The sequence below is a fragment of the Gymnodraco acuticeps genome, unplaced genomic scaffold (genome assembly GCF_902827175.1).
Source record: "Gymnodraco acuticeps unplaced genomic scaffold, fGymAcu1.1, whole genome shotgun sequence".
In the NCBI taxonomy this organism is placed as follows: Eukaryota; Metazoa; Chordata; class Actinopteri; order Perciformes; family Bathydraconidae; genus Gymnodraco; species Gymnodraco acuticeps.
In genome coordinates this window covers 1830603-2118300 of record NW_022992351.1, presented here as the reverse complement: position 1 = coordinate 2118300, position 287698 = coordinate 1830603, and the positions used below count along the sequence as shown (strand labels likewise).

Genomic DNA, 287698 nt, shown 5'->3' with positions numbered 1-287698 from the left:
ACACACACACCAGTACACAGTGGCCTGGCCACAAGCCTAATGATCCAGCTCCATATACAGTGCAACATTCTAGTCACTCGGGTCACGTGATCTGTCCTACACGGGTACACGGGCTAAATGCTAAGTGGCATTAGAGTGGACAAAAGTCATGACAATTGGAACAGTTATATATGATGGTGTGCTTAATGTAAGCATTTATTTGTCCTGCTGGTGAGATGAGCTATCTTTAACAACACACACTTAGTGGATGTATTCCAATTAGGGCTGCACCTAATGATTAAATTCATTTTTGATTAGCTGCCATTTATCTTCAAGAATTATCAAATGATCATTCGGTCTATACCATGTCAGTAAATAGTCAAAATGGTCCATCACAGTCACGCCAAGGTGTTGTCTTGTCCATTGTGAGAAAAGACAATTAATTATATTACGCTTTGGTTTATTATCTAAAAGTCAACAACATGCACTGAGAGTACTGAATGTTTCATAATGCAAGAACAGTCTGCTCAGTGTTAATGGTGAAACACAGGCCTGTACATGATGAGCTGATGCATTACTTAATGCTTTATCCACTGTCCTTGAGACTGCAGCCGGTGAGCACGTCGCTCTTCTTCTCCTGTGTCACCAGAGAGAGGAAGCCGGGGGGATTATCGGTCCAAATGCAGCTTGAAAGATGTGTAATTGGGAGGCATGTGGCGCAGTGGATAGAGCCTTGGTGTTGGGATCAGGAGGGTCACAGGTTCAAAACCCCACTGCAGTCAGCATGTCGTTGTGTCCCTGGGAAAGACACTTCACCCCAAATTGCTCCTGTGGTGATTGTCCACAGTACTGAGTATGTAAGTTGCTTTGGATAAAAGCGTCTAACAAGTGACATGTAATTTAAGTTCACAGTCAGGCCACATCTCTCTCCTTTCCTGCCTGTTTCCCTGTGAATGCCACACCTGAAAGGACAGCCATATATCTCCCCTGTTACGGCTTCAGGCGTGTACTTTACCGTCCGTCGACCTCAGTGAATGTGTTTGTATGTGTCTTGGACATGTATTACATTTCTGTGTGCAAGCTGTCCGTTTGTGTCAACATATGCCACTGTATGTGTCTGCCTGTCACCCTCTCTCACCCTCCGTCCCTCCATCACTTTTTGTCTGTGTGAGTGAGCATGCAGAGTGATCCAGGGAGTTAATTACAGGGGGTGCCTGTAAGGTGGAACAAAAACCCTGCACAGGCAGCATAACTCGGGCGTCAGAAACCAGACCGGTTCAACCCAGTCATCCCAGACTGGTCCAGCTCGCCCCTCTCGCATGTATTCACACACGAGGGCAGCGGTCGAGTCTGCGGCGCTGATGAATACCACTTCAAATATTTGTTTTACCATGCATTGTTGTCAGGACTGTGTATTGGCAAAAGTTACGTCACGTATCGAGATACAGGGCTTAAGAATATATCACAATACTATAAGAGAGGATATTGCAATTGTTTTAGGAATAATATCATAGTATAAAGAACAAATAAAAAAATGTTTAGACAATCAGAAGAGTGGCATCTGCATTATTGAAGTCCATGATACATCCTGCATCATAAGGCTTTTTGTGATATCTGCCCAAAGGAATTAACATTAGTTTTTTAGTTTAGAAAATGATGTGCTTGCAAAATTGCTTTAACTAATTAATTAACTACAACAAATACAAACATTTGTATGTGTACATGTATACAGTGTCTTTCATAATCGATATATAATATAGCAATACTTAAAGGTGGGGTAGGTAAGTTTGAGAAACCGGCTCGAGATACACTTTTTGTTATATTCCATGGAATGCTCTTAACATCCCGATAGCAATGAATATCTTAAGTGCTGTGACAAAAAATCCATAAAGAAATGTCATCTGTGGAAGCCGTAGTACTGTAAAAAGCACGACCAATCATTTTAGCTGGCCTGGCTAAATTAACTGGATGGCCTTCCGGTTGTGTATTTTCAAATTCTAGCGCACTCAAGCTGGTTTCTCCAAAATTACCTACCCCACCTTTAAGTATTGAAATGTTTTGTTGTATTGTTATAGAGCCTTTTGTATTTATGACTGCAGATGAATGCCAGTTAAGGATGTTGCCTGCTACAATCACTGTGCCATGTTTCTCAGTAAAAAAGGCTCATCCGTACTAAGGCCATCAGAGCACTTGACATAGTTAAGGCAAAGGGTTATATCAACATTATAGTGCAGTGTGCAGTCCCTGTGAAATAGAGTCCAGACCTTTTGTTCATCTGTATAGAGTTGAGACCCTTGGACTGACAGTTGACTTCAGGATAAACAGGATAGTTTCTGGACTCTGACAGCTGCTTGTCTCATGTTACAAATATTGTCCATATTCCTAAACCTTGATAATAATGTGTTGAAATGATTCTAGAGAAAAATATCATGTGCAAAAAAAATAAAAATAGAAAATGTAAGTATTACAAAAAGGTATTTTTTCTGGTCATCATTCTTTCTGATACAAATGCCATTTAGTCTGGGCCAGTGTGACGAAGATGGCTTCGTCACTGTGGACTGACGGCTTCGGGCTTTGTATATTGCACGTCTTTTATTTTGAAAAGTGTTCCCCCTCCCGTTCTTTCTGTTACTCCTGATTATGTTCACCTGGTGCCCTGTGTTGTCTCCTCCCCCCTCACCTGTGTCTAATTGCTGATTAGTGGGTGTGTATTTAGGCTCTGTGTTTCCTGTTTGGTGAAGGCTGGTAGTGTGGGTGAGATCCTTGTGGCTGGTGACTGTGTTCACCTGGGCAGCAATATTGAGGCTGTGTATCCTGTACCACAGCGATGAATAAATGCCCACACCGGGTTATATTTGAATTCTCTGCCTCTGCCTCCTTGCTTGGTCGGGCCGCTCAACGGTCAGTTTCACAGCCAGGTAGAGCAAAGACATACTATTGATAGCTTATCGAAATTAGGAGAGTCAAAATGAAATGGACCATAGCTGAACTGGGTAGACCCGGATGGGATTGATCCAACCAAACTGACCAGACACATGGCTCAACCACGGCATCGACGGTTGGCAAATATCCCTCGGGATGTATCCCCATTACGTAACCCACAGAGGAGATTCAATTGCTATTGAATGTTTGAGACAGTATCTAATTAGCCCAGCAGTCAATGCAAGTGTCATGTGGTAATCAATACATGTGAATCACTTATGATCACAATATTATGACATGATGATGATTATCTAAGGAAAGAGGTTAAGAAAGGGAAGAACTCTGACTAAGATTTATAAGGTAGCGTTGATGTCAATTAAAAAAAGACCTTTGCACATACAGTATGAGGAGCAGAATTCAGTACATGGAAATATGAAGTTTTACCTGCTGCTAACAAAGAGGTCACATAAAAAGAAAGGCAGTGCAGTGACTCTGCAGTCTGATTTATCTGTGAAGGTTAATGAACTTGGCCCATAGCCTGGGTTCTAATCCAGCATGTGGGCCAGCCCTTTTCCAGCAATCTATCTTGTTAGTGTGAGCTGTTGTAGCTTACAGTAATCTATTCCTAGCCACCACCCGATTTTCAAGCACCGACGTGCTTATTCCCACACTACAGAGTCATGCAAACTATAAATGTACTCATCATGTACACATGATTACCTAGAGCAATATTTATGCATTCCTTTGTGTTATAGTGCCCCTAAAATAGCATTTTTTTGTATCCAACTCTAGCTGAGGCAAGTTCAGACCTTTCAGACAAGAATCAATCAATCAATGTTTATTTATATAGCCCAATATCACAAATGTTACATTTGTCTCAGTGGACTTTACAGTTTGTACAAAATATCAGTATGACAATACGACACCCTCTGTCCTTAGACCCTCACATCGTACAAGGAAAAACTTCCGAAGAAAACCCACAGTTTAAAGGGAAACATGGGAGAAACCTCAGGGAGAGCAACAGAGGACGGATCCCTCTCCCAGGACGGACAGACGTGCAATAGATGCCGTGTGTAAATTGAAAAGATAATACATTTGCAACATAGGTAGTCCAAATGTTTGGAAATGCATGTGTGTATAATAGGAAGATGAATCCACGAGGATATCCATCCAGGACCTATGATCCAGGACCACAGCCACGACTCAAGATCCAGGGCACAGGACCGGAGGATCATCCATGACTCCGGATCCCGGAGTATATAGACACCAAAAAGAAAGACATTTGGGGAAGCTGGGTTAATCGGAACATGAGACAGAGTCCTGCATCGGGTCGGGTACCCGCGGGTACCCGACGGGTGACCCGCAAAAAAGGTGATTCGCGGGTGGTATTTTTTCAAACGCTTTTTTCCGGGTTTGGTTCTGGGTAAAACAAAGATGATGCGGGTCGGGTCGCGGGTATTGCATAATAAATATATTTAAAGATAATAATAATTTAGTTTAATGTTTAAATCCTCAGACCTCTCCCCCGCGTGGACCCGCGCATATCGTAACCTCTGCAGCGCATCAATCTGCTGCTGTGTAAATTCTCCACATTCGAAATGGCTGAGGTGAAGCTCTCTAGCAGAGAATACAGCATTTCAATAACACTTCCTCAAGAGCGAAATCCAACGTCTGGGAGGCTTTTGGTGTCATCCTGGAGAAAATAACCAACATCCCACGCTTTTGAGACAAATATATGCAACTGCGGGTGTGTTAATAATTGCCGTTTTTCACTGCTCATAGGCTATGCGGGTTCGGGTCGGGTTGCGGATCTTGTGCCGACGGGTCGGGTTGGGTTGCGGAACTAATTAGCAATATGTGCGGGTAACGGGGCGGGTTCGGTATTGTACGTCGCGGGTGCGAGGCGGGGAGCGGGTCTTGAAAATAAGACCCGTGCAGGACTCTGACATGAGAGTACACAGGTATAGACAGAGAGAAGGAAGAAGTAAGATGTCCCCCGACAAACTAAGCCTATATCAGCAAAACTAGGGGCTGAATCTAATCAGCCCTAACTATAAGCTTTATCAAAAAAGGAAAGGTCTTAAGCACACTCTTAAAACGGATAGGGTGTCTGCCCGCCCGAACACAACTGGAAGCTGATTCCACAAATGCGGAGCTTGATAAGAAAAGGCTCTGGCTCCCATTGTACTTTTAGAGACTTCTAGGAACAACCAACAACCCTGCATTCTTGGAATGCAATGCCCTAGTAGGACAGTAGGGTATAATGAGTTCTTTAAGGTAAGATGGCGCCTGCCCATTAAGGGCTTTGTAGGCGAGAAGAAGAATTTTTTAAATTCTATCCTGTGTTCTATAGGGAGCCAGTGTAAGGCAGCCAGAACAGGAGTAATGTGGTCCCTTTTCCTAACTCTGGTTAGTACCACGAGCCGCAGCATTTTGAATCAGCTGAAGCGACTCTGACTGACTTCTTTGGTTCACCCTGATAATAAAGAGTTACAATAATCCAGCCTTGAAGTAACAAATGCATGGACTAGTTTCTCTGCATCGTTTTGAGGCAAGATATGCCTGATTTTTGCAATGTTACGTAGATGGAAGTAGGCGGTCCTTGAAATTGATTTTATGTGGGCGTTAAAGGATAAATCCTGATCAAATATAACACCAAGATTCCTTACAGTCTCACTGGAGGCCAAATTAATGCCATCCATAGTTAGTATATCCTTAGATAATTTGTTTCGTAGATTCTTCGGGCCAAGTACAATAACTTCAGTTTTGGTCGTGTTTAACATCAAAAAGTTTAAGGTCATCCACGTTTTTAAGTCCTTAAGGCAGTCTTGAATTTTATTAGATGATTAATTTCATCAGGCTTGATTGATAAATATAGTTGAGTATCATCCGCATAACAATGAAAATGTACAGAATGATTCTTTATAATATTGCCTAACGGAAGCATATATAATGTGAACAAAATAGGTCCGAGCACTGAGCCCTGTGGCACTCCATGGCTAACTTTGGTTTGCGTGGAAGATTCATCATTGACACGTACAAACTGAGAGCGTTCAGAGGACCTAAACCAGTCTAAAGCAGTTCCCTGTATGCCAACTAAGTGCTCTAGTCTTTGCAATAAGATATCATGGTCGATAGTATCAAATGCAGCACTGAGATCGAGCAAAACAAGAATAGAGACACGTCCCTTGTCAGAGGCTATTAGAATGTCATTTGTGACTTTACCCAGAGCTGTCTCTGTGCTATGATGTGTTCTAAAGCCAGACTGAAAATCTTCAAATAAATCATTGTTTTTTAAGTAATCACACAGCTGTTTTGCGACTGCTTTCTCAAGAATTTTTGAGAGGAACGGAAGATTAGAAATAGGTCTATAATTGGCTAAAACCTCTGGATCGAGGTTGTGCTTTTTAAGAAGCGGTTTTATCACTGCTACTTTGAATGATTGTGGAACATAGCCTGATAATAAAGACATATTCATAATATTTAATAAATAAGTGCTAATTCATGGAAAAACTTCCTTCAACAGCTTAGTTGGAATTGGGTCTAACATACACGTTGATGGTTTAGAAGAGAGAATCATTGAATTTAATTGTTCAAGGTTTATGGCTGAAAAGCATTCTAGTTTACTATCTAGTGTAATATTAGAACTTACGTTTCCGGGAGCTGTTGATAACACTATACTGATCAAAGGCAAGAGGTCAGAATGTAACCAGGGAAGCCAGTTCATCTTCAGTCGGTATGATATCTGACACTCATGCTGTGTTTGCCAAAATAGATGTTTTAGGGCTCACATGCTTTGGCATTCGTGACCCCAGCTTCTTAACCACCCATCACATGTGCCCTGTAAGCCATATCCTGTCCATTTCCCTGGTGCTTTATGAAGCTACTTAACCTGCAGCTTGACCTTTTGCATTGGTAGATGTCTGATCCATAAAAATCACATTGTGCACAAACAGGTCTTACAAGTTACAGTGCTCAGGTCCCTGTAAAGGAGGCGCCTTGTGACAGCAGTATCACATGACCAACTGACATGCAGGTGTGGATAAATCACAGAATAACCCGACACATATTGTGTGATGATAACTTGCAGGGAAGTACTGCATTTGTTGAACTGTCTAAGGTTCTATATTTGTGAGGCTGTCTCAAAGGTGGTGAAGGGATCATGGTAGTTTATCTACTAACTGTGGCTAGTGGCAAGTTAAGAAAGAACGTATCACTAAAGTGCAGTCTGACACAACAAACCACCTGCTACAGTTAAAAAAAACTGCTGAATCAACATAGCTCTGACTCATTCTTGCGTTGCATCATATTTGTCAGCTGCCCAGCAACATAGGTATTTATTTTACCGTGTGTGACCACAATAGCTTTACTGTGTATCATGCTGTCACAAAACTTGACAGATGTGTATAGATCAAATTTAAGGTCCAGTGTAAAGATGGCATAGCCAGAGAAAGGGGGGGGGGGCAAAGTGGCCATTGGCCCCCCACACTTTGTCCCCTCTGCCCTATTTGACACCGATTTGGGTGATCGTGTCTAGGCGAAGTCGCTGAAAGGAAACTGTAGGAAGTGGGCAAGTGGCCCCCATTGGCCCCTAAACTTAACGACCCTTTAACAATTTGATGTTGCGGCTGGTGTAATTATTCATTTTACAATCAGCAATCGACCCCTCAGACATACGCATTAGGGGTGGCTAAACAGGAAGTATATACTGTATATAAACATAAATGTAATTGAATGGATCTCCCTCATATCTTATCCAGTGATCTGAGTCAGTATCAGTTTGGGTAGCTGTGCATCCTGGTGTTTACCTCATAAGGTTGCTGACCATGCTGATTCAGGAGAAGAAGGATCTATGCCTATTTGTCTTTCTGTTGCTTCACCATTTCCATTCATCTCAAGTTAAGAAAATAAATGCCAATTTGTTTGTCAGATCTGTTTTTGTGAGTTGCTGTTGAAAAAAAGTTGAGTAAATGATTAGGCCTCCTAGCAGCAGCAGTAGTTGTGTGTGGGTGTTTTAGCAGACTTGCAATTGGAGTGAGGACTTTTTTTGTTGTTGCGCCTCTTTTTGTATGTGTGTGTGCATGTGTGAGAGTTTGCTGAATGGGAAGTTAGTTTGTGTGAGTCTGTCTAGACACAATCTGAACAACTGAACTCTTTGTGACCTTTTACCAACCCAAGGGCTGTCTGACTCCACACTCGGGGAGACACGATAGATGCTGAGGATGCAGCAGGCAGGGACACAGACCAGCACTCTGTCAGACTCTGAGGCAGACGGCTGCTCTGACTGAGGGGCGAGACGGAGGACAGGAACACCCTTACACAGGCAGTAGTCCCTGACGATATACAAAAAAACAAGACATGTAGATACGGGTAAACAACATACCATAGAGACAGACAGCATTGAGCATGATCAGACACATTTGCAAACTAGAGATAAAACCGTATAAATATTTACTATCATAATTATAGTGACTAGAATGATCACGGTACTGTTGTTAACATTTGCTGGGTACTATCAATCCAAACTTTATATTCTGAGTGCTTTCATTAAGTTTAGTCATATTTTCTTCCATACAAACAAACAACCCAATATTCATGCTGTTGTTTCTGAGAGTGTATTGCTCACTTCCATTGATGCTGGATTTAGTTATCATGAGATTCTTTTTCGAAAGGTTTTAATGATGATCGAAATTTGAAACAGGAAGTGTCATCTCTACGGCACACAGTCAGGTTATCAACAGATGAATAAACATGCACATAGGTAGTTAGTGTTGAAGGAGTGAGAGAAGCGACATAGCCTGGGTAACTTATTATTAGCCTTAACAGTACAATGAGGAGCAGCCTTTTTGTTGATGCTACCTCCCTGTTGAGAGGGGAGGGAGATTACTTCCAAAAAAGGACACTTGTTACCAGTATAGAGACAGAGAGGAAAATATTTCTGAGAAGATAAAACACAGACACCGGGGAAGAGAAGCAGAGGAACAATAAACCAGTGTATGCTAGACACATAATATATAATATAATACATAATACGTTGAGATAGATGTAGCAACAGATAAACTGCATTCCATGGAACTCTGTTTATTTGTGGCCAAGCCTCTGCAGTACACTGCCTCTCTTTGGGGAGATGTGTGTACAGCAAAAAGCTCAATATCAATAGAATCGATCAGTGGAAAGCCAGTGTGCAATGTTAGGATGATTTCTATTTATAGGTGGGTCTGTTTGTGACATAACAATGGCTGCCATCCGACCCTCTGGCCATTATCGAGTCAGACACAGTCTTTATTTTTATTTCCTTTATTTCCTTTTCTAATTGAAGGTAGCTGATTTATAAATGTAAACACATGGCATTGAACTGTACTCTTTTCTTGAATTCAAACTCTTCCACACAATCGAGGGGAACACATTTCCTCACAGTTCAAAAGGTCAACAATAAAGACCATAGATCTGAAGTGCTTTGTTGTTTGCACACGTTTAAAAAAGCAGACTAGAACAGATGCTTGTGGCAAGTCTTAAAATACACACTGATTTAATGGGCCACTTTTCTCCACTGTACATTTTTTTGATTTTGCACTTGTGCTTGATTCTTCAATATTGTATCATCAGCACACTACATGCTTATTCATAAGAACAATTTCCTGTTGACTTGATATTATATATAGAGCTTAATGAATGATATGTGTATTTTTATCTGAAAAAAGCAGGTATTAGGAAGAGCCCCACAGGGTGAAGAAAACTGAATAACACAGTTTTCAGAAAACAAGTAATACGTGGAGATAACCCAAAAAAAGACCTGTTTTGTATTGCTGTTGGGGCAGACACAGTAGTGGTGGCTTAAAGCCCACCTCTGCTCCGCGCCGTCCGTTTAGATGAGCCTGGTCAGATTGATAAAAGAGGGAGTTCAACACACCGGCATAAAAGTTATAACAATAATCTGATTTTAATGGTAAAAAACACCAATACAAGTTTACAGAGTACTCCGGACTCCCAGTTCAGTGCTGTGCGATACAGGTATCGGGACCAGCCAGTCAGAAACAGGGGGCATTTTGCATGACTACACAACAGTATGGATATATTTGAGTTGGAGAGCCACTTCTTATCTTCCACCGGACCCAACTCCTTTAATTTCCCAGGGAAGGTTTCACACAAATTATTCTTTTAAAACAATCAACATTGTACACAGATATATTGGTGCTTGGGATTATTGGCCCCAGAAAGAACCTTAAAAAATAACATGTGTGTGTGTTAGTGAGGGAAAGTGTATGTGTGTGTGTGCATGCTGATAAGCGGAGGCGTATGTGTGTGTGTTGCTGATATCTGGGTTAAGGAGTTTATGTGTGTGTGCTGGAGACAGGGGGTGTATGTGTGTGTGTTGGCGATATCTGCCTTATGGAGTGTAGGTAAGAAGGTTTATATATATAGGATTACTTCAAAACAGTCCCAAATAATACATGTTTACTTCAATACAGTTCAAGATAATACCTGTTTACTTTAATACAGTTTAGAACAATATCTGTGTGCTTTATACTGCAGAACAGAACACCCCTTAGTGCATAACATGTACAGTATGAGTCTTAGATCTTATAAATAACCAATGCACCAGTGTTTTTAAGAGATGGACAAGTCCATGGCTGTGTCTGTTCCTTTTTCCTGTGGGATGCTAATTATGTAAGAGAATGGGTTTTCTGTCTGCATTCTGGTCCGCCATACTGGGGATGTGTGGCAGATGCAGTAGAAATGTGTTTTATTAAGCCAAGATTTGGGTGTTGTCTCAGCACGGCTGCAACCCTTCATTGCTAGCACCATCTAGTGGTAGCAGGTGTTAGTTCACAGTCATGGGTGTGTAGTCAGGGAGCCTTGTGGAACCTTATGGAACCAAATTAAGCAGTTTTTGCAATGATGGAATCAACAGCCCATGTATAAGAGACAGTATTTCTAAAGCTCTTGGAAAGTTAACGTTCATGCCGTATAACTCTGTGTTTTCCTCTCACTTCAGGACCGCAAGCTGACAAAGGCGGAGCAGCAGCGCTTCAAGGAGGAGGCGGAGATGCTGAAGGGGCTCCAGCACCCCAACATCGTCCGCTTCTATGATTCCTGGGAGTCAGCGCTCCGCGGCAAGAAGTGCATCGTACTGGTCACCGAACTCATGACTTCAGGAACACTTAAAACGTAAGACAAACCTCCTTATAACTATTTTCAGCTCCAGCTCACTGTGACATAAAATGGTATAATACCAATACACCGTTTTACATTTTCAGACATGTCATGGCATCACCAAGTAGCAGCTAGTGTTTTTTAGTTTGACTACAAAATCCTGCTTTGTCTCTTTTTGACCAGATACCTGAAGCGCTTCAAGGTGATGAAACCCAAGGTCCTGAGGAGCTGGTGTCGGCAAATCCTTAAGGGCCTTCACTTCCTTCACACTAGGACTCCTCCGATAGTCCACCGGGACCTCAAGTGTGACAACATCTTCATAACAGGCCCCACAGGCTCGGTCAAGATAGGAGACCTGGGACTGGCCACTCTTATGCGAACCTCCTTTGCTAAGAGTGTCATAGGTAAGCTACAGAAATGGACCACGTACTTCCCTGAACAATGCAAGGAATGTAGTGGTTGTATAAGCAAACTGAGTCATGGCCTTTAAACATATTTTTCCCTGCATTCAGCAATGTTACAGAGGCAATCATCGCCCTGGAGGTATTGATTATTCTTGACAGAGTCACTTTAAAATCCATGTGGGCAGCACTTAATGTAAACAGAGAGCACTGATGAGATGTTGTCTGTAGGAACCAACTTAAGCAATGCACCATGAGTACCATTTAGCTCAATGAAGTTTAACTCAGGAAGCAAAGGCAATCGCAGGAAGATTGTTATCAGAGTCTTCCTTCTTTCGTCGACTTTGGGGCATTAGTGCTCTGTGGACATTGAGTTGTGTGAGAGTAAATACAGATTGTAAAAAGTGATAGAGGTGAAACAGTTTTAAGCTTTCCAGCTCGTAATTGACTGGGAACCACTGTCTTTTCTAAACAGGAACTCCGGAGTTCATGGCTCCAGAGATGTACGAGGAGCACTACGATGAGTCTGTGGATGTCTACGCCTTTGGGATGTGCATGCTGGAGATGGCCACTTCAGAGTACCCCTACTCTGAGTGCCAGAATGCTGCTCAGATCTATCGCAAAGTAACAAGTGTGAGTGTCTTTGACTGTCTTACTCTCATACAAACTCAGCACATACTGTATTTAGTAATGACATGTGCAAAGCTCATAGTTTAGTTGTATATTTAAATGTCACAAATGTCATTTTTGACATTGAAAGCTTTTATTGAGGTACATATTACATACATAAGTCATATTTTGTTTTGTCAAAAAAATTACGAGTTATGAATAGTGATTTTTTTTCACAACATTTTGAGTTGAAATGATCTGAAATAAATCCTACAATTGAATCTAAAACTGCAAATAGTTTAATACTAATAATACTGTCTGTTTAGAAATCCATAATTTCCTGTGAAGTAATTGCACTTTTCTTTTCCTATAGGGTATAAAGCCAGCCAGCTTTGATAAAGTGAAAGACCCAGAGATCAAAGAGATCATTGAATGCTGCATACGCCAGAATCAGAGCCAGAGGTAAACAGGCTTTGACTTTGATAACGTGACATGTCTCATCATGAAGAATTCCAGACTTGGATCATAAAACATGCTCGCGCCTGTTTCACCACTTTTGTTGTCTCTCCCTTGACAGGCTCTCCGTCCGAGACCTCCTGAACCATGCGTTCTTTGGGGAGGACACGGGGGTCCGGGTGGAGCTGGCAGAGGAGGACTCGGACACCCAGGACTGTCTGGCTCTCCGGATATGGGTGGAAGATCCTAAGAAGCTAAAGGGGAAGCACAAGGACAACGAGGCCATTGAGTTCAGCTATGACCTGGAGAACGACAGCGCTGAGGAAGTGGCTCTAGAGATGGTGAGACACATGGACAAATCAGACCTGACTAGTAGAACCGGAGTGTATGTGAGGGCCCAGCGTGGGATAGGTAGACTGGGGAAAGGCTTTCATGCTTCAAAGCTTGCAGGAAGATCAGCTGAGGGAAATCCTTCAGCTCATTTATCAGCCATTCCAAGGCACCTCCTTCTGACCTAGATTCCCTCAGCCTACCTCTATTCATTTATATATATATATATATATATATATATATATATATATATATATATCTCCCCCCTCCCTCTCTCTCTCCTTCCTGCTCTCTCACTCTCAGGTAAAGTCAGGATTCTTCCATGAGAGTGATGCCAAGGTTGTGGGTAAATCCATCCGGGATCGAGTTAATCTGATCAAAAAGTCACGAGAGCGCCGACAGCAGCAGCTCCTCCAGCAGCAGCAGGAGCTAGAAGAAAAAAGAGACGCCGCCGTCACCTCCTGCAGCTTTTCTCATCCATCCTGCCCGTCCTCACTGGGGCCAGGGGCAGCTGGTCAGACCGGAGGAGGGCAGGAGTCAGAGGAGCTGCCTGAAGTGGACCAGCATGTCAGGCAGCAACACATTTTCAGTGGGACAGCCCTTGGTTTGCCAGGTAGAGTATGCCCCTTTTAAGATGAAATGCAATGGCCAGTTGTGCTTGCATGAGAAGGGCTGCACCTGATGTAATCTTCTTGACATTCAACGCTTCTGTTTTCTGAATAAAGATTTTAATGTAAAAAATAAAACGTCTTTAAAGAAATCTTTAGTTTTAATTACTGGCACTCTTTTTCAAATTTCTGGGGGGATTTTTGTCAGGAATTTTAAAATGCTTGAAGCTGGCAATTGCTCCTTTTTACAGTTGATTTTGGTATGAAATTGAGCACGTCTTATTGGAGTGCCAAGCGAAGCCTTAACATAGAAGTTAAAAAAACGAGTATAATAGCATTGTTGTTTTTGTTCTTGTGGTTATTTAAACGTAATCCACGGCACTATTAGATTGCTGCAAGATCACCCTGTCGTTGGTGAATTTTGGAAATGATTACATCTATCTTTGTTTAGTATATATTGGCTTTTGGACTAAAATACCAATAAAACCAATAATATTGGGGTTGGTATAAATGTGCCTTATCTTTTTCTGCAACTGTGTTTGAAATTTGAATCAATTTGAACTATTCAGGACAGCCCTAGCTATGAGGTAATGCATTTTTACATTCCTTCTTTGTTAAAATTGTCTTTCACTCCAAAGGTGAGAGCATCGGGTTCTGTCAGCTGTGAATCTTGTACGAGTGCACAGAGCCAGGCGTACTCTCAGCAAGGGGAATCATACACCCACACTTTGCCCCCTGCTGCATCCGTACGTCTACACTCTTCTTGTTTATAAATTCCACCAAAATCATTGTTTGAATCACATTGTTTATTGCTTATTTTTTCTTTCACTCCAGAGTGGAAGTGTTCCCCATGTGCCGATTGGTCAGAGTGTTGGTTTTTCCAGCATGTCCGTAGGCCAAAGTGGAGGCGGACCCGTCGGTCAGACGTTTCTTCAGCCCAGCACCATGGTTCCACAGGTATCACAAAGTGTCCCTCAACAATATTTTCAGGTGATAATGGTGATCATACTAATACGTATTAAAATGAAAGTCATATTTACACACCGGCTACAACATTTAGCATTATTGTTACAAGAGTTAGAGCTATTGTTCCATCACATTTTGGGTTATTTTCCCTCAATAACTACTTAACCAGCCACACACAAAATAATCATCTGAGATTGCCCATTTGACTGTTTGCTGTAGGGTTTCCCCCAGGAGATTAGTTAGCAGTAGGGGAAAGGTGTAATGTACTAATACTTTATTTAATTAAATATACTCTTACATCTGGTTGTATAAAATATTGCCTCTCTTCTTTTCACCCAAGGTTTAATGCTTTACTTCGGTGTTGGTATTAACTTTTTACAGAGCCCCGCTGGTGTCACATGGTAGAAAATAATGGATTTGTTTATCTGTAAATCCTCAAATTGACAATCTGTGTGCTCATATTGTAATCCATTGAATATTTACGTCAATACATTAAATATGACCTTACTGTTCCCTGTAGCATTTAATATGCTGTTATTTCACTATAATATCTCTAAAGAGAACGTATCAGTAGTACCAAATAGTACATTTATAGTACTTCTAGGCATTTAACTATGGTATCAATTGAATACGGTATGTTTATTTTTCTTAAAGAGGCAAATAAATGTATATTTCACAACAACCCTTCATTAGCAGTACATTTGTATTATTTATTTAAATGTATGTAGGCTCTGAAGTGTCATGGGCAAGATGTACTTAAGTGTTGCATGCTCTTGGATTATAAACCTCAGGGCACAGATTAACACATGGAGGTTTTTATATACCCCAGAGAAGCTCTGTAACTCTTCTTACTTTAGATGTGAAGTCTATATTTCAGGTGATTTACAGCCCACTTGTGCTATAAAACACTGTGGGAAACCCTGTTAAAACAAATTGTAATACAATTAACTTTGTTTATAATTGATGCTTCTTACCAAAGCTTATTCTTACCTAATTCTTCTACCCCTCTCTTTTCCCTCTTCTTTCAACACCAATCATCATTCTGTCATTATCACTGATTAGTCACAAACATTCCCATCAGATGCGTTTCAAACTGCCACTCCCCATGGGACACTGGCCCCCTCACAGTCATACATACCTCCTGTTTCCCCACAAGCACCCAATAATGCCCTCACTACATCCATGTCAGTCAATGATCCTGCTGGACTAGGGGGGGCCGTTGTGCCCCTCGCTCAGCAGACCCAACCCTCTGCCACTCCCATGCAGCTCACTGACATCATTCCCCATGCGGCACCCCAGCAAACGCAGCCTGTCATGATCCCTCAGCAGACTATTGTCCAACAACAACAGATAGCGATGGATCCCCAGACCTCCGCCCTTCAGCAGCACCAGTCGCTTCAGCAAATGGAGGCCCAGGCCGCTCTGATCGCACAACAACAAGTTAGTGCACCGCAGCCACAAACGGATCATCATCCACAGAGCCTTCCAGCTATGGCTGTTCAACGTCAACATGAACCCCCGCAGCAGATACATGTACAGCAGCCGGTCAACACAGCTCCTCAGCAGCAGGTTTTACCTACACATCAAGGTATGGAGCAGCGAGCGATGTCATTACCACAGCAAGGGGAGCTACCTCAGACCTACAAACAGCAGCCAACAGGGGATCTGCGTGAACAGACAATGAGTCAACCCCAAATGCAACAACAGCTTCAGCACACTCTGCTTCATCAGCAACAAGCTTTACTGCTTGAGCAACATCAGACGTACGTCCAACAACAGCTTGATCAGCAACATCAAAACGCACTGCTTCAACAGCAGCAGCAACAGCAGGCCCAACTACAACAACATCAACTGGAGCAGCAGCAAGCACTTATTCAGAAGCAATTGTTGGATCAACAACAGCAGCAAGCTCTTATTCAACAGCACACAGAGCAGCAGCAACAGCAAGGTCTTATACAACAACAGCAACCACAGCAAACACTTTTACAACAACAGCTAGAGCAGCAGCAACAGCAAGGTCTTATTCAACCACAGCAACCACAACACACACTTTTACAACAACAGCTAGAGCAGCAACAACAACAGCTAGAGCAGCAACAACAACAGCAACCTCTTTTACAGCAGCCACAGAGTCAGGTGTTTTCAACAAATTGGACACAACCAATCTGGAATACAAAAGGAACCAGAGACGCAACATCAAAGTGGACTACAGCAGCAACAAATCGTATTGCAGCAGCAACCACAGCAGGCTCAACAGCAACAGGAACAGTTGCAGCAGCAAGCCTTACTCCGACAAATTGAACAACAACAACAACAAGCACTAATACATCAGCATCTGCAACAGCAGGCTATATTACAACAGCAACAGCTACAACAGAAGGCTCAGCTTCAGCAACGGCAACATGAGCAGCAACAAGTGCAACTCCAACAGCAGATAGAGCAGCAGCAGCAAGCTCTGTTGCAACAACAGTTAGAGCAACAGCGTCAGCAACAATTCTTGCTACAACAACAACAAGCGGAGAGATTACATCAAAAGGCTCTGATACAGCATCAGATTCAGGAGCAGCAGCAACAAGCAGCCATCATTCAGCAACCGGAAGTTGTCTCTATTCCTCAAAGCAACAGTGAGCAGCATATTCAGATGCATCCAACCGATATGCAGCACGTGTGTGTCCCACAACCAAACGCACCCCAGTTTACGTCTCATTCTGCTCTCACACAACAGCAAGCAGCAATGATCCAGCAGCAGCAGCAGCAAGCATTTGTTGCCCAACCTCAGCATCACGCTGCATTAATGGAGGCTAATACCTCAGTTGGAGCTCCAGCCACTGAGATAATCCAGCACCAGGCTCAACTTGTCCCCATGGCCCAGGTCCCCATGGCCCTTCAGACTACTCACGTCCCTGTCCAGACGCCTGCTGGTTTCCCAGCTCAAGTCCTTACCCAGCAAGGAAAGAGTGAGGCTCATCCCCAGAACCAGGTCCCAGTCCAATTTATCACCCAGTCCACAGTACAAGCCACTCAGGCTATGATGGACGCCCAAGTACCTGCTCCTGCAGTACTGATCCAGGGACAGAATCACGTCATCCAGACCCAGCAAATACCTTTACACACTAGTTACCCAGGACCTGCCGCCCTCATACAGACCCAGGTGATCCAGTCCCAACAGCCAACTGTGGACATTCAGATGATGAGCCAACAGAGCCAAGCTACTATCCAGCCTCCAGCTGTAATGGCTCCAATTCCCAGTCAGATCCAGCATGAGACTCTTGTTCAGCAAAATGCTCAAATGCCTGTGCTCATGCAGCCCCAGCTCCAGCAACAGACTCAAGGCCAGCCACCTTGCCAGACACATGCACAGGCCACGACTGCTGGCCTTTTGACCCATCAGTATTTCCCTCAGCCGACCCACCAAGCTGTGCCACCTTTACAACAGGATGTAACTCATATTACGCAGCAGCAGCAGCAGCAGCAGCAACAAGTTCCAGTACTGCTATATCAACAGATGATTCGGTCTCCTAGCTCAGCTGGAAGTGTTGGAAGTACTACAAGTCACAGTTCCATAGTTGACCCTGCAAACTTTGTCACCACTCCTCATCCTGTGCAACAGATTGGACAGGCCTATACTGTCCAGGCCCAGCAGCAGCTCCCAGGAGACCCTTCAGTCCTTCAGTCCATCTCCCAGCCTCCCATGCCTCAGTCTGCTGTGCAATACGAGACACAGCTACATAAGCTTTCTCAAGCGCAGCAACCACTGGCTCCACCTCCTCCACAGGCTCAGTTACTGGCTCAGCCAATTCCAACGCCCATCCAGCAACCTTCTCCTATAAAACAGGCTGGGATGCCCCTTGATGAGAGTCTGCAGCCCCCACAGGGTCCACCTGCTTCATATCTGGTGAGCCATCTCTCTGCACAGACAGGCACCTGTAATGTTGCAGAGCCCCAGTCCCTGCCCATCTACAGTCATCTCGTGGCAGGCGCCCCCCCCGTCTCCGCAGCACCAAGCCAAGCAGATGCTGCCAGCTCACACACACACACAAACCAGCTTTCAGGCCCAAATCCACTCCCAGACACAGACGCACCTTCAAACACAGGCTCATTCTCACACTCAAACACGCACTGGGATACCTATTGCTGAACAGCCCGTTCTACCCCATGCTGTCTTTACTGCACAACAAACGCCCCTCAACCCCTCTCATACCTCATATCCCCCAACATCACTACCATCTCTCCCTTTCCTGCCATCCCTCCCTCCTGCTGCTGCCCCTCTGCCAGAGCTGCCTACATCTCCTCCAGCAGCCAAGATAACCCTACCAGGGCAGGCCGACTTTATACCCACCTCCCCTCTGCCTGTCACTACTCTACAATCGCTTGACTCTAATGCCCCCAAACTGCCCCAAGCCTCGCTGCAAGACTGTGACCTTACCCTGTTGGGCATTGCTCAGGTACAGGAAGAATGAGAGTTGATTACAAATAATTATACTTTGCTGACATACTGGCAGAATGATTGAGTGTACTACTAACTACTTATTTGAAAACACTTTGACTTTTGGTTTGAAACTAGCCAGTGTTTAATCTTTAAACATAAGTATATTTATAGAGTCGTGCATGTGTTATTAGATGAAATGTTCATTACTACATTATAGCCTTACTTGGATCTCATATGCTAACCGTGTTATTTCTCTTTTCTTTGTGTCTGCATACTCCTGTGCTTGTTTTCATTTTACTCTACAGGATGGGCCATACCTGTCTATTACAGAACATCATTCTTCTTCAGGGTATGTCTCTTATCGTGCTATTTCTACATAATAGTTGTTGCATATCAAATCATTCAACATGTCAATCCGTCAAGATAAAACACTGTAGTAGTGCTGATACTGAGAACTTTCAAATGCCTTAGTCTGAAAACGGCTCAAGACATTAAGTGCAATCAGTCTTCTGAAAGTGTAAACACATTGGGGGCAAAATAGTTCTGTATTTGTATCCTGAGCCTTTCTTACATTTTGTATGTTATAGGGGATGCCAATGGTTAGACTAGTTAGATAGAATATTAATATCGCATTAGGTTAGTTTTACATATTTCTTATTGTTAGCCCCTATTGACCATACCCACAGTGTAGTGGTCAACATGAATAATACATCCGGATGTGTTTGTGTGTGATATAAAACGCTTAAATGTATCATGTTGATAATAAATATATGCATCACATATACATATTTTCAGAGATGTACGGTATGTGCTAAGGGTATTTTGCATCATGATGTGTAAACCAACCTTTTACCTTACCACACACAGGTCTGTTCCAGCTAATGGAGAGGAAACCCTTCAGCTCATGGCCAATGGGAAGTTAGATAAGTTAAAGATGCAAGGAAGAGCTTCCGGTCAGAAGTCTGAGAAAGTTTCACATCAGTTTCAACTGAGCATGCTCCAGGTAAAAAAAGGCAACCCCTTGCATATGTGCTGAATTTATGTATACTATAATGTTTTGAAAACTAAACCTCTATAATGTTGATTTATCATGTCCTCCCCAGGTGTCAGGCAGTGGGGACAATATGGTGGAATGCCAGTTGGAAACCCATACCAACAAGATGGTAACATTTAAATTTGACACCGAAGGGGATGCAGCAGAGGATATAGCAGATTACATGGTAGGCCGCTCATGTATTTATAACGTATGCATTGCTTCTAAAAAATATTCATTGTATGTCTTTATTAATGCTGTCTGATTGCATTGTGTCTGTAGGTAGAGGAGGACTTTGTTCTTGATGTAGAGAAAGAGACATTTGTTGAGGAGCTTAGAGCCACAGTCAAGAAAGCTCACGAAATTCTTCATACACATTCACAGGTATGTTGATATCCATATTTGAATCTCACACCTTCTCTCCTCTGTAATGTTTCTGTTTTTGAATAATAATTATTTATAATCTCTATTCTTCAATAGACTGGATCAACTGACCAGTTGTTTGTGAGCACTCCGACTAGTTCTTCAAGTGAGTTATGAATAAATGCTTTTTTAGTCACAAAAAAGTAGCACTAGAAAATAAAAGAAATGTGTATCTTCTATAAATTGCTCTAACTAGGAAAATACATCTATGCTTTTCAGTGGAGGCAGTGCCCCATTCCTCCCCAGTGGGACGCTGGCGCTTCTTTATCAATCAGACTATTCGCCACAGAGACTCTCTATCCGGAGCAGATACACCGCTTACATCTGAAGAGATGAGGACTCCTCTGTCTCCTCAAACAGAGAGAGGTGAGCTCTGGGTTTAATTGTAATGCTGCCTATTTACATGACTGACATACAGCATAACAAGAACTAACCATGTGTTCCTCTCATGTGCGCCTGTAGAAAGTGAAGGATCCCAGAGTCTGGAGTCCATAACCGGACTGACTTCTCCCCCCTGCCCCGCCCTTTCTGCCACCTCCCCTCCTATCTCCACTGCCTCTGCCCCTGCCTCCATTGCCCCCTCAAGCACTGCTGCGCCGGCTCTTTACCCCACTGCCCCTGAAAGCATCTCAGCACCAGCCTCCACTCTTAAATCCTCTGTCCCCGCTACTGCTTCAGGTGGTTTTGAACGGCCAATCCTAACCTCAGCTTCTGTTGACCAAATTGCAAGTGTTCCCTCATCCATAGTAATACCTGCTGCAAACCCCCCCACTGCCCCTACTGTCATGTCTCCCACACCCATAACCATTCTCCAAGATGTCCTTGCTTCTCCTGGAAGCAATGGTTGCTCCACTGTCACAGGTCAGAGTATGGGGGATACAGTGCTAACTGCTACAAGGTCATGTGTCCCTGCAGCGGACCAATCTTCAACTGCTTTCAGCTCCCCTCCTCCTGCTGCAGCGGTGACCTCTTCTGCGGTAAGCTTGCTTGGCATGGAGCATCAGCAAACGCTCATTCAGCAATCCCCACAAAAACCACAGGCACAACTACAGCCTGCGTTACAGCAGCAGGTTCCTGTAGTTCAACAGCAACTGCAGGCAATGCAGCTTGAACAACAGATACAGCAGGCAGCACCACAGCAACAGCAGCATCCAGTGTATCCAGAGCAAATGCAGATGCAGCAGTCACTCCAGCAGCTACAACATCAGCAACTAATGCAGCAACAAATACAGCTGACTGATGTGCAGGTGTTGCAGCAGTCTGTGCCTCTGCAGCAGTTTCTGCCACCTAGTCCCCCACAGCAGACCCAACAAGCCCTTCCTCAACAGCAAACACCTCAGTATACCCAACAGGTGATGCAACAGCCTGCGCTACAACAGCAAGTAGTGGCAACCCAAGCTGCTGCATTGCCTCAACAGCAGGCTGCCATTGATCAACAGCAGCAGCTACACCTACAAAAGACAATGCACTTACAGCAACAGCACATGGTGCAGCAGCAGCAGCAGCACAGCAAACAGCAACAGCAACAGCACAACACAGCACAGCAGCAACAACAGCAGCAGATGTTTATGGGTTATGTAGCTTCAAATCCAGATCACAGCCAAATGCTGCCTGTGTCAATTAGTCAACAGTTTCTTCAACAACAGGCCCAGCTAAATGTTAGCCCGATACCACAACAGCAGATTCCACAACAAACACAAATCCCTGCTGAGTTGTCACACCAGCATATACAGCAGCAACACACTGAACAGCAACAAGAAGCGGTTAAAGCGACGGACACACCGCAGAAACAGCAGCCGTTTTCCCCGACGAAGCAGTCCTCTTTACAGATGTCAGAGTCAGAGGTTTCTACAGGAGAGACAAGTTTCACAGAAGACACATGCAGCTACTTTACGAATGTCCCCCCTTCCTCTGAATCCTCTCTGCCGCCTCTCAATCTGAGCTCTGATGCACCCGTACCCACACTCTCCCTCAGGATGACACCATCTCCCGCTCAGCCTTCCTCCGTGGCTGAGTCAGACAGTGAGGGCCCCCCCAAAATTGAATTTGTGGACAACCGCATAAAGACCCTGGATGAGAAGCTGAGGAACTTGTTGTATCAGGAGTACAGCAGCGGGGCGGCGCCGGCCTCTGGACCTACATCAGCTGCCTCCATGTCAGCAGGAGGAGACGAGTCATCTGAGCCACTGTCTCGCCACTACTCTTTCCCCCAACCTGCCTCCTCCTCAAATACTTCTCCTCACTCCTCATCCTCTTCTACCTCCTCTACAACCTCCCGTTCCTCATCCACCTCCCCTGACCCAGAGAGGGGTTGCAGAGGAGAAATACCTTCCTCAGAAGTTTATTTTGCAGAGAAAGGCCCAGTGGAGCACCAGCCTGGCCCATCTCTCCCCTCCACCTCTGCCTCCTCCACCCCGCCTGCCTCTCTCCTTCCTCCCAATCAGGATGAGTCTGTCGGGCGCCAGCGTCCACCCGTACCAGGAGAACCAACCATTCTTGTGAGTGAAACATTTTGCGAACATTCTCTATCAAATTTGTCTTCGCTATACTAAATGTACATTATTTTATTTAGTAAATGTCAGTGTATTGCTGTCTAAAGCTGTTTGTTACATTTGTTGTTTTGACATGTTTGTGTGTCTCTCCGTTTTGAACGTCTCAACTCCATGCAGCCACTCTTAATTGTCTTAACTGTTCTAGGCTGTACGCCCACACTCTGACACCAGTACCACTGGAGACGCATCGTGGCCCCCCAATCAGCACCCGATCCCCCTCCGGCATGGACAGCAGAAGCACAATGCAGGAGGTGGATATTTTGGCCTAAACCTGACATGTCCTAGTATCAGAAATCCTGTTAGCAAGAAATCCTGGACTCGCAAATTCAAAAACTGGGCGTGCAAACTGCGCCACTCCGCCAGCTTGTTCAAGAAGCCCAGAGTCCAGCAAGGTAGCGTCCTCTCAGGGAGCGAGAGAGAGAGAGAATGGGATGTTGGGACATGGTCGTAAATCTAATATCTAGTACTAGTTTTAACATAGTAAAATAACTTTTGTAACCAACAGGAATTAATTACTGTTAATGTTAAAGGATGTTAATGTTGACAGCTAAATAATCCTGTTTTTGTATATTTTAATGTGACAATAGACAATCCATGTAATGTTAGTGTTGACATCACTACATGCATTATTGTTTTGTTTGCCTTCTTTTCTAAAATTCTTTTTGCTTAATTTTATTTTCTTGGCAATCTTTCCTTTTGCATGGGTTGCTCACCCTGGGGCGAGAACAGACGAGAGTAGAGGAGGGTGGAAGATTGGCACAGTGTAGGAAGAGGTTGGCTCTGGAGTAAAGCCCAGCTGTGCCTTTGCCGTGACATTTCCCTTCATATTTCTGCCACGAGTCTGCAAGCACAGCCAGCAGCAACCATCTCACCTCCACCTGCTGGCTCAGTGTAGACAGCACCGGGCAACTCACCTCATTACACATATAAGAAAGATGCTTAGTTGCTAAACTGATATTGTGTCATCAGTTTACATTTAGAAAATGTGTCGCCTTCTGTGTCAGCTCCTACAGTATAGCATGTCTCCATGAGACTATGCTATATACTGTAGTAGTAGACCATGATTCCATTTGCATTAACTGTATAAATATGCAGATTAAAGTTATTATTTCTAGGCTATATTGTGCACATTTCCCAGAGCTTATAAGGTTATCTTGTACATGGGTAGGCATTTCTCACAGCTGTAACAGCTGTCACGCTGACAATTATTTCAGCCGTCCTGCATGTGTTTTTGTTTATATGTTTAATATGATAAGCAATAGCGTAGCGCCTTTTCTAAGAGTGCACATGCATGAGCACATGTTATGTTCCGCACAGCTGACTAATAATGGACCGTTGCCTGTAAGTAACACTAAAATAAGGGGTCAACCGATAATCATCTGGGATATCAAGCATTTACAAGAATAGTTATTTTTAAATAAAAAAATTGGCTCTGGTTCAGCTAATGCAGACTAAAGCTGCAAGTAAATCAGTGTTTTATACAATGCTGCAGATATTGCTGTAGTTGAAATCAACAACACAATCACAACCGAAGTTGCAAAAACAAGGTTATTGGTCTCCTTGATGAATAATCAGCCTTGTCTCGCCCCTGAAAAAAACAAATCAGTTGACCCCTAATTTGTATCAGGCTGCATACATATACATGTTGATTTTAAATTATGCAGTTATTATCCATGTTTACACGTTGCACATGTAGTAATCCCAAATATCAAACACACTGAACAATATCACTGGAACAGAGCACAGATCTGGAATGTGATATTGGGCTCTGTTGTCTGATATATGAGTGGGAATATGGTGAGTCAGTGAGAATGAGTGAGTGGATGTGTGGGTGGGTGGGGTTAAACTGTTGTAAACATTCAAATGCCATTTCACTATGTGTTATTTTTATGAAATGCCTACTATCATTTTTCTTAATGACACAAGCATTTACCACCCCTTCCCACACGCCCATTACACATTCTTAAGATTGATTTTCTTTCATCCACAAAAATGTATTATCCAGTTTTTTGTTTATATTTTACCAAATGACATTCACAGAACTCATATGTTACACATTTCATAGAACTGCATTCAAGTCATGTTAGTCGCAGAGTTAATGATGTGTGACACTGAAGGGTGATTTTTAACACTGTGCCTCTGTGTTCATGTCCCACGTCTATCTGTGTGCATCTGTATGTCTCATGTCGGGTACATTTTTCTGTGTTTGTTGCGTTCGTTCCTCGTCATTCTCTTCATACCCGTGTCTCTGTGGTTTTGCCCCTGTCGGTCCTTGTCTCCCATTTTTTGTTTTTCATCCCTGTCTCTTTATCAGAAGGACGTTCCAGCAGTCAGGCACTTAGAGAGGAGAAGGAGGCGCCACCCCTAAATCCACCTCATGCAAGCAAAGGACGATTTCAGGTAGGAGCAACAGAACAGATTTAATCTTTGCCACTCATCAGTCTGAACCTTCATTGCAGCTCGGACAGGAAGCTAATATCTCCCACATCCTCTGCCATCAGGTGACACCCGTTCCCCAGTCCTCTCCCCCGAAGGCTGCGCCGTCAGCTCATGGGAGCACGCACAAGAAAGTGGGACGCTTCTCTGTCAGCCAGGCCGAGACCAGGAAGGCGGAAAGGAACACTGACAGCTCCCCGGTGTCTCCCGACCTGGAGAGGGAGAGGAGGAAATTTCGAGCCAAGGAGGGAGAGAGAGATGAGCATAAGAGGACCCCAGCAATGGCTCACCTGCCTCGAGGTCATGGGCACAGCCACTCCCCCCTGGCCAGCAGCGATGACGATGATGATGATAATGAGTGTGAGATGGTGGATGAAGACCTGAGAAAAGAACTACACACGCTCAGAGAGAAGTAAGTCATGGAGGGCAAAGCTTAACCTCCATTTTGCTATATTTCCATTTATGGTTGTTTCTTGTCTATATAATAAGTGTTTTTACCCTTAAATACTCTTTTGTTTTGCATTTTCAGTTCATGTTCTTTTCTCAAACCTTGAAACTCTTACTATATTCCTATTCTGTTTGTCTCTTTACAGGCACATCAAAGAGGTGGTGTGCCTTCAGTCCCAGCAGAACAGAGAGCTGCAGGAGCTGTACCAACAGCTTCGTTCCCTCAAAGACCAAAGGCAGAGTCTGCCTGCCTCCCTGTCCCGCATCCCTTCTCTTCCCTCGGGACCCCCTGTCCTCTCTCCTCGTAGGCCCAGGCCAGCCAAAATCAAGCTCCGACCGCGGCCTCACTCTCACATGGATAACAACGGAGTCACACACTCTGGTACACACTTTTATAGATGATGTTTCTCCCGCTTTCTCTTTTTTCTGTTACTGCTTGATCTCTGTGTGACTGTTCTATACATCTCCCGTCTAGGGATTCAGCAGTCAAGTAGTTTCTCAGGTGGTGAACAGACTAGGCTGCCCCTTTACTGCAATACAGAGCACTGCACTTCACTGCCTGCCAAACGAGGTGCAGTTTCTCAGTGACAAATCAAGACAACACAGAAATTAAACAGAACAATTATGATACATGCCCTCATTTTTCCACAGATCACAGCCCTCTTAGAAAAAGCACATTCACAGATGAACTGCACAAACTTGTTGATGATTGGACGAAGGAGACGGTGGGCTCCGCCCAGCCCAAACCTTCACTTAATCAAATCAAACAGATTCAGCAGGTGCAGGAGTTGGGAGGCTGGAGCAACCCGACAGAGGTAGGAATACTCACTATAGAACAAATATTTGTTTGGGATTGTTTTATGGATATCATGATTGTACTGTGAATTATTTTCCATACAGGGGGCTCCCCCTGGTTGGTTTCCAGTGACACAGCTGAATCCCCAGGCATCCCCGACCCCTGCCGGCCTGCCCGGGGCAACCCCTCCTCACTACACCGCTGGAGGAAGCCTCTCCACCTTGCACTCTCTGGGACCATCACCACAATCGCACATGGCCACAGTGTTACCGATGCAACAAAGTTTACACCTCCATCAGTCCCTCCCCCTACAGCAAGCGACCTATCAGCAGTCTACACTCTGCCAGCAGCCCGGGATGCAAACTCCCACACAGTCCCAGTCTCTACCACAGACACAGCCCATCACCCAGCTGCCCCAATCTACACCTCAAAGCCAACCGCTGCTGCCTTCCCAAATGCCCACATCTCCAGTGTCCACGGCTGCACCCCCACTGCCTGGCAGTGGCTCCGCTGCACCAGCAGATAGCACTACTGCTACTGGGGAGAAATTATGCTCCTATTCCTCACCCTCCTCAACCTCTTCCTCCTCTTGCTCTACTGCTGCTCTACCTTCCAGTGCCAAAATGCACCCAACACCCCCAACCTCTACTCTTCCTCTGGGACAGAAATGAAACCAGTGTGAGGTCAATATGAAGGTGCAAGAGATGGAAACGTGACGTGGATCAGGATGTAAAGCAGATCTATTTGAATTGTTAGTTGTGGCTGTGTATGAGAGAATAGTGACTGCAATGATTATATGGATTCCAGTGTACTTCCGGATGAGATGGGGCGTGAATGTGAGACGTGATAGATTATAGCATGTACAGACAGAGGGCAACATGGAACACAACAGCTGTGTTTATGAATCATGGTATGTTTGGGTGTTGAGATGTATACATTCTTAAATGTATGAGTGTGTGCGTTTTATGAGTGTGGTTGAGTGTTTATGGATTATCCAAGTACATATCCCTTATGTCCTTTTACACAAATTAACATTCATGTTTGTTTTAAAACCAACTCAGTTGAACTCTTCCTAAGCAGAGGTAGAACATATTTGACACTGTGTTTTAATTTGTCTTTGCTTACAGTGAAAGGACTATCAATCTTAAAAGTGCAATTAGTAATGGTCATCTAAATTGATCAGCATGTATTGTATGCATTTTTCTGTAAGGCATAACATATTTTTGTAGAAGCACATGATGAAAACCGGATGCAGATAGGATCTTCTCATGATTATTACATAAAACTGCGGACCTACAGCACAAGGTGATTCAATTGGGCAACAAAATAAAACGAATAGCATGTTATACCGTAAAGCATGGTAAAGTTATCTGGCTACCATCGTTACCATAGTGCTACCAATATACTGTTGCAGTGTTGTTCAAAGGTACAGCATGTGCTTCATTTGTATTATTTAATGTTCAGCAGTTGTACCATAGAAACACTCTAACTTACTATGAGTGATGTGATACATTTGTAATGAAGTATGCCATGTATGTTCAGTGGAGACCTGGGTACACTCAGCCCAAGACTGCATGACCTTATGACTAACATGACTTGCCAGAATGCAAAGTGCGTGCACTTGCTTTATATTCGTGAAGCTACCATTTGCAGCTTACTGTGATCATACAAGCAAGTACATTTGCTTTCCTATTTGACATTTTTGCTTTCGGTTAGAGCTCATATCAAAGTATATCACGGTGTCATGCTGAGGAGAAAGATTAAACTGCCAAGTTATTATAGACCGGGGAGACCATGTGTTATTCCCACATTGCCTTTTAAAATTACTGCATTTTTTTTTGTGGGTGTGTGAGTGTATATTATTTCTTTGTGACAAAGCTTGGTGAAAGTCCTTTGGTATATATTGCATTATGAATTTCATCCCTGTTTCTTTTCATTGAAAGTAGCCCCTCAAATGTCACTGTACCCAACTAAAAATGTTTACTATGCCTATGCTTTGGGCTTTTAACAAAACAAGTGAAAGGTTAGACCAAATACCGGTCGCAAGCTTGATGTCCAACATCGTTGTCACATCCTCACTTGCATATTTTGTTATTTTGTTTGGCGTCGGATAAATTCCTTGTTTCAGTTGTAAACAATTGAGGCTTAAATCAATTCTGTCAGTGTGAATGTATCATTCAGAAGCTGAACTGTGGGCCATAATTGTGCTTTTTTACGCACACTGCAAAAGGTCAAAAAATGTCCCATTCCTCTATTTCTGCACCCTTTATTTGTAGATGTAGAGATACAGAGTAATATATCAGCAGTTAATATATTACTGTACATTTTATTGGGTTATCAGTGCTCCATACAAGCATTTGACCTTGAATGGTCTGGAAATAATACACGTTTGGGTATAATTAGTAGCCTGTAGTCAAAGCAACATTTCTGTTTTAATAATTATCGAAATATTGCGTGTCAATGAAAACAGGAGATCTTACCGGTTGTTAAAGATTGCTGAAGTGAGTCAAAGATAATAAAACATAAATGGTTAAGAAGGAGTAGCTTGTGCTAAATGGTATGGTTGTTCAGAAACTGCATACACTAGAATATATTGATTTTCAAGACATCCCAAACTGTCACAGAGATATAGTTTATTCTTAGTGAAGGGGAGATAATGTGCTGTCATGTCTGATACTAACATGTTGGCTGCAAGCTACAGCTTAATGATCATGATTCATGATGTAGAGCTGACTTTGTCCTTGAAGTGTTACCAAAATGTTATCTAAAAGATAAAGATTATTTTTGTATTTTGAAATGGGGTTGTACAAATTGTAAAATTGTGTTCTCATCATTATAAATATAAGGTTATTTGAAACTAGAAAAAAACACTGGTTTTCATCTATGTTTACATGGGACTCCCCTGCATCGATATACCTCTGAGTTCAAGATTGTCTTCAGAGAATCTTTGGTCATTTTTTTGATGTAATTTCAGTTATAAAACATGGACCACCAACCTGTTAGATACATAACATACTTGCATAGATGTTCCTGCTAAGCTGCAGTTCATATTGAATTAACTTACAAATAATTGCAACGAAAATCTGGGGAGTCCCAAAATGACATGACTGGGAACCAATGATAAAAGGACATTTGGGCAGTGAAACCTGAAAAAATTAAGTATGTTGCTGGTGATTTAGCCTCTGTAAATTGTAACTAATTCTACTGTTGATTTTATTTATGTTTTGTAACTAATCAAAATAAATGATGTTAAACATCAAACCACAACATTGTGTTGATTGTGCAAATGCCATAATCTTATGAAGCAGAGTCCTCCTAAAAACAACAACTTTTTGTGTAGGGTAAATGTGGCACATCAGGCTTCATCAGAAGACCGCCATCAAGGTCCAACGGAGTAACTTTACATTACATACATTTAAAAAATCTGAAAACACTATGTATTCATGGTAAATGTTATGCACAGTTAAATGCACATGGTAAAATTACACAGGTAAAAACACAAGGACCCATCTTTACTGATTTGGAAATGCGTTAATGAATTAAAAAATATATATATTTATTACATTATCAAAAAATGAGGTTAAAGGTGCATAATATAAGTTGAATTAAATTAGTTCTAATGATTTCTACAAAGATTTTCTATCATTTTTCCTAAAATCGAGGTGTACCAATCTACATTATGTAACATGCAACCAAATTCCATACCAAAAAATGTATTACAACCATGTTAACATAGCAAATATTAGGTTAATTTTGTTTGCAGAATAAGACTACAACAAATTATTGTATTAGCCTTTCCTATATGTTGACAATCACAAGTAGATTGACACCTTTAAAGTGTCCGTAAAATAACTGCTGACTAGCCCAAAATAATGTGAAATAAAAGGAAAATGTATTAATGTAGGCGTTACCTGATTTGTGATTGATTTGAACCTTTTCATTTAGTCGTGTGTATTAATTGAGCATTTACCGGGATGTATTCTTTGAATAAACATTACGCACATTAGGCTATGTTTGCAGGCTACGGTTTTTCTGCATTACTCTGCAAATGTGTTGCCGCACAAACGTTCCGCAACGTTTTTCTCCCTGAACGCAACCCCACATTTGACTCTGCAACTTTATTGTTCTTTTTAAAGCAGACAGCGACCGTCTGACGCTGCAGCCTTTGAAATGGCGTTGATGTAGTTCAATACGCCGCTATTTGTAGTTATTGTGCTCGTTCTTGTCGCTTCAGGTTGTAGTTTTCCGGTCCAGTTTACATTTCTGGACCTGAACTCTATATTAGTGCATTACGAATTGAATAAAAAAATATGTGGATAAGCAAATTGTTTATAATTGACGTTGCATAATAAGGCCGGATCGACCCCCGACCTTGCGTAGGGATTACAACGGCTTTCGGATGCTCGGCCCGCCGCAGCTAGATTCTGGTGAGTTGCTAGCCTTAAACATCAATTAAGATTGCAAACTATGTATTTTGTTTGTTTGAATGAATTTGCGGTGTTAAGTGCACGTATCGTTTCTTCAAAATGTCAAATATATATTGCACTAACTGTTTTCTTGTGTGAGTTAAAGTTAACATCTTTGCAAACGCTTATGTTAGCTTCATCGTTAGCTCATATAGCTAATATTAGCTTACTGGCTAAACACGTTAGTGTTATGATAGCAGTACAACTTTCGAGGGGCATAGCGTGTTTACAAACAGTGCACTAACGTTACGGCCTGCCCGTTGGCTAATGTTAACAACATGTTAGCAGAAGCAAAATATGGACCGTAAATAAGAAGGTAGTCCTAGTCTGTATTGTAAAAGCTGGATAATCTTAAAATGAATGTTATGCTACCAAAACGACTAACCTTAGTGTTAGTTTTGTTACCCTGCTAACGATATTTGACATAGCTTGCGTCTCCATGCAGGAGCAGTTTATATGTTTCTCAGCAGTCCCATTTTTACAAATTATATCGCAATGTAGTTGTTTTATTGTCCCGTCTTCAAGCTATTAATACGCTATCTTCTTTCTGTTATATTTCAACAGGTTTCCAAGAGAATCACGGTGGACATGTGTACCAGTAACATCACTTTGGAAGTAGAGTTACAGAAACATCATATTTTTTGCATAATTTAAAATCTCATTTATTTTATAAATATATCATCCCACCTGCATAATATTTTTACAACGTAACTTTAATAATAGTAGAAAGCTGATTCCCTCTCACTCAATATGGCATCGGTGCCACTGTACTGCTTGTGTCGCCTGCCTTATGATGTGACACGCTTCATGATCGAGTGTGACATTTGTCAAGACTGGTTCCACGGAAGGTGGGCCATTTTCAGATTAAACACTGTTGATCGTATTGATGTCTGTGTGCATGAAATCCAAATATGTGTGATTTATGTTGTAGTTACATCTGTTGTCTAAATTGCTTAATCCCTGTAGTTATATTCTATATTCCACACACCAAAGTTCATTCAGCTATCCTTTCCAGTGTTCTGTATCTGATATAAGAATGTTTTCTGTGTAGTTGTGTTGGAGTAGAGGAGGACAAAGCAGCTGAGATTGACCTGTATCACTGCCCCAACTGTCAGGTCACCCATGGGCCGTCTGTCAGTAAGTAAACAAACATGTTTGAGTTCACTTTTCTTTATTTGTAATGACCTTATTGGTTTGCTTTTATAAAATATTGTTTTTGTTCTCTTATCTCTCCTTTGCTCAGTGCGCAAACGCCGTGGAGGCAACAAGCAGACAGATGGTGGCGCTGCAGCAAGGGATCCAAGTCGGCCTGTTAAGACAGGCAGCCCACAGTTTGTTAGGGAGTTACGGAGCCGCACCTTCCCAGGGTAAGTCCCCTTCAAAGGCTAAAGTTTGTTATTTATACGTTTTTATAGATAAAAACCAGGATTCCGATCAAAGAAAACACCTAAGATAGTTTTCTATCTAATTATTTTTGGTTGGAGAGCCTTGGTCTTCTTTGTAACATAATTGAAAAGCCTTCTCTTTTAAACTGTTACTAAAATGTTTGCAAATGTCTATTTGTGTTTCTATGACAGTGCGGATGATGTTTTGCTCAAGCCGTCGGGGGCCCAGCTGACAGTCGAGTTTCTGGAAGAGCATTCATTCAGCGTTCCTGTCATGGTGCTGAGGCGGGATGGCCTAGGCATGACCCTTCCTCCGGCATCATTTGGCGTCAGCGATGTAGAGCAGTACATTGGTATAGTTTTTATTACTAAATACTAGGGATGCTCCGATCGCCAATTTCGGGGCCGATCGCCGGAATCAGTATCGGCCAATGCCGATCCGATCGAGTGGGCGGGGCCTAAATGGAAGATTTAAACATCACTTTAAATCTTCCATTTAAAGTGATGTTTAAACTCAGTTAATGGGGCTCATTCACTGGAGCTTCCACAAACAACAATCAACTTAATTATTACATTCAAATGATGTACATTATTCAAGTTTACATTCACTTTGGATAATAACACGGGAGAAATGAGCGGAAGCGCTCTCTTTTCCTCTCTTCCTCTCTCCCTCTCTCTCCCCCCTCTCTCCCCCTCCAGTGCATGACATTAAGGATTTTGGGAGATGGCCCTGTGGGCCATCTAAGCTAATTTACAGATGGCCCTGAGCCCAATAGAGATTGCCCTGAAAAATGCGCACGGACGAAATGACGCACGAAGGGTTTGGGGGGCCTCCCCTAGAAAATGTAGATGTTTGCAGGTCTTAGATGCTGTCTGGTGCATTCTCTCGACTGAATTATAAGATGAACCACCACAATATTATATGTTTCAATTTTATTCTTCATTTAACTTGTTTGTTTGTTCTTGTTTGTGTTTGCTCGCTTGCATGCCCTGCATAGCTATAAGAAATACTTAAGTTGTTGGTCAAGACACTTTCCATCTGATGAAGGCAAATGCCTTCCCAGATGTAAAAAAGTAGAACACATTACATTCAGTTATAACTGCCAAAACAAAGATTATTTACACTATTATGGCCCCTGTTAAAAATGTTTGTAATGTTATCTACTGTAAGTTGGTCGAACGAATGCCTCCTCATCCGGAAGCTGACCGAGCAGCAGTCGAGAGGAGCCGAGCGCATCCGCGAAGCACACAAAATGGCGACGTCAGAGTTCCCTAGCCGGCAAATCTAAATCTCTCCGGTCAAAGTGTCCGGTCAAAATAATTTCCCTTTAGCGCAATACCGCTTCAGTTGCGCCACTTATGTGACAGACAAGAATAGTCAATTCTAATGTCTAACACTTAATGTGGAGAAAGAGATGTCCTGGATGGGTTGATTGTGCGTTGATCTGTTGGTAATGCCTCGGGGTTCCGGTGGGCATGTAAACAAATGCATAATGCTGCGCTATACTTTGCGGCCTCACCCAGTTGCATAGCGACACTTATTGTTTAGGTGTCTTTTAATAAGAAGGTAGTCCTATCATTAGCTAGAACTAGCTGGATCTGATCGATATGGACATAAACGCGAGTGAAGTCTAATCTGACGGGAGAGAGAGATCAGCTGCTGCTGACGAGTCGACACGCAGCTCTGCATGATCACATGCAGAGGTGAGCGGACAAAACACACACTTCAGGTTAGAATATCACACGTAGCTATTTTAATTACCTCTCTCTCTCTCTCTCTCTCTCTCTCTCTCTCTCTCTCTCTCTCTCTCTCTCTCTCTCGACAGTGAAGAATAAATATATTTATAATAACTAGTTTAGCTTGTTCCAGAGGTAGATAAAATAGCTAAGTGTGTTAGGTCTAACTCTTGTGTGTTTCGTTCCGCTTACCGGTCCGGCGGGTGGAGCTGCAGGATTTCTGCTTCACACAGACGTTGCATACCGCTATTTTACTGTCTTTTTCGGACACCTTAAAATAATGCCAGACCGGTGAAGCCATTTTGGCGAGCTTGTTTTGCCGCACACAGAGAAAAGTGTCATGTATTTTACGTCATGCGATCGGCTCTCGCGATCGGCATGTTTAGAGAGCACCGATCGATCGGTAGAGAGTGAGTATCGGCCGATCTCGATCGGTGACCGATCGATCGGAGCATCCCTACTAAATACATACTGATTAATGTAAACATGTTCAGGCTAATATGTGTAAGCTAATTATTTTTAACCTTTTTCATTTTGTTCTCATTCAGGTTCAGACAGACAGATTGATGTGATTGATGTTTCTCGCCAATGTGACATGAAGATGCGGTTGGGGGACTTTGTTGAATACTACAACAGCCCCAATAGAGAGAAAGTACTGAATGTCATCAGTCTGGAGTTCTCTGAGACCAGGTACACAAATATATCAACTGTTCAGTGTTCATTAGGATGCAGTGTCTTGCGTCTTGAGTTATATATATTATTATTTTTCTAGCAATTACAAAAAATTACTTTGAAAAAAATTAATAAGAACATCATATTTTAAGTGAAGTATGTTGTCATGGATAAGAGTTTAAAGTGCTGTAATACAAATAAACAAGGGCAGATATACAATACATACCAAAAATACAGTAGAAGATATTTAAAAAAAGGAAACCGACTATAAAGTATGAAATGTATTAAAAGCTACATTAAGCATGCATCTTGTATAGCTCTTGGTAGGGTATTCCATAATTTTGGGGCATAGTCTAAAAAAGGTGAACTGTTGTTTTCTTGTGTGTATTTATCAACCCAGCAGAAAACTACAGACTTGTTTTTTAATTGTTTTAGGCTCTCAAACTTGGTGGAGACTCCAAAGATTGTAAGAAAACTGTCATGGGTGGAAAACCTCTGGCCTGAAGAGTCTGTGTTTGAACGCCCCAATGTGCAGAAGTACTGTCTAATGGGAGTCAAGGACAGCTACACAGACTTTCACATTGACTTTGGAGGCACCTCAGTATGGTACCATGTCCTCAGGGTGAGAAGAAAAATAATTTCAGTCATGTTTGGGAAGTTACCCTTACCGAAACAACAGTTTTATTTATTTTGTGATATGAATCTGTATTATTTCTAAGAAATTGTCTGTCTATGTCTATTCAGGGCGAGAAGATATTCTACCTTATTTCCCCCACCACAGCCAACTTGGCACTTTTTGAGCGGTGGAGTTCCTCGTCTAACCAGAATGAGATGTTCTTTGGAGACCAGGTTGATATGTGTTACAGGTGCTCGGTCAAACAAGGAAACACATTGTTCATACCAACAGGTGAGCTTCAATGCATATAACTTGTTTGTTATATATATATTTTAGCACAGTAATGGTCGGCAAAAATGTCGGAATCTATTAATGTTTACAATTTTGTCCTTTGTTTGTCTTCCAGGGTGGATTCACGCTGTGCTGACTCCAGTGGACTGCCTTGCCTTCGGAGGGAACTTCTTGCATAGTCTCAACATTGACATGCAGTTGCGGTTAGTTTCCTCAGAGCTGTTTCCCCAGTCAATGTAATCTAAATGCAGCCTAAAAGTGAAACTTCTTTTTACTTGCTTATTGTTTCAATGCCATTGCTCACATTCCTTGCGAGCAATGGACAGATCCTGTCCTCTGAGACAGATTTTCAAGTTTCCTGGTTTTATCTCCTACAGTCACACCTATTGCCCTTCATTTGAAGGCACATATCTACAGAAGAAGTAATCTGCAAGTGTATGGCAACAGCGTCTAATGTTTGACTCTCCCTGTGGTGTCTTATCATCTTTTAGGGCATATGAAATAGAGAAGAGATTAAGCACAGCAGACTTGTTCAGATTTCCCAACTTTGAGAACGTGTGCTGGTATGTTGGAAAGCACCTTCTTGATACATTCAGAGGTGAGGGAGTTCATTTTATTTCATACTATTTATGTTCTGCGAACTACTTCAATGTCCTTTCTTTACAATTAGTCATTTTGAATGTCCCTTTGCTATTCTTTCTCAGGTTTAAGAGAAAACCGCAGACATCCTGCCACTTACCTGGTCCACGGAGCAAAGGCCTTAAACAATGCTTTCCGCGGCTGGACTCGCAAAGAGGTTGGCAAAATCTTATCTCATCTTAACCTCTTTGTATATTATTATTTCATCACTTCTCTGTTTTTTTAATTCACTTTTGATTATTTCCCCCATAACTATTTCTTCCATTGGCCTGTGGATTTGTAGTTTTGCTGGATGTTAGCTCCAGAAAATGGAGCAGAGGTGCAACAGCAAATGTATTATAATAAACATTACATTCAATTAGGTTTTTATGTAAATCATTACATCAAATTATAATACTTGAATGGCCAACATTGTATTGCAACTTAAAGGCCATTATGGGAAAATATAATATACTAATTTACTTTTTAGATACATGTTAAGACCATCATACACATAATCAGAATTTTAGAAATGGCTTATTTTGTACACCATAATATTATATGTAATTGCAAAATGTTGTGAGAGATGCTTGATAGTGTTCTCTATACATCCAGACTGTAGCAGATCATGAAGTGGAGATTCCAGAAACCATCAATACTCAGACGTTAGTGAAGGACCTGGCCAAGGAGATCCGTCTGGTTGAGGTAAAAAGTTTAATCTAAAAAAATTGGTGCATGCGTTAAGCTTTGTTTTATTTAATTTTGAGTTTTTTCCTGACTAGAAAATACTCTTCTTTTGATAGGACATCTTCCAGCAAAACATTGGGCGCCCTGGACCTCAGTTTCCTGGTTCTCCACTCTCCAAAGCTCCCCTGACCACCTCTCAGAATTCAGCACGCCCCCCTGGAAAAAAGAAAGGAACCAAGCCCAAGGAATTGATGGGGGGACTTGGGCCCCCAGTAACCAAGAAGAAGAGTCAGAAGGGGCTTATTAAGGCAGAAGCAGGAGAGCTCGACCTCATTGAGATCCACACCAAACACACACTCAAAAAATGTCAACCTGGCAAGTCAAAAAACAAAAACAAGGTACAGCCTACACAGACATTCATCATGGCAATGGAAATGCTTATCTTTGTTTTTGATTGATTCATCCTCATATTTTCTCGCAATGCTTATCTGTCCTTCCAGCTGGAGTTGCCTTTAGAGGAGTTTGAAGGGAAGATAAACAAAAGCAAACTGAAACTTGTGCTGACCAATGGAAAAATCCAAGGGTAAGCCTGGCAGCAGTTCAGTGTGTTTGTATTCATTCCAAAGGTGATGGTTCTTAACTGCTTATGCTCTGGTTTTAGTAAAAAGGGTGGCAGCAAAAATGGTGCAGGAAGAGCAGGAAAGTTCAAACATCTTGCGATGGAGGGATCGAGCATGTCTGAGTTGGAGTCTGAGGATGAGCTGCAGATTGACGAGACCCCTCCTCCACGGCGCAAGCCTGCAGGACCCAACAAGAAAATAAACTAAGCGGTGAACATTTTACATTAAAGTGTTATGATGTTGGAATGGTGTAGCTCTTGTTCGGACATAAAGTCAATATACCGGTAGGTGTTTAAACGTTTTGGACTATTAGTGAAATGTGGAGCTTAATATAGTTCAGTAATTTAATTTCAAAGCCACATTGCTACTGTCACCTAACTGGTTTAAAATGTGCCTTCAGGTCTTCCAAGGAAGCTGCCCAGAGCCAAACCTTGCTCTGACCCCAATCGCATCAGGGAGCCAGGGGAGGTAGACTTTGACATTGAGGTGAGATTAAAATGGATACTGTAGCCGTCTTTCAGCTGTAGTAGCCTGTACTAATCAGTCAGTCAAAGATTAGTGATATAATTAACTACACGCTTCTACTCCCAAGTTTCACACCTCATCACAAATGGTGTTTTTCATAATGGGCTTGCTTAAAATCCCTCTTTCCTCTCCACTAAACCAGATAACATTGGCTGCTTTATCACAGTCATGTATCCACATTGATCACTTACTGTTCAATCAGGCTGGATCACAGGATCACAGCATCAGCATCCATAGGCAAAATGAACAACCAATCACTGATGAGACACTTTGGATTCTGTATTTTGGAACAGCAAGCCTATTTTATAAATGTTAGTTTGTGAACTCCTTACCTCTTCAGCCTGTTACTAGCATTACATTTTTGATTGTGATAACATAGTCTCTGTCCTCTATACAATGGAATAAAACAATAGTAAAAGGCCTAATTATAGTTGTTTAGTAGAAATGTATCTAAGAGTATATAAACTCCGCTGTCTGTTTGTTTATCTTGACATGTCACGCATTCTTCATTAGCACTTTATAATTCCAGCACTGGTTAAACTGTAACTTCAGCATGTTTGTGCATGTGGCTCCAGGAGGATTACACCACAGATGAAGAGGCACTAGCTGCCCACGGGGTGAAGGGTGGCGCGGGGGGCATTCTGGACTTATTGAAGGCCAGCAAACAAGTGGCAGGCTTGGACTCTTCAACACTCAGGTTAGAAATGTGATGGTTTTCTAGAATACATGTATTTCAATTATTTGTGTTGCATGGTGTACGAAGTTATGTTCCCACAAGTGGGAATAAATGTCTCGCTGTGTTGTTGCAATAATCCAATAACCTTTGAAACTTGCATAGTTCACATATTTGCAAGACTTTGATGCTACGCTATGTTTAGGAGGTTTATTTCTGAGATGACGAGTGATTGTTCAACTCTGTCCTTCTCTCAGTGAGGAAGCCCCAGCTTCTCCCAGCACTCGTGATGCCATACAGGGTATGCTGTCCATGGCCAACCCCCCTTCTTCGTCCTCATCTTCCTCCTCTTCGTCTCCCCTATCCATTTCTGGAGGATTGACAGAGGGATTGGGGGTGGTCAAGGAAAAGGGTGGCAAGGCTGTGTGGTTGACTGGAGGGGTGAAAAAGACAAAAACTCCTGAGAAGAAACCTGTCATCCAGCGGCCCGGGAAACGGCCAATTAAACGGCCCGTCCGTCACCTTAGTGAGGAGGACAGTCCTGATGACCAAGAGACTCTCGGAACCTGTTTCAAAGATTCAGACTATGGTGAGCAATATGTCAGTGACTAGTGTACAAATCAAGGCTAGTAAAAGCAATAAAGCTCTTTATTTATTTAGCCAATGTTTAATCATGGTAATCATATTTTCATTTCAGTTTATCCGTCCTTGGAGTCTGATGAGGAGGACCGTGCTAACAAGGCTAAGATGAAGCGGAAGAAAAACTGGGATGACACACCCTGGAGCCCGAAAGGTACCTGGATCAAACATTGCAACAATACCAATCAGAAGGCTTTTTAGATCCGCTAGCTGAAGGATGACCGTTTTAATCATTATTTTCGTTTACAGCCAGGGTGATGCCCACCCTTCCCAAACAGGAACGACCTGCCAGGGAAGGAGCTCGAGTCGCCTCTGTAGAGACCGGTCTTGCAGCAGCTGCTGCCAAGCTGGCACAACAAGTGAGTTGTGAAACAAAGCTTATTGGTCTTTGAAGTATGTAGCAAGTGAATTATCCGGCTTCTTTGAAGAAAAGAAAAATACTCTTGTTTTTTCTTATTGGCTCTGCACCAGGAGCAGCAGAAACCTGCTAAAAGGAAGTACACCAAGAAGCAGCGTCCTCCCGCTCCCGTGGCCCCTCCTCCCCCCGTTCAGGCTGAGCCAGCCCCACCCTCACCACCTCCAGAGTCTGCAGCAGACCAAAGCCCAGACAGGAGAATGGATTACTTCTCTGCTAGTCTGTTGGACCATGAATACACAGCAGGGCCAGGAACCTTTGGCCCTGGGGGCCCTCGAGGCAGCGGAGCACTGGCCCCTGGCGTTTTCCTTACTTCACGGCGACCTTCACTTTCTCCGCAGAACAGCAGCTCTCACTCTGCTACATCCCCTGCAAGTTTAGCCAGCCAGGGAGCAACAGGAGTTGGTCAAGGTAAGCATAAATGTAAAGCCCTGATAGCATCATTTCATATCTCTATGACTGCACTGTTTCTAATTTATTTTTTCTTTGACTTCAACGTAGGAAAACGTCCAAAGAAAGGACTTGCAACTGCAAAACAGAGACTTGGAAAAATTCTGAAAATTCACCGAAATGGAAAACTTCTCTTGTGAGAGATGTTGGAAATATGGCTTAAGACTTTTGAGTGGGAATGAAGAAAAACGCTTTTGTGAAAGAAGGTCTGAAGGAAATAGATAGTTATCTATATTTTTTACTCTAGATACATTTGTTTACTGTTTTCACATGTTATTGAACCTTTCTATATCTTGTCCTACACCAATTGCTCTGCCCAGCTAATTGCAACCTGTTTTGGCACCCCATTTATCAGAATATGCTAAAGTATTTTTAGAGGCACATCTGTGACTCTTGATGATCACATCTTGACATTGGCAATGACAGATTGTGACAAGTGGACTTTACTAGCATAATTAATTGATTGAACCCAATGGTTTCATTTATTCAGAATTGTTTTAGTTTATTTGTGTTTTAGTGGCTCTATTTATGACAGAGATATTCCACTGTTCATCGTACATTTTAAAAGGGAAAGAAAAACAAATGTCCTAGTAAGGTAAAATTAGATTTATAGCCCTCACACACAGTCATGCAGTTGTAGTCTTCTTTTCAATGTCATTTTTACCTCAACAAAACACATTATTGTGTGGTATGATGATGACAGGATCTTAATCATTACACAACTATAAACTGTTTAAAAAAATTCAGTGTATGCACACACGGTCAGCACCCAGAAAGATGTTTATATAAAACATTTCCCTTAACATACTGCAATTCTACGCATTAAGTTCAAAGTGCCCGACTGATGCCAAGAGTAAAATCCTAGTTTTATTTATTTCGGTATTTATTTAACAGAGCAGCATGTTGCCATCTCCCAACCTGTTTTAACATGGCATGCTTTCACCACCTTACGTTTTTGGTCCTTACTTTAATTATTTTCAACCACTTAATACCTGTACAAAAATGTAACCCTTGCTTAATTTTTAGTTAGTAGTTTTTTTACAGTTTATGTTGTCCTTGTAAATAATTGTAATATTTGTAATTTATATAGCTACATTGGAAGAGAAGAACAACATGGGATAAATAGATTAGTTTCATGCAGGTTTTCATCGTTTGTGCCCCAAATGTCGGCAGAAGTCTCGGGCCAGATATAGAGATGTCTTTCCACAGAATGTACTAGTTATAAAATGTTGGCGGAATTTTAGATTTAACTGTGTTAAAACATTTTGAAGGTGCAGGACATTAATTGATATGTAAATATTTGTTGTAATTTAAGTTATTTTATAGTCCAAAAACTTTGAAATATTTCTTAACATGACTTGTACATGATACAATGCTGTATTTGGTAAATATCAGAAATAGTTCATTTTTTATATTTGTACGCAGTAATTGTCATTCTTAGTTTGTCATGTTGTCTTGTCAGTGTAATAGTTGAAATGTTCTGGAAAAAATGCCCTCGTTTGATTTCATCCATTTTGTTTTACATTATTATTGTTGATATTCACTCTTGTGTTGATGTGTACTGTGTTTTAAACATGTGTATAAAACGACCTGGAACAGATAAAATATACCTTGGGCAAAATTTATTTTTTCATTGAATTTATTTGAGAACAATTTCCTTAAAGTTTGATTCGTGCACCAAAATAATGGTTTTCTCTTTATTATCCTTTATTCTCCTGGAGAACCTGTTACTGGTGATTCTTCAATACGATTTTTTCTTGTGTGTTAATATACAGTCTATGGTGTTAACACATCAATCAATCAACCAATGTTTATTTATATAGCCCAATATCACAAATGTTACATTTGTCTCAGTGGACTTCACAGTTTGTACAGAATATCAGTATGACAATACGACACCCTCAGACCCTCACATCGTACAATGAAACATTTCCGGAGAAAACACACATCAACAAACAATCTAAATAAAGTATAAATTAATATTAATACACCACTTTAGATTTGATTATTTAAATGATTAGTGTTGACTTAAATGTTCCTGAATTCGTACAATTATTTCCACACCTAAAAATAATAAGTAAAACGTTGAAAAAAAAACTTAAACATAAGGGTTTAAGTTTGTTTTTTCAGTCATCATTTTATATAGGTCAGTGAATTTAATCACAGTTTAAAAGTAAACTAAATGTAAAACAATACATGTTTTTCATAAATCCTGAAGAATTATGTTTCGTGCTTTTGTGTGCACATCTAAATCATTAGGACGATGCTGGAAATATCAGTTAAGGCTGTATGCCGTCTTCCAGATGAAGACGCATTTACATCGTTATTCTGTACAACAGTACAAGGGAGTGCCCTGGGTTAACGCAGCAGGAGCAGGTAATCTCGCGAGATCCACATTATCCTACCACTCGCTAGTGCAAGATGGAGAAGCAAATGTAACACGCATTCGAGGTAAGCGTTAAGACTTATTCCACAGTATTGACGTGTGTTTTTGCTATCTGTTTCATACATTTCACTTCCTTAACAACTACCATCAATAATTCACACCCGTCACTGCCATCCGAGTCCACAAAACTAGTGGGTTTTAATTGTAAAGTACGGATCCTCTGCTATGTAAACCGCCATTTTTAATTTAGCCATGATCCCACTGATAGAGCATTGTGCGGAGCAAGGCTAGCTAGTTAGCTCGTGCGAAACACGCAAATATACACGACTTACACATACACACACACTTATGTTCACGGTGTGTGGGTATGTGCCCCTCTGTACAAGTCAAAGCGGTACCCTCGTCCAATGCCTACTCCCTTTCCTCGGGAATGATGGTACAATCAAATAAAAGGTGTTTTAGTTTGCAGATATGGCTTAATCTGCCAACGTTAGCCATCAAAGTAACTAACAGTAGCAGTTTAAGCTAACGGGTAACCTAGCTAACGTCATCTAAATAGCTTTTAACTTTGCTAACGATAGCACCGCCATTGATTTAACTGCGTAACGTTGGGTGGCTACCTCAATAACATTGACACACAATGTGAGTTCTTTTTACACGGTCACAACTAAGCTAACCAACTAGTGAGTAATACACGAGTTAGGAAATGTGGTAACGTTACTCAGACTAAGCTAACGTAAGCTAATGTTATCTTTCACGGAGCGTTGTTATTTGTGGATGTTATAATTCAGGGATTTGGTACATGTATTGACTCGGTAAGCATTACAATGTCAAAAATGCTTACAAATAGTGACGCACATGACATTTACATTTATATGAAAAAAAGTAGTGATGCATCGCAGTGAAATCAGCCAAAAATTATTTGTATGTAAATCTGTCACCATCCGCTTTGGTCCTTGTCTTCCTATCACTCAGTGACCATTGCGATGACATGACAACAAAAGGCGTGAACTTGTTGCTAGGAATGCTGCATACTGTGTTGGTTTATCCTGTAAATACTGGCTGAGTGTATTCATTCATAGCAGTCTTAGGGTAGCTAGCAGAAAGGGGACCTTTTAATGTTTGTCTAAGAATGTACCCAATATATGGGGCACCTAAATTAATTGTATGTATGTATATCTGGCTTGTTCATAAGACATTCTGAATTTAACAATCAGTTCGCTTGAGAAGCCATATCAAAGAAAAGTGTTAGTTGGGATTTGAAAGTGTCAATGGCAACATATTAACAATATGTAACTGATTACAAGTTACACTTTAAACTTTAAACTTACTTATCAGTCATCATTATCAGAGTATTTCTTAATGTGGTTGGTTTGAAAGTTACTTTTTATTTTCACCAGCGTTGTTTGGTGTGTACACCTGTCAGTAAAGGTGTTTTGCCTATGACCAAGTTTATTGGATTTTCTTTTATATCTGATCAGATTTTTCTTTGGTTTCAGATAGTTATAAGACACTGCAAAGCAAGCTGAGGATGAGGGTGGTCAAACTATTGAACCAAAGCAGTTTCTGGTATGTAGGCTACTGCTAACTTTTTTTACTGTTTATATACTGAAGTGTTTTTCTGAATTGTTTCCACACAAGAAGTTGCACTGAAATTGGGTATATCAGAAATATTGTTTTCAGTAACGACATTTTAAATTATTCACATCCATTAAAAATAATGAATGATTGTAAAGCTTATTTTATTTCTATCATTCCATTTTACAATGTGAACTTGTATTCCTCTTTGTGTGTTCTTTATCCATCCAATGTGTCAGCTGTGGTTAGTGGTTAGTTGTAGTACAAAATGGTGTCAAATTTGAAAATAAATGCATTTTGTCAAGGAATTAATCAAACACAATATTTTACAGAAAGAGTAAACATTCTGTGGATTATTTGTTTTACTGCTACTGAATGCAATTGATCATCAAGTGCATCAAATTGCATGAAGATGGCCTTTTTGACATAATTACCATATTCCTTCCAATATTGTAATTAACGGCTTGCATTACATTCCTGAACTTGTAACAACTCAAAGTGTGAATACAGTTTTTTTTCTGAGGCTCTAGTGAATCACATACTTAAGGGACTGTTGTGGAAATAGTGTTAAGATATTATGTAATCTACAGCGGTAAACATTACGTTAATGGGTTACCACCATTCATTAATAAACTTTTTCTACCATCATGATGTCAAGTAATTTTCAACTTTGTCCTAGTTTTTTTTTTAAAACACGGCTTTGAATGTGTGTTTTACTCATAATTTAAATTTTGGGGGCAATATTAGTGATCTTGTCCACCAAATGAAACGGCTGCTATTTAAAATGTCAAAATGTACAGGCCGATTCAAGTATTGTGCATAAGCGTAATGCCAAGTTGAGATGGGCATTATAAGTCTATTGCATTTGATGCTTACCAAACATAACTGAAGAATTATCAACAGTAAACTTAATAGTTACCAGTGCCATCATTAGGAAGCTTTAATCAGTTTATTGTTGGCTTGTTAAGTCACCATATGTCCTCCAGTTTGAGTAAATATGCTGTTAATGTGGGCTTCCATTTGAATGATTTTATCAATACTGCTGCTGTGTTGATGCATTGTTTAATTACTCAGTTTTTGGTGGTTCCTTGTTCACTATCATGTATACGTTTTACCACAATAAGTTGCATGTGTATTACTTGTGATGCACGTAGAAAATGCATGTTCCCATGGTGATGTTGGCATTTCTGCACCTAATAGATTTAGATGACAATTACGAAGAAATATGAAGTCATTTTTAACTGTATTATCGTGTTTTTGGTCGTTTGCTTAGGTTGTTGTCAGTTGGAGACCTGTGTTAATCATACATGTTAAATACTGCATAAAATAGTGAGGTGTTGCGTATCATTTAGGGCCAGATGCCCTAACGTAACATGCACTGCATCGATAAACAGTGGCTACTCATTCCCTGTCGTAACGTTATTCACTTTTTGCACACTACCCAGAGTCATGATGACTGTGCCAACAGCTAGTGCCTATGTGCTATGGAAACAAGCGCGGATACTCTGAAAAATATTTTTAACGGAGGGATGAACACACTCCTTTAGATAGTCAATAGCCGGTAGTCAATTTGCCTGAACGAAAACAGAAAATAAAACTAGCAGGATCACGTTGTACCCGTCCGACAATGATTCAGCGAGTTATTATGCGTTTCTGCTTGCTATTCAACTAACGGCAGCTAGCTTGCTAGCTAGCGCGTGCTACGACTGTCTAGCCGAGAACCCGGGTAAGAGCCTTTACAAAGTAATGATACCTGCTTCAACGTTCTAGACACACACCAATCTGCCTGTCGCTGGTGAACGAATAGTGTTTACTGTTTCGTTTTTACTTGAAGCAGGGATGGTGCAAGAGTGGTGAGTGCGGGCTTATTTTGAGGCCTGTGCAGCCCCGACCTAAATTAGTTAAGAGTCAGCTCAGGACAGCATGGTGCATTTGTGAGATCTGAATTGACAGCTGTGGAACAAATGGTGAACACGGCTTGAATGTTGGTTAGCCACATTGTATGTGTCTATCGTTGTGCACTCATGCATTGTTTGTGACTTTGTTACGTTTTATATTTGGTCGTATGCAAATGCTTTAAAGTATTTCGAGAGAGAATCGTTTGCTAACGTTACCGGTAGCTCAGTGTTAGCTGACAGGGGCTAACGTTCACTCCGTAGCAAACGTTACTGATCGTTTCTTTGGCACGTTGAATATCCCAACGGTTTTTTTGGTAAGACATTTTGTTAGCTAGTGACCAAGGAAACCGATTTTGTCTGTGACTACGGACGGCAGACAATCATGTATGTAGTGACTTGTTAACAATAGGTAAATAACGTTATGCTGTTAGCAGGTTGACGTTAGCTATATGTTAGCTAGGTAGCTATAACTTAAACCTGTCAGCGTCAAGTCACTCGAGTTGGAGAAAGGAAAGCATAGAATGGGCAGTGAACTGTTTTAAAATATATATATATATATATATACAGCTCGTATCACATTTACGAGACACTTTAAACAATGGGTTTAGGACATAATATGGGGCCTCATCTGATTTAATTAACTTTGTGTCGTATGTTGCTTGTTAGCCACCAGCTAACGATCTGTCTCAGTCTGCGTTGTGAATATCATATGTAGATAACGATACGAAATGTGGTTATCACATTGTAACCAGTGATTGTCATCAGTCATCAGTGAGCTGATATGAGCTGATTTTTAAAGTAATATGCCAATATCCTAACCCTTGCTTATTGTCTGGGGGCTTTGTCATAATACCAGATTGGTTACTGATTGTGTAGTATTTGTTTCCCCACTAAGTACATCATGTATACATTTCCATTTATAGTCACAACAATAAAGTGTTACGCAACATTGTATGGATTGGATGCTCTCCAATTAATTGACAGCTACAGCTCTCTTGATAACCATTATTTATTTAAAATTGATGCATCTTAAAAGTTAAATAAAATTCTGTTTATTTGTGGAATAGTGGACACTGTGTAATTTGTTTTTTCCAATTTTTTTTGCAGGTAACCTGACTAGAACATGCTGTATTGCCAAATTATTCTCTGTAAGTACATTTCACAATTCAAGTTGTGTAGATATATATTTTTAGATGTTTGGATATTGTCTTATCTTTATAAATGATACATCTAAATAGTTCTGTATTATAATACATTGAAATTCAGTATCACAAGTATTTTTTCTGATGTTCATAAACATTTATCAACAGGAGCAACAAATAGAGATTATCGACAATGAAGGTCGACAGAAGCAAGTTAAAGAAAACTCCTACGGAAGCTGTGAGTATGCTTAATATTCGCTGTGTGTCCATTCCTGGCCACATTATTGCCTAATGAGACAAAGGAAAGCCGATTCCAAACTGTAAGGCATCTACTTACACTCAACTATGTTAACCCAATTATTTGTGTGCCTTGACACCTCTCAGTTTAGGGCGCAGAGTCACAGTTTGGCCCTGCTCATCAGAAGAACAAAAAAGTATTTTATGGCAGCAGGGTTATCCCCTACTTGGGGTTTCAAAAGAATTGGCCATAATTGTTTTGATGAATATAGATTTGAATTGTGTTTTTGGCCACACTCTTAGCAATAAATACATTGCATAATATCGGCCATTTTCAGATTTAGGCGTAGTTATTGGGGCTGCTAGACAGGTAGTTGAGCAGGCAGGGATTACAGACGCCAATGATGTTTGGGCATTCAGCTCTGGGGACAGACTTGCTATATGTCAGGGGTGCGACCAAGTATCACAGCCCTGTTAGGCTTCTTCTCTGGACTGCAGCCACACATTCAGGGAGGTTTTCAACATGAGGAGCAATAATCTTCAACCTCAATATCATGTTCATTTAATTGTAAGAAGCTAACATTTTGATTGCTATTAATTTTCCATTATATGAACTGAGTTCACTTAAGAGCATTGCTCAAGTGTGTTGATAGTTTTCTATATTCCTATGTGGTCAGTGCCCTAACAACTGACTAACCATTTTGTGCTCTTTTGGGACCAACAGCCTGCTGACTGCAGGATTCTAATAGAGAAGCTCAAGGCCTGCAATGATGAGCAACTATTGGTTGAACTGCAGCACATCAAGACCTGGAATATTGGCAAGGTAAGCCTCAAAGAAAAGAGGGTGTGGCATCTCCCTCAGTCTTTCTTTGGGAACCCTCTCTTAACAATACATTGGTTACATCAGGGTTCCTAGCTCAGTCAATTATTTTTGTTGAATATCGCAGACATGAGTGTTGTATTTTGGGAATATGATAGGCGGTGGGACATTTCTAAGACCATGTCTAAACTGTCTTTTTTCAAATGCAGGGCAGAGGTTAATGACAACAGCTTTATCGACATTTAAGGTCTACTGATCACATAGAATAACATTTTAAAGCATATACAGGGGAGTGGTTTTCAGCAGTTTTATTTAAACATTGTTGCTTCATGTCACAACTGTAAAATCTATTTACTGTAACCATTTGAACAAAAAAAAGAAAACAAGCCAACTGGGATACACATTATTGTGTGGCATTTTACAGTAGATAATAGAAATTCATCCATTCCAAAATCCTTCCTTATTGGAAATAAGCCCCCTCTAAGGATATTAAAGCATACTATTTACTTGATTGATCTCTGAAGGTTCCTTGTTTGTCTCCAACAGTGTGAGCTGTACCACTGGGTGGATCTACTGGACCGCTTTGATGGCATTCTGTGTGATGCAGGCCAAACGGTGGAGAATATGTCATGGCTGCTGGTGTGTGACCGTCCTGACAACGGACAGCTCAAAGCCCTGCTTTTGGCAGTGCTCAACTTTACAGCCCTGCTCATTGAGTATAGCTTCTCTAGGCACCTCTACAGCTCCATAGAGGTAGGCTTGAGTGTAGTACACTCACCACTATTGTTGATTTTTCTAGACTGCATATGTCACAAAGAAAACAATAAGCAGCTCCCTAACTTTAACCCTCTTTTTATCTTACAGCACTTAACCACCTTGTTAGCGTCATGTGACATGCAGGTGGTCCTGTCTGTGCTGAACCTGCTCTATGTGTTCAGTAAGCGCTCAAACTACATCACAAGACTAGGATCCGACAAAAGGACGCCTCTACTGGCCCGTCTGCAACACCTGGCTGAGGTCTAGTGAATGCCATTGTTTTCCTATTTCCAAAGTTCTTGCTGTCCCTCAAGAGAAAGAGCTGTATTGTTTATATTCTCTTTGTTGTCTTCTGTAGAGCTGGGGAGGAAAGGAGAATGGCTTTGGCCTGGCTGAGTGCTGCAGGGATCTGCTTATGACGGTAAGAATTTTTAATAAGTGATGTTTAATAACTATCTATAAATACCTAAAGATATGTGGCTATTAGTATAATGTTTTATTATAACAGGCAAATTAACCACTCTTTTGAAACAATCTTCCCTTTTGATGCTGCCTCCTGATGATACATGAGCAGAAATACCCACCCAGTGCCACCACACTGCACTTTGAGTTTTATGCTGAACCGGGCCCTGAGGTCAAAGTAGAGAAAAAGGTAAACCATGACAATCATTAATGCAATCACTATGTCATTAAAACTATATTTGTGTCGTTTGGGATATTTTGTTGAAGACTCAACTTCCTACTAAACTTTTCTGAACCTCTTTTTTTTTTTTTTTAACCAGACGAGTAGTAATACACTACACTATATACACATCGAGCAGCTTGACAAGGTACAGTCAGATACGAATTGTGTCATTACCAGTTGATTAATAATACCTTGGGGTCTCCATCTTACACATGTTATGTGTCTCAGATTTCAGAGAGCCCATCTGAGATTATGGAGTCGCTGACGGTGATGTACAACATCCCAAAAGACAAGCAGACGCTGCTGTTCACACACATTCGTCTGGCCCATGGTTTCTCAAATCACAAGAAGAGATTGCAGGCTGTGCAGGCCCGTCTACATGCCATCTCTATACTGGGTGAGTAAAAGTCATCTGAAGATAAAGCGACAAATGGTTTTGTTCCAAGTTTTAACTTCTGACGTTTTCTGTTTCCTTGCAGTGTATTCAAACGCACTCCAAGAGTCAGCCAACAGTATTCTATATAATGGCTTGATAGAGGAGCTGGTGGATGTATTACAGATTACAGATAAACAGCTCGTGGTAAGAAAGTAGTTTGCTTTTGCTGCTTAATGACAATGTTACTTCACTAAATTCCACATTAGCAGTTACATTATATTTGTAAAATGACATCAGATATCTTTTGCTTTGTCAGACTTTTCTTAATGTGTGTATTCTCTATTGTCTAATGCAGAACTATCTTCAAGGTCTTTCATTTTCAGTTATGTCAAAGTGAGACTGAAATGTATTTTGTTCTTTAGGATATCAAGGCAGCATCTTTGCGCACTTTAACTTCGATTGTCCATCTGGAGAGAACACCCAAGCTTTCCAACATCATCGACTGCACTGGCACTGCCTCCTACCATGGCTTCCTGCCAGTGTTGGTGCGCAACTGTATTCAAGCAATGATCGGTGAGAACAGTTAAGTGTGTGACACAAAATCAAAATAGGACAATTCAAATGGAAGCTTGGTTGGTAACTTTTGAATTTGACTTTGGTAGATCCTCTGATGGAACCCTACCCGCACCAGTTTGCCACTGCACTCTTCTCATTCCTCTACCACTTGGCTAGCTATGATGCTGGAGGGGAAGCCCTTGTGTCCTGTGGCATGATGGAAGCTCTCCTGAAGGTATGTCCTGGTCCTATGGATTCTAAATGACCAAATAAAGTTGTTTTTTGTTTAATTAAGTCTTCCCTTTTAATGATCCTTTGTAGGTTATCAAGTTTCTTGGTGATGAACAGGACCAGATTACCTTTGTGACACGAGCAGTGCGGGTCGTGGACCTCATTACCAATCTTGACATGGCTGCCTTTCAGTCCCACAGCGGCCTTACCATTTTCATCTCTAGGCTAGAGGTGGGTTATGCATTTTGGATTTTCATTCGTGACACAACAGCATTCCACTAGAGAATCCCTGAAACGTCTGCCAAAGATGTGGTCTCACTCATTCTTCCATCTTTCTCTCGATCTCTACGCAGCATGAGGTAGACCTGTCGAGGAAAGAGTGCCCTTTCGTCATCAAGCCAAAGATGCAGAGGCCCAGTACAACTGTCGAGTCTGAGGACATGGAAACAGACACGGAGAGTAAGCTATTCATTCCTAATATCTATGCAATGTTCTCACAGTTATAAATGATTAAGTCTATTCTAAAACTTCTAGGCCATTAGTCTTGTGCCAAGTTAGAATAGATTATGAAGATTCTCCTGGCTGTTGTTGATTTGCATTAACATTATGATTTCTTACAGTGTCAGAAGTTGCCATGGATAGCAGCCCTGGACCATCCACATCTTCTGGTTCCAGATCAGAAACGGACCAGAAAGCACAGGGAAGTGCTGTCAACGCACCTCGTCCAGGTAAATACAGTAAACGCGCACAAACAATTACAAAAACACTTTCCACTAATGTGCTCTATAATCACCATGACACTCTATGTCTCTCTAGGTGTGCAGTGTATCCCCCAGAGGGCAGCCCTGTTAAAGTCAATGCTAAATTTCTTGAAGAAAGCCATCCAGGACCCTGCCTTTTCTGATGGTATTCGCCACGGTGAGTCATTGGCATCCTCTTACTTGTTCTATAGGCTCAAGCCTTGTGTACATCTTATTTATGCATGGTAAACAGATTAAAAAAACAGTTGCCTTTAAGATCTAATATTTCATTATGCAAATGTTGATTTCTAACTTGTCTATGTGCGATCTCTTTCTCTCCAGTAATGGATGGGTCCTTGCCTACCTCACTCAAGCACATCATCAGTAATGCAGAGTATTATGGCCCTTCACTGTTCCTCTTAGGTGAGTTCACAGTAGCGCTTCAGAAAAGCTCTTTAACTGCTCTTCTGACTCAGAAGTTAAAAAGTGTTCTCACTTGACTCGGGAGATGCAAAGTCATATTAAACTTGGTGTCAACTGGAGAAGTGAATTGAATGTTTTGACATGTCATTGTTGGCATTGTTTTGGATTATAATCTCTTTTTTAAATGTTTCTGGTCTGTCCTTCTGGTTTATAGCGACGGAGGTTGTGACGGTGTTTGTGTTCCAGGAGCCATCCCTGCTCTCCTCCCTGCAGGATAATGGTCTCACTGATGTCATGCTGCATGCCCTTCTCATCAAAGACGTGAGTTTCCTCCACTGCCCCTGTGTGCTACATGTTCTGCCCGTTTCCTCCTTTTTTCTTGTCTCTTGCTGTTCTTGAGTTAAATTTCATTATTGTCTGTCTATTTTTCTTTCTCTGTCGAACCGCCTGTACTGAATTTGATATCTGAAATTGTTAGTTAAGTTGAAATACTTCCGATTTGTGTGGTTCATTGGCTGACCCAGGTTATGGTATGTTGTTTCAACGACCTAATCATCCTGTTATGTGAAGAAGGGTCACAATGAGAGCCTGCATGTTGATGTTTAGGTCTTTAACGGGGAAAGTGGAAATTAGCTCATTCTCACTTCCCCCTATTACATCGTTTTTTTTTGATTTTGTTTATTTACTCTAATTGCATATTCATCAGATCTCTTTTTTCCAGGTTCCTGCTACCCGTGAGGTGTTGGGTTCTCTTCCCAATGTGTTCAGTGCCCTGTGCCTGAATGCAAGAGGCCTGGGCTCCTTTGTTCAGTGCCAGCCATTTGAGCGCCTCTTCAAAGTGCTTTTGTCCCCTGACTACCTGCCTGCCATGCGACGGCGACGTAGCTCGGACCCATTGGGTGAGTCAGACTCTCTGTTCTCTGTTTGGATGCATTCACACCGAATCAGGCACATTCAAGGAAAACGAAAGTTAGCCCACATTCAAATTAATTGGCGTTTTAGTTTTGGTGCTCAATGGGCCCTTAAAGTGACGCTCCCACACCACTGCTGTTAACCGCAATGCCTGATTTAATGTGAACGCATCCTCATTCAGTTGTTTACCCTTGGAACCTGCTTAATTGGAGGACATGTTATAATAATATAATGTTTCTTAACTTCAGGTGACACTGCATCCAACTTGGGCAGTGCTGTGGATGAGCTCATGAGGCACCAACCAACTTTGAAGACTGATGCTACTACTGCCATTATAAAGGTAGTGTACCTTCATTTACAAGAAAATCTTTTGGCAAATGTTTTGTGGACGAGTTATTAAAGCTAAACCTTTGTTACAGTTACTGGAGGAGATCTGCAACCTAGGTCGAGCCCCTGAGTACATCTGCCAGAAACCGTCTATCCAGAAAGCCGATGGCACTGTGGCGGTGCCCCCAGCGCGCTCCAGCCATGCTGCTGAAGAAGCCTCAAGTGAGGATGAAGAAGAAGAGGAGGCCCTCCACACTTTCAGCCAGCAGCAGGGGGAACCAGAGAGCACCAGACAGTCAGTGCCACTTGAACTGTATGACGCTGAGTTCATATCACACTAGAATAGAAAAACAAGTCTTTACAGACTTCGGTTTTTGTTCAAGTCAATCGACTACATTTCAAATACTGTAGTTGGTAGTCATTTTCATTATATTCATTTTTGTTTGCAGGGTGGTTGGCACTGAAGAGCGGATACCTATTCCTCTGATGGACTATATCCTGAATGTGGTGAGTGTGGATTCTTGGACCGTTCAGTATGGTTCTGATCATATTGTGAGATACTCCCCCTGTGAAGCAGAGCTCGCCTCATTTCAGTCAGTCACTGATTTGTGATGCATGTGTCTTCTAGATGAAGTTTGTGGAATCCATTCTAAGCAACAACACCACAGACGACCACTGTCAGGAGTTTGTCAACCAGAAGGGTCTGCTACCTCTGGTTTCTATTCTGGGCCTTCCCAACTTGCCCATAGACTTCCCTACGTCTGCTGCCTGCCAGGCTGTGGCTGGGGTCTGCAAGTCTATACTGGTGAGCACAAAGGATACATCACTGTTGTGACTTTTGTATTCATTGTATATATTAATCAGGAACTTCAACATGAAATTGATGAGGAAAATGAAAAATCAGTTGGCTGAATTGAGACTAAGGCGTTTCCCTTAATGTCTCCCCCCTTAGACTCTCTCTCATGAGCCTAAGGTACTCCAGGAAGGCCTTTGTCAACTGGACAGTATCCTGTCGTCTCTGGAGCCACTCCATCGACCAATCGAGGTGCCGGGTGGTTCTGTGCTTCTCAGAGAACTGGCTAACGCGGGCCATGTCACCGATGCAACGTTGTCTGCCCGTGCAACACCACTACTCCATGCTCTTACTGCAGCACATGCCTACATCCTCATGTTTGTGCATACTTGCAGAGTAGGACAGGTAAATACGGGTGCATTTCCTATGCAACCAGAATTGATAACCCCTCAACCAACCTTGTAGAGAAATGTTATCGTTTATGACCAAAGATTAAAAACAAAGTTCTGTATGTTAAAGTTGTGAACAATAAAGCATGCAGAGGGGTTATTTTTTAAAGGCCCGGTTTTTCATAGAATTTAGAGAACTATTTTACATTTTTTCAAGCTATGGAGGTTTTTCTTCAATTGTACTGTTTCAGAATGGTTCAGTAGATTTACAGGTTTCTGTTCTCTTTCCAAACAGAGTGAGATCAGAGCTATCTCAGTCAACCAGTGGGGATCCCAGCTGGGCTTGAGTGTTCTCAACAAGCTCAGTCAGCTCTACTGCTCTCTGGTGTGGGAGAGCACCGTGCTGCTGTCCCTTTGCACGCCCAACAGGTACATCTCTTGTCCTTTTAGCCCCTTTCTTTAAAAGTTAGATCCACTGTGACTCTAACACCTCCTGCTTGTGCTCAACAGTCTGCCTCCAGGATGTGAGTTCGGCCAGGCTGACATGCAGAAACTGGTGCCCAAAGACGAGAAGCCATCGAGCAGCACTGCAACAACTGCAGCTTCTGGTTCCAGGAGAACCGGTAATTTAATCATTTCACTTTGTTCATCAAATTCCACCATGTCCCTGGAACACAACTTCAATCTCCTCCTCCTACCTATCCAGCAGATTCTGAGGCGGTGACGGTGGATTCATCAGCCGGTGGGCTGTTGGAAGGCATGGGTCTAGATGGGGACACCTTGGCTCCCATGGAGACGGACGAACCCACTGCAACGGACCCTAAGGCCAAGTCAAAACTTACCCCAGCTATGGCCACCCGCATTAAACAGATTAAACCACTCCTCTCTGGTAAGATACATTCTTTCAAACACAATCACATTTTGTTTCAGTTTATAAATTAACAGATACATCTTCAATATCAGAATGTCTTAAATTGCCTTAAATCCCCATGAGGTCGCTCACTAACTTTTTGTGTATTTCCAGCTTCATCTCGATTAGGCCGGGCTCTGGCTGAGCTCTTTGGCCTGCTGGTGAAGCTGTGTGTGGGGTCTCCAGTGCGCCAGCGTCGCTCCCACCATGCCACGAGCACAGGAACCACCCCCACGCCTGCTGCCCGGGCCACTGCCTCTGCCCTGACCAAGCTCCTCACCAAGGGTCTGAGTTGGCAGCCACCACCCTACACACCCACCCCTCGTTTTAGGTAAGAGCCCTTTGTATTAACTTAACACCGTTTTTCATTGTTAAATGAGCTTGGCACACAGAGCTGACCTTTATATGTTTTTTGTTTTGTCTGGCAGGCTGACCTTCTTCATCTGCTCAGTGGGCTTCACATCCCCCATGCTGTTTGATGAGAGGAAGTACCCCTACCACCTTATGCTGCAGAAGTTCTTCTGCTCTGGAGGTCATGATGCCTTATTTGAGTAAGTCCCTTGATGTAGTGCATATAATAGTCAAAAACACATTTTATTATTCATGTGCTTGCTTAAGTCCACAACATACGATTGTGTATTTTAAACAGGAGTTTTGATTTGCTTTTGTGCAGGACATTTAACTGGGCTCTATCGATGGCTGGAAAGGTGCCTGTCACTGAGGGTCTGGAACATACTGATCTACCCGATGGAACAGGGGAGTTTCTGGATGCCTGGTTAATGCTTGTGGAGAAGATGGTGAACCCGAGCACTGTGCTGGACTCACCCCATTCCCTGCCAGCTAAAATGCCTGGAGTCACACCCACCATGCCCCAGTTCAGCGCCCTTCGGTTCCTCATAGTCACACAAAAGGTAAGTTTCCACTTGCTTGATCATTCAAATTATTATTTTGCTGCTTGCAGATAAAATAGATCAAACTTGAGGTTGATGTGAACTCAAGTTACATAATGCAGGAAAAACCAGGGAAATGGGAAAGATGGACTCTCTAAGATACCCCCCTGCTCCCTTTAAAAAAAAAAAAAAAAGGTTGTTCTCTATTGTCGTTTGCATACCATAGCTGCGTTCACACCGGAGTACTTTTCCCACAATAGTTCACCAGAACTACGATATATTTGCGTTCCCACCAAAAAGCCCCAGGAACTAAATTAGTTCATGAGAACCTTTTTGCCCCCTTTTCAGTCCCTGCTAAAGAGCAGGGACTTTCGTGGGAGAAAAAGGTTCCTATGTCTGATTGGCTGGGCGGATTGCAAACCACGCCCCGTAAAACTCCCAAAAGGTTTTTTGAAGCCGCCATTTTATTATCCTCGCATTAGCATTAGCATTAGCCCAGCGCAGAAACGCAGAGAAACTAACTTATGGCAACACAAAATAAAACATGGGAGCGGTGGAGATGAGGAGGTGTCGGCGTTCTGGCGATTTACTCGGAAGGCTTCAGTAGAAGCTGCTGGGAGTCCCAGCAGCTTCTACTGAAGCCAGTCCCCAACTCCGGGGACTTCCGACCGGGGACTTCCGACCGGGGACTTTGGGCGGCAGTATACGCCGTGAAGTGGTTTGCGGCCTGCCAGTAAACCCAAAGCAGAAGAAGAAGAAGTGACGTCAGCGGCTTCATTTGCCTAATCCACCCCCAGGGACTTTTTCCAGTGTGAACCCGATCTGTACTTAGTTCATGAGAACTAAAGAGTTCTGATGAACTAAAGTGGGAAAGTACTGCAGTGTGACTGCGCCTCATGTCGAGTAAAGCAGCGGTCCCCAACCTTTTTTGCGCCATGGACCGTTTTAATGTCAGACAATATTTTCACGGACCGGCCTTTAAGGTGTGGCGGATAAATACACAAAATAAAATGATACGACCAGCATAAAAACTGTGGTATTTTCTAAATATAATGATCAACGTGAATCCACTGTGTACTCGTATGCAACTTTATTATCAGCGACCTCGGAACATTGCACCAACAACATAACATGAGTAACATCCTCTCTGCCCCCTAACACTCTCTGGTCACTATGGTAAAGTTTAAACATGCCTTCCAAATAAGATACAACACAAAAACAAATATAAAGTGCATGAAAAATACAACTCACCATAACGCTAAATCAGTGGGAGCCCTGAGCTTGTCTCTCTGCAACGAGACGGTCCCATCTGGGGGTAATGGGAGACAATGACAACCGAAGTGTGTTGCTTATGTCCAGTCTACTCCGTAATTTTGTTTTGGTTGCTGTCACTGCAGAAAATCCGGCAACAGGATTTTCAGTGCTTTTGTGGCAATCTCAGGGTATTCTGCCGTGACTTTAATCCAGAACACCGGCAGAGTTGTTGTCTCGAACATACTTTTAAGGCCGCCGTCATTTGCGATCTCCAGCAGTTGATCTTCTTCTTGCGTAGACATGCTTGATTCACCTGGTTTGTTGACAAATGGGTCGCGGATCCATTCCTTGGCAGTTCGTGGGTCTTTTGTGGTTGGGAAGTAGCGCTCAAACTCTTTTAAAAGCAAAGACAGGTAATCATGCACCATCTGGGAGAATGAAAGCTCGGGCTCAGTCTCTTCCAAAATCACCGCGAAAGTTTGAAACATGTCAAATATACCTCTGTTCACGCGCCGTCCCCACAAATCCAGTTTGGCTTTAAATGCAGCTACTTTATCTGCCAACTTGAAGACGGTTGTCATTTTCCCCTGAAGTGACAGATTTAGTTCATTGAGCAGGTTGAATATGTTGCACAAGTAAGCGAGTTTTGCGACCCATTCCTCGTCACTGAAATGTGCTGCCAGCGGTGACTTCTTTTCTGAGAGAAATCTCTGCAGCGGCTCTCGTTCAGACTCGGATAATAAATAAAACGGAAATAATGTAAGTTATTTATTTTTTCTCTGCGGCTCGGTACCAAATGACCCACGTACCGGCCCGGGGGTGGGGACCCCTGGAGTAAAGGACAAAAAAAGAACTTATCAAACTTTGTTAGAATCTGCAATTTTCTAAATAATTGGAATCTAAATAATGGCTAGGTGATTTAAACATAGTAAACATGACCCTGTTGAAATGCTAGTTATGGTTTATTAGCTAAATGTATGACCTTCACGCAAAAGCTTACTTTGGATTATGCAGGACTGTCCGATTTTCGATATTGATCATGGTCAGTTTCTGGCATCCCTACTTTGGATATTCACTAGGTCAGAATGATTGAAACCAAAAAACTATTTACATTAGTTTAGTACAAAGAAAACGGTAATACTAGAGCTGTACTTGTGAATATCAAATGTATATCTTATTTTTAAACATGTTGATATTGTATATAAATTAGTAGTAGGACAAAAATAATACTAGCATTTTATTTTCCATTGATGAGAGGATTTGCCATGAATGATTGTAACACAGTCTCTCCTTTTATTAAGGCTGCATTCACCTGCATCCGCAGTCTGTGGAACAGGAAGCCGCTGAAGGTATATGGGGGCAGGATGGCTGAATCCATGCTGGCCATCCTCTGCCACATCCTGAGAGGGGAGCCTGTTATTCAGGAGCGTCTGTCCAAGGAGACGGTGCGCCCGGAGGAGGAGGCAGCGGCTGCTGCTGCTGCGGCTGTGGCTGCTGCGCCCTCCACTGTTTCCCTGGCACCGAGCGGGGGGGCCCCTGGAGCATCTACAACAGCTGGAGAGGCACCGGCTGTGGCTGCAACAGTACCTGCAGTGCCAGCAGGAGGATCAGCTGATGATTCAACCAATTCTACCCCCCGCCGTGATCCCCAGGTTAACCAGGCCCAGCTCACACAGGTATGTGGGAAAGTTCGCTGACACGCAAACACTTTCAGAAAGTGGGTTTTCTGATGTCTGTGGTTTCTTTTTGTTACTCCTAATATATTGTACGATTTTTACACACGTTGCCGTTACGCATTCCTGCTCTCTTTTGAAATTGGAATTGTGTACACCTTCAGCTTGCTGTACCACCACAGCAGGCTGTTAAGACATCGCCGGTTACCTATATAATATTATTTTGGCATTGTCCAGTTAGCCAGACACTAGTAAGGAAGTGCTATGTCTCCCATCTTATTCCCCATATTTTGCATGCACTGAATCCTGGGCAATAATTAGTCTTATAACAGGAGATGTGGAGTGAGACAGAGAGGCTGCCACAGGCCCGCCGGCTGCATCTCCAGCAGGTATAAGAGCCATCAGGGAGAGTGGGAAAAAGTTAGAGGAAAGATTAAGCTAGGGAAAGAGTAAAGGATCTCTTTTAGAGGCAGTTTGTGACAGTTTGATCTGTTTTTTTAGAGACATTATAGAAGGACGATGAGGAGAGAATGAAAAAATGTCTGTGCATCTTTCATAAGGATTAGAGGTGTCACAATGCAATTGAAACATTTATTTCCAGAGCAGACTGCTATGCGCAGTCTTGATATCCAAAGATAAACAGTTTTATATGTAATGTCTATGCAGCATTGTGTTGTCAATGTGCTGCCTGCTTTTTTTCCAGTCAGGTATGCAAATTGACAATCCTGCTTTTTGATTCTGGTGATTTAAATCAGCATCTCATTCTGGTAGATTAAGAATCTAAATTGTGACACCTCTTATAATGATAGCAATGCTCTTTGAGTTCCCCTTTCAATTCACGACATGTTTCAGTCCTTATCATTTGAGCCTCATAATACCCCCTTCTTTATAGCTCCTGACCTCATCTCTGTTAAATCTGTTTATTTCAAAATGCTTCATCTTTTTACGTGGCCTTTTAGCTGATGGATATGGGTTTCTCCCGAGAGCATGCCATGGAGGCCCTACTGAACACGAGCACCATGGAGCAGGCCACAGAGTACCTACTCACTCACCCTCCTCCACTTCTTGGTGGAGCAGTAAGGGTAAGAGATCATAAATAGAAATGAGCACGTACTAACGTTCTTATTAACTTTGCAAGTCAAATTCAAGCAGCTGACATTGTTCTCCATGTTTCATCTAGGACATGACTATGTCAGAAGAGGACCAGATGATGAGGGCCATTGCCATGTCACTTGGACAAGAGGTCAGCATGGAGCAGCGATCCGACTCTCCTGAGGTGTGGCCTCCTAACTTCTCAAATTGCATGCAAAAACATTTCACTTTCAACTGTTTGATGCTTAATGAACCCCAAACTTAAGACAATGGTACCGATTAGCTGAGCAGCCACTGAGATGATTTCTGTGTTCTTCAGGAGGCAGCACGTCGGCGCGAGGAAGACGACAGGAGAGCCAGGGAGCGGGCAGAGGAGGAGGAGGCCCGCTGCCTGGAGCGCTTCATGGAGGCTGAGCCCCTGGACCCCAAGGAGCTGCACACCTTCACCGACTCCATGCTGCCTGGCTGCTTCCATCTGCTGGACGAGCTGCCTGACACCGTGTACCGGCTCTGTGACCTGCTGATGACGGCCATCAAGAGGAGCGGCCCCGAGTACAGAGATCTCATCCTCGGACAGGTCGTCCACCAGGTCAGTGGAGAGTTGAAGGTTCACATTGCAGTCTGCTCTAGAGAGATTACTATATGTACATGTTAGGATTCAATGACTTACAGGATGAAAAATATTAATGTACATGTATACATTCCTATTTTCAGATGCATTTAAAGTTAAGCTCTTCCGAGTCTGTTCATTATTCATTTTGAATAAGCACTTTCTGAACATCTGTATCAGTGTTTCTAACTACCTGTTAATAGGATGTCTGCAATTAAGACTGCCAAGTACTTTAGCTTAAATATCAAATTGAGAGCTGTTATAAAATTGGAATTTGATTGAAAAACAGTGTGTCTTTGTTTCTGTATTTGTAATTGGTTTAGCCAACGTCTTGAATGCAGAGCTAACTTTGTGATCCATTCTGTATGCTGTGATCATTCATTGGCAATAGAAGCACAACATTCCTGTGTTCCTGATTGTGTGTGTGTGTGTGTGTGTGTGTGTGTGTGTGTAGGTGTGGGAGGCAGCAGATGTGCTCATCAAGGCGGCAGAGCCCCTGACTACCAGTGACACAAAGACGGTCTCTGAGTGGACCAGACAGATGGCCACACTGCCACAAGCCTCCAAGCTTGCAACAAGGATTCTGCTTCTGACGTTGCTTTTTGAGGTAACAGAAAGGCATCCATTAAAAATGTTATCCTTCAAGCGTAATTCATAGAATAATTGTCTTGTTAATCTACACAGCCTTAACAATCACTTGTTGGTTTTTGTTTCTGAAGGAGCTGAAGCTGTTGGGTGCCAGAGTGATCGAGAACAGTGGGATTCTTAACTTGCTGATAAAGCTGCTTGAGGTCGTACAGCCCTGTCTTCAGGCTGCTAAAGAACAGAAAGACATCCAGACACCAAAGTCAGTTCTTCAGCCTCACATACTCATTTGAACTTGAAAATGATAAACCGAATATTCTCTAGAAGAGCCCTAATTTGTACTAATCATATCAAATGACATCCCTTTCCTGCAGATGGATCACACCAGTGCTGTTGATCATTGACTTCTATGAGAAGATGGCAGTCTCTTCAAAACGCAGGGAACAAATGAACAAGGTAAAAGTCTACCTTTTTATAAAACCAAGCCTCAGGCACAGATTGCATTTGTAAAGTTAGACACTAACCTGTTACAAATACAGGTTTAGAAAAGCATGCACTATGTCTTCATTGATTTGGAAACATGCATACATTCAATATGTTTGTTCCTTGAGGTACATTCTGTAAGTTACCACATTGTTTTCTGCTAAAGGCCCTTTTTTAATGCACTTTCTCTTTATTCAAGACTTGAACATTTGAAGTATTTAGATAAGAAGATAATAATAATAAATGTTATTTCAAACAACCTTGCTTCAAGAATTCGTTTTGTTTTTGTCCAGAGTTATGGACAAATTGTTTGGTATTTTGTGTACCTCTTAAGTCAAATGTAATGAGTTTTCTTTTTGTCTGCCTCTAGTATCTGCAACCCAACGGGAATAACTGGCGTTGGTTTGATGACCGCTCCGGCCGGTGGTGCAGTTACAGTGCGTCGAACAACAGTACCATCGACTCCGCATGGAGAGCTGGGGAGAGCAGCGTCCGCTTCACAGCTGGCCGCCGGAGATACACTGTGCAGTTCAACACCATGGTGCAGGTATTCACCAACACTTTGTTCACTGCCTGAGAATACCCACACACTACATCCATGCTGTATACATGTTTTGGTTAGTTGTGTTGGTAGAGTTAGCTTGGTTCCCTTTGATGATTTATTATCTTTCTTTGGGGCAGGTAAACGAAGAGACAGGTAACAGGAGGCCGGTGATGTTGACGGTCCAGAGAGTGCCTCGTCTGCCCAAGCCCGCCAAGGCTGGTAGCATTACTGACTCGGAGAGAGAAGAAGGAGAAAAGAGCAAAGTGGAGGAAACCCAGACCGACCTGGACTCCGGAGTAGCAGTGGAGATGAGCGTTCCTAAGGATGAGTCCAGCCAACTGAAGGAGACCCCAACCGGCCCCTCACCTTCCCTGGAGACTGAGAACTCTCAGAGCGCTGATATTGTCGTACAAGGCCTGACCGAGGACATGACCACAGTTCTTATTCGTGCCTGCGTCAGTATGATTAGCGTTCCTGTGGACCCAGACACCCTACACGCCACACTGCGTCTGTGTTTGCGTCTTACACGCAATCACCAGTACGCTATGATGTTTGCTGAGCTGAAGAGCACCCGGATGATTCTGGGGCTGACGCAGAGCTCCGGCTTCAATGGCTTCACCCCGCTCGTTACCCTGCTGTTCAGGCACATCATAGAAGATCCAGCAACTCTGAGGCACACCATGGAGAAGGTTAGTCTCTTTAAGTCTCTTATCGTTTTTAAATGGATCTCACACTAAGTATATAGTCTTAAGATATCTTTAAAAATTCTTAACAAGCTTTTGTATCAGGTTGTGAGGTCCGCCGTGACCAGCGGAGCAGGAAGTACCACCTCAGGAGTCGTGTCCGGAAGCCTTGGTTCCAGAGAAATCAATTATATCCTTCGCGTCCTGGGCCCCGCTGCCTGCCGCAACCCAGAATGCTTCGCTGAAACTGCCAGCAACTGTGTGCGCATCGCTCTGCCTGCACCACGGGGAGCCGGCACAGGTGAGTGTGCAAGCTTTTCTTAGAAGGTGCAGTGACTTTAGATTAGAGTTGACCTTACGTGTACTCTAGATTGGATTGATAGATTTATTTAGTTTTCCAGTTGTTTTTAATGTAAGATAAGCTCATCAAATCTTCTTTTCGACAGCCTCTGATGACGAGTTTGAGAACCTTCGAATTAAGGGACCTAATGCTGTGCAGCTGGTGAAGACCACTCCTCTAAAACTGTCCCCCCTACCCACTATTCCTGAGACTATCAAGGAGGTCATCTTTGACATGCTCAATGCTCTGGCTGCCTACCATGCTCCTGAAGAACGTAAGACATGTTAACAAGATCATTCCAGCTGTCTCTTTGAAGGGCATATATGTCATTTGAAATGGAACTAGTCATTTGAACACTTTGGCTAAGTGTGTGTGTGTGTGTGTGTGTGTGTGTGTGTGTGTGTGTGTGTGTGTGTTTGGCACAGCCGAGCGTCCAGAGGAACGTGCTGCAGCAGCAGCAGCAGCAGCAGCAGCAGCGGTGCCTGGTGGAGCAGACCTGTGCCAGATACTGCAAGATGTTGGTGATGACGTCTACCAGCAGTACAGGCTCACCCGGCAGGGCAGCGACTTTGACTCTCAGTCTGCATTCCATATCAATGTGAGTGTGAATGACCGGTTGTCCTGTATTGAAACATAAAATGGGTAATTTCCTCAGTTAATACAGTGCGTCTCTTTTTCGCAGGCTCAGGTGTTTTCTGCTGATGGAGCCGTGGCTGAGTCTTCCCAGTCTGGCACACCACAAGGAGAAGGTGAGTCTTAATGTTGTGTTTTTTAAAGAACATTTGTGAAAAGTAACTGCACATATCAGAACTGATCAGGCTACTTATTGTGTAGTTTATGGCAAAGGGTTAGGTTAGGTAAGAGGGCAGCAGAGAGTCATTCAGTCTGTACTGTCATTGTTATCACAATGCAACAGTTTGGTTGCACCACTAATTAAATTAAAGGATGACTTGAAAGCATAATTAAAATCATACTGGAAAGCATTGCTTTTGGTTGTTCATGGTTATTTGCCAAGTTTAAAATCGACTTCAGATGCACCATTTTAGTTTATTACTGTATATGATCTGTGTATCCATAATAATTGTGTTATGCTAACATCCTCAGCTTCCACGCCAGAAGAGATGCGGGAGGAGAAGAAAGAACAGGAGGGAGAGAAGAGTACCAGCTCAGAGGAGGGTAAAGCAGCTAAGGTAAAGGCTAGCAAGCCCCTAATGCCAACCTCCACCATCTTGAGACTGCTGGCTGAGCTGGTGCGCTCCTACGTGGGCATCGCCACTCTCATCGCCTCCTACTGCTACACCGCTGGACAGTCTGAACTTATTAAAGAGGTAGGTGTTACAACAGAAACAGCCTCTGTATTTCAATGCCTCATCATTATTTTCTCTCAACCTCTTGTTTCTGCTTCCCTGTGTCCCAACAGGACTGCAGTGTTCTAGCTTTTGTGCTCGACCACCTACTGCCCCATACCCAGAATTCAGAAGACAAAGACACCCCCGCCCTTGCTCGGCTCTTCCTGGCCAGCCTGGCAGCTGCCGGCACGGGCACTGATGCCCAGGTTGCGCTTGTCAATGAGGTGAAGGCTGCCCTCAGTCGTGCCCTAGCAATGGCAGAGGGTACGGAAAAACATGCCAGGTAAGAAGCACCGAATAAACCAACTTTGTATTGATTAAGTATTATTATTATTAGCTGATGAAACCAGTACTCCTATTCTCACACTTTGTCCTAACTCACTTTTCCCAGGCTTCAGGCAGTAATGTGCATCATCAGCACCATCATGGAGTCATGTCCCTCCACGTCCAGCTTCTATAGCACAGCAGCCGCCAAAACACAACACAATGGCATGAATAATATCATACGGCTGTTTCTGAAGAAAGGACTGGTCAACGACTTGGCCCGTGTGCCTCACAGCTTGGATTTGTCCAGGTATTTGATTTCATCATACTCAAGGATATACTCCTTTTTATAAGGACATTACAGGTCTAAAACTCCACGGGGAATCTTTAAGTTGGGGTTTAACCTTTATTTTAAACTATACAGCATATCAAATCTGTGTAACTCAAACTGTTCCTTTACATTCCCTTGTTTAGTCCCAACATGGCCAACACGGTGAATGCCGCCCTGAAGCCTCTGGAGACTCTGTCCCGCATTGTGAACCAGCCCAGCAGTCTGTTCGGGGGCAAAGGAGGCTCCAGCAAGAACAAGACTGAGCATGACACTGTGGGCGCTGCCAGAGACAGCAACAGCAACACTCAGGACCAAGGTATGCCCATTGGACGAGACACTTTAAACACTCTGAATCAAATTACTTCAAATATTTCTTGCTGATTTGTGACATCTATTCCAGGAGAGTCCGGTGAGGCAGAGCCAGTGGAGGGCAACCACAGGGTGCCGGGAACAGACAACGACCTGATGGATGGAGAGGCAGAGGGAGACACAGTGGTCATTGCCGGTCAGCCAGAGGTCCTGAGCACGCAGGCTATGCAGGTGATTGACCATTACAAAGTATTTCACCACATGACCTCATCTGTAACATCAATGATTAATACGCATCATTTAATGATGGGTATTACAAATTGTAAATAATTGAGTTCCAAGGTGCTATGCCACTTTGTCCACTTTATTGTAATTTCCATTCCCTCTGCTTGCAGGTTGAAAATGAGTTGGTGGATCTGATTGATGAGCTGCTGGAGAGAGATGCAGGCGCTGTCAGCAGCGCAATTATTGGTAAGCCACTTGATCACTTTTGACGGGAAAGCCAGAGTATATGGTCAACATTTAGGGAGAGGTGAAAGTAGTTGTGTGCACAGCAGCTTAACCTCAGTGGTGTAGTTACTGGATTCAAAGAAAACAATCAAATTGCAATAAGAGTTACTTGACTCACTTACTCACTGCCCACTTTGTTTCAAACCGGCAAAGAAATCTGAGCTAATGTACTAACTTGTTTGTTCTGTCAATCAGTGGGACGCAGCGGTGAAGATGAATCACAAGAGGATGTGTTGATGGATGAAGCTCCGTCCAATATTAGCCAGACATCCACTCTTCAGACCAACCGTGAAGGTAATCCACCGGCACAACACAACTTTGTTTGTTAATCGTAGGACGTGCAGCTTTAAGAAGCCGTTCCACTGGTTGCTCCGCCTCAGTTTGGAAGAGCTTCTGGTGACATTCTGTGTTTCTTTCTTCATCAGACTCCATGAACATCCTGGAACCAGAGGATGAGGAGCACACCCAGGAGGAAGATTCTAGTGGCAGCAATGATGATGAAGACAGCCAGGATGAAGAGGAGGAGGAGGAAGAGGAAGAGGAGGAAGATCAGGTATGGATTCATGCCATGAGGTTCAGTTGACAAATATCGATTACTGCTTTTTTCTTTACCACCCACGGCTGCTGCTTTTTCTCTAGGATGATGAAGAGGGAGATGAGGATGATGATGATGAAGGTTCAGAGATGGAGTTGGATGAGGACTTCCCAGACATCAATGCCGCACCTCACATCCGCTTCGAAAGGTTTGACAGGGATGATGACCTCATCATAGAGTTTGACAACATGTTCTCCAACAACGGTAAGCAGGATGATTTATTACCAATATCTGTACATTTGATTGTTCGGTAGAATTGGTTTTGATTTAGATCCACTGTGGTTTGGTACAAATGCACTTCCTGTTCAGATAAAGTCCTCCCCTTCTTGATAATGAAGCCCACTGTTTCAAAATAAGTCTTAATCCCTGAATCACATTTTAAGGTTTACATGATTCACAATGGTCAGCCCTCTTATCCTAAGTAGTTATTGTCATATTCCAAAGCTCAGGACATCCCTAAAAATAAAGTTTTCTTAGGTGTATTTATGATAATCATTACTCGGGGTTCGTCCAGAGCTGTCCCCCTAATGTCTGCCTACTGTTTTCTGTTATTTTTCCATCAGCTGACATCCCTCCCTCCCCAGGCAACATCCCCAGCTCCCACCCGCTGATGGTGCGTCATGCGGACCACGGCTCCCTCACCCTGGGCGTGGCAGGCACCAGCAGCCGCCTGGCACAGGGCATGGGTCGCAGCCAGCGGACACTGCGACAGCTCACTGCCAACAGTGGACACACCATCCATGTCCATTACCCTGGCAACCGCCAGCCCAACCCTCCTTTAATCCTGCAAAGGTAAAAGCATGTTTTTTGGTTTCTTCGTTAAACAACACATCTATTTTTTCATTATTCGGTGTGTGTTTTTTTTGACACCGCCATTCTTTATTTGAGTGATAAGACTCAAAGTGTCTGTTCCTCCTCTTCGACATTCTTCAGATTGCTGGGCCCTAGTGCTGCTGCAGACATCTTACAGCTGTCCAGCTCACTGCCTCTGCAATCTCGTGGACGGGCTCGCCTTTTGGTGGGAAATGAGGATGTGCACATCATCGCACGCTCTGATGACGAGTTGTTGGATGACTTTTTCCATGAGCAGAGCAGTACCGGGGGACAAGCAGGTGAGAATCACTCTGGCTTATCATTGATGTCTACTGAATGACTATAAGCCTTCATTCCTAACATGAGTGTTCTCTCTGTCGCTCCAGGCACCCTCTCTAGTATTCCCACTGCCTTAACAAGATGGACAGATGAGTGTAAAGTGCTCGACGCTGAGAGTATGCACGACTGTGTAGCAGGTAGGTCCATTGTATTATGCAGATATCAATGCACAAGGCTTAATGAGTTCTGTTCACACACACATCCAAGTGTACAGCTGTGTCTTTATTGTGGTCAAAAGCATGTGAACAGGTGAACATAAGTGTCATTGTTTGGACGTGGAAGGACCGTGGATGAACTCTAACATCTGTCTGCTTTCAGTGGTGAAGGTGCCTATCCTGCAGCATCTGGAGAGTCTGCGAGATGAGGAACTGGAGGAGCGTAGGGAGAAAAGGAGGCGGCAGCTGGCTGAGGAGGAAGAGTCTAAGCAGAATGAGAGGAGGGCCTCTGGAGCAGAGCAGGCCAGGGAACAGAGCCTGCAGGTAAACAAAACCCCTTAGTGCATTATGTTTATCACACAAGTTGACATTGCGTTGCCTATACAAATAATGTATATTGTGCAGCACTACCTTGAGGTGCATGCGTCTTTTGGCGTTTTTATTCACTTTGTTGCTAAAACGAACTGCTTTTGGTTCATAGGGCTCTGGAATGGGGACAGTTAATGGTGCTGAGAACACTGCAGGTACTGACACTTGAATACATTTTGTTTCTGTATGTTTACAATTTCTGTCTGGAATGGAACATCTGTGACGGCCTTGAGAGAGAGAGAGAAGCGGCCAGCACAGCGTGCTGTGGGATGAGGTAGTAGTTTGTATAGTTTTAGGATCACACCAGATCTGGGAGATAACTATACAGTCTACTGTCTTTCTTATGGCTACGCTATACCAGCTGGACATCTCCATCTGATTTCTCTGAACTACAATGTTTTCTCATGTGTATATTGTATGCACTTGCACTGCACTGGCTGTGCTGTGGTGAGGTAGTAAGTTGTGTTGTTGTTGGGGATAAGGATTGTTCACCCCGTTCAGGAGATAACTATACAACTTACTGCCTTCCTCAGTGCAGGCCCTTATCATCTATGTCAATCAGGATCAATAACAAATGTAGATACTTGTGCAGTTTGCATGTGTGCCTCGTCATTCCTAACTATTAGTTATTACTGCTTTGAAAAGGTTTGGAGCTGTTTTGGCTGAGATGTTGTATAGGCGTAAGCATTGGTAGCTGTGAGTCATTATAAGGTACAAAGAGCTAGTCCCCTGCCAAAGTTATTCAGTTGTATTTTTTAAATGCTTCTTTTTACTGTTTATATGTAATCTGTTTTTCACTCAACAAATGAGTCATTTTTCCCAAACGTATATATTTCTTAAAGAGCTGGTTAACCTTGTCCTCACACTATTGTTCTCTCTGGATGTTGCAGAGGGTGAGCAGGCTCAGGGTGGCACAGTGTCATGTCTGGACCCACCCAGGGTCTCAGAGGGCTTCCTCACTGCTCCCCCATCTGGAGAGGTCACTCCCACCACACCTGCTCCTCATGAACAGGCGCTGGTCTCCCTGGAGACTGCCATCAGTCAGCAGGTCCACCAGCCAATCGCTGACCTCCTACTGGCTGAGTCGCATGCCAGCTCACTGGCTGCTCTAGCAGGGGCGGGCCTTCCTGCCTTGTCATCAGCTGACCGGCCAAACAGTGAAGCGGAGGCATCTCAGATGGAAATGTCCCCGGCAGCCACAATCGGTGAGAGAGTCAGTGGGGGAGGAGGAGCGTTGGATGAAGGCAGGGAAGGTAGACTAACTTTGAAAGCTCTCTATTTACAGACAGGTCAACAGTTAGGTCACACATTTGTTATGTACATAATGTTGAAGCTAATCTTTTGAACACTGAAATATGAACCAATTGGTCAAGGAATTTTACAACAGCACATTGATTCACGCCATTCTAACCTAACTGTCACTTTTTCTCTCTTTAGCCTCCCTAAGTCCAGACATCGTGGAGACCTCAGAGCCTGCAGTGGTGGGCGTTTCACAACTGGAAGGGTCCCCCATGGATACCAGCAGCCCTGCCTCTACCACTCAGGAAGAAGTGGCTCCCAACCCTGCCCAGACCGCCCAGCTGTCTCAGGAGCTGTCCGGCAGCAGGGAGAGTGGGCTGACTGACCGGCACACAGACGCAGACACTGGGTCAGTGTCATTCCTGACCAAATGAATGTTCAACTGCATCTATTGCCTAGATAACATATATGTTTATCAAAAGTTATAGATTGGGCGCCTTCTCTTTTCAACTCAAAATGAACAAAAGATGCTTTAGATTAAAGCATCTTTTTCCCACCACCTTTTTCTAAGCATTCAGTTACTGGTTTTAATTTCACGGTTTACATCAGCCAAGCCACTATTCACACATTTTGCCGCAGACTGACTATAGTCATTATTTGTATTTGATTCCCACAGCTCCACCGCTGTCTCATCACCTGGGGAAACGATGCCCAGAAGTGACAGCGCTGACAGCCAGTCTCAGGCCATCCAGGAAGAGCCCCTCCCATCCACCAGCAATGAGGACGAGGACCCATTTGCAGGTAAAAATAAATTGCTATCATACTTTTTCTGTTTTTTCCCATTTTAAATAAAATGTTACTTAAAGCTCATATGTTTGTCTTGGCAGGCATTAGTCTGCCTGAGGGTGTGGATCCTTCCTTCCTGGCAGCTCTTCCTGAGGACATACGCCGAGAGGTGCTGCAAAATCAGCTTGGCATCAGACCACCCGCTCGCCCTCCAGCTGCCACCACTCTGCCTTCCACTGCTCCACCTGTACTGGGAGGCCCAGGGATCACAGAGGTCAGCCCTGAGTTCCTGGCGGCCTTGCCACCTGCCATCCAGGAGGAGGTGAGAGACTCTTTGCAGAAATGATTATAACATTACAGACGACAAAATTATAATTTGTAGACTTGCCAACTGTAGAAAAAATGTAAAACATCTTTCCAAATAAATAAGTCACGGATAATCAGTTTTCTAAATAAGCATGTTTTTGTTTGTTTTAGGTTCTTGCCCAGCAACGAGCAGAGCAGCAGCGCAGGGAGCTGGCCCAACAGCCCACACAGGGAGACACCCCTCTGGATCCTGTCACCTTCATCCAGACTCTGCCCTCAGAGCTCCGGCGAAGTGTCCTGGAGGACATGGAGGACAGCGTGTTGGCCGTCATGCCTCCGGACATCGCTGCTGAAGCAGCCGCTCTGCGTCGTGAACAAGAGGCACGCCAGAGGCAACTGATGCACGAGAGGCTGTTTGGCCATAGCTCGTCTTCAGCCCTATCTGCCATCCTGCGCTCACCAGCCTTCACCAGCCGGCTAGGAAGCAATCGTGGCGTCCAGTACACCCGACTTGCTGTGCAGAGAGGAGGCACATTTCAGATGGGGGGAGGAACAAACCACAGGTGAGAAAACGGATCCAGTTGCCTGACTTGAGAAATGATATTATTTGGCTTTTTTTGTCAATAAAAAGAAAAGTATATAGAATTTAGCATGATGGACTTGAACATGTCCTAGGTGGTTTTGATCAAATCCTGCTGCGCTTGTTGTGACAAAAACGGATATGTTATCTTTGGATTTTCTCAGACCATCCAGCTCCAGTGTGGACTCCTTGTTGCGTCTGCGCGGTCGGTTGCTGCTGGACCACGAGGCCCTGTCCTGCCTGCTGGTTTTGCTGTTTGTGGATGAACCGAAGCTCAACACAAGCCGTCTGCACCGTGTGCTCAGGAACCTCTGCTACCACTCTCAGACCCGGGGGTGGGTCATTCGCAGCCTGTTATCCATCCTCCAACGCAGCAGCGAGAGTGAGGTGTGTGTCGAGACCACACGTCTAGAAGACTCGCGTGGCAAGAGGGGTGCTCAGGGAAGCTGCGCAGGAAAAGGCTCTGCTACCTCCTCCCTATCCTCTTCATCCTCCTCTTCTTCTTCATCCTCATCTTCCTCCTTGGAGCTACTGAACAGGGTGGAGTCTCGCAGCTCCAGCCAGCTTTCCTGGCTTTCAGTTTCTATGGACGCAGCCTTGGGCTGCAGGACAAACATTTTCCAGATTCAGCGAGCATCCGGTAGGAAGCATGCTGACCGGCATTCAGCTGGGGGCTCTACAGGGTCTGGAACACTGGGAGCAGTGTCCGGCGCTGCCACAAGTGTCACGTGTGCTGGAGGTGGAGGTTCCACTGTCCACATCCACCCACAAGCTGCTCCAGTAGTCTGTCGACACGTGTTGGACACACTCATCCAGCTAGCCAAGGTGCGAATACACCTATCTGTATCTACATCAGAAACATCCTCTATTGTGTGTTTGAAAACAAATGTCATTGAGTTGTAATAATTGAAGTCTTTTTGTTTTGTCTGTGTGTGCAGGTGTTCCCCAGCCACTTCACCCAGCAGCGCTGTAAGGATCTGTCGACATCTTCTTCTGATCTAGACTCTCGTCTTTGTTCAATCACCTCAGTGGTTGCAGGTGGGGGCTCCAGGTCAGGGTCTCTAGGTAACCCAAGCTCCAATGCCTCAAACACCCAGAACTCATTTGGCACCACTGCCGCTACTCTCCAGTCTCTGGGAATCTCCACTGATTTCTGGGACCTGCTGGTCAAGCTGGACAACATGAATGTCAGCCGAAAGGGCAAAGCCTCTATGAAGACAGTGCCTCTGGGGGGCAGTGCAGAGGCTGAGGGGGCTCAGTTAAGCCTGGAGACCTCCCCACTAGGCCAGCTGATGAACATGCTGTCCCACCCTGTCATCAGACGGAGCTCCTTGCTCACTGAAAAGCTGCTACGTCTGCTCTCCCTCATATCCATTGCCCTGCCTGACAACAAGGCCACAGAGGTGCCTGCTGGACACCCCACCCCACAGGCTGCCATTCCCACGGCAACCAGCTCAGGAGTCACAGCCCCGGTCACAACACAGGGCGCTGTGTCCACCCTGCCCACTGTGGCAGGCTCAGGGGCCTCTGCGGGGGCGGGAGCCCAGGGTACATCCTCAGGGACAAGTCTGGCAGCCTCCCAGACATCCTTAACATCTATCTCTATCCCCACGTCCACTGGAATCACTTCTACAGGTACTGTTAATGTATTCCAAGATAAAGAGTCATCAGTTCATTCACCTATGTAACAGCAATTTCAGTAGAAAGTAATCGTGTACTTTTTTGGGCATTTTGCTAAAACAGGGAAACTGAGGATGCCTACTAGCTGTATTGTAGAGATTGACAACAAGCTGGCCTCCAGTGGACTGACAGAGAAACAGCTTCAGCTCTCTGTGGAGGTATGAGAAAAGTGTCATACATTTTAATTTCATGAAATGTGTGTGAACTACCTTTAGCTCATGGGAAATGTAACTTTACATTATTACCTCTGGTGGTGCACTACATCAATACAGCATCACAGTAAATGTATAACAGATCAAGTAAAAGATGAAGTTGCGAAATAGATTGTTTGTTTTAAGGTATGGGTGGATGTGGCTTCTTTGAGATTTGAGGGGATGTTTAGCGTTCAGCCTTTTTCTCTAGGACATTTGAACAGTTTGCAACCGGCTGGTTGAGATTATCAGTATGCAAAATGCTGGATGAATACTGACTGACTGTCTCCAGAGGTTTGTGTCTTGAAACAGTTGGACTGTGACACAAACCCACACTTGTCCTTAGGAGTCTTTACAAAAAGTGTTTCTTTCACCAAATGCATTTAATAAATAATCCCTTTTTAGAAGGATTTTCTAATAACTGCTTTCCTCCTGCAAGGTGTTGACATCCCACTCGTGTTCAGAGGAGGGTCTGGAGGATGCTGCTAACATCCTGCTGCAGTTATCTAGAGGAGACGGTTCCACTAGAGACACGGTGCTCCGACTGCTGCTCAGTGGGGCAAGACACCTCGGATACACTCTTTGCAAACAGATCGGTCAGTGCTAGGCGACTACAACGATGGAGAATCTAATGCTGTCATTCAAGCTAATGTAATTGTCTTTGAACACCTTTTCCTTTTGTCTCTCAGGCACATTGCTGGCTGAACTTAGAGAATACAACTTGGAGCAGCAGAGACGGGCACAAGCTGATTCCCATTCCCCGGACGCCCCCCCTGAGGATACCTCTCTCACTGGCAGACTGAAGAACAAGATGACCAGCAGGTTAGCCATGATGGTTCTGGGCCCCCCAGTGACTTTAGGGTGTCCACACATTTGCAAGAGAGAATGTGGTATTCTGATTCTGTCATTAAATTAGCCTTAATATTCCTGTAGGAAGTAATTGCATGAAAGTTAGTTTTCTACAAATACAATTTCCTTTACCTTGTTTGCGTTTGTTGGTTGGGGCACAGGTTTGACGGATCCGAGAGTGTGGTCATTGTGGCTGCACAAAAACGTACACTCGGGGGCCGTGAGCTACAGCTCCCCTGTATGAGCTCACTCACCTCCAAGACGTCCACACAGAAGTTCTTCTTGCGAGTGCTGCAGGTCATCATCCAGCTCCGAGAGGACACACGGCGCGCCAACAAGAAAGCCAAGCAAACCGGGCGACTAGGCAAGAAAATGTCCCACCCTTTCTCTTTTTGATGTCTTCTTACACTATCCTGGTAATCAAATGAAACACCCCTCCTCCCTCTCTAAACGTCCAGGCTCCACCAGTCTAGGCTCAGCCAGCAGCATCCAGGCGGCGGTGCGTCAGCTGGAGGCCGAGGCTGACGCCATCATCCAGATGGTGAGGGAGGGTCAGCGGGCCCGCCGGCTTCAACAGGCGCCCCCACCCACCGCCTCTTCTGCATCTGTCGCCGCCGCTGCCGGATCCTCAGTGGTGGTCCCCCATGCCCCCACTGGTGCTGCCCCCCCTGCTGGCACGGCTGCTGCTGCTGCCACGGTTAGCATGGGCTGCACTGACAGCAGGCATACTTGTACTCACACACACCGCACACACTTACAGTAGTAAACAATGCACATTGATTACTTAATATGACCATCACAATTTTGTTGTTTCAAAATACTATGGTAATCATCAAGGTAAATGATATGAAAGGACCCTCAGACTCCAACATGCCTTTGGTCTAATCTGCTTTGTGTGTTTTTGGAAAATGTTAAGCTTACCCATTAAATTAAATCCATGTTATTTTGAAGATAATGACAGTTCAATATGTGGTATTGCACTATGTCTGTAAACAACATTATGCACTGCATCGTCACCATACAGCCTGCTATCTCAATTGGTATGCGTGGTGAGAACTGCTGCCATGATAAACATTGGACTAGTCACAGAGGGACAGATGTGCCAGTGACTGACTGAAACCTATATCTAGCTCTGCATCCACGTGTGAAATGGTTTAGAACTGAATGTGCTGCCTGCTCCAAACGGTTTGATCTGTTTTACTGATGTCTGTTTGCTGGCTGTCACGGCTTCATGCTTGCGGCTCCTCCCTCCTCAGTTCCAGTTCCCCTCCTCTCTAAGTGGATCACGGGAATGTCGTTATGCATGGCAATATCATCAAGGTTACTGTAAAAATGAAAAATGCTAATCATTAAGACTTCCATGTTTTATGCCTGTTGCTCATTCTGTCTCCTTCCTGGTTTGTTTCATGTAGTCTGAAGTGCAGTCAATGTCAGAAGCCCAGGCGGCACAGAGAGATGAATCTCCCATGGATGTGGACCAGCCATCTCCTCTGGATCAGGACCCTGCACCTCTGGGTAGGACTCGATTGCAAACGGCTAAAGATGATTTAAAACGCCTTCTGATTTTGTTTTTGTCACAAAAACAAACATCTAGTGAGAACACGGCATCGCCCCTGTTCTGATATGAACTCAAACCATTTTTTAGCCAAAGAAATGACAGCTCCAGTCAGTTCATGACAGCATAGCTGATGTAATGTCTGTCATTTTCAGATGAGGATGGAAACAGCCAGTCAGAGGGTGAGGAGAGACTCCCAGACCTCCCGCTGCTCAGCGAGCAGCTGTTGTTGGATGAACTATGGGACATGCTCGGGGAGTGCCTGAAAGAGCTGGAGGAGTCCCATGACCAGCATGCCGTACTGGGTTAGTGGAATCCTTTTGAGAGATGCATTTGTTGATGCTGTGTTTTTATTGATCTGCATTGTTAAAGGGGCATGGCGCAAAGATTTGTCCCCCTAATTAGGTTTTCTTTGATTCTCCAGTCCTCCAGCCCGCTGTCGAGGCCTTCTTCCTCGTCCATGCAACGGAGCGAGAGAGCAAACCTCCAGTGAGGGACACCCGGGAGAGCCAGCTTTCTCACATCAAAGATGAGCCCCCACCACTGTCCCCAGCCCCCCTGACCCCTGCCACACCTTCATCCCTAGACCCATTCTTCTCCAGGGAACCATCCTCCATGCACATCTCTTCCAACCTGCCACCGGACACCCAGAAGTTCCTCCGCTTTGCTGGTGAGCCTGACGGATTGAATTGAGGAGAATGACACAGCTTGGTTCTGATTTGTAGGGAAGTGTCTAACGGGACATTCTTCTTTCTTTTAGAAACTCACCGCACAGTGCTTAACCAGATCCTGCGCCAGTCAACAACTCACTTGGCTGATGGGCCTTTTGCAGTTCTGGTTGACTACATTCGCATCCTGGACTTTGACGTTAAGAGAAAGTAAGGGCGATTATCTCACACTTTAATCTCACACCGTCTAATGTACCGTTATTGTTTTTTCAAATCACTGACTAACTGTTTTTGTTCCTGCCAGGTACTTCCGGCAGGAGTTGGAGCGACTGGATGAAGGGCTGAGGAAGGAGGACATGGCTGTGCACGTGAGGAGAGATCACGTGTTTGAGGACTCCTACAGGGAGCTGCATCGCAAGAGCCCAGAGGACATGAAGAATAGGCTGTAAGGCTCCATTTTCATTCCTTCACTTGCATGTCCTCTCAATTCTACACTACTCCAACCAAATCATCCTCTGCTCCCTTTCCGTTCCAGGTACATTGTGTTTGAAGGGGAGGAGGGCCAGGATGCCGGCGGCCTGCTGAGAGAGTGGTACATGATCATCTCCCGGGAGATGTTCAATCCCATGTACGCTCTGTTCCGCACATCGCCAGGCGACCGTGTCACCTACACCATCAACCCCTCATCCCACTGCAACCCCAACCACCTCAGCTACTTCAAGTTTGTGGGTCGTGTGGTGGCCAAGGCAGTCTATGATAACCGGTTATTGGAGTGCTACTTCACCCGCAGCTTCTACAAACACATCCTGGGCAAGAGTGTCAGGTATTGTAGCTAATGTTACAGCCAAGTCACCTAATATTTAAAGATGTGTTCCAACAAACTATGCCTTGTGATTGGAATATTTAGTAGTATTTTCTCTTGAATATGTGCCTGTTATAAATGTATTTCTTTGGTCTTACCAGGTACACGGACATGGAGAGCGAGGACTACCCATTCTTCCAGGGCTTGGTGTACTTGTTGGAGAATAATGTGTCAACGCTGGGCTACGAGCTGACATTCAGCACAGAGGTTGGTGTCTTCGATTCTCTTAAATGTTTCAATTAGCATTGATTTATCACGCTGTCTCCTTAACTGTTGAAATTTGGATTTGGCCTCAAGGGTTTGAATCCCAAATGCTTTATGCTCTCTTAAGATAAGTGCTGCGAAAGTGTCATTTGCAATCTGATGGCCTTAAAATATTGTTAATGGATACCATCTGTGGCTCGTAGTAAAATGTTAAGCTGAAACGAGTGATACTGAAAGCCTGCATGTGCTCTGTGTGTGTGTAGGTCCAGGAGTTTGGAGTGTGTGAAGTGAGAGACCTCAAGCCAAATGGAGCCAATATCCTGGTCACAGAGGAAAACAAAAAGGAGTATGTGCACCTGGTCTGCCAGATGAAGATGACAGGTAAGAGTGTGATTCTATTACCTAATACTTTATTCGCAGTAGAGCTGTAACAATACAGGGGATTACTGACAAAAACAACTATTTAATGCAATATCTTTTAATTAGCATCCGTCATTTTTGATGTTCAGGCGTTGATGATTCTCAGTAGTGCACAAAGACAGCACTAGGTGGCAGCACTCTTAAATGTTGAACTGATCAATATGCAGCAGAGGCTAAAAGTGTCTCTCTCTGCAAGATGGCTGAATTATCATAAGCAGCACCCTCCAGCTGCTCGTATGCATTATTCAGTAAAGCTTTCAATTTCCAGATGTTTCATTGAAAAACAATAACCACCAACTTAATTGATAGAATAACGTTAGTTATTTGCTTAATGAAGAATATGCTTCACTTGTTTTCTAGGTGCGATCCGCAAGCAGCTGGCAGCGTTCCTCGAGGGATTCTACGAGATCATCCCCAAGAGGCTGATCTCCATCTTCACCGAGCAGGAGCTGGAGCTGCTCATCTCCGGCCTGCCCACTATTGACATCGACGACCTGAAGGCCAACACTGAATATCACAAATACCAGGCCAGCTCCATCCAGGTACGGATGAGTAAACAAGTGTACAACATTACTATTTAAATGTTTTCCAATACATTTCCAGATTTCTGCACATCTCATCTAGCTCAGTACAACTGATAGTCAGATTTTATTTGTGGAGAATTTCCCTCAAAATGTTATTGTTTTCCCTTAGATCCAGTGGTTCTGGAGGGCCTTGCGCTCCTTTGACCAGGCGGACCGGGCTAAGTTCCTACAGTTTGTCACCGGCACGTCCAAGGTTCCCCTTCAGGGCTTCACTGCTCTGGAGGGCATGAACGGCATCCAGAAGTTCCAGATCCACCGCGACGACCGCTCCACCGACCGCCTGCCATCCGCTCACACTTGGTAAACACTGCAATATTGCAAAGTATGCGTCATTTGAACTATGTTGTAAAAATGTCTATTGTGAAACTAACTTTAATTATTTCCATTTTTTCCGCTCAGCTTCAACCAGCTGGACCTCCCAGCCTATGAGAGCTACGAGAAGCTGAGGCACATGCTGCTGTTGGCCATTCAGGAATGCTCAGAGGGATTCGGACTGGCTTAAATATGAGACTCTTAATACACTCAGACATGCATACAAACACTTGATTTAGATTTGCCTACTCCTGACACATTCACACTGATAACCTTTGAATGCACAGACACATACACACACCACACACACACACACACTATCATAGATCTTACTGGATTTCTTGTTGACCGGCCTAAACTTACTGGTTTCTATTCCATATTAAACAGATAAAACCAGCAAGTGAATTGGACTGATTGACATTGCGTACAACACAGAGAGCCTCATGTTGACACAGTTGTGTCTCCCTTCCCAATTAAATGGCGAATGCAAGAGCGGATTCAGAGGATAAAACATGGACTAATATAAGAGACGTTTTCTTCATATAGTTTGAGTTCTCTGTACAAAAGGTTTGGGAGTTTATTATGTTTAATCTTTTTTGTTCTCTGGTTGTGTAAAAAGAAAAAAAGAGAATGTTGTTTGAACAGGATGGTTATAAAACCTTTGGGGAAAAAATGTTGGTGGTTTCTTGTTGCAAATTTGTGCCCTCACAAGCCTTGGCGTTGGGGAACATTTGTATCTGGGGTATATGAACAACTTGAGAAGTTTGAGATATTCACAAAAATGCACTTTTAAAAAGTTTTGTGGCATTTCTATGGAAGGATGGTACAAAAATGAAGAGAAAACCTGAAGAAGACAAAAAAACAAACATAAACCATAAATCTAGAGTATTTTTGGCTATTAAATCGCTGACCCAGCCTTGAGCCTTTGAATCAGAGTGGAATAACTACATGAATAAATGCATAAAATTGCGTCCATTGTCTCTTTTAACAGTGTTATAATCATTACTTGCAGCGGTTCCATTTCATCAAAATTGAATGTTAATTCTGTGTGTAATCACACCACAGTTTCAATAGAAATATTTGTCAGTGTAATGATTATCAAGAGAGATCCTAATGATTTTGCGACAACTTTAATCAATCCAAGTTTAAACTGACTGATTCCTGCGGTGGGGGGAATTGTCCCTCATGACGAAATCGACCAAGTTCAGTAACATGAGTTACGACTGATACCATCCTGGAGCACATTTATCATGCACTGCCCCAAGCCTATAGGGTTAAACAATCAGGAGCACAAGAGGAGCTCATTCCAGTAGTGCTGTCATTTCCCTGCTGACACTGCTAACTAAGCCCTCCAGTCTGTAACACTTGTCTGTAGTACCCTTCGTTATGGCACACAGTGTCCCTTTGCTGGATCATGATGACTGACAGAGGATGACAGACTTATATTTCTAGTCATGATAGGGCCAAAAGTGTATTTGACTCAGGGTGTTCATGCCACACATCTTGGATGGAAGTGACCGCTGTACTAGCACAGGGGAACTAGTTAATGACAGCATGCCATTTTGGTGAGCTAGTTCCATGGTCCTGGTTTTGCACACCAATTTGTTTTACCTTTGGTTTTTCTGCTATGACAAGTCAACATTTCCGCAGTGATTAAGGTATTTCACCTGCCTTGTTTCACCAGACAAGGACTGAAAATAAATGTGTGATATAGCTCCATTTCCAGATTTGAATCCAAACGACCAAAAGCTCTAGTTTCAGGTTCTACCAGCTTGTAAATCTTTCACGGTCTGTTTTTATTCCTTCCTAAGTTCTTCCTACTTATTAGTTAGCTAATTTAAAATTATTCCTTAAACCTTCTCTTAGTTGAACTTACATTAACTTTCACTGAGTCTGAATTTAAGAACTGCCGGTTAAACTGGCACACGGAAGTAATTTTACATTTTATTTTGTATTCTATTTCAATATTAGGCAATTTATACATCCGACCAACAAACACAATTTGTAGAAGCGGGAGGGCAGAAAGCATAGCTTAGAAGTAAAAAAAAAGAGAGAAATCGGTAATTAAATACGCACACAAATGTAAATTAATGTCTTGGATTTTTTTAAACCAGGGATTTAAAACGGATTATATTCTTTCCTATTTGTAGCCACAATACCCAGCTACTTCTGTTAGTTTGTCCCCTGGGTTTCCTTCCCTGAGTTTGGCTCGTTGCTCCTCGACTAAAGGCATGTCTGCAGTTTGCACCTGTCAGTCCCTGGTCTTCTCTCAATCTTCCCCTGCGTTTCCATCTTTTACCTGCTCTTCCGTGGTGAATTTGTTCCACTTGGAGGCCCTGTGCAACAGTGGAAATGGAATCCATACCACCACTGCAGGTGCTCCTCTGCTGCCTCTGTGACCCTCCCCCACCCAACCTAAAAACCCTCACACTGGTTTCAGAATGGGGAGCGTCCATGTCTGATTTGGTGCTTGCTGAGGCGTGATAAATGAAATTACAGTGCTGTCATGCAGAGGTTTTAGACCCCACAGTAAACCCTGTTTACAGTACATTTGCTAGCAATGTTTGCCCCCCTCCCTTTAACCCCCTTTGTGTATGAAGCAGCACAGATGCAATTTTCTGTTGGCCACACTTGATTTACATATTCTGTAAGCATCTGTTGCTTTTTGGATGCTTTGATTTGCAATTAAAGACGGAAATAATTGTCATTGAGTGAGTTTTGCTGGGAAAAATATTTCACAATACATTTCCTCACTAATGGGTTAACTTTCTGCTACTCGGGGGATTTCCTGTCAAAAAACATTCTGTTGCAACTTTTACTGAATATATTTCCTGTAGCTGTCAGTTAGTGATGGAGATATCCGTGGTGCTGCCAGAGGAGCTGTTGCAGTGCACCGTGCCGGCCTCTCCACTGGGGGGGGGGAATCATCAGACTGCTCAGAGTGAACAGGATGTTCCTTGTCACGCTTTCTCCATGTCACTGCATTCTGGTTTCCAGCTAAATCACACGTGTTTTTCCATTTCATGCTCTGGGGGAAATTTGGGGATCACTGTTATAAGAATTGAAATCATTCAGATGTTTGGGGACACTGATGCCTTGAGCCTGCATGTTAGTAATCATGTGACAAATTCAGAATATGTCACACTATGGTACCTTAGCTTTGTCATACTACAAGATAAGAAAATATATGGCAAAAGTGAGGTTGAGAAAATCAACTGGAGAGTGTGGCAACGACGTGTTGGTAGTAAACTGAGTGCCCGCATAACAGCAGTCCGTCCTCATCAGTGATAGTGGAGCTGGGGAGGAAATGAAGGCCAGTGGAGTTGATTAATAACGACTTCTTTGTATATGAGACAGACAGCTCCCAGCCTAATACATTTTACTGCTGCTGTCTGAAATAAATCAAAACATTGCTCCCAGAGAGAAATAATAAAAAGCTTCTTTAGCAAAGAGCCCAAACGGGCATGGGGACAGAATGAGTTCATTAGAGTAATTGGTTTAATGTTTCTAATTAGCTAGAGAGATATTTATACTGAATGAAATTGATCATAGTGCTTAAGCCTTTTTTGTGTGCAGAATTCATCATCCACTTCTGCTCCTTCTCAGTTTCTTTATCCTCAGAATCCCTTGGAGGGGAAAGGTGAGAATTGCAGAGGGAACCAGTTGCTATTTACAGGGTGCGATCACCACTCTGACAGCCTGCTATTGTTTCTTCCCATTAGCACAGGGGTTTATTCAGAATAGATGTTCCAAATATAATGCTTCCCTGTGGCACCTTGATAATCACACTCTGTTTGCATGTTGTGCTTTGTCACATTTCTTTGCAAAGTCTTGCAGTAAATGTTGTGAACCCTGTGCTCCTAATGCAGAAAATTCGATAAATGAAGGTGGACAGGAGCAGCCCTCCGTTTTGACAGCAGTGTGACGTGTTGGGGAGGGTGTTATGTTCTGTTGTGAATCTGTCGGGTTTGTCAGCGCCTCCTGATCAGGCTGCTATCTCTGCTCTGCCTGCGAGGACCAGGATGAGAGCGGCAGAAAAAACTGAAAAGACACATCTTTTGCCTTCACATTCTTTCAAGTACTGGTATTTGTGTGCATTGGTGTGCGTTTTGCCCTTCAGGAGAAGAGTGGAGAGTCAGCTGTAGGAAAAGTTGGCTCAGGTGGGTGCATAGGATGGCCTTTGGTCACTGCCACATGTGCAGAGACCGCTTAGTCCAGACCCAAACCAGTAGTGACAGTCTGTCTACTGTAAAGGTCATAGTCTTGATTACTTCTGAGCTTCCAAGCATCTATGTTCCCTATATATTTACCACAATGCATCTGCAACCCCCTCCACTTCCCCTCCCATCAGTGGCACAGCAGTGGGCACCTTAGAAGCCAAGCCAGTGCAAGATAATTCAGCCCCGTCATATTGCAGATCCTCTAATGCGGTCAACTGCTGAAGGTTATCTTTGAGGAAGTAATATTGTTGAGCCCCTGAGGGAGATGTAATAATGCAGGAGGCAATAACTGCAGTAAGAATTTGATGGCAGCATCTGAATGGAACCGCTTATGGATCTGTAAATATAGCAATGGGAATCCTCAATGCTCTTCTCTTGGTGGCCTTTTCATGGCTACCTCACTAATAGAAAATGCTACTCATGGGATGATGCAAGTGTATTATAATACGAGGTAGGGGACAGCAAAGGGTCATTTATAGAAAAAATCCTTAACGAGAAGTGAACTAGTTAGTAGCACAGACACTGAATGCTTGGTAACAAAATCTATGCAAAACCATATTTGAATATCAATGATGACATTTTGAGGATGTGTAATCTGCAAATTGCCATTTCCCCCCCGCCTGAATGCCAACACTTTGATCCTCCGACAACAACAACAACAGTTTATCTTTGATGATGCTCTAACCTTTGGCGTACCACTACACATTTGGCCTGAGGCTGACTCATTGCTATTTACATGCAGTTAACATGCTTAATGAGATGTGTTCTGGTGAGTGAAGTGCTGGTCATATCTGGCAGCCGGGCCACTAAGCATGGCAGGAAACTAAATCAGAGTAATTTCCCTTCAATTAGCGAGTGATTAACGGCAGGTCAGAGACGGCTGGCTGACCTTCTGGCCACTAATGACTTTACCCGGATCAATGGATCTCCAATCGCCCGCCACATCAACAACCGTGCAGTCAGGGTAAGACCCTGGAGCAGAGGGTTGTTGAATCCACCTTTAACCAACCACTTCTCACTTATGCTCTGTCGTTGGCCTGTCGCCTCTATTTTACTTTGTGGCTCCAAGCACTTCCCCCATACTCAACATGTTCGTAATTTAATCTTTGTTTACTGTGAAATGTTCCTCACCATTTCTCAGAGCAGACCTCTGGGCTTGTGATAATCAATTTTAATGTTATTTGTATATCCCCAATTCATAACAGAGGTTATCTCAGGACACCTTTTGTAGAGCAGATCCATTCGTACTCCTAATGGGATTATTTACAGTGACCAACAATAGCAGTAAAAGCAGTGTTACTAATACCATTAATCTTCAGCCATCATTGATTATTGACGCCTATAGTTTTCTATACTGTACTGTGAGATATATCTCAGTGTCTTCTGTAAAAAGTGTTAATGTTGTCCCTTTCAACCTCCAGATGGTGGAATAATTAGGCAGGTCTTGGATCGATGTCAAGACTCTAAAGTAAAACATTTGATAACATAGCACTCCTCTGTTAGGGAGGGATTTGTTTGTATAAATTGTTGGATAAAACATTTAAGAGATAGGTGGACTAAATTACTAATCTTATTTCTTATTTGTTTAAAGGAGACCTATCATGCAAAATGCACCTTTGTACGTCTTTTATACATGAATATGTGTCCCCGGTGTGTCAGGGAACACAACCCTCTCTCTTTTCCTCCATACCCAAAATCTCTAAAAACGGGGCTTTAACGGATCTGATACAGACTGATACAGATTTGAAAATAGTCTGACGTCAGTGACGAGGAGCTCCGCCTATATGACCAACTCTCCACCAATCAGGGGAATGAGAGGTTGCCGTGGCATGGTAACAGCATGGTAACTTGACGCTCGTAACTCGGCCCCCTCCTTTGCAGGGGGGCGTGGTCAGCTGCAGCGCATGCAAAGACAGGGCTGGAGTAGAGCGAAATGAGGCATGGCTAAAATGCATGATCTGTTTGGTATTTTGAAAAAGAAAACGTATAAATATACCTTATATAGGTATGGCCCTACAATATATTATTCAAATAGCATGATAGGTATCCTTTAAGTCTCTGCATTTCTTCCTCTGACTGTGTTTATGTGTTGGGACTGGAGGATGTCTTTGTGTTTATTCCTGTGTTCAAAATGCATCCTTTCAATTAATACACTTTTCTGCTCCTTTTCTTTGTAACTGTTTATTCCAGATAGCTCATGTTTTTTACCCAATTGTTGGGCTAAAACGTTACTCCTTATTGATTCATCATAAATTAGGAGTCCTCCTCGACCATCTGTGTCCCCTCAGCTCTCTCCCTCTTTCAGATTTTCCATCTGCTCAAAGTTCACATTTCTTTAATGTTTCAATATACACAGTAAACATAGTTTCTATTTTGTCTCATGCACATGTCATAAAAACCAAAAGCCCTCATACTGCACAGAAAAAATATACATATAAATAAATTATATTTAATAGGCAGGGCACATTTATTTATATAGCATGTTTCATCCCCAAAGACAACACACATGCTCTACTACAGGGTAAGCACACACAAGTACAAAGAGTAAAACAATAACTGCAGAATAAAAAAATAATTGAAGCACACAGAATACAAGCAATAAAATAAAGAAAAATGCATTAGAAATAATGGTAAACATATGTGTGTTTAGCTATATCTGAAAGAAGTCAGCATTGTCTCAAGTCTTAGCTCTTATGTAAATGTTTTCCACATCAAAGCAACTAGACGCTAGAGGCAGCTTCAACATGTTTAGTTTTCACAAGTAGAAATATTTAATGAATAAGAACAATAATGTTATATATGCATCCATCCATTATGTACATACACTTATGCACAATGTATTAAACATAACAAATAAACATTTTATTCATGTCTTTATGTAATCCTGTCAACTAGTTGTTATTCCTCCACAGCTCCATCTGTGTCTGTCAGTGGCGAACTGTGTCTATCACAACTGGACCTTCTGTAGACACACACACACACGCCACCGCCCCCCCCTCCTCCGCGGCATTATAATGTCTGTCTTTTCACTGAATTGTCGTCTTGAAAAGGGTACTCACAACAATTCCGCAACAACTTCATCTTCCCCTGTTGCACTTGTCATTTCAACGTTAAAAACAATAAAACGGCATGAATTGCTTCGTCGCATTTATCTAGAATAGATCCTATGTCTCGAGCCAGCGGGCCTTCTTACCCTGGAACCGAGGGAAACTCTGAAAGAATACGCCCATTGGCTACAAATCAATAGATTGGTTGATCAAACTGTCAGTCCAAACGTACGCTCTCATTCAGTGCAACGACCAGGGCATTCTATCAAGGATATAGAATACCTTGGTTCAGGCCCGGTTCCAGAACAAAATGACTCAGGGTGCATCTGAGATTAGAGAGGGTGCAGGGGTAAAGTGCTATTTTTATAAGTGGGGAGTGCAGCCTAACACCTTCTGGGCAGGGGTGCCGCCATGGATTTTGGGCCCCATGAAAAGATATATCATTGGGCCCCACCACCAGGCACAGGCCACGCAAACCAAGCACAATTGCTGTAACCACACCTCCAGAACCCAACCGACTAATTTATGCTTTAAATAACTCTACCTGTACATGCTTGCATATATCTTGTAGTCCAATACTAACTGCACAATATTTATTGACACTGAGCGGTGAAAATATAACACTGTGAAGACTGCACATTCTGCTGCAGTAGAATTCACTATTTGATATAACACTAACATTCCTGACAATAGACCTCAATAGTATTCTTTTATGGTGTACATGCCTTTTTAATGGAACATTCTCAACATGAATGCATACATCCAAATAAATATAACTTAAATATACATGACCTCTTAAATTAAAATAAAGTGAACATTAACACCAATATTATCATTTATAAAATGATGTCACAAAAAAAATAACATAAGCAGCAGATGTTCTAATTAAATATACATACCAACTACAAAATAGGCGGGTATTAAAGTGTAAATGGACAACAAAACGGAAATGGAAATGAAAACGCCTGATGGTGGTGCTAAATCAGAGCAAAACTGGGTGACATACTGTCGCTCTCTCTTGTCTTTCTCTCCTTCCTTTTCTTTTTTGAAAGTCTGACTTTGTTAGTCGTTGAGACATCGTACACACGTAAGTACTCGCATCCCTGCTCACATGCTCTCACTCTGCTAGAAAATGCGGTGCCACACAGCGTTTGGAGACAGGACCAAACCATTACATGTAAATAGAGGCGGGTGTACAGAGGCTTTGGATAATTAACTTTTCGAACAAAAAAGGTTAAATGAATCGTAAGTTTAGTGAGTACATTATCAATATAATGTTATATTAATGTTAATTATTGATGATTGATGAAAGGTTACTTAAAATGTTTTTCTTAATGTTCTACAATTTTTGGGGCCCCTGTCAGTCACGGGCCCTTAGAATCGTCCTAACTTTTCACCCCCTTACGGCGCCCCTGCTTCTGGGTCCTCGCCTCCTCTAAGGGTCCAGGGGCATGCTCCCCCGGGAAGATTTTCTTTAAAATATTGAAGTTAAAAGCATCAATCTGGTGCACTTTGAGAGCAAAATGAAAAGATCTATGGATACATCTCAACACCCATATGAAACAGAACTGTACACAGATTTACTTTTTCTTTATGGATATTTTACAAATCACTCCCCTTTTAAACTGTATTCTTGTTTTACTGTCATATAGTATTTCATTTTTAGTGAGTGAGTTACTCAGATGAGTACCAGGTCCAGGAGACAGCGGTTGGTACTCTGGTACAGTTGTGGTGAAGGCATCTGACATACTTGAACCGAAATGTCTACATGCATAGCAGAAGATGAATATTCCAGCCAATCTCTGTTTTGAAACCATGAGCTGCAAAATGAGCGCCTCACCCCACTGTACAGGTGAGTTGGGTACTTTTTAAAATATACCTGCAGGCTCTGTTTCGCAGAGGTCCTCTGGCACTTGTGGGCCGCCGACGGGTGTCGGTGTTTGGGGCAACGAAGATGGCTGCGGCTGCTCCGCCTCCGTGGGCGAGGCGGGCAAAGCCGGTGAGTCGGGCGGGAGGACGTTAGTGTCCACGACAGTGGCCGCGGGTAACGTAATGTCCCCATGATCTGAACTGTTATTACCTGCAGTAGATACTGCTGGCGATAATAGCTGGTTGTTTTAACCATTTTCTGATGTCCATCATTGACTATATTCTTATTATTATTGTTATTATTACTACAATTATTATTATTGTTATTATATATGTAATATTTTTCACTTTAGATTTATTTCATTTTTTTCACTTTTCGTTTTTCAAATGAGGGTGCATAATGACTCAACTGAGGGTGCAATGCACCCTTATGCACCCTCGTAGAACCGGGCCTGCCTTGGTTGAAGGATGTTCTACCCAGAACAAGATCTGATTGGTTGCTTTCTTTTCTAACACAAAACCACTGAAATGCGTAGTGCATGGTCCGAGAAGGACAAACAAATCAACGTAACACTGTAATATTACAGATCAACAACACAGATACGATTCTCATTTATTAATTTGATTACATTTTATTTATATAATTAAATCAATGTTTTGTTTGTTTTATCTGAGTGCTCCAGGGTATTCTCTGAATACCTTGAAGGCCCTGACGGTTCGCCATTGGTGTCTGTGTCTATTTTAAAGCTGACCTGAAGAGGCTCCCCTCCTTCACCCCTTTTTACCTTTTCCTCCGTGTCTCTAAACAGCCTGATTTGTAAGGACTGAAGGACCTGGAGATCATGTTTTCCTGAGATATCCAATTAATAATGTTTTTATTTTTAGTTTATCTTAGGGGCGGTTCTGAGGGGGGGGGGCAGTGTCCCCCTAACACTGACTTTGGACCCCCCTGTGGCCCCTCTGTGGCCCCCCTGAAAAAAAGAAAAAGTTTATGACTAAACGATTTCTTGGCTGACGGAATAGGCGGAACTAACACTATTTGTCATTCTAGTCGGACCCAGAGCGTAAAAACTGTAAAGTTCTATAAGTATCTGAAATAAATATGTGTACTGAAACAAATACCAATAACTGTATTGCATTGTTTTCTTATGCGCAATTACTCCATACTGTCTATGTCTTTTTCGTCCTGCATTTATTGTGCCCCCTCAGAAAATAACTGGCCCCAGCCTGGGCCCCCCAGTCAAATTGGTCTAGAACCGCCACTGACCTCTCTCTCTGTGTCCACCACACCTTTCTCTATGACGCAGAATCTCCCTTTCTGCTCTCCATCTCCTCTCCCTTTCCCGCCACACCCACACTGCAGCCATTTACCATATTGCTCTTGTCTCCTGGCTTTTTAGGCTGATTGACTTCTTTCTCTCTCCCTCTCTCTGTTTCCTTTGCTGACTGCATCTGTTTTTTCCTGCAGCTCCAGACTTTTAAGTTGTTCATTCATAGTCTTCCCTCCCTCTCTCTCCACTCTTCCCCCCTCGTATATCACTCCACCTCTCCCGCCAGTCTGCCAGCTGACAGACTCGCGGTCTGGTCGGGGGGTAAAGAAAATGAGCAAAGAGCTTTTCCAAGGGCAGTAAGGAGTGTCTCTCAGATGAATGGTTCACAGTGAAGGCCCGGCCAGCTGAGGTAAATGTCTCGTCAGATAACTTTATCCTACATTCAGAGGTCACACGGCGAGCTGTTTGAGTTTCGCTTTACCGGGAAACTCTGTCTAAGATTTGGAGGTGAAACAAACAGAAAGAGACAGGACACATTATCGCTATTGATCGGTCTGAGTGAGCTTGACGCTAATCTTCCACTTGCAACTTCCATCTTAATATTACAGTGCTGGTTTATGTTGTAATTGCTTGGTCTAAACAGACCAATAAACAACTACTCAGACAGTGGTTCAGACTCTTAGGTCCTGAACACTTCCCGTTGATAAAGAAGAATCCAGTTTCGTCACAGAAAAATCCCCTCTATGTTGTCTTAGTTAGTACTATTAAGAAACCAGCCTAGCAAGACAGAAACAAAGTAAGTGAAGTGTTGACACCTTTACCTCCTTTACCTCTGAAATAGCAAACAATTATAACTTGGTAAATAAAAATAGCCACAAAAAAGTTCACTTACAAATATCCATTACTAGTTATATTTTGATTATTCATCCAGAAAAAACTCATTTGAAATAATAAACTATTTTTAAATTATCATCATTGTTTTCATGCATCATATCTTGCTATGTAAAGCACTTTGGGTTGCATCTTGCTTGAAAGGTGCTATTTAAATGAAGTTATTATTATTTATTATTATTATTATTATTATTATTATGATAGGCCTAACAATATAAAGTGAAATGGATATTCAGTAAACAGTAAATCAACCCGTTTTTATCTGTTGCTTAAAATCATATTATGCTCTTTGTTTCTACATTAACTAGTTCTATACTTCCCAACACAAATGGAAAAAACACCACCTTTTTCTTCTTTACATTCTCTTTAGGGTCTGCCTGAAATATATTACAAAACTAACTTACAAGTCTAACGGCTTTAATGTTAAGACAACAGCTTGTGATTCTAGATGAATCTCTTATTGTCATGTCCCTCCGTGTTGTTCTCCGTCCTACATTAGTTTGTGTCTCCGTCCTGGCAGCCATCCAGCCACACTTCTGACCCTGAACTTTCAGCCGTTCTTCAGCCGTCGTGCCTCTCCTGAGGATAATGGCAGAGGTTTCCACCTAACCGGCTTCATCAATCAATACCACCATGTTGGCTGCTCCCTTGGCAGCTTTGGTCTGAAAGCCTGGCATATCCTCTGGCACCAGCGGCAGATGGGCACGCTGGCACCTGCAGGTTGGAGAAGCACAAAGAAAACTACAGCAAATCTGTGGGAAAAGACTGGACATTGTGCTGACCCAATTACCTGAATTGTGGTGAGTAAATCTTCTTTAGGAACAAGTTTGGATTGAGTGATTATTTGTCCATTGGTCATGTGTTTCTCATCTCGACCTTCTTTCGACCTTCCTTTCTCTTATTTCAGGCACAAAGGAAAATTAATTTGTATGTCAGTGTTGGTGTCTCTTGGAGGGATTGGCGCTGCCCAGTCTACAACACAGTTGTAACACACACATGTTGTAATTAAACTTAAGTGCATTTTTAAAGTACACAGTGAAAAGAAAGGCACATAAAATGATATTCAAAAAACAATTAAATGATTAAAATAAAATACTCTACAGCCATAATAGTGGCTCTGTAATGCTATACTTAATCAAAATAAGAAATACATTCTAATGTCAACATGCTCAAAATGAGAGGTAGAGCCAAACTGGCTGAGAGCATCATTACTTTGGCAGGTCTTTTGGCATAAACCAAAATCTTAACTTAAATTTTAACCCATGAAAAATAAATCATCACCAAAAGTCAATTGATCCTAAGGGGAAGATTTTGTGACAATTTATCCCATAACTGTCGAGACATTTCACTCAAAACCGTAAACGTGAACAGATTACCAATGTCCGTAGGATTTATCTTTAAAACTTAATTCATCTTCACAATCCTTTCAAGGAGCAACACATTCGGCTGAATAGAAAACATATTGCACAGAAACACAGAAAACAAGCAATCATGTAATCCCAACAACAACAACAACAACAACAACAACAACAACAACAACAACTGCAGTTTGTTTTTATTGTATTTGCAGTTTTTATTTCTATTAGTAGTTCCTCAATCTTCCTCAAGTATCATTTTTATATGTTGCTTTCCTTTTTCTACATGGTCATTCACAAATCTAAAAGAACAATAAATACAGTATAGATAATCTATTATAGTAGAAATATGTGAAGTAGAAAAGAGGAACGTTTTATTATTTGAAATACATTGTATGTCAAAGTCCTCCAAACAGAGAGGGATAAACTCACTGGTCTGCAGGCAGCGATGGGAAGAGCTCAGTGAGAGGCTGGATTTTGGCTGAGAGCGTGGAATTGAAAAGAGTAATTGTTCAGAGGATCTAAACATTTTTGGAGATTGAAAAATGGACTTGGAATTGTTTTGCCGGGTGCCAGTCTATTCATTGCTATAAAAGCAAGATAAAAAACACTCACTTTTGTATAGCTGGATTTGGATGAGCTGCAGGGGAAATAAGGCCAACAGCCTGACACATCAATACACATTCATCAAGATGCAAAGGGGTAAAAGCACGTAAACAAAACCTGTGTAGATCTCGATCATCGTGTGTGCTGGATCACTGATGTGTGTTGACATTTATCTCCGCACAACAGCAAACACAGTTACTCAGCCCTTTATTACCCTGAAATCATCTCTGCATCTTGTCGACCCGCCCCCCCCAGACTCAGATAAGAGGCGGCAGTAATTTCTGATTCAACAGGGTTACGTAACATTCATCCCAGTCATGCCTTTGATTGCACTGTAATGAACTGGAGCCCAGTCCCTGTGTTAATGGCAGAATACATTAAAAAAGCTTATGGAAGACGAGCCCAGTGGAGCGTAGAGATTACCAACACAAAACCTCCTACGGTCATTATTTCACCTTTGTAGTTTATTAGCTCCTGGATCGGTGCAGTAGGAGAAGGGAGGAGAAATGCTGGGGGGCCATAGGCGATGTGCTTTATGCTAATTTACTGTATGCATTAGTATCCCTGGCACTGCATGGCTGAATACAAGAGCAGTAATAAGAGCAGCCGGACCCTCGATCCAGACTGTTTTCAGGCAGGAAAAAAGAGGACAGAGGGAATGGATAGAGGACAGGAAGGAGGAGGGGGGGTACAATAAAGGAATGGTCACAATCCTCAGAGAGAGGTGAAGAGGGAGAGAGGGAGGGGACAGAGCAGGAGGGAGGCAGGCAGGCAGAGAAGAAGGGTGATGTCACCTCTAACAGACAGCCAATGAGAGTCAGGGAGGGAGAGAGAGAGCGGCCGGAGGAGGGTGTGTTTTTCTATCACTGCAGCATCAGCAGAGAGGAGTGGGGCACAATCAATTTCATAGAGGAGCGGAAGAAAAAGGCACAAGTAGAAAAGGAAGACGTGGGGGAAAAGAAGCAAGGAGTTGCTAGAGGAAAGCAGCATCACTGAGAAGGTAAGAGGATATTAAGTGATTAGGCGGACAGTTTGTCATGAAACAGGATGAGAGCGGGGAAAGCTGGTGAGCGGATTAATTAGGCTGTTAGGTGAGGTGGATTGTTATGGAATCGCACCTTTCAGCACTGACAGTTAAACATTCAGACAGTCTGGTTCACGTGGAGCACTTTAACAGCTCTTTATTTGAACATGTCTCCTCTTTGGCAGTTCTCTTACTATTCCCATCAGGTGTGCTGGTGTAAGGAAAACTAGGAAATGACAGCTATTTCAAACCACTTGGTTCGAAAAACCTAGCAACTGAAAGATTTCAAAAACCTCCTTTATTTAATTATTTCATTGGTAGTGGGGGTTGTAATTGATCATACTTTAGTTATACTATTCTGTTACTTTGACCTGCAGAAAATATCCTTTTGTGTCGTAGCAGGTGTCATTGGTAACCTGTTGGATCACATTACTTTGATGGAAAATGCTTTTTCCTTTTTGTGTATTGATCTTGCTGCTTGAACATTCAGTGCCTTGCATGCAACAGGGTTTCCTTTGGCATTCATATTGAATACATAGGAATGCTGTGTGCCATTGTCCTGCCTCACTGAACCTGCCCCATGTCACAAGACCGTTTTAATATCTGTTGTAATATGGCATGTCTAAAGTTCAGTGTGTTTAGGGACAACTCAATCTAATTTAGATTTTTAATCTGAAGAAAAACGTGATTTAGTATGTATTTTTTAATAACCGCAGTGTATTGAGATCTACTTTTAATCTGTTGCTCTTACTATATGTTTATTGCAAAAATGTAAAGATAGCATGAATTTCCAACCAAATGTGACATGTTTTATGCAAATGTACTTTGCATACTGTGCCTCTTTGCCATTCATGTTGCATTCTGCATTTCTCTCCTGCAAACTGATGATAATTTATCAGGCAAATGATATGCTTTGGCTCTCCTCCTCCTTGCTACTTTAATATGAATATTCGTTTTCTCTGCACGTTCCCCTCCCCCAGCTAATAGCTGAGTGGCTTAATGTTAAGTACTGCCCATGATTGCAATTTGCTGCTACGATATTCATTGATGTGGAGGATGAAACTCATCTGAATGACCAGCACAGCAGAGGAGACCTCAACAATTTAGTCTCCTGCAGCTGCTGTAGGGCTGTGTTGCCAGAGCAGGGTAACTTTAAACCATGAAGACAGGGAAGGAATCTAAAAAAGACCTGGGAGAGGGAAAGGAAGATAGATTCAGATACCAACAGGAGACAGAGTGAGAGAGATATTTATACGGAAGGAGATATCAGGGGAAGTGAAAATAAGGGTGGGGCAGCGCTCGCAGCAGACCGTGTGGAGGTGTGCCGCTGAAAAGGAGGCTCTCACCTGGCAGCTGCCTGCTGTCACCCTCTGTGGCCTGCTACACATCTGTTCTACCCAATGGCAGAACATAGACAATGTTCCACCAGTTGTGTTAATGATGTAGAAAACTGTATGGCCCCAATCAGCTGCTGAAAGGCCGTAAGCTTGTTCCGTCTGTAGGTTGTCTCGGCATGTCTGGTGTTTTGTGGTTAAGTATATCTTCGCTCATAGCGTGCACTCCTATCCTTAAGATATCAGCAGATATCCAAAAAGACAAGATGCACGAACAGTATGTCTGTGAGCTATGAGAATGTGTGCTATCGATGTGGTGAACTCCCTCCCTCCCTCCCTCCCTCTCTCCCTCCCTCCCTCTCTCCATGCCTTAGTAGCCGGCAGCCTGTCCCAGATGAACCCAGTCAAGGGACAGAGGGGAGTGAAGGCACTATGCCTGACAATGACTTGTTACCATCTGAACAACATCCATAAACATAGTGCACTGCACTGCACTGCACACATTCACACAATAGATCAAGATACAGCTGCTGCTGAAGAGGGCGTGTTGGAGGGAATGAGTGTGTGTGCATCGTCTCCGTGGCAGCAAGGCCCCAGAGACCCACTGCTGGTCACATTATCATACTATTTAATGCAGTGGGCTTGTATAGCAGTGTCAGCCGGATCTCTAGACGGTGCTGGGAGCTGCTAGTGTAGCAGGGAGCTTGTTGTCGGAGTAGCTGGCTAGACTTGGAGTATACGATTACACTCGCTACAGTATGGTGCAGAATGTAATCTCCCCTCGGACCAGGCTGGTTAATTGAGCTGTTCCTTCAAAGAGATGGATGGAAACAGGGATTTATGTGAGGAGAGAGGGACAGGGGATCTGCACTGAAAAGCTGGGGAGGATGGTGTAAGCAACTAAAGAAGATGAAGAAGCTGTACTCCCTTTTGAAAGGCGAAGCACTTCCTTTAATGCGTGTTTGCTGCTATAGGTATTGAAGAGAAGAGAAGAGAGAGAGAGAGAGCAAGTAGGATATATAAAAGGGCAAGGTTACAAGGGAGGATGGGCTGTAGCAAAAGAAAGAACCAAAGAAATGAAAGGCGAAAAGATTAAAAGGAGGATTCTGATCATCATGATGGATGAAATTATTAGTGGCAAAAGCCGTGCAATATAAGGTTGGATTTTATGCTTCCGCTCTATTCATTTTGATGGGATGATGATGTCAAAGACTGGCCCGTTTCCAAATGCCTTTAGTCCTGCAGTGGAGAGCTGGTGTAGGAGGAGAGAAGTGATCGACTCTGAGGAAGAGCAATGCTGCGCTGGCCCTTCGCTCCTAACCCACCTGTTATTGCCTCAGGGCACGTCTGCTAGTTATGATGCTCAGCAAACACAGATAGACCCACACACACGTAAACACATCTGCACAGGCACAACTTCTGCACCACACACAAACAAACACTGCAGAGATCCCGTTGCAGTGCGCTAAATGAAAGATTCTCTAGTGTTGCCTCCCTGGCCTGATTACTTAAGCGTCTGCTTCTGATCAAAGGACGCACTTGCCACTTTCTGGGGATTCAGCCATTAAAGCAGTGACGGGGTAAAATAAGGGTTAAGAGAGAGAACTATCTCTGAGACTGAAGTGTCAACTATATGTGTTTCATCTCTGATTTCCTTTTTATTCCCCTTTGAGAATAAAAGTTGTAAAGTTACAAACTCAAAATCGCGGATTCAAAGGCTTGTGAATGAACTCCCTTGTGTTATCCTATCAGCATGCGCGCCTTTTTAAAGACGTGCGTGTGTGTGTGTGTGTTGCGTGTGCATCTTCAGGATGTTGTCAGTCCCCCCCCCTCCCTCCCTTCCTGGGTGCAGCTTGGAGGTTGTTTGATTTAGTCTGTGCAGATGGGAGCCAGCCCACTGGGTGTCAAGTGGGGGATCGTGTAGACATGCTGTCAAGGTTTGGTGAAGAATGCATTGTGGTGATTTAGGGAGCTAAGGGTCAGATAGATTGACAGGCCAGCCATGGGTAAATGATTATAGAGAATTGAGGAGGAGGGCAGGAGAAAGAAGGTGGAGCAAAAGGGAAGAATTACATTTGTGGAGGTGAAATGAGGCAGGCAGGGCAGGAAAACCTAAAGATGGAAAAGGATTGATTTAAAAAAGGCAGTGGGATGGTACAGACTTGGAGAAAAGATACATTTATGGAAGATGAGACAAAGTGGAAGAAGACTGTCATGGCAATTTCTCCGGACCACCTTGTTCCAGTCATCATTTAAGAGTCCTGCTCTCTCCTCTTAGACAATCTTTCAATGTCCATTTATCCTTTTACTGCCTCTCTTCTCGCCATGCAGTCATTTGGTTGCCCGTGTCAGATCAGTATTCATGCAGTGTTGGACAGAAAAGCAGACATCGGGGTCTTAATCAAAATAATGACTGTGGCTGCTGTTAGCTTTCCCAGAAAGAGGCTCTCAGACAAAGACTCATAAATCTAACCCAGTTATACAATTGAACCTGTGAGATGAGGGCACAAATAGAGGCGTCATGTATGGAAATGAATTTAATTTGGCAGATTGGATTACCTTATTACAGCGTTCAGGAGTGATGGTATGAGAGAGGAGAAATTGTAGAATTCCACTGGGAGGCAAATATGATATTGGCGGTTAAAATCATAAAACTGGAACCCCATGGTGGATATTATTTGAAACTGAGTCAGAAACTAATTAATGCCAAACCAATAACGAATAAGGCTGCCCAAGACATTGTAGACAATATCTCAAAATGGTGCAAAACTAAAAGGCAAATTCTGTGACTTTTCCACTTTGTTTAAAGTGGACCTATTATGCTATATTGGAAACATATATTGTAGGGCCATACCTATACAAAACATGTCTGTGAAGTTCTTTTTTCAAAATACCAAACAGTTCACCCATTGTAGCCATGCCTCATATTGCTCATACCCCTCTTTTGCAGCCCTGTTAGAGAAACGCGGATCTTGGGTCCTTAGCTTGAAAAAAGAAAGAAGAGGAGGCGGAGCTAATGCCTGATCAGAATTCTACCGGAGATAAAGTTAAATTCTGCTGTGATAAAACGCCATCCTGTTTAAACCACGTCAAGGATTATTTCTGAAATAGTATTGGGTTTAAATGCTTTTTCTCTTGCGGGTTTATCACAAGATGAGTTCCTTTTTTTATTTCCTACTAAACACATGTTCTCTACAGTACAGGTTAGCTCTGAGTGTTAGCGAGGCTTGCTAATGTAAACAAAGACGAGATTACGTCCAAAACACGTCAGGCATTGTTTCTGATAGCAACTTTCTGTGGGTCCGCCGTCGATTTGTCGTCATATCGGCAGCAAATCTGTATCCGCTCGTTGTACACCCGTTTTTAAAAGATTTGGATACGGAGGAAAAGAGAAAGGGTTTTATTTTCTGACACTGCGTGAGTTCCCCGATGCACCGGGGACACATATTTATGTATAAAAGACATCACAAAGTGCATTTCGCATGATAGGTCCCCTTTAAATGGAAGAACCAGGCCTGAAAGAAGCAGAGCAATAACTCTACATATAAGAGTGGATTTGAATTAGGGTAGACACGAAAATCCATGTCTGACCTTCTCTTTGCTTCCTCGATACTTTGCATGTCCTTTTTAAGTCTCAAAATTATCTCTTTGTCTCAGTGAAAGAGAGAGAATTCCCCTCAGCGTCACTCCATCAGAAAGGCTTTATTGTCCTCATCAGAGACTATACTTGGACTAAATTGACCCTCTGTATGTTTCTCAACTGCATCTAAGAAGTGTTCTGTTGATGGACAAAGATGTTTCTCTGCACATTTGTGCGCGTGCATGACTCACCGTTAACAGTGGGCAGCAAAGGATGACCTCATGAATGAATTAACTTTTCATCAAATACCAATGTTGGGTTATTGCCTCTAGTCTGTGAAATAAAATGTCAAGTGTCAGATAGCCACTTTGCTGAGAGACAGTAAGTAGTCTAAGTCTAAGTTTAATGTCTTCTGGGTAAAATAGCTTCAAAATGAGGTAATTATGTACTACCCTTTCTGCCTCACACAACGTTTTAATGCGTTTATCCTGCCTCTCATTCTTATCCTGATAAAGCTCCTCGTCGTTAAATTGAATACAGAAGCTTTTAGTTAATGCTAATGTTTTTGTTAAATCATATTGATAATATCATGATTACTTTATCAATCATTCATCTTAACAGAACATGTATTAGGAACCAATTTTACCAAAAGAGGAAACTAAAATAGAACTAAATATATTACTATTGTTGTTATTATTATTATTAGTAGTAGTAATAATACAAATATATATTTTATATTAAGTTGAACAGCATATTTTCACCCTTAGTAAAAATGTCTTGATTTAAATCTGGTAAACCCTTTTTTTCTTTCTAACAATTGCTTTAAGGAGAACCTCTGCAGATGGCAGCAGGTGAAGGTTCCTCCTAAACACCATTATTCTCTCTATGGGAGCATTTAGAAATTCCAATATAGCAAATGTAGTCTTATATCTCTAAGCTAATACATTGATTTCCTATATCAGGAGGTTTATTTGTAAAGAGCAACTGTGACCATTTTATGATGCCATTCTGGCTTTGATTACATTGCACAGACTGTTTATTAAGGGGACATGACAGCATTGGTTTACTAATTTATTGATTTTTTGCTGAGAGGCCTGCTACATTTTTAATGCAATATGTATCTCAGAGCTGATACTTCAGCAAGGTTCCTTTGCTCTAAGTTACATCATAGCGCTCTATTAAGTGTTTTTTTTCTTCAATACTGTTTGACGATGTTTCTCGTTGTCCTTGACATAGCTTTCATTCTAGCCCAGTTTTTTCCTTTGCCAATTACAAAGCAGTGTATTCAGACATTCAATAGACAAACGCAAAAGCAGTGTTCTTGCCACCGTTCGTACTTACAGGTCTAGTTTTTGCAACGGTAGTTTTTGGCAGGCATGACTGAACGATTTGTTTCACCAGAGTTTAGGAAGTTTCTCTTAAAAAAACATTCTGGCAGTGAGGCTCTATCACTTTCAAGTAGTTAAAATGTTTGAACTAGACTGCAACGTTGATACTCATGCATCACAGATCAAAGCACACCCACGAGTTTACTGATCAAGACGATTCCCCCAGAACTCAGCACAGAGTTTTGTGCCTCAGTTGTAAATGAATGAAGTCTTTAAATGCACTGATAAGATGGGAAGACGTGTTGGTATGTTGTAGCCAAGAGATGCATTGTTGTTTTTGAGGCATTAGAGTGTGCTAAATGAAATGATACTGCTTGACATTGACTGAGTGAAGTGTTGAACGACGGTGTGGTTTTCTGAATCCATCTAAAGGTTTATTTATTTGGAGTGTTTACATTTAAGTATATCGATTTTCTGTCACTCGTCTCTTCCCACACTATATACTCATACACTTCATTTGAATTAACCATAACTGAAATAGATGGGGCATGAAACACGAGCATCTACCCACACTTGAGCAGACACAGTGGCCTCGAGTGCTACAGGTGATGTCGAGCAAACTCTGTAGTTGTCTCCTCTGCTTGTCTTGATGATATTGTGACCGTAGATTTCTCGCAGGCCCTTTATCTGCTGTGTCAGCCATGATATATTCATTAGTGTTGGATTACACAGAGTGGGAGGGGATCAGGTTTTGAGTGGGCTGTAATCCCCATACACTGGCTAATTTAATCTCACCTACTGTGCCATCCTATTACACACTACACCCACCACATGTGTGCAGGGCGCTGGCTGCAGGAGGGCAGATGAGGGGCAGACAAGGTTAAAACAGGGTAATGTCAGACAAAAGGCAAGGAGACAAAGAGGGAGGAAAGAGCTACAGTGGAAACAATGGATTATGAGCAGCAGGAGAGGGATTCAAGTACACAGAAGGAACAGCAAATGTCAGGCAGTAAAGAAATGTCAAGACAAAAGTGGAGAGGAAAGGATTTAGAGACGTGTGCTTTTTATGTTTGTTTTTCATGAGTAACAACAGTCAGTACAATGGGCAGCTTCGAGTGGGCAGCCATGTTCTTCAGAATGTAAGGACACTCGTTGCATGTCTTTTATCACTTAAATGTATGTAAACTGTGTATCTCTAAAATGTCATACGTTGTTGATCATTTTCTTTTGGCATTTTAGCGTGTATTGAGATTGACAAGAAACACGAGTAGAGAGGGGGGCGGGGGTAAATACATTTATACATTTGTATAACCTTAAGACGTTTTCCCAATCCATGTGAGCCTAAAATGAACATTCAGCGTATTATATCCTTTTCTTTCTCATTTTCACCATCATAATCATAATTATTGGCAAATCATAGTGTAATATTTCCCCTGATGTATTTAGTTTGTCAGTCTGAGCTTTCTATGCCACTTATTTATTTTTAATTTAATAGAAAAAAGAAAAAAAAGGTATTTCAGTTAAGAGGTCTATCCAGTGTCCATTCTGCCAGGTATATTTTGGGATGCCTCCCCATCTCATTATATTTATTTGGCCATGTTGCAAATAATGTGCATGTCAGCGAGACCATAGACAGTTAAGTAAGGGTTTATATAACCTAATCTCCTTCTTCTTTATTAGTTACTCTCATCCTCTCCTTTTATCTGCTCTTAGCCAGAATAAATCAGGCCACGCTAACTTGCTACACACTCCTCGCTCTGTCTACCTGAAAAAAACAACTGTGAATCTTTTCTTGTCAGCCTCTTCTCAACACAGACTTTTAAATCAGATTGGTGTTGGAGTTGTTTGAGTTTGCTCCCTGAATTGATCAGAGGTAATTGGGCATGGCGCTACAGTGAGCCTTACACAGTGCCCGGGCTGCACTAATAAGACTCTATATTTAGCTATAAAACCGTCTGTTTACATCAGACATCGTCTCTCTGCTTCACAGCGAGAAAATTGAGCAATTGTGTTTTTGTGGCCAAACTTGTAGGATGCAATTTCGTGTAGCGATTTCTGTAAACCACTGAAATCTATGCTGAAGAGAGGACCGACTGATGTAGCAGGAAGCGATAAGGAGACATGGGGTGAGGCTTCTAGTTAATACGAGGCAAACATAAAAGGAACAATTCCCAAGAGAAAACACAGAAGCAACAAGAAGGAAAAATAGATTTATACCAGGGTGCAGATGTCACATCGGGGGAAGGGGGGGAGATGAAGAGAAAAAATAACATGAGCAGTAAAGAAACCCCGTGAAGATAAAGAGAGAATAGACAGAAGGCCCAGACAGTGTAACAAGCTTAAGGAGGTAATTATACACAAAGCAAAGACCTCATCCTCCAGGCCTTACACACTCGGGTGGGGCAGGGGAAGCAGGAGGGAAGGTGGAGACACTGGGAGAGAAGGAAAGGATTTTTATTAACAGTAACCTTTAATAATGTTTATTGCTCCATTAAATAGTGATCCTGCCACAGGTGACGAGCAGGAAGTGTGAGAGTGAGGAGGTTTAGATGGGAGGACAATGTGGGAAGAGATACGAGAGACAGAGACAGAGGGAGCAGAGAGACACGGGAGGGTAAAGGACAAAGATCCTGTAGTGATTAAAATGTCACTGTGTACAGAGGCAGATGCACACCTGTCAAACATAACACACACACACTCACACACACACACACACACACACACACACACACACACACACACACACACACACACACACACACACACACACACACACACACACACACACACACACACACACACACACACACACACACACACACACACACATGCAGCTCACCTGCATCTTCTCAGGCTGTGTACATAGTCACACTGTGACTCCATTAAATAATGAACACAACCCCAACACAAATAGTGCCTGAAATGACAGTATAAAATGTGTTTGGCTGGGATGACTTTATTTTCCATAAGTTCCATATATCATCCATCTTTATACGTCCTCGTAACTCGTCTCCTCTTTTTCTCCCCCCATGCCTTCTGTCTTGCCATTCCTTCCTTCTGCCTCTCCGCCATCCAGTAGTCCAGACAGTGTGTGTTTTCTATGAGTGTGTAGTGAGCCCTGCCTGTGCACGGTTCAGAGGGGGACAAACAATCCAACAGTAAATGTTAGTGACATGGCTGTTACTAGCCGCGTGGCCGTCACACACTTCCTGTGTGTCGGCCCCTCAGCCAGCCTGTGAGACCCGTCCGCCTACACAAGTGTCACAAAAGCTGCTTTCTCTTTTCAGCTAAAATAAAGAAAGCAGACTCAGAGGTGTTTGAAAATGTTGTCGTGTAAAATCTATATTTGTTGGCTCGTGCTTGCTCGCTGTGTGGGTGTCCTATATAGGAAACAGCACTGTCAGCATTTTGTTTTGCTTTCACAGGATGTAGACGATTCAGATATATGATAGTGGCAGTGTACTAGAACATTGCCACTGATCTATTTCTCCATGAGAAGGTGTGTCTATCTGTTGCTTCTATGACTGTTGGAGAATACACAAGGGTATCAACAGCTGGCTGCAAACATCTTTGTTTAGTGTGTGTCTACAGTATCAATGTGGATTGTCAGACCTTGTTGGCCTAACTCTCTGTGAAACATCATTAGCTGGTAGTTTAGCCGCAGGATAAGATCACACCAGCTTCCTCTGCATCCCTTTGGCGACTCTCGGTATCTGTTTTTCTTCTCTCTTGATAGAATTGGGGCCAAACCCTTTCTGTCATCTCTCATAACTGAAGCAAAACGTGAGGAAAGAGAGATGATATTGCAGTGGAGTTGTGTTCACAGCTGGGGCTTCAGTGTGAGGAGGAAGAGAAGGATGTAGGAAAGGTGATGCAAGAGGTGCAGTGAAGCTCTGCAAAACAATATAAAGAAAGAGCACATGAAATAGCCTCCTCTCCTTTATTTGCCTATTCACACTGTCTGCCTCCTTGAATAGATAATATAAAGCCAGATATACTTGTTATACCTTTATCCGTCTGACAGGAGATGACGCACAGACACACACTGATGCAAACACAGGCGGGATGGAACAGGTTGTCTGTTTACTCTCTTTCATATTGCGCCTGGCTGAAAATTGCTGTGCGTTCTGGAAAATGTCACGTCCTTGATCTCTTTGCACCACCACACACTGGTGCGTAGAGGGGCCTGAGCTGTGTAGACATGTGAGGAGGGGGATTTGCAGAGACAGGGGTCTGCAGCAGAGACGGGGCTGCGCGCCTCAGATAACAACTGCAGCCTTTGATGGAGCCCGGCCCTCCTCTGTTGCAGAGCACTAGCCGCTCCGCCTCAAATAGATCGCTGCTGCGGACTCCATTGGTAATGATTGGATTTAGTTACAGAGCAGAAATGGTTTGCTGATGATAATGATAACAGATGTGATGGGAGTTAGTCAGCCACTTAGGGTCTAAGGATTGTATCGATGCTGTGCCAGCCCGCACATTTCCCCTCAGACTGCACGGCCTCTCTCAGGGTTGATCACAGTTGATGGCAGAGGTTGATAGAATGCTACCTGTAATTGCATTGCGCTTGTTGTTGGCTGGGAGGTTGTAATGATGATGTAGTGTAGCACAGATACAAAAAACAGTGCTTCATAAGCTTCTCTCTATGAGGAGGAGGAGGAGGAGGAGAGCGGGAGGGAGGGGTGAGCTAAAAGAGTTCAGGTTGAGGAAAGAGGAATTTCATACTCGTATGAGTTTCGAGAGGCAATCAGCAGGGAGCAAAGAATAGAGAACAGAAGTGAAAGAGATAGAAGAGCGCAAACAGACAGACTTTCAGCAAAGACGACAGTCAGGAAGGAGGAAGTCTTTCAAGTGTGGGGAGCATGTAGACATAACAGGGGAACTGGAGAAAGCCAGAGATGGGGAAGGAGCAAGAGATGCTGGAGATGGGAGATGAAGGTAAAAGTATAAAGTAAAGAAAGATAGAGAGAGAGAGAGGGAGAGGGAGGGAGGGGAGAGGGGGACGGGGTGAGGAGGATGAACATGTCGAAGGGGGAGGGGAGAGAAATATTTTCTATGTGCGGCTGAGCTGGAGTCAGGAGGTTGTCATGGTGATAGCAGGGTGAGGAAAGGGAAGGGAGGCAGGAGTATTGACACCTATCCCTAGACACCCCTCACACACACGGACACATTCTACAACAAACAAAATGAGTCATGCATAACAATACTGACCTGTCACATCCTAAGCAAACACACACACACACACACACCTTTTCTCACTCAAACGCACACACAGGTGGTTCGTACTAAGCAGAGATGTCTGAGGCTAGGGAGCCACATCACCATGCAAACTCTGTCTTTTATCCTCACGCAGCCCTATTTGAATGGCAGGCAAATCCCCTTAAACTGACTTGTCTTGCCAGACGATTACATAAACCAACCTTCAGTCTGCTGCTGAGTGTGTATGTGTTTGTGTGTGTGTGTGTGTGTGTGTGTGTGTTTGGGTTTGAGCGACAGTGTGTGTGAGGCTTCACGTATCCGACCGTTGTAGTGTTCCTGAGTGTGTTGATGACAGAGAGAGATGAGAGAGGCAGAAACAAGCTGATGTAGAGACAAGCAGCAGCTCCACTGTGGCACCGTTCTCTGAGACAGTGCACACACTTATATAATAATAGTTTCTGTTTCTATATTGATTTTTCTAACACAAAACTTGTACAAAACAAAAGTGTTTAGAACAGCAGATGGTAAGTCCTATATGAAAATATGTTAATGACTTTGATCTATTAGTAGAGAGCATGCTAATAGAGAAAAGCTATTAATTAAGATGATTTAACTCATGGAAACTGTACCGATATTTGGAGTTCTAAAAGTCTGATTGATAATATCTTAAATTTAGCTAAATAAATCTGATAGATTGACTTGTCATTGCCGTGTGGCGGGAGTCTGCGAAGCGTAAAAGAAAAAACAGTAAAGTGCAAACACAGCAGAAAAAAAGATTTGCAACTTGAACAACAAACAAATCAATCAAAAACAGTTGCTTACTCAGAGTGTTAGCGCCCATATAAAAAGTGGTTTTCCTTCCCTTCTAACAGAAGATAGAGTGCCGGAGGGTGGAGGTAAGTAAGACAAATTGTCCCACAGTTTATGACACTGTGATCATTTTTAAAAATGTCGTTGTTCCTCATATAACTCCTTCTCTTGTTACCACACACCTCACTCTTCTTTCTCCACTCTGAATTCACTCAATAGACATTAACTAGCTGTTTAGAGGGGTTACATCTGGCTCATCCCCAGAAGCCTTTGTATTTGATTAGATGAAGAGCACTTAAGGGGAAGTGCTGCTTCTGCAACTTTTAACAAAGTTAATGGGATTGCCAAGAAGCCGTGGTTTGGCTTTGTTAATTATTCGGCAGACGTGAGTCACCTGGCACTGTGAGCTGTTTTCTCTACTGTGGTCCATTAACTGAAGACAGGTTATGCTAGCACTATCTCGAGAACTGTTTTGTTTTTTTGTATTTCTCTTTCTGCATTGCTTTGTTTAATATAACAACTGTGGCAGTGCTTTTTGTACATGGGTGTAAGCATGTTTGAAACATATGGCTTTCAGTCATTTCATGTGTGGCTGCTTTATGCCACAGCATCAGACTAGAACAAATGCAGCCTCTTTCCCACAGTCGTTTAGCCACTGGGGCCATTCTATGCAAATGTGTTGGCAAAGCACTATGTGTGACCTTGCTCTGCCAGCAGCTCATTTCCCTGAAGGGGTGGAAAAGACAGGATTATATCAAACCTAAGGAGACCCCGGCAATTGTTCCTGGCAACTTCTAAATCTTAGCAACAAGCCATCTGCAGGGAAACTTGCCACTAAAAAAAAAAAATCCCCCTAATTTAAACAACATATCCGTGGTTACGTTTTTTTAGATTCTTCATTAAGAGTGTTTTTTTTCTCCCAGAGACATTAGTATCACATATGTGTAACCTGTTGTGCTGAAGGTCGCAGGTCACGTATACACCCCGCCCCTCTCCTCGGGGTGTGGCGTGCCTGTAGTCCCTGCGGAGGAGACCACGTGTCCTTGCGTGTCACACAAGTCGCTGGCAGCTGAGTCCTCCAGAGCTGTACGGGCCACTTATTACCTGACCCCAGGGACCCCCCCCCCCCCCCCCCCCACCTCCTCCTCTCTGTCTGCAGGATGACTGACTGCACAGCCCCTCCTCAGATATCCCCACCTGCAACAGCCCTCACAGACCTGCCCCCCCGCCCCACCTGCACACTTGATGCAACCCAGAGTCAGACCCACACACATATGCTCCCCTTCACACCCGAGGCTCATCAGATAACCCTAAGCACTTCAGTGTACTTTTTGAGCTTATGCAGGTTAATCTTCTGCTGCTTTTACACTGTGAATGCATGGATGACTTCAGAACAATGCGACCTGAATCCCAAAAATAAAGTCATGTAAATGCTTATGTTTTATGCCCCAACACATATGCCATGGTAAAGTTATTCTTGCATGTGCTTCAGTGGCTGATTTCCCCCTGGTGCTGCTACTGTTTGTGTTGTTGTAGCTGGTTCGTCATCTCCAACAGTGTTAAGCTGCGGCATCTGGTTTCAGGGCTAACACTGATAGATACTATACTGATGTCAGCTTCTTTTTAACTGGCCTGCCTGGCTCCAGTTTGATCCCCAAAGGCTTTGCTAGCACACACACATAAAATCTCCCTTTTACCCGTCTGATCTCCCTCTAATTTTTCTCTCCAAGGGATGAAGGGCTGCATATAAACATGTTCACTGAAAGATCTTCTCTGAGCTTCGCTTCACACAAACAGCATCATTTCTTTCACAAAGGTAGAGGGAAAAGAAGAATGTGGCAGTGAAGGTCAAAACGCACATCAAAAAAGAAGAAAAACACAAGCGAGTCTGTTAGGTCCGGAGGAACAGGAGAAAAGGGGAGAGGCTGACTCAGAGAGATAAAGAGAGGGAGAGGAAGCACAGGCTGTAGGAAGCAGGAAGCAGGGAGGGAGAAGAGAGAAGGTCACTCCTAATAGCTCCTCCACGTCATTTCATAATGTCATAATTGCTCCTATTTACTCGCGCTAACGCCATATTTACTGTATGGACACTAAACCATTCAGCCACAATTCTTCGTAAACGGTTTGTGTTTCTCATTGCATGTTCTTCCTGCACACAGAGTGCATAACAATGTGCCTGTAAGGGGGTGTGCAGTGTGCATGGGGGTGCTTGTATGCATCACATCTTATATCTTCTGCTTGACACGGAGGGTGTGTCCGTAAATACTGCCCTTTGTGCAGCAGGCACAGAATCTGACTGATGCAGCTGCTAATGTAGCAAATGACACCCACGGGCAACAGTAGCAGTGGAAAAGAGGTTGTGTGGTTTTGTGTACATACAGTGAACATAGAATACACATAGTTAACAATCGGTACACATTTTTGCATATTATTTGATTTGTGTCTTTGTGTATTTTTCCAATGAGACCGAAGAGTCTGTTTTCTTTCCATATTGATTGTGATTACAGGTGAATTGAAAGGACATTAAAAAAGAGATTCAATATTGCAGCACTGCCCACATGTTGTGTCCAGATGACATTGGCATTCAAAAGTCAACAGTCTTGATTTAATCTGCAAAACACACTCACCTTCCATTTTACTCCCTTATGTGTATTTTTCCTTTCTGTTTATTGATACCATTCATCCCCATTTCCTTTGAATAACTGACTGACAGGCAAGCTATAAGCACATTACCTTATCAGTTGTTGGCTTAAGTGAGCAGCAGCTAACATGCTAGAAGCAGAGAGAGCTAGAGGCGGCACTCCATCAGCAAGACCAGCTCCATTAGCTGACAAGAGAGATTAGCTGACCCGCTGACACACAGGCTGATCTCTGCTGATACACACTGCAACACACATGGACTCATGTACACACAAACACACTCACACATGCAGGGAATCTGATACACTATTACATTAGGGGTAACACCCCTGATTTTGATCGTTACAGAGCTTTTACTGGTCAGAGATCGCATATCAGGATCGCTTTTCACATCTGTCATGCTTTATGTTTTTGTTCTTTTCCAACCCGCTTATTTTTCTTGTGTTTTTTTTACATCCTATGAATTTTTCAGACTTTTTGGTTGTTGACTTAGTTGTCAATCCCCCCCTTTGATCTCCCGCCGGTGTTGGCCTTCTTTCTCTCTGTCAGTTTTCCTTCATCTACCTCTCCTCTCCTTCTTCAGCCCTTACGGATGTCTTAATGAGTCCACTCCCTTCTGCTTCAATTATTCACCACTTCTTATATTCTACCATTGTGTCTTAAGGGGAAAAACATCAATAAATAAATCACGCCAGAGGTAGCTTCTTTTGTAGTCCTGGTAAGAGGAGGGGTGATTGGTGTACAGAGGAAAGATGTTTGTCGAGGACTTTGGGAATCTTGTACTTGTATTTTTACTTTCAGTTGGATGGGTCTGTAAAGGATTTAAAGTTATACATTTTTAAGTAACTTAAACACTTTCTGCCAAGTGAGGTGTCATGGATGTCAACATGTCGGTTTAAGAATGCGTAATATTATAGATGTTAAGACTTCTTGAATGCATGTGGTGTGTGTGTGTGTGTGTGTGTGTGTGTGGTGTGTGTGTGTGTGTGTGTGTGTGTGTGTGTGTGTGTGTGTGTGTGTGTGTGTGTGTGTGTGTGTGTGTGTGTGTGTGTGTTGGAGGGATGGACTAAGAGTGTTTGGCAGCAAATGAGTGATTGTATGTACGTGCGTGCGCATATGTAAGTGATATTGCAAACCCGTTAGTGTCCATGTGTGTGAATAACTGAATTTGTATGTACAAGGGGGGATGCTGTGTGGAGACCCTGTTGTCATGGTAACCAGGATAGAAGGAGAGTGGGCGGTTGCCCTTACGGCTCCTCTGACAACCTTTATTTTCTCCAGCTTTGTGTCACTCCAATATTAAACCCTAACCCTTGACACAACAAAGGGGGTGGGGGGTAAGGTGAGGTCTTTGAAAGAGGGGCAAGATTTGGAAAACATGGCATGATTTCTATTGCAGCATATTAAACTAGTGGGAGTCGCTACGCATCTAACCGCAAAGCTTATGCTAATAGTGGTATTGATAAATGCGCTGTCTGTGTACCCTGATGCCGGATAAGCTGCATAGCTCTGCAGCCTTTTCTGCTGGTACATTTCCATTTGCAGTTGACCATGGATCATCGATCTTGAAACACATGCTATTTGGCCTTTTGAACAAAGACCACCGGCGTGAGGAAGATATTGGTTTCCCCACTGTGCTGTGGGGCTAATTTTCCATTAAAGTTGCAAATATTGAATGAATCGGCCTCAATGCCTTCTGTCCGAGCCACAGTAAAAGGCGTTTAGGAAGAGGGGAGAGGAAGGGAGACGAGGAAATGTTCTGTGAAAAGTGATCGGAGGGGAATTGAAGAAAGCTTTTAGTGTCAGCTACCAAGGGGGCAGCATGAGGACAGGAAGAAGACTGATAAAAAGGTGACAGGAAAATGGGCACTCATCGTTCTTGGGCAGTTCTTATTATAGGGGCTTGGCTCTTAAGAAGAATATGTGAGAAAGAAATGCAATCTTCACGGCGGTGAATGATGAAAGACATATCTGTGTTAAAAAGTGAATTGTGGAGTGGAGCAGAATCAGGTAGCCAGTATTATTTCACATGATTTGTGGTATTTTTCTGCTGTAGCGATAAAGTGGGTCTGAGACTTGTCTCACTGCAACAGGCTCATGCATAAAGTATGACCCTGCCAGAGAGAGGAAGAGGGGGGGAGTGAAGGAGATAATCAGACAGTCTCACAGGCGACGACAGGTATAGATGGACAGCATCACTATTGGTCCAAACCAAATCCACGGCGTGGCTTGTGAATGAATTATGGATTTGGGAGAATTTAGGGCAAATTGTGCCGACAGGAAGGGGATCTCTATGAATAATTCACTCAGTAGGGGGCATGATCATCTACTCCCTACCAGCATCACCTTGTTTCGCAGCCCCCCCCCCTTCCTCACTTATACTATCCGTTGACCCTTATAATGTCTCACTGCCTTCATCCTGTAATGCCTATCAGACCATTTCTCCTCATGAGTGTTTTCTTTGTTTATGTCTAAATCACTCCATCTTCCCTCTGTCTGTGCGTCGTCTCTTTTCAGTCTGATGTTTCTTCAGACAGACGAACCCTGGGGGAGAGTAGGGGGTAAAGGGGGGCATGTATTCATTTATTTTTCTCCCCCCTCCTTCCGTCCTGCGTTCTCGCCCCCTACATATCTTCACAGCTGGAGGTAGTTAATATTTAAAAGCAAGGCATGACAGGACACGAGACCTGCACACATGTTTGAACATACACGAAAACACACACACAACCACACACACATAATCATACACGCACAAATCCAGTCGAGCAGCACATCTGATGAAAGTAAAGAGAAGCTTTCAGAATTCATATTTGCATGACTCACCGTGTTGAGAGACAATATACCATAAACATAGCAGCTCCTCACACGGATACATGAGGACATGAAGCAAACCGTAAAAGTCTCTCATGTATATTTGGGTGGTTGGCACGTGGGGATTAGAGTATGTGTGAAACTCCAAACATGATTTGACTCTTGAGGTTTGATCTTGTCTCTCCTCCCCACCCTCCTCCACTGATAAGAGCCTATTCAGCATTCAAAGTCCTTGGCAACACCCAACATGTCTACTTAATGCTAATTACTACCTTTTGCAGAGAAAGGAAGGGTGCAATTTTCTATCTAATGGATGACAAGGGGGGTACACACTACAATAGCAACAGCAATTAAATTATACTAATGATAGCAACACTCACAGCATACTACAAAGTGTTTGGGTTATTCTTGTTTTTTGTAAGCAAAACGCCTCTAAGCATGAAAATCATGAATAATTGAAAGAGTTGCAACATTTAATTTTCAGCAGTCAGGGTTTTTGTGTAAAAACGAAACTGCCACACCCTCAAATCTCAACGCAGCGATGCTCACTCTACAATCTTCGCGTGATTGAACGACATCTGAGGCGCCCGTTGACATCCCAGTGGTGATAATAGTTTTTAAAAGCACTCAGAGACACTGTTGGCGGGTCATCTCAGCCCAACAGTAATCGCAGGCGTGACCTTTGACCCTGTCCAATGAAGCAGGTAACAGGGCTGGGATTGGATTGCTGACAGCTGCGCAGCGGACACCCTGAAGAAGTGAAATCATGCATCTGCTTCGATGTCAGTGACTCTCACCCCTGTGATAATGGAGCTCCACGAGGCTCCATGCCGCGCACACACAGCTTGGATGTGTGTGTGTGTGTGTGTGCGTGTGTGTGTGTGTGTGTGTGTGTGCGATTGTGTGCTTGCGTGTCAGGCCACATCAGTCTGTGCCATCAGCATGTTTGGGTGACTGGGTCAGCCACACTACATGGCAACCTTCCATGCTACTTCTCTCTTCCTCTCTCTATCTCTCTCTCTTTCAATGCCCCTCCCAACCCATTATAGTGTTCCCCTTTACTGCTCACACTCAACAGGACTGCAATATTCTTTGGCAAGGTCTACTTCCTGACTGAGGCCCACTGGACCATGCCCTTTTGTCAGTCTGATCCTCTCTGTCCGACCGCTTGAGGTCTGCTTTCCTTTCTGTCGATCTATCCATGCATTTCAGTTTTCTTTGTATGTCTGTTACTGCCCCTGAGTGTGTACCTGAGTGTGTGTGTGTGTGTGCGTGTGTGTGTGTGCGTGTGTGTGTGTGTGTGTGTGTGTGTGTGTGTGTGTGTGTGTGCATAAGCAGTACAATCCCTTGGTGAATTGTGATTGGCGGCATGACAAGTGACGGCCGCCACATCATTAATCAGCGCCCTGCTTTGCTCCACTTGGCTTTCCTTCACAGTCTCTTCGTGGGGGGGGGGGGGGGGGGCACTGATAGGCAAGCTCCCACCTTAGATCACATTAACACAAGTACTAATACCCTGACTAGCCCCGCTTCATTCATCTGCCTCTAATGGCATTTGGGAGAGCCTGGTTTAAGACCGGATCACAATAATTGGCCCCCTGTCTCCCGAGAACAACAACCACTAAAGCGGCTGATAACAAGCAAAAGAAGAAGAGAAACAAAAAGAAAGTGAACAAATGATGCACACTGATTGGAAGAGCTTGCACATGTGTGTGTATGTGTGGGAGAGGTTGGATAGGATTAGCGTCACATCTGTCAGCCTTTGTCATCCCTCTTCATCCCCTCCTTCCATATGCCTCCACTCCTCCCATCACCTCTCACCCTCCCTCATCCACTCCATCCCTCACCTCCACTTCTCTCTCTCCCCTGCTCTCTACTTCAAACCCACTTTTCCTCTTTATCTTCCCCTTCGTTCCTCCACCCACTTCACCCCTCCTTCTTCTGCCTCTTTATGTTCTTGTTGTGCCATTCTTCTGACAAACCAAGCAAGTTAGGATCTCATTTAATCCTAATGATGTTAGTTTAAACTGCTTTATTAAAGGCTCCGCTCTTGTTTGGACTTTCATTTCCCCTACTTTGGCTCTGATCCCATATTCCTGCTGACGAACACATTGTTCATGAGAGGTTTTTTACTGAGTGACATGGACACATCCCCTGTAATTAACTGGTCAGCCACTAGATCAAATATATGAAGGATTATCACATCTCTCCATCCTCCTCCTGCCCTCCACTCTTCTCCATCGTCTTCCTCTCCTCTGTTCTCTGACCTCCCCCCACTCTCCAAGGTCGGCCATGTCTCTGCTGAGGCGTTGCCAACAAACAGTGGCGTGCCGAGCCAGAACTCTTTCAATCAGACTGCCATTACTGCAGAGCTGCCAAATAAGCATCCTCTCTCTATTATCGCCATTTTATTTTGTCTCACATGTACGTCTTAATCAGGGAGGGCTGTAACAGTTCTTTGTGTATGATACTAAGCACGCAGTGTAAACAGTCAGCGGGCTGCGCCACATGGTGCCGCGAGGGAGGACAGCCTGCATGTTGTGGCGAGGACCAGATCCAAGAGTACAGATGGAGAACGGATAGACTCCTCGCAGGGGTGGCTTCCCTTACTCACCACGCCTGATAGCATCTTTATCACACACTTATCACAGTACCATCACCCAAGTACACTATGTTCAGTTTCGTCCTAGGATCAGTCAACCTAATTATCAACTATTTATTTGTCTGTCTCTGCGTATGATCTGATTGAACACTTCATCAATCTGCATCTATCTGGGCGCAGCGAGGCTCTGTTCAGCATCTTGTCGTGGTATTCTGTCCATCTGTCCTGCTGACTGGCCCTTCCATATGGGCCACTGGTCATGTAATTACACAAATGGAGATGATTAGTAGAACAGGTTCAGTGATAGGCATTGTTGATGCTTTTTGTCCGGATGTGTTGACCCTTGATTGGTGTGTTAACTCCGTGCCTCGGTCTGCGTATACTGTAGGTCTGACCACATGGTGCAGGGTAATTTTTATCTCATTCTGACACATGGCCCCCCTCCGCCCCTCCTTCTCGCTTCTCCACTTGTCCTCCCCTCACCTCCCCCCTCTCTTTTATGTTTCAGAGAAGAGACCAGCAGGAGGGCGTGGACCTGACCTACAGAAGAGCAGAAAAAAAGACAAGAGGGACGTACAAGGCCTCCTTGGAAAAGAAACAAAGCCTCACAAGAGGCTGCCCTCTTTGTGCGTTCTACTGTACAAGTGTGTGAGCAGGTGGGACTTTGATGGGACAGTGAGCAATGCCTCACACGCAGCGACAGCAGGTTGGCAGTAGGGGGCAGTGCTCGTCACGCCTCCTCCCCCTCCTCCTCTTCCTCTCCCTTGCTGCCCAGCCCATCCAAGCAGCCATACACATACCCTCCAACTGTGAGTACAGATTCATATGGTACTATTCATGACAACGGAGGCTGAATGCTTCCATGAGGTTCAAAGATCTATTTGTTGTGCTAATTACATTGTTGATTCATCAAAGCCCGGCTAATAATGATCTTTCATCATGAGTAATTAGTGCAAATGAACTGAATAAGCATGTGTTTCTCTTTCAGGAACCTCAATATTCAGGGTTGAATTGAACTTTTATGCTCAAAATACTCCACTGTCTGAGGTTTCTTTGGGTAGCGCTCATCTGGGCCTGTGGTGTGTCTAATTACTTGGTAATTGATCCCCTTATACTGCATTGATTAGTCCCACTATTGATCTGGTTTCCTTGGTGCAAACCAGAATCTGATTGAGGAGTAATTTAATCAACAATTGAATTATACAACACAAATCCAGCAAGCTTTTTTCTTACTTGCTTTCATTCCTTCCTCCTCCTCGATGCACTATGTGGGCATTAGAAATACAGCTGAGCTTGTGGCCCTGCAGGGAAATGTATCTTCATCTCCTCTGTTGCTGTCGGCCTGCCTACAGAGCTGAGAGAGAGAGAGAGAGAGAGAGAGAGAGAGAGAGAGAGAGAAGCAAGTAGGATATATAAAAGGGCAAGGTCACAAGGGAAGATGAGCTGTAGCAAAAGAAAGGACCAAAGAAATGAAAGGCGAAAAGATTAAAAGGAGGATTCTGATCATCATGATGGATGAAATTATTAGTGGCAAAAGCCGTGCAATGTAAGGTTGGATTTTATGCTTGAGCTTGAGTCACAATCCTTGACCGCCCACTCAGACTTCAAAACAAGATATCGCATACGGTGGACACACATGCACGACCTGTAAACGTTGATGAAATGCAGTAAATCCCCAAGTCTAATTCCCTAATGGGGGAGGTGTCACAGAGGAGAGAGGGCCGAGGAGGATGAAGGAATGATGATGAGGAGAAGGAAGGAGGAGCGGGTCAAAGATGTAAAAGGTCAAGGTGTCCCCTGCCTTTCGATTAGCGAGCCTCTGCCATGTCAATGAGTGTCAGTGGAACAGAGATGGGGATCAATAAAGGAGATGCGTTAGAATCTGTGTCAAGCAGGCAGGGGTTAAAAGCTACGCTCCATTACAGGAGACATTACGATGCTTTATCGTCAATGTATCATAATTGTTGTTCAATTATCTATCTATCTATCTATCTGTCTGTTTTCACCATTAACTCTCTTTTCCCTTCTTGTTTACTGTAACTAAAATGTTTTTGTTTCCCTCATTGCCTTTTCTCTGGCCACCACTGTGGACTAACAGACCACATAAGTGATCGTAAGTGCTTTTAACTTTATTGACGTTCATCCATCTTAATGCAGGTGCTGGCAAAGCTCATTGGAAACACTTTCATTATGCCAGAGAGGATATTTTCCTTTCTGCACACTGTGAAGGTCCTGTCTCACTGAATCAGGCATTAGTGTGCATTTGCAGCGTTATGCTTGAGTGTTCCTTCGTGTTGATTCATCTGTTTCAGTTCCTGTGTTCGATTGCGCATGTGTGTTTGCACGTGAGGATGTGTGTGTGTGTTGTATGGGGAACATGCACCTGTTTCTGTGTGCCTTTTACTTTATGTGTGCTCAGCATCACCGGCTCCCATAGGTGAGATCCCTGTAGGAGCAGGGAGGAGGAAGTGTGAGGAGCTGCTGTCTGTTAGGAGGCAGCAGGGCTGTCAGATCAAAGGCATGGGGAAATAAAGGGGAGTTAGAGCACTAAGCACTGGCTCCTCTGCTCCTCCTCCGCCAATAATGGAGCTGAGCCTGCAGCCCAAACCTCAATTTGATCAGCTGAGGAAATGAGCTTATTTGCTCGATCAGTGGGAATTCTTTCATTACATTCCCCAACTTTCCCTATCCATCTCTTTCTGAAGCTCTGTGAATCTACCCTTGTTTGTTTTTCATCTCCACCGTTGTCTCCCTTTGCTCTGTTTCTCTACGTGGTCTCTTTGCTGCACTTCTTTCCATCTCCTCCTGTCTGCTCAGCTCTTCATCTCCCTTGCCTTTTCCACATATAATGCAGCCCTACATGCACCTACATCATGTAAATTCACCTCAGGCTTTGTCTCTCCCCTTGAAGTCAAATTAAACACGCTACTGAAAGAATATCAAGCTGTGACCTCTATTCCACTGCTAACAGCCGACAGGGTATTCACTACAGCTCTGAGGGGGAAAAGATTTACGTTTCTGTCTATAAGTATTGAATAACAGAACAGACAAAGTGACACAGGCCCATAAAGCATGTGGAAAAATCAAACATGCTGGTTCAATAGAGTATTCACTCCAAATCCCAGCATGTCTCTTTTTATGATTCTGTTATCGAGGCTGTGCTTTATGGCTGTCGTGGACAGAGGCGACAGAGAAGGAGAAACCTCGTCTGGTGGTCTTTCCTTTTTCCCTTCAAAATCCCTGCTTCATTTCCCCATACCCCCCCTCCCCCTATCTCTCCTTCTCACACAGACAGAAAGCACTATATATCTCTTTTACATAAACTCTCCCTCTTACATTATGCTATATCAATTTCCTCTAGTCTCAACCCATTTTCTCTGCCCGCTCTCTTACTCGCACTCTTTTCTTTGTCCTACATTTCATCTCTTTCTCTAGGGAGTCTTTTTTTAAGTGATATTGACTGAATATACTTTTCTGCTGCTGTTAAAGTGTAAAACTGAGTGGTATCTCTGGTTATTTTGTGCTGCTTGGTAAGCCATTTCCCCACGGCCATAGAGATGTGTGTGTATATCTTTTATTTTCTCAAGTTTCCGATGGACAAAGGGGATGATATATGTGTGTATGTCATAGCGGGAGTTATTACAGCAGCATGCAGAATCAAAGCAGGTCATGTGAAGACTGCAGCACTATTCTGAGTATGTGTTTCTGTCTGTTCAAACACTATATGTGTGTAACAACTCATGTATCCCTGCTTTATAAATGGTGTTGTGACAAAACTATTTTGTGTTCTTGCAGTAAAGAGGCCTCCGATGATCATGATACAGCCGGAGTCTGTCACCGTCTTTGGTGTTGAAGACTTCGTCATGAACTGTGAAGCCACCGGCAACCCTTTACCCATGTTAGTCATCACACACACACATCCACACAAACACACATACTGAAGATGCTGTATTAATAATGGAGGAGCTAGACACTGGTTATCTTTTTAGACAACTGGGAACGGTGACCTTCCCTGTCCTTGTTCAGCTGACATCTACATATTAGTATTACATGAGAGCACAGCTTCTCCCCGTCAGAGTACTCACTTCAACAAGGGATAAACGTCATTAAGCCCTCAAAGCAATCTTTTCAGAGTGTCTTAGCTGCTCCGAAGTGGAAAACTGCTCCAATTGCCAAGGAAAAGATAAATATCGCAATTACACAGCACTAGCTCATGAGTCCCAGTGGGGCATCTCTTGGAATTTGTGTATCAATTCAGTGACATTTAAGGACATCTCATGTGTGCTAAAAAATCAGCTTTTCCAAATGCATTGAAATTGTTTTTTTTAATGAAAACTCTCCCAACAGCGTAACTTATATATATTTTATTTTCTCAAGTTTCCGATGGACAAAGGATGGAGAGGAGTTTGACCCAGGCAGTGACCCGGAGCTGAAGGTTACTGAGCGCGCTGGCTCATTCGCTTTCTACACACTCAGTAACACTATGGAGAGCCTGAAGACGTACCAAGCCAAATATGTCTGCTACGCATCCAACGAGCTGGGGACTGCCGTCTCTAACGAGGCCACCATCAGCAGTGACGGTAAGAACATGCTGATGGCTGATTAATTCTACAACAAACTGACCAGTTACTGAGACAGAAGCATTACATTTTGACGGGTTATTTGAATATTCAAATTCCATCATGCATGAGTATTTGCTGATTTGTAATTATTTCGCTTAAGCCTTGAGAGCCACACGCACCATTTAAAACAGTATCAAACTAATCAAACCTCCTCTGATATTTTCTCATAAGGTTGTATCGCATACACTGAACAAAAATATAAATGCAACACTTTTGTTTTTGCTCCCATTTTTCATGAGATGAACTCAAAGATCTAAAACATTTTCTATATACACAAAATAACCATTTATCTCAAATATTGTTCACAAATCTGAACAAATCTGTGATAGTGAGCACTTCTCCTTTGCCCAGATAATCCATCCCACCTCACAGGTGTGGCATATCAAGATGCTGATTAGACAGCATGATTATTGCACAGGTGTGCCTTACGGCCCCTACACACGGCGGCGTGCGTTACCGCTTGGCGGTGGGCGTGTCTGAAGCTTGGGGATTTTTTACGAACAAAAGTAGAACATTGCTCTACTTTTGCAGCGAGCACCGCGAGAAGCTCCGCTTTGCTCCCACAATGCAGTTCGGCGAATCGTGACGTCACCCCATTCAAAGTGAATGGGCAGAGGCGTTGAAGCGGCAACGCACGCCGCCGTGTGTAGGCTCCGTTAGGCTGGCCACAATAAAAGGCCACTCTGAAATGTTCAGTTTTATCACACAGCACAATGCCACAGATGTCGCAAGTTTTGAGGGAGCGTGCAATTGGCATGCTGACAGCAGGAATGTCCACCAGAGCTGTTGCCCGTGAATTGAATGTTCATTTTTCTACCATAAGCCATCTCCAAAGGCGTTTCAGAGAATTTGGCAGTACATCCAACCGGCCTCACAACCACAGACCACGTGTAACCACACCAGCCCAGGACCTCCACATCCAGCATGTTCACCTCGAAGATCGTCTGAGACCAGCCACTCGGACAGCTGCTGCAACAATCGGTTTGCATAACCAAAAAATGTCTGCACAAACTGTCAGAAACCGTCTCAGGGAAGCTCATCTGCATGCTCGTCGTCCTCATCGGGGTCTCGACCTGACTCCGGTTCGTCGTCGTTAACCGACTTGAGTGGGCAAATGCTCACATTCGATGGCGTCTGGCACGTTGGAGAGGTGTTCTCTTCACGGATGAATCCCGGTTTTCACTGTTCAGGGGAAATGGCAGACAGCGTGTGTGGCATCGTGTGGGTGAGCGGTTTTCTGATGTCAATGTTGTGAATCGAGTGGCCCATGGTGGTGGTGGGGTTATGGTATGGGCAGGCGTATGTTATGGACGACGAACACAGGTGCATTTTATTGATGGCATTGTGAATGCACAGAGATACCGTGACGAGATCCTGAAGCCCATTGTTGTGCCATTCATCCACGACCATCACCTCATGTTGCAGCATGATAATGCACGGCCCCATGTTGCAAGGATCTGTACACAATTCCTGGAGGCTGAAAACATCCCAGTTCTTGCATGGCCAGCATACTCACCGGACATGTCACCCATTGAGCATGTTTGGGATGCTCTGGATCGGCGTATACGACAGCGTGTTCCAGTTCCTGCCAATATCCAGCAACTTCGCACAGCCATTGAAGAGGAGTGGACCAACATTCCACAGGCCACAATCAACAACCTGATCAACTCTATGCGAAGGAGATGTGTTGCACTGCGTGAGGCAAATGGTGGTCACACCAGATACTGACTGGTTTTCGGACCCCCCCAGACCCCCCCAATAAAGCAAAACTGCACGTTTCAGAGTGGCCTTTTATTGTGGCCAGCCTAAGGCACACCTGTGCAATAATCATGCTGTCTAATCAGCATCTTGATATGCCACACCTGTGAGGTGGGATGGATTATCTCGGCAAAGGAGAAGTGCTCACTATCACAGATTTTTTCAGATTTGTGAACAATATTTGAGAGAAATGGTTATTTTGTGTATATAGAAAATGTTTTAGATCTTTGAGTTCATCTCATGAAAAATGGGAGCAAAAACAAAAGTGTTGCATTTATATTTTTGTTCAGTGTAGGTCTTTTATAGTTGTCAATTTCAGCGTTAGGGCTCCTGTAAATACCTTCAAGGTCCAGCGAGGTGCGTGGTTGTGGTTTTTTATCAGCAATAACAAAGCGATATAGAAAGCTGTGAGCGTAGCCAGCGTATAAACCTTTCCCTGTACCCTGCTTTATAGAGAGCTCATTTGTTAGCAGATGGAGGCTCACACCGAGAGTACCGCTACCCGGAATATAATTACATGCAATAACATGATAATCAGCATATACTTACATTAACACATGCACAAGCACACACATGGGCCCCTGGGCAAAAGTAAAGAGCACCTCTGTGCATCCATCCACCTGTGTGACTGGCTCTCTCCTGGGCGACCTCCTTCCTTCACAGTTTCCCTGACAACGGTTTCCCCAGAAACGCTCTTGAGTTGATGTCATGTGAAGCGCTCTTATGAAGCTCCTGTGGGGTTATCAACAATGGGCGGAGGGGAGGTGGGGAGAGGGAACACATATGACTCACAAATCATTTTACATCTGCAAGACAAAAGACAAGCCGATGTCTTCTTCCTAAATCGCTTCAAGTTCCTCAAATGGGGGTTTTAAAATAGTACTCCTGATCAACTACATTGTTTGTTCAAGTTGACTGTGGGATGTGAAATGCCTCTTGGCTTTACACTATACATGTGTGCGCAGGTTTGTATGTTTTCAAGGATTTGGGATATATCATACAGGACAAAACAGAAGAAAAACATGCACATTTCTGTAGTGCATTCTTTTTCATTTGCTTCAGGAGTAATGGAAAAAGAAGCAAAACAACTCAAATTCTCTGTGTACACAATATGGGTGACTTATCAGAGAACATTAACTTTGAGGTTTGATGCAAAGTTAATCAGAACTACTGGCCGATAAATGTTCATATGCCACAGTCACTAGAGCAACTCTTATACTGTATGCCCATAAGTGTTTATCTACATAGACTAACATGTTTGAGTTGTATCTCATGTTCCTCCCTGTAGTTCCTCCAACACAGCAGAAAGAAAAGAAGGGTAATGTGAAGGCTGAAGAGGGAAGCAGTACCATCCTGAAGTGTAACCCCCCGCAGAGCTCTATGGAGCCCATCATACACTGGATGGACAGTAGTAAGTACATTACCTTTACATCTCTCCTTCCATTACATCCTTCCTGTCTCCTTTCTGCTACTTAGACTATCTTTCTATCCTTTTAATGTCCACTCAAAGTGAGGTAGTTGATTATTTATACCTCAAACTATAGTATCTTTCCCAATGTCTGGAATATCCTTTCATGCATTTATCTGTTCCTGGATGTGTTCTTTCAAATGTCTTAGTACCTTTTGTAGGCTGAGTGGAGTCTATTGTTACCTCTATTCTGGGACGTCTCTTTATCATCATATTTCAATTTCTCTCATCCTAATGTATCTCTATGCCTAGCTCTTCTATTTCCTCTGATTATTTTATCCTCTTGTTAAGCTCCTTATTCTCCCTCTCTTGTTACTCATTTCTCTCTCTGCCACTATCTGTCATCAATGTCTCTCATTTCCCTTCTCCCTCTCTCTACAGAACTACACCATATCCAGCTGAGTGAACGGGTTATGCTGGGGAAGGATGGCAACCTATACTTTGCCCATTTGACAACTGAGGACAACAGAAATGACTACACCTGCAATGTCCAGTACCTTGCCACTCGCACCATTCTGACAAAGGAACCCATCACCCTGACTGTTAACCCCTGTGAGTTTTGCTCTAAATGAAATGACTGGCTTAAAGTAAACCTGACTCAAATGACCTGAGCTGAGTTGCAGAAATGCATCTTTGACCTAATACTGATATACAGATAGGCAACAATGGGCACATTTCATGACTTCCCATGTAATAGCTCTAAAAAAGCTCAGAGGGTCAACAAAAAACATTAGGATGCATTGTCTGGGAACCAGGGCTCTATGAACCAAGTTCCATAGTTATACATCAAAAAGCCAAAGTGGTGTCTGACAGACAGACATTTTCCTCCCTATATATTCTGATAATTTGGGCGACCCAAACTATCCCATCATTCAAGTGTGGTTTTCACTATTAGTAATGTTTTTTTTTTGGACGGACACTATAATTTACATTACATTTACATGTTCAATCTGAATTTACTTTAAAATAAAAAAATTATATATTGATTCTGACTCTTCTACATCCAACTCACAGGTTTATCATTGCTTTGAGAAAAAAGATTATTAATTGACCCCTTTTAGAAGTGAAGATATAGTCAATTGTTCTGGGAATGTCATTTTCGATTCTGAGGCCTGAAAAACAGGCTCGGGGCTCAACTGGTTAAGAACAAGGTTACGATGCCCCTTGAAACATGCATTTGTGTTAGTGTGTATAATACTCTAATTTTGAAATATCCTAGACAGTTTGACAGTCACATGTCTTATACATCTCTTCATACTGTTTTGTTTAAGAGAAATCTGTTAAAGTAAAAACTATATAGGTCTTTATAATTTAACAGCATAAATAATATGCTAAATCGTCAGTATTAAAATGTGTTTGCGACCAATGGAGTCTCATAGTTAAACCAAAGTCAACTCAGCCTCATGTGGGGGCATTTTGTGCTGACCACAGCAGTAGACGGTCCCACAGCCGGCAGGGGGCCGTCACCTGTAGTGGCAATTTCTTATGTTACCTTATATGATAAAACCAAATGCTTCTAAGTGCATTGTCTAACACTACTGCACCATTTCCTGATATGTGCTGTTTTCTCTGCATACTCTAATGAGGGTTTTTATTCCCAAGCGCTTCAAGGCCACAGAGCTGATTTGGCAGACTATGTTGAAACTACTCCTCTTCACACAAAGTTTGAACTCCCATAACAATATGAGACATCCGTGTGAAATCAGATTTCTGAGGAAACTCTGTCTGCCCGCCCTATATTGTATATAAGCTTTGCTATTTTGTGACTATTGCGCACACTCCTGCAGACTATCCTATACTCTGTGAGACCTGTGCCTTCGAGGCGCCTTGAATAAAGAACCAGAAAGACAACTCTGTTTGCCCAGTGGTAATGAGATGCATCTCACACTGAGACGTGGCTGCCAGCATCTGTGGCCCCACTAGAGGTCAGGGAGACGAGCACATGTTAACATGAGACCTCTGTGTGTGTAGAAGGTCTGTATGATGATATGTTGTTAGAAAGGTCTTCTCCACATGATTCCACACCCTGCATCATTGTGTGCGTGTGTGAGAGTCTCTAAAGTGGCTGCTGTATCAGCAGCACAGCAATTTGAAAATTATCCATACATATTTATGAATCGTTCTTTGTGTTTCCGCTTCTCTTTCTCTAGCCAACTCCGTACTGCTGAACCGGAGGCCCCAGATGATGAGACCTACTGGAAGCCACAGCACTTACCACACCCTCAGAGGCCAGACCCTTGAGTTAGAGTGCATCGTCAAAGGCCTGTGAGTTTCCATCAATCAGAAAAACTTGAGCCACACCTTTTAATCAATCTTACCTGCATCTCATCCATCTCCTGCCCCTCCTCCTACCTCCTATCGTTCTCTGTTTAATGTGTCCTCTCCTTCATCCACACACTAACCATTCCTGCTATAACTCTTCCTCTCCTCCCTTCTCCTCTTCAGTCCAACTCCCAAAGTTTCATGGCTGAGGAAAGACGGTGAAATGTCCGAGTCTCGGACCATTAAAGACATGTTCAACCACCGCCTGCGCTTTAGTAATATCTCAGAGAGCGACGGAGGCGAGTATCAGTGTACAGCTGAGAACTCCCAGGGGAAGGTCTCACACACTTACACCGTAACTGTGGAAGGTATGTCACACAACCACACACACACCTACATGGGTTGCAAAGGGAAGAAGACATTTAACATTCCCTGTGACCAGTAAATAGACCTTGACTTGTAAAATGTATGGAGCATAAAGTACACAGAACAGAAAAGCGATCAGTTGCTTCATTTTGCAAATTTGGACAATTTGTAGTGTGTGACTCATCAATCTAACTAAGTACTGTCTTCTGTTGTTTTTGTTACTGTGAATTGTTTTGCTTGTAATGTGTATAATGTATATATTCTGTTTCTTCCAGCGGCTCCTTACTGGATCAAGGAGCCATCCAGCCAGTTGTACGCCCCAGGCGAGACTGTCAGGCTGGACTGCCAGGCTGATGGCATCCCATCACCCACCATCAGCTGGACCATCAACGGGGTTCCCATCTCAGGTCAGTGCATACACCCATAATGAAAATACATCACCACACAACCCTGTGCATGTACTGACTGGGATTTTTTTTAATTAAAAGCAATCGACAAGGACTCAAGACGTTCTCTGACAGCAAGCGGGTCTCTGATCTTAGAAGATGTCAACTTTGGAGACACTGCCATCTTCCAGTGCCAGGCCTCCAACAAGCATGGCACCATCCTCACCAACACCAACGTCTATGTCATTGGTGAGTGTTTGTTTCCTTCACTTAATACAGAGAGTTGTGTATCTGTTTGTAGGTCTGTGTTTGTCTCATTTCTGATTGTTTGTGTTGTTTCAGAGCTGCCTCCCCAGATCCTTGTTGAGGATGGGAATACGTACACATTTACGGAGGGCAAGACGGCTTTACTAGAGTGTGAAACCTTTGGCTCTCCTAAACCTAAAATCATATGGTGAGGCCCATAACCCCATTATTTGTATCCTACTGTGTTTTATTGCAGTTTATTTAATTATGTATTCTAGGGTGTCGTCTGGCAGATTTTGATTTTAACACATTTCAAGGTGGTGACACAATTGCGTGGGCAGCTCATCGCATAAATTAACAGAGAAATACTGTTACATCTGGAATGTGAATTGTTGTCAATGTGGCCAGCCTAAAATGAGTCTTTATTATTTATGTTGAATAGCGGCTCAAAAGGTTTTTAATGGGTGTTTTGGGGTGTGTGTCTCTTCCAGGGAGAGCAGCAGCACATCCTCCCTACTGGCTGATCCCAGAGTGAACCAGCTCACCAACGGGGCGCTGGAGATCTTTAATGTCACCCACGATGATGAGGGCTTCTACACCTGCTCCATACAGAACACCAACTTATCTGTCAATGCTGAGCTGGAAGTGCTTAGTGAGTGGGTACACACGCATGCACACACACACATAGACACACACAGACTCACACACACACCCTTTGTGTACCTCATGTCTCAGCTTTCTGCCTGCTTTATCTTTCAGACAGGACAGTGATCGTGTCACCTCCACAGGATCTGAAGGTGCAGCGTGGGAACACAACAATCTTCACTTGTCTGGCCGTTGTCGACCCCAAACTTGGCCCTCCACAAATTCAGTGGAGGAAGAACAATAAAAAAATCTTCGAGTCCCCCAGTGATGGAAAGTAAGACTCAAATCTACCCATTGGAGATCGAACAGAAATTAGCATAATGTCAGACATTACTAACAGGATTATAATTTGATCCAATGTTTGTTTAGTTGTTTAAAGTCCAATCACAAACAAGGGATACAAATTAATTAATAAACATTTAATTTCTTTACCCCTACATAACCGTTTTTATCTTTATTTTCCCTGTTGTATAACCAAACAAATATATAAACTTATCGTTAATGGTCAAATGAATAAATCAGGGGTTTTCAAATATGGAGACTGTGGACCTCCTGTGTTTGACCTGACTTCAGACTACACCAAATACTTTTACAAAGGTCTTTCCTAAGGCATTGAATTGTTTGACTCTGGGAAAGTGGGAAACAGTAAAGTAGGAAAACTGAAAAACTGTATCCCTGTAGCCAAATCACAAACATCTAGGCCAGGGGTGCCCAACCTTTTTTTAACCGAGAGCTACTTTTAAAGTTGCCAGTCTGCCGAGATCTACCAGTCCAAATAGAGAGGCGTAGTTACTGACAGCCTACTACCAGGTAAATACACACTTCTACTTGTATAAAACTGACCTTTGTACGATTAATTCTCCATAAAATACTGCAGATCCTTTATCTTACCTCTTTCTAATCTACACACATACAAGTATTTAACTGAAGTTACACAACAGTGTTGTTGATAGAGAGTTGGAGTTTATTCACACGTCACACTACAGTGGGTAATGTTTTCAAGAAACATTGAACAGTGCTGCCACATATGACACAGGGAAAAAAGAAAAGACTCTGAACCCTTTCTTTGCCATTATATAAAAATAGTGTTGCTACAAAAGTATAAATGAGGCTTAGTAATAAGACAACTCAGATCTGAAGCTACACAGGAATCTGCTGCCAAAGTGCAATAAAAAAGACAAAATTAATAGAATCAAACCCTTTTTTTGTTGCATTTTAGTAGAGTATAAAAATAAATGCCTTTAAAATAGGATGCAAGCAACACTAGTTTCTTAACCTGAATTGATAATAGACTATAATCAATTTAAACAGAACAGATCTTAATGTTTGCATTCTTATACCATTTTGTACAATAATTGTTATGAATAAGTTCAAACAAACAAAAACTTACAGCTGATTAATAACGGTATCTAACTTGAGTTGTTATTATATCAAAAACCTTGAAATGAAATGCTACTGTTATTTTTACTGTCCCCTAAAAGCGCGTCGGCAGCCTCCAGGAATGCTTATTTCACAACTTCGCCGTCTTTGAAAGACTTCATGTGTTTCGCAAGAACGTGCCTGACACGATAAGATGCTATGGTAGCAGCCTTGCTCTTGTTGTTGGGCCTGGTGAAAATGGACTGCTGTGCATTTAGCCCCTCCCCTTTTGGGAGCGTTGGGCAGAATTAGGAGGGAATTCCGTCTCGTAGCGTTTGTGCACTGTTTTGAAATGCCGCTCCTAAATGACCCTTCTTCGATAAAGCCACGCTCGCATTGCAGATGAGACAGATGGACTTTGAATTGGAATAGATAAACAAATAATCATCCTCCCACTCGGAGTGAAAATTATATATTTTGGGCTTTTTTGCTTCTGCCATAATTGCGGTCTTGTGTGTGTGCGGACTGTCACTCCTGTTGACACGGACAACGTCAGCGAAATAGCGCCCACTGCTCACCAGCCACGCCCCGACACATGGGGTCACGCCGGCCAATCACAAAGCTTTGATGCGTTCAAGTGCATTATTCTGGCACGGGAAGATTATTTTATAGGACATTAACGATAAAACAGAATGTTGTTGTTCTATTTTTAGATACATCTCGCGATCGACTGGGAATCTCCCCGCGATCGACCGGTCGATCGCGATCGACTGGTTGGGCACCCCTGATCTAGGCCATTCAATAGTAACATAATATGTGTTCACTTTCATTCACTTTTTGCCTACTTTGAAACATCTGGTATATGATTACGAATTACGAGGGCATAGTAATTATGACCATATTTCCTTAGATACACATTTGATGGACCAGATCTGAAAATCACCAATGTGGAAGAAGAAGATGAGGGCTTGTACACCTGTGACGTCATCACTAAACTTGACTCGGCTGAAGCCAGTGGCACCCTCTCTTTATGGGGTAGGATTTCTGATACTGTATAATGCTCAGTAATTTTCCAAATGAAGTTTTCCTATTTGTTAAAACAAGCAATGTGCAGGTAGTTGTGATGATGATGCTATCGTTGTCCTTCTCAGATCGACCGGATCCCCCTGAACTCCTCCAGATCACTGAACCTAAGCGTCGTTCAGTCACCCTCAGCTGGACTCCTGGGGACGAACACAACAGCCCTGTGCTAGGTAATTACAGACAAACACACACACACATACTCAAACTTTGACACATACACATGGGCACACACATCTGTCCCTTTCACTTTCTGTTTTTCTTCTCTTTAATGCTAAAACCGCTTTTTTGTTGAAAGGGATTTTTGTTGTTGTTGTAATTTCTCCTGCTGTGATCCTGACTCTTTCTTTAGTGTCACTGAGTAAGGGTTTGTATTGCCTGAGACACACACAATACTCAGACCCATATAATTTATCTCCCTCTGGCAAAATGAAAGGCAGCTCTGTTTTTATTAGTTTTGCAGAATTATTATTTGATCTGCAGTATCAGACTAATATAAAGCTCAAAGTGTCTCGGGATGACTTTATCTCCACTGAGTGTTCATTTATGTTTCTATTGATCCTTATTGTTCACATCCTGTCCTTCTCCATCACTCCTTGACTCTTCGTTTCTCTCTCTGCAGAGTATGTGGTTGAGTTTGAGGACCAAGGTTCGAAGGAGAGTGGTTGGGAAGAGCTGAAGAGAGTAATAGGAAAGAAGTCTCGTACTAACCTCCATTTGTGGCCCTACATGTCATACCGTTTCCGCGTCATTGCCATAAATTATGTTGGAAAGAGCGGTCCCAGCGAGCCATCCGAAATCCACAACACATTTGCAGAAGGTTAGAGTCACTGTTTTGTAACCACAGTTTTTCATACTCAATGCAACCCCGACTGACACCACAATGAACTTTTCTCCAATCACAGCTCCAGACAATAACCCTGCAGATGTTAGGAGTGAGTCCATAGACCCAGACACTCTGGTCATCACCTGGGAGGTACTGTACATCTGATACGTGAACATACTAATTATCTAAAGCAACAGCATCACACACTCAAAGAAAGCATTGGTGAATAATTGGTTGCTTTTGCTCTCACTACAGGATATAGACCAACGTAACTTTAACGGACCTGACTTCAAGTATCGGGTGCTGTGGAGGCGAGTGGTGGGCAGCGGGCCCACCTGGCACACCAACTACACAACCACGCCACCATTCACAGTCAGTGACATCGGCAGCTTCTCTGCCTTTGAGATCAAAGTACAGGCTGTCAATGAGGAAGGGAAGGGACCTGAGCCAGACCCTGTCATTGGTTACTCAGGGGAAGATGGTAAGATAATATAAAAAAAAAGTTTTCCAGCTAATTTTCTTTACTGGAAGAATCTCTCCTTCATTCTCACCCTCCTGTTTGTCTTTCAGTTCCATTGGAGGCTCCAATGAATGTGGGTATTGAACTGATAAACAGCACTACCCTCAGAGTGAACTGGGCAGCGATAGAGAAAGAGACAGTCAGAGGACACCTGTTGGGGTACAAGGTACTGATCCTGTTATCCTTTGTTGTTGGCCTAACTTATTCAGCCTGTCCTCATGAATAATGCATATGTTGGATATTCAGCAGAGGCAGCCAGATCTTAGCCTGGCAAGGGCTTCAGAGTTCTCTTTGTTTCAAGGTTGTGACAAGAAGAGCCTTTTAATTTTTATTTGAGATGATGTCACTTTCAGGATGTATCCCGCTCTGGTCCCACTTCCTCCCTTTATCTCTTTTGGGTTATTAATGCATCAGCCATTTAATCCCTTTAGAAAACACAGCTTTATTGTCATAAGAAAATAACAACAATGAATTCCGGCATTTGTGGGATGAAAATACATTACGTTGTTATATATATATATATATTAAGCTGTGGTCGGGGACATTGTAAAGAGAGTAACAAATCTGAATTTCAGTGATTACATTTACAACAAAATAGTCTAGATGGAAATAGGGGTCCACGCGCACCCCTCGGAATTTTTTATGCCACCTGATTTTTCTTAATCCTTAAAGTGTCTACTTTCAGAATCTGCCAGGTGCCAAGCTGAAATAATGTCCGAAAGGCTCCATTTTTAACCCTTTATTGCACCTAACCCAAAACCGAAACATTAAAATTTGATGTAGCAAGAGGCATAACCTTTGAAGTAAACAACATACAGAGACAAATGAATACATTTTTCCATACAATTCTGACCCTAGGAATTCAATGGAATGGTTATTTTTGACATTTGACAACATTTTGACTGTATGTCTGGACAAAAACAGCAAAAAAATACAAAAAATGTGTCTGACCAACTACTTTTTTATTTTTCAAACGCATAGAGTGAATATTTGTTGACAATCAGTTTTTTTTCAATCCTCCAAGTGTTTATTTTAAGATTATATTGGGTACCAAGCTGAAATAATGTCCCAAAGGCTAGTTTTAACCCTTTATAGCACCTAACCCAAAAATCGAAAAATGAAAATATAATGTAGAAGACGCATAACTTTTGAAGTAGACAACTTACAGAGCGAAATTAATAAATTTTCCCACACAATTTTGATCCTAGGAATTCAATGGGATGGTTATTTTTGACATTTGACAACATTTTCACTGTATTTCTGGACAAAAACAGCAAGAAATGACCAAACATGTGTGTATGACCAACTACCTTTTCAACACATAGGGTGAATATATGTTCACAATCAGTTTTTCTCTAATCCTTTAAATGAAATGAAATGATTAAATAAAATCTTGTTGGGTTTATTTTTAACTCTTTATTGCACCAAAATCAAACATGAAAGATTATGTAAAGTGTGATATAATTACAACTTGAACAATGAATACATTTACCTTTTCATGTCACTACCAACTTGCTGACCTAAACTACTCATCATCCTCATCGTCACTGAAGAGATCTTCTAATTCAATTTCTTCCATCTCCAGCTCTTCATCCTCATGCTCGTACTCTCCATCCACTTCACCCACAGACAAGTTATTGTTGGCGTAATCGGTCACCTTGTCAAGAGCTGCGTGCTCTTCTGACTCTGCTCTCTGAGCCAGTACCTCAACAAGAGAAGGAGGGAGGATGGGTCCAATTGCCCAGACCGGTTCCAACACCTCCTCTTCTCCTGTCTTCTCCCAGCCCATGCCTGGATCATGTGGTTTTGGGCTCTCGATTATTGCCTTGTCTGCTCTCTTATAGAAGGCGACTCTGTAGTTGGCTCGCTGGACATGTGGAATGAGACAGACCTTGGGGGGAGGCAGGCGTTCCAGGTCTACTTTTGACTTAGAGTCCAGGACTTTGTCAGCGCCGACCATCTTTCTCATCATTTTCACCCGTACTGTGTCAACTGATGTCATCCGTGCTTGGCCATACATAATTCATGTGAAGCTCTCCATCTCCTCTTGAAGCTCATCAGTGACCATCCAGTCTGCACCAAGCTGCCTGAAAGCTTTGTGGAGTTTAGGAGTCTTCTCCAGCTTCTTCAGGGGATTCACCTTGCCTTTGCCTTTAAAAGCGCTGGTACAGTCCTCCCCAGTAAAGACGTAGAATCCCAGCAGTGTGCTACAGTAGTCAGGGCCCAGTGATTCCGACAGTTCTGTCACATTTATCAGTGTGCGATGTTTGCCAGAGCCGTGGTCAAGGTAGATGGAGAGGTTGATCCTGCTGGCATGGTGGAGGAGGATCATCAGGATGTCTGTGTCAGGTGTCCTCACCACACTGGACTTGTACCCCCATTTGACAGCCTGGTGGAGGTACAGGACAATCCGGCTGTCTGTCTCCTCCTGGTTGGATCGCAGTTCATAGATCTCAGAAGTCTGGACCTGTAACAATCAAACAAAGTAAATGAATACTACTACATATTTTAACAAATTAACATTTTAAGTTATGCAGTTTTTGTCGTTTGTTTTTGTCGTTTTTGTCGTAAGAGCCCAATTATGGTCTGAAATTGTATGTGTGTGTCATGCTTTTTCTGTCAACGTACTTTTCCATTTGTTGATGTTAGGTCATAAGATCTTCCGTCAACACACACCACTGCTTTCATGCTCTTCTCAATCCGGGATGCTGCCTCATTGCTCCCCAGACCCTGAGAAGCAGGTCACATAGCTGCTTCTTGTTAAGCTCATTGCCAAGGAATGACTTAAAGACCATCAATTATGCGCTTCTCAGAAGAGCCACGTCTGAGCCTCTCCTGGGCTTTGATGGAATCTGGCTGGTAGCAATCTGTAGAGAACACAAAATGTTGCTTGGCAACCATTTGGTCCAGGAGCTGCATGCAAATCCCTCCGAAGGTCGGTGGGAGGTTGGACATCATGTGGAAGAGAGCGTTGCCATCCTGTATGAAGAGGGCATCATTGGGGTAAGGTACGTCTACGTCCCTGTCCTGCAGCAGATGGTGAAGGATAGTGGCCTTGTTGGTTTTAGCAAAATAGCCATCCGGAGAGCCAAGGGCACCATGAGGAAGGTGAGAGGGGATACCGCATGAGTTCCTCAAGGTTGATGGGCATCTCCATAATCTGCGACTTAACGAGCAGCTGAAAGGCGAGGTTGTACACAAATAGCTGGAATGAAAAATAAGGAAATGAGGAAGGCATAAATACAACAGAGTTTTACGGTTTCATTCCTTTCTGAATAATGTTTTTGTGTAATGAAATATGCAAATGGTATAAGTAAAATCAATATCCACCTTCCCCTGCGCAGAGGTAAGTTTGACCCTCTTGCTGCAGTAATCCATTGTCTTGAGCGTAAGTTTCTTGAGGCGATCAAAGAAGTCTTTCCTCTTGGAAATGAAGCGCTCTTGGATGAACTGCTCCTTGGCAGCCCTGCCTGCAGCCTCGGCCCGCAGCACGTCAGCCTCAACCTCTGGATCGATGGGAGCTCCAGATGCGAGGGAGTACAGTCGACTTTTGTCTGGGATTCTCCAGGGGTTTGTGAAGCCATTGATGGCAGAGATGACGCTCTGCACCGCTAATTCAGACTTTTTGATTTGGGCAGGCTCCAGCTCACGGTGCTTGCCTGCTTTCGGCATCTCAGGGTCGTCAATCATGCCACACATCTCAAGAGTAAGCTCATAGAGCTGAGCGCGGGCAGAGGTTGTGCGGCACCATTTCTGGTATGCGCCACAGTTGTTGAAGAGACATAGTAGACCACCTGCAATGTACATTACATTACATTACATTGCATTTAGCTGACGCTTTTGTCCAAAGCAACTTACAATAAGTACATTCGACCAGGAAGACACAACCTTGAAGAAAACAGAATCATATAAGTATATCAGGTTTCATAGAGCCAAACATTTCAAGTGCTACTCAACTGGCTTTAGGTAATCCAGTCCTTTATTGGTATAAAAGTGCTTCGTTAATCGTTCTAACGCTCGAAGTGGAGTCGAAAGAGATGAGTTTTCAGTTTGCGCCGGAAGATGTGCAAGCTATCTGCCGTCCTGATGTCAATGGGGAGCTCATGTAGAGAGGGAGAAGTCTGAATTTTAGCGTCACAACCAACATGAACATGGAAATTAAATATAGGTGACTATGTTTGTGTCCACAAACTGACATACCTGAAGTCTTAGCAAACCTCATGAATGTCTCCTCCATGGTCTTGTCCACTGCTGCGAGAGCCCCTGGGATCAATGATCGTGCAACAGCTATAGCTCCAAGCTTGATGTAATCAAGAGCACCAGGATGGGAGAGGTCGATGTTTGTGAGAAAGGCCTCAAACCAGGTAAGGTACCTGTAGGAAATTAATGATAATTAAAGTTTATTACAACAACTACAATAAGCTCCCACTTATTTTTATATTGAGTATTCAGGGAATGAGTGCATAGATTACCTGGCGTAGTTGTGGCCATCATACGCAAAGAAGAGATCTGCCATGGCGCCGTTGCAGTGATGGAACAGCTCGAAATTGTTGGTTTTCACAGCAAAATCCATCATAAAGACCAGCCTTGCATGATCCATCATGGAGAGCCAGAACATGCCCGTTTTGCCCAGGTGGCCCCTACGTACCTTGTCTTGGTATTGGAGGTAGTCACCAATCAGCTTGAGCAGTGTGGGATCCTTCAGAGTGGAGTTGAGGCTCTCAGAAGTGCAAGAGTGGATGAGGTTGAAGAGGATCTCATATGGGATGTCTGGTTTCTCCTCCTCTAGAAAAACATTGAACAGCAACCGTTCGAGTGCCTCTGTAACCGCCTTCAGACTGAAGAGAGCCTTGGCATATGACTTCCCGCTCAGGATATTTTTCAGGCAACCACTGTTTGCGAGGCCAGCTTCTATGAGGATCTCGGCGTAGCCAGCTCCAAGACACTTGCGCCCAGTGAGTCTGCCCAAAAATATTCATGGCTGTGTGGAACTTGCCAATGAGGTTCACATGCTTACTGAATTCCTCCTCGTACTTCCATACTATAGGACAGGCTTTCATGACGACTCCCAGGTCAAACGTGTTGATGGTGTATGGCTGTCCAACCTCCTCAGTTGCTGCCTCGGATCTCTTGAGTAGCTCATACACTACTGCGTTGTCTGTAATGGGCTGGTTGATGGGGGTGTAAAAGTCGATGGTAGATTTCCTAGGAGGCACTTTCCCTGTGCTTGAAATAAAACCACCAAATCCAGGCACTTGCTGCTTGCCCTGGCTGCTCAACCATCTGCTGAGTAGGTGGGTGTTGTACTGCAACATTGAGGCATCATATGACACTTGGTTCTCAGCAGGAGGGGTAAAGTTGGCATTTTTGGGGAATTTGGGGCCAACTCTTTTGAATGGCAGCTCTGGCAGCATCTCGGGAGGCGTGATCTTAAGGCTTCTCATCTTGGATGACCTGTGATAGAGAGGAAGGGTCCTTTCTTGGTGCTCACATGGCTCTCCTTCACTTCTTGAATCATGATTCCCCCGGCGCTGTTTACCACATTTGAATCATGAACGTTGGTGGTGATTCTGTTCAGGTTGTCCCACTCGCTGTGAAAAACAGTGTTTCCCTCGCCAGTGATGATTTGAGGGGTCAGGTTGGTGGACATCTCATCAAAAGCCTTGGCCATGGCTGTCTCAAGTTCCATACTGAAGTCATATGTCTCTGAGTGTCCTAGTCGTGAAAGGATGGTTGTGAGCTGTAAAGATAAACAAATGTTTTTTTTATCAATATCAAATACCTGTATGAAGCATAGTTGAGCAATGACAATGGAGGACCTCATAAGCAATAAGTTAGCTGATCACTCACTTGTTTGCTTCGATAGAGGTGCCGAAGTGTGGCACACAGGAGGATGTGCTTTGGGAGTTTCCACTTGCTGTTAGTTGCTGCTCGACACATCTTGTGTAATCGAATAGACCAGCCTCTGCGTCTTCTCACACTTTTCTTCATCAAGTGTCCCAGTCACCACTGAGCTCAGAAATTGTACAAGATGCTCTGGGAGCAGTTCATCCATTTTCACAGCATCCAGCTCCTGTGCAGTTGGGGGCCATGGTAGCTCCTTTGACTCTTTGAATGCCTTTTTAATGTGAGAATTGAGGGTGAGTGCTGCTTCTTGTAGTTGATCAGATGTTCCAAGTTTGTACGCACATTTAACTGCTTCATCTAGAGTAATGCCTGAGCTGTATATAAGGTTCAACTCAAGACAACCATGGTGTGGTACCTTTGAGAATGTGAGTTCACGAGATATGTCTTTGTCTCCTTGTAAACGTCTTGCCAATTTCTCACTGCAGTATTCAGGATTAGGAAAACCTTCCCCTTCCAGTGTCTTCCTGTACAAGTTGCACATGGATCTTAGCTGGACGACTTCTTTGTGTTCAACCACATTCCTAAGAATGTAATCCTTTACTACACAATAGGACTTGTCATGTGCTGCCATTTTCCGGGCCGCCGGGCTGTCAATGTTGTCTGCTGCCTTTTTTCCTCTCTTCCTTCCACGCTCATGGTTTTGGTACTCATTGTTGAAGTTATTTCTGCATATTGGATGATACTGAGCTTCCATAGCAAAGAGGTCCTTGCCCTGCACCTTGCGATAAAGATCCTCTTTCTTCAATTCCTGTGCCCTAGGTTCGATAACTTTCCAGGCTGGTTCTTTGTGTTTCCAACTCTGAAACTTTTTTAGCTCTTCAGTCTTCCCCTTGAACTTGGTTGTTGTTTTGTCACAGACAACACCGAGCCCCTTCAGTTTGACTTGAGAGACATTTGGGATGGCGTAGAGCAGGGGTACTCAAATACAAATCTTAAAGGTCCAAAGAAATGTTTCAATAAGACAAAGGTCCGTTTATTACGGTCATTCAAACTTTTAAACAATTGCAACAAGATTCTTAACTCGAGGTTGCAAAAACAAAAAATAATCTGTATGCAGCAGTTTTCATTGTTATTGTGTCTGTGCTTGACCCCTCAGAGACGCAGTGTAAGAGCTGCACAGTTATGAATAAAGGCAGCTGCACCCTCTTTCATTCAGCATTTCCATTAGTGCTTTATAAATGGCTTGCCCCCTTCTGTGTCCACTGAGGTTCGTCAGGCCCAACACATCTTCAACAAACTCCCCCTTTGCCTCATCATAAAAACTCACAAACACCAGCAACTGAGCATTGTCAGTGGTGTCAGTGGACTCATCCACAGCTAAGGAAATGCACTGTGCATTTTTTATTCCATCACAAAGCTGATGAATCAAATCACCAGCCAGTATTTATGTTCTTCTGGTTGCTGTGGAATCTGAGAGGGGGATTTGCTTGATTTGACCTGTTATTTCCTCTTTTTGTTTGCCTTCAACATGGTCTCCATCACTTCAGTCATGCATTATTTTATACTTCAGTTATTATCCAGTGGAAAGCCCTTACCTGCTGGCCTAGTTCAATCAAAGTGGTTACTTTTTTTGGCTGTGCAGTGTAGTTTTACACACCGTCTTATTTGACTTTCTCAGGACTTCAAACTGTTTTTTGGGGGCAGACCCCCTCAAAGAAAAAAATATATTTAAATGTTACACACATAAGGTCATTATCTTAACAGTTGTGTATGCTCATCCGTGAGCAGAGCATCAAGTTGACATGTCTATTACAGCTGAATGCAGCGATTACCATGTTGTTCAGCAAAACGCCTCACAAACTTATTAAGATCAACAGCTTTAGTGCGTTTTGATTCAATGCTGAGTACAGCCAAACTTGACAGTCTCTTCTCTGTCAGTGTAGACCGCAAATACCTCATTCCTTCAGTACTTGGGTCCGAATGCTTCTCGTTTTGCGCCGTCCCGTTCAAATGAAATCGCCACCAATCATATTTCCACGCTCGCGCCAGGACCGGGGGAGGGGTTACAAGACGTGCGTCTTGTGCTGCATTCACTTGCACTCGGACATTAGAGACTTTCTCTCATAAAGGTCCGATGAGCCACAACTTTTCTTTCAAAACAAAGCTGCCAACTGGGGTGGCAGCTGGGTGGCAAGGCCTATTTTGAAGGTGGCAGTTGCCACCCCATGCCACCCCGGTAGGTGAAACTAGGCTACTAGCTACAGTACAGATGCAACTAGATAAGCTGTTAATTCTCGCTCTGACTTTTCTTTTTTTAAACTCTCGCTCTGACTCGACCGACTCACGCTTTTTTCCCCACCCGCATTCCGCGAAGACCCGCCCTACTGTGCCTCTGATTCGCAGACTGTTGGTGGGGGGAAAAAACGCTGAGGGGATGCTGAATGTGATTGGACCAATGCGTTGACAGATACACACAGACAGTGGAACAGTCAGATATGCAGAGCGCTGTTTGCAGTGGACATAGCGGAGAATTTTGACTCGTTGTGTTGTGGCGATGTCTCGCAGATAACACAGATAATACATATGAAAAGTATAATTTGCTCAGAGTCCAGAGACAGTTGTGGTTCGGTCCGGATCCGGACCTAAGTCCGGACTTTGAGGATGCCTGGCGTAGGGAGTCCTTTATCATGAGGCGCATTCACACTGCGGTACTTTTCCCACAAAGGTTCATGTGAACTTAGTTCATGTGAACTCTTTAGTTCGCATGAACTAAGTACAGATCGCGTTCACACTGGAAAAAGTCCCTGGGGGAGGATTAGGCAAATGAAGCCGCTGACGTCACTTGTTCTTCTTCTGCTTTGGGTTTACTGGCAGGCCACAAACCACTTCACGGCGTATACTGCCACCCGGAGTCCCCGGCCGGAAGTCCCCGGAGTTAGGGACTGGCTTAAGTAGAAGCTGCTGGGACTCCCAGCAGCTTCTACTGAAGCCTTCCGAGTAAATCGCCAGAACTAGTGATGGGAATTCCGGCTCTTCTTGGTGAGCCGGATCATTTGGCTCGGCTCACCAAGAAGAGCCGGCTCTTTCGGCTCCCAAACGGCTCTTCAGTTTACCACATATTATACCTTTTAATTAAATCAAATGTAGCCCTGTTTTGACTAATGATTTATATGTGTACACATATATCACTTAAATTATTGATTATATCCTTTGTACTGAAGTATTCAAAAGTAAAAATTACATGTTTAATATAAATGATTTGCTGTGGCCAATTGTTTTCATTGCATTTACAGACCCTTGTAACTCTCTGATACCACCCAATGAATGCATTGACTTGCTTGTAGAACCACGCTACACAAAACAGATAAGGGGTTACTGTATCGACCTATATAAAGTATATAAATATCTTTTTTTATATAAAAAAATATAGACTATATAGGCTAGACCAAAAATATCCTGCATTTTAGCCATACCTCATTTCGCTCTATTTGCTCTTTCCAGCGCTGTTTTTGGCAGGGGCTGATTCTGTGAGCTGCAGCTGACCACGCCCCCCTGCAGGAGAGGGGAGCGTGCTTTGAGATCAGCTGCTGGGCTGTCAGAAGAGGGGGAGAAAAAGAGATCTCCGTCCTCCGTGTTTTATTCTTATAGAAGTAAGAAGAGAAGTAATGGGGCAGAAACCCTCCTTTTTACGCAGCGGCCCAGACATAGACATCAAACGGCGACACATATTCAGTGTGCAGTTCCTTTGGCATTAGGGCAGGGATATCTAGATACTTTCCAAGGTTTGACATAATGAATTGTGCTACTTTTAAAGCAAGCAACGATGTTTTCAAATCTGTAATCAAAAAGCTCCTCAAAAACACTATCGAAGCAGTTCCTGCTGTTGCTACGTTAGTTCAAACAGTAACAACGGACTACTTTTCTTAGCGGATGCATGTCAATTTAAATCAATACATAAAACTATTTTTTAAATCAATAAAATCATTTTCTAAATCCATAAAAGCATTTCAATTAATATTGGGAGTCATGTCGTTACTTTGTTGAGAATGTGGCCATGTAATAAGCGGGATAATGTGCACATTGCATAATGTGCCTTCAAGCCGATCTAGATCCCTCCCAAAAAAAAAAAAAACCGGCTCGTTCGCGGGCGAGAGCCGGCTCCCGTCGTTCACTTAAAAGAGCCGGCTCTTTGAGCCGGCTCGTTCGCGACCGACACATCACTAGCCAGAACGCCGACACCTCCTCATCTCCACCGCTCCCATGTTTTATTTTGTGTTGCCATAAGTTAGTCTCTCTGCGTTTCTGCGCTGGGCTAATGCTAATGCGAGGATAATAAAATGGCGGCTTCACAAAACTTTTTGGGAGTTTTGCGGGGCGTGGTTTGCAATCCTTCCAGCCAATCAGAAATATAGCTCTTTTCTCACAAAAGAGGTAAAAAGGTTCACATGAACTAATTTTAGTACCGGCTCTTTTTGGTGTGAACGCGATAAAAGAGTTCACATTAACTAAGTTCACATGAACCTTTGTGGGAAAAGTACCGCAGTGTGAAAGCGCCTTTTGTGGGAAAAGTACCGCAGTGTGTGTGTGCGCCTGATGACGAGGATTCACCAGATGTAGAAGCCTTTGACACTTTTAAACGATCCAATTTCCCTGTGAAGGTTTTGTAGCAGTTTTGATGATAGCCAGTTTTATCCAAAGGCAAAGCCTTCTAACGTCAATGGTATTTGGTCACAAATATCCTTCATGCGGTATGGTGAGGTGGCTGTTTCGCAGTCTCATATCACGAACACTGTGTAGATACGATAGCTTCTCGCTTGCCCCCCCCCCCTTGCATTTGCCGAGCATGATAAAATTACCATACTCAGAAGTTGAGACATGTAAAATACATGTTATCGATCTAATCCTCTTTGGAGGCACTTCAGCTGTGTTACAATGTTTCCTTTTCCCCATTGTCAGCAGTTTATGAAGTAATCAGCCTGAATAAAGAAATTAGAAACATTAGATAGCTACCAACACTCTGAGGACGACCAAATGATGAAGTATACAATGTTTCCTTTTTCCTATGGTTAGTATGAGTAATCAAACTGAAAATAAAGAAAAACATTATCTAGCTACTAACTTAGCTATCTACCAACACTATAGTCAAGAATACAATGTTTTTTCCTTTTCCCTATTGTTAGTAGTGAGTAATCAGCCTGAAAATGCTGAAAAACATTAGCTAGCTATCAACTCAGCTAGCTACCAACTTAGCTAGCTACCAATTTAGCTAGCTACCAACACTACTTAGTCAAGATTACAGATGTGATTTCTGTATACCTTTTGTTGAAGAATTACTTGTATATGACTATTAGGTATATCTTAATAATAGTTAATCATAATTATTAATAATACTTACTAAGAAAATCCTTGAGATTGTTCCCAAAGAAACCAGTGGGAGATTGCCATCTGCAGGTAGCCAGGTACCAGGTAACCAACGGCAACCAACTGTCAACCAACTGCCGAGCCCCGGTCACCAACATCATCAGCTTGGTACCCAATATAATCCAAAAATAAACACTTAAAGTATTAGAAAAAAACTGATTGTGAACGAATATTCACTATGCACTTTAAAAAATGAAAAGGTAGTTGGTCATACACACATGTTTGGTCATTTCTTGCTGTTTTTGTCCAGAAATACAGTCAAAATGTTGTCAAATGTCAAAAATAACCATCCCATTGAATTCCTAGGGTCAGAATTGTATGGAAAAATGTATTCATTTGTCTCTGTATGTTGTTTACTTCAAAGGTTATGCCTCTTGCTACATCACATTTTAATGTTTCGGTTTTGGGTTAGGTGCAATAAAGGGTTAAAAATGGAGCCTTTTGGACATTATTTCAGCTTGGCACCTGGCAGATTCTGAAAGTAGACACTTTAAGGATTAAGAAAAATCAGGTGGCATAAAAAATTCCGAGGGGTGCGCGTGGACCCCTATTTCCATCTAGACTAAAATAACTTTGATATTTTCTGAGATAAGAAAAGCATCTAGGCTAAATTCTTTCAACTACAATGGCCCTGACACAATTAATTTTCGTGATATCAAAACATGGTTTAAACATTCAAATTCCCAAACCCATGACTTTACTTTTTAACAATTTTATCATAACTGATTTTGTTGCGCCAGGTTTACGTGACTAGAACCGGCTCCAGGGGCCACCACCGAGGGCGGAGGTCCAGGGAGCCGGAGAGCCCTGTGGTGGTGGAGACCACCGAGGAGAAGAAGCTGATCAGTGATCTCAGACCGTACTCCCACTACGACCTGGCTGTCGCTGTGTTCAACAGCAAAGGAGAGGGACCCCCCCTCTGAGACGCTGTCCTTCAACACTAGCGAAGGAGGTGAGAATGATAAAGAGAGGAAGAACCGTGTCGAAAGAGGGATGGGGCGATGTGGCTGAAATGGGGGGAGGTGATGGATGAAGCAGGTGAGGAGTGAAAGACAAAGGCAAAGGGAAGGATGGATAGTGGATTACAACAGAGGAAATTGCACTGTTATCCAGATATTGGCTGAATGGAGGTCAGTCAAGAGAAGGAGGGGGATTATTGAGCTTGCACTTGTTGGAGGAAATAGTTGACAGGAGATCAAAACAGTATCATAATTCCTTTTAAAGGTCCCATGTCATGGCCATTTCTACTGATCATAATTCCATTGTTGAGGTCTACTAAAATAGATTTATATTGTGCAATTTTCCAAACTCACATTGGTTTCTCGTACAGCATCTCTGTATAGTATGTGTATTCACTCTCTGTCCTAAACGGCTTGTTGGAGCTCCTGCTCCCCCCTCCCTGTGAGCCCAGTGGCCGTCTGCGAGACAGCGAAACCCAGCCCGAACACACACACACACACCCGCAGCCTGGCTGGGAGTTTGTGTGTGTGCTCACACACAGACTCACAGCCTCGCCGCGTCCCGCCGTCTCAGGCGGAGGAATCGGCGGAGCTGCAGCTGAGAAAATATTGAGTGTGTGTGTGTGAGGAAGTCCACAGACTTAACGTAACGGCTCCGCGGACGTAACGTAACTATACCCAAATACGTCACTATGCCCAAGAAGACAACAATGGAAAAAGAAAAATCTCCAACGAGGCGTTCTGGGGCAGCATAGACAGGTCTTTTCTGTGTTAGAGTTTTACTCGCTACAGGGTGTACTTTGAGGGTTTGTGACTCTGCAGACCGTTCACATGAATAAAAAGCTACATAACACACAAGGGGACGGGTAATAACCAGAAAAGCAACACATGGGACCTTTAAGCCATGTGCATTTTAATGAGGACTGTTTGTGTTCCTGCTAGTTCCCGGTCCTCCCATGTCCCTGATGCTGGACAGCCAATCAGAGACAGAAATGACCCTCCGCTGGACGCCACCTGACCATCCCAATGGAGTCCTCGTTAGATATGCCCTGCAGTACCAACAGAGTGAGCATTGTTACCCCTATTCTACAAATATCAGGCACATTAATTCTCCTGTTTAATATGTGGTTTTATGCTGCATCAAAGACACCAATAAGAACGTCAGCAGTGGACTGACACCAACCAATACTTTTCAAATCAATACTGTTAGAAACATGTCAAAGCATAGCCTCCTAATGATGCTCATCAGTCAGACAATGTGACACCCATAACGAACCATGTTGATGATCAAGTTGTGATTGAATGTTTTTTCTGCTGTCGGTGATCAGTTGTGGAGAGTGAGGATAGCCCCCTGCAGTTAGAGTCAATAGACGACCCCACAGCCACTCACTTCACCCTGAAGGGCCTGGACCGCCACAGCCACTACCGTTTCTTCCTGAAGGGGTGCACCGCTTTAGGGGAAGGAGAGGCCATCATGAGGGAGGGTGCCACCACGCTGGATGGAGGTACAAACCCGATTAACACAAGAGCAAATTAGAGTAAAGAAATACAGTCCTTCTGGAAAAATGAATGATTGTTTTCCCATCTTCCAAACGTCAGAAACTATAAAATGCCCTAGGATAGACCTTTTATATGAATTGTGTATAGTCTGAAATTATGTCAAATAGCCATATAATGGTATCTTGGCTCAATTGTTGAATGTCACATAATATAATCATGATCCAATATGCATCCAGAAATGTAGCAAAACTATTATATAACTAAGAGGTGATAAGAGAGCCTTTTCCAAAGTTTGACTTTGAAAAAACCTGTACAAGATTCAAAATGTGATTCCTCTATCTGAATGTCTTGCAGCGCCTCCTGCAAAAATCCACTACACTGCTGGGGAAAACTCTATAAACTTCACCTGGGTGGCCAAAAAGAGACACAGGAATGTTGACTTCCATATCCACTATCTCAACAAAAATGGTATAATATCTACACTTTAACTCCATAAGAAAAACCTTATTATGTTCAACTGTTAACAATTAGAAAATAAAAAGGAAATCAATGCTCATGTCATGTCTCTGCAGATGGAACTAAATGGAAGAAAACAGAGAAGGTGGACTCTTCTCTGTCTTTCTTCCAGCTCCAGGGCCTGACTCCTGGCTCTCATTATCGTGTACTGTTAACCTACAGCAACACCACCTTCTGGGAGACTGACATTGACACAGAGGGAACGGGTACTATGAGCGTTCTGGCTTCATTCATCCTCTTTCTCTTTCATCTTTCTCTGCTCTCTCCTCTGGGCTTCCCACATCTAAATATAAAGCCACATCCTGCAGAGAGTGTATTGCACTTCTTCCCACTGCCTGTGAAGAGCTTTCAAAGACTCTTGAACAGAGAGCTTGGTTAGCCATATGAAAATATCCATTACTCATGTTTGTTTGGGGTATTTTGCTGTTTTCTTTGTTTCCCCAGTGTACAGCCACCCTGTCAGATTGCATAACGCTCTGTCTCTTTCGCTCTAGATTTGTGTCCCTCTTTTATCTTCTTTTTCCTACCTTTTTTTATCCTTTCCACTGCTCTGATATTTTCATCCTGTATCCCCAATATGAAAAAAACAAGCTATTTTTTCTTTCCTTCTCCCGGTTCTTTTCCCTATGAAGAAGTGACGGAGGTGGAGCCCAGCTTTGCTCCACAAGGCTGGTTAATCGGCGTTGTGTGTGCCATCTTGCTGCTGCTGCTGATACTGCTCATCCTCTGCTTCATCAAGAGGAGTAAAGGGGGGAAATACTCAGGCAAGTGCAGCCTATCATGATACGTGTTAAGCATTAATCATGAGAGATATTACATGTTTACATTTAAAATGGTTTCACTGTGACAGAAAATGGTAAAATCCAACTTTTCTTTAGGAATGTATTGTTTTCTCTATTCTTTCTGTGTAAAAATAACAGTGTTCGAAAACTGCTGTGTCATACTCTACATATGCTGTTTGGGGACAGCCGACATAAAGCCATAAAGCTGTCCGATAATAAAAATAATACTGCGTTAGAAAAAGAAGCCAAGCAGTTAGAGAAATGCACCATATGAACACGATTTTTCTTAAAGGGGACCTATCATGCAAAATGTATTTTATACATCACTAATGTGATATGTATACTTTCTCTCTTTTCCTCCGTACCCAAATCTTTTTAAAACAGCGGTACAACGAGCGGATACAGATTTGCTGCCGATCTGACGTCAAATCGGCAGCGGACCCACAGAAAATTGCTATCAGAAACAATACCTGACTTTGTTTACATTAGCAAGCCTCGCTAACACTCAGAGCTAACCTGTACTGAAGAGCACATGTGTTTAAAAATCAGGAAATAAAAAAAGGAACTCACCTTGTGATAAACCTACAAGAGAAAAAGCATTTGAGCTCCATACTGTTTCAGAAATAATCTTTGATGTGGTTTAGAACAGGATGGCGTTTTATCAAAGCAGAATTTAACTTTATCTCCGGTAGAATTCTGATCAGGCATTAGCTCCGCCTCCTCTTTTTTTTTTTCAAGCTAAGGACCCAAAATCCGCGTTTCTCTAACAGGGCTGCAAAAGAGGGGTTTGAGCAGAATGAGGCATGGCTACAATGGGTGATCTGTTTGGTATTTGAAGCAAAAAACTTCAAAGACATGTTTTGTATAGGTATGGCCCTACAATATATTTTTCCAATATAGCATAATAGGTCCACTTTAAGATAGGATCATGCTTGAAATCTCTACCAACCTTCTCCCTGGCAGCCTTCACATGAAGCATGTCGTGAAACAGACCTTGAAGCCTGCACTTCCTTACTGTGACAGTAAGAGGTTCTGCCCTAAAAAGGACTGTGAAATAATCATCTCAAAGCAGGAGAGTAACTGCAACCTGCAGGCTAACTGTCTGACTGGTCAGAGAAAAGAGGCCTTTGATCCGTTTCCACAGGAGGGAGAACACGTATAGATTTCATTGACTGAGCTAAAAGCAAGGAGTAATTGAAAAATAAATCTGACCATACCCACCGGCATTATACTTCTAAGCGATTAATTATTTAAATTGTTTGGGATTAAAACAGAATATTCAGAGTAGTATTGATTATACTGAAAGTCAGATGAAAAATTAAGTTAAACATCAAACTTTAAACCACATTTATAAAAAGATGATATCTCTAGATTCTCCACAGACACAAACTCCTTTTTTGAAACCTATCTTGTTGTGAGACAGAATGTCATTATCGATGTCTGAGACAGTGGCTTAGAGAGAAACATGGTTGAGATCTTACTGATAATAAAATCCAATAATCTCCTTTGCAGTGAAAGATAAGGAGGAGGGTCCGATGGACTCGGAAGCTCGGCCTATGAAGGATGAGACTTTTGGAGAGTACAGGTTTGTCATCTGAATGCAACTCGTCCTCTGGTGTTTGTTTTATACATCATTTAAATCCCAACTCCTAACAAAGGCCTGATTCCCCTGCAATGCTTTTCCTAACCCTCTGTGTCCCTCTCATTGTCCCTCCTCTCCCTGACGCCTGCTCCTGTTAAGCAGATCTCTAGAAAGGTATGCTGCGATGTTAATTGCTAACCCAAACTCACTTATTTATTATCCCCTGGCAATGCTTGACTTACCCACTGACTTTCCTATAACATTTTGTACAATCTGTATTATGCTGTATTTGGGCTGCAACACAAGTATTTCCCCTATCATTTAATCTGATGTTATTTTTCCATCTTTTAGCCAAAGGTGTCCTTATCAAAAATCTTGTTTGATCCGTCGAAAGCCCAAACATACACATTTGCTAGAATGTAAGACCAGTAGTGGAAGAGATACTGAGATATTTAACTTTAGTAAAAGTAGAAATATATCACTGTAGAAATACTCGTACTACATATACACATACAGGTAAAATCTCATACTACTACACATACAGTACAGGTAAAATCCCTGCATGCAAAACGGTACTAAAAGTATTCAAAATGTAATTCAAGTTTAATTTACCAAAGTAAATAAAGACAACAATGAAAATGGCCAATTGAAATACAATATATTACATATTTTTTGATTATAATTATTGATTAAATAATGTTACAGCCCATTTAATTACATTTTGATTTTAATTCAATATTATATTTTATATTTCTTAACAAACTGCCAAGTACCTTGTTAATTCCTTCTGATATAAATAATAAGATCATAGTTTTTGATTGAATATAGTTTGTATAATGTAAATACATACGTACATCACATGTATTCCTAAGAATTATATTAAGAATAATGTATTTAGTTACTTTCCATCTCTATGTAAGACCAAGAGAAGCAGGACATGAACTATCTCATTTTGGAATTACTTAAAAAAGTTAGTTGAATATCATAATATTTAATCTACTAATTCATTGTTTTGTTTGTTTTCGTTTGCACTTGTTGCCGCTCTTAGTTAACGTATATTCAGCTTGCATGTAGTCATATAGCGGGATGTTTTCAGAGAGAAAGATTTCTGAATAATAATGTCACCCTTTTTTACATTGCAAATAATAATATGTCTTGCTTTTGACCTCCTCTGTGCTATCACAACCTGTAGTGACCTTGAGGAGAAGCGCACTGCCAGCCAGCCGTCCCTGGGGGAGGAGAGCAAGCTGTGCAGCGAGGACAACCTGGACTTCAACGGCAGCAGCGCCATCACCACGGAGCTCAACATGGATGAGTCTCTGGTCAGTCAGTTCAGCCGGCCCAGCGAGGGTGGGGATGCCCTGCATGGCCTGCCAGACAACTCCCCGCTCAACCCCCCCGCTGTCTCCCCGGCTACCAACGGCATGCCCAACTCAGTCCCCATCCTTGATTAAGCCCCTTCGCATCCTTTGGGGGCCGCCAGACCTCAACATGTCAACACTAATGTGCCCATACGCTCCTGTTCCCTACCGACTTGCTGATCTGTAGTTTACCAACTTGATACACAATCAATATATTGACTATCCAAATGCCCCTGGCAGTCATCTGATCGACTGGACTGTTTTGACCAAAGGCGTGTCCAAAGTAGTGGACAAAGTAGTGGACAAATAAGTTTGACTGACCTGAAGATGTCTTTTTACCCTCCCCCCCAACATCCCTCCTTTTATCTGTCTAGTTGACATCATGACTAACACTCATTTCTCTCCCTTTCTTTCTCTCTGCAGACAACTCTAAAGAAAGATAAAGACAGAATGTGCTACAGGTAGAAATATCAGAGGGGTTGTAGGGACAATCCTATATATAGATGCAGAGTAGAGCATTGAAAGATGAGGCTGATGGTAGAGCCTAGTGCGGGGAAACAGACAGCACATCCTGCTGTCAAAAGTCTGATATTTATCAGGCCTTATATTAATTCTCACATTTGTATTTTTTTTTACCATTTGACGTCTCAGATTGTACCTCCAAGTGACATTGTTTTCTTTTTTACTAATGAGTCATTTTTGTTATCTGCTATTTTTATTTATATCATAATTGTTTCATATTGTTTTCTACACTATTTATATACAACTCATGACTTCTCTTTATTGACATATTACTGAGATCAAGATGTTTTCATTGAAACTAAGTTAAGCCAAGTTTCTTACTATAAATAGCATTGGATGCATTAAGGGGAACTTGCTGTGAACATGCTGAGTAGCATCTGGTGTATATAGCTGCATCTACATCTATCTATTTAGCCATAATACAGTATTATAGATATGTACATGCTCCTTATAAGTTCCTGTGCCTGCTGGGTCTACATAGAGCACCAGATTGATGTCATTACTCTCTCGCCTTCCCACCAGAAGTGTAATGTCATTATTGGAAATGATATTGTAATTTTTTTGTGTCGAGACCTATGTGTAGCTTTCTGTGTGTGTCTTTGTCTCTTTCTACACTGTATTAAAAACATTGTTGTCTCTAATTAACAATCTTTTCCTACCTGTTCATCTCATACTTCGCTAACTGTTTGAGGAGCAGTATTTATGTATATTTACAGATCAGAGAGTGGAGTCTTGTGGGCAGACACTCATGTTTTATTTTCAGACCCTTTTCATTGCAAGTTGATATTGCAGACAGGTGTAATTATTGCCAGTTGATGTATAATTAAGGCAAGCAGTTGGTATTTACATCAAACACAGAGAATGTATTCTTTTCAGAGCTGGGCAGACATTGTATTTACATGCTACTGATTAAAAGAAGATCTGAGCTACAAAATGCTGGAGTGGTTATGTGAAGAACCGTTTTTTTCCTCCACAGAATGTAAATACAACCCTTAAAGATTGTTTTGATGAACCCAACCATGTTTGATATGAAAATGTGCAGGTTTGAAACCACTTAACTTAGTTTAAAGTGTTGCAAGTTGTAATTTTTCTTCTTTGTACTATTGCTATAAATGCAAACTTTCCACTTTTGACAAATAATTGCAGTGAAATTTGGCTGTTTTAGCAAAAAAAAATGTCATGGTTGAGGTGGGGAAAAAAATAAAAAGGGGAAACATTCAAATTGTTCTGTAGATGTTTGCAAACATATTGAAAATCCAAAACAATGTACATTAGTGTCATTTAGTGATAGTAGTAGTTCCATTTCAATAAAAGCTAAGATTGCGTTTATGCCCATAATGCATTGCAGCGCAGTGAATATCTGTGGAGTTTCAGTCTGATGCAGTTATGAGATGCAGTGAGCTGGTTTGTGCATACCACAGGGAGTACCTACATGTATATGCAACGTCGCTGCCTCAGTTCTCCCTATCCAAATAAAAGCTTGACACTGGCCAAACACCACCTGACAGTCCCTGAGGTAAAGTATATGGGATGTCTAAACAGGCTAGTGGCACTGAAGGAGGTGTGTGTAAACTCCCTACTGTTGGTTACACAGACACTGAGGACAAATAAAGCTTTTTAAAAAAAATTATTCTATTTTCATATAGGAGTGATAAAGGCCACACAATATGCCAATATTCTAACTTGACTATCTGCTGCTAAACATCTGTGTTTGTCAGTGTTCAGGGCAAATGTTAGCTTTGAATGAGGAATGAGTGTACACACACAGATACTCACTCGACTGCCACTCTTTGCTTTTCATGTGTCAAGGGGAAAGCTGAGGACACAGGCCTTTGCTTTTCCGCTCTTGTTTTCCCCCTTTTTTAATATCTCAAACATCAAAATCTGTAAAAAAAAAAAAGAAAAGTGAATTGGTTTGATAAGAGCTGCTTCTTCACAACTCAAAAAAGCGGACAGATTCTAAAACAACAATGCCTGAGTAGGAGGGGAGTGGTGAGAGAAATAAGGGGAGGAAGGAGGAGAAGGGAGTGCAGCCGGGGTGTAGATGTGCCTCTTTGTGGAGAGTGGTGAGCACAATGGGACGGATGGTACCTTCGGGTATCATTGCTGAACGACAAGAGTTGGGTTGAGCCAATATAACTGTAACTGCATTATGAATCTACCACTGTAACTGAATTTATGAGTGAAAAATAAAACATGTCCACTACAATCTGTACCAATAAAAGGGTTCCTTCTTTGTCACAAGTAGCCTATCTGGGAATAAAATCCATGCCATGTCACTTTGAATTCAGCAAGTATGACTTAATGAAGATTCAATTAACATTGAGTGTGAGCAATTAAGAGATTTTATTATCACATTGTCAGGGGGGGCAGTGTGGGGTCAGCGGGAGCTGGTGTTGAACTGATGAAAGTAGTCCTTGCTGGGTTTGTTGGTGTAGAGCTTCTTGTTCAGGAACTCCTGACTGGGGACACAGACACAAACACGCAGTGAGAAACTGTTTACAAAGACTGTAATCTTAATCCAAATTCCACTTCATCACCTATACCCAGAATACATTTGCTGACTAGTAGTGACCGAATAGTTTTGTTTGTGCTTACTGTTCCTGCTGCTCTCTGGCCAGCTGCATGTTGTAATGATCCGTCTGAATCCTCTTCTCTCTCCTCAGCTCTTCTGCTCTCCTGTCCTCCTCCTCTGCTTTTCTGGACTGCTTCAGCAGCTGGAGTTCCCAAGCTGCATTCTGAATCTTTTCAGCGTCACGTTGTCTCTAAAGATGGCAAGAAAACAAAGTTCTAAATGATCAACCTGAGTGGAAGTGTTAAGACATGACCAAAAGGCTCAGGGTCAATCTGAGGGGTTTTAGATGGTTAGAAAAAGGACAAGAAGGGAGAAAAAAACATGTTTCTGCTTCATATAATATGCTTATTTATAAAAAATTACTTTTTTCTCTATTCTTGGGTAAGAAGAACTGATTTTTATTTATTTATACTTTTACTATGTCTTTGGTCTCATCCTGTCAAGATATGTTTAAATGTACTCAAAGGTTATACAGGCCACAAAGGGTCAATACATTAGTTTGCTGGTTCTGGGACATTTTAGACTATGTCTAACACAGATAATTTGGTTAGGAAGAATTGTGTTCCTCCCTTCGCTAATATGCTTTTACTTCAATTTGACACACATCTGTGGTTTTATTTTAAGGGGTCACGAGTCAAAAAGTTGGGAACCACAGTTCCTTAAAGATAGAAACAAATACTTCAGAGGAACTAGGAGTAAAGAAAGATGGGACTCGACGATGAATCACTCATGGTGCCTCAGTACCTCTCTCTCCTGGCGCTGTTCTTCTCTCTCCCTGTGGATGGCGCTCAGCTGCTCGGGGCTCATCCCCTTCCACCTGTCCACCAGGACCCGGGCCGCCCTCCTTCCTCCCAACTCTCTCTCCGCTGCCTCTGCACACTCTGTCATCATGTCGGATGTCAGAGTGTGCTGCATCTCTGCACGTTTCTCCATTTCCTCTCTCCTGTGCTGCTCCTTCAGTCTCTCTGCCCTCTCTGCAGTCTTTAGGGAGCAGGACATGGTGAACATTATTACCACTGACCCAGAAACAGCTGATTGATAATTCCCTCAATGGTTTAAAATAGCAAGAGCTTCACAAAACCCAACATCTAATACGTGGTTATAAAATAGAGGAGCCAGCCATTTGGTGAATGTTCTCCTGAGAGATCCACTCAGTTAGTTATATTTGCTTGTGCATTGTGCATGTGAGTGGTTATTAGAGAAACCACATAATTGTCATGAAAAATACCATTAGGCCTACCTGAAGGATTTATAATGAGACCTCCCAATGGAGGACTCAGCCGAGTGCGTTCAGGCAAATGAGGGGACAGCTAAATGGGGGCTTTTAAAATCAGACAAGGCCCACGCATACATCAAAGCCGTTAAACCATGCATGTTGCTTGGTATCAAATGATATGATGGCCGCCTGCCTGCAGCAAGTGTGTGCACGCATCACTTAATATTTTCAATTAGCAATTTTAATTCCAAAATCCCATGTGAGAACAGCATGTCAGGGCTCAAAACCCCAGTGGATTTTGCTTTGAGAATCCACATCAGCGGGTGGTGTGTGTGTCCATCTGTGTGTGCACATGCGTGTACTGTACCAGAGCATGATTGTAGTTGTCGAGTGCGATGCGGGTAGCTTTCTTACACTCCTCGTCTAATGCATGTAGCTGAACCCCCCTCAGGTCCTGAAGCACCAACTCTTTGTTGACGATCATCTCTGTGACACACACACAAGTTGCAAATCACCTACTGTGAGTTTTTGACACCTGCATTAGAGGGAAAACGATGTATTCATACGTACAGAGCTCTTCAATGACACACTCACACATACATTACAGCTTCCAGGGATGTGCATCCATCAATGCCACCTGGCAATAAGAGCTGGGCGTAGGAGTATGTGATTGTTTGTGCAGGAAAGCATGAAGCATGTGTGTAATTTACAGAAGCTATAGGGTACAGAATGATAGCTCATCAGTGTCTACAGTGTGTGTGTGTGTGTGTGTGTGTGTGTGTGTGTGTGTGTGTGTGTGTGTGTGTGTGTGTGTGTGTGGGTGGGTGTGTGTGTGTGTGTGTTTTTCCACCTCTTTGCTTTTCTCCCACGTGCTTTCTCTCATTGTCTTCCTTCTGTGCTCGTAGATCTCTGTCTGTCCTTTTCATTTGTTCTCTCCTCATTTGCTCCTCTCCAATATCCTCTCCCTGTATATGAGTACACAGTGCTTAATGTGGGAGACGTGATTATTTAGATAACATTTCCCTGGATTTTGTTCCACTTGACTTTCATGCAGATTAAGCACATACCTGAAAGAGTGTCATACTGGCAGGCCCCAGTTTACCCTCTGGAGTGGTGCTACTGAACGCCCCCTTCAGGCCACACTTGAGATCAGCATCTCGTGAGTCCTCTACACACTGATGAGTGGCCCAATACTGGGTCAGCTCAGCTTGCAAAGTGTCTTGTTTCTCTTTTTCATCAATGTCTTGCTGCAGCAGAGCTTCATCGTGATACTCTCTCAGCTTATCTGCAATTCAACAAAGATAAAGACACCTGGGATGAAAACTCATTATTGGTAAAGGGTCATTTCGTAAAAGGAGAAGGCCTATGACAGTACTATTACAGGGGGACTCTCAAAAAATATGATCAACTGATTTAATTCCAACCGCTCCCTGTCTCTCATCATTCCCACAGCTTACCGAAAGCTTTGTCTCGTTGTATCTCCATGTTTTGCTGGTGTTTTTTCTTCTGAACCTGTTGGTCGAGAGCAGAAACATCGAGACCCATCACACGGAGCCGAGTGTTGAAGATCCGGGCCTTGCGCTCTGTTTCTGTAGACCTTCGCCTCTCCACAGCATTTTCTATGGACTGGTCTAAAGGCAAATCCACTTTGTACATTTTTTCAGTTTCTATGAGCCTGGAAGGGAAATGACACAGCCTTGATTAATAAGGATCTTTTCTCTTTGGATCACTTTAGTGCAATTTACTTTCATCAATGAAATCAACATCTACAATATCATTGTAAAAAAAAAGCATCCAAAAAGATATCATAATATTTATATCACTTATATCAAGTCAATTGTACTTGTATTTCTAAAACATGTTTGTAATACTGCTCAGTTTAAAAACTTTTTTATCTTCTTAAAACGGTTTTATCTTTTTTTTGTTATGATTTTTCCTTTTTTCTATGTCAACTGGTAGGCCCTCTTGAAAATACTCCTTACATTATCATTGTTTTTAGTAGGCCCCATGTTTGTGATGTGAGTTTGCAATTGCAAATCAGTTGTATATTCATTAGGTACAGTGATCTAAGATCTACATTCACAGCACAGCACTTACCTCTCAAGTTACAGATGTGTCCAAATTATTTTTGTTAATTTTGGGACTTAAAGCCCATATGTAGCTCCTCAGCTGGTCGGGTCATGTTGTGTTTGGATGCATCCAGTAACCATGGTAACTCGTAGTCATTTGCTGCACGCTTTGTGTAATGTTTAACATAAATCACGGATGTAGGTGGATAACTTGCACAAGTTATTTACGCTCTCCAGAATTTACATAACTTTTGTATAAGCCATAATAATAATAATAATTTAACATGACTGGTCGATAACGGCTCAAAATCCTGAGGTCTCAGTGTGGTCTCGCGATAAAGCGCGAGGTTTCATGTCTCGCGCGCTCCGGGGTCTTCCTGTTGGATTGTAAAATGGCGCATTGTTGTCACAACTGCAGCGCGTCTATTTTCTATGGATTAAGTAGCTATTTAGATTACTAAACTTAATATGCACTCCATAATGTGACATATGCTAAAGTCAGCAATAGACTGGACAGAGGGGTTCATTCATTTGCGTGCATACTTCGTCTTTGAGATTGCTTGCTCGGTAAACATTATTAGCATCAGCTAGCTAACATTTTGTGCAGTTTTTTCAAGACAGCGGCACAAATCCAACGAAGATGGGTTATTTAAAACTGATCGAGATCGAGAACTTTAAGTCGTATAAAGGAAGACAGATCATTGGACCTTTTCATAAGTTCACAGCTATCATCGGACCCAATGGATCTGGTATGTTATGATCGCAAATATTAACCCGCGGCTAATGCTAGTTGCTTGTTAGCATTGGCTAACGGTAAACACTTCTGTCTCTTTTAATATCACAACATGTACTTTATGCACATAATGTATGTCTGACTTGCCAAACAGCTGTTGACTACGTGTTAGAATATCTATCCTGCCATCTAACGTTACCATGCTGCACAATGTTGTTTATTTCAATGTTTTCTTTTATGATTTGTGACTACCTACTTCAACACTGTTCCATGTGTGCATATCAATTACTGCTGTACATGACACATCTTTTTTCTGTGTGAACGTTTAGTAATATCACATTTTCTCTTACAAAGTTATAGTTTATAATCTTTGTGATCAAACATCATGCCCAGCGTAATTAAAATAGAAAATAAAGACCCCTCCTTTGCACACCATCCAATGGAGTGTCACAACTAAAATCAGTCTTCAAAATGACCAGGTTTTAATCGACCTCTGTTTAACAGGAAACAATGTAATTAATTTGAGTATAAACTGTGTTTCGATTTTTCGATAACTTAAGATATAAATATTGTTGTTGCAGGAAAGTCCAACCTTATGGATGCCATCAGCTTCGTGTTGGCAGAGAAGACCAGCAACCTGCGAGTGAAGACTCTGAAGGATCTGATCCATGGAGCACCTGTAGGGAAACCTGCTGCGAACAGAGCCTATGTCAGTATGGTGTACCAGGAGGATAATGGAGAGGAGCGCAACTTCACAAGGGGAATCATTGGTAAGATTATTGAGGGCCATGTTATGCATGAAAAACATTAAAACCAGAAATTAGAAGGCATAAACATTACAGCATTTAAAACAAGTTTGACTTTAGATCAATAGTTTGATTGTTCCATATGTCAAAGAACAGATGCCAGCACTCTTCATAATTAAGGATCACATTTTCAAACCGTTCAGTCAGAAACATTAAACTTTGCTTTATTTTTATATTTACGTTATCAAAGCTAGTTATGCAACACATTAAAATATGCAAATATATGTTTAGTATTAGAAACTTCATTGGACAGGTTTTTTGAAAGACCCCAATGTCATCCTGTTTGTGCTTTTTATAAGCCAATGTTTTTGGTTTCTTATCTCCTAACGTGCATTTGGTATTTGCATCAGGTTCCTCCTCTGAGTACCGAATCAACAGCAAGGTGGTGGGCCTGCCTGAATACAGTGAAGAGCTTGAGAAACTTGGCATTCTGATCAAGGCTAGGAACTTCCTCGTCTTCCAGGTGAGAATCAAATCTCTAAATCTTAAATGTTTTTATTTGTAAGACTTGTTGTGGCATTTTCACAACCAAAATTCCCAAATGTTCCTTCCAGGGAGCTGTGGAGTCTATTGCCATGAAGAACCCTAAGGAGCGAACAGCTCTGTTTGAGGAAATCTCTCGTTCTGGAGAGCTGGCCCAGGAGTACGACCGCAGGAAGAAGGAAATGGTGAAAGCAGAGGAGGACACACAGTTTAATTACCATCGTAAGAAAAACATTGCTGCTGAGCGCAAAGAAGCCAAGCAAGAGAAAGAGGAGGTATGTACTGAAATAACATTTACTTCTAAGCATTTGTATCCTGCTTGAACCAGCAAATAAAATGCTTCTTGTCAGCAAAATTCAGTTTAGAGTTTATTTACCAAGATATCCTTGTGGTTAATGTTGCAGTGTGATTACCTACGTTGCAGCAAACAATGTCTTGTCTGAAATGTTCTGTATCCCTAACTAACAGTCATTGCTGCCTGTTCTGACCATGATACTAATGAAAGGATGTTTTTCTTATCTCAATGTAGTGTTCCTGATTAAATAAAAAACAACATTTTGTAAAAGATGTATAATTTACCTTACCACATTCTCTGTCTGTCTCCCATCAATCCTCCAGGCTGAGCGTTACCAGCGTTTGAAAGACGAGGTGGCCAGGGCTAGTGTTCAGTTGCAGCTCTTTAAGCTGTACCACAATGAGACTGAGATTGAGAAGCTGAACAAAGAGCTGGCCCAGCGCAACAAGGAGATCGATAAGGACCGCAAAAAGATGGACAATGTGGAGGAGGAGCTGAAGGACAAGAAGAAGGAGCTGGGCCGACTGATGAGAGAGCAGCAGACCATTGAGAAAGAAATCAAGTAGGTGACATCAATATTCTTAGCTCACTTCTCGGGTCACTCACTGTACTTTATTTAAATGTTGGGCTTGTATTAATCACTTGACTCTGCCCACAGAGAAAAAGACTCTGAGTTGAACCAAAAGAGGCCGCAGTACATCAAGGCAAAAGAAAACACCTCACACAAGATCAAGAAGCTCGAGGCAGCACGCAAGTCTTTGCAAAATGCCCAGAAGATGTACAAGAAACGCAAGGGGGACATGGATGAGCTGGACAAAGAGATGCAGGCGGTGGACTCGACCAAGCAAGAGTTTGAGGAGCGGATGGAGGAGGAGGCGCAGAGCCAGGGCCAGGACCTCACCCTGGAGGAGAACCAGGTCTGGTTTATGTATACTTTATTGGTTTTTAATACATGTAGATTTTATTTAGTTGAAAATGAAACACTACACTTACAGTTTCGTGCCCTCCGCCGTCAGTTGCCTCAACAAACTGTAGGGATAGCACTCAATGGATTCATATGTTTGTCACTGTGTGTGTGTTCCTTGTGGCTGTGTTTTGATATTGATGTTCCATAAGTGTAAGCATACTGTGAAAATCACATTCCTTCTAACAGAGGACAATAATCGTTCTGGACTGGTTCTAATTATTAAGTTAGTTATTCATGATTTTTTTAAGATTGCATTAAAGCTCTCTCTAAGATCCTAACTGACTGTATAGTGTTCGATATGGCTATCTTTTTTGGAATAGGCAGTCTTGGCTTCTCAAAATGAATTCTGTAGCTCAACATTAAAATGGTGGTATGTATAGAAAGCTAGCACATGCAAATCCCAGGGTTAGTTATGCGGTTGTATCTCCAAATATTTTTTAAATGTCACTAAATCACAGGTTTAAAATATAGATGGCTTCGTATGACCCATTGCTCCTCTCTCCCTCCCCCCCCCTCCCCCCCAGGTCAAGCAGTACCATCGTCTGAAGGAGGAGGCCAGTAAGCGAGCTGCCACCCTGGCTCAGGAGCTGGAGAAGTTCAATCGCGACCAGAAGGCCGACCAGGACCGCCTGGACTTAGAGGAGAGGAAGAAAGTAGAGACAGAGGTAAATAATAAAGGGCTGGCTTATCTAAAGCCAGTTGAGTAGCACTTGTTGTTTTTGCTCTATGAAACCTGATGTACTTATATGATTCTGTTTTCTTCAAGTTTGTATTTTGTTGGTCGAACGCACTTATTGTAAGTCGCTTTGGATAAAAGCGTCAGCTAAATGCAATGTAATGTAATGTAAAATAAGATAACGATGGCATGTTAGACCCTCCTCCGACTGAATACATTTGATCTGATTTGAATGCTTACAGCGTACATTTTGTTGTTTCCCTTCAGGCTAAAATCAAACAAAAGATCCGTGAAATTGAGGAAAACCAGAAACGTATTGAGAAATTAGAGGATTATATCACCACCAGCAGGTATGCAGCTATCATTTGTGTTGTGTTTGAACAGTGTTCAGTTTATCGATCTCACAGGTTTCTCAATTATTATTTTTAATTCACTCTTTTTTTCCCTGTTACTCCTCAGGCAGTCACTGGATGAGCAGAAGCGCATGGAGGAGGAGCTGACGGAGGAGGTGGAGGGTGCCAAAAGGAGAATTGATGAGATCAACACAGAGCTTAACCAGGTGCCTAATACACACACACACACACACACACACACACACACACACACACACACACACACACACACACACACACAGGGAAATATCATTAAATGAGTTCAAATGGTGGCAACTCAGCTGAATATCAATGATTTCAGAGTAAGAGACCATTCAGTACCTTATAACAACAACAACAACAACAGTGTCATAAAGCAAGACTTAAACCGGCACCTCTAGCTTACCTGAACTGTACTGAGCCGAAGAAAACGAAAGGACTCCACGTGATGTTTCTCACAGCAGACATTTCCACATATCTGGGAAAAACAAAAGTGTGACGAATGAAATAAATGATTGCTATGATTGCCAGTAAACCAAGCATGCACTGACACTAGTACCTGTGTTTGACCGGTGTGAAAATGTCACTAGGGAAAAGTCCATATCTAATCCCATTATTGTTGGCTTTTGTTGTAGGTGATGGAGCAGCTGGGAGACGCCAGAATCGACAGACAGGAGAACAGTCGCCAGCAGCGCAAGGCGGAGATCATGGAGAGCATCAAAAGACTCTACCCTGGCTCTGTGGTAAGGCAACTGTCATAGTATCCAGCACAATCATATCATTTTCTTATGCTTGGAAGACTTCTGTTTCCCTACTTCTAATAATTCAAGGGTTGAATAAACTCAGGTTGGTAATAAAATATGCCACTCTGTCTCTCTTTCTGCAGTATGGTCGTCTTATTGACCTGTGCCAGCCCACCCAGAAGAAGTATCAGATTGCTGTGACCAAAGTGTTGGGCAAGAACATGGACGCCATCATCGTTGACTCAGAGAAGACGGGCAGAGATTGTATTCAATACATCAAGGAGCAGAGAGGAGAGCCCGAGACCTTCCTTCCTCTCGACTACCTGGAGGTGAACACTAGAACTCTGCAGAAACCCTGCAGCCTGTGCTTTCTGTTTCCTTGCCAATTTAATGCACTTTACAGCCAGCTATCTAAAAACAGCACAATGACAATTTTAAAGCTATATTTAAAACCTGTCCCAATGTTCTTTTCCCGTCTTATCAAAGGTGAAACCAACAGATGAGAAGCTGAGAGAGCTTCGAGGAGCCAAACTGGTGATTGATGTGATCCGCTATGAGCCTCCACACATCAAGAAAGCCCTGCAGTATGCCTGTGGCAACGCCCTGGTCTGTGACAACGTAGAGGATGCACGAAGGATCGCTTTCGGAGGGCCATACAGACACAAGGTATTTGACTTGATTTAGGTGAAGAAGGGTTTGAAAGCTAACATGGAGATTTTTTTGTTGCGATTTTTCCGTCTGACCTCTCCTCTCTCTCTGTGTCCAGACGGTAGCCCTCGATGGAACTCTGTTCCAGAAGTCTGGAGTCATCTCTGGAGGAGCCAGTGACCTGAAGGCCAAGGCCAGGCGCTGGGATGAGAAGGCAGTCGACAAGCTCAAGGAGAAGAAAGAAAAACTCACTGAAGAGCTCAAGGTAACTTTGATTACAAGTGATCATCTCTGTCTGCTGATCATCAGGATTTTTTGAAAGTTTTTACATTAAAAAATCCCATCCCAAAAAGCCCTCCAAATGTAAATTGTTTTTGAGCTTTAGTCCCTGACTGCAATGTACATTCACATCAATGTTGTGTTTTTCTTTGTAGGACCAAATGAAGGCCAAGAGGAAGGAGGCGGAGCTGCGTCAGGTGCAGTCTCAGGCCCACGGTCTGCAGATGAGACTCAAGTACTCCCAGAGTGATCTGGAACAGACCAAGACCCGCCACCTCTCCCTCAACATGCAGGTACAGCCTGGCTAACGTCAGTATCTGCCTGACTGGTAATGCTGTAGTGACTGTTGCATGTAAACATGTCCTATTTGTGTCATGCAGGAGAAATCTAAGCTAGAGAGTGAGTTGGCAAACTTTGGCCCTCGCATCAACGACATCAAAAGGATCATCCATTCCCGGGAGAAGGAGATCACCGACCTGCAAGACCGCATGAACCTGGTAAGAATAACAAAGTGAGGTCTACTCAGATCCCTGTCGACGACTATGTGGCCTTTCATTAAAGTCAATATAAATATGTGTGTGTTCTAGGTGGAGGATGAGGTGTTTATTGAATTCTGTAAGGAGATTGGAGTGAGGAACATCAGAGAGTTTGAGGAGGAGAAGGTGAAGAGGCAGAATGAGATTGCAAAGAAGCGGTGAGTTTGGTAATGAGGCCGTTGAAGTTAACCTGTTTCTCCCATGTTGTCAAACCGGACACTGACACAGCACCGTTTTGCTTTAGTCTTGAGTTTGAGACGCAGAAGACCCGTCTGGGTATCCAGGTAGACTACGAAAAGAACCAGCTGAAGGAGGACCAGGAGAAAGTCATGATGTGGGAGCAGACTGTCAAGAAAGACGACGCTGAAATAGAACGACTAAAGAAGGTAAGAACATGAAGTGAAGGATAAAAGCTTAATCTCTTAATTTTGACTTCAGGTTGAATTTCATTTGTGTGTATTTTTGTCAAATTCCTCATCTGTCTGCAGGAGGAGCACAGACACATGAAGATCATTGATGAGACAATGGCCCAACTCCAGGACCTGAAGAACCAGCACCTCACCAAGAAGTCTGAAGTCAACGATAAGAACCATGACATGGAGGAGATCCGCAAAAAACTGGGTGGCGCCAACAAGTAAGTGTCTGCAAACACTCAAAAACCCTAATGCCATATTATATAAACATTACATTTGAGTTGTGCTACAACATAGTGTTTGTATCTTCCAGGGAGTTGACTCAGCTTCAGAAAGAGGTCACAGCCATTGAGACCAAACAAGAGCAGAAGCGCAGCGATCGTCACAACTTACTGCAAGCCTGCAAAATGCAGGACATCAGGTTGCCTCTGCGATCAGGAACAATGGATTATATGAGCCAGGGAGAGGTATAAAACATCACACTATTAAAACACTATCCTTATTACCATTGGGAGTAAAATAGGAAATGACATCTTTTTTTTGTTTTGCTATTCCAGGGGAGCTCCCAGCCAGAAGAGTCCAACAGCCAGAGGACGTCCAGCACTGTTCTGGCTAAAGAGGCTCTCATAGAGATCGACTACGGTATCCTGACTGAAGACCTTAAGGTAGCTAGTTCCCACAACACTGATGCCTTATTCCTAAACAGTCCAACTCCTCAGATGGAATAACATTTGTCCTCAGCTCTCAGCATATAGATATACTGTGCTTAAAGATCAAATGCAAAGGTTTTTTTATAATTGCCAGTCAAATCGAAATCATATAGCTACAACACTATCTAAGATATTGCAGTATTAAAATCGGAGATAATATGCGTCTGGCAATGCGCAATATTTATTTTGTTCAACCCCCAACACCAAGTCCGACGATTTATTTTCTCAGCCGCTCCTCCGCAAGATGGCATCGCATGACGTCACAGTGGCCAAACAAACAAACCTTGGCTTATCGCTCACAGCTGCTTCCGCCGATAGTACAACTTAGTTTCGTTATCATGTCTGATTCTGAGTAGACTATAGACTAAAAGCTTTAGGAATCTTAGGAAAATAAAGTCCAGGCGCTCTGAGTGAGCCTCTGAATTAGCCCCGAGCGAAAAATGCTCGCAGTTTCGTCTATCATGTCTGATTCTGAGTCGGAGGCCACCCAATATCTGGAGTATGTTGTCGACATCCAACCATATCTATACGAGCCTCTGATGTCGAAGAGGAAATACAAGGAAACGTCACCTGATATCACCGATGAAAGTGCTGATGGCGATGATTCAAGTTCGCCATCTGAGGAAGAGGCCGAGGGTGCTGAGAATTGGTGTAGATGTGGAAACTGCCAGACCATATCTACAAGCCGAGAAAACAAGTGCTGCCACAACTATGGGAAAGTGAAGGAAGAGATGGGAGAAGAAGTCTGCATCACCGACTGTAGGACGTTCGACATTTTCCGTTATGAGTGGAGGAGCGATGAATGAGCTGCAGATAAACTACAATGCTAACAGTGAATTAGCCCCGAGCGAAAAATGCTAACCTATCACTCCTAGCGCCCTTATTACTTATCCTAGCTCCACATCCAACACATTGTTTATGATCGTAAAGACACAGAATCTAACGGTGCCCACCTCTATAAGCAATAAAACTGCAATTCCGTTATCTGCGTTATCTGCTGTGCTCCGTGCGCTTTGAAATCTAATCAAAAGTTGTTTACCTCAATTCTTTGGCGTTTCTGCATCGCCCGGCTCTTTCGTTCTTTCAGTGGTTTCTTGTGCTGAAATATGGAGGGGACGGCTCCGGGTTTCAGCCTCCGACGTGCTATTAATGCTTCTCCACCAACAGACTTCATGATAGCAGGATCAACGTCGTATGCATCACACGCGAAGTGGTCAGAAACACAACTTGCTCCATTTTGTCGGTTGCCATCCAACACGATTCACTAAAAAAAATCCATTTTTTGCGGATGATTTGGTCTTTGGGAAATGCATGTAAAACTCTCCCAGATCCCGCACCGTTCGTACAACAAAAAGCTCAACAATAACCCATGTTAATTCAGTTTTCTTTTCGAAAAACATGTGACCGAGACTGCCGAGTCGGGATATTTGGTCCAGAGACTGTTTGGCCACTATTACGTCACGCGCGCGGAGGCTGCTGGGAATTACATGTCAGAAATTCAGACGGCTTTGGGTCGAGTTTTGGATCAATAAAAAGCTTTTTTTTGGGTGTATTATCTCGATTTAAATAAAATAAAAAATACAGGCAGTCTTAAAAACAACATTTCTATAAAAATGTAGCATATTTGGAAGCTTTGCATTTGATCTTTAACAATATGCTGTACCAAAAGGAAAAAGAGCCATTTGCAGCAAAATCTTATTTGATCTTGTTTGACGTCCCACAGGATGCACTGTCGGAGGAAGAGTTCAAGGGCGAGACCAACACACTGCAGCAGCGTCTGAACGAGCAGCAGAGCATCCTCCAGAGGATCAGTGCACCCAACATGAAGGCCATGGAGAAGCTGGAGAGCGTGCGGGACAAGTTCCAGGAGACCAGTGATGGTGAGATGGCAGCATAAAGATAGAACGGACTGAGATGAAATGAGAAACAAAGGGACCGACAGGGTGCAGTACCCTACTAGAGATCTTCATCATGTTATCCCTGTGGTCAATCTCATGCTTTTGTCTTTGTTTTCCCCTCAGAGTTTGAGGCTGCTCGTAAGAGAGCCAAGAAAGCCAAGCAAGCCTTTGAGCAGATTAAGAAGGAGAGGTATGATCGCTTCAATAACTGCTTTGAGTCTGTCGCCACCAACATCGATGAGATCTACAAGGCCCTCTCACGCAACAGCAGTGCCCAGGTATGCCTCCGTCTTTTATTTTACAATGAACAATGTTAATCCAATCTCCTAGTACAAATGGTGGTTTACACTATGCCAGTTAAAGGTCTCCTACCATGCAAAATGCACTTTTTCATGTCTTTTATACATAAATATGTCCCCGGTGTGTCAGGGACCTCACACAGTGTCAGAAAACACAACCCTCTCTCTTTTCCTCCGTACCCAATTCTCTAAAAACGGAGCTGATCCAGATTTGCGTCCGATATGACTTAATATCCGAAATGTGGGCTGGCTTTACACCCACGGCCCTATCAGAAACGTCGCTATCAGAAACTATGCGCGACGTGTTTTGTATGTTTAAAAATAGTATAATGGGAGACCTTTAACACAGATCGTAGACTGAAAGCAAAACCTCCTGTAATGTGTGTTCTTCTTCTGTAGGCTTTCCTGGGCCCAGAAAACCCCGAGGAGCCATACCTGGACGGCATTAACTATAACTGTGTGGCCCCTGGAAAGAGGTTCAGGCCCATGGACAATCTGTCTGGAGGAGAGAAGACTGTCGCTGCCCTGGCTCTGCTCTTTGCTATTCACAGGTACAACTAGACAAATATAGACATCCAATACATGTATTAACATTGCCTGGCACCTCATGATGACATCACCACTGTTGGTAACATCTCTTCCTCTCGTCTCTAGCTACAAACCCGCGCCCTTCTTTGTCCTGGATGAGATTGACGCTGCTCTGGATAACACTAACATTGGCAAGGTGGGTTCACACAGGATTCAGTGCCTTTTATGTCAAAGGTGTTTTTTTTTATTAATGGTGCTCATCACATTAAATGCAAACTACACCTGATAATTGTGTTATCATGTCCCTTCAAGGTGGCCAATTATATTAAAGACCAGTCGGTGCACACGCAGGCCATCGTCATTTCTCTGAAAGAGGAGTTCTACACCAAGGCCGACTCACTCATCGGTGTTTATCCAGAGGTGTGTTTCCCTAATATTCTATTTAAAAAATACAAAGAAATGTACCCCCATAAGGCTTTGAAAAGTATTTGAAAGAAAACAAAGGTATTTACAACGATTGCTTCTTTTGACAGTGGATTGTGCATGCGGGTCAATTTAACAAGAAGTCTTAATATATTCATTTTTTGGTAATCTATTGGTCAATTTTGCAATTTTTTGGGTCCAAGTGAAGTTAATTGATTATATAATATATTTTCTGTAAATTAAGGTTTATACACAGCTGGGAAATAATGAAAATGTATTTATAACGATGTTACTAACTATATGTAATTGTCCCCACTGGTTTTCCACCATTCTATGAACCAGTATGACTTTAAAAAAGACACAGGCTTTGAAAATATGAAGCATTAAATACTACAGGAAACACATATTATAGATTTGGAATAATTCATCATTATAAGCCATATTTGGAGCATCTAGTTTCAAACTTCCCACAGATAACGTCCTAAGCTGAAAATTGGAAATATGTGTTACATAAGATTAAAAATATGAACTGCTTCTCTTTCACCTTACAGCAAGGAGATTGTGTCATCAGCAAAGTGCTGACCTTTGACCTCTCCGTGTATCCTGACGCCAACCCCAATCCCAATGAATAGGATGAGCACCCCCATTTTGGCAAGTTGGACGTTTGCTGCTCACTGGCTGGTCAACATCTCTGTAGCCAGATCATGTATTCATTAGGTCCCACATGTTATTTCCCTTTTTATATGTCGATGTATTTTCTTTGGATATTTTAGAGTAGCGAATTAGTGAGTATTGCTTTGTTGTTTTGGGGGGGTTGTTCTTTATAGACAGCAAAAACCAGGATGTATGTACATTTATAAAAGCCTGCCCCTTTCTCAAGTTGGCCATACAAGAGTGATTATAATAATCCATACAAACATAATTTTAATCAAGTTAAAACCAGAGGGAATCACATTTTTTATCAGACTGTAGAACCTCATAAAATACGTCACATTTACCTGAAACAAGTTTTTGTTCTCAGCTTTTATACTGTTTATTGCCCTCTTTTCAACGGTGTGCTTTAAAGCCTGTCATCTGTTGTGTGTACTAAAAGATGTATTTGCATTTTCATGTGCTACCCTTTTTAAACAACATAATCTTAATCAGGAAACTGTTGTTGCAGTATGGTGGAAACATTCCCGTGTGTGATAGCTCAAGAAAACCCTTAGTGAGCTGCAAATAGCAATGCTATAAAGAGATCATGGAGCTTTGTCAAAACGATCAGGACACTTTGTCTGATATTCTCAATCAGCTTTAGGAATTTGAAACAGTCAACAATGATGCTATTTGGTCAGGTCTGTTTTATTGATTGCTTCAATAAATAACATTTTTAAATATTTAATCTCATTTGATTTTGTTGTTCCTTACTTTGTAATGCAAGCATACAATCTGCTTTTGACTGCTTTGAGGTGTTTTTGTTCTCCCTTTAATTGAACATAATGCAGAATGCACCTTGCTGCATTACTTTCCGTTCCATAAGTAGGAGTCTGTGCTTTGCCAGGCAAGACTATTTTTAAAGGGTCTCAGCTTTCACACTGTAACTTCTGCTGGGGGCGATTTACAAAGCATGCGTTTATCTCCACACCAAGTTTCCCTTCTATCATTAATTAGATTTGTATTTACAAGAGAAAACTCACCTGTGTTGTGGATGTGTGTTCTTATCCATTAACTGCTTGTGTTGTAACATGTCCATCTATGGTTGGATTCAGAAAAAAACTACTAACACAAGCAAATGTTTTTGATCATTTATTTTGTTTGCAATGGTGAAAACACCAGTGTAACATCAACCTAAATGGCATATATCCAGAAAAGGAGAGTCGAGGTTGTGCTATAATGTTGAGTCAAAGAAAAGTGTGCAACAAAGTGTGTGCATGGCAGCAAAACACAGGCTGATCAGAGGATAAAAAGTCCTCTGTATGGCCGGTTACTGTTCGCATCGAGGCACAAAACATGACACAAGTGCACTTAAATTATGCCCATGTTATCAGTGATATAAATACAATGTGTTATAAGCCTCTGAGCTGTAAAGCTAAATCCACCATACTCCAGGTATGCTGAAGATACATTATCTGTACGGGTCAAACTTCAGTAGGTGTCCCTAAGTCAGAGGTTTGACATGTATGTACATGAAAAACACTTACAAACGGCAGCAGTAGAGTGACTTAAAGTGACACTGCTTCACCACAACATGGATTCAAATTAAACAAATACCCTATTACAGATACACATTTGGATACTTATTTTGGAGATTAAATGTGCCCCATATGTTCAACATTAAAAAATGTGTTTCCTCTATAAAATCTGCTGTTGCCAACTGCACATTAGGACAGTGGTGAGCAGGAGAAAACGTGGTAAACCTCAGTTATTTAAGATTAAAATAGAGCAGGCCTAACTGAGCAGAGGACGCTGCTTTACCAACAAATAAAGAAATGCTTAACTTGCATTTGCATAGTAGCACCAGAGCCTTTTTAAGAGTGTGAACTGAATGCAAGATGAACATCTCTGGGCGCTCAGAAACTTCCCTTCTGTCCTCACTGAACTGCAGCACACTAAAGGTGGCTGCCTGTCTTAATTCAGCGGGTTGTATTAGTCTTTAGTGAGGCCCTCAGCTCACTCACATAGTTGTCCCATCAGTCATATGGAATGGATAACCTCCACAAACGCCACAAAGAAAGAAGTGCGTCAATCTGTCCACTCTGAGATAAGATAGTCTTTTTATTACTTTCAATACATCTGAAAATTAAGAAGATGTTTCAGCATCAGATGTATTGTTTGTCCCTGGTTGAGTATCAACCACACTTGATAATAAGTTAAACCTGAGCCAATATGCCTTTAGGCCTTAAGCTAGGCTAGTAGATACAGACTGTCACAGGGGCAACAAGCTTAGTAAAGCTCGGTGAGGTGGAGCCACCTGCAAGTGTTAAAATCCAAAGTTAACCACATTAACTCGAGAGCCATCCTCTAAACCTCGGAGTCGGCCTCCTTTACGGAGGGAATCTGGGGGATGGGACGTCTCTTCCTCCTCACCGCCGGATCGGGCCTTCTGGCTCCCTGAGCTGCCACGGGGGGGACTGGGATGGGACGTCTGTTTTTGTCAGAGGCGACGCTGCCGGCGCGCTCGCTGAGGATGCCCAGAGCCACGCTCTCCATGTCATTGACAGATGTGTGCATAGCATCCGCCATCTCCTGCCTAGCAACAGAGGCGAAGCTGGGGTCTTTGGCCAGGGAGGACAGGCCGCCCTGTGCTAGAGCCTGGAAGAGGAAACAAGCAAATGTTTAAGCTTGCTTAAAAATTGACAACTTTTCTCACCATTATTGTTGTTACTGGTAATACCTGTACCAACAATCAACCAAAAACCCACAGGGGAGTTGTTAATATTAGGAACCACCTTTATTCTGACATTTCTGATTTTTCATTGGGCCCTGCGGGTGAAAGCATGCAGAGTCAGCTCCAGAACATCCTGCATGTGGCACAGTGAGTCTCTTTCACAAAGACACCTCGGGGGGAAATACAATTCAAATCATTTGCTTTACAGCTCAGCTTTGATTAATAGTGTTTCACAAATAATTTCCTACAATGACTACCCATTGTTACCATAACAATGAGAATGTGTTTCCAAATAAGTTAACACTTAAATGTTGCTTTGTTAAGTTTATTATGACCTATTTATCACAGCTCTAACAGCAAATCAGGACATTTCCTGCTAAAAGGAAAAGAGATGGGCAGTCGGAGATCCTTCCCTTATGTTATTATGTATTTTATTAATTTTGTATTAATAATGGAGAAAAAGAGGAAAGTAAGAAAGATTATACCTAGGTCCCTCCCATGCGGCCTCCCAGCGAACATCTCCTCCCTCAAATAAATGATAAACCTAGAAAAGAGCACTTGCTGAGTCATCCTCAAAGCTCACGTATCGATGACTGATCCTTTCTCACTTACCTCCTGGACCAGCTGGTCTGCAGCCGTATGGGAGCTCAGACTCTGACTGTCACCATACTCAGGGTCATAGGGGAACTGAAAAGAAAGATATGATTCTATACTTAATATCTAAATAAAATGTTATTCAGTGGTTGAATCAGTCTCCAATAAAATAGTACCTGTGTTTTGTCTGTTCTCACAATGTAGTTCCAGGAGCGCAGGTTTCCTGAATAAAGGAAAATAAATTGAATTGCATGATTTCTACCTCTTTGGTACCGGATTTCATGTGAACTTGATTTGCCTATGTGTAAAGTAAAGTGCCTGGAAAAGTAGTATACAATACACCAAACACAGTATGTTGTTTGACCTGTAATCAGATCATATGTTTTTTATATTTCCCACATACTTAAAGAAAAAGGTTTTCATGAGGCCTTGTCAATAAGGGAAATGTTCCAAGACTTACTAGCCCTTCATAGGATTATTGACTTGTTGTCTGCGTTGGTCTCAAATCATCTTTGTGTTTTGTATTTGTACTATCTTGTTAGCAGCTTCTAGGGGAAAGAACGATTGATTATCCAAATACTTTTTTACGTACCAGGCTCTGCCTCACTGTGATTGTAAAAGTCTTCGGGACTGCCTTCTCTGCCTTCTCTGTCAAATGAAAACCTGGAAGACAACATGAAGGCTCAGACATATTCACGCTGAGCAGATGTCATCTGGTCTCCTCGATAGTTTGGAGTGTGTTTGTACTCACTCTGCGAAGGCGTTGTTGTTAGTGTTGCTTTTTGGGAAAAATTCAGTAGTGGGCTCCAAGGCAGCAGAGTTTGGTGGAGACTCCACCTGGCTCTCGGAGAACTGCAGGGGCCGCTGGTTGGTCATATGCTGGGCCTGAGTGCTGACCGGCTCAGAGGAGAAGGAGTCCACCCGGTTACCAAACAGACCGTGAGAACGCTAGAAAGACAGAGCAACACGAGACACAGATTATCTAATTGACAGTCACTTCGTTTACACAGTATTTTACATCTGTTCTGTGGCAGTGTTTGTTACCTGGTAGATTCCGTCTTCTGTAGCCTCGTCCATGGCTCTGTCCAGCTCTTCCTCGTTCTGCAGGTCTCCTGAAATGGCCCGGTGCATCTCTGGAGCGACCTCATCGTCAATGCTCCTCAGGCCCGCCTAAAATAACATGGAGGATGTGAAACATGAAAGGGCAAGAGGCTCACAGCAGGGTGACATGGCCATTTCTACTGATCATAATGCCATTGTTGAGGTCTACTAGAATAGATTTACATTGTTCAATGTTCCAAACTCACATTGGTTTCTCATACAGCATCTCTGCATAGTATGTGTATTCACTCTCTGTCCTAAATGGCTTGTTGGAGCTCCTGCCCCCCCCCCTCCCTGTGAGCCCACTGTGCTCTGATTCGTCAGCTCGCCCACTCTGTTCTGATGAGTCCACCACCGTTACAGCGGAACATCAGTGATTATGTGTTACAATGGCGTTTGTTAGCAACCAGAAAATGACACCAGCAATGACAAACAGATGAGAATGCTGCGTGGGGTCTGGGTGCCGTGTTGGCGGGACGTTGTGGGGCTCGCTGCTCCGCCATGATCCGCCCATCTCCGCAAGATGAGGCCCCCTCCGCAAGGTGAGGCCCCACGCAGTTTGCATGATCGGCCTTGTAGGGACGGACCGCCCTGGGTCTGCGAGACAGCCAGACACCGCGGAACTCAGCCTGAGCATACACTCACAGCCAGGCTGTTCGCCACACAGTTCGCCACACACTCACAGCCTGCGTGAGTGTGTGTGCCGGCGAAACTCCGCGGAGTAGCGCGGCTGAGAAAAGACAAGGCTGAGTGAGTGTGTGTGAGGAGCTCCACGGATTGGTCCATTTGGACCTGGGTACCTTTACGTCACCATACTCAGGAAGAAAAAAAATGGAAAAAGAGAATTCTCCAACGAGGCGTTCTGGGGCAGCATAGACAGGTCTTTTCTGTGTTAGAGTTTTACTCGCTACAGGGTGTACTTTGAGGGTTTGTGGCTCTGCAGACCGTTTACATGCAGAAAAAGCTACATAACACACAAGGGGACGGGTAATAACCAGAAAAGAAAAGGAAAGATGAAATTATACTATGATATTTTCCAAATACTATGAGTTCTTTTTGACTGATCTTCATAATTTTCTAAAAATGTACAACATACTAAACAATTTTGTTTTCGATATACATGATTTTGTTTTACATTTCAGATATTTACAACATAGTAAACTATGCCGTTTTTCTCATATTTTCGACATACACTATATTTATACACTATACTTTGCATATTTTTGAAATACTATACTATTTCATTTTATTCAAATTATTTCGACATAAAATACTATTCTATAGCGTTATACTTTATATATGCTACACTATGTGGATTTGTTTAAATGTTTTTAGCAATCATTGCTGTCACCTTTTTCAGATTTGTAGACACACTATACTATTTTTTCTTTTGGAGATACAAAATTCGATTTTTATAATGTTTTTTTGAGTACCATATTATGACTTTTAAAAAATATCTTTCAACATATACTATTGTTTGGTAAACCATGTCATCCTATTAGAAAATACCCTGCAGACACTTTAAGGAAACAATATGCACAACAATTAGTTCATAGCATGATTTAATTACTGATAATGAGCGCTCACCTGGATCTCTGGGCCGGAGGCGCTCTTTTTACTGGGTCGGTAGCCGTAGTACTCCTCCTGGCGCTTCAAGAACTTACGGAAATGTTCCTGGAGCAGGAAGGTGGAGTAGAATTTCCCCACCGTCACCTCATCATCTGTAACCAGGCAAGTCATAGAGCTGTCAGTGTGCAAAATACTGGATCATTTTCTAAAGGTAAAATAACTTTATCTATAAAGATAGACTCACCTCCCATAGGGGGGATGACCTGGTCCAACAGTTTCATACTGGTGCGTTTCCAGATGGATTTTATAATGGCTCTCAGCTCCTCATTGGCTTGCTCAAAGTTACCTGCTCAGAAGAATCCATAAAACATTTAATAAATGATACTACGTACATCAGGTTGAAGCAAACACCATTTCCAATGCTCTGTACCTTCAGTTTTGATTTTGAGTGCAGTCCTGACGAGAGCGAAGAGGGTGGCATTAAAGGTGACGGTGCCATCACTGTTCAGAGGCATGTTCATGCCAGCCAAGCGCTGCGGACAGGAAGTAGAGGGAATTTGGGCACCGGACAAATATATAACAATCAAATAATATTTTTTAAAGTATCAAAAACATATATATATATTTTCTTGTTTATAGTTTTATTTAAATATTCATATTAACACCACCCTATTTTCTGTTAATATATACATATTATTTACATAATTTTTTAAGGCTCTGACACTGTTAAAAATTATATTTATTCATAATTTAAATCTAAAAAATATAGAGAAAAACATAAAACGCTACTGTGCCAAACCCTTCTTGTGAAATACTTAATCTTTAAAAACAATATATGATCTTGTTTATATTATTAATACTTTATTCACATTAATTCACTGCTTTTCTTTTGCTAATTTAATTGATCCAAATGTAAACCTTGTCTTTTTTTTTAAATGTATCATGTATCATCAATAAATAGAGCAGTCTATTTTTGTGTTTTGTATATGTATTTGCTAATTTAGTTCACTTCCTATCTACAGTGATTTTAATGCATTGTTAATGATATCAATACACATACTTAAAACCCTTCTAGCTGCTTTTCTGATGAGTTGTATTTATATGAATGCACCATGTGTCTGTATGTACCTTGCATGCAGCACGATGAGGACAGAACTTTCCAAAGCCCAGTGGGGGCTGGATGCTTCGCAGCAGCGTCACAACATCCAGATGTTTAATCCTCCCCCTGTTGGATCAGAGAAACATCTTACCATAATTTAAGGGACACCGAATGAAGTATGGCCTATTTGTTGTGCAACAAAGCATACAAAAATGTAAAGATAAAGTTTCATGAGTGTTTTTATTTTGCTTACGTGGCTTCAGGGTCATATTCAGCCCAGATTTTCTTAAACTCGTCCAGATGGTGGGGACCGAGAAGAGACCAATCACGGGTCAGATAGTCAAAGTTGTCCATGATGACAGCCACAAACAAGTTGAGGATCTAAAATTCAATTACAAATAAAAATAAAAGTATTTTATAGTTTTAACCATTCGGGGCAACGGGGATTTCTACAATAAAACAACAGATCCTAATGCTGCTGCTGCTCACCAGGAAAGCACAGAGGCAGTAAAAACTGAGGAAGTAGAAGACAGCAAAATTGGACCCGCAGGTGAACTCCTCTCCTGGCAGGAAGTCAGACTTGGGGTCACACTTCTTCCCGTACATTGAAGCCATCATGACCTCTTGCCATGCCTCTCCAGTAGCACACCTGCATATATACAACAATGAGAGTTTGGCTCAGATTTGGACCTTTCATCCAGAGCTTTTCACCAATGATCCCGGCTTAGAGACTCACCGGAATAACATCAAAACAGCCTGAGGGAATGTCTGGAAGTTGTTGTTGCGGTTGATTTGGGTGCCATCCACTAAGGATACCTTTCCAAAGATCTGAAGAGTTGTTAAAATCCAAGTCAAAATCGGTGACAAAAACAGAAACTTGTTTTATACTAATAACCTGCAGAGTTTCAAATGTTTAATCAGGAAAATGAAAATTCTTGAGTACCTGCATCCCAATGACAGCGTAGATAAAGAAGAGCATTATGATGAGCAAAGCTACATGAGGAAGAGCCTGCAGACACAAACACAAACATTTAGGTTATTAAAAGCATGTTTAAAGTGAGATACACATTTTAAATTATGTTATGACCACATTGTGACCGACCTGGAAGGACTTGATGAAAGTCCACAGTAGATTACGGATGCCCTCCGAACGGTTCAGCAGCTTGACCAGACGCATGACACGGAAAAGTCGGAAGAACGTGATGGAAACTGACGCATTTTCAGATGCCTAGGGAGAACAGAAATCCAGAAGATTTAAGAAAAACAACAACTTAAAGAGCAAAACATTGCTGCTGTTTGATACTAATTAAGTTTAGGCTTACCGCAATAGCTTGCAAAGGATTTGTCTCCTGCAAAAAGCAGATGAAAAGATGATATACTGTAGTGACTTTTAGGGTTATGTTTGATAGTAGTTATAATATCATTAAAAAAAGGCACAGAGCAGACATGACACTGTCCTGTTAAACATTATTAAAGTGATGGTGTGGGTTACATGAACAGGGATTATATGAGGTACATATCACATAATACACAGTCAGTGTATTACTACAGCACATTTGAAGTAAAACAAATAGGAGTAGCTGCACAGAGAAAAGCTATTAATTGCTCTGGACTGGAAAATCAGTCAAATTTATTTTTAGCCACCTTAAAGAAAGGCCAACATAAAACATATTTAAGTTTATTCTATCTTTAAAACATGTCCAATGCTTTACCCAGCTGTCAAACTAGGAACTGAATTCTTTATATCACAACACTGTTCACTCTTCAAAGTCTCCCGACATGACCCGAAAAATTATTCTAGCTAAATTACCCGTGTACTGTTATTGTGGCATTTTTGTGACTTTGGTTAGCTTGGATTGACCAAAAACAGCACTCCTGTCCATATCTCCAAACTGGGCGTGCTAACGGCAATGTACTGGGTAACTAGGTAATACACTGACTGTGGATGAATACCTCATACAACCCCTGTTGATACAATCTGAACCATCCCTTAAAGGTATGATTTACAATCACAAAACACAGTTAAAATTAACTTAGTTACAAAGTTACAAAGCCTCCAGGTCTTAGTTGCTGAAAACTGCAATACCTGACTCATGCGAAATTCTGTATATATACACTTAATTGTCAAAATATAAGGATTACAGTCATTCCAAACACCATTAATACTTGCAATGCTGATATATTCAGTGTTCTATACATTTCGAGCCATACTGGAACACAATATATCGAACATCTTGAGGTCTTATCTTACACTTGCTCTGTAAGATTAGATAGACCCGTAGGGACACAGATGTTTACCATGAAGTTTGAGCCACACACGGTTCAGTAGTATTACAGTTAGTAGAGAACATGGTGGAGTGCTCACACAGCAAGACTCATGCAGCAGTGCAGTGCAGTGAAGTGAAGATATTTACAGCACAGCCATGGAGACAGTACAGTCCTCCACTGGCGGCCAGGGCACTCTGTGGAGGATAGACAGACGAGGAGTGAGGTGTGTGGAGGACAGAGGGATGACAGGGAAAAAGGCAATAAAAGAAGAAAATGAAAAAGGATGGAGGGAACAAAAATGTCTACAGGCATGTGTTTGTGGATGAAAAGGTGAAAACAATGCAGTGAAACAATGGAGAGGAAAAAGTGACTAGGAACAAAACCATTGTGCTGTGTAACATAACCACAAAAAATACCATTAAAAACCCTATATTGATGATGTGCTTCTTTTTAGTTTTAAGAACGCAGACAATACACAAACGTTCAATGAAAATATTGTTATGGATAATTGTGGGAATAATGGGAAGTGCTTTGCTGATGATATGGCGATGCCTCTGAGGTTGGGATGGAAATGGCTAACGACAGTACTGACCACATCTGGTGAGTTGAATAAATGTATTCAGTCATTTCAAATCGAATCACACTACTGACCAGGAATATCTAACTCAAACAACACTAGGGACTTTCATATATAGCACCTGCAATGAGAATCTTTTATCTGTCGAATTCATTAGATTAGATCATAACGTATCATTCATACTCACATCGACTTCGCTCAGTATGACATCAACTACACTACCAATAACGATGATGAAGTCAAAGACGTTCCAGGGGTCTCCGAAGTAGCCCTGTACAGACAGAAAAGTCGTTGCTGACACTGGGTTGGGTGGATAGACATTTGAATCACAAAGTGTGAAATCATTACCCTCGCTTTGAAGGCCATGAGCTTTAGAATCATCTCCACAGTGAAGAGCACGGTGAAAATCATGTTCAGGATGTCTGACAGCTCGGTCACATGGTTCGACTGGTTACAATGCTGTTCAAAATTAAAATGAATATTACTCAACATGGTACAAGAGTAATTTACAATAGAAATGATGGTGAAACCTGCAAACAGATCTAAGGTGTAATTTGTTTGAATGCAAAGTAGATTTTAATTTAATAAACAAAACAAATCATTTAGAGCACCCTGAATATTAATACTAACACCCACATCCAAAGACACTGAATATTGTAAGAAACCTCAACAGAATCGCAATGGTTTTATGTTGCACAACTTGAAAATACATACCTGCATCCCCAGACACAATGTGTTGAGCATAATTAGGAAGAACATGAGGTATTCAAAGTAGCAGGAGGTGACAATGTACCAGACTCTGTACTGATTCGGGTTTTTGGGGATGTAGCACCTCAGAGGTCGGGCCTTTAGGGCGTACTGCACACACTGACGCTGAAGGGAGGCAGAAGGTAGGTTAGGAGAAAAGATCATTTGTCACTTGACTCACTATTGGACACTGACTGTCCAAAATGAAATCTCTGAGGTTCCCTAGCGTACCTGGTTCTTGTCCAGCTCACAGTCCTTATACTCCTGCTCGCCCTGCTTCTGGAAAGTGACAATGACAAAGCCCACAAAAATGTTCATCATGAAGAAGGCGATGAGGATGATGTAGATGATGAAGAAGATGGACACATCCACGCGGTTGTTGAAGACAGGACCCATGTCTTCTTCGTCTGAATCAATGGCTCTGTATAACAATCTGGGAAAATGGAGTGATGTTGAGAGATGATAGGAAATTGACGGGACACAGATCAAAGATCAGAGATACCACGAGGCTAATTTGTACAGATGAATTGTACTGTATAATTCAATGCTTAAAAAGGATATATTGCCTCTGTTACCATCTCTGGCTCCAGGAAATGGAATTACTTCCAACTCAATATTAATGTATTAAGATAGTCTGCTTTCCACATATAGGATAAAGGAAAATACAATTCATCAAATTAAAAAAATGATGCTTTGCTTACTTTGGCCAGCCCTCAAATGTTGAAACCGTGAAGAGAGCCAGCATGCCATTGAGCACATTGTCAAAGTTGAAGTTACTGTTGAGCCATTCTCTCTTTGCCAACGTTGTTTCTTGAAGGGAATTCTCCATGTGCTTTACAAAGTATCCCCTAAGAGCAGACAAGGAAAATCGTTACTCTAAAATAACCTTACATTTTTAATAGATTAAATCTCAAATATGTAAAAGATGTTTGCCTTACTGGCATTTCTCCTCCGTCATTTGCGACATGTCTGTGCAGCTGTAGAATTTACCCTAAGACGAAAAACATAGGGACATGTTTATTACATTTCCAGCACATAAACTTTACTTAAAACAGATGCATTTTTTATATATGACCTTTACAGTACATGAAGTGTCAACATCATCTTTTAAAAAGTTACCTTGAAGAGTTGCACCCCAATACAGGCAAACATGAAATTCAGCAGCATGGTGACCAGGACGATGTTTCCGATGGTTTTGATGGCCACAAATACGCATTGGACCACATGCTGCCATTAAAGACAAACAATGACCACTTTACTGTTTAATACTTAGAATTTAAAAATGTTTAAGGCTTGAGTATTACTGTATTTCATAACGTGTTTTTTACCTTTAACCCCTTGGCTCTATTGATAGCCCTGAGAGGCCTCAGCACCCTCAGCACCCTGAGAATCTTCACCACAGAGATGGCACTCGACCTGAATAAAACCCATGATAAACAATCCTCTTTATATGGGATGACAATATTTATGATCGTTATCTTATATGGCAATCCCAAAATGTTACTCACTCCATCCCCATAGAAAGCAGGGAGACTGTAACGACAATCAGATCCAGGATGTTGAAGGAGTTACGGCAGAAGGAGCCTTCGTGCATGAATGCTCCATATACTGTCATCTGTCAGTCAGAAACATAGAGTCACACTCAGAATAATTAACACATTTGAGTGTAAGCTTTTCTTTCAGTCAGAGGAACGGGTGTCCCATTGATAAATACATTTGATGGTCTGACTATTCCAGCAGGTATTGGTTGTGATGGTCAGTCAGGGAGTTGGCTTACTACTTTGCCCCAGACTGAAATACCTCAACACATATTTGATGGATTTCCATGACACGCTATATATGTATAGATCTGTTATCTGGTTCCTGGACTTAAAAGAAAATCAGTCAAATCTAAATAAGGGACAACATGAAATAAACTGCACACTACCTTCAGTACAATCTCAATGGTGAACACAGTTGTGAAGACAATGTCAGCATAGGCCAAGATCTGGAGAAAAAGCACAATGATTGCAAAAAATGTAGCCTTCGTTCAACCAATGATGTCCAATTTGTAGTGGTAGACCTGGTTACCTTGTTTCTGTAGGACTTTGGGTCGATGGGGTCCTCAGCTGCCAGGGAGATGGAGGAGAGCAGGATGAATAGAAGGATTAAGTTGGTGAAGGCAGAGGCGTTGATGATCTTGTAGCAGAGTTTACGGAACCTGGATGCAAACAAATTTGCAAATACATGCAGTCACCAGTAAGTTCAATCAATTCACTGCTGTGTTTTTATGAGACAGTATGAGCAAACTGGGAAATAAGTTCACTAGGTCTGGTTCCTACTTGTTCTGAGGGCCAAAAACAAAAAAGGAGCTGGCTTCGGGCAATGGAACGGCTTCCTCCTTCAGCTGCAGATCGGCCATCGGTCGGGGCCGATCGCTGATGGGGATTGCAGGCTCTTCCTCCTCATCATCACCTACCATGAGGAAACAAACAGACTAAAATGATATGGTGAAATTACAAATTGACATATTAGTTGTAGTTATGTTGCAGCACTACAGAAAAGTATATAAAGGCAAAAATGCCACAAATAAATGTAACTAATATTTTTAGAAAAAAAGTGAATCTCTCGATACTGATTCATGTTAAAGACTTTATATGGTCACCAGAGAAGTGTGAAAAAAAACCTAATTTTAGACTCGGCTGTAAACTTGGCTCAGTCTAATTATAATGTGGGCTACTATACTTATACTGTAACATAGCCAAGAAAGCAGCAAGTGGTAAACAGGCAGTGTAATGAATATGAACTCATGCGATCAGTGACCTCCTGCAGCCACAAGTACATCGATGAGAAATGTGAGAGATTTAAGAGCTGGAGATCCAAGAAAAGTAGAAGTTACCTGGAAAGTCATCAGGTGGGAATGGATCTTTCACTTCGTTGACATTGGACTCAAACTCGTCAATTTTGAGCTGAAACAATACATACATATATTATAGCTACTTATGCCCCTGATGAATATTTAATTGCCAATAGTAATAGTTCGATAGGCTTCTAGATAACACTCACCTTGGCTGTGGTGGAAATGCATTCTATCTTGCCTCTCTGCTCTGCCAGTTTCTTAGCTATCCTTTCCCTCTCCTCGTCAGTCTTTTCAGGGTTTTTGGACCTGAGTGGCAGGAAAGAACAAGAATGGAGATGGGATAATTTAACAATGAGACTGAGCAGATCATCACACTTAGGTAGCCTATGGTATTTTGATTAAATGTGCTATATAAATAAAACTTGATTTGATTTCACCTCATTAGCTTTCTCTTCATCTTCTCCTCCGCCTTTTCTTTCTGAGCTGAAGACAGACTCTCAGCCTCTGCCAGGTTGTCGACGGCGATGGCCAAGAAGACATTGAGAAGGATATCTGATTGCGTTAAGCTCAGGAAAACAAAAACCTTGTTTTTAACAACATTGTTGATATGAATACAAGTTCTGGTCATTAAATTATTATTATTATTATTTTTAATGTTTTTCGGATTTCGGATTTTTAACACCACATTCCAACGTACAATCCAATCACCGAGCTTCAACCATAGTTGAGGAACTTGGGTAATCAGTTCAGTGGGTGTGTATCTGTTTCCGGTTATTTTATTTTGAAATTCAGTTCCTGACGGACGTCAAAAAAGCCAGAGGTTATAGAATATTAAACAAATAAATAAAAACAAGGATAATTGTGTGTTATTGATGAGTAAATAACAGTGTGTTATTTAGAAAAGAATAACAAGTTAGAAGGAAAAAAAGATTTAAAAAATACAGATTTCAGTATTCTGAGGCTCTGAGCCCCATTTCTTTTCCTCGCGGACGGCAAAAAAAGTCCGACATTATACGATTTAAAATAAAAACAATGATTGTGGCTTGATATCGAGTAAGAACATGTTTTTATGAACCACACAGCTTCCGGTCTTCCAAGACCCGACCGGACAAAAAGACGTGTTGCAGGCACGAAACATACTACCAATAGAAATACATTGCTTTTAAAATCGTTCTGTGTGACACGAAAAAAAGGGGAAAATCGTGTTGGCGAACACGAACCAATAGATTAAATGTCGTGACTATAACACGAAATGCCGTGAGACTGGGTTGGATAGTCAATCGGTCAGTTGGCTTACCACTTTGGTCCGGACGGAAATATCTCAACAACTATTGGATGGATTGCTATAAAATGGTTTACAGAAAAGTACAATACCCAGATAATCTTTGCAACAAACTAATCTGTACTGTGTTGAAGGCTGAAAGCAAATATTAGCATGCTAATGAGCTAACCTAGCATACAGCTAAACTACTACCATGCTACACAAAGCGTACTCTAAAGACCCTCGGCCTTGTGTAATCCTTGAAGACATTATAAGTGTGAAGGATACAGTTTCCACAGACAAAGAGGACGATGAAGAAAATGGAGACCAAGATGCCAGGAAACACAGGCCCTCCATAGGCCATTATTCCATTGTACATTATTGATGTCCAGTCCTCTCCTGTTAGGATCTAAAAAAGAGCCAAGTGTTACAATTATGATCAAAATCCAACAAGGAAGTTTAACAAAAGCTGACATTGATAAGAGTTTAAAGCAAAGCATCAATGAATCAGCCTCACCTGAAACACGCTGATGAGGGCCTGAGGGAAGTTGTCAAAGTTACTGCGTCTGGGTCTGTTATCGGTGAAGTTGAATTTCCCCCCAAACACCTGCATGCCCAGAAGTGAGAAAATTACGATGAAGAGGAAGAGAAGAAGGAGCAGGGAGGCGATGGAGCGTACAGAGTTGAGGAGTGAAGCTATAAGATTACTCAAAGAGGTCCAGTACCTGCAAAACAGTTGGAAGAAGACGTTAAATTAAATCTAATCACAATGAAGCTTATTTAATTGGATCCTTGATGGGAGAATGTCTTACTTTGTTACTTTTAGGATCCTTAGCAATCTTATACACCTGAGTACAGAGAAACCCAGGGGAGCCACGGCTCCTGCAGAAAACATGATCATCTCTACGATACCGCATAGCACCACGAAGAAGTCAAAGCGGTTAAACAGGGACATGAAATAAGCTCTCGGACCCAGAGCATACATCTTCACAAACATCTCGATTATAAACAGCACCAGCAGTAAACGACTGGCCACATCTGTTGACATAATAGAGGAGAGAGACAAATGATGAAGAAGGGAGCAATATAACTTATTTACAAAAAAATCCCAATGACAAAATGATTGAATCACCTTGTAGGGAAGTGAGTGAATCTGACTGGTGGTGGTGCTCTGTTGCTATGGTCAGGGTGTTGAGGAGGACGAGGAACATCACTAGCCAGTAAAAGGACTTTGTTTTCACATACAGAAGGCACTTCATCCTAAAGAAACGGTTCCAGCGACGGGCCAGGCGGCTAAGCACAATAATAATCATAGTTAACTGTGCCCGGTCTGCATGAATATTGCATTTAAACATTCATACATTTACGTATCTGCAGACTTACTAGTAGTAGACGACTCGACTCTTGCCTTCCATGTCATACAGGCTGTCTTTATCAGGATCACTGGTTAAAGGCAGGAGTCCTGACAACAGAAAAACTATTGTCATTTAACAGTGTCTCTAGATGAGATGGGAGCTAAGCTGGTTTATAACACTGACCTTTGCCCTCTCGGTCGGCATCCAGGATTTCAGCGTGAGTGATCCACTCCATGTAGCCATTCACATCTTCATCCAGCTGCTGCCGCTCTCTCAACTCCTGAAACTCTCCTCGTGACCTGGCCTTCTCTCGCTCTTTAGTAAACTCTCTGAGTGAAAAGACAAAGACAAGTAAAAAAGCAAATTGGGTTATTTTTGATTGATTTCGTAGTGACATAGTAAAAAGTAACATGAAAAAATACACAGAAAATGACACAAAACAAATTAAAGATGTTATGTATTACATATGGTGTTAGTAGGGGTATTGTACGTTTCTGTGTGCATGTATGAAAGTGGAGTAAGTGTGTCGTGTATTCATGTATGGATAACTGTGAGCAGAGTTTGAGAAGGTATGTGAGAGGAGGAGGTAAATAAGTAAATTAATAAATGTTTAGTGAGGGAATGTTTGTAGGAGGCAATGAGTGCTTTTTTGGTTGCTTATTTGGTTATTTGTAAGCTTGTGTGCACACAAGAGGCAAGATACAGACTCTAAAAGGAGAAAATATAAATATATGGCTTACCCACTGAGCACGCCCAGAACCAGATTAAGCACAAAGAAGGAACCCAGCAGAATGAGGGGAACGAAGTAGACCCAGGGCCATTCATTTCCCATGGCATCATTAACCTGAAAGACAACTCTTGGTCAGACACAATGTATTCTGCTCGTTACACTTTAGGAAACATTTTACGTTTTTGATGAAGAGATTACAACTGAAAAACAACTGAGAAGATGTTCAAGCAGTCACTGACCCAGTAGAGCACTTTGGTCCATCCCTCCATGGTGATACACTGGTACACTGTAAGCATGGCAAAGCCAATGTTATCAAAGTGGGTGATGCCATTGTCAGGACCCTCCCAGCCTGGCCGACACTCAGAGCCGTTGATCATGCAGCGCCGACCGTTTCCTGCCTGAGCACAGGGTGCAGGCAGCTCTGCTTCTGCTGTGGAGTAAATATCTGTGGGGAAAAAGAGATCACGTACATATCATTTTGAATGTCGCTACAGGGAATTAACTCTTTGCTCCATAGCTTCTCTTGATAACTGGACTTAAACTCCCACTGTACGTTTTACATTTATATTCAATTTAATATGTTATAATCCATTCCTTGCACATGTTATGTATATATAATATCCTGCTGTATATTTTTGTTATATTTTCCACATATATTTTTTTCTTTTTTAATGCTAATTTATTTAAATTTGAAAAATGTTTTTTTTCTAGTCTTTTAATTTCTCTTATGTACATTGCATGGTCTTTTATGCTGCTGCAACGCATACATTTCTGTATGCATACTTGTGCCGGTGTAATAGCAGGTTTTATGCATTTTGCACTTGAAGAGCTCCAGTCCCATGATGGCATAGATGGTGACCAGTAGAAACACCAGCAGGGCGATGTGCAGCAGAGGCAGCATGGCTTTGAGGATGGAGTTCATCACCACCTGCAGGCCTGAATGTGAACAATAAAAACAAATCATTACAAAAGCACAGGAAATCAGCAGTGCCTCCAGAAATCTGACTTCACATTAACATCGGTTCCATATTGATCACACTGTGTGACATGGAATTCATTTTGAGCATTTTTGGGTTTTAGAACAGGCTCTTACTGGGGACCCCAGAGACGAGACGTAAGGGTCGCAGCACTCTGAAGGCTCTCAACGCCTTCATGTCAAACCCTCCACCCTTCTCCACAGGCACATCTGCTAACTTATTGATGGTATCCAAGGCAAAAGTGAAGAGACTGTAGGAAAATGTTATACAACCATAAGCGCCTACCAAACAAAAATGATGATTCAGAAGAACAACAGTACAGTTTTGGTATACTTGTAAGATATTACATTTCTTATGTGGTGAATGGGAAGCTGCGGTAAAGATATCCACCTGCAGCTCAGAGCTCATCTTACCCCATGAAGACGATGACAAAGTCCAATATGTTCCAACAGTTCCGTAAATAGGCGCCGTCATGAAACACGAGCCCATACGCCACTATCTTCAGAAAGCACTCTAACGTGAATACGATCATGAAGATGTACTCCAAACTCTCCTGAAGCAAGACAAATAGAAACCAAGACATCACATTTAATAAATCTCATTAGCTTCAGGTTCAGCTATCCACTAAAGTGTTGGATATTGGTGTAAATGACATGGTTGGCATTAAAGCATCTGCTAGGAGGAACAGCAGTACATGTTGCTAGTATTAGACAAACTCATTAGCTTTCACAGACTTTTGGTTAATATTGATGTAGATTACACAGGAGCAGATGGTTTTAACAGATGGCTGGCCCGTGAGGCACATTATAATAAGTGAAACAGCCACAAGTTAGCGATCTTTGCCTGACAGTCTATCAAGAAGCAACTGTTGCCAGTCTTTGTAATGCTCAGTGCATTGTCGGTAAACTGATGCACGAGTAGAGATGCAATGTCCGCAATGTCAGAGAACGATATTTGTCATATCAAAACATTGCATTGCACATTATTTGCTTATAAAAATAGATTGTAATTGTCTTTGTTTACTATTAATTGCTGACATTACACACGTGTTGTAGAAGTAAACACTGTAATATGTGAACAGAAGCATAAGCTCACAGACTCCAGCCCGAACTTCATGTATCATCAAAATCTGAGGATTTACTCGAGGAACAGCATCATATGAAATATAAATTATTTACTGTTTATTTTTCCTCTGATCCTTTTGAACAAACCAGTTCAATCAATTTTGTCTGAATCATTTAGCAGCAGTCACCAAGCCCCAAATCAAATATGAAAGAGGGTAAACTTACGTACATTAACAATAATATACATTTATGGACTAAAACTGAAAATGATATTAGATTAAGCGAGGAGCAACAAGTAGAGCTGTGCTTCTACATTGTACTGTATCAATGTTCCAGACATCCTATTTAGTGTAAATGTGTCTTACATAAGGCAACATTTGTGGACTCTACTGTATCACCTGCGTCAGAGGAGTGTCACTGCCTGGGCCGACCTACTTCTAACAGCGCAGGGGAGTGAGTTTACCAGCTCTTCTTACACCTTTCACCTCTGAGGAATGGCACAGTCAGAAGTAAGGAGTATTTGGGAGAAGGCGAGTGGGCCAAAGCAAAACTATTAAAGAAAGGCGATCAGTTTCAGGTTTGACTACTAGATGAATTTGACTGTCAGTCAGTGGGGTTCCAACTAAATTGATAGCTAAAACCTCGTAATGTGTGCAGTTTATTGATTGGATGGTGGAAAGCACAGGATGGCTGGCTAAAGGTGATATATATTGACATTTGAGCTGGATGTCAGGCATCTTAGAGACAGCAGTTTGCATATCAAGTCTCCCACATGGAGCCTCCTCAATACCATAACATCAGTGTCAATACAACCTTGAATATCTAAACATTGGCAAGGAGTGTGCTGTGCAAGAGCAAATGTATATACCACAGAAACACTTGCATTCGTTCAGTCAGCCACCTTCACTACATTTCCCGTAGCTTCACAATAGTAAATTGACAAGCAAACCATGAACACTCGTCTACATAGAAAAAACAAGCTCAGTTTTAAAGGATTATATACATATATATATGTATTTCAACTGGTTTTGGGGTAGTTCAACAGAAGTATTCATAAGAAAACACAACACATAAAACATTTCTTAAAGAATCATATCCTTTATATTGATAGTTAATTATGCTGCTTTTGTACTATTATCAAGTCAGTTTCTGATCAGAGAAGGATGACCTCATCCCTGTTGGATGATTCACTGAGAGCACAGTTGTTCGATGACATGTTCCTCTGAACAGATGGGAATCCAAATAAAGAACTGAGTTGTGAATGGAAGCATTTCAATTGGACATTTCAGACCAGTGACGAGCTGAAACTCTTAGATATGAAATGTCTAAATTGTTCTGACTCAAAGCACTCATATTAATGTGTTTATCAGCTGCACAGTCATCGACTGGTCATGGCAAAAATAATGGAGACCATGAGCAAATTATTTAGTATATTTTCCATATTTAAAGGCCAAAGCTCCTCATAAAGTAATGATTCATACATGAAAAGGATTTGTGTTCACACTCATACTCACCAAGTTTGTGTTGGTGTTATTACTGTCTTCCTCAGGCATGGGCAGGAACACAGCCAAAGCAATACAGTTTGCAAAGATGGTCAGTAAGATGATGTACTCAAAGGTTCTGGTTGTGGAAACTCAGGATTATAACGACAATACATAACAAGGACAAGTAAACATCCAGTGACCCTCTCCCAGAAAAGACAATATTACTAAAGGTTTGGAATAGTTCATGATATCTGAGTTATTGTGTACATGTTGAGCATAACACAACAAGGAAGGAAACACTACTATACAATGAATTGTACTATTCTTTATCCATGTTTTGTGAATTAATGTAACAAACTAAATCAGATCAATCAAAACACTATTTTTACATGAATCAGAACCTCTAAAAGCTGCCTGAAACATCATCCCTGTAACAGCCCATTGGTCACAGTAAATGTAATCTGCTGTGCTGCTTCATTCTCGTCCATAGGGGGCTCTCTCTGAGAATTCCCCTGCCAGGTCAGCATCATGTCTCGCTGTGATGTCGCAGGACAGCTGCACAGCCCAAGAATATGGCCAAAGCATTTAAACACAGACAACTTACCAGGAAAACAAGCTGTGATGTGAGCATGTATACTTTTAGAAAATAACAATAAGTAATGGACAATTGTATTATGTCCATTTGTGTATTTTTGCTGTTAAAACTGCACTCATGCCATGGGTTACAGAATCACATACCAATGTGATTTAACTGTTGTAGTAAAAAACACACAAGCTGTGTAAATACTTTCTGTGAAACTGTTATCACTGAAAATTCTAATCATTTACACCAGGGTATAACATTCTGTCCTATAGGGCTGTCTGTCCTAGGATTAATTTGATTAGTGTATTCTATTTTGGATGTAAAATATATATAATCCAGGAATGGACATCGGTCTAAAAGCAGGAAACCCCCTATAGGGGCCATAATCACTCAGCAGCCTGCCTTGTGTTCAGGCTTCAAGCGTCAGTGAGTGCCAGCGTGTCAGAGCGGCTATTTCCACATTAAAAGTAGAATGTCAGCTATCAGAAAACTAACGGAGAGCTTCATTAACTGCTTCTATCTGCCACATGTAAATAGATTGGCTTAAGAAGCTCCCCAGGTGAAAATGCAAGGGGCTACAAACTTGACTCTGACACAGGGCTGTCAGATACATAACAAAAGTCTTAACACGTTAGGAATCGCCTTAACACAGATTTAAATGAGACTTGGCTTGTGCATGTTTAACACAGGTGGACTTCACAGCTGATAATGCACTGGCCTTCAGACACCTAATATGTTTAGCTGTCAGTGTTCCCAACCAGAGCCCTACATACCATTACACACACACACATGTCTGTATAATGTAGGCAGGTGTGTGTGTGTGTATGAGATATAAAGGATACTTCCACTCCACAATGGTGATGCAGGCCTTGCGAAAGGAATTTTTTAGGTTAAAGAGGAAGAGGGTTCTTGCTGGACGAGGGTTTCCTCCTGTGGCCTGTAGCTTCTTCAACTTTTCCCTCTGCTTCCTCTTCAGCTCCTCTTCATTCATGATGACCAGCTTGTCATCCGCATTCGACGCCATCTTGACGCCTTCACCCGAGGCCAACTCCTGTAGAAATGTGTCTTCTCACAGTATAATCCCAAAAGTGAGGCCCTAAATATCTCCCCGTTGTGAAGGCCCCTGGGTTCCAAAACCTGCTGATCCTGTGCACTCCCCCGCCGCCCTCGTCCAGCTCTTCCTCTGATACTGTCTCCCTCGCGCTGAGCCACAAGCCTCTCCTCCTGGCTGAGGGCCTCTGACAGAAAAAGCCCCCTCGGCAAGGAAAATAACAGGAGCCCAGAGTGGCAGAGGAGCAGTTGGCCCATAGTTTAAATTTAGACTATGAACCACTGACAGGCCATGCTTCGGGATGGTTAAGAGGGTGGGGGGGGGAGGGGGTTGGAAGGTGTAAGATGGGAGTAGATGAGATCAAGGGGGTTGGAGCAGGGCAGCAGTGGCAGATGGGAGCACGGAGAGACATAGTTTGGGGGGGGTCTTGCAGTGGCAATATATCACCACTAGCCCCCTGAACCTGCCATCGCTTTCAAAACATACTCAGCTGCTCTGCTGCTCGGTGTGAACACTAAACTGTGAATAGTTTGTGAGTAGAAAGTAAGAAAAAATACACATTGATGTTTTCATTGTGGCATAATTCAGGTGGAAATATTTTTTTCCAGAACCAAGTAATGAGATCACTTGAGATTGTCAGCCTAAGAATTCCAAACTTTCACAGCGTTTACACGTTCTTAATGTGAATCCCTTTTGCTATACATTTATAGCTAGGTGATTTGGAAAATAACTCTTTCATTTAAGCAGTTTTTAACATGGTTTATAACGTGTTGTTGTAAGCAGATATTAGCTAATATTGTAAGCAGCCAAACATGTGCTAACAGATTATTAATAAGTACTAATTGTTGACAAATACCGTATAAAAACATGTCCTTAAATGTCCTCATGTAGGTGTAGAACAAATACATTAAAGTGTATTATAAATCATTCATCCAATCAAATATTTATATAGCTTTGAATCACTTATTAAGAACAATTAACGTTGTAAACGATGTCAACATATGCTGTAGAAGTCTATAAAATATATCTTCACCAAGCCCTAAATAAATTAGTTTGATAATTAAAGTTAGAATATCTTGTGACTTTTTAAAATGACAACAAAATCGTCACCGTGACAGAGGTGAAAGTGTTGAAAGTTGTCCACCAAGTGTGAAGACTCATTTAATGATAAAGCAATGTTTGTGTAGAAAAGTGCAAGCTCAGAGCCCATAAACTGTGAACCCAGGGGCCTATACTACGAAGCTGGTTCAACCTAACCTGGATATGTTTGAGTTAGCCGGTTGGCCTAATCCAAAACATACGCGCTGTCGCTAAACTGTACTACGACGCTGGTTATCAAGTGGATCGATCAAGCCAGCCGTGTCCTATCTAGTTAGGTGCGCGTTCACATGAAAGGGGTGGTATTTGGAGCATTCGACCAATCACAAACATGGAGAAGCATACTGACAGCGCAGCGTCATACTTCCGAATGAAAAGTCAACTATAATATTAGATAGGCCAGTGGTTCCCAACCTTTTTTGTCTTGTGTACCCCCTGAGCCTTTTGTACGGTGGCCCTGAAGTGCAAGACACCACAGCATTTCACAAAACACAACAGCATTTCATAAAACGCTACAGCATTTCAGAAAACACAATAGCATTTCACAAAACACAACAGCATTTCACAAAACGCCGCAGCATTTCACAAAACACTACAGCATTTCAGAAAACACTACAGCATTTCAGAAAACACTACAGCATTTCAGAAAACACTACAGCATTTCAGAAAACACTACAGCATTTCAGAAAACACAACAGCATTTCACAAAACACAACAGCATTTCACAAAACGCCGCAGCATTTCAGAAAACACCACAGCATTTCAGAAAACACTACAGCATTTCAGAAAACACTTCAGCATTTCAGAAAACACAACAGCATTTCAGAAAACACCACAGCATTTCACAAAACACAACAGCATTTCACATTGGACGGAAAGGGTATTCCTTTAGGGAGAACACTTCTTGTTTATGATTGGACAGAGCCAGCCAGAGAAGCACTGCTTTGATTGGTTGTTTTTGCTGCCAGTCAATAAATGACGCTTCGTGATTGGTCAACGCCCGCCAATATGTCCCAACCGGTCCCAACACATCAGCTGTTAGCACACACTCAGAGCTCACAGCTCCACATATCTGTTCAGAAACTGGACAAAAGTTAAACATACAAACCACAGACTGTCTATGTCATGGCGAATACAGTCGCTGCTTTATTTATGTCTGTATGACGTTGTTGTGAGTGTGGACGGAGCAGCTACAGGTTAGTTTAGCCTGATGGATCCGATTCCATTCAGAAAACACGCATTTTAAAAGCTTTCCGCCTGCCGTCTTGTCTGCAGACTTGTCAAAGCGTTAATTCATGGTTTTTACTAACCGTTATCAGTATGTAGTTGCTTCGGCATCACGTTGAAACATGTATTACAATTAAATCACGGTCAAATATGTTCATTTTGTTGTAGTTGGTATCTCCCATTTGATTTACATGGAGATACTTCCCGCCCCCTCTCCAGCACGTCTGGTTTGAATGACAGGAGCAAACAGCTGACAGCCGCGGTGAAACTCGAGCGATTAGATCGATGCGAATATTGGGTAGTCTACCATAGTATTTACATGGAGATAAGCCCCTTAAAAACAATGAATTAATAAAGCATTAATTATGTGTTTACTCCTGTCATTCAAACAAGACGCTGGAGAGGGGGCGGGGCGTATCTCCATGTAAATCCTATCGGAATCGGATCGATCAGCTAAACCAGAGCCCTAGAGAGATAGGGCTCTGAGCTAAACTAACCTATAGCTGCTCCGTCCACGCTCACAACAACGTCATACAGACATAAATAAAGCAGCGACTGTATTCGCCATGACATAGACAGTCTGTGTTTTGTATATGTTTAACTTTTGTCCAGTTTCTGAACAGATATGAGGAGCTGTGAGCTCTGAGTGTGTGCTAACAACTAACGGCTGATGTGTTGGGCCAATCACGAAGCGTCATTTATTGACTGGCAGCCAAAACAACCAATCACAGCAGTACTTCTCTGGCTGGCTCTGTCCAATCACAAACAAGAAGTGTTCTCCCTAAAGGAATACCCTTTCCGTCCAATGTGAAATGCTGCGGCGTTTTCTGAAATGTTGTAGTGTTTTCTGAAATGCTGTTGTGTTTTCTGAAATGCTGTGGTGTTTTCTGAAATGCTGTTGTGTTTTCTGAAATGCTGTTGTGTTTTCTGAAATGCTGTGGTGTTTTCTGAAATGCTGTTGTGTTTTCTGAAATGCTGTTGTGTTTTCTGAAATGCTGTTGTGTTTTCTGAAATGCTGTTGTGTTTTCTGAAATGCTGTTGTGTTTTCTGAAATGCTGTGGTGTTTTCTGAAATGTTGTAGTGTTTTCTGAAATGCTGTTGTGTTTTCTGAAATGCTGTTGTGTTTTCTGAAATGCTGTGGTGTTTTCTGAAATGCTGTTGTGTTTTCTGAAATGCTGTGGTGTTTTCTGAAATGCTGTTGTGTTTTCTGAAATGTTGTAGTGTTTTCTGAAATGCTGTTGTGTTTTCTGAAATGCTGTTGTGTTTTCTGAAATGCTGTTGTGTTTTCTGAAATGCTGTTGTGTTTTCTGAAATGCTGTGGTGTCTTGCACTTCAGGGCCACCGTACTTTTGTCATACCATGAGTACCCCCTCACTCATACGTGCTGATGATCCTTCACAAGTAGAACGTAACTGATTATTGAATGAAAATAACTTTATTTCATCTCCTTAATTTGAACATCTAATTCTCAGGTATTTTCTTAATTTTAACTTAAATCACTCAATAAATGAATGAATATGTTGCCTTGAAAATAAATAATATAATCAAATAAATACATATGAAATCAAAATAATCAACTTATCTTTGCTATATATATATATATCTTGTAACATTTAGGCTTAAACCATGGAGCCCCTTTGAATAAGTCCCCTTTAAACAGGCATTTAAACTTTAATTCAGGAACAAAACACTTAGCAAAATAATATCCAGAATCAGTATGGCCTAGCAGTTTATTTTCACCAGTCATTTACAACTTTGTTTTGGGAGGTTAAGCACAGTTAGTATATGTTTATAAAACGGACAAGTCAAATCAAGCAATCTGATGTTTCTTAGCCGTGATATAATGAGCGTAGGCCTATATCCAGGGAATAGTTGTTGTTACTTTTCACAAATCAGTATCCCTCCGCGTCTGAGAACCGTTATAAAATCCTAAACTAAACTTTATATAGTAAACTAACTAACTAACTAACTAAGCTTAAGATGGAAACATTTAAGGTTAACTTCGACCTCCGGGGTGGGCTTACTATGGAGGAGTGGATTGAGAAGTGCCTATCTCCAGAAAAAAAAAGCACCTAAACGACGACATTCGCTATCTGTTCTTGTTGTTGCAGAGCAACCACCTCGCACTATGTGCAGAAGGCAACGGAGGGACGATTTTATTTTATTCCCGGGCTGATTTTTAGTCCCAGTCCGCCACTGAACGTAGCTATTATGTAAGGTAGTTGTAAATCAAACAAGTGCAGTACTATGTTATAAAGCCGTGGAGGGCGGGAGTTTATAAACCAAAGAGTAATAAGTAAAGCGAACGCACCCGCAAGGACACCTGGCTTCCTATTGGTTGAGGGATTTTGACAGGATTGTTGCACAAAAGTTTCGAGCGCGCACAGAAAAAATCTGAGAGCAGAAAAAATCTGTAAACAGCAATATATCTGAGTGCAAGCGTACAGTTTGAGCAGAAGCAGAGCAAATCTAAGTGCAAGCAGGCACTATTTGAGTGCGAGGACAGGGTTTGAGGGAAATAAATACATAAAGTATGCTCTCAAATTTAAATACCATGCTCTTGAATAAAGATAGGGAATAACCTCCATAGTTTATGTCCGACGCATCTTTGTAACGCACGAAGGACAGGAGCTGCGCTTCTCCACTCACATCTGTCATTTCATCCAGCTGCAAAGCGAACTGACCGGCTAGTTTGATTTTGTTCACCACTTGTCCAATTATATTCACAGACATATCATTGATCCGACGGGATACGGTGTTATTCGACAGGGGAACTTTCTGGAGTGCTTCGGCTGCTTTCTTGTCTATCATCATTTCGGCCAACGCAGTCGCTGCAGGGAGAATGAGCTCCTCAACAATAGAGTGAGTTTTTATTTATTTAGCCACAAGCAGGGACACGGCGTAAGATGCCTCGAGTGCTTTCATTGACACATTCGTGGCTTTCATCATTACTGTCTGGCTCGACTTAAATTCCGACAGCTTTCGTCTGTAAAATTATTCACTTTTATCGACACTTCCGAGTGTTTGGTGCAGGGCCGCCCCTCCCTACAGGCCAATCACGCAGGCTGCATGGGGCCCCGCCTTGCGCAGGGGGCCCCGCCCAGAGGGCCTCAGCTGCTGTGCGAAGTTCTCCGCTCAGTTCTCCGCGCAGCCCCCGCGAGAGTGAGAGGTGACAAGGGGAGCACGTCTGTAACCCGACACCGTTGCAATGAATCGACATATGACCAATCACGGCTTTGATACGGCCACTAGTGCAGGTGAAGAGATGTCGGTGAAAAGACAGTTTCAGTCCGGCGCAAGCTAGAGGGAAAAAAAAACAAAACTTGAAGAAACTAGAGCATCACTCGAAGGTGGGTTATTGTCAAATGTACAACTTGCGAATGTTGTATAAGTCAAATTGCCAATTGCCATATTAAAACATCAGCTGCATTTCACGACATGAAGAAGGCAGTCCCTGCAGAGCATATATAGGCTAATGGAGATGCAGTTATTTCCAGCATTCTTTTTTTACCATTCATTCAAGTATGTGATGCCTTTTATCTGCTAATGTACAGGAGGGAGAGTGATAAACTGTCTGTCTAGTTGGCTTACATAACAGTTAAAGTTTACAGTCTAAAAAACATGGAGCATTTTTCCTCCTTATATTCATTTTTATGTCAATTTGCACATTTCATGGTGATGCTCAGCCTCTTCCCTTAACTCCTAACAGTCATCATCATGTCAACCACAACACAGAGAAATACTGATAGAAATGTGTGTGTAGTTGTTGATACGACAGAGGGAACTACATTTGAATACAGATTTAAGAAATATCAGTTTTTGAGCATGTCATAAGCATGTTTTGTCTTGACTATATTACAACTATATTATAATAAAAATAATATAGTATTTATATTATTGAATTGATTATGATTATTATTATTATTATTATTAGTAGAAGTTGTTTATTTGCATTAATTATATTTTAATCTTTTTGAGGCTAGTATTTGGCAGGAAATGCAGACGTATTCACCTGTAAACGCATACTGAACGACATACATGCACAACCATTTACCTCACTGCATAAAAAAGTGTTGATAATAATAATAAACAGGAATTATATTTGCAAAGTAGCCTACTTTGTTTCCAAAAAAAATTGTTTTTACTCCTGTCGGTTGGGGGGGGGGAGGCCTCATCTCACAATGTCGCTTGGGGCCCCAAGTTGGCCAGGGGCGGCCCTGGTTTGGTGCTCTGGTGTCTCTGTAAATGCGCTGGCTTCATCGCACTATTAGCCAGGACTTCACCGCAAAAGAAGCACTGAGGCTGCGGTGGGTCAGCAGAAGTAGAAATGAATCCAAATAATATGTTTCACTGTACTGCCTTGGTTTCAGTTTGGCCTCTTTCTTACGTTTCTCGGTGGGCTCCTCTGAACCCTGGCCTGAATCCAGAGCAAGCGGACGTTTCAGCCATTTATCCATAGCGCAGACCTAACAGTATTTTTCTGGCTGCAGGTAAACAGCTGTTTTCATTGTGGGATTTTGGCGCGGTTGTGCGTGCCACAGACTATTGTCTCCCTAGGGAAACAAATCGCGCACTATCATTTTTGACGGGATTATTATTTGTTTTACTTGTCACCTTGGAATTCAGTGCTGGAATTGGGCCGGTACTCACCGGTACGCACAGGGTCGGCGTCATGGGGGGTCATTCGCGGGCCATGCCCCCCCAAATGAGTCACTGTGCCCCCCCAACGCAGGGTGGGCAAGCCTTGTCACTTTGCCGATTTTTTCTTTTTTTTATCATATAGCTAGGCTAAGTGAAAACGTTTCCACTAAATGTTTTTTGTGTGAAATACATCAGAAATAAATAATACAAATATAAAACACAGCCTGAGGTGTGCTCACTGCTGCTCTCTGATTGGTGTGTTGCTTGACCAATGACCCCCGACCTTTTTTTTGTTATCATTACGTGGCTGAGTGTTTAGATGAAAGCCCAGTGGCGATCTGTTAATCTGTTACACTGATTATACAGTAAAGTCATCAAAAATAATATGATATACAGTACAGTACAAGTACATGGGTCTCTGTGTTTCATTCAAGCTCTGTGTGTGTGTGGCACGAGCGCATTTTGTGAGTGCGCGAGCGGTAACGTGGAATGTTGTGGTTAGCATCTGGTTAGCTAGCTATGCTAACGGATATAAAGGGCTGTTTCTACACCAAGGTGGAGGACAGTCCTCTCCTGTCAGACTGAGAGGATCTTATAACGTCAGCTCAGTGATAAGGACTCTCTCAGTGTTTAGATAGTTCACTTTAGTGTAAGTTATCTCAGTGGGTCTCAAACGGTTTGGTCACCATTTATGTAAGTATTTTCGAGGAATACCTTTATATGATCATTATAGTTATTAAAGAGAGAATAAATGAAAAACGGGTATGAAATACTATAGGACAGTAACACAAGAATACAGTTTAAAAGGGGAATGATTAGTGAAATATCCATAAAGAAAAAGTAAATCTGTGTACAGTTCTGTTTCATATGGATGCTGAGAGATGTAGGCTATCCATAGATCTCTTCACTTTGCTCTCAAAGTGCACCAGATTGATGCATTTAACTTCAATATTTTAAAAATAATCTTCCCGGGGGAGCATGCCCCCAGACCCTCCTAGAGGAGGTTAGGTCCACCCCCACCTAAAACATGTTCACATGGATAGGATACTAAATACATTTGCACACTTTTTATATGATGGCCAGTCCATATCAAATCAGATCAAGTTTTATTTATATAGCACATTTTTCAACGATTTTTGGTCGAGCCAAAGTGCTGTATATACAGTATAATACAAAAATAACCTACAGTAAAGACACTTTAAAGCAAATACAACAGCACAGTTTGTGCAGAATATCAGTATGAGAAAACGACACCCTCTGTCCTTATATGTTTCTGTTTTGGTGGTCGTGCCACAACCGTGCATGTATGCACAAGTCATAGGTGCACTATACAATAGCACTACACCCCTGCAATGTGTGTGAAAGACAATAGACTTTACAGCATGTTTTTTTAAATTGAAGTTGGTGTTTGTGTGTTGGTTGTTGACGGCAGTGTGTGCCCCCCCTTGGTAAATGATTGCCCCCCCATTCAAGTTGTTCTAGAGCCGACCCTGGGTACGCAGTACCGGCACTTCTGGTTCTGACCCATGGAGTACCGGCACTTCTTGCTCAGTACCGGCATGCTGGCGGTACTCCGGTACTCATGCACCGTGCCAGTACTCAACACTCTCCCGCCGTTCTTATTATACATCCATATATATATATACAGCCGCCCGGTACTCAGTAGATGCGTCATGAGGTGCCGAACGGACATTCTCATCGCTCTAACCGCTGGAGTTTCACAGCGGCTGTCAGCTGTTTACTCCTGTCATTCAAACAGAACGTGCTGGAGAGGGGGCGGGGCTTATCTTCTCCATGTAAATACTGTGGTGGAAACGACTATGTCAAAATTAACCTATTTGACCGTGATTTAATAGTAATACACGTTTCAAAATAATAATAATAATAATGCCGAAGTAACAACATACTGAAAACTGTTAGTAAAACCATGTTTTAATGCTTTACAATTTACATACCTAGATGCACGTGTGTTGTGTTTATGCAGTGCAACTCCCACCCAGTGGGTGGCTATGTAGAGTGATAGAACAGAGCAGGCACGCCCCCGAGAGAAGGAAAGCAAGTCACGTCACAAATTAGCATTTCTAAAATGTTAGCGTGGATTAATAAAAGTGCAAAAAGACAGCGGTTGTCGCCGGAAGAAAACTTCAAATACAGAGAATGCTGTGCCTGTGTTGGAAATTGTGTCTGATGGGGAGCTTTCTTTGGTTGATCCTCCTGCTCCAAGTTCTAGTGCATTAGCATTAGCACTAGCTCCGCCGCCTCCTCCAGAGCCTCTAACGTTAGCTGCTGCTGGCTCAACTGCCACCACCAACACCGGGCAAAGCGATGCACCTGACTGCTGGACAACGGACCAGGTGCAATATTTTTGCAAGACCAATGCATGGCTCATTCTTAAAGATAAGAAGCTAGGATGTCGGATATGCAGAGATGTCAAATCTTTGGGAATACACACTGGACAAGGACTGAAACTGTCAACTGAATGGGGTGAGTGTGCAGTGTCTCATTTCGGTGTTGACAAGGGCAAACAACAAGCTAGCCTGAGAAAAAAAATCAAAGAACATAAAGAATCACAAGCCCATGTAAAAGCTGCTGACATCCTTACATCTGCTTCACGTGAAACTATTCAACATCAAGTGCAGTCTATGCATAAATCTGAATTAGACACCACTATCAGAGTTTTTCGAACGGAAAAACAGACATGCCAATTGATTTGAATGTACAGAAACTGAATGGGCTGAACGTGGGCAGGGTTTTGCACTCCAATAAAACCTGTGGCGAAATCATCGACCACATAGCTCATGAGCTGAAGAAAAAAATGGCAAAAGACATTACAGAAAAGCAAAGAAAACTCTGTGTTTTGGTCGATGAATCTACCACTATTAGTGGTAAAACGGTGCTTGTTGTGTGTCTACGCTCAGCATTAGCTGATGCTGAGCCCGAAACGTTTTTTTGGGAGCTGATCGAGTTGGATGGAACAACGGCTGATGACATCATAAAGGCGTTAATGGAGTGTCTTGGAAGAGATTTTAACGAGGACTTTTTAGGTCAGTGTTTCGTTTCTTTTGCATGTGATGGGGCTTCAGTCATGCTAGGGAAGAGAACAGGTGTTGCTACCCAGTTGTGTAGTAAATTCCCAAGCCTGTTTGTGTGGCACTGCTCCAATCATCGTCTAGAGCTGGCAGTTGGGGATGTGGTCAAGGAGGTCTCAGGGCTCAATCATTTCCAGATCTTTTTTGACAAACTCTATTCCTTGTTCCATGCCTCCCCCAAAAATCAGAGGCAGTTAGCGCAGTGTGCGCAAGCAGTCGGACAGCGTCTCCTGGTGATAGGGCGTGTTTTGTCCATCCGCTGGGTGGCTTCAAGTGAAAGGAGCGTCAGAGCAGTCTGGGAAAACTACCGAGTGCTTCATGATCACTTCACAAATGCTGCAAACGACACGAGCAGGGATTCTAGAGACAGAGCAAAGTACAAGGGCCTGGATGATGTGCTCACATCTGCAACGTTTGTCAGCAATCTGGGACTGATGTACGATGCGCTCACAGAGCTCAGCGACCTCTCTCGGCAACTCCAAAAAAGAGAGATGACACTGCCTACAGCAGATAGGCTCTTAACTCGAGAAATACGAGTTTTTGAATCCATGGTCACCATGCCTGGCCCACACATGACTACAGTTCATACAGCTCTAGCTGAGAAGTCCTTCAAGGGTGTTGCCCTGCGTGAGAATGGCAGGCTTGTACAGATTCATACAGGTCAGTTTTTCCGCAGTATGGTAGAGAATCTGAGACACAGAATGACTTCCACAACCTCCTCTCATGTCAGCACAAGAGAAATCCCATTACATGGCCGGGAGGCCCGGGACAATCAGCTAATCCAGGACATGAAAGTTATCCATCCTGGAAGTTGGCCTGAAGAGGAGTTAGACGTACAGTATGGGGACGTAGAGGTGCTACGTTTGTGCGAAGTGCTGAAAGTGGACAGAAGAGAGACTGTTCAGGGCTTTCGCGAATACAAGGAAACCAGGGCATCCCGTACACCTGCTGCCATGGAGCCTCTACTGAAAGCAGTCCGAACCATCGCTGTCTCCACTAGTGAGTGTGAGCGGGCATTCAGCTGCATGAATGATATCCTTACTGCAAAAAGGAATGCTCTCTCTGTCAGCCGACTGTCCAGCCTGGTTTTCATTAAATGTAATGGACCATCACTAGGACAGTTCAATCCGGAACAGTATGTGAGGTCCTGGCTGGCAAAGGGAAGGAGAAGTGCTGATGAAAGAGCCTGTCCAGCTCCAGCCCCTGATACTGATGTCCCCAAGGCCTTCTGGAGCCTTTTCTAACAATGTGAAGTATATTGCAAAGCAGCTCACCCAGTGAGAAGACTTTTGGCATAATGTGCCGATTTGTACAGATCCTGGAGATAGAAGGACTTCAGACCAACCAGGGAGTTATCTGATCAGCTTGGTGTTCAATGTAACTCTTTACCATGGCTCAGACTTTGTTACTTGCAGTTACAGTTTCTCATTTTAGATTGTGCAAATTTTGCATTTGTTTTTACATGTTCTTTGTTCATGCTCTTTATCATTTTTCTGAGTTGGAAAGTTAGATTGCATCATAGTTTACTTTATACATATTTGTATTCTTCAGTGGTGAAGTATATTGCAAAGCAGCTCAGCCATGTGAGAAGACTTTTGGCACTTTTTCGTTTTTCGTTTTCTGAGTTGGAAAGTTAGATTGCATTCAAAATGTACAGAAATACTTAATTTTGTTAAAGCTTTTTATAAAAAATGCTTCTGACCAGAGCTTTGTTTCCTTGTCATTAATGTTGAACACCACCAGAGGGGCTCTCACCTGAAAGGTCTCTGCTTCATGTGTCTTCAGCAGAAGATCTAGACTTTGATTGCTATATTTTCAGTTAATATTGACCTTACTGAGCTTTAGCCATATCCGCTGCCTATCATAAAAAATGTTAAGTACAGTGAACCTTTCTAAAATATACAGTAGTAAAGAGACAAACCCACCAGCATTATAGTAGCCAAATTCTTGTTTGTGGGCTGTATATATAAAATTGACTTGAAAAAGTTGCTGATTTTAGAGTACTGGCACCTTTTTCATTCCAATTCAAGCACTGCACGTACCCCCTACAGTTCCCTCGCGTACCACTAGGGGTACGCGTACCCCCGGTTGGGAAACACTGAGATAGGCTATATGAAGAAGTTAAACTTTAAACATCCATGACTTAAACACTTTATCCAGGATAAAAGTCACATAGCTGCACCTGCAAGGTGAATACAGCTGGTTAAATAAAAAGTGTTTGAATGCATACATTAACAGGTTTATGATATCACTGCCCCGTCTAAAACACGAGTGGATCTGACTTTAATTACATTTGTCTCGAGTGTTTCGTCAACTTAATGTGTTGCTTAAAATAATACTTCTGCATACAGTATGTGACACTGTGAGTGTTGCACGGCCAGATACGGCTCAGCTGACTCAGATCAGGAGATATATGATACATTATGAAGTGATATGCCGCGGACTGTAGGCCTACTTAATGTTACTCTGATCCGGTTACTTATGTTGTGGCAGATATTTAAGTAAGCTTTCTTAACGCTAATGTTATAATAGTCAGATTGCTCTGAAGATGGGAGGTGATATTCTATTAATGTTCACGTTCACACAGTCGGTGATTTTTGCCGGCCGTCTTTCCTGCAACGGCAGCTTTTCTGTATTTCCTTTCTCCTGTAATATGACTTGATCGCTTTAAACTCCGCACACTGAGCTCTGATTGGTCAGCAGGCAGTGCTTTCACTGAGTTGAGCTCTTAGCCTGCAACCTAACCTGGTCCCGACCAGGTTAGCCGCTAAGCATAAGTTACCATGGAGATCTAGCCTGCTAAAAAGAGAACCAGCTTCGTAGGACCGGAAAGCCGGAGTTTTCCCTGAATTTAGCCGGCTAAGCGAAAATGTTGCTTCGTAGTATACTGTCAATAAACAATAGCAATGACTTCTGCAAATATACAGTGACAAACATACAGAGGAATAAGAATACTTAAATATGATATATATATATATATATATATTTGTATTTATTTAATACCTTACATAAGGCTAAAGGTAAACATGAGCAGTGCAATACGTCCCGTTAGGTTGGAGATAAATATAACACAAAACACTGATACCAGTGATATGAAGTTATAATTTAATCAGTCAATCCAAAAAAAACACTCAAAATAAACTTCCGCAGTTCACATTTTGCGAGAGGTTAATGCAGGTCAGTGTGCAGTATTAAAATGCCCCCGACAGGGGGCTTCAGTGGAATGATGAAAGGGGAATTCACTGATCCACATTATCAGCAGCTTTGCAGATCTAGGACATTCTCCAGTGACTTTTTTTCCCACCAAGGATGGCTTTAAAGCTCTTTAAAATGCTCCGTTCTCCGTGTCTCTCTTTGAATGGGAAAGTATGTTAATCTTCTGCAGCAAAATACAGGAAAAGAAGGAGCTATGTGCTTCCTTTACTGAATTTAAATGGTACATTCAAGATTAACAAATAGTAGGTGGAAGATACACCCGCCAAGATGTGTGGGTAAGCTTTACCATCTGTTGTGTTCTACAAGCTGTAAATGGACATTTAAGAGGCATGTTTAGCACTGGAATTGGCCGTAACACATTTGACCGCGCAGGGAGAGAAACAGGAAAAGGAACATAGGGCTCTCTTAAAAGTAGCAACGTCAAAGCTTTAAAAGTACAAAGCCCATCATTTACAATCCATTTATTACTCTGATTGCAAATGATAGTAAATATGGCCAGGTTACTATGCACTGCAACAGTGACAAATAAATACAAATAATAATAATTACCATGAATAAATTATAACAAGTGCTAAAATAGGAAAAGTGCAATGTTTGACAAAAGCAAAGGGAGGGTTCTCAAATAGCTTAATTAACCCCAACTTATTCACATCGAGCTTACCTGTTCTGAGGTAACTTCATACATTTTGCTAAAATAAAAACAGCTCAATATTATATCAAATTAGCAAGAAACTAACAAAGCAATGATCACAAAGAAGCTTAACAGCTCAGTGTGGTCTATTAGAGAAAACAGGTTCTTACTTTATCAAGACATTAAAACTCTGTTGCATCGCAAATTGCTAAATGATTGAGATGGTTTCTAGCCGTTAACTGTTAGCAAACATGCAGTTTTTTTAAGAACGGCACTTTAGCTTAAAATGTTACATATAATACATAAAAAAACATCTGCTTGTTAGATCAGTGTGTTGCAATGTGTCTCAGTGAGGAAATACTCCATGGGGTGCCGCTGGTGACGGTGTAGAAGCCCAGGGTGGTTACTATTCTAAAGCTGCTTCAATGTCAGCTGTATGTTTAACTAAGCATCTTGTGACGGTCAAAAACTGTCTTGCGCTGTTCCTGGACCTGCTTTTTCCAGCGTTGCTGTGCTCCCTCAACCCGCTCCAGCACTGTGTTTCCTTTGGCCTGGGCACTGTCCACCGGGGGACGCATCTCCTGAACACACCACCACAGAAACAAAGAGAATTCATAAAAAAACATTCCCAATCAACAGAAATTAAAAAAGGCATGTGTCTGGTCACATAAGACAAGATAACATAAGATAGTACTTTATTGATCCCAATTTGGGATTGCAGCAGCATAAAAAACATGGCATTGTACCATACCAATGAGAAAGACTAGAAATAAACAAAAAAGTAGAAAATATACATGTTGAATTTTCAAATGAACAATAACAAAATATAAAGCATGTTATTATATACATAAGTATGTGAGGGATGGAATATTAAGCAATAAACTGAAAATGTACAGTGTGATTTTAAGTCCAAGAGAAGCTATGGAGCAGAGAGTTCTCATGTGTTGTTTGTTATGATATTTTGTAGTTATAATTACCTCAGAGTCCTCCTCGTTGTGCAGTGGCTGGGTGTAGGCGTCATGTTTGCGAATAAGAGGATCGACCAACAGAAGGAACAGCATGTAGAGCAGCAGAGCACCCACCACAGACAGGTAAATGATGATGGTTACCTGGGACAGACAGAATGGAAACCATTTACATTTAATTTGAAGTGAAAATGCTGGCATCAATTCCTAACAACAATGCTTTGTGCTTGTCTCCTATAGAGCTTTGCAGTTTAATCTTATTATCTGTATAACTTATCAATTATTGTGACAACCCAGCTGTTTGTTTGATGTAAAATAATTTCATCATAATATGTAAACTCTGTAATCAAAGACGTTATTGCACACTGTTTCCAAAAGTAAGAGTAACCCCCCCTGTAGTAAGCCGCTGGTACCTTGATGGTGTTGCTGCTTCGTTCCTCGTACTTGCACTCACACAACAGGCAGTACGCCTCCACGTCATGGCCAGGCACCGGCATGGGCTCCACTACATGGAGGCAGTTACTGTAAAAAAACAAAAGACGGAGTCAAGATGGATGGATTATCTCTATTCATGCAAACACAGGCAAAACACAAGATGACTGAAAGTCTAAATAACAAGTTTCTCTCACCAATCCTTCTGAGACACATTTCTGTTATATATGTGGCCAGTGATGTTCCGGTATGGCGGGCAGATGCACTTGCAACGGACATCCTCAAAGTTCTGTAATTGTAAAGAAAATTGGTTTAGACTGGGCCGGGCCCAACTACTTGCTTTCATTTTAAAGCTCACTTACCTGTTTTACCCATACCATCAGCTCTTTTTTCCCCAAAACAAAACGTTGTAAAAGTTCCTCTATCTCAAGCTTGAAAAGCACAATACATGCTAAAATGCTGCTCAAATGTATAACATCTTTACGCTTTACAAAGTCATACATGTGTGATGTACTTAAGAGTAGTAATATTCTTAGTTTCTTGCTATTAACTTGTTATGTGTATGTAAATTATGTTTAATGAAAAAATAAACAAGAAAATATTAGACAAGGCTTTACATTAACATACATGACAGTTAAAAAGATTAAATTAAACACTTACAAAAGTGCTATTCTTCTCTCTAGATGTTTACCTTGCAAATCCATTTAAATGCACTTGTTAGACTCTTTCACAGAGGTTTAATAGGTTAGTTGACACCAAAAGGCAAAAAAGGACACATTGTTCTACAAACAGATATAAATTACTCTAGTGAGTTTCTGAAAGTATCTATTATTAAGGAACTGCAGGATTTACCTTGGCCTGAACATAAGCAACAGCATCCAGCAGGAAGAAGGTCAGTACTGCGGGCACCACGAAGGTGCTGCTCCCTCCCCGGCCGGTCCACATCTCCTCCCCGCTGCAGATCACCTGCAGCAGCTCTGTCAACACACACAGTGCAAGCATTTAGCTAGACAACCTAGCATGACAATCTGCGACAAAACACCAACTTCACTGCAGTGACAATCAAGCTGAAGACAAGCTTATTATGACACAAAACTAGAAATACATTTAATTTACGTTGTAAAAGTAGCTGGAGATGGATTTGTTGCTATGCATACACGTAGCTACGCACTAGATATTTTGTATTTAGAATAAATAAATGGTCTTCCTTATTCCGGTGTGTTGTCATAGGTGACGCAAAATAAAACCTGAAGCGACACTGGCCTCTACCGGACACTACCGATATACACATTTAGGCCAGAGTTAAATATTGTAGATTTACTAACATCACAGAGGTGGAAGAAGTACTCATATCTTGTACTTGTACAAGTAGAATTACCACAGTGTAGGGATACTCTGTTACAAGTAAAAGTCCTGCAATGCGCAAAAGTTACTCAAGTAAGAGTACAAAAGTACGAACATCAAAATATACCAAAAGTAAAAATACCCATTATGCAGAATGGCCCATTCAAGAATAATATATGTTATATGTTTTGATTATGATTTTTGATGCATTAATGTGTTTATCACAGCTGGTAAAGGTGGAGCTAATTACTTTGTATACTGCAGGGTGGCTTGTTGATTTACTCTAGGTGTGACTAACGTCTTATTTAAGTGTTGTCTATCATTTGAATTAATGATCCAAATCTGCGAGGTAACTAAAGAGATTTAATTAATGTAGGGGAGTAAAATTACACTATGTTCCTCTGAATTGTGGTGGGGTAGAAGTGGCAAACATTTAAATACTCAAGTAAGCACTGGTATTTCAAAATTGTAGTCAAGGTTCTTTATTTTGTCATACGAACATATCTAAGTGTAGTTATGCCGATGAAAATCTTAGGTCACAGGCTTCTCCAACAGTGCAACACAATAACACAGATAAACAGAAAAATGTAGTGCAAGTAAATAGTAAATACAAAAAGAAAAATAGTTTAAAAAAGGGAAATTGTGAAATAGTGCAATAAGAGTCTATATGCAAGTTATTGGAATTATATATTAGAGAAATAGATACATAATTACTAGGTAGCAGATTAATGTTACGGATGTTGTTTCAACAGTTCAGGTGTTTAATAGTCTTATTGCCTGTGGTATGAAACTGTCCGTCACTGAGTCCGGTGGTTTTTAGTCCGGATGCTGCGGTAGCGCCTGCCAGACGGCAGCAGACAGAACAGTTTGTGGCTGGGGTGATGGGGGTCTTTTATAATCCCGAGGGCTTTCCTCCTGAGCCGCTGGGAGTAAAGCCAAAGGTCCTCCATGGATGGCAGCTCCGTCCTGGTGATGTTCTGTGCCGTTTTCACCACCCTCTGTAAAACCTTACGATTGAGGGCGGTGCAGCTGCCGTACCAGGCCGTGATGCAGCCAGTCAGGATACTCTCTATGGTGCACCTGTAGAAGTGGCAGAGTATCCTGGAGTCCATTTTGAACCTCCTCAGCCTGCTACTTACAGTACAGTCAATTTACATAGATACTTTACACCACTGGTCACAGTTATAGTTTTGTTTTTTACAAGCCAACTTTACTTTTTTTTCCATTAGTGGTGGAAAAGGTAGGCTACTCAGATCCTTCACTTAATTAAAAGTAGAAAAGAAGATAAACTTAAAAATAAACCAAACAAGTCTTGTCTCATCACAAGTAAAAGTATTGAATTAAAAAATGTTACCCGAGTAAAAGTATAGAAGTTTTAGCAGCAATATGTACATTAAATATCAGTGGCCAAATTACAAGGTCTTTAGAGCTATAAGGCTACTGTGTACATTAGAAGAAGCCCATACTGCATTATATTTGACGTTGTTTTTATGTAAAGTGTAACCTTTATGTGTAAGTGTTACATAAAAAATACTGTAGAAGTAGCAACAATTGGGATTACTCAAATAAAGAATCTTTGAGTATCTCAAAGTTTTACTAAAGTACAGGGCTTGAGTAAATGCACTTTTACATTCCCCCACTGTGCAATATGGCCACAAACTGATCATTATTTAATATCATGTATTTAATATAATGTTGTTTAGTCACATTTATGATAACACAACATTAATACTCTATGGTGTATTAAACACAGGTCCAGGGAAAGTGTGACTCATCGCAATATTTTCCCATATCTTTCACTCATCTCTGTTTTCATGTCAAATCATGTCTCCCTGGTGGAATCTGAAATGTAAGCCCAAGCTTCTTGACCCAATCAATATCTCTATTTCCTGCTAATCCTGCGTTCACATCTCTCTGTATAGTAAGATACTCATACCTTTAATAAGCCATAGAAATCAATGGCTTACAAATTCATTCTGAACCACTTGAGTGTGTGGTCACAGAGATCAATGGAGACCATGTTTATTTCTTTAATGAGCTATGATATCAGTGTGAACAGCGCAACCCCATCCTCCGTGCAACCTCAATCATGCATCTGACCTTTGATTCAACCATTTAAAACAACTGCAATGCTTTACTGTGTATATAGAACAGGGTTATTGGGATTTCAAGTTTACAAAAGGCTGTGAACAGACATTTAAGGTCTAAAAAAGGTTTGTTAATGGAAACAACTATCACTGAAATTCACCCAGGTGATACAGTATGTGACAAAATGTGAGCTGATATGTCCACCTTTTCATAAAAGCATGATCTTTGTAAGCTTGTACAGTTTTGGGTCCTTGGCATTTTAAAGTTTCACGCATTTTTTAATCACATCACCTGGACTGAGGCTACATAAGCTACTTATATCAAACACAATCAGAACTTGGCCAGAGAATATCCATAATTTATATCAGAAGAAGAGGCTTTGAATCGGTTTATTTTCTTATAGTTTACTGTAAAATAAATGTGGTACCAAGCTTACATGAAGGATCTTACAGTTTCAACTGTCAAATATATAATTTGTATTGATGAACAACATAGGATCTGCCAAATGTGCACATATTAAAAAGAAAAACCTGAACATTAGCTGAACTCTTAGTATCGTACTATGAGGAACACGTTACTGAAAACCCTTAACAAACACATTGTTTGTGCACAAGCCTAAACAAATAAATGACATACTCAAAACATAATGGTCACTGTTCTTTCATGCATTCAATGATGCATGCATTTATTCATCTCTTTAATAATGACCGTATCTTCTTGAAGCCATAAAGCATGTTGTATCACAAACAAGCTCATAAGATCTCTTCAGTTAGTTACTAATGCGAGCCCTTTACTTGTATTCCATTTTCTCAGTCCTGTCATTGTTAGCCACTAAGTTCTCCGTCCTCTCTGATGCATGGCTGCCCTTTACACCCTTAGGCCAATTACAGCATAAATGACAGTGACAGGTCTTATTATCGTTTCAGAGCTAAAGACGAAGAGGAAAAAAGGTGACTCATTTTCCTTTATAGGTAGATGTAAAAAACATTTTCATTTGAGAAAGAAAATAAATCTAGTTACATTGTGTAAAATAGTTAATCAGCTCGAAACAAAGCTGTAATAGATGCAGACAGATACAAATGTTTTGATAAACTATATGAGTTGTGGGCTGCTTACACAACCAGAGTATAAAACAGCAAAGAAAATGATCCATAATGGAAATACTGCAGAGAAATCCAGCCATGTCAAGTTGTCTTATTTGTCAAGGTAGTCTCTCGGTTATTGACTGAAATCACATTATTCAAGGCATTCATTTCATGGGAATGAAAACAGTGGGCCGTTTGCCCACTAGGAGATGCTATAAGGCCCAAGGCAAAGCAAACCTAATCCAAACTAGCACACTGTAATATTTGATTGTATTTTTGCAGTAAATTAGTTAAATTATGTTACTGCAATTACCCATTTACAATACCTTTACTGTAATGATTGTTTTAAGGTAAAACAGCTTCACAGCAAGAGTGATTTACTGTTATTGTAGTTGTGGTTTACAGTATGATACTATTCCTATGTATGATACCGGTTTTGATTTATAGTATGATTCTGTAATTGTTTTAAAAGCGGTATTAGTGTGATTAGAGATTAAAAGAGTCTTTTTTTGTTGGCAACATATTGTAATAGTGAACTTAATGAAGGGAGGAGTATTTAGTTGGTTCCGATCTAATGTGTGGTGCCACTAAATCTGGGTTTTTAGCAGCCTTCAGGGAGTGTTGGTAACTTTTATCTCACCAAGCCAGAAACGTTGTAGGTTAAAGTACTCATCATTGATTATTTAAAATAGAAGAATGACAAATGGCTAACAAATATTGAAGAGAAATACATCATGACGAGTACAAAGGCTACTCTAAATGTAGAATATTTCAAATGATTCACAAAACAACACAAAACGATATTGAACATGTTGCGAAATCTACAGGTGGAGTTACATGAAGAGCACAAAAAACAAAATCATAATTATAAGCTAAATGCATTAATGGCCGGTCTGAAGAATTACAGAACACTAAGAGGCTGAACAGCTTTGTTGTTGATCTATACTGCAGTTTAAATTGTTTGTGGATACTAAAAGAAGATACCTGTGTCTGTCCTTATTCTCTCACTTTCAATACAGCCCTCAACCTTTCAGTATTGTTCTTTGTGACCTTTATCACATCATCTGCAGTACCTTTTTGCTCTACACCCTTCCTCTGTGTCTTGTTTTCGTAGAGAACGCTGTTTGAATAACAAGACAATCTCGGTTAAGTGTAAACTCTCCTCTCCTCGCCTCTCGGCCGATGTGATGCATTGTGGGCAGCAGGACTATTCTAATAGACACACATGGTAATTACAGTAGTGGGAAGCAGCAGACAGTGGTGGTCCAGGGACAGCACAAAACTATAAATCACAACTCCTGGTTCCGCCCTCTTGAGCGTAGCCGATTACGCTCAACCAAAAAGCAATTCTGCCAACATGTGTTTGCACATTTGTCTTCATCAGCCGCTGGCTTGTTTTGGGACCCTGTGACTGCATTTTTTTCTCCTGCGGTTATCAAACACGGACTACTTCTCAAGTGTTTGAGACAAAATCCACTATATCAGGCTCAACAATTAGCCACACTTGAGATGTAGCAAAAGCAGCAACATGAAACGGTGATGAGGATACTTTGTTTACTTAAAACAATTACGATGGAGTGAAAAAAGTCTAGAACAAAATACTTAAATTATAACATGTGGAACCTTCACCTTTGATAAAAGCTTTTTTTTTTTAAAGTGAGATGCTTCCAGGAGAAGTCTCTAAATCAAAGAGGTGGCAATAGCAAAGGTGTTAGAAAAGTAGGCAGTGATGGTGATTCAGAGTACAGTGTGTGTCCTCTCTGGCTTTATCCATACAGACAGCTGCCTATCAGCCAGCTGAGCCCATGCAGGGTGAAGGTGTCTGCTGAGGAGCCGGTGTCAGCGAGGTGAGAGCTGAGCCCAGCTACGCTGAGCTGAGCTGAAATGGATGCAGAGGAGAAAGCGTCTCCTGCCTCTGAGGGACACAGATTTTCAGCAAGGAAACAGACTGCTGGAGCAGGAGACTCAGCCAGACAGAACATGAAAGCCAAGAGCGGACATGACACGTGATGGACACAAACGCAGGGAGAGAAGCTGCCTCCTCTTCATCCCCTTTTCCCCCATGCTTGCTGTTCCTCTCCTTCAGCAGCAGCAGCAGCAGCACAGAAACAAGACCCCTTAAGGAAAGGGGAAAAGGGGATGAGAGCTTGAATTTCAGCGGCTCCAGGTTGAACCTTAGCCCCCTGTAATGTGTGGTCTTTGAAGTTGCCCAAGATGTTTAGAGAGATGCATGGAAGCTTCAAAGAGAGCTATAGGCCAATCATTGAATTGTGGCATGTTGTTAGGAATAAAATAATGCAAGCTGCCAGAAATCCACATGCATCCTTCAACAAAGACCAGGGGTCATTCAAGAAGACAGCTGAAAACAATAGCGAGAAACGAAAGGTGACATGAATTGAAAGGTAGATAAATAGCTGTAGGGGGAGGAAGGAAGTTTGTTGTTGGTATAAAAGGATGCGATGTAGGCTTTGGTCTCGGAAAAGCTGTCAGTTGGTTTAACAAGGCTTGTCAGGCCAGTCAATAGATTGTCAGCCGTTGATGTCCACATTTCAGTAACACCAGAGCCCAGTGTATGCCCGATTTATACATGCTTGCGATGCAGAGAATCCTCAAAGACAGCGAGCAAAACAAAACAGATGCATGTTCGTTACGTATGTCTTACCAAAACAGATTCATATAGAAAGATAATGTGGCACTTCTTTCTGTGAGCTGCCTCAAAGAATAAGGGGAAACAAGCTAAGCGGTCAGAGGTAGCCAGAGTCAGAGGGTTGTCTGACAAAATAATGACAGATTAGATAAATGTTGTCAAGTCTTATCCTTCTGAGAGGGACACCGTTTCTCCTGTCCATTGTTAAGAAGGCGGTTGTTAATATGTTAGAGGGGCTTTCCCTTAATGTGATGGTGATGAGTCGCAGTGATCTAGTTTTCCCCCTTCACTCTATCCGCAGCGATTCCCTTGTTGTGGCAGTTTGATACCCACCTGCCCCAGCTGTGGGCCACATCTGCAGGCGTGATTGGATTCGTCTGCAGGGGCCTCCTCCTCCAAATGCCGCAGTGACTCACCTTCCATTGTTTTGGCATTTACTCAAATCTGACCTGGCAGCTCAGTGGTGTGCCACAATGGACTAGCCCCCAGCACTTTGACAAACAAACCTAAACAATAGCATACTTGAAACAAAGCTGCTTGAGACACAGCGGACAAAAAAGCAGGTAACCATTTTCTTCAAGGGAAATACTGCATGGTGCTTTCACTCTCTCTAAGTTCACAAGTGGCTTGCGGTGAATCAGATGTAAACAGGGGGAATCTGAGACCAAACTTGTCATCTCACAGCTTCAGAAATCAATAAAGCTCCATGTTCTCACTCTAATCGCGACACACGTGTGGAGTGAGCTTGGGATCACTGGGCCTGTAAAAGAGGCAGGGAAGCAGAAAGAGAAGGAAAGGAGGCAGGCACACAGACAAAAGGATCAAAGGAGGAGACACCTGCCACATTGGGAATGAGCTATCAATTGAGACGGGAATGAGAGGCTAAAGTTAAAGGTAGGGTAGGTAAGAATGGAGAAACCAGCTCAAGTGCGCTAGAATTTGAAAGTACGCAAGTAATTGTCGAACCTCAGATTGAGGAGGAACAATGCGGCCATCTGTCGTTGAACGACAGATCAGCTTTTTACTCTCGCAAGGATCCTGGAGGGGGCCTGGGAGTACGCTTATCTGGTCTACGTGTGTTTTGTAGACTTGGAGAAGGCGTATGACCGGGTTCCCAGGGAGTTACTGTGGGAGGTGCTGCGGGAGTATGGGGTGAGGGGGTCTCTACTCAGGGCCATCCAATCTCTGTACTCCCAAAACGAGAGCTGTGTCCGGGTCCTCGGCAGTAAGTCGGATCCATTTCCGGTGAGGGTTTGCCTCCGCCAGGGCTAAGCTTTGTCACCAATTCTGTTTGTAATATTCATGGCTGGATTTCGAGGCGTAGTCATGGGGGAGGGGGTCTGCAGTTTGGTGGACTAAGGATTGCACCACTGCTTTTTGCAGATGATGTGATTCTAATGGCTTCATCGTTCTGCGACCTTCAGCTCTCACTGGATCGGTTCGTAACCGAGTGTGAAGCGGCTGGGATGAGGATCAGCACCTCCAAATCTGAGGCCATGGTTCTCAGCAGGAAACCGATGGACTGTCCACTCGAGTCCTTACCCCAAGTGAAGGAGTTCAAGTATCTCGGGGTCTTGTTCTCGAGTGAGGGAACAATTGAGCAAGAGATGGGCCAGAGAATCGGAGCAGCGGGAGCGGTACTGCAGTCGCTTTACCGCACCGTTGTGACGAAAAGAGAGCTGAGCCAGAAGGCAAAGCTCTCTGTCTACCGGGCCATTTTCGTTCCTACCCTCACCTATGGTCATGAAGGATGGGTCATGACCGAAAGAACGAGATCTCGGATACAGGCGGCCGAGATGGGTTTTCTCCGCGGGGTGGCTGGCGTCTCCCTTAGGGATAAGGTGAGAAGTTCAGTCATCTGGGAGGGACTCGGAGTTGAACCGCTCCTCCTTCACGTCGAAGGATGCCACCTGGGCGCCTCCCTAGGGAAGTGTTCAGGCACGTCCAGCTGGGAGGAGACCGAGGGCTAGACCTAGGACCAGGTGGAGGGATTATATCTCTTCAATGGCCTGGGAGCGCCTTGGGATCCCCCAGTCAGAGCTGGTTGATGTGACCAGGGAAAGGAAAGTTTGGGGCTCTCTGCTGGAACTGCTATACACCCGCGACCCGACCACAGATAAGCAGGAGAAGATGGATGGATGGATGGCAAATAATTGGTCGTGCTTTTTACAGCGCCATGGCTTCCACAGATGACATTTTTGTATGTGTTTAATGTCAAAGCATTTAATGTATTCATTGCTATCGGGATGTTAAGAGCATTCCATGGAATATAACAAAAAGTGTTTCTGAAGTGAATTACCTACCCTATCAAGGTAGGGTAGGTAAGAATGGAAAAACCAGCTCGAGTGCGCTAGAATTTTAAATTACACAACCGGAAAAAATCGGCCGCTTCCTTCAGACTTCCTTATAGAGCCCCTCCTCCAACACACACAAACGCGCACATTACCAATGACGGCACGAGATAAGTTTGTGCACAGATGGAAGGCTGACAGGCAGGTATGTCATCCAGTTATTTTAGCCGGGCCGGCTCAGATGATTGGTCGTGCTTTTTCCAGCGCCACGGCTTCCACAGATGACATTTTTTTATGTATTCATTGTCAAAGCATTTAATGTATTCATTGCTATCGGGATGTTAAGAGCATTCCATAGAATATAACAAAAAGTGTTTCTGAAGTGAATTACCTACCCTACCTTTAAGGGGATATTTTATTTAGATTTTAACAAAAAAATTATTTTCGCACATTTCTTTATGTCCAGGATTTTGGATAGTCGTCTTTAAGATTTCTGCCTTCCTCACTATTAGAGGTGAAGAGAAACACATTTTCTTTGTGGGGCTCCCAGCATTGAATAATTTCAACAATAAAATTCACCAACAATGTATCTTCCCAACATTAATGTCCCAAAAGTGTTTTCTTTAGGATGACGACAGGTTGCTATAATTTTTCAACGCTGTAAATGCTGCATATCTCATATTAACACACACATCAATATATTCAGATATCTCAAAACAAGGGCTAATAAAACCAACAGCTATGGCAATATATACAAATATTAGGTAAACATATATATGTATATATATATTTTTTTTAGGTGTGACCTGTAAAAATAATTGTCCAGAGATCGGGCATTGCACTTCTATAAACTAGAAAATCAATTTTGTTACAGAGATATAGATCCTCAAGAGGAAATGGGGAGTGGTTTGGTCTTGTATAAGCTCGTCTCAACACTCCCCATATTTTTCTCAGATTTCATGCATCTCCCTTTAAAGCCACACAAATAATGATGCACCTTTGTGAGTAAAATCGGTCGACTTCCCCTTTAAGGGAGAGTTCATGTGTAGCCCGTGCGCTCAGAAGCGTCCCAGAAGCGTCTCGCCGCTGGGCTCCGCTCGAAATAGGATTGAAGTCTATTTTTCGACGCGACGCAGCCGTAAGGTAATGTCGGGCAGGCAGGAAGTGGAACGTTCAGAGCATATATATATATATATATATAGGCCTACAGGGTTGGGAGGGTTACTTTGTAAATGTAATCAGTTACTGATTACTGAATACATGGCTCTGAAAGTAATCCGAATACAGTTACAGTTACGTGTCTTAAAAAAGTAACGTAATCAGATTACTTTTGGATTACTTTCTTTTTCCATCACATATGGGTATGTTTTGTTGAACAGGAGACACAAAAAGCAAAAGGAAACTGAACGTGTTTTTACTGTTGTAATGGCTTATCAAGAGCACAACTGAAACATAACCTCTGAAACTATGTAGGCCTAACAACATAATACACTTTTTGGGGATGCAGCTTGGGATGTGAGGAGTGAGGGACACGGCTTAGAACGGGCGTGTCGCCTTCTGTCCTGCCAGTGTTGGCAGGACATGAATTAAAATGTCGAACTCGGACTTCATTTTAAGGACATTTCGGCCAGGAGTGTAGAGCTATATTTGTTTAAGCACCGGATCGGAAAACAGGAGACTCTGTCTGCCTTGATCTATGAATTCATGTCCGTGACACTCATAGTAGCCTATCTGCTGCCCACAGCTGTTTTATAGAAGGAAAACCTCCTTCACTTCATGAAATCTCTGCAGCACCAGGAGGCAGCGGGAGGGTTAACTCAGCCTCTGAGAAGACGAGCGCCTTTCACGCACCGCCTTCGCTGTGTTTATCTTCAGAATCATAAGGCTAAAGAGCGACCGCAGACTGATGTGTTTTAACCACACACACCTCCACACACACACGACTTAAACGCAGACTTTTGTTCCTCCATGTTTCGTTGTTATTGTTTTACTGAGCCGATCCGCCCCTTTTTTTTCAAACGCTCCCTTTTTTGGTCCATCTGCGGCGGTAAAAGTTTGTGTGCGCTGTGATGATTCGGCTGTACCTTTATTAAATGTTGTGAGGAAATCTTTCCACCAATAATTCCAATAAGTAATCCAAAATGTATTCACTTCAGGTTTACGAAAGTAACTGTAATCAGATTACTCGCTTTTCAAATGTAATGCGAGCTGAATACAGTTAGGCCTACTTGATTTTTGTATTCTGATTACGTAACGCCGTTACATGTATTCCGTTACAACCCAATCCTGTATATATATATATATATATATATATATATATATATATATATATATATATTGTAGTGCCGAGAGATATATGGAGTCAGAGGCGGTGCAAGGAAGGTGCAAGAATAGTAATTTATTCACAAGTTGTAAAGGACATGTTGTCGGGTCGCAGCCCGGGTCGACAAGAAGAGAGAGCCAAGAGGGCACACACTATTTATAGGTAACCCATAACATGTCCGTGTGGGAACAATAACCGCAACTGTAGTTCCAAGTTTGAATTATGTCCCAGTGGTTAAATAGGTGGTCACCACACAAGCCCCCCCAGAATTAAAACATGGCAAAAAAAAAAATATCCCCACGTCCGTGGAGGAAGCACCACAAGGGCCGAGGAGGGTGGGGCCGCAGGTGAGGACCGGGCCATGGAACGGGCCATGGAACGGGCCATGGAACGGGCCACGAAAGGGGGCCGCAGGAGAGGGCAGGGGCCCTAACGAGGGCGAGGGCACCCACACCGGGGGCGGGCCGTCGTAAGGGGGAAGCAGGAGAGGCCAGACAGGGTCCCGGAGCGCGCCACCCATGGGCCGATGGAGCATGGGCGACGTCCGGAACTGTCGAGGCGAGAGGGGGTCCAGGAGTGCACCACCCAGGAGTCGATGGAAACGTGAGTGGCGTCTGGAACCGCCGTGGAGGTGGTGAAAAAGGTGAGAGTGTCCACATGAGGTCAACCGGCTGGTCGAACCTCCTCTCCGGCACCAGAAGAAAAAAAGAAAAAAAACTCAAAAGGGCTGATAGCCGTTAGCACTAGCCGTCGTTAGCCCACGTGGTTAGCCGCTAGCTGCCAGCCATGGGTAGCTGCCAGCCGTCGTTAGCCCCACGTGGTTAGCAGCCGGGACGTGCAGCCGCACGCCCCGAAGAACAAACCCATGAGGTAGCAATGAGGTTGCTGGTCGACCCAGCAGGTCGTGCATCGTCCCCTCGTTGGATAGAAAGCCGATGCGGGAACGGCGAGCAACGTCTCCAGCCTTCTGCGGAGCGCGCACCGAGCCTCAGTCCGCGTGCCGGTGGCAGCCACGGATGTCTCCAATCAAACCCCGGCATTTCGAGAAAGGAACTCGAGTTCCTTTTGCCGTGTTCGGCTCCGTCCCGGAAACTTCTCAAGACGTATCAGGGTCACCAGTGTAGTGCCGAGAGATATGGAGTCAGAGGCGGTGCAAGGAAGGTGCAAGAATAGTAATTTATTCACAAGCTGTAAAGGACATGTTGTCGGGTCGCAGCCCGGGTCGACAAGAAGAGAGAGCCAAGAGGGCACACACTATTTATAGGTAACCCATAACATGTCCGTGTGGGAACAATAACCGCAACTGTAGTTCCAAGTTTGAATTATGTCCCAGTGGTTAAATAGGTGGTCACCACAATATATATATATATATATATATAGCCTACACACACACAAACTCATTTTGCAGACCCTATCCCTCCGTAGTCGTTCAAGTAGGAGGAGAAATGCCAGCGTTCTCATCCGGTTTACAGGCACTGTGTAAATTATATATATAGAATAATTATGATGATTTTACCACTAAAATACAGCAACACATCTTTGATTCATGTCGTTTATAACTGGGATATTACAATTATTATTATAACTTTGTCTGTTCAAAGTAGTCTGTCCAGGAAATATGCTCAAATCAACTGAAACTGCGAGCCGCCATGCAAGACGCTCCGCTTCTGAAATGCTTCTGAAACGCGCCCGGTAGTGTATGACGCCGGACCAAAACCGTGTTACGGCCCGTCTACACTACAGGCGTCAAAAAATGCTTTCAACGCTTCGTCCATTCATTTGAATGGGGTGACGTAGGATATTTTCAAACTTCGCCGAACTGCATTGTGGGTAGCATGGCAAGGCGTTGCAAGCATCGCGAGCGTCTATCGGCGTCAAAAGTTGAACAATGTTCAACTTTTGAGGCTCGATGCTTGCTCGAAGCTGGCGTCAGCCAATCAAATCCCGTTTTTGCAATTCCCGCCAGTACAAGCGCTAGCCAATCAAACCGCGTGCAAGCTGGGAGAGCCAGACCGCAGTTCATTTCCTCATATTCCAAACGAGAAATTACGGTAGCAAATCACCCAGTTCTTTCCGACCAGAACTATTTACCGGGATACAAACCGGAGGAACCAGGCATGGAGGGAGGTGGCAGAGACAGTGGGTGAAACTGGTAGGTTTTCGCCTGTTTGGAGATTTTATATCCAGTTTACTTCGTTTTAACATTGCTATTGCTTTGTATGTCGGGGGCGGGAGATTCATGTTATTGGTTGTTGGTCGCGTTGCTCGCAAAAAATCGCCAAGCTTCAGACACGCCCAGCTTCAAGATTTGTTGATGCCTGTAGTGTAGACGGGCCGTTACGGAGCCTACACACGGGGGCGTGCGTTGCCGCTTCAACGCTTCTGCCCATTCACTTTGAATGGGGTGACGTCACGATTCGCCGAACTGCATTGTGGGAGCAAAGCGTAGCTTCTCTCGCGGTGCTCGCTGCAAAAGTAGAGCAATGTTCTACTTTTGCCGCCTCGACGGAGGCGTCAGCCAATCAAATCCCGCGTATGCAAATCTGACATTACAAGCGCTAGCCAATCAAACCGCGTGTATGTTGGGAGAGCCAGACCGCAGTTATTTCCCATATCTCAAAAAATGGAGGAGAAAATGATCGTGGCGGTACTATATGACCAGTCCCTCTTTACATACAGGGATACAAACCGGAGGAGCCAGGCATGGGGGGAGGTGGCAGAGACAGTGGGTGAAACTGGTAGGTGTTCGCCTGTTTGGGGAGTTTATATCCAGTGTACTTCGTTTGAATGGACAGCTAGCAAGCATAGACAGTATATTTAGCCAGCATGGATGTAGCATGAATGCTTTGCTTTGTATGTCCGGGGCGGGACATTCATGTGATTGGTTGTTGGTCGCGTTGTTCGTAAAAAATCCCCAAGCTTCAGACACGCCCACCGCCAAGCGGTAACGCACGCCGCCATGTGTAGGGGCCGTTACGGCTGCGCCGCGGCGGTCGTGGATCGCGGCCACTCTAGTCAATGGGTCCTATTCCACCACACGCGCCGTGTTACGGCTCAGACGCGTCCCAGAAACGTCCCAGAAGCGGCTCGGCGCAGCGCTTCTCTAAAATTAGGATGAATCCTATTTTTGCCGCGGCGCAGCCGTACCCCCCTGATCCCACCGGAAGCGTCTGCGCTGCGCTGCGGCTGCGACCTACTCCTGCGTCATAACCCACCAGGTGCGTTTCAAAACGTTGCGGAAGCGGAGCGTCGTGTGTGCAGCCTCGCAGTTGTTGGATGAACATTCCACTTCCTGCCTGCGCCGCGCCACGTCAAAAATAGGATTCATCGTATATTTTAGAAATTCCTTGCGGCGAGGAGCTTCTGGGACGCTTCGAGCCGCGGCGCAGCGGGTCTGGTGGAATAGCACCCATTGACTAGAGTGGCCGCGATCGCTAAAAACGCCGCAGCCGCAGCGCAGCACAGACGCTCCTGATGGAATTAGGGGGTGAGGTCGGGCAGGCAGCCCCCCCTCGCAGGAAGTGGAAAGGTGAGCATCCGGGCCAGGCCATCCCCCACGTATACTAATTTAGCAGACCCCCCTCCTTCATCACAACACCTCCACTACGATACGCACAATGGACGACGAGGTTTTCATCATGGAAGTGGAAAAACACACTATTTTACATGATGTAACCAATGCTTACTACAAGGACAACATCAGAAAGGACAAGGCCTGGTTTTTAGTCGCTGCAGTTTGTGGAGTGGAAGGTAACAACTACATATTAATGTTTTAAAGTTAATTAATACTTGTAGGTACAGTACAGAGCCATTCAATAAACACAATTTAAACAGACACAAAAATAAAACATTTAACTACGTAGCCTACTTACTTTCTTGTAGAAGTACAAATGTCCAGGATGCCCGATTCAATAACAAAACTGCAAGCCTGCACGCACGACGCTACGCTTCTGAAACGCTTCTGGGATGCGTCCGGTGGGTTATGGCGCTAGAGGAGGTCGGACCAAAACCGCGGCGCAGCCGTGACGTGGCGCGGCGCAGACGGACCCAGTGGAAACTGGGGGTACGCGACGCAGACGGACTCGGTGGAAACTAGGGGTAATGCTACACTGACACACCTATATAACACACGTGTTGCTTTATTGACCAGACACCCTGAGTGTATTTTGATCCTAGCAAAGCTATACCAACATGCTAAATGTTTTTTTTATCGCAGCTCGCAGTGTCTCTGGACTTAATTGACTTTATTAATAGGCTCTCCCTTTAAAGAGGAATGAAGAGGCTTTTTAACAGACCTGAGTAAAGCAAGAAAGAGGGAAGGAAGAGCGTAAAGACAGAAAACCAGGAGGAGGTGGGGTTAGAGGGAGACGCTCCACTGCCTGGCTGACAAACAGAGGGTCCCTCCAGAGCCAGGCAGATGAGAAGGAGAGGAGAAAGGGAGAGGGGTGAGAAAAAGGAGGGGAGTTTGATGTGGGCAGTCAACCCCGCCACCCTCCAACAGCCCTCCTCCCTTCCTCCACCCCCTAGCAGAAAATCTATGCCTGCTTTCTTAGTATTCCTCCCATCTCTTGTGAAGGCTCTGCGGAGTGGAGAGCAGACAAGTGGACTGCTAGTGAGGCCCTGGCCAGCCGTGTGTGATGCTGGGAGTTTTTTTCCCTTCTTCCTTTTTAGGATGGGGTGTTTGCTCAGGGCTGACAGGATGGACAGAGTGCCCAGCCCCTTGAAAACCTCCAACGGAGACCTGAACTGGACACATCCTCCCCGTTCACATCCCTTTCCTCTCCCCTCCATGCTCCCCTCCATGCTCCCCTCCATGCTCCCCTCCCTTTAACACAAGAAACCTGTAGATCAATGGGTGTACTGTATGGTTGGCCTATTTTCAGACTGGACATAAGAGTACTGATGACCAGTTGACCACTGTGCTGAAAGCAACCAGTGCAATATTGATGTCCTCTTTAAGGAGGCCTATGTATTAATTAATTGTATTTGTTCTGCAGTCGTTGTAAGGGTCAGTATGTCAATTCAATAACAAATAGGTGTATCCTACTTGTCCAGTGTTATGTTCCATTGATTTGGGGTCACTTGGTTAAATGGCATTCAAGCTATTTTAGTAACTTTCTATAGGCTTTTCTTTCAAAAATAATCAGTAAAAAAAAGATATATTTGTAACAAATAACATAAATAAAATGAGATGTGCCTTATTTGTCCAGTGTAGTAATCATGTCTGTTATGGCTTTGGAGTACAGCTTTGAAATCATGGGTCAGATAACATTGTAGGTGTTGAACACAAAAAAACGTAAATCAACTAAAAATGTATTCCTTGTCAAATCAATTCATGACAAACAGAAATGAAACAAATTCTTCCAAACTAGACACTTTAATTATATATATTTCCACTAATATGGAAGTTAGAATGGAGGTATTGAAGATAATATGTTTTTTTGTTATTCAAACTCTAATTTATTGATGATCCCTAAGTTAAACGCTGTTTAAGAGCGAGGCCTCGGATGTAACCGTACTACAGACACCGTCAAACTGTGACGGAAGAAGCCACTGGATCCAGAGTGAATGTTTGTCCAATATTTGATCTAATACTAACTTCATCACGGCCCATATCACACACAGCAAATTACCCGATAAGTAACCATACATGACTCATTGGGCAGTCAATGAATACAGGTAGGACGTCAGCATGCAAGGGTAAAATATGTTGCGGTATACCAAACTTACCGGGATATCTAATGATGCAAATGCACACAATCAACTTGTTATGCACTGTTAATTTAATATTATTTTACACATTTATGTTTTTATCAAACGCTTAACTTCAGAGCTTCAGAGTATCTTGAACTCCAACAGGACTATACCATTCGTCCATGACTAAACCACAGATCAGAGAAAAAAAAAAGGAAGAAAGAGCGTAGCAAACACATGAATCCACCATCACATTTTTCAAACTGTACAACCTTATACCTGAAACCCCTAGAACAGGTCAATGTGCTATGAATAGAATAGATGGAAACGTCTTTAATTTAAATGTTTGACCTCATTTTTCCCAACACAGTCAGACAATGCAATTCAGGGGGCAAATGAGAAGCAAATATGGACGTTACTAACAGTTTTCCTCTTTGATTGCAATTGTCGATAAGCTTATGTTGGGACACCAATACTGTTGTTTAATACCAATACCTATACAAAATGTCCATCTCTGTACACAAGCATACCTCTGATTAAAAGAAAGTTGCAGAACGGTCCGCAGTAATGGATTTCCTATGCCATGCAAATCTGAAGTTTTACATCATTGATATTTTATATACAAATTATATTTATGAAAAACAGTGTATGCCCATAATGTCGTCAGTCGATCGGAAAATTATGAGTATGACCATATTATAAACTAAGCTGAATGCAATTTGCAGGTTACGTGCTTCAACATTGTTTGAATTCCTGGCATACAGTAGACCATTTAGGACGTAAAATGTATGACAAAAAGTTGGCTTTGTGACTAAGGTCAATGTATCCTTAGCTTTATGTCCACATAATTTCCAAGCAGCTCAAAAGCAAACTGAAACAGTTGTGTGTGAATAGTGACCCGTATTACGGGTAATTGAAAGCAAAACATGTTGACCATCACTGGATAAATAAAGGTTAAAAAGGTAAATAATGTTACTGCTCTCCCACTGATTTTCCCTTAGTGAATACTTAATCTTGAACTGCATTTAATCACAGTTAACAGTTAACCAAAGTTCCCTAGGAAAAAATGACTGTTATTGATCACCTGTGTACCTATAATCTCCAATACCACTGCTGCACAATGACTGCTCCACTACACCTCAGACACACAAAGCTTTGCTGTCCTTAACATCCGCTTCCAAAGTATCCCGTTTCTCTGTCACCTTGAGCCTGGTTCGTCATGCTTGTGTGATCGCTCAAAGGTCACAGCTTGTAGCTACTGTCATTAGCTGTCACTCTTCGACACTTCCTCCCGCTCGCTGTCTCTCTTCTCCTTAAAGTCGCTCTCTGTGACGCGCTTCTTTCTTCTCTGCAACACAGATCAAAGACCCATCTTTAGTTGGACTTTGAAGGTTAAGAAAAGTGAGAAGCGACCCCAATGCAGAATGAGCCTGCTATGCGTCTGCGTGAATGTGTGTTCTGATGTGCAGATGGGCATTAATTAAGAGACAACGCGATCAAGGTGGCTCTTCTTCAAGAACAGTGTCTTTAGGTGCTTCAGCATATCAGACATTATGCCTGTGGCAATTATAGTTGTGCTTGAGACAGAGAGCCTATGGCTATCTGAAGATCCGCTGCCTGAGGGAAGAAGAGCAGAAGAAATGTGTTTTTCTGCACTTCAACAGCAGTTAATCAAGGACTAATATTTGGAATAACAGTTAGAGTAAATAGTCATTCTAATTTTCATCAGGGACTGAGAGAACAGCAACACCATATTGTTCTCTGAATACAAACAAAATGTTTAATAAACTAAATTCTGCTTAAGCATGCCTATGAATGGAAATACAACTGATATGAAACAGCAACAATGCCGAGGTGTCTTACATTCCGCCACACACACTGTGACCACGTGTGGTTAATTGAAACATGTTTGCGTGAGAGGAAGGAGAGGAGGAGGAGAATAAGTAAAGAGACAGCAAACACAGGTGTGGCGTTTTATCTGTTGGGGAGGTGAGGGGTAATCACGGCAAATTTTAATCAGTTCAGATCAATTATTCATGGTCAGGGGCATAGCGAGCTGATTTCCAAAATGCCCCTTCTCTCTCTCACTGACAGCCCTGTATGAATTATTCAAACTGCATTTACACAAAGAACTCCATCTCTGATACCTGATCAGTCAGTTAGAAACATTATGCAACCGGGAATGTCAATTAGAAATGGGAAAATTGGTCTCCTGGTATGCATGAAATACAAAGGAAAACAAATCCACATAACACAAACTATGAAAATTATTAAACAAAACCCAAACTTCAAGGTCTTGGGAGATTATTCTTCACAGAGAGAGGAGTTCTCAGCTTTAATGGGTTTAACCAAAGTCAATATGGTCCCTGTGCAGTGTGTCCACTACTCATCCATCAGTTTATATTCACTAAGTGAACTCCACCTATAATGTGGACTGCATCAGACCGGGTACTCAACCCTGCTCCATTATCAAGTGTTAATCATTTCCCTAGCAACTTTCTCCTCCTACTCCCTCCAAAACAGTTCTTAAGCCAATTCAGACCGATGCTGCTGCTTCATTTTCATCCTAACCAAATCACCTATGCCCCCTTCTTCTTACAGTTTATTCAGTGACTGCTGCAGGCCGTTTGTAGATAGATACAAATTCTGTTGCTGGTCTAAAGCCCACACTGTACCTCAAGGCCAGGGCTATATGCACTGATCACTGCCAGCCATTTAGCTCGCCTTTCCCTCTTCATTTTTCCACATGGTCACCAGTCTCCCCTTCTCGGTCCCAGAAGGTGGAATGACCTTCCCTCTCTGGTCTGAAAAGCAGAGCCACACCCCATCGTCCATCATTTACTGAAATCCTGTTTTCAAGCATCCCCTCTGAATCACTTTGTTGCGCTTTTATCTCACTTCTTAGGTCTTATTTTGTTTTCGTCTTTCCCTAACAGACTCTCAAAGTATCTTGTCTCTTCAAGTAAGACAGTAATGTCAGGGCAGAGTGGTCCTGATGGCTGCTTTCATTGTTCATTGATGTCAGCAAAGGCATTTTGCTCTGAATAACACAAAGCTTAAAAGTGAAAGAAAACGAAACTACAGTCATTAAAGCAGCTCGATTAAGTTGTGAGTTAAAAAGCACAGACAGATCACAGAGAAAGTGCTGAACCTACTGATGTTAATCATAGATCATGTGTACCAGTTCACTGTCTTACTTTAGCTTGTTAGCATGCATGAAATGTGCTATTTTGTACTAAACACAAAGTACATCTGAGTCTGGTAGGAATGTCGTTGTTTTGCAAGTTTTTTGTCATAAACCTTCAGGGTTATTATTAATCAAAAACTAGCACAATTCCTCCTTAGGTGGACGTGAATATCTAAACAAAAATGCATGGTAAACCACCCAATAGTTTTCAAAAAGGGTCAAATTCATGGTAGGCCAGGGTCACCATGCATCTTCTCACAACCAATAGATTTCAGGACACGCTGCCTCAAAAGTCAGTCTGGGAGCTTACAAGGACATAGCAGCAAGAGGGATGAGTGTACGGGAGAGAAGGTGTGGTCAGGCAGAGAAAGGCAGATAAATAGACAGCAGGAAAAATGAGAAAGTGTAATTCTTGCTCGGCACAATTTATCATTCTGTGCCTGACAGCCACCAACCATAAGTCACCAAATAATCACTCTAAATAATTCAGAGGGATCTCTTGTGTCCTCCTTTCCCCTCTGCCTGCCCTTGTAATGCAGTCCCACGACACAGGGTCAAAACGTATGCCCATTGACACTCATCATAAATGCAGTTTGACCAGACCAGGTTTGCCTTGACTGACTGTATTGCTACAGTTCATGACAACAGGTTAGAGGGAGGGCTGGATGGAAAAGCAGCGTTTCTTAGCAATCCTGCATGTCGTCAGCTAGATTTAGATACTATTGCAATTTATATCTCCATGGGAACATCTCATTGCAATCACTATTACATTTCCCTGCTCTTTCCTCACATTACAATAATACCCCCCTGTATACTGTGTTTCTGTATCTTGGAGTTCTACCTATTTTATAGACAATTAAGATGGCAGATCAATGTCAATTTGGCATATGAATTCTGCAGGATATAAAGACATAGCAGATAGGAAGGTAAATGTTAGGGTAACATTAGAAAAACAAGTTCTTGATATCATAATTGCTAGCAAAAAATACATGGTCGCTTTTTATGATAATTGAAAGGAGGAACTGAAAGACTTGATCATAACTGAAAGAGATTATGAGGCAGATACATTTATAATTGTTTCTAACAGTATGTGTCTTGGTAGGGATAGCTGGCCAGTCATTCATCCTCGTCATGTTGCTGTCAAAGCCCCGCTGCATACGAGTGATGACCACCCTTGTCAGACCAACCGCTGTCTGTCTCCCTCTGAATGATAGAAATGTAGAGTATGTCTGTACAGAAGGACGGATCAATTTTTTTCACTCTATGCCTCTGTGCTTTTCCCTTGTCATACATTGAAAATCACTGTAATGTCTTCTCCCCTGAAATAAAAGATTTTGACGTTTCTTTTTCTATTACTCTCTGACTCTGAATCCACGCTTCTCATACATCGGTAAGGTTTTCGCTCTGACATCTGTCCCTGCTGTGTGTCACTTCTCGACCTTTTCTCTGCGTGTGTGTCCATCATTTCTTTTGTCTGTGACTGCTGGCTTGGGTGATCATGTGTGCGGTGTGTGTTTATTTCAAAGCGTGGCACAGGAGGGGATCGCCACCAACTTGGGGATGCTCTGGAAATGTCATTGTTTGCTCTGCTTTCTGACGCAATTTATACAGCAGCGATTATTTTTCCTCCCAAGCGTGGCCTTCTGCTTTGTCTGCCTGGAATCAGGAACGGTAAATAAGTGGTAATGGGAGTGAATGGGAGGGGAAGTCAGCCAACGTCTTTCTGTCATCACTTTAGAAGGTTGCGACCCTAAAGCACGGTGGCACAGAGCTGCTAAATTATTCAGGCTGTGTCTCAAGCCCCGATCTCTGGAGAAGATGGGCCTGTGATTGCTTGGAGCGGATTGACTGACATTTGCACATGAAAATCGCCTCTGTTTCCCCCAAACACCCGTTCTGCTCAAAGGAAACATTAGAGGGACCCTGGTTCTGTGCAATGGGGGCTTGCGTTGTGGTTGGTAGATCTGGGTTCTGGGAGTGGTGGTAGAGGAAGCATTGGTTTTTAAATGTGCGGCTCAGCAGTGAACAATCACAAACAAACTAGGGGAAAAGTTCTGCCATGGGAGAATGACAGGTTATGGTACATCGTTTTTCATAAAAGTGTCAATATAATTGAGCATAAACGTGGCTTTACATTTGAGTGGCAGAGCAGGAGCTAGGGGACTAGCTCACTCATAAATCATCTTTCTGAGTGGGGTCAAGGGCCATTTGACTGAGACATGGGCAGAAATCTTATTTTGTTAATGGGAATATTTTTTCACAAATAATGCAATAGTACATTGTGCATATCCCAGCATACTTATTGATTAAATGCCAGCATTCTGTGTACATACAAAAATCCAGTTTGCTAGGATTAATGAAAAAAGTAAATAATCAATGTATTTCCAAAAGGCCATGCCATGCTATCTGAGTGTGTGGTCGAATATCTCTAATGATGCATCACACTTTACTGGGTTTACTCGTGCTGCAAGGCCAGAACAAAAAAACAAAGCATTTTTGTAATTACAAATTGAGGTTTGTTTCATTATTATTTATCATCATATATCTTCAGTAGATTGTAACCAAAACAGTCTATACAATCCAAGTTGTTAATTGTTATTTGGCCAATTTAAGCTTGAGAGGTTTTGATTAATCAGACTGCTTCCAGAGTGCAGTTTAAAGTGAGCGAGCAAGAAGCTGTGTGTGTTTGAGGGAGGAGAGTGAGAACATCCCTCTGTATGCTGGACCATGTCTCTGAGCTGAAGGCGAGCGTAGCTGGGGTGAGGGGTGGTGGGGAGGCAGGGGTGGAGAAGTGCAGGGGATAACTGGCCATGCTGGGAGGGAGGAGGGGGAGGAGAACACGGCTAAAGAGAGGGAGGGCGGGAGAAAGAGAGACGGAGAGGGTGGAGCATCGGACAGATAACAAATTGTGATTAATAAATGTGATTCAGGACAGCAGTGTGGAGGGTTGTTATTAATAGAGAGAATTAGAGTGGCTGTGCAACTCAATCTGCACACTGTCAGTCTGCATCAGGCCCCATAATCAGAGCCTAATGAAACAGCACAGCACCAGGATGTAGACACATCCACACCGTGTACTCTGCGTACAAATCTACTGTACAGTAAACACGCATGCTCAGGGAAGTCAGGGAGAAAATAATACATTTCATATCAGGGTGCAAGAACAATGTAACAATAAACATATGGACTACTGGGCCTGAATACAAAAAAATTGTATTTAGATTATCATGCCTGAAATGTGACATATTGAAGACCTCCATTAAGTTCCATTTTACTCCATTATTATCCCATGAGAGGCCTTTTTTTTTTGGGTCAAGCCAAATACAAACCAACACATCTACCTTCTCGTGTTTCTGTTCATGTACAGACATCTCTCCAAATGCAGCAATGTGGATTTTCTTTACCTCTACTTGTGGATTCCCTGTTTTTGTAAATTGCCCCAAATCACCTTCATATATCTCTAATGACCTCTAAATTGATTTACAAGAGAGTTATCTCTTACGGCAAAGAATGAGAGCTTGATAGCCGGATTCCTGTCAGTGTTAACTGTGGAAGACGTGAGTAGTGGTCTCCTGGGGGTGACGGCCCTCCGGCAGCTACGTGCCTCTTGGGGATGATATGTCATCATCCCTCAGAGCTGATGCTCAGTATGTGTTGGTCACACTTCCCGCGCTGGTGTGGATTGTGTGACAGTGCCACTATCTCAAAACAAAACACAATATGTCACCTATACCTTATGTATCACTGACTTCAATTTTCCACACAATACTACTCTGCTTGCAAGAAATATTTGGATTGTTCTGTGCCATGCATTTCATAAATGATAAAACATATAGTGTTACTTAAATGCTTCTGGTAATATTCTGATTGAAGTATTAGTATGTCGTTAAGAAAACATGTAGACAACCAGCCACAGTAGAAAGGAATTACAACATGAGTAATGTGTCCATAAATAAGTTCTTCCTCCTCTCTTACTTGTTTACACAGAACGGAAGAAAGAAAAGATAGGACTCGAATTATGCAGACGTGCACAAAAGACAGAGATTTATTCTTGGTGTATCATAATATATGAAATTAATTATTAAACAAAGTAATTATTCAAACAGCCCAGTACTGATTCACCGGTGGCCCTTTTTCTTTCGGTGACAGTGGAGAGTGTGTGAGTCAAAGGGAAGTCAGAGCAAGTGACACGATAAAGCAATTGGACTAAATAAAAAAAAGACACATCTCATCAACTTAATGCATTATGTTAAAAGTTTAGGTGAGTATGAATACTAAGGGGAACAAATCAAGAAGAGAATAGAGAGAGAGGAGACAGACAGCTGAAAGACATGCGCATATTTCAATATTAATCACCTCAGTAATATTTTAACAGGCTTTAAAAATCCAATCCTGAGCATATTGCCTCTGACTGGCAACGATTATCTGCCCGTGCTGCTCAGGGCCTCTGAGTACTGTTCTAGCGGGCCAGACTGACTGACCCTGCAAACTGGGACTGACACAGCATTTAACTCCCCCCAGCGCTGCTCAGCTGTACCAACATTTACCAATGGAAATATCCCAGGCCATCACTACCCCACCTTCCATGCCCTCACCTCAGTGATAATCCTTTTCATGTCCAGTGGTATCAGGTCAATGATCCCTACATGGCCAGAAGGTGGTCATCCTATGCGAGGAAAGAGAAGTTGAGGAGGTGGTGGTTAATAAAAAGACTGTCATCAATACTGTATGTAGACCTATTCCACTTTACCCCCAATGCTTCGGTCATCAAACTTTAAACTTGCAGATCTGCAACTGTGCCTGTCAGACAGGTGACACAAAACTCTCAGAAAATTATGATTTTAGCTTAAAATCTTAGAAAAATAGCCTATTTCAGTGGCCATGCCATCGCATTATTTCCCTACTGACATTGCAACAGCGAGATAATTGATACAAGAATACAAAACATGGCTTTCCATTACTAATAGTGCAAAAACGTTGTTCAACATACTCTAAACTTGCATACTATGTCTGTGTGATACATGCATTTGTGTGTGTGTCTCAGAGTGCGGACATTGCAGGATTTTGTGTGTAAGGTTTTAAGTAAAGGAAAAAGAGCAGCACAATGTGTGGAGCAGGGTGTCTCACTAATGAGGTTTATAGCTGTGGGATGCGAGTCACACACACAGACAATGGTCTGGGGAACATTTAGTGTCTCCTCTCCATTCCTCACACATCATGCTGAGGCATCTTTTACTTAGTCACCGTCCTCTCTCTTGCCTACCCTGGCGCACCGAAGATGAAAACATCTGCCCTTGTTTGCAACACTTTATCAAACATTTTATCATGCTCAGAGTTTGCCACTAACAACAGGTGAATGTCAAGCTAACAAGACATCGATGCGTTTAAATAAAATACATGTTTGTTGGGGCTCCAAATTAATGGTAATAATAATGATTTGGAAATGAAAAAATAAGGGGTTTTACTTTTCACTATAGGTTGCCAATACATTTAATTATCCATATATCTGTATGGACTACAGTATTTCATTAGACACAAAAGAGAAAAAAATGCTCGTATGGTGGGGGGAGAAAGGGAACGAGAGAGAGGGAGAGAGAAAGAGAGAGATAGAGAGAGAGATCTAACAGGTGTCGAGGAGGACTGCCCATGGACACACACGGCGATAAGCGATATAGTCACAGCCACTCTGGATGGGAGCGTCAGGTTGCCGATCCTAATTTGGAATATCGTCAAAAAGTGTTCAGTCCAGTTTTTTTTCTGGACTTCTTTTCCTCTAAAGTAAGCGCCAATTAAACTCCATCTTTTTGTTCCTACCTGGAAAGAAAGGAGGGGATTAAGCTCTGATTAAGAGGCACTCATCACTTTCTTGGCATCTCCTGCGCGCTCCACTCGACACTCCAGCGGTGCAAAGTCCTTCAGGTGGGACGCGGAATGAACAGACGCAAAGCGAGTGTTATACTCTAATATTTTTGGATCATAATGAGTAAATGGTGAGTTATCTTTGAACAATTTATTTTTCACGTTGTGGATAATCAAGTAATATTTGTAATTAACACAAAATAAAACTGAAAATACATATTATTTTGCTTTTTGCTGGAAAACATTATTGTCATCTTTATTTAAAACATATCGTTGTGATATTCATTTTAATATTTACTTAGTTAAATTATGTATATAAAATATAGTATACATATATTTGCTCTCTGCTCTTTCCAGATGCAGATATAGCCAGAGGAGGAATCTATCAAACGTGTTATTGGCTTCAGGAAAACGGCACCTTTTTAATGTGGACAGTGGAAACAAGAAGGAAGTGGGATGTCATAAGATGATTGTGTCAGGAAAAGATCTCTGATGAACTTTTGACACTCACAGTCATGGCATTAAATGAGACGTCCATGTGAAATGAAAGAAGATTTTTTTAGAAAATAACTGTAAATCTTACTTCATCCGGCCAAACCAACAATATCCACTCCCTCCTCAATGAGCTGAATTTGGCAGCAGGCCTTTTCCCGCATACTTTCAATAAGCCCCGCTTCCAGTGCCAGTCATGTTGTCTGTATGATGCTGAAAACAAACTGAACTGAAGGACAACAAGGGAAGTCAAGAAAAGGTGACCCGAGATTTCATCAGATCAATTATGTTTTTGGTAATGTGTCACCCTAAATCAAAGACATCCATGTTCTTTTATTTCCTTTAACACTGGTGTGTAAAGTTTTCATCTTTTTAAGAAGAGGCTTTTGAAGACCGTGTTCCTGGTCCATTGGACGTCTTTATAATTTCTAAAGGATCCTCTCATCCGCTAGTTTCCCTACTGGCTGTCTTCCATTTTGTGTCCTTTCTCAAACACTGTTTTCCTCCCACTCCTCTCCAAATCCCTCTTCATCTTTTTCTACCATATTGGCTTTCTGAGAGGCTTCATCCTGGCCGGCCACATTCCAGCCAAGGGGGAAGAGGACTTCCTGACGCTGGCCGCTTCACGGCTCAGCCGCAGGAAGCGCGTCATTGGAGCTGCTGTAGGTGTAGCCATGGTTCTAATACTGTTGGTGGCCATTCCCCTGCTGGTCCACACTACCAAAGGAGGGAACTCCGGAAATGCGGGGAGCCATTATGAAATGCTTGGGAGCTGCAGGATGGTATGTGATCCCTATGCCACATCTCAGCCTGGCCAGGAGCTGACAGCCGTGTCTCCACCACCCAAGGATTACTCTGGGAAGAAGCTAAAGTCTGGGCTCCGTGGGCCTCCAGGGATCCCTGGCCCTCAAGGACCACGTGGACCCCCTGGAGAGCCAGGCAAACCAGGACCACAGGGGCCCCAAGGTCCAGGTCCTGGTGGCTATTCTCCCTCACTCTACACTCCCAAAATTGCCTTTTACGCAGGGCTACGCAAGCCGCACGAGGGGAGTGAAATACTGAAGTTTGATGACGTGGTGACCAATGTAGGTAACTACTATGAGCCCAGCACCGGAAAATTCACCTGTCCTCTGCCTGGCATCTACTTCTTCACCTACCATGTTCTAATGAGAGGTGGTGACGGGACCAGCATGTGGGCAGACCTAAAGAAGAACGGACTGGTTAGTAAATGTTTGTGTATATGTATGTGTGTGTGTGTGTGTGTGTGTGTGTGTGTGTGTGTGTGTGTGTGTGTGTGTGGGTGGGTGGGTGTGTGTGTGTGTGTGTGTGTATGTGTGTGTGTGTGTGTGTCAAACAGATTTTCATTGTGGGTCACACTGGGAAATGAGAATCACAAGGGTCAACATTTACTCAAGCAAAACAATATATTCTGATCACATTTTTGCAAAAGGCAAGCATTCAATGTGTTTAATGGGCCTGAATATGACAAGTTGGTTGTTGGGGACATTTTATTGAAAGTTTGAACCTCAATTGATATTAGGACTGGCTAAAAATGAGCCAAGCCCCGTGGGCTTACGTTCGACTTGTGTATTAGGGTGTGTGTGTGTACAATAGAGGGTTTGCATGTATGCGTTGGAATGTATGCACACACACGACCGTGCAACCTATTTTTTTTCACTGTTGACAATCCTGCATTACCATTGACTCACATTCACCTCAGTCACATTGAGCTCTTCAAATTCAGAGCACATTCCACTTAGCAGGTGGATACATGACAGCCAAAGAAATAAATAGCAATCCTTCTCCTAATTAAGGGGAATTCATGCTATACGGTCTAAAATCACAGCAACGGATATTTGCATTTTCACATGTGCTGTGGCTAAATGACAAGTGGCAGAATGCATCCGCCGCTGCCGCCAAAAGGAACAGCCTAATTAGTATATCATACACAGAGCTTGATTATCGCCTAAACAGAAGAGCAAGGAGGCACATGAGAAATGTCTGTCAGTACGTGGACCAGTCAGTTTACACCTCAGCTAAATAAATAATGAATGCAAAATTGACAGTCCACTCATCCACTTCCTCATTCCCCAGACACTAATTAAAGACAGAGGGGCTGATGGGTGGAAGAGGAGAGGCGAGGTGGGATAAATCACAGGGATTTTGTCAGAGGACTCCAAATTCACGAAACATTCTTCAAGTTGCTTTTTACATTCAATCATTCATCAAGGACTTAAAATGCAAATACTTTCTGTTCAGACCTCGATATCTAGACATGTAGTGCACCAAGGACTGTGCACACAGAATAGTGAGCTCGTATACTTTATAGTTGACTTCCACAGTTGTAAATAAGGTTGATTTAGACTTGATTGTGAGATGTGAAACTATATGGTAAAAATAATTCCATCTTGATTATTGTTAGGTTGTATATGCCACAAAGATGTGTTTAAGACCGCCTATTGCCTATATTGTCATTCAAGCCATTTTACCCTGCTAAATAATGTATAAATATTAGATTAGATCCCATCAACATCCACTATACTTTCCTCCTCCTTGGTTGTTCATTGATTCCCCATTAATTATCTTTTCCCTCAATCACTTAGCCTCACCCAGGTCCATCTGGCTTCTGATAGGCGGCTTCCTTAAACAGTTCTTCTAAATAGAGCACTCACACGGATATACCCAAACAGAGATCTGGGTATATGAAGATGTGTATAGTCTATATGAAATGCTGCAGTATGCCTGATCATGTTCCGGGTTATTGAAGCCCCGGGGCAGGTGGGTACTCTGCCTGTCAGTCAGTGGCTGGGGTTTACTAAACAGGCACTATGTCTGTTTGGTTTCATTCCTGAATTCAGAATGGTCAGTTTTATCATCGCCATAGGTGCTAAAGCTTTATTGGATATTTTGTCTCTGCCCACTGGGTTTGTTTTAATCCCAAAAAATAAGGATTGTAGTAGACACAAACTTCCCGGATTCTTTTTAGGTGTTGTAACTTTTACATCTTATAAGAAAAGGTCATTTGTAACCTAGGTCTATTAAGCAACCAGTCCGAAAGATTTACGAAAATGAATGAAACACAAGAGACTCGACGTGACATACACATACTGAGACGTCTACTTGGGGTGAGTGTAAGGGGGGGAGCAAAAAAGACAAGTGAGTTGATGGGAAATCAGGGGTGGAGCAGAGGAAGATAGATGACTTAATGGAGGTGTGGAGACAGTGGGCTGGTAGACGAGGCATCGGGGAGGCTGGTGGTGAAGGCCAGAATGAGATCAGGCTCGATGACCAATGGAAACCCACTCTACAGTCTACACGTCTTGGTTTGACGTGATCAAGGACGGCTGGAGGAAGTGAGAAATTGGTTTACAAACTGTGTTTATGCAGGATAGGGAGTGTTAAAAAACGTTATTAATACTAGAAACCAAAGATTTCCTCTGGGAATTGTTGATGTCTAAATGTTTGCACACTGCATTGGCTGCCGGACTCTTCCCTGTGACATGAGTGTGGTGTAATGCGATGGCAGGATGTGAGGAGGATGTACCGACTGTGGCAGGGCTTCCATGGGATTCTTTTGGATCTAATACCTATTACACTCACTAAATCCGTACTCTGAAAAGCCTACCTGCTCACACGTCAATCTAACTTTCACAAATCATTGCAGCACGACAGGGTTTCAGAGTCAGGGGATTTGTTATTGAAGGGGATCACACTGCAGTTGCTTCCATGTTCCTATTGCAACGGTAATTGAATTACGGTACAATTTCAATGTTTGGTGTGGATGTTTGGCTAATACTGTCACGCCCCATTCACAGTTTAAATGTTAAGTGCACAGTAAGGAAACATAAGGCATTGATACATGTGACAACCCAGTTCTGAAAGATTATGTATTGATATTATATTCTTATTAATGATTGTATATTAATTAAGCCTTGCTCATATAGTTATGAATGAACGTCTCATTGGCAATTCTGCTATCTTAAATGTGCTTAATCATTCGATTTCCTAAATCACTGTCACAAGATTTATGAGCTGTATGCTCCTCAATATTCTTGCTTGGTGGCAAATATTATTAAGACAGTCTATGCTAATGTTGTCATGCTTTATAAGGCTGGTAATACATCATGCAAACCTTCTCCCTTTTCCCTCCTTAAATGGTATGAAAGCTTTTCCCCTTCTCATTTATTTTCCATAGTTAACTACTGTATATATATTTAAAATATTCTTCATACAATGTGCACAGTAGACACATAGATACACTGGTCTGGCTACCCTTTAATCACTCCCTTGTTTTTTAACTGTCATAGACTCTTTTAATAACTCGGGTAAAGGTCAAGTTATTTCACACGGTAGTGTTAAAATGTCATCTCTTGCTGTAATGACCTGTACTAACTTCCCCAGTGCACGCACGCACGCACGCACGCACGCACGCACGCACGCACGCACGCACGCACGCACGCACACACGCACGCACGCACGCACACCTATGCTACAGGTGAAACATAATTAGCCTCACATCGAGAGACAAAAAGAGTGTTAGCAGGATTTGTTCTTTGAAGGCAAAAAAATAAAATGGTGATAGAAAAACACGTAATTAAAAAAAGGCAATCCCTTTCTTACTGTGCACAGGTCTGACCATTATAAGGCACATTGTAATACTGAAGTGAAGGTAATAGGAATCAAAGGTACGGTTCAATGCTACAGCCGCTTGTCGCCATGTAATCCCCAGGCTCCCAAAGGAGAGGGAAAACCTATTCAATAAATATTCTATTTCCACAACATCGTCCCCCCCACCACCCTTCCCCAACCCTCCTGCCATGTGCTGGAGTCCCTTAGGTAAGTTTAACAGCTACTTTTCTATTGTCTCCGCTCTAAGAGGTCAGTATATCACAGTGAATGAATCCTGTCAGTTTTATTACCAGTGGAGCACAGACCCACAGATAAAAACAAGACTTCATATACCCCCACATCTCACCGCTCTCACAAAATAGCCTCGCTTGATCAGTCTGTTACTCTAGGCCCACTCCCTCTCTTTTCCTCAACCTTGCGGCCCTTGTTTTTGTTTTTTCTTTCTCCTGTCCCTCCTTTTTGTCCATCCTTGTCTATCTTCAGCGCTGCGGCTTCACTTGCATAGAAAATGACACTGCAGCTGCTCCCCTTTACCGCCACCATCACCCCCCACCCCCTACTCCTTCCTCCTAGCTGTGGCCCCTCTGCTCCAAGTTGTGTTTACTGGAGGCCATATTATGAAAGGGCTAGGCGAAGACAGAGACAGCCACGGGCAAACCCTGGGGGCCCCTGCATCATGGCTCACAACTCCAACAGCTCCAGGATCAGCGCAGTCGGCTGCCTGGTTCACACGGATCAGCCTGTGTCCTCCAGCCGTATCCATCTCCTCTGTCGGCTTCCTGTCCTAATCCCACCACTGCTCCCTCATGCCTCTCTGTCTGGCATCTGCATTAATGGATGGCTTGCATTATTCTTCAAGCACAGGAATATCGGCTGAAGTACCAATTCATATATCATATATTGGCAAAATGATCTCTACACTGACTGACAAATATTATTTTCTTGTGGAATATTCAGCCACACTTTAATGCATTAAATCATGAGTATCTGTGAAGGCCTGAGGGGGGAAAGATCTCCATACATCTCCCTCTGATACACTGTTGCCAAAATAATGAGCAGGAGGATGACATATGCCTTGTGTCGATAGAAAGTCACAACAACACCATTGATGTCAGCTGCAGCCAAAGATGCAAATGTGTTATTGGCTGTCACTACACATGTCAAGCAGAACAACAATATAACCTTTACAGATGACAATGGATTGGTGTCAGTTTTTGAGAGATGGTCTTATGGGACCCTAAGAAAGAGTATATACTTATATACTCTACTCTTTCTTAGGCCTATAGTGATATTTGTTAACACTGTAGTGTTACAAAATAATAATCGGGCTGCCTGAGTAACACATGGCTCTGATTTAATACAAAAATAATGAAGTACATCTTTCTAAATGATCAATGTTGCCTGCTACCCAGACTAGAAGAGAATATTTCTCTTGTGAATTGTTATGTTCCTCTGAAGAACACGGATGGAACAAAAATAAACAAGCATAAACAGATAAATATACTAGAAGGGCATTCGGAGTGGGCCGACCACTGCCAAGGCCAATCCACTGCAACATTTAATGGGTTCTCCCTGGGTCCATGCTACTCTCTATCTACTCTCATGAAAATCCGCCTGATTCCTTTTGCCTTACCCTGTGAGTGTAAAAAATAGGTAATTTCTCTAATAATAATTCAACATTTAACGTAACAATTTCATTTAGTTTTTTTTACAGAACTGCATGAAATCCTGAGCTATAGGCCAACTATATTATTATGTATTTATTTACTTACAACCCTTGGGAATATGTTATTTTCTTTACACAGTTTCTGGTTCTCTGATCAGGCACGTCTCTCTTTTCCACATTCAACGCAGTTTGTTATATATCTTCAGAGATTGAGAAGCAGGCGTTACTGTAACTGACAGTTATTTCAACCTTGCTAAGGCAACGTTTCTTACAATTCTATTTAACTTTTGCAACATAATGAACAAAAATAATAATGCTGAATAGCTTAGCTGAATAGCTCCGCAGTGAGAAATATAGCCAGAGGCAGAGGCGCCTAAAAAAAAACATGTGAACTACAAAATCTCAAATCGAATGAATCAAGGCTGTTGTAGTAGAGAAATAATAGCTACGGTTGGTTTTATGTGTAGTTGAGCGGTGAAGCATCCGAAGATCTGCTACTCTTTTCCCTTAATGAATCTGGCTGGTGCGTGTGTTGGATGTAACATCGCTGACGGGAATTTTATATAGGGACCTACAGACAGTGTCTAGGAAATTGAATACAATCAATCAATCAATGTTTATTTATATAGCCCAATATCACAAATGTTACATTTGTCTCAGTGGTCTTCACAGTTTGTACAGAATATCAGTATGACAATACGACACCCTCTGTCCTTAGACCCTCATATCGTACAAGGAAAAACTTCCGGAGAAAACCCACAGTTTAAAGGGAAAAATGGGAGAAACCTCAGGGAGAGCAACAGAGGAGGGATCCCTCTCCCAGGACGGACAGACGTGCAATAGATGCCGTGTGTAAATTGAAAAGATAATACATTTGCAACATAGGTAGACCAAATGTTTGGAAATGCATGTGTGTATAATAGGAAGATGAATCCACGAGGATATCCATCCAAGACCTATGATCCAGGACCACAGCCACGACTCAAGATCCAGGGCTCGCGATCCAGGACACAGGAGCGCAGGATCATCCATGACTCCGGATCCCGGCGTATATAGACACCAAAAATAAAGACATTTGGGGAAGCTGGGTTAATCGGAACATGAGAGTACACAGGTATAGACAGAGAGAAGGAAGAAGTAAGATGTCCCCCGACAAACTAAGCCTATATCAGCAAAACTAGGGGCTGAATCTAATCAGCCCTAACTATAAGCTTTATCAAAAAGGAAGGTCTTAAGCGCACTCTTAAAAACGGATAGGGTGTCTGCCGCCCGAACACAAACTGGAAGCTGATTCCACAAATGTAGAGCTTGATAAGAAAAGGCTCTGGCTCCCATTGTACTTTTAGAGACTCTAGGAACAACCAACAACCCTGCATTCTTGGAACGCAATGCCCTAGTAGGACAGTAGGGTATAATGAGTTCTTTAAGGTAAGATGGCGCCTGCCCATTAAGGGCTTTGTAGGCGAGAATAAGAATTTTAAATTATATCCTGTGTTCTATAGGGAGCCAGTGTAAGGCAGCCAGAACAGGAGTAATGTGGTCCCTTTTCCTAACTCTGGTTAGTACACGAGCTGCAGCATTTTGAATCAGCTGAAGCGACTTGACTGACTTATTGGTACACCCTGATAATAAGGAGTTACAATAATCCAGCCTTGAAGTAACAAATGCATGGACTAGTTTCTCTGCATCGTTTTGAGGCAAAATATGCCTGATTTTTGCAATGTTACGTAGATGGAAGTAGGCGGTCCTTGAAATTGATTTTATGTGGGCGCTAAAGGATAAATCAAATATAACACCAAGATTCCTTACAGTCTCACTGGAGGCCAAATTAATGCCATCCATAGTTAGTATATCTTTAGATAATTTGTTTCGTAGATTCTTCGGGCCATGTACAATAACTTCAGTTTTGGTCGTGTTTAACATCAAAAAATGTAAGGTCATCCATGTTTTTAAGTCTTGAATTTTATTTAGATGATTAATTTCATCAGGCTTGATTGATAAATATAGTTGAGTATCATCCGCATAACAATGAAAGTTTACAGAATGATTCCTTATAATATTGCCTAACGGAAGCATATATAATGTGAACAAAATAGGTCCGAGCACTGAGCCCTGTGGCACTCCATGGCTAACTTTGGTTTGCGTGGAAGATTCATCGTTGACACGTACAAACTGAGAGCATTCAGATAGATAGGACCTAAACCAGCCTAAAGCAGTTCCCTCTATGCCAACTAAGTGCTCTAATCTTTGCAATAGGATATCATGGTCGATAGTATCAAATGCAGCACTGAGATCGAGCAAAACAAGAATAGAGACAAGTCTTCAAATAAATCATTGTTTTTTAAGTAATCACACAGCTGATTTGTAACCGCTTTCTCAAGAATGTTTGAGAGGAAAGGAAGATTAGAAATAGGTCTATAGTTGGCTAAAACCTCTGGATCGAGGTTGTGCTTTTTAAGAAGCGGTTTTATCACTGCTACTTTGAATGATTGTGGAACATAGCCTGATAATAAAGACATATTCATAATATTCAATAAAGAAGTGCTAATTAATGGAAAAACTTCCTTCAACAGTTTAGTTGGAATTGGGTCTAACATACACGTTGATGGTTTAGAAGAGATAATCATTTAATTTAATTGTTCAAGGTTAATGGCTGAAAAGCATTCTAGTTTACTATCTAGTGTAATATTAGAACTTACGTTTCCGGGAGCTGTTGATAACACTATACTGGTCAAAGGCAAGAGGTCATTAATTTTGTTTCTAATAGTAACAATTTTAAAAAAGCACATAAAATCATTACTACTGAGTGCTATGGGAATAGAAGGCTCAATCGAGCTATGGCTTTCTGTCAGCCTGGCTACAGTGCTGAAAAGAAATCTTGCATTATTCTTATTCTCATCTATTAATGAAGAGTAGTAGGCTGCTCTCGCTTTACGCAGTGCTTTCTTATATTCATTGAGAGTAATATGCCAAATTAAACGAGATTCTTCAAGAATACAACTCTACTGTGATATATGTTGAGCAAAATGGCTCAGACGAAGGCAAAGGTGGAACGGGAAAAGAGCATATTTTTTTAGTTACTGTAATTCAGGCTCTGTTGCTCAGTGATTGACTGTTTTCAAATTGATGCATACTCTATGGGGAGAAAGAGGGCCCCAGTGAAGGGAATGACATGATGGTAGTTGAGTTGCTGATCATATTCTGTGGCTGTCATGAAGATGTGCGTGGGTTGTCTGGTTGCTGACACAGATTGAGTGCTCCCACCGTAGATGGACACTGAGCCAGACACAAGGCCACTGATGGCTGACATATGTCTGATGATTGGAACTGCCACACAGAAATATTGATACATCCTAATAAGGAAGCCTTTAGGAATGCAACCTATTGTATGGTTATACTTTATCTATCTATCTATATATGAAAAGTGTTTTTTTATCGAAAGCATTCATGGCAGACCTATAAACATAGTATTTAAATGTCGATGCCAGTTTAAGAAACATAAAAAAGCAGTGATCTCCTTTAGGCTTAGTATGTTGCAATCTAGGCATGTGTATTTAAATGTCTACAACAAGTAAACCCAATTAAATGTGTTAACAAACAAGTAAAGATCCACAGCTGCTCGGTCAATAACACCGAGCTCACACACGGCATTCAAATGTGAAGTTGTCTGGCTTTGGCATAGCCACTCAATATCATGCATATTGAGCTGGCCCGGGATCATAAGCAACAGGTCAATAGCTGGTATGGATAGTTATGCTGCTTCTCAGCTGAGGTAGTTTCCCCATAGACAACCTGTTGTCCCCAGTGAGTCTGCTTATCTCCAAAACCCAATCGTATCTCCATCCTCGGCCCTTCACCACAGCCACAGCTGATCGATAACAGGCAGAGGGGATGTGTTCTCAGCCCACCTTTAGGGTCACAGGTCACAGTCCCATCTATCTGTTTATCCAGCATGAATGCGGAGGCGATGTCATACTGACGAGGGTCTCATTTGAAAGCTGTAAATAATTGATCATCACTCAGCCTACAGAATATGATAAAATGTGATAAAGGAATGAGATAGTATTAATTTAAAATGCTGCTGAGTTCCCTGAGCTGTTGAGTTAGTGGCGGTGACATTTGCAAGTGTTTGTTCAGTTTCGTCCATGTTCTAATTGTCAATGCGTGTGTCCTCTGTTGGTGACAGGTGAGAGCCAGCGCCATCGCTCAGGACGCTGATCAGAATTACGACTACGCCTCCAACAGTGTGATCCTGCATTTGGACGTGGGTGATGAGGTGTGTGTGCAGCTGGACGGAGGCAAGGTCCACGGAGGGAACACAAACAAGTACAGCACCTTCTCCGGCTTCCTCATCTATCCAGACTGAATATAACCATTCCTTACAGAAAATGGACACCAACATACACACACACACATTCCCAGTTAAATGTAATTATGCAAATAAATGCACACATAGAAACACACACACACACACACACACACACACACACACACACACACACACACACACACACACACACACACACACACACACACACACACACACACACACACACACACACACACACACACACACACTACAACAGATTACAACAGAGGCAAAGATCGAGTGAAAATCTGAGATAAGTGGGATGAATCCAGCTGCGTGATTCTGAGCCAGTCATCATGAACAACTGCAATTATCTGGCACCCCTTTATAAACGTCAGAAGATGTAAAGTATATATATATATATATAGTATATACATAACAATTGCACATTGCGGCTATGAAATATCTAAAAAACGTTAGCGTGTTCCATCTAACCTATTATTGTGAGAACCAGAATATATCAAACACCATGAGTTCAATTGATTTGTATTGCAATAATGGTATTGAGTGTGCCATTCAACAAGATGACTAAGCTGAAACGAATCTGTCATAGTCTTTACTTTTTAGATTTCTGCTATCCATTCCAATGGCCTCTGATCAAATGGCATAGCCTATATTTTTGCAACTCATCATTGTAAAATATTTCCCTGAAGTGAATAACACCAGTTGAAATGTAATCCCTGTTGTGATTCACCCTGCATTGGGAACATACTGATTAAAATAACGCTGTCTGAATAAAACCCATATGTTTCACCTTTAGTTCCTGTTTCCATAATGACACAGTACATCACATCAAGATAAAACAAAACATATTACACACACACAACACATTTTATGGATGGAATTTGTGTGTGATAAACTTCTAATTGCCAAGTACATTGTTGACATGGAGGGTATGCACATGTCACCGTTTATGTAAGGCAAAAGGTGGCAAAAACATAAAATATGCATCTTAAATTGATAAGCATTTAGAGCTATCTTTTTTACCATATGCAGAAAGAACTATAATCCATACAGGAAAACATTGATTTAAAGTAGCATTTTTTCGTCGGTATGTTGAACTTTTTGGGGTAAAATCATATGTTATAAACGCTATTGAATTAAGTATTTATCATCTTTCATTTCAATTATGTGTTACTGTGAAATGGTTTTGTCAAAATGTATTAATAAACACTCATGATGATGATGACCTTTACAGCTTGTACCTCAGACAAAGGGATATACTCTATGGTAAACTAGGAAAAAAGCTGCTTAGAGTTTTTCAAAATAAAAGGTGATATATGTGTATGTGTTCAAACCTGTTGACAAACGATCAGAATGTCTATTGGTATTAACTCCAACTGCCTTTAACTTAAAGAGATACTTGTTTGTTTTGGGGTTTTGCAGTTTCACTCAAAAACAGGAGCAATGATGCAGGATGTTGTTTTGCCTTTTTGCCTGTTATTCTGAATAATGTTCTGATGTTTTCAGATGGAAAAGTAATGTCAGTGCATACCCTCTATATTGTGTGTGTGTTGGGGGGGACAGTATGTATGAATGGATACATAAATACTGTAATATAATGAGGCTGTGAAAAGTAAGAGCTGCAGTGTTTTACTTTCAATAAATGTTGTATAATACATTACAGGCACGTTACTGTAATAACACTGCCATATCTACTTGGTACTTTATTTTTGAGAGACCCTGTCAAAGTATCATCACATGTATAAACAGTTATCCTGGAATGGGCTATCTGGTATGTTGAATCGGCAGAGTAGACAATTGCTATTAAAATATCTATACCCAACTCGTGTGTTTTCTTGCATGTTTTTTTTGCCGTGGTCAATGTCAGGGCTGAATAAAGGCTTGTACGTTTGACAGTCATACACATATGCAGACCCTTGTTCAGTTTTATTTGGAGTGACCACTCGGACATAGTGAGAATTAGATATACGACATGTCTGCGTGGACTTACAGCTGAAAATCGAAGCAGCAGGGGTGTACCACATCCGCCGCCTGCTTCAACATGGATTTCCAATATGTCTCAAGACACAAAGATTCATACTGCTCTATCGATCTCTGCTTATAATACACCCAGGGTCTACAAAATACAGATGGTTTGTACATTTCAAATGTAACAATATAAGGATCAATTGTACAAACTAACACAATTGGTTCGTTGTCAAATGAGGCTTGACATTGTTTAAAAAAAGTGTACCAAGATCATTTGTTAGAGCCCACAAATAAAAAAGAAATACATCACGAGATTTGTGAAATCTTACACAAGTAACATTTGTGCTTTTCTCTCAATCTATTGATGATACTACAGGGATTTTATGAAAATCAGTGTGAATTATCTCACAGTGAATTTATATTCCTGAATACATAGTATATTTGATCAATGGCAGGGAATAATTTAGCCGACTAAATCTAAGTTTGATTAATCACACTGGGTATATTTTCTTCCTTACAAATCACAACTGTGTGCAATATTTCAAACTATAGTCCGGGGAAAAATATTTCCACACTTTGTTATAATTGGACCAGTTTATTAATGTAATGATTTTTATTTTAACATTGCCACTTTAATAGTTTGTGATCAGTGAGAAAGAGACATCATCTGTAAGAGAGAATGAATCTTGAATACTAGAAAAAAGGAAAAGTGTCTAATTAGAGACAAGAGTTGATGGCATTCTAGACTTAAAGGATTTTGCGAATCTGTTGCTCCCGAGCGGAGAGAGAAGGATGTAGCGGCGCCCGGGCCCAGCCCCCGGCAGATTCCAGTTGAAAGTTAATTGGACGGGGAGAGGTCTGAGACAGGCTGCGCTGAGGCCCATTAGTGATTCCCCTGTCGAATGCAGAGCCACGAGGATCACAGACTCACAAATAGGAGGATTAAAATAATCAATAGCCTTGACTTCCATCGACCACACACATACACACCGAGTAATTAGTGGACAACCTATTCAGCAGTGGACTATGACACCCACCTGAACCTTAGCCCACACATAGGAGCTGCACACTCCAATGGCTGGTGTGCCTAATGAGGAGAAATAGCTGTGGCTGCTTGAGAGGAAAATGAAGAAAAGGCCAGGGACCCACCAAACAGCGTTCTACTGCTCACATCTTGGTGCTTTGTCACCGAATCACTCCGTGTAAAAATTACAGCTTGGCCACAAGTTATGAACATGGACATTTTGGGGCTGAAAGTGAGAGTTTACAATGTCACTAAACAATGTTAACCAATAAGAGAAACCTTGAATTGTTTCCGTCAATAATAAATTATATTGGCTTGAGCACCAAAATATACACTCATGATGTGCATTGAATTCTACATTTAGTTAACAAATAGCATAGATGGCAGATCAATATAAGCCTTTTGTATTTCGAACTGAATATTCTGATTAAAAACTAGTCCTTTCACCACATCAGATTCAAGCAGCAACACTGCCCTCTTGTGTCAATGTATAATCATCGATGCATTGCAGTGAGATCAAACCGAAACAATTACATTGAAACCACCAAGTTGAGTTTTCAGGAAAAAACATTTATTTAAATGCAGCAACAAAATTTGGGAACACTTTTGAAATGTTTAATTCTACCTCATGATAGTATGGCTTTGAATATACCGGTTTACTGCAGGATCGGTTCCTCAGCCAAAGCAAGTCTTAGCCAATGATAAAGTAGGTTGCCGACATGTATACTGTTTATATATATATTAATATCCTATCCAACATTGACACAGTAGTATCAACATTTACAGTATATCATTATCAATTCATGTCATCCTTAGTGCTGCATCTTGGAATGTTATTGCAAACAATGCTAGCTTTAAGACTCATGAATGCATACAAGTTGGTCACACATGTGAACGGACCTGGCAGCAATAGCCAGGGCCATTTGTGGTCTTTTTTAGGGAATGTAAAGGCACTTCTTAAATTAAAGGTGGAAAACTAATCCATGGAAAAGGATGGGGGGCTGTTGAAGCTAACTGCAAAACGAGGGTACATGTGACAGGATAAAAAAAAAACCGTTGGATGCTCTTCGTCTTCAGCCGTTCATGACCATCCTGACGAGTTCTGTAAAGGAGAGGAGAGAGAAAGACAAGAGTTAGGATCGTTGTCTAGATATTGGCAGAGACCCCCTCCTCAGCCAGGTCTGGCGTTACTGGGTAGGAGATGCTGCATTTGGAGGCAGATCCCCCACATTCCGTCTACCCAAAGGAGAAAGGGTTATAGAGTGTACTGAGAGAAAGAGGTGAGTTAATCATCTCTATCTCCTATTTAGCCAGAGCATTTGGCAGGGTCTATGATCCAAGAGGAGCTAGTTAGAGAAGCCATCCTTGCTGTATGCTTTCCTCTAGCTGAGAAGCAGAGAAAGGGGGAGAAGATCAAGGGAGTTTAAGTCCAGTCAGAGAGCGGCCAGCTACGAAATCAGCTTCCATCAGCACAAAAGAGCAACGTATTGCATTTCTCTGTTAGTAGGAAAAGGGACTGGTCTACTCTCCCAAAGCTGGTGGCTGTATTCAAACTCTATAATGTCACAGTCTATTTCATCTGATTAAGAAGAAGCATCACTTCTAACACCGACAGAGGAAGAAGCCTATTTGAATAGCAGCAATGACAAGCAAATGAGATTAGAAGCGCTGCCTTGCGACCTTCACACCCGTCAAATAACTCGCCAATGGCCACCAGGCTTCCCCTGAATAAAACCAGTCACTTCCTTGTGTGTCTTAAACTGAGGGGGCCCCAGACACATGCAGAGGGGCATGCTGCAGCTAGGGGCCAAGACAGCAGAGGGGGGGGGGGGGAGAGAGAGGGGGAGAGAGAGAGAGAGAGAGGAGAGAGAGAGAGAGAGAGAGAGAGAGAGAGAGAGATGAGCGGGTCCGCCAGGCTTTCCCCACACCTACTTTGCAAAAGGACATTGTTCCCGTTTGCAAATATAAAGGGCACACTACAGGCGATCAGTGTTAGAAGGGCCTAATGGGATTGGATTATTTAACAACTAAAATGCAGGAAAGCCTTGAAGTGCCATCTCATGGTAAACCAAATACCAAATACCAAATACCAGCCCTCAGCCTGACATGATGTGGCGGACAAACGCTGTGGAAGAAGAACAGTTGACACACTGTCAGCGGATATCAATGCACCAATGCACCAATTAGCCACAAGTGGAAAGGCACATCAAAAGACAGTAACAGCAACATGGATGGATAACCAGCTCATCACAGGCTAAATAAAGCAGAACTGCAGTGACAGTTTAGTACGCTAAAGGGTGTTTCCAATGATGATCAGCATCTCCCACAGCGCACACAGTATAACGCATGACTGAGGAGTCATTATCACAATGCCAAGGCTGGCTATGATGGTTTCATTAAACACTTTGCAGGTTTGTAGCAACCGCATCAAGTAAGTATCCTATGTTGTTTATTTCTCTCTCACCTTCGTAGTTGATGCAGCCATTTGCATCTTCGTGTCCCGCCAAGAGTGTTTCAACTTCCTCCTCTGACATTTTCTCACCTAAAAGACAGAACATATTTATTCTAACAATATTGATGATACTACAGTCTTTATTAAAAAGTGATGAGGGATGTCACAAATGAACGATATGGGGAATAAAAGATAAAAACAATTTATTTTGATGCCATGTACATTCAGTTTTACATTTCATCATAATAATCACATACATTAAAGATTGTTAATATAGTGTGTAAACTTAGAATCAACTCAAAATCATTCTTATCTCGATACCTAATAAGGAGGATGGAAATGTAGCTCACCTAGCGTAGTGAGCACGTGACGAAGCTCTGCTCCCATTACTGTGCCGTTGCCCTCCTTGTCAAAGACACGCAGTCCCTCTACAAAATCCTCCATGGAGCCCTGGTCTTTATTCTTAGCGATGGCCTGGAACATGGGCAGGAACTGCTCAAAGTCCAGCATCTTCATGTTCATCTCTGCAAGAAGACAGAATAAATGCGGTAAGTCTCTAGCTGCAACACACAACTGTGCAATCGAAAGAGAATAAGATCATTTTCTAATCATTTATGTACATTTAAGACCTACACCTCCTCAGTGTGTTTAGTATTCCATCTCACCCTCAGCCTTGGGGTTGCCCAGGACCTTGAGCACCTCAGCGTTGACGGGGTTTTGGCCCAGGGCCCGCATGACGTCCCCACACTGACTGAAGCTGATCTTGCCATCTCCCGTCCTGTCGAACAGCAGGAATGCCTCCTTAAACTCTGCAGGATACACAGACACATGACAAATTAGATTAGGGGATTTCATTCTGTTGGAAACTAAGATCAATAAACATGTATTGTAGAATGATGTGAAGAGGGAGGTGATAGGAGGAGAAATGGGAAAAGCCAGTAAAGGAAGACAAGCAGACAAGAGAAAGCACAGGTTGTGGCCTGGTCTATGGCCTACATTCAAGTGAGCAGGCGAGCACACAGCACTACACCGACACATCTGCGTACGTTTCTATATAAATATAGATAATATAATACAATGTATTAATATACTGTACAACTCTAAGGCCAATTCCTAACTCATGTGCCGTGAAGAAACTGTATTTAAACACTTATTGTGACTAAAATAATCGTTGCCACCACAGACAGCTTGCTGGTTGACATTGCAAATGCCCATCCAACTTCCTTAATTTACCCAAATCTATATTTTCAGGCAAGTTATCTGGTCAGTCACTTCACTAATGAAACACTACTATCTTTGTCATGGTTGTTGTGGTTTTAAAATGTTCTAAAGATTTCAAACATGGCAAAAACATGTAATAGTCATAGCTTCAAGTCAGTAAACTAACGGCTATGGTATAGATGTTTTCTTATAAAACTGTTAAGATTACATTAAAGTAAAGAACTGTCATAAAGCAGGGGTTCCCAACCCCCGGTGGTGTTACTGCCGGGCCGTGAAATAGCTGTGAGTTTATCGTAATATTTGCAGAATTATAAACATATATAAAAAAAATCATCATAATATTGTTTTCAAAAAGTGTTTACTTTTCGCACCGATACCAGTCATATTATTTCATCCAGTAGCCTGGTTAATCTTCCACCAGAAAACCGTTGAAAATGGCTTTTATGATGTTCCGAGGGATTCGGCGGCTCAGCCTGGTCTCAGCCTCTCGTGCACACGAGAAAGTTACCGGTGCGCCCAGTAGGAAGAGGAGTGTTCGGTGTGTTTGTGTCCGTCCGACACCGGCATTTGTTTTCAAATGACAATGAACAGTAATTTACACACATCTGGCTAACTCCATAGTTATATGCGGGTGTTCCCAAAAGAAGTTTAATCCTAATCTCGATGTAGTGCTAAATGCTGTCGGAGTGCACCGGAACGAACAAGGTTAAAAAAAACTGAATAACGTCGTTTTTTTGGTTTTCCGTTTTTCTGAAAAAACAAAAAACGACACCGGTTCTTTTTTAAACGTTGTTAATATGTTTTGGATGCATATTGTTCTAGTGTTTGTTCAGGCTGTTACATAAAAGTAGCCTCTGTTGCTACCTGCTGGTGGTGAGTAAATATTAAAATCAGTTAAAATTGACAACCGGTCGAGGATTTGTATTGGATCTGCCGGTCCTTGGCACAATAGAGGTTGGGAACCCCCGTCATAAAGGGCTCAACTTATTAAAGAGATGTGTTGTCTTGAAGAGGATGGCCACAAACATCCCGAATGCTCTAGGTCTAAACTAAAGTGAACGCTCTTCCTACAAAACATCAGTTTCAGATAGGCATGTCAACTCAAGTTTAAAGCATTTTAAACATTGGCTTAGATCTTTATAGCTATTGGTCAGAAAACAAAAAGGTCTTAAGATGTAGAAAAGGATGCCAAATGTATTTGACATTTGACTTGCTTAATAACATAATGTATGAATTAACTACTTAATTCATCCGTGTTAATCGTTGTGAGTCTTAAACAAAGACATGGCAGAAGCTGTAAAGTATTTAAGAAATGCAGTCAATCACTTCCAAAACGATCACGCAAAAAACACAGCACTCATTAAACAATGTGAAAGTAATACTGTTCTGTTAATATAGTGTAATCTCTAAAAACGTGTCACTCATTTTATGGTAGCAATCAAAGATCAATGTGTAGTAAGTAGTCAGGCTATTTGATCTTCTATTTCAGCAAGAATATATCTGGTTTGAATATATTCCTTACAAAACTTTAAAAACAAGATTCGACTTCTCTGCTGCTCCCCAACTCCACTTTGACATGTCACAGTACTATCTTGAGTACTTCTCAAAGAGTACAAAACATTGAGTAGTTGTTTAAGGGGAACTACCTAGGCGTTATCATTTATCAGCTATGATGCAATCGTGTCATTCATCACAGGGTTGATGAAGTTAGCTTTGATCTAACACTAGACAATGTAAGACAGTCAAACAGCTTATCTAAAAACTAGCTATCAGGGAGACATGGAGTCGGATTACACAACATCCGGGCGGCAGCTATTCTCCCCAAAAAGCTCAGGCACTGTTGTGGAGTTGTTCCTGTTCTGAGGAATGTGCCTCTTCCCTTCTGGGGTGTGAGCACTTTTCCCAACACCATATTTGGTATTAGAGGAGTGGAGGAAAGTAGGAGGAGAGTGAGAGTAGCTATAGCCTATTATGTCAGTGTGATTAAACAAACCAGCCTTAGGACAAAAACCATGCACCACTGTATCCAGCACCAAAAAAGGGCACGCTCTAGGAGATGAGTTGCTTGGAAGATAACAGGCAAAGTTTATGGCAAGCTGACACAACCAGGAATGAATACAGTCCAACAGAACAAGACTTATGAGGACAAATGTGACCCTGGCTACTTAGGCTTACTAATAAGTGCTGTAATGCATGATTGACCACGTAAAAACACTGCGACAAACTGTCAAAGCGGGGAAATAGTATTATAACGTTATATGCACAATATGACTGATTTTGACGTACCAAACAACAGTGCAAAGCAACCATCATTCACATTTATTACAGATTTGTTTTGTTACCAAAATCTACATGCAGATCACACCCTAAACACACCGAGATAGCCATCAGTTCTGTGCTAAGGCGGTCCCTCTTTCAGAGACTTACCATGAATCTGATCCAGGTTAAATTCAATCTGGAAAGGACAAGCAGTTGCAAGTGGAAAGTGATGAAACAGTACGGAAATAAAGAAGGCAAACCTAGCTTAAAACCAGAACTACTATGTCAGGCGGGCATTGAGCAGGATGATAGTGAAGATACAGGGCAAAGTGTCATCTTAAAGAAGCAAGAATGAAAGCATGCAATACAGGAGAGAACTTGAAGAGCCACAAAACAAAATCAAAACTCACCAAGGATTTGATCTTCCGAGAAGTCAGACTGTTCAAAGAGAAATAAGGCTACATGAAAAGTGTTCCTTTTGCTACGCAATAAAAAGGCTAGCTTGGGTTGACTTCAAAAGCTTTTGAACATAGTTTGAAAATAGTTAGATCTATTCACATCAGATATTTGCTAACTAAAGCACATTCAGCACATATTCATTTACAAGTAGATATTCCAGCGACATTGATTAGCTTGTCGTGAGATTGTTAACTTTATCTACAGTTACCGTGCAGGCTAATGTTAGCTTCTCAAAAAGTTGCACTTCCGCTAGCAACCCGCGAGCCATTTCAGACACTCAAACTCAACTTAACACCGTTGTAAAGCTAAAACATTTTCTATAAAGAAGAAGCTAATCACACAAGATAAATGGTAATGTTATTCAAGTCGAGTGGAACAAAAACCCACCATGGTTCTGTTGGCTGAGGTGTGTCCGAGGCGTCGGCTAACCAAAGAATGTGTGACGGCTCTCAGAGAAGGTTGAGAAAACCACAGCAGCCGTGCGTCATGACGTAGCACGCACGACGTCCTAGCTTCAGGGCGAACAGCTACGCTCCATATATAGGAATATAAACGTGGGTATAGCTTGTGATTTACTGGACACTAATTATATATCCATAAACCTCCTTAAACTACTAATTTTATGACTGAGGTGACAGATACAAGTATTAAGTACATTTAAGGGTGTAAACTAAAACATTTTACCTTATTTAGTGTTAACCTTAAATCAGAATTACATTCTGTGACATCACAATTTATATTAGATTAAACTAACATTAAAAACTATTTTTTTTGTAAAATATTTTTTTGATTTTGTGACAAAATGGAATATTTGAATCCTTGTTATGTCGGGTAATTTGAGAATTAGGTCAGTGAAGACTGACATCTTGTGTCAAAATTACAACGATCCATATTCATGGTTTCTGGATAAATACGTTTTAGCATCTGCACTGATGTTGTCGAAAACCCATATAAGACACACATTCTTATGCCAAGGACAGTGATAAATGTCTAAAACATGTTCAGAGGTGATTTTGAAAGTAAATTACATTTAGGAACGTGCCCTTAACCTTGCAGAGTAATGAGTGAATACATGGACTCTACTAAGGGATGTTAATTAGGAGTCGGACCAGTCGAGTCTTTGATTATGCACAGGTTTAGGATGTTTTAAATGATCTTTGTCTATTTGTTGTGCAAGTTTGACTTTGATGATTTTGCCCTTAATTGGGTAAATGAATGCATCAAAGATTTGAGTGTCTGGCTGTAAAGGAATGATGGATCATTTTCGACCAGTGAGATCATGGACTGCTGCTGCATCTCTTAACAGCGTGGCTAAAGAACCGTCCTCCGCCAGCAGGAGCTCTGGCCTCCTGTCATGTCTGTGGTCCCACTGTGAGCAGAAGCGGGCTTCTTAACTTGGCCCAGATATTCACACAGGCTAAATGGGACACGCATCATGCAGCAAGAATGACACAGTGTAACACCTAAAGCACATGAAGATGGCAGCAAAGCTAGAGCACAGACAAAGCTAAAGAATATTAGCACAAAGTCTAATGTGGGCATCAATATAAATTGAGTTTCTTCGAAGACATATTTACATTAAAACAGATTTATCTTATTGACCTTTAATCTATGTTTTGGATTTACTGTATGTTAACATGTTTTCCTTGATCACGTTACATACTTTGTTTATTTAATCCCAATATGTCTTTCCATCTTATTTATACTTATTAAATGTAGAAACTCGTATTTTATCCTTGTCCAGTCATTCAGAGGGTTCAAGAAATGGGACTTACATTTTAGATTATATAATAAGTAGTACCCTAAAGCAGTATTTAATCTTTTTAACAGATAGCAAACAAATTAGGTAAGGATTCCTTTAAAATGTATTTTAGAGCTGTGTGAAGGTTATATTTTAATGAACAGACTCTTTGCTCAGTGCCTTTTTGCATTAAATGTTTTATTTTGTAAGGTAAGCAGCCAAAATTTAGAACTACCATATGCGATATGACTTCCATTAATCAATGGGCTTCAGCTTGGTCAGGTGAATGTGCATTTTGTGAATTTTTACAAAAGCTTTTTATCTAAGTTGAAGGACAGAAGCTCTCCTCTCTTTGCAGCCAGTGTGTAGCTTTGAAAAGTGGGGCAAATGAAAACTCTCTGAATTATTAATCTTGTGAAGAATAACACATTTTCTCTTGCTGCGGTATGAATAAGGGATTTAGTTTAGTTATTTTAGTTATTCTAATCAGTGGTGTATAGTCACATTGATTTGTTGAAATCATCTTCCTAATGAAAGAATTAGCACATACTGTGGCAGAAAATGCATCTTTCTCCCTAAGGAGGTCACTGACTGACTGACAGCTTAGTGCCCCATTTCTTTCTTTAGCTTATCTCATTCCAGATTGAATTTATTAGCGTCAGAAGAAAGCTACATTGCAAATGATAAGCATGTTGTGCTTTTACAGAACTTATTGGCAAACAAATTACTATCTTGTATCTCTCCCTGTGCTTTATCATCATGGTTACATCTTGACTACAGAAAATAGGATTAATAGGACTCAGAGGCTAATTGAGTGCCCCACATTAGCTTTGTCATAAAAATCATACACAACTCACCTCTAGGGTACTGGGATCAAAGGGTGAATCAGAAAGATGCAGCATCCTAGGTTTCTGCTCCGGAGCAGATTTTGGAGCTGCATGGAGGCAGGGATAAGGAGGACCCAGTCTGGGTTGGTCCACTGGTGAAGGAGACTTCTTAATGGAGGATTCTCTTTTAGGAGCCATTCCTATTTTCTTCAACAGGCAAAAACTTGATGAGAGATATGCTGCTGGATGCTATGAGAAGATGTCAAGCTATGAAGTAAAGTGTGCCAGTTGTGAATATCCTGTGGAAGGGAGGGGAGAGGAGGCAGGTTGATGATGCTCAGGTTCTGGTAGGTGAGACAGAGGTCTACTGTAAAGCATGTGGTGCAAAGCATAGGAGGAATTGCGATGAAAGCTAAAGTGCAGATTGAAAAGGGGGATGGAGAAAGAAGCAGGCTCCGCCGTATGACTTCAAGCATACGCTTTTATTTGGGTCAGCAATGTGTGTGTGTGTGTGTGTGTGTGTGTGTGTGTGTGTGTGTGTGTGTGTGTGTGTGTGTGTGTGTGTGTGTGTGTGTGGCAGCCATGTAAAATATGTCTGTGTCGAACTCAAGACTAAGATGTTAGCCTATTTTGATTCAGACTCAATTGAAGAAATCCTATGAGAAGTGTCATATGTCTTGGGAGAGGGTTTTCTCTTGCCTCCTTGAGGCTGTTTGGAAAGTGACCAGAAGTTAGAGAAGTGTTGATGAAATGGGTGGGAAATGGTAGAATATCAGGAGCGATAGTCGATAGTCTGAAGGAGGTTTGAGGGGATAGGGTCCAGAGGACAGGTGGTACACTGTAAAATGTTTGGCTGTAAAATTACAGTAAATTACTGGCTACTAGTTGCATGGATTTCACAGTAATTTACTGTAAATATTTCACAGTAATTGACTGTAAATATTTCACAGTAATTGACTGTATATATTTTACAGTAAATTAGAATAAAAGTACAACTAAATACTGTGACTTTACAGTTGCCATGCCCATGGAATTACTGTGATATAGCAGTACAGAGCTGTGGTATTATGCTACCTTGCTGTACATAAATTATAGTAATTACCTGTATTTTCACACTATTACTGTAGAAGTAATGCAACACAGTAGCCAGTAATTTACTGTAAATATAAATATCTATCAATATATTGTAAATTTGACTGGGATTGTACCATAAATTCAATCAGCTCAATCAACAAAGAAAAACAAAGAAAATGCCCATATAACTTTTTATTACTCCATTGAAGTGCAAAGTATTTCACAGTGTCTTGGACATGTTGTTACGGCCCCAACCTCTACTCCGCGGTATTGGCTCGTGCTGAGACCCGCAACATGAAAGAATACACGCAATAACCGGTACTTGGTAACGAGCATTTATTGATAATCAGCCGTTTGCTCACACAAGCAAAACGGGAAACAAAAAGAGGTCTGGAGGACTGGCCAAAAGGAACAAACAGAAGGAGGGAACCCGAGCCAGCCACACCACGGGCCGTAGGACCCAGAACTTCCCCCCCTAACCAAAAATCAATTATAAACCCTATGGGAAACAAAATAAAGCCACGAAAACTGGACTACCAGGTACTCCAGGCTAAACATAAAGACACCTGGAAAAATATGGCCTACAGCTCAAAATGGCAAAGAGGTATTCTAAGGAGAGTGTCTCCCGGCGTTAGGACAGGCGAGACATCCTCCTCCAGCTTCTCTTTATATATACACAGCTGAGTGGAATTTGGAACACCTGGGCAGAGGCGGAGCCAGACCAGGTGCACCTGGGCAGAGGCGGAGCCAGGGGCAGACCAGGTGCACCTGCAGCAGGGAGACAGAAAGAAAACAAGGAGGGGAGCACGTAACACATGTCTACAGACATCCACTCGAAGTCAACAATTTTTCTGAAGAATGTGCTGACATGGGGGTTTAAATTGCCATGCCTCTTTTTGGCTTTCGAGCCCGTCTTGGGGTTAATGCCCAGGAAGCACCTGGAAACAATAGGCGCATTCACACCGCAGTACTTTTCCCACAAAGGTTCATGAGAACTTAGTTCATGAGAACTCTTTTGTCGCGTTCACACCAAAAAGAGCCGGTGTTGTGTCACATTATGCCTCCCCGTCATGAAATGCCCCCCTTGTCACGGGAACGCGCATTTCTAAATGACACGTTTACACCTCTAAATGACACGTTTACACCATAGGTTTACACCTTAAAACGATGTTTAAAATGAAAAGTAAACGTTCAGGGTTTTTATTAATGGTAATTTTCAGACTGTGAGTTGTTTAGTGGTAGCTCATAGTCTTGATTCTTCTGGTTTAACTTTTCGCTCCGTATTTGAGGTGTCGAAATTCATTCGTCACTTCCTTTTCAGTTTTTGTTTTTTTTAATCTTTTTTTTATCATTATTGTTACATCCTGTCTGTATAAACGTGCTATACAATGTATTGTTTAATTTTACATAGTTGTCATCTAATAATCAAAATATGTTTACAAATGTTACATAGTCTTTGTCAGCATATTATTATATACGCTATGCGTACAAAATAAAAGTGTCACATTCATGAAACTTGCTCAATTTATTGGTACCAGTCCTAGAACCATACCCTGAAAAATGCTTGAGGGTGGGATTCATAGAAACCTCTTTTTTTTGGGGGGGGGGGGGGATTTTATGACAGGCCTGGCCATCACAATATGCCCCCCCTTGCTATCTTACAAAAATAAAAGTGTGACATTCATGAAACTTGCTCCATTTATTGGTACCAGTCCTAGAACCATACCCTGAAAAATGTTTGAGGGTGGGATTCATAGAAACCTCTTTTGGGGGGGGGGGGGGGGCATTTTATGACAGGCCTGGCCATCACAATATGCCCCCCCTTGCTATCTTACAAAATAAAAGTGTGACATTCAAGAAACTTGCTCCATTTATTGGTACCAGTCCTAGAACCATACCCTGAAAAATGCTTGAGGGTGGGATTCATAGAAACCTCTTTTGGGGGGGGGGGGGGATTTTATGACAGGCCTGGCCATCACAATATGCCCCCCCTTGCTATCTTGCTTGCCTGTTCCACTCTTCGTTTTCCGAAGGCCAGGAAGTATTCTTGCCTCGCTTCTGAAGCAAGTGACTCGGAAGACATGTGCTACCAAGCAAGCATACTCGACATTGAGAAACACCCTGTGTTTCTGAAAGAGAAACAACGTGCAGAGGAAGGGCAGCGTTACCCCTGAGGCTGATGGGTAATCACTCCCAAATGAGTTAGGGGAACATAGGCATTTGAGTCCTGCAGGGTTTCCCCGTTAATATCAGTGCTTCGAAAACACATGTTGGCGACTGAAAGACATCCAGTGTTTGGTCTTTTACGGAAGCATCCTACAGTGTCTCAACTGAAAGAGGACCACAAACACACAAAACATATAATACAATTTTGAGATTTTGGGATATTTCTCTCCCATTCTTTCACTTTTTCTGACATTTTCAACACCAAACATGTCGTTAATGTCTCTGTTTAGTGAACTACAGCAATCTGAAAGCCTTTACATTATTTATATCACACTTTATCAGTAGAAAAATGCAGGAAATTACTTTTTTAATGCATTTTTTTCTGATGTATGGCGCAACACAAATATATTTCGCTCTGTGCAAACCTTTGACTCTAATATGTCAACAACATGAAACAAGAATATGAACCTGGCTTTATCCAATGTTCACACAAGAGTTCAGGCTTTCCTACATCTAGGGCCGGCCCTAGACTTTTGGGGGCCCTAAGCGGGCTTGGGGGCCCCCCTCAAGTGCCCCCCTCAAGCATTCTCACTACACACACGTTCTCACTACACACAACATGGAACCAACTTTTGTCTTATGATGTTAGCATAAGCACACATATTGTATAAATAAGCATGTAAACACTGTGGACCTAACATCCTCTAGGGGGGTCCTCACCTCCTCTAGGGGGGTCCGGGGGCATGCTCCCCCGGGAAGATTTTAGATATTGAAGTTAAAAGCATCAATCTGGTGCACTTTGAGAGCAAACTTAAGAGATCTATGGATACATCTCTCAACACCCATATGAAACAGAACTGTAAATAGATTTTTTTTTATGGATATTTTAAAAATCACTTAAACTGTATTCTTGTTTTGTCATATAGTATTTCATAACTGTTTTTCATTTATTCTCTCTGGCTGTCCATCTCATAATGTTCACATAGAAACTAGCTGTCAATAGGAATATCATTCAGAAGAATTATAATTTCTTGCAAAAATCTGTCACAAAAAGAGGTTGCACATTTAAATTCAGGTGTTGTTATGGCAACGTCAGTGGCCAAACAGCCACATTTACTGCTGCAAATACGTTCAAACATGCTGTTGGCACGTAAAGCAGTGGCAACTATGCCACCATTTCAGCTGACTTTTTCTCAGAAATACTGTCACATAACATCCATATATTTCAGTGCTAGGTTGATGCTTAGCTAAGTTAACTATTAAACACTTTAACTGACAGGACTCCGGATCAACTGTGTACTGTAAGGTAGCTTCTAGCTTCATGTCGAACAGTAAGTCAACATTTCCCAGAGAGCTTTCTTTGAAATCACCAGGTAACGCTAAAAAACATTACATTTAGATTGTATGACAAAGTGTTTATTTAATATATCTGGCTAGCTATAGCTACTTGCCAACGGTTTAGCTTACCCCCGCGATTCAAAGTAACGTCAACGTAGCTGTAATTTATGCTTTGCTTACATGTTCGCATAACTTGGAAGTTTACTGACATTTACATACCGTGTTTACCTGGCTCAAGTGGTGGCTCTGGGGTTGTTGTGTGAGCCACCACTTGAGAATTGTCGTCTTTTTTAAGAAAATGTTTTCTTATGTCCATCTTCAAAAACTCTGAGTCCGACTGACAGTTTATTTTAAACATTGTCACAGCTCACAGGATAGGTACCTGTCAGCCAATAAGACAGATTTTTATTTCCATTCAACTCTCTGGTTGGTCTGCTGTCTTGCCTCTGTTGCATTCACTGAACACGGGAAATTACAATCCTGCCGTCCTCTCTTGTGTCATGATGAGGTTCAGGTAAAGCACGGTTAATGTATTATATTATTGACTCAATAATATAATACATGACTTTGAGAGTAGGCAATCTAGGCATATTAACACAATTAATTAAACATACTTATCACGGCGACGGTGTACTGAGATTTTTTCTTTTAAATAAAAGAAAATAATAATCACATTTTTAATTTTTTTTTACTAGGGGGCCCCTTAGTGGCTGCGGGGCCCTAAGCGGCCGCTTATGTTGCTTAATGGGTCGGGCCGGCTCTGCCTACATCCTGACATATCCTTCATCATACACAGGCCGTTTCTCAATCTCGAGGATGCTGGCTTGGTAGTCGCGTACTTCCAAGTCACTTCCTTCAGAAACGAAGCAAGTATACTTCCAAGCCACGGCTTCGGAAAAAGAAGAAGAATGGAACAGGGTAACAAGTGTGCCACTCTCTCTAACGGTTTCAACATAAACTCAAAATGACTGGATGTGTCAGAACTTTCTCCAATTAAACAAAGATAAAACTGAGGTAATGGTTCTTGGAGCCAAGTCAGAACTAGTGCTGCGTACCTGGACTCATATTCAGGTTCAGGTCCGGACTCAAGTCCAGAGGTTCAGGTTCAGGTCCGGACTTATAAGTCCGGACCTGAACCCATGACTTGTGTCAAGTTGTGTGAGTAACTAAAGTGAACTTATTGTGAGCTAATTATCAATTGAAAATAAACTCATAATCAACTCAAATTCAAACTCATCAGGTTTATTGTGCTCCCTTCCAACTTGTGTCTACATTTCTCTACAAAGTACAAATGTAAAAAAAACACTTTTTGCCACTTAGTCTACAAATGACTTATGACAGCAACTACAGTGAACTACTACAAAGTTCAAACATTTATTTCATTTACCAAACTAAAGTAACCAAACAGTCCCTGAGCTGACTGAGCCTAAATCCCTAAAACGTTGCTGAAAGGTAGAGTGTAGAGTAGACTATACGCATTACACTGTTACACACCTACTATACAGTATACACTGTAGTGACTGTACTGTACTGTCTGTACACCATGTATTTTCTACAACTCTACATGTGTACATTATACAGTACTACATACATAGTGATGTACATACATACTGTTAGAAATTAAAATCAATGTTGATATGGCGTAATTTTGAATTAAATACACTATTTAATTTAAATCAGTTTTATTCTGAAAAAAACGGAAGTTGACACTATTAACTTAATAATTTTATTCTGAAAATTATTCACTTCCGGTTAGCATTAGCATGTGGCGAAATGCTACGTTTTCAAACCGTGAATCGAAGGTGAAATGACATGTGATGTTGTACACTGAGCACACTGGGATTAGCACTCATTTATTGAGGCTGAATAACGTTTATCAGGGAATGTTTAAATAACCACAGACACCAGAATATACGTAAGTGCTAGTTTTTTTTGCGAGTCCAAGTACCGGTTCCCGACGTTCCGGTTTTAACCGGACTTGAACCGAAACTTTTTACAAGTCCAGTACCGGTTCGGCGTACCGGTACGCAGCACTAGTCAGAACGTATACAAGTTAGCGCTGAGCTTCAGTCTGCAATGTTCAAAACAACAGATAAAGCCAGAAATCTAGGTATAGTCATGGACTCTGACCTGAGTTTCAACAGTCACATTAAAACAGTTACTAAATCAGCCTACTATCACCTAAAGAATATATCTAGGATTAAAAGACTAATGTCACAGCAGGATTTGGAAAAACTTGTCCATGCTTTTATCTTCAGTAGTCTCGACTACTGCAATGGTGTCTTCACAGGTCTCACTACAAAATCTATTAGGAAGCTGCAGCTGATTCAGAACGCCGCTGCTCGAGTCCTCACTAACACTAAGAAAGTGGATCACATCACTCCAGTTCTGAAGTCTTTACACTGGCTTCCTGTGTGTCAAAGAATAGATTTCAAAATACTGCTGCTGGTTTATAAAGCACTGAATGGTTTAGACCCAGGATACATTTCCGACCTCCTGCTAAATTATGAACCATCCAGATCTCTCAGGTCTTCAGGGACTGGTCAGCTTACTGTCCCCAGAGTCAGAACTAAACATGGTAAAGCAGCGTTCAGTTATTATGCTCCAAATATCTGGAACAAACTCCCAGAAACCTGCAGGTCCGCTGCAACTCTGACTACTTTTAAATCCAGGCTGAACACTTTTCTTTTTGTCGCTGCTTTTAATTGAACTATTCATATCTTAGACTGCACTGTAACTATTATCCATGTACTTTTTCTTTTAATGTTTAATTGAACTATTCATATCTTAGACTGCACTGAAACTTTTATCCATGTATTTTTTCTTTTAATGTTTATTTTATTAGCTTTTATTTTTAATGACTGATTTTAAATACCTTTTTCTTAATGTCTTTCATTTTTTGTAAAGCATTTTGAATTGCCTTGTGTTGAAAAGTGCTATATAAATAAACTTGCCTTGCCTTGCCTTGCCTTGCCTTGCCTTGCCTTGCCTTGCCTTGCCTTGCCTTGCCTTGCCTTGCCTTGCCTTGCCTTGCCTTGCCTTGCCTTGCCTTGCCTTGCCTTGCCTTGCCTAAACTGTACCGAAAATAAATACCTCACGATGTCTATTATGAACTTGCTTTACTTTCATAGAACACATTTTTGGTGATAACGAATGTAACAAAGTAACATATTTACCAACACATGTTCTACGCCACTACATACCTACATTTAAATGTGTGCTGCGTCGGTTCAGCCATTCTCCGCAAGGGTTTTTTAAATTGGTCCGTGCGCAAAGCATTGTGGGGATTGTAGGCCCGTCCACACCGCGGCTAGCGTTGAAGCTTGCCGGCGGGCGTGTCTGAAACTCGACCAACAACCAATCACATGAATCTCCCGCCCTTGACACACAAGCAGCGGTTTGATTGGCTAGAGCTTGTACTGGCATATGATTCGATTGGCTGACGCTTCTGCCGAGGCGTCAAAAGTTGAACATTGCTCAACTTTTGCAGCGAGCAACGCCAGCAACGCCCCGCGTCGCTTCCCACAATGCAGTTTGGTGAAAAGTGACGTCACCCCATTCAAAGTGACGGCCCGTCCACACAGCGGCGTGCGTTGACGCTTGCCGGCGGGCGTGTCTGACACTCGACCAACAACCACACATGAATCTCCCGCCCCTGACACACAAGCAGCGGTTTGATTGGCTAGAGCTTGTACTGGCATATGATTCGATTGGCTGACGCTTCTGCCGAGGAGTCAAAAGTTGAACATTGCTCAACTTTTGCAGCGAGCCACGCCAGCAGCGAGCCATGCCAGCAACGCTCCGCGTCGCTTCCCACGATGCAGTTCGGCTAAAAGTGACGTCACCCCATTCAAAGTGAATGGGCAGAAGCGTTGGAAGCTTCAACGCACGCCGCTGTGTGGACGGGCCGTGAATGGTGAAGCGTCAACGCACGCCGCTGTGCCAAATCAAGGACGCGGCCTCGGTGGAATTCCAAGTATGCTGGAGATTGGAACAGTGCTTCGGCGGCACTCAATGACGTAGCATCCTTGAAATATTGGCTTGGGAGCCAGTATCCTCGAGATTGAGAAACGGCCACTGTCTCAACTAAAAGAGGACCAGAAACACATTACAAATATAATAAAATGTGGAGACTTTGGGAGATTTATCTCCCATTCTTTTACTTTTCGGGCATTTTACAGACCAAACATGTCGTTGATGTCACTGTTTACCAAACTACCACTTTTTCTGAAAAATGCATACAATTATGCAATATATGTTAAATACATGGTTTATACATGTAATTACTGGGGTTCCATTTATTCTGATTACCTAATTTGGGCGTGCATATTTGCCGCACGCAAACCGACCTCTTTTGGATTTGGAAAGGTTGGCATATTACTTTCGAATCAATCATTTTTCAAAATATGAATTTTACACATTAAAAAAAAGACACATACATTTCTTAGGGGTGCTTAGGGGGTGCTATGGCTATCCTGGGGGTGCTTCAGCACCACTGCACCCACCTGTTTACACACCATGTAGGCCTGCAGTATGAAAACCACGATAAAAAAGGAGGGAGACTGTAGTCTAAAATAGAGCCACTAGATGTCACTGCTATACAGCAGGAAGACTCGACCCCATAAAGCTTTTGGCTACAACTCGATTCAAATAATTACATTTTTAAAAAAAAACTCTTGTCAGTAAATTGTAGGTTTACCTCAAGGTTTTCATACAACAAAAATACTCAGTGACTTAAAAAAATATATATTTTACAATACAAAAATAACAATACAAATGTATATTCTGCTTTGCTTGATAAAAAGTTATCGTCTGTCAATCATCTGATCTAGTGGTAGGAAGTACACTTTTGGCTACATTTTCTCAATAACTGTGCTAAAGTACTATTTTGAGTTACTGATAGCCTACTTTGCTTGTGTTTTGTTTAATTCCTGCTGCTTAATACATAATTATACTCTAATATATTCCATAAGGAATAGGTTGTACTTTTTACTTGACCACAATTATCTGTGTGCATAGTTGCCTACCGATTTGCATATTCAGATTACTATTCAGATTAGGCCAACAAAATATAATCACAAATACATTACAATATGGCTATTCATTATAATACAAACATATTACATACATATGTCTGAAACCGTCCATTTTGCACAATAAGTACGCCTATACCATAATATTGGAACTTCCCAAAAATACGACTTTAGCCGAAGTACTATGATATAATGCAAGTGACGTATTTCGATGTGAAATGATTGGATTTAGCGTCAGGGTGCTGATCAGAAAACAGATTTACTACTTTTGGCGTCACTCTACCTGCACCTCCAATAATCAATTCTGCCCACTCGTCAGTGGATTTTTGGCCCAATCCATCGCGCGCTCAATGGGCCTTGAAATGACCGTTTATGTGGCGCGTCAAAACAATAGAGACAGACCCTCGCTGCGAGACCAACGGCACTACTGCCGCTTTAATAGCGGATAAAATATGCTAAATAAAATAAAAATAAAAACAAAAAAAGTTCTCTCGATTATCAGAATATCATTAAATAAAATAAAATGTAGGCTACAATATAGATAAGCTTTTTCTTATTTTATTTTTTATATTGTTAATAGATTCGGTCAGTCTGCAGCCTATTCACTTGCTGATAGCTCTGATCGCTTGAGTCTGCTGAGCAGACAGCTCAGTTTAAGAAGATTAGCAGTGCCTCACGTTTTCTCATCATTTGCAACAATAATCCACAACAAAAGGCTAATAATAACAGCAATATCCCTTTGGTCTGCTTTCAAATAGATTATCTACAATATGCCGTTATTAGCAAATTGGAATATTATCCTATTATGACATCCATGTTTCTGCATATTTCTTAACATCTCTGAAATTAATTTTCAAAATGGTTAGACACTCAATTTGATAAATTACCATCATCAGCTTCCCTTTCTTTCATTTTGTGTGCAGTGTTGTGTGAGCAAATTCAATTACTTCAACTTAAAGGAAATGTTTCAACAGATCCTCTGAGGTGCCCCAACTGACTAATGAAATTATGGCAGTTCTCCCACCTAATGTCATTCAAAGTCCCCCCTGCTACAGCAAATCTCCAAACCACCTGATTTATTTTTAATGATATTACACCCCTCAGTCGGCAGTGTCATGGTAATAATCGGGGCTGCTCCAGCTGCCTCTAGATCACATTAGCCAGGCTTAATATTGACAGTGCCGGGCCTACTAAACAATGAGGCTATGGGGATCGGGAGCTTAGAGGCTGCCTAGCCAATGGGCATACTGCAGGAGGTAGAGGAGGTGCAGGCCAGGATGTTCCAGTTCCCTATGCCCTCGAGGACTGGCACCATCATTAGGCAGCATCTTCTATAGTCCTGTGGAGCTTTAAACCCACCACTACAAGATCCAGACCCCAACCAGCACCCATACATCAAAACCATACTGACAAGGGACCATGAAACTAGTGGCAACTTGATTCCCTGCTATTCCTTTACCGGATGGAGAGACCTGCCGGGACAGCAGCTTAGCCGCCCCACCTTGTGTGACTTCCTGCTGTGACAAAGTCTTAGGAAAGCTCAGGAAAAACTGCTCTGCAGGGCTCACCTTGTGTCAGCGTGGATCAGCTGTTAAAAGTTCATTGTCAAGACTACAGACAAATGAAAGCAATTTCTGCATTTATGTACAGAAAATAAGGTCTAACAAAAAAAGATAAATCATGTGAAACACTAATAAAAAGGTTTACTTATATTTTGTTATTTTGGACGTATACACTAATATGCAAGAAAAACCTTTTGCAATTTGAAAAGTGCTTTTATCCGTTAGTCTAATTTATGTTGCAGGCTTGTCTAGTTGCTGTATTAGCATAATGGTCACACTGGGAATCAGATAGGCCACTTGTGGGACACTCACACCTGATCACAGAGACACCATGGCTCTTTGCCAATCACACCTCCAGAGTTGATTCTCCCAATTAAAAATCACCTGGATTTATTCTTGGATTTGTCAGGTTGTTCAACATCAGTTAGATGTCCCTGTACACTGAGGTTTTTTCTGTCACAAATTGTTGTTTGGATCGTAGGGGATTTTACACGGGGGCCCACAGATTACCGTCCTTGATTAGTGGTTGGGTGTAATCCTTTCAGCCCTTCTCTCTCCTAAACACCCCTGGGATATGCCCGTCTCCCTGAGGACCGGCAGCATGGCAGATGGATCCTCCTCCCCCTCTTTTGCCCCCTCTAACAGCACACCCAAAAACACTGTTGATGTCCTGGGACGGAGGTTGTAAAGTATCCTGAATATGAAACCACAGGCACCTTTGTTTAATGGCTCTCTCCCCACTTAGTCAGAATTGCCCTCAGGCCTGATTCCCATTCTGTAGCTACATTTCTGCCCGATTGGAATGTTTTCCAAGTCCATTAGCCTAAAGGAAGAGGAATAAGATGCACACAATCTGCTCATATTGTCTGGGTGAGATTCTGCTAGATCTTATCAAAGCAAACCTTTTGAACCAGATAACTATAATTTGTTGACATCTTAGTTTTCTGGATATGCTAGCCATTTGCCCAGAAATGTATGCTTGTGTGAAGTCAAAACATGGGATCATATTCACAAGGAGATATAGACAGCTTTCCTCTTGTCAGTCAGGCATCAGTTCACACATATGCCTTTTTTGAGTCTACATTGTGTGCCTTGATATATTGTACGATGGCATGCAGATGGCACAGTGAAAACCTGCAATTGTAAACTTAAATTTAGGTTGTAATCATTATGAATATTATATAGTTTGAGAGAAAAAACACATATGTATAAAATAGAACAAATGGCTTGAGTTTTAACTTAAGAAATGACAAAAAATAACACAATTTAGACTTATCTCCCCTATCTTCAAAATCTTGTTTAAATGTTTTACAATAAAAATAACGATCCAGGTATTTAACTGAGGTTAAAAGTCCACAACTGTGTGTGCATTTGTGTGTGTGAGACCACTGATGTTCCCCTGTGTGCAGCACAGAATCAGAATCTCCCTCAGGAAAGTCTGCTATGTAGCATATTCAGCCTCAGTGAGCAGCAAACGGGGAGAACTGAGGGATTTCTTAACACCCAAACACACACAATTACTGTAAAGCTATAAGCTATAAAATGTAAATAATTGGTGCATACGCACATGATTAACTTGCTCAAGAAACTTTTCTCAAAAAACAATGAAACAGATACCTTTAAAAGTGTAAAAATGAATACAGGTTGCCACAACCAAACCTTAAAATTTGGTCTACCATCCTGTGCCACATCACCCCCACCCCTTACAACACCAAGCCCTCTTGCAAATCCACGCTCGCTCCATCTTTTATGATCACTACAAGGGGCTCAGCTTTCAGAAGCTGTGCAGGGAGCATGTGTGTAGAGCTTTAATTCCTATTGTATTCGTGCAGTCTTGGTGTGTGAGTGTGTCTGTGTTTTAGCAAAAGAGGGAGAGGGAGATAGAGATGAAGAAAAAGACAGGAACAAGGACCCATCTGTCAGCACAGCGCACGATTCCCTCCCATTCCACTCCGAGTCCCAGGGGACCAGAGCGAGACAACTCACTTGTGGCAAGGTTTTTTTTTGTAAGGACAGGGGTTACCCCTTTAATAGCAACAACAGCCCTTAAATATAGCTAAGACTGGTACTTTAGGTCAAATCTTATTATACATTTTTTTGGGCCAGCTCATGTCCAAATATGAATGCATTTTAGCCAGTTTTACCAGCCTCACAAACTTATAACACTTGCAAAATGATCTTAATGTTCTCTCACACTTTCTTAGGATATTTTAAGCCATGTAGTAATATAAGTCTACTAAAAAATTGAATTGGTTAGAAAATCCAGGATAAGAATCATGCAAACTCATCAAAAGTTGTTTTAGATCAAATGTGTCGACCATGACCTTTTCCAGAAGGCTGCCTATCTATGTTACTGCTCAAATGAGAGCAGAACACAATTCCCTCTCTGTTAGTCAGTCAGTCATTTGGGAAACCGATGGGGATTGTGGGAGACTGTGAGGCTTCAATTCCCCATGCAGGCTGCAGGTGTGGTGGAGGCCATGCTCACACTCATGGGACAGAAGGGCTGAATATGTGTTCGGGGGTAGGGGTGTATGTACCTGGGGACCTTTGGGCACATCACATTAGTCTAGAGTTGTTGCCGTACACACACACACACACACACACACACACACACACACACACACACACACACACACACACACACACACACACACACACACACACACACACACACACACACACACACACACACACACACACACACACACACACACACACACACACACACACACACACACAAAGGACATGGGCGCTTCTTTCTCTCTGTCCACATGCCTTTATGGCCAGTGCACTGACCAGCAGTGATTAGGGCCGTTAGTGGGGTGAATAAATGCTGTTTCAGCACGAGACATCATCTTGGGCAAGCGGTGACGCGTGAGCATCCAAGCAACAGATGCCCCCACCCCCCAACGCTTCCTATATCCAGCCATCTGTTCAATAAATCGTTGGGTAAGTGCCTGTTTTTACGCGATGTTGCAGATTAGTCACGTGACCATATCTTTATTTTCTGAGATGTGGAAATACATCGCACCCTCAGAAACAAGGAGAGCCTACAGTGTAGTTGGCAAAGTTCAGTCTCCAACACAGCTGTGCGCAATCGCGCGCACAATGGGATCAATGCAGGGACACGTGCGGCTCGCGAGACCCCGGCTGTCAATGGCCACTGATGACAAAAGACCCCCATTGCGCGGCGGCCCGCCACGCACGAGGACTCGCGGGCGTTTATAAAGCCTTGGTATTTGTTGTCAACACTTGGGAAAATGCTCAATGTTGAGATAGTATGAGTGTTTGAACAGAAAAAGCCTTACACTCGTTTCAAGACCTGCACTAAGGGTTGAAAAGGTAAGTATTAAGTAATTGTCAGTGAGACTTTTATCATTTAGAAAAACAATTTGGAAAAACACTGAAAGTAATACAAATAAAAAAACTACAAATTGAAAATTAGCCAGCAATGCTGTGTTGGCAATTCATCTACGAGATTGGCCGTTATCAAAAATACGGTAGATGGTACGTTTACAAATCCCCCTGCCTGGGTCAGCTTTAAAGCCTATTAAGTACCAGTCCGTTCATTATTGCGCCAATCGATTCAACAATCAGATAGCCCTTGGGGGCAGAATATGACGCTAAAAATGGAAGAAAACAATTGAATGACTGGATGAACAACGCACACACCTGCTCTCTGCACACTAAACTGTCACAATCACTTAAATGCACACACATGGAAGAGCGTCTATTTACTCAGCGAAGACCAGGCCTGCAATGTGTTTAATTAAGTGGAAAATTCCTAATTCAACCGACTAATGAAGAGATAGACAATCGATTAAGATGGTTAACACATGGAATTAAAATAGAATAATGGAATGTTTTGGCTAGTCCCATATTTTCAAGTGTGAAGATGTATAATGTCGCTTCTAAAAAGGAACATTATGCAGGACTTTGTCTGCCAACATGATGCTAGATTGGGACGATGTATTAAAGTGGCCCTTCGGAATTTGTGTTATGGTTAATAACAGAAAAATATGGGTTTATAAAATAATGACAAGTAGGGGAATACTCAAATATTGCCCCTCGTTTCAGCTATAAAATCGTGAGAAAAAAAAACTAATATTCATTATCATGCAAATAGCCTTTTACAAAAATATGACGAAAATATTGCACGTTGAGAATATCTCAGACCGAGAGAACATGCAGGTGTCTAGCCAGCCTGAGTGTGTTTTGCTGCTGATGAGGGACGGATTTCTTTTGGCGTTTATGCATTTAGGGAAAATATTCCTTGGGTGATTGAAAACAAGTGCCGCGGATTTTAGTATGTTCTAATGTGCTCCAATAAAACATCGCCTATAGGCTATATCAATCTGTGCTGCCAACATCATTTATGATGGGAATGTTTAGGAGTGTGCTCCTAAATTTGCGCATTGGATGAAGTGACCCAAGACCTCCCAGAGTTTTAGGAGCGTTTGATTTACAAATAAACATTGTCTACACGTGCAATAGGCCGCGCCCGGTCTCTCTGTCCAGCATTATGTTTCTGGGTGGAACTTCTGGCCACGAGCCCGCCACGCGCGTTTGGATGAATTGATGGTGGGTGGGGCCCCTGAGGGAGGGGCTTACCCGGCTAAGTCAGCGATATCTGCCCGATCGTGCCATTTGGAGAAGCAAGTTCCAAGCGCATTCATGATTATCTGAGGAAGCAGAAGAGTTCAGGACACGAGCAACTCTGGACTAATTCCCAGTTTTATAGACCTGGTCTTACTCTTACTTTACACAGAGCGAGCAATTGCCGAAATCCACACAGGTGAGTTTACACGTTTGTTCATGATCAGCCCAGCTGTATAAAGTAACTGATCCAAATTACATTTTAAAAAGGAATCACATTTTAGACTACTAAATTCAGCAAAATGTCTGTTGATGTCAACAAATTAAAATATTTTATTTTCAGTGCTCTTGCAGTTACGTCCTGTGGCATTAGTCCGGACACAGTTGTGTGTCTAAAGTTCTGAATTCATATATTACAATAATCCGCCACATTTACATGCATTAGTGCACAACTGGGGCAGATATATTTTTTTCTCCAAACAATAGCAAATTCTTTGTCTGGACTTTTAAAAAAAATATTGTTTTAATTAATCGATTGTAACATTTGGGCTATATTAATTTATTCTGCAAGATTTATACATGTAATGAACAAAACAGCTCTAAAATCAGGGCAGCTTGTCCACATGTGTGTTCAGTTTTATGTTGCCTATTTAATCTTTGAGCTTTATGCTGAGTAAATCCTGTCGTGTCCTAGATTGATAGCGTCTCTGTAGCGACTCCAGTATAACAGCAGGGGATCATTTATTCTTAAAACAGCCATATATTTCCTCTATTGGAAAAACACCCAGTACTTCATTCTAAATAATCCCATGTTAGACTGAGCAACCCTTTCTTTAGAGTGAGCTGTCCACACTTCAGTGCTGAAATGAGAGCACTCATTCTGTACACTCATTCATGATATTGACTGAATTGTTTGTTTTTTTCAGATAAAAATGATGACCAAACCATTTGGAAAGAGCGGAGATGTGAGTGAGCTGGTGAGCTCCCTGGGCTGGCTGGAGGAAGATGAATGCAGCTCTCAGGATGGAGAGGAGAACCATGGCATGAGTGTAGGGGGCCAAATTCACTCCTGCACAGACATGGGCAGTGAGGATATGGAGGAAGATGAGGAGGATAACAATGATGATGATGATGATGATGATCAGGAGATTGGACCAAATGGAGAACATGCTCCCAAAAGGAGAGGCCCTAAGAAGAAGAAGATGACCAAAGCAAGACAGGAGAGGTTTCGTAACCGGCGAACTAAAGCCAATGCGAGAGAACGTTCCCGTATGCATGGGCTGAACGACGCCCTGGAAAGTCTGCGCAGAGTGATGCCTTGCTACTCCAAGACACAGAAGCTGTCAAAGATTGAAACCCTACGGCTGGCACACAACTATATCTGGGCCCTGTCGGAGTCGCTCGAGAACGGCCAGTCCCCTGACAGCCATGGCTTTGTGGAGATTCTGTGCAAAGGTCTCTCTCAGCCCACCAGTAACCTCGTGGCCGGCTGCATGCAGATGGGATCCAGTCCGATAAACAACAAGATGGACGATAAGTGTGGAGGCCCGGGGATGGGTGGTGTGGGGGGTCAGGCAAGCCATCCTCTCAGCTTCCCGTCTCCAGGCCTTCCCAGCCCCCCCTATGGCTCCCTGGAGGCATCCCACCTACTCCATATGAAGGGATTCAAGGGGCCTGTATACGACAACCCATCCCCTAACGAGTGCAGCAGCGGCACCCCACCATACGATGGGCCCCTTACTCCCCCCCTGAGCATCAGTGGCAACTATGCCCTGAAGCAGGAGCCCTCTCCACGTGAGCCCGAGAGAAACTACACCCCCCACTCAGGCCACAATTCCCACTACCTCTCGTCGCACCATTACCACACTGGCGGCATGCCAGGGGGGCCTCAGGGCCATCCACTCTTTCAATCTTCACGCTATGAGATGCCCCTCGATGTGGCCTTTGACTCCTTCAATCCCTCTCACCTTGTCGCCTCACAGATGGGCATCTGAAATATGAACATGAAAAGTTGAGAGGAGCAGTGTTTGACTCTTTGAAACTGGCCTGAATAGGAGCTCTGCTCTTGAATGAACTGCTGTACAAATGGCTGTGGTACTGACTGTATAGAGAAATGTGTTTGCATTATGTTGTCTAGTACCTCTGGGAGAGCACTGAATACTCAGAGAGACTTACCACCTCAACTCAATCTACCTGATACAAACACGCACCCATTACTTTGAAATATTTTATTTATTATTTTTTTGTTATGTTATTTAGATTATAATTATTTTTAAAGAATGTTCCCCCTCAGTTGTGACTAAAGATGAATGTACCAAATCAGATATCCACACTAAAGATACACACAGATGTTCCAAGTGTAGAGATTGGAGAAAACACATGAACAAACTAACTTTGATAGGAAATCTGAGTGTCTGCGTATTAAGATAAATTAAACAAAAGTTCATCCAGGGAAAGCCTAAATTGTGCACTGAGGCCTAAAACCAATGTCCCCTACGCCACAAAAAGCAATGCATTTATTTATATCTGTATTTAATATTTATTTTGATTACGTCTTTTTATATTTTTCACAGCAGTTTTTGTTTCGATGTCTTCTTGGTTTTGTTGTCAGTCACAAGCATCTGTACTGCATTTTATTTATTTATTTGAGGTCTTTCAGGTACTTTGAATTTGGTGTCACATTGTGTCATACTGTACTGTAAATATTTTTGCTGTTTCGCACTTAATTGAATAAATATTCTTATATTATATGCTATTTCCTAGTAACAATATTTGCCATGTGTTTTCTGTTACACTTTCATCCTATACTTGAGTTTCAGTTAAACAAAAAGTTAATGTCTCCCTGTATAAAGTATACCTACACTATATCCAGCATCAATACATACAATTTCAAAAACACATTCAAATAGATTCCTTTTTGCTTTTCAAATGTTGTATCACTTTCTAAGTGATAAGGTTTGTGAAATCCCTTTTTTGTAATTTAGAAAAAAATAAAATCCTAATTAAGTTAATTGGAATCCTTTTTAACGGGTAAATCATTGCCAGCTCTAATATAACACTTACTCTCTGAACACACTTTGTTTCAGATGTTAACTGAATTAATGCAATTTGGCCATTATGTTGTGCAGCTTTCTTATTTTAACATCTCTCAGTAGCCTACTTTGATATGAAGGCATATGTTATATGAAACAACTCCAATACACAAACAAACAAAAACAGGAAATTGATTCTGAGACCAAAAAAACAAATGTTAAGTGGCTCAGTTTCATTTCAAAATAATTACATTTGACTCTATTGTACAGAAATTAAGATTAAGTTGCAAGCTACAATAAAGGAGAACTTATTTCCAGTGTGTGTGTGTGTGTGTGTGTGTGTGTGTGTGTGTGTGTGTGTGTGTGTGTGTGTGTGTGTGTGTGTTTCTATGTCATTCAGAGGCTTGCTCTGGGTTTCTATCAGGTCAGACGGGAGGCTGTTGTGGGCCATGGGAAAACAGCTCTGGGGAACAGGTGAATGTGTCAGAGGCTTTTCTAAATCTCTGCTGCTGTTCTCACCCACATGTCCCATTTTCACATCTAGCTCATGCCAAAACACTGTAGGGCACATTCTCCTTTTAAAAGAATTCATCCACATTAACACAGAGAGAAAATAACCAGATTTCTGTTAAGAGACAAGACGATAGATGTTGAAAATATTTAAATATGTTTGGGGAAATGATCTTACCTCTGTCCTCAGTACGTTTTAAAAATGTATTCTAAAGGTGAATGACGAGAAAATAAACTTTAGTTTTATTATTTCCAGATCAGCAAGTTTCCTTCACACATTTATATCACTCAACTAATGACAAAAGTCTGAATTTGACTTTAATGACTGCGTTGAGGGAAATGATTGCACTTGAAACAGACAAAGAGCGGGGGGACTGAGTGTAAAGATGAAGAGGTGAGAGCAAGAGGTGTGTTCAAGTGTGTTTATCATTGTGGTCGGTGAGGCAATTGTAAGAAGGGGAAGGTGCCTCTAAGGCTGTTGTTCAAGAGGACTTCCCCCCTCTTCAGCTACCTCTCCAAAAGGTTTGTCTTTTTCAGTCCTGGCAACAGGGGAGAAAGGCTGGAGGAGAAAAAGGGAGCGATTGTTTTACTGGGCGCCACTGGTCCATTGTGAACGCAGCCTGTTCTTTCTCTTGACCTGTGACCCGTATTGTTGTGGGGCTTCTCGTTTGGGGAGGGCAGACAGCTGGGGGAACTGCGGGGGGCTGATGGACAGCTGGGCCAATTTGGAAAGCAACAGAGATGAGAGTGAGAGCATGTAAGAGAGGGATGAGAGAGGGAAAGGGGAATTAGTGTGTTGGGAGGTTAAAGGAGAAGAGGAAAGAGAAGGAGAGGGCAGAAGAGGTGACCAAGGTCCTTGCTCCCCATTCACAAGTTAGTCCTCTCTGCTCTTGTGTGTCAGCCTTGGCATAGGAATGACACATAGCTTTACACACAGGCAGACATTTGGCCTGTGAGAAAGTACTGGCAGAGTTAGCTGGCGTACACCCTCTATGTGTCTTTGCTGTTTTGTTTCCACAAACATGGTGGGGGCAGGGTATATGTGGATTATACTCCTGAGTTCAAATACATGAAATAATCCACGTAAATTAACTTTGGATACAAGATTACAAAACCCAGAGATAAAGGACAGTCTCTGGAGATTGGAGCATGCTGATGAAGATCACAATTCCACCATTTTGGAAGAAATATTAATAATCATATCATAATTTGGAGGAAATATTTGCATTTTGTTAGCTTGAAATACTTTTTAGGTTTAATATTTGTTTTTTAATTTGTATTCTAATGATGCACTAAACACAATGTATGCCGAAATGATTTTAAAAATGCTGTTTGCGTATCAAGTGGCTCTCATCTATGGTGAGGACATGGAGGTCTCTTAATGGGAAGGGAACACATGCTCTGTAATACCATCTTGGCCGAGACCGCAGCTAGCAGAGCACGACCTGTGGCTGGACCCCCGGGGGAGTGAGGTCATGTCAGACATCAGCCCAGAGAATTAGTGATGCAGCACTTCAACTCTTGATTTCCTAAACTTTTTTGGTCATGTTTTTTTGATTAATGTCTATTTGCATTATTGTGAATAATGGCATTTTTGGCATCATGAAATTATGTTTCACTGTTTTGGCAGAGGAAGTTTGGTTCACCGAGAAAAAAAGACAAAATAACAACAGATAAGTTCTTGAAGTGAGGAGTGAAGCTTGCTCTTGTTTCCTCTCGTGCTCAAATTTGAGTTTCTGTGTGCAGCACACTTAATCCACTGGCCAAACAAGAGTGACTCCCACTAAAATGAAAAGGTCCTGATCCATAGGAGCTAGATGGAGGGATAAAGCATTGTGATTAAGATTGTATTAATGGGGCCATAGGAGGCTGGAAGGCTTTAATCAGTGTCTGTGTGCCGGTAATCCCACTGCCTTTAAACTGGGGCAGACACAGTGATCCCCCCTCCCCTTGAGCCACGGTGCACATGCACACATAGAGACACACACGCCTCTGTGGGGAGCATGGGGATATGAGTGCCCAGGTTGAGAGGTGGAGCAGCCCGAAACGGAGACGCCCTAGACTTAGAGGAGCAGCTGGTAGAAGAAAGACTGAGGAGATGGATGGAGAAAGAGATGTGGGAAACGACAGAAGTAAACAATGGAAGATGGCACGGCTGGCGTTATGAGAAGATGGAGGGATGGTGTTTGCCATGGTCAGCATGGTGGAAGCAATTAAATATAAATGAATAAAACGTATACAGAATCTGGTTCCATCTATCACCATCAGACTGTGTAGCTCAGTTTTAGATTATTCCAAAACAGTTGGGCCAGACCATAGGCCCAGACTGACATTTAGATATGTTTCAGATATTTGTATTTATTTACATTCCTTTCTTAATTTGAATTTTCCAAGCACACCTTTCTCAGTCTTGTATTTAGACAGTGACATTTTTCTGTCATGTATTCCATTGTAAAGACTGTTTTATTGTCAGAGTCCATTGAGTTTTTGTCATGCTCCAGTAAAAGTATTATATCTATATATGGTCTTTGTCCATCAATTTCAGGGAGGGGGGTCTTCAATTAAAAGTCATTTAGGATACATTTGAGTGGCAAGTAGCTGCAGTATGGGCAATACCAGAATATATGCAATTGATCTCCTAAATCCAACTTTAAGTAATAAATGTCCAAAGATGGTTTGTACATCAACAGTTCTAGTTCAACAAAGCAAGGAAAGTACACCCAACTTTATGTCTACTGAGAGCAATAATGCTTAAGACAATTTATTACGTGACAGTTTGTTCTAACGATCCAGGGGAAACAAAGTACATGAGAAGGGAGAAAGAGGGCAGCTCACAGGCTCATTACCTATGAGAATGGGTGTAAAAGGTGACATTGTGTGCATGAGGACAGGGGGTGGTCCCTCTCCTCCCAGAGTTCTCTGAGAGTATTAGGGTGTAGGAGTTAAAGAGCTTCTAATGGGATCTGGATGCTGTCGTGTTTACCCTGCCCCCCCCCTACTGCACGCCCACTGCATTGTGGAAGTTGCTGGGCTTTGGGACACCACAATGGGCTGAGTGGAGGGACAGATGGAGGTCCCTTTCGAACAGGGCACAAAAAACAGCCAAGGCAGGAGGGCCGTGGTGTCTAAGAGCAAGCAGCCAGCATGCAATACTGCCAGAGACGTGGGAGAACATTAGAGGTGGAGGAGGGAAAGGAAACACTGAAAAGGGGACACCTAATTATAATGCAGGGACAAGTAACTTCGAAAGTCCGTTTGCTTTGCTATAATCTGTCAGTAAATTCAGAAAGATCTAGAAACCTTCACAAAGCTTTGGTTCAGGATTACTGTGAAGTCTAGGCTTCTCTGTAAGCTACGTGCCAGCCAATATAATCTTTTATCCTGCATTGTGTTTTCTCAAGTATTTTTCAGAGTGCAACAAGTTATACCTAAACATAAACGCATTTACAGCAAGACAAATGTTTAATTCCTTGGCACTCAGACGTGATTTGCCGTTAAGCACTGTTTATTAAGGGTGAAGCAGGTCAGGCGAGAGGCTAAATGCTGATGTCCTTCATTAAGGCAGTGCAGTGTATATGGCATCAGGGGAGAGGGTTTGGTGATAGATGCTGATGAGGGGAAGCATTGGAGGAGGGTGGTGGGAGGAACCAGGCGCAGGAGCAACAGATGGGGCCTGATGGAAAGCTCAGGTTGTAAACTTTCTGTTGGTAACATCTGTCCGTTTGTCCATCTGCTACATTCACTGTTCAGTTTGTTTAGCAGAAACTCATTAATTCGAAAACAGAACCCTTGGTCACAGTATATTAATTAAATCAGAAAACAACCAAATCCATGTGCAGTAATGCAATGCTGATTCCTATTAAGTGAATGACTAATTTTAAATACATTTTGATTGGTTTATACTTAAAACTGCTTAAATAAAACTGGGGTAAGGGAAAACATATGAAGCCAAGCTCCCACCTTAGTTATGATCCAATCAAATCAACAGTGTTGCACCATTCCCACAGATAAGCCAACATATCACATCTGTGCCGCTGAGGGATAGAAGTCATGCCATGCTGATCTCTTTGTTCATTTTCTGGAGCACAGATAAATAAGTGGATTGACATTGGATGTATATAAACCCTGATCGGAGTTACATTAGCAATTACTGTGAACACTCCTTATAATCTTCACACTTATGCAAACATCACATCACTTGCCTAACTGAATGTCAAACCAACATCTCATCAGTTAACCTTTTGAAATTGTATTCTGGTAGAGCTAAATCCATTTGAAATCAATTATATTGGAAATGACTGCAACATGTGAATACTGAGGAAATATCTCGCAACAGCATAGACTTGGGAATATAAAACACACTCCCTGAAAAGTTGAATGATAACAGTTTCATTAGAAATGTTACATCACCTAAGGGTATTTTACTTATTTGGCTAAAAATAGTCTCACTTCAATTTGTGCTGCAGCAAGCGGATAAAGGAGAATTAAGCAGCTGATCTGGGCTCAGTAGCCAGAGTGTTACATTAGACATTAATCCAGAACAGTGGAAGGTTGGAGGAAGGATAGCATCTTTTAATCCTGCACTCCATCCAGCCAAGCCTATACCACCACTCAGGGAGAGACTCAAAATGGAGCCAAACACCTTCCATGTCTGCATAACAAATCAAGAATTTTCACCAACTTTGGCAAATAATATTCATTTTACACTTTTGTTCTTGAAAAGCAAAATAAGAGCAGCGAAGCAATACAGATGGAGCTTTCTTCAAGTGTTTAGGGCATGAGCACCTTTTTCACAATTTCCACTGTCAGCAGCAGCACCCTTAAGGGTTTTTTAAATCTCAGTCCTTCTCACAGGGTTAGGCAAGTGTCCTGGCGAGCCCGCTCAGTGCACACTGTCCCCTATATGTAACAGATGTTATGGGGCAACAGTTGGTATTGAAAGGGAGGGGCTTCAGGCCATCTGTTCAGGGTCAAGGTTTGAAAAGGGGTGGTAGAGATGGTGGCACGTTCAGGAAAATGGTAAGTATTTTGTTGAAAAGAGGGAATATAGCCCACATTGTAATCCTGGTCAATGTGCGCTTTCATTTCAGATTTCCTTTGTGAAGGTTTTGAGATTGGGAACTCCAGAAAGTGTGTCTGTGACTTAAAAAAAACGGCAGGTTTAGAGCTAAAGCACCATCTTGTGGTAGAATACAGTACTACAATTTAAGAGTAATATTTTGAACAACTTTATTGATATGTCATACTGCCATTAAATACAAATATTTAGTCAAGAGTAAAAGCTTACGCTACACCCTTAAGATTAGTGTTGCAATAAAATGACAAAACAAAGACAGGAAGTTTGATTTAAATCAGTTAAATGTCCAACTGAGATGTAAGTCTCCCAAGGGTACGGTCTATGTCCTCCCGCAAATATGCCATCTTCTTGTGACACGTTTTTTTCTAGGGGAAAACAAAAGCAGAGTGTCAAACCACCACTGTGTGAATATTCAAACAAAACTTCACTGCACACAATCTACACAGATTTTAGGAACACTCACAAGGTAGACCTTAAGCCTCTCTCTTTCCATATGATAGAAATCAGCCGCGGTCATTTCAGTGAAATCTTTTTTCGAGGTTAAGAATCCACAGTTCGGAGAGCGTTTCAAGTGTTCAGACCTGGGCAGAGAAAATGTTACGGAAGAAGTTAGTTGAAGGGTCACAGGGGTATTTGCTTTAACACGTTCCTACCATCTATGGTCACTACCAATAACCAGCCACTACTGAGCAACAACGTCTATAAATGTATCATAATATAATGTAATCTTAGATAGGCCTAACAACAATTTGGAATATGTTTGATTGTGCAGAAACATTTGCCCATGCAGGGATAACATTAAGATTATCTACAGGAGAATACATGTTTGAAAGAAATAGAGAATGGCCGACTACCCTAATTGTATTTGTAATTGTCATCTGCAACCTGAATTTTGTTTTTTGTCCTTCAATAAAGAAATTTCAATGATAATGTGGTGCATTTCAATTAACCAGAATGCAGGAAATTAAGTGTTTGAATATCCAAATTGCCTGGGGAAGGACAGCTAAATCTCCTCTGCTTGAATTGTCTTGCCCCATGTTGAAATTAAATCTAAGTTTTTGGGCCGCCTCTTTTCTTGTCATTCACCTATGGTCATGTTCTTTATATAAAAATGTGTCTTGTGACTGCAACACAGTGATTCCGAGGAGAAAATATAATCTTCAGTGACTCAAAGCACCAGGATATATAAAACAAAGGGTTATCTTATAGGAATGCTTTCCTTACATGGGATCATCATCTGGCTCCCAGCCCTCAAGTTCGATCAGACAGAAGAAACAGCACGCCACATCAGGCTCATTCTCACTGGGGCAGTGGACAAACCCAGCCTTGGCCATCTGCAAAGACAAACAAATCAGTCACAGATGTCATAATGTGTGTACCCTGTAACAAAGAGTTTTATGAGCTAGTAACTCAATGACAAATATAAGTTGATATATGCAAGAACAAAATAACTACATAGCTGCAGGGGGATTAGTGTCAGTGAGAAGTAAACGTTCGGATGATTTGGCTCTTGCGGGGTTAAGAGCTGGTAGCATGAGTGTTGCTCCTTAAGGGAGGTGCCAGCAGCCCATCCATCATGAAAAGACTAGGGTGGGCAAAAGGAAGGGGGCTGTGCACCTGACACCTGATGCAATGAAACTGAAGCTGACACCTGCTTAACTGTAAATCACAAGTTGTCACAACCTTAGATGAAAGCTGTTGTATGAAATTGCATAACTTGAGAATGTAAACTAGGTTTGGGTGTTTCAAAAATAATTGATCAGTCGAGGCCATGTGTAGGTTAATGAACATCAAGGTTTCCAAAGATCTTAAGAGCCATCTGAGTGATCGGACACATCCAGAGTAGAAATAGAAGAACATTCCACATGAACTTAGTCTGACCTTATGTTGGCCCTGTCTGACCTAAGTGCACTCCAGTAGCAGAAAGAAACTATGTACATTTACTTAAGCATTGCACGTAAGCACTGTACCTACTTAGGCTACAATATTATGGTACTTTCTTTGTAATTTCCACCTTTGTATTTCTCCACAAGGTACATTTTGGAAGTCATGACGGTGTCATTTACTCCACTACATTTACTTGAAAGCGTCAGGTACAGATCCACATTATTAAAACAAAATTAAGAAAAAGTGATTAACTATGAATCACTTGTTTCTGAATGTATGCTATGCTATAATTAACTGCTCCGATTCCTCGAGACACAGCGGCTTCCTTACCTTTTCGGGAGTGCAGTAACAATCCTCTCTAAATGGCCAGTCTACATAGCTTTGTTCGCGTGATTCATAAGAGTGCATTTTGTCAAAGGCGGCAAACCTGGTGGACAATACATCTATGCTTGTCATAACTCCAGCAGAAAAACGGCCTCAACTCGAGTTATTTCACGGTGTATTTGTGGACGGGATCCTAATGTGAACACGTGCTGACGCTGCTGTGACACTCAGGTGTTTCCAATTTGGGCTGATTCAACTCGTGTTCAGGGGAGTAGCATGAAGCTGCAGCGTCGGAGACTGCAGTCTCAGGACCGCACTCCTGGGACCCTAGTGTTTCGTGACACTGCCACCTAGCGAGCAGGAGACATGAATATGAACGATAACGCAGAGAGTGTGAGTAATGTGAAGTGCTTTTAAAGTTGTATTTGTTTAACATTAATAACAATTCCGGTGTCTTCAAATGAAGTGTGATTAGCTAACATTAACTATGATAGTCTTAAGGCAAATCATCTGTTAGCTTATGATAGCATAGATAGCATAGCTTCTAACCGTATTAAAGGCACTAAAAACAGCTGTCCATTGTACGACAGGTTGAGATTTGTACCATTACCGGGGCCAGTTTTGCAATGCTCTCCCCCGAAGGTGCTCTTTAAGAGAGGTTTTGAAGGTAAGTATAGTTTTACTTTCCTTTACAGTTGTGGGAAGAGCGTTCCACCTTGATGTGGCATAATTGCGAAACGTGTATTCCCCCTTTTTTGTGCCAAATCTGGGTTTCACATGATTTGTGGAGCTCCCTCTGGTGTTATGATCATGGTATTCCTTGACCTTTGGGAATAATTTTGACATGTACATGGGTACCATAGAGGTGTAGTGGATCTTGTAGACTAGGTCCATTGCAAGTAGCTGTACTCTGTCGTCTACTCTAAGCCATCCTAGGTTGTCAAAGTGGGCAGAGGTGAGGTGGGTTCTAGATGAAAGGTCAAGCAGCAGTCTGACCAGTTTATTTTGCGATGTTTGAAGTTTTATTTTTAGCACCTTGGAGGTGCTATGGTACCATGACGTGCAAGCATAGTCATAGTACCCTTGAATGAATGCTCCTGCCAGAGTTTTTAGGGTGTTTTTGTTTACCAGAGAGGAGATCCGGTATAGGAATCTAGTTCTTTGATTGACTTTTTTTATTACATTGGATGCCATTTTGTCATAGGAGAGGTTTGCCTCAAGAATAGATCCTAGGTATGTAATTTCCTTCATACTTGTGACAATAATGTCACCCACTGCAACTGAGAAGTCGTCGGATTTGCTGAGATTATGTTTCGAACCGAAGAGAATGGACTCTGTTTTACCCAGCAGGGGTAGACATTAAGGGTAAAAAGCCACTGGCCCTCCGGGCCGGTGGAATTGTATTATCACTGGCCCCACCATTGTAACCACTGGCCCGGAGCATTCGTCCAAAATAAATAATCGATTAATAATGAAGAAAATTAACACATTTGTTGCAATAGTAATTTAATATTAATTTAACTACATTACTACTTGTACTACAACTTTTGAACAATCAGTTCTTCCTTATTTTCCTCAATTGTTCATATTTGGTTTATTAAAATAATGATATTGTGGTCATTGTTAAAAAGATTCTGCTATTATGAGTATTATTTGTATAATGCACTTTCTGCCTTCCTGTCATTAGGAGTTAGAAATGTAATGGCTATAGATTAGATTAGATCCTTCATTATCCTAAACTGCTGGAACATTTCCTTAAAGCCAATACCTTTATATTGTCTACTCTTCACTTACTGTCAGCATAGGTCGGCATTGATGTACAGAGCCGACAGAAGACCTTGTTTGTATTGGCATCATATTGAGAGGTGCAGCCAGTGACGCATCCTGAAACCAGGAAGTAAGCTGCTAGTTCTCTCGACAAAAAGTAATGGGATTTCTCCACAGGGTTTTGGAAAATAGCTGGAAATAAGGTCTGTGGAAAACAAACCTGTTTGATAAATGCACGTTTTGTTCAGCCGGATAATCTCCACATGTCTACCCTACTTTTATAATTTTTGAATCATAAATCTAACCGATAGATTATAAAAGGGTTTTAGGATGCGTCACTGCACCACTAGAAGCCAACTCCATCGATCAAGCTGGCGGAAACTTCCTATCCCTCTTCTTCTCATGCTCCCTGTCACTCTCCTTTAACTCCTCCGGTGACTTTCTTTTATTTGAAGATTGTTTTTTGCCCGGCGCTTGGCCGGTTACCGCTGGTATTAAAAACATTTTGGCGAATGGTTAGGTGGCGCGATAGTCTGTAGTGAAGGAGCGTGCTCCCGCTCACGGGAGCCTGCTCGCGCTGCGCTCCGCAGCAAACAGCTGTTAGCTTTTCACCCAACAACGACAAGCGTTTCACGGAACGCTATGTTGTAGCGTTGATAAACGAAACAATTTAACTAAATTGCTAGTCAAAATATCAATACCACAGGAAAAAAAAAAAATTTAAACAATATTTTTAGTGGCCCGAGCGGGCAAGTGGAAAGTACGTTATTCTGGCCCGGGGTGTCTAAATAGTGCTTCCGGGCCAAGTGGCCATTTATAATGTCGAGCCCTGCCCAGGTGTAATGATCATTATTATCGGCGAGCCAGGTGCAGATTCTGCCGAGCTCGGAGCTGAGGGTTTTTTCAACCTGCAATCTGCTCCTGTCAGAGACCAGCAGGGCTGAGTCGTCCGCGAACAGGAACAAGTTGCAGTCACATGCTGATGACATGTCGTTTGCATAAATTAGGAACAGTAACGGACCTAATATGCTTCCTTGTGGAACACCACAGCTCACTGGGAGGGGGGGGGACAGGAGTACCGTTTACCTCCACCATCTGTTCTCTCCCCTCCAGGTAGGATTGCATCCAGCTCACCGATAGTTTATCAAAACCAATTGCTTTTAGCTTGTCAATCAGAATGGGGTGATTGACAGTGTCGAAAGCCTTTTGTAGGTCCAGCATCACCATGCCGCAGTACTTGCCCTCGTCCACCTCTTGTTTGATGTGGTCGCTCAAATAAAGAAGGCATGTGTCAGTGGAGTGGGATGTTCTAAAGCCAGATTGAAATTCATAGATTAGTTTATTTTCCGCGAGGTACTTTTCGACCTGTTCATATACAATCTTTTCCATGACTTTCGAGATGGAGGTAAGTATAGAAACAGGGCGGTAGTTGCCTGGGTCCAATTTGCTGCCCTTTTTGTGCAGGGGGGTTACTCTTGCCCTCATTCAATTTAGTATGGAAAGCCCAGAGTGTCATATTTTAAACCCGTTTTTCGTTTAGATGCAGAGAGTAAGGTAAGTACTTTATATTTCTTAGAAGCTATTATCTGGTCTTAACATTTGTATTCTGACTTGGTCGCTTGATTGTTAGCAGCAGCCGCTTGGCTAACACCTTGCTGTTAAGCTTAATTATTAACTCAGCCGGTGAGGGCAGTGCTCCCGCTCCCGGTAACATAGGGTTTGATTGCAGTAGCGCTAGATCGTTGTATTACTGCTCCTAGTACTAGACTCCTAGCACTAGGATAATATGCAGAGAACATCTTCACTGCGGGTGCTGTGTGCTCTGCATGTGCGGTTACTACTAACCATGGCCTGCGGTTCTATGCGGGCTGTTCTCTCTCTTAGAAGCTAATTATCTGGTCTTAACATTGTGTTCTGACTTGGTTGCTTGGTTGTTAGCAGCAGCCGCTTGGCTAACACCTTGCATGTACTGTTAAGCTTCATTATTTAACTCAGCCGGTGAGGGCAGTGCTCTCGCTCCCGCTCCCGGTAAACGCATGGTATGGTTGCAGTAGCGCTATATCGTTGTATTTACTGCTCCTAGCACTAGGACGATATGCTGAGAACAATCTTCACTGTGTGTGCTGTGTGCTCTGCATGTGTGGCCATTAAGGAGGATTTCATCCTCCCAATATTATATTATCTAGTGGGCAGCCGTTTGGCTGACACTTTTAGGCACCGGCCACAGTTACTACTGTAACTAAGGTTCTAAGCCATAAGTACTGGCCATAATTACTACTGTAACTACGGTTCCAAGACGTGTAAGTACTGGCCATAGTCAATACCGTAACTACGGCTCTATGCTGTGTAAGTACTGGCCATAGTTACTACTGTAACTACGGTTCTAAGCCATGTAAGTACTGGCCATTGTTACTACTGTAACTACGGTTCTAAGCCATGTAAGTTCTGGCCATAGTTACTACTGTAACTACGGTTCCAAGCCGTGCAAGTACTGGCCAGAGTTACTACTGTAACTACGGCTCTATGCTGTGTAAGTTCTGGCCATAGTTACGACTGTAACTACGGTTCTAAGCCGTGTAAGTACTGGCCATAGTTACTACTGTAACTACGGTTCTAAGCCGTGTAAGTACTGGCCATATACTGTAACTACGGTTATATGCCGTGTGAGCACTGGCCATGGTTACTGCTGTAACTACGGTTATATGCCGTGTGAGCACTGGCCATGGTTACTGCTGTAACTACGGCTCTGTGCTGTTCTATTCTTTAGAAGCTAGTTATCTGGTCTTAAACATGTGTATTATTTGACTTGATCTCGCTTGATCGTTAGCAGCAGCCGCTCTGCTAACGTCTTGCGTGTACTGTTAAGCTTCTTTATTTTACCCAGCTAGGTGAAGGCAGTGCTCTCGCTCCCGCTCCCTCTGCCGGTAATGCGGATGTAGCTACATCCCTTTTTCTGTTCGGCGAGTAGTAGCACCGCTCTACTCTTCCCGTTCAGCAGGTAGCTGGTGAAGGCTGTGTTCCCGCTCCCGGTTATGCTGCATCTGGCATTCGTCTCTAACTCAACCAGTGAAGGCAGTGTTCTCGCCCCCGCTCCTGGTAGATGCTGAACTGCCTCGTTTTTCCGTTAAGCAGGTAGCCGGTGAAGGCCGTGTTCCCGCTCCCGGTTACGCTGCATCTGGCGTTCGTCTCTAACTCAACCAGTGAAGGCAGTTCTCGCCCCCACTCCTGGTAGACGCTGAACTGCCTTGTTTTTCTGTTAAGCAGGTAGCTGGTGAAGGCTGTGTTCCCGCACCCGCTCCCGGTTACGCTGCATCTGGCATTCGTCTCTAACGCAACCAGTGAAGGCAGTGTTCTCGCCCCCGCTCCTGGTAGACGCTGAACTGCCTTGTCTTTCCGTAAAGCAGGTAGCTGGTGAAGGCTGTGTTCCCGCACCCGCTCCCGGTTACGCTGCATCTGACATTCGTCTCTAACTCAACCAGTGAAGGCAGTGTTCTCGCCCCCGCTCCTGGTAGACGCGGAACTGCCTTGTTTTTCCGTTAAGCAGGTAGCTGGTGAAGGCTGTGTTCCCGCACCCGCTCCCGGTTATGCTGCATCTGGCATTCGTCTCTAACTCAGCCGGCAGTGTTCTCGTCCCCGCTCCTGGTAGAAGCTGAACTGCCGTGTTTATTAATCCAGCTAGGTGAAGGCAGTGCTCTCGCTCCCGCTCCCTCTGCCGGTAACGTGGGTGTAATTACATCCCTCTTTCTGTTCGGCGAGTAGCAGCAACGCTCTACTCTTTCCATTAAGCAGGTAGCTGGTGAAGGCTGTGGTCTCGCACCCGCTCCCGGCTACGCTGCATCTGGCTAACTACAGAATGGCTCATTCATGTAGCGCCTGTATGGCTTCTCTTGAGCCCGAGGACGGCCACGACCGCTGCCCCTCCTGCCTCGGCCGCCTCTGGCGGTCAGTGGGGACGAAATTCGAGTATCTGAGGGAGGTTCTCACCGTAAACGCCTGCATGAGCTGTAGCTGCATGCCTCGGGCGCTCAGAGTGGCTAGAATCACTGAGGTGGAACGTCTGGCAGCAGCCAACAGACACCTCTCCTTGTCACATCCTCCTCCAGATCAATTCGGCCGTTCGCGGCGACTTGAGGGAGCGATGGCTATGTGTGCTCCCCACAATAGAAGGACTAGAAACAGGCTGTCCTCTAAAGTGGATCGGCTAGCTGCAGATAGGGGCATGATGAAGTCGCCTCTTGGCCCTTCAGCCTGGGCCCGGTGTAGGGTCCTTCGGCTGGCGCCCCTCCTTCGGCTGGCGCACCTCCTTCGGCTGACGCACCTCCTTCGGTTGACGCACCTCTGTATGAGGACGCCTTGTCGCTGGTACAGACTCGTCGCCAGGTTTGGCTGGCCCAGTCACCACTAACGGAGGCATGTAGGGGAGTCCTTCATAGCGTACCTGTTGAGCCAGAGGAGCTGTTTAGGTCAGCTGCCCTGGAGGCACTGGAGCGTGCTGCCCAAGCTAGGCAGACCAGGCAGCAGCACTCGGGTCTTCGCAGACCTGTGCCCACTCCCAGCAGGCCCAGGGGCCGCTCTAGCAGCCACACTCAGCCGGCGGATTACAGGGGTGGTTTGCAGAGGTCTTAGCGGCCCACTCAACCGCCTCCCAATGAGTTTCGTGCCCCAGGTCGCCCGCCTTCCAGGCGGCCTCGTGCCCCAGAGCCTTACCGGCGCCCCCCAAGTGGCTCCAGTGGCCGGGGGGCTGGGCCCTGAAATCCCAGGGGCGGTCGTCGGCTGCTTTCCCAGCAGCAGCTCAGTAACTGGGCGGTCTGTACTTCCGGCCCTTGGGTGGTTTTCACCTTAACCCAGGGGTACGGACCGCAGCTCCGGCCCCTAGCCTTCGGCTGGGTCTAATTGACAGTCGTCAGCGATCCGGCAGGGGCCCTAGCTCTGGCCCAAGAGTTGTCCGTCCTTCTGTCCAAGGACGCAATTAAGCCAGTAAGACCCTCTGCTTAGCCCAGGGGGTTCTACTCGGCGTACTTTCTCGTGAGCAAGAAAGTCGGCGGATTTCGCCCGATCTTGGACCTCAGAGGAATCAACAGATTCCTGAAGGTGCTGCCATTCTATATGCTGACCACTGCATATGCACAGGTGGAGTGGTTCTCAACCGTGGACTTGAGGGATGCCTACTTCCACGTGGGCCGGGCAAGATGGTGCCTTATATTCAGTTCTCAGAGAAGCGAGTCGGGGAGTTGCATGTCCTCTCCATAAACAATACATGCCCGATGTGGGACTCTCAGGCGTTGCCCTTTGGGCAAATGTGGCATTCCACAAACCCACTTCAATCAGCCTGACCAGCTGGCACGCTTTGACATTCAGGAGTACGGCACGTCGAAGTTGCTGTGCCCTGGCGGCGCCCAAAGGGCGTATATCAAGGCTACTGCCTGTATACGGCAGTAGGAGCAACTCTTGATTTTGCCCTGGCGGCACTAAAGGAGGTTATGCCCTCTAACCAGTGGCTGCCCCACTGGGTTGTCGATACCATCTCACAGGCTTACGGGGCCAGTGGCCGCCCCCTGCCATCAGGCTGAGATGCCACTCTACAAGGAGCATCTCAACATCTTGGGCTGCCCTGAGGGTGGTGCCCCTGGAGACCATCTGCGCCGCGGCGTTGTGGGAGTCTTCTGGCACATTCTCCAGTTGTCATCAGGTCAATGTCGCCACTCCCCATTCTTTGGGCGTGGTCCTTTTGCCGAGCTCCGCTGCTTCCAGTGGTGAGCAAGGGCTTGGATTCTTCATGACATTGTTGGTATAAGTCATCCAGTGCTTAAAGCACCGCCTCTGGCGGTCAGTAGGGACGAAATAGAACGATAGTTACGGCTGTAACTACGGTTCTATAAGTCCCGGATGACCGCCAGAGTTCCCTGTCACTCAGAATTCTTGTGTGCTCGCCAGAAGATTCTGGGAACAGATCCTATGAGGACACCGGCTGATATAGCCGGTGTCACGTGGGTCACAGGTGACTTTGTTGTTATTGGTACTCGAGCTGCGCATGCGCGCGATGGACATATCCAGTGCTTAAAGCACCGCCTCTGGCGGTCATCCGGGACTTATAGAACTGTAGTTATAGCCGTAACTATAGTTTTATTCCTTATACACTCATAAGTAAGGCCTACTTAAAGGTGGGGTATGTAAGAATGGAGAAACCAGCTCGAATGCGCTAGAATTTGAAACTACGCAGCCGAAAAAAATCTGCCCCCCTCCTCCAACACACACGAACGCGCACATGACCAATGAGGGCACGAGAGAAATTTGTGCACGAGATGGGAAGGCTGACAGGCAGGTAGGCCATCCAGTTATTTTAGCCGGGCCGGTTTAAATGATTGGTCGTGCTTTTTACAGCGCCACTGCTTCCACAGATGAACATTTTTTTTAATGTATTTATTGTCAAAGCATTTAATGTATTCATTGCTATCGGGATGTTAAGAGCATTCCATGGAATATAACAACAAGTGTTTCTGAAGTGAATTACCTACCCCACCTTTAATTTCGTAGCAAACCAAAAAACAAAGTGTAGCAGGCTGAATTAGACAATGCACTGAGGTTACTTTATATTTGCCAATTTAATTTGCATGATAGAAGATTCATTTTCCCCAAATGCAGTGTGTCCTCATTTGGATAACTTGACACCCCCTGCTGGCAAATAGGAGAAGCTCAAGGTCAAGGATGTTGTTTGCTGTAGTGTTTTTGTCTTGTTATCAGTAGGGCTGCTCGATTATGGCAAAAATCATAATCTCGATTATTTGGGTCAATAATTGATATCACGATAAACAATTATCCATTTACTTTGAAAACATCCATTTATTGAAAAAAAATTGAACAGTATGTTTTTAACAGTTGATTACCCTGAACTTTAAGTATAATTCAACTGAAAAAATTATTTTTTAAATAAAAATAATAAAAAATCGTTTTATTTAGATTACGTTGTTTTCATAATCGTTGCAAGCCAAAATCGTAATTGCGATTAAAATACGATTAATTGAGCAGCCCTAGTTATCAGTTAGCTATCCAAAGGATGCTGAGATTAATGCTGTGATGATTAATTATTAACTTTTACCCTACATTTTCTTTATGTCTGAGAAACAACTTATATTAAAAACAATGTCACATCCCAGATGTGTATTAATAAATGAATGCATGACTACAAAACCATCACACATTTCCAGGCATTCTTATTGAAGCTATTCTTATTTCAGTCTTGAACTGCATTACATCGAATATTTAAGAAATGCAAAAGTAAACTAAGACATAATAGTCAGAAAGCCAACTGTCCAATTAAATGTGTTGTAACTTCACAAGCCTGTTTATTACTGTTGAGAGAAAGGGGCAGTCCTGGTGTTCGGTGTGTTCCTGTAACTCTACCTCTCAGGCCCCTGGGTGCTGAAATGTGCTTACAACTGTAAACTGCTGTCCCTTTCCCCTTCTAACCTTATCTTCCAGCAGAGTGCCTGGGGGAGTGCTAAGACGCAGTGTGCCTGCTTATAAGGCAGAGAGTGTGCATTTTTTTGTGTATAATAGGCAGCTGCTTTTGAGGGG

The 287698-nt window shown here is 42.4% G+C and overlaps 12 protein-coding genes across 22 annotated transcripts in view; 7 read left to right on the top strand and 5 right to left on the bottom strand.

Annotated features, from left to right (window-relative positions):
* Positions 1 to 29802, top strand: part of si:dkey-151g10.3 (serine/threonine-protein kinase WNK3) — a 43551-nt gene extending 13749 nt beyond the window's left edge. The window contains exons 3-28 of the mRNA XM_034209514.1: positions 10898 to 11070; positions 11239 to 11459; positions 11932 to 12089; positions 12439 to 12527; positions 12643 to 12862; positions 13155 to 13469; positions 14098 to 14205; positions 14294 to 14378; positions 15582 to 16561; positions 16659 to 18282; positions 18326 to 18870; positions 19160 to 19203; positions 19722 to 19857; positions 19958 to 20074; positions 20170 to 20271; positions 20368 to 20416; positions 20530 to 20676; positions 20773 to 22808; positions 23008 to 23310; positions 23867 to 23874; positions 24980 to 25262; positions 25364 to 25710; positions 25892 to 26127; positions 26221 to 26316; positions 26397 to 26560; positions 26646 to 29802. Of these exons, the coding sequence (XP_034065405.1) occupies positions 10898 to 11070; positions 11239 to 11459; positions 11932 to 12089; positions 12439 to 12527; positions 12643 to 12862; positions 13155 to 13469; positions 14098 to 14205; positions 14294 to 14378; positions 15582 to 16561; positions 16659 to 18282; positions 18326 to 18870; positions 19160 to 19203; positions 19722 to 19857; positions 19958 to 20074; positions 20170 to 20271; positions 20368 to 20416; positions 20530 to 20676; positions 20773 to 22808; positions 23008 to 23310; positions 23867 to 23874; positions 24980 to 25262; positions 25364 to 25710; positions 25892 to 26127; positions 26221 to 26316; positions 26397 to 26560; positions 26646 to 27212 (9153 nt within the window). The 3' untranslated portion in view covers positions 27213 to 29802. The remainder of the gene's footprint in view (positions 1 to 10897; positions 11071 to 11238; positions 11460 to 11931; positions 12090 to 12438; positions 12528 to 12642; positions 12863 to 13154; positions 13470 to 14097; positions 14206 to 14293; positions 14379 to 15581; positions 16562 to 16658; positions 18283 to 18325; positions 18871 to 19159; positions 19204 to 19721; positions 19858 to 19957; positions 20075 to 20169; positions 20272 to 20367; positions 20417 to 20529; positions 20677 to 20772; positions 22809 to 23007; positions 23311 to 23866; positions 23875 to 24979; positions 25263 to 25363; positions 25711 to 25891; positions 26128 to 26220; positions 26317 to 26396; positions 26561 to 26645) is intronic.
* An 887-nt stretch (positions 29803 to 30689) lies between these two features.
* Positions 30690 to 41960, top strand: phf8 (PHD finger protein 8). The gene is given in 23 exon segments (XM_034209446.1): positions 30690 to 30968; positions 31572 to 31855; positions 32059 to 32144; positions 32251 to 32374; positions 32585 to 32745; positions 34678 to 34819; positions 35237 to 35423; positions 35546 to 35708; positions 35824 to 35911; positions 36200 to 36306; positions 36413 to 36504; positions 36942 to 37031; positions 37130 to 37411; positions 37514 to 37596; positions 37675 to 37831; positions 37834 to 37843; positions 38034 to 38119; positions 38734 to 38855; positions 39089 to 39420; positions 39529 to 39624; positions 39720 to 39829; positions 39942 to 40296; positions 40387 to 41960. Coding segments are annotated over 22 exon segments (3060 nt in total). The 5' UTR covers positions 30690 to 30968; positions 31572 to 31757; the 3' UTR covers positions 40476 to 41960.
* Positions 41961 to 42695: 735 nt separating this feature from the next.
* On the top strand, positions 42696 to 79887 carry huwe1 (HECT, UBA and WWE domain containing E3 ubiquitin protein ligase 1). Of its 11 annotated transcripts, none has more exons than XM_034208919.1 (82): positions 42715 to 42786; positions 44221 to 44290; positions 47305 to 47345; positions 47508 to 47577; positions 48301 to 48399; positions 48943 to 49149; positions 49261 to 49413; positions 49511 to 49573; positions 49727 to 49804; positions 49935 to 49982; positions 50066 to 50234; positions 50317 to 50417; positions 50636 to 50786; positions 50876 to 51003; positions 51090 to 51230; positions 51353 to 51458; positions 51620 to 51727; positions 51816 to 51917; positions 52082 to 52162; positions 52377 to 52483; positions 52884 to 53061; positions 53323 to 53414; positions 53494 to 53696; positions 53851 to 53908; positions 54030 to 54206; positions 54354 to 54599; positions 54879 to 55012; positions 55094 to 55206; positions 55293 to 55472; positions 55608 to 55824; positions 55922 to 56044; positions 56167 to 56404; positions 58939 to 59313; positions 60270 to 60392; positions 60491 to 60586; positions 60722 to 60991; positions 61467 to 61619; positions 61732 to 61859; positions 61972 to 62053; positions 62451 to 62627; positions 62762 to 63313; positions 63413 to 63608; positions 63754 to 63921; positions 64073 to 64245; positions 64330 to 64396; positions 64752 to 64975; positions 65068 to 65279; positions 65388 to 65570; positions 65735 to 65907; positions 65992 to 66131; positions 66296 to 66371; positions 66606 to 66704; positions 66836 to 66963; positions 67050 to 67209; positions 67569 to 67797; positions 67939 to 68117; positions 68205 to 68294; positions 68476 to 68636; positions 68794 to 68836; positions 69572 to 69934; positions 70119 to 70329; positions 70597 to 70721; positions 70808 to 71028; positions 71184 to 71575; positions 71757 to 72417; positions 72531 to 73227; positions 73336 to 73430; positions 73903 to 74059; positions 74153 to 74285; positions 74474 to 74676; positions 74771 to 75009; positions 75725 to 75827; positions 76023 to 76172; positions 76292 to 76537; positions 76628 to 76745; positions 76840 to 76980; positions 77071 to 77358; positions 77499 to 77604; positions 77865 to 77982; positions 78382 to 78563; positions 78715 to 78905; positions 79005 to 79887. In XM_034208919.1, the coding sequence occupies exons 4-82, from the start codon at positions 47533 to 47535 to the stop codon at positions 79105 to 79107; spliced, it is 13746 nt and encodes a 4581-aa protein (XP_034064810.1). In that variant the 5' UTR covers positions 42715 to 42786; positions 44221 to 44290; positions 47305 to 47345; positions 47508 to 47532; the 3' UTR covers positions 79108 to 79887. The 11 variants fall into 11 exon arrangements, with proteins under 11 accessions (XP_034064800.1, XP_034064810.1, XP_034064803.1 ...); XM_034208912.1 differs by having other exon boundaries at positions 53494 to 53714; positions 55290 to 55472; positions 74462 to 74676; XM_034208917.1 differs by having other exon boundaries at positions 50636 to 50795; positions 74462 to 74676.
* Positions 79888 to 92994: 13107 nt separating this feature from the next.
* On the top strand, positions 92995 to 149741 carry l1cama (L1 cell adhesion molecule, paralog a). Its single transcript, XM_034209043.1, is given in 30 exon segments — positions 92995 to 93176; positions 114013 to 114313; positions 115603 to 115617; positions 117300 to 117402; positions 117882 to 118084; positions 121173 to 121295; positions 121734 to 121904; positions 123503 to 123617; positions 123798 to 123982; positions 124256 to 124387; positions 124469 to 124615; positions 124709 to 124820; positions 125104 to 125264; positions 125372 to 125531; positions 127527 to 127651; positions 127768 to 127869; positions 128319 to 128516; positions 128602 to 128672; positions 128778 to 129003; positions 129093 to 129208; positions 141051 to 141221; positions 141223 to 141262; positions 142212 to 142334; positions 142598 to 142774; positions 143124 to 143237; positions 143342 to 143491; positions 143918 to 144049; positions 145580 to 145652; positions 145812 to 145823; positions 146842 to 149741. Coding segments are annotated over 29 exon segments (3846 nt in total). The 5' UTR covers positions 92995 to 93176; positions 114013 to 114186; the 3' UTR covers positions 147104 to 149741.
* Positions 149730 to 153888, bottom strand: ribc1 (RIB43A domain with coiled-coils 1). The gene is made up of 8 exons (XM_034209045.1): positions 153421 to 153888; positions 152781 to 152998; positions 152391 to 152608; positions 152174 to 152288; positions 151691 to 151809; positions 150852 to 151088; positions 150131 to 150297; positions 149730 to 149994 (listed from the first exon to the last, which is right to left on the bottom strand). The coding sequence occupies exons 2-8, from the start codon at positions 152977 to 152979 to the stop codon at positions 149913 to 149915; spliced, it is 1137 nt and encodes a 378-aa protein (XP_034064936.1). The 5' UTR covers positions 152980 to 152998; positions 153421 to 153888; the 3' UTR covers positions 149730 to 149912.
* A 144-nt stretch (positions 153889 to 154032) lies between these two features.
* Positions 154033 to 165581, top strand: smc1a (structural maintenance of chromosomes 1A). Its single transcript, XM_034209044.1, has 26 exons — positions 154033 to 154141; positions 154707 to 154895; positions 155282 to 155394; positions 155486 to 155689; positions 156033 to 156271; positions 156368 to 156626; positions 157201 to 157341; positions 157620 to 157702; positions 157812 to 157911; positions 158359 to 158466; positions 158610 to 158795; positions 158953 to 159132; positions 159233 to 159379; positions 159549 to 159686; positions 159774 to 159890; positions 159981 to 160087; positions 160174 to 160315; positions 160418 to 160563; positions 160656 to 160809; positions 160900 to 161007; positions 162776 to 162932; positions 163074 to 163228; positions 163649 to 163800; positions 163904 to 163973; positions 164090 to 164197; positions 164752 to 165581. Exons 1-26 carry the CDS (start codon positions 154033 to 154035, stop codon positions 164830 to 164832), a joined length of 3693 nt encoding a protein of 1230 aa, XP_034064935.1. The 3' UTR covers positions 164833 to 165581.
* A 1619-nt stretch (positions 165582 to 167200) lies between these two features.
* Positions 167201 to 186839, bottom strand: cacna1sb (calcium channel, voltage-dependent, L type, alpha 1S subunit, b). Its single transcript, XM_034209041.1, has 45 exons — positions 186658 to 186839; positions 185263 to 185368; positions 183098 to 183237; positions 182801 to 182934; positions 182491 to 182643; positions 181947 to 182152; positions 181718 to 181821; positions 181161 to 181306; positions 181006 to 181084; positions 180755 to 180915; positions 180435 to 180660; positions 180140 to 180347; positions 179911 to 180031; positions 178799 to 178913; positions 178568 to 178667; positions 178401 to 178470; positions 177844 to 177976; positions 177593 to 177722; positions 177450 to 177509; positions 177031 to 177137; positions 176851 to 176938; positions 176642 to 176749; positions 176461 to 176513; positions 176224 to 176370; positions 175754 to 175955; positions 175490 to 175648; positions 175124 to 175234; positions 174963 to 175046; positions 174345 to 174392; positions 173253 to 173279; positions 173033 to 173158; positions 172874 to 172939; positions 172667 to 172758; positions 172420 to 172579; positions 172184 to 172311; positions 171960 to 172056; positions 171262 to 171364; positions 171076 to 171177; positions 170850 to 170983; positions 169206 to 169331; positions 168913 to 169109; positions 168754 to 168824; positions 168338 to 168384; positions 168180 to 168254; positions 167201 to 167491 (listed from the first exon to the last, which is right to left on the bottom strand). Exons 1-45 carry the CDS (start codon positions 186837 to 186839, stop codon positions 167201 to 167203), a joined length of 5523 nt encoding a protein of 1840 aa, XP_034064932.1.
* Positions 186840 to 199892: 13053 nt separating this feature from the next.
* tmem9 (transmembrane protein 9) lies at positions 199893 to 203407 on the bottom strand. Its single transcript, XM_034208981.1, has 6 exons — positions 203282 to 203407; positions 203018 to 203142; positions 202363 to 202454; positions 202147 to 202255; positions 201746 to 201877; positions 199893 to 201349 (listed from the first exon to the last, which is right to left on the bottom strand). The coding sequence occupies exons 2-6, from the start codon at positions 203108 to 203110 to the stop codon at positions 201209 to 201211; spliced, it is 567 nt and encodes a 188-aa protein (XP_034064872.1). The 5' UTR covers positions 203111 to 203142; positions 203282 to 203407; the 3' UTR covers positions 199893 to 201208.
* Positions 203408 to 229831: 26424 nt separating this feature from the next.
* On the top strand, positions 229832 to 240581 carry c1ql4a (complement component 1, q subcomponent-like 4). Its single transcript, XM_034208980.1, has 2 exons — positions 229832 to 230395; positions 239657 to 240581. The coding sequence occupies exons 1-2, from the start codon at positions 229850 to 229852 to the stop codon at positions 239834 to 239836; spliced, it is 726 nt and encodes a 241-aa protein (XP_034064871.1). The 5' UTR covers positions 229832 to 229849; the 3' UTR covers positions 239837 to 240581.
* A 2763-nt stretch (positions 240582 to 243344) lies between these two features.
* Positions 243345 to 249715, bottom strand: zgc:153867 (uncharacterized protein LOC337226 homolog). Its single transcript, XM_034208979.1, has 6 exons — positions 249574 to 249715; positions 249138 to 249165; positions 245913 to 246056; positions 245598 to 245771; positions 245260 to 245337; positions 243345 to 243897 (listed from the first exon to the last, which is right to left on the bottom strand). Exons 1-6 carry the CDS (start codon positions 249574 to 249576, stop codon positions 243869 to 243871), a joined length of 456 nt encoding a protein of 151 aa, XP_034064870.1. The 5' UTR covers positions 249577 to 249715; the 3' UTR covers positions 243345 to 243868.
* A 17876-nt stretch (positions 249716 to 267591) lies between these two features.
* neurod4 (neuronal differentiation 4) lies at positions 267592 to 270292 on the top strand. The gene is made up of 2 exons (XM_034209365.1): positions 267592 to 267725; positions 268453 to 270292. Exon 2 carries the CDS (start codon positions 268459 to 268461, stop codon positions 269518 to 269520), a length of 1062 nt encoding a protein of 353 aa, XP_034065256.1. The 5' UTR covers positions 267592 to 267725; positions 268453 to 268458; the 3' UTR covers positions 269521 to 270292.
* A 5988-nt stretch (positions 270293 to 276280) lies between these two features.
* Positions 276281 to 278677, bottom strand: birc5b (baculoviral IAP repeat containing 5b). Its single transcript, XM_034209553.1, has 4 exons — positions 278363 to 278677; positions 277370 to 277479; positions 276609 to 276726; positions 276281 to 276510 (listed from the first exon to the last, which is right to left on the bottom strand). The coding sequence occupies exons 1-4, from the start codon at positions 278486 to 278488 to the stop codon at positions 276424 to 276426; spliced, it is 441 nt and encodes a 146-aa protein (XP_034065444.1). The 5' UTR covers positions 278489 to 278677; the 3' UTR covers positions 276281 to 276423.
* Between the last annotated feature and the right edge of the window lie 9021 nt (positions 278678 to 287698).

Bases quoted from the DNA above. Each gene is read 5' to 3' on its own strand.
- huwe1 (XM_034208909.1), top strand. From the start codon at position 47,533: ATGAAGGTCGACAGAAGCAAGTTAAAGAAAACTCCTACGGAAGCT. The intron at 50,796-50,875 runs GTTAAGTGTGTG...TGACTTTGGTAG, and splicing joins AGCAATGATCGGTGAGAACA to ATCCTCTGATGGAACCCTAC. The intron at 62,628-62,761 runs GTATTCACCAAC...TCTTTGGGGCAG, and splicing joins AGTTCAACACCATGGTGCAG to GTAAACGAAGAGACAGGTAA.
- ribc1 (XM_034209045.1), bottom strand. From the start codon at position 152,979: ATGTACAAAGTGGATTTGCCTTTAGACCAGTCCATAGAAAATGCTGTG. The intron at 152,609-152,780 runs GTAAGCTGTGGG...GTTGAATTGCAG, and splicing joins ACAACGAGACAAAGCTTTCG to ATAAGCTGAGAGAGTATCAC. The intron at 151,089-151,690 runs GTACAGTACACG...TGCTCCCTAAAG, and splicing joins ACAACTACAATCATGCTCTG to ACTGCAGAGAGGGCAGAGAG.
- smc1a (XM_034209044.1), top strand. From the start codon at position 154,033: ATGGGTTATTTAAAACTGATCGAGATCGAGAACTTTAAGTCGTATAAA. The intron at 157,342-157,619 runs GTAAATAATAAA...GTTTCCCTTCAG, and splicing joins GGAAGAAAGTAGAGACAGAG to GCTAAAATCAAACAAAAGAT. The intron at 159,891-159,980 runs GTAAGAATAACA...TGTGTGTTCTAG, and splicing joins TGCAAGACCGCATGAACCTG to GTGGAGGATGAGGTGTTTAT.
- cacna1sb (XM_034209041.1), bottom strand. From the start codon at position 186,839: ATGGCGTCGAATGCGGATGACAAGCTGGTCATCATGAATGAAGAGGAG. The intron at 173,280-174,344 runs GTAAATATCTTC...TGCTTTTTGCAG, and splicing joins ACTGTCTCCATGGCTGTGCT to GAGACAAATCCTTTGCAAGC. The intron at 172,312-172,419 runs GTGAGCAGCAGC...ATTGAATTTTAG, and splicing joins ACTGCCTCTGTGCTTTCCTG to ATCCTCAACTTGTTTGTGGC.
- tmem9 (XM_034208981.1), bottom strand. From the start codon at position 203,110: ATGTGGACCGGCCGGGGAGGGAGCAGCACCTTCGTGGTGCCCGCAGTA. The intron at 202,455-203,017 runs GTAAATCCTGCA...TTACAATTACAG, and splicing joins TTGCTTATGTTCAGGCCAAG to AACTTTGAGGATGTCCGTTG. The intron at 202,256-202,362 runs GTGAGAGAAACT...GTTTTTTTACAG, and splicing joins AATGTGTCTCAGAAGGATTG to TAACTGCCTCCATGTAGTGG.
- c1ql4a (XM_034208980.1), top strand. From the start codon at position 229,850: ATGGTTCTAATACTGTTGGTGGCCATTCCCCTGCTGGTCCACACTACC. The intron at 230,396-239,656 runs GTTAGTAAATGT...TGTTGGTGACAG, and splicing joins ACCTAAAGAAGAACGGACTG to GTGAGAGCCAGCGCCATCGC.
- zgc:153867 (XM_034208979.1), bottom strand. The intron at 245,772-245,912 runs GTGAGATGGAAT...GTCTTCTTGCAG, and splicing joins GGGCAACCCCAAGGCTGAGG to AGATGAACATGAAGATGCTG. The intron at 245,338-245,597 runs GTGAGCTACATT...TCTGTCTTTTAG, and splicing joins TCACGTGCTCACTACGCTAG to GTGAGAAAATGTCAGAGGAG.
- neurod4 (XM_034209365.1), top strand. From the start codon at position 268,459: ATGATGACCAAACCATTTGGAAAGAGCGGAGATGTGAGTGAGCTGGTG.
- birc5b (XM_034209553.1), bottom strand. From the start codon at position 278,488: ATGACAAGCATAGATGTATTGTCCACCAGGTTTGCCGCCTTTGACAAA. The intron at 276,727-277,369 runs GTAAGGAAAGCA...TTCTCTGCCCAG, and splicing joins GAGCCAGATGATGATCCCAT to GTCTGAACACTTGAAACGCT. The intron at 276,511-276,608 runs GTGAGTGTTCCT...GTTTTCCCCTAG, and splicing joins AGAGGCTTAAGGTCTACCTT to AAAAAAACGTGTCACAAGAA.